Consider the following 215,974-nt stretch of genomic DNA (forward strand, 5'->3'; position numbering starts at 1 on the left):
GTGTGGGCCTGGGTGTGGGATCAAGACCCGTCCACTTGTCCCCTCTCCCCCTCAAAACAATTATTTTCCAAGTCAAGTCAGCCCTTAAAATCCACAAGGGCTGCTTCGCAGGAGAGAAGCCATGAAGACTCCCTGACTGGACGGGACGGGGCTGCGCCCTGCTGCTGCCTCTCATGGTCCCCTCCCAGGGGCCGGCAGCTCCAGGGTCCCCAGATGGCAGGCCTGGGACACTCTGTGGTTCAGCAGACCTTTCAAGGGCCTTTTATCAGGCAGAGACTGAGAAAGAGACAGAAAAACAAGCCGAAGAGGGAGGGCGGTCGCCCCAAGGATGGAATGTCCTCCAGGGAGGTTAGTGTTGGTCAATCCTCTCTCCATTCAGCAGGCCAGGAGGGACCGGAGGCCTGAAGGTGGATTTACCTGGGCTGGGGACGGGACTGGGGCAGGGCAAGAGGGAGCCCCAGGAGGCTGGCTCCACTGGGCTGTGCCCAAGAAAGGATTGGAGCACGTGACCGAGTGTTGTGCAGGGAGGAAGCAGCGGGGCCTGAGAGTGCCCCATGCCTCTGCCCAGAAACCAAGCCTGGGGCTGCACGGGGCCCCGCCAGGAAAGCCTGAGGCAGCTCACTTCTGTCCTGAGGAACCTCCTTGCTGGCTAGATTCCAGGTTTCTAGGTCTGCTCTGTGGAAGGCCTTGCGGAGGCGAGGAGAGCCTGGTCTATGGGGAGACAGGTTCCCAGGCTTTCTCAACAGAGGCTGCTTTCAGAACATCTGACAGTCCCTCGGCCTGGACAAGCGGCAGCCCGGCAGCTCTCAGCCTCAATTCCCAAGGTTCTCCAGCCCAGCTGCAAACGAGAGTCACTCTCAATGTCCAGGCCCCATCCCTGAAAAACCAAAATTTCTCGGGTGGGGCCCAGTACCCTATATTTTACAAAAGTCCCCCAGGTGATTCCAGTGTGCAGGGAGGGGTGAGTGGATAAGGAAAACAGTCCCAGCCTCAGGCACCGCATGCCCTGGGTGGCCTCAGCATCTCACCATCGCCAGCTTAGAAGTGACAACTCCCTAGCTCAGGCACGCTTCTGCCATCTTTATCTTCTTTTGCAATAAGTATGAGTACCATGTGGGCCCGAGGGCCACACATCAGGTGTCAGGGGCACTTCTGGCTACCTTGTCATCTTCAGCAAGGGTTCAAAGACTGTCCCTCTTCCCTCCCCTCCAAACACAGAGCCCAGTGGCTTCCATGACCGCCTGCCCATTTCCGTGCAATAGAACGTGACAAGTGCAGTAAACAAATAGGCCTACATAATGGGGTGTCAGGGAGAGACAAAGCCGGATAGGGGCAAGGGGTGCCTGTAGGTGGGGAGAGGATGCTTTGCACTAGAGAGGCCAGCACAAGCTCTGTGGGGGTGAGACATGAGAGCCAGCAAAGGGTCTGTGGGCACACATGCGGGGCCCAAAGAACCAGGCAGAGTGAGAGAGGGGAGGAGAGGGTGGGGCGAGGTCTGAGTGGGCAACAGGCTGTGCAGGCCACGCTGGGACTCCAAGTTTCACTCATCATCTGAGAAACTATGGGAGGATTCTGGGTAGGAGTATGATCCCCTTACGTGTTTGTTTTCCAGGTTTTTTTGTTGTGGTGGTGGTGGTAAAGTACACATAATCATATTCACCATCTTAACCATTTATGGGTTTTTTGTTTGTTTGTTTGTTTTGTTGTTGTTGTTGTTGAGACAGTCTTGCTCTGTCACCCAGGCTGGAGTGCAATGGCGTGATCTGGGTGCAGTGCAACCTCCGCCTCCCAGCTTCAAGCAATTCTCCTTCTTCAGCCTCCCAAGTAGCTGGGATTACAGGCACATGCCATCATCATTTTTGTATTTTTTAGTAGAGATGGGGTTTCACCATATTGGCCAGGCTGGTCTCGAACTCCTGACCTCAAGCAATCCACCCACCTTGGCCTCCCAAAGTGCTAGGATTATAGGCGTGAGCCACCGCGCCCGGCCACCATCTTAACCATTTGTAACTGTCCTGTTCAGTGGCATGAAATACATTCGTAATGTGCAACCATTACCACCAGCCATCCTCCACAACTCTTTATCTTGCAAAACTGAGACTGTATACCCATAATCAATAATTCCTCATTCCCTCCTCCCCTTAGCCCCTGGCAACCACCCATGTAACTCTTATGTGCTGAAATGGTCACTGTCACCAGGGTAGGACAAGTAGAAGCAGAAAGCCCAGCTGGGGCCAGGTGTGGTGGTGCACACCTGTAATCCCAGCATTTTGGGAGGCTGAGGTGAGAGGATTACTTGGGGCCAGGAGCTTGAGACCAGCCTGGGCAACAAAGCAAGACCCTATCTCCACAAAAATTTTAAAAATTAGCTGGGCATGGTGGCATGCACCTGGAGTCCCAGCTACTCGGGAGACTGAGGCAGGAGGATTCCTCGAACCCAGGAGTTCAAGGCTGCAGTGAGCAATGATCATGCCATCACACTTCAGCCTGGGCAACAGAGTGAGATCCTGTCTTAAAAAAAAAAAAAAAAAACCCAGTTGGGACTGTGTCAGAGGCATTCAGGAGAGAGAATATGGTAGCTTGCACCAGGATAGGGACTGAATAAAGAAGCAGTTAAACTTGGAACAGAGGTTGAGGATTCATGGATGATTAGATGTGGGGTCTGAGGGAAAGCAGGAACGCAAGGATGACTCCCAGATCTTCAGCATGAACAACTCAGCACACTCTGGTTTGAGGTGGAGAAAGCTGGGAAGAAAAAGGCCAAGGGAAACCCCAAGAGTTCCATCTTGAGTGTGTTCTGGTTAAGATGCTATGTGGGGATGTCAAGAAGGTGGCTGGATACAGGAGTCGGGCTGGAGATGTCATCAGCACTTGGGTGGTGATTAAAGCATGGGACTGGCTGAGACTTTGATGGGAGCAGGTGCAGGTGAGGAGGTCTGAGGGCTGAGCCAGCACAAAGAGATGGGAGGAGAACCGGCAAGGAAAACCAGGAGGGACTCAAAAAGGAAGGAGGGTGTCCCCAGCTCTAACCATGCTTGGCCGTAAATGCGCCGCATAGAGGAATAAGTCAAAAGATGCCACGAAGCAGCTTCAGCCAAGTGGAGAATGCTGAACAGGCCATTAGACAAATGACCCGCTTCTCCCACACAGCAATGGTGAGGGGAAATGGCAAGAGGGGCCAGGCCAAAGTGAAAGAGTGAAGAGACACAATCAAATGCGAAGTGTGCATCCTGAGTTGAACAAACCAACTGCAGAGAGACGTCTGGGAAATCTACACGTGGATGAATGTGGGCCATCAGGGAATTTGAATTAGGTGGTGATGAGGAGATACCGTTCGTCTTGTTAGATATATTGATGGCGTGGCTTCATATGTGAAATAAAGTGCCAGCTAGAAATTCATATGGAAGAATTTACAGGTAAAAGAACATGAAGTCTTGGATTTGCTTAAAAACTCTCCAGCAAAAACAAAGAAACAAAAACAAAAATGGGAGGGGGGTGTGGTTGGGGGAAGAGGTGCATGGAGATTCCCTCATCTCTTGATTCTTGTGTATGTTAACATTTTTCCATAATAAAAAGTGTAAAAATAAAGGCATGACCAACTTTTTCGAGTGCTGCTGAGCAGGAGAGGAAGATAAGGACTAAGATGTGACTCTACATCTGGCAAGATGAGGGTGGTTGGTGACCTTGACTATAGTAGATTGAAAGTGGGGGCAAAGCCTGGTTGAAGCAGGTTCCCATCCTCCCATAAGAAGTGAGGAGATGAAAACAGCAAGGAAAGACTACTATTTCGAAGGGTTTTGCTATCAAAGGAAGAAAAGAACCAAAGGGGTAGCTGGAGAGGAAAGGAAGTGAGGGGTTGTTCTTTGTATAGGAGGGGAGATGTGGGCTGATAGAGGAGGGATGCAGGACAGAGGGCTGAGCCCTTGAGCAGAGGAGGAGGTAAGGGATACTCTCCCCTGATACAGACATGTGTGTGCATACACGCACACGTGCACACACACGTGTATACACACGCGTGCACACACACACGTGCATGCCCATGCACACACGTACTCACACCTAAGTAGAAGAGTGGCTTTCAAAAAAGGTGAAAGCATCCATGCTTAGGATGACTCAGACACAGGTCAGAGGAGGGCATTAGACCTTTCCAAAGCCAGGCCACCTAGAGAGCTGTGGGCCAGACATGGACACCTGAGCCTGACCCATTAATAGGTCACACAGCAGATGAGGCCCTCACTCACTGCAGCCTGTAGGGCTCCAGAAAATGCTCTGGGCACCACAGTGGGCAAGGCGTTCCTAACATGCTGCAGACCCAGTGCCTGCAGTCACATAGCCTGGCAGGCCTGGCATCTGAGCTTAAAGAAAATGAGGCCCCATCTGGGAGCTGGCAAGGCCCCGTGGGCATCTGCTACATTCAGTCTTGGCTGAGAAACTGGAAGCCCAGGGCGAGGACAGCCAGCCCAGGCACAGGCCTTGCAGCCATGCGTGGGCTTCGGGCCCGCCGCTGAGGCTGGAACACATGGAGGTAACCCCAAACCTGCTCCAATAATGCCTACTCAACACAGCTTCTCTTCCCCACGTCCCTGGCTGGCTTTCTAGCCCACAGCCTGTGGGGTCCCAAGCCCCCGACCAATGACCTGCTTCAGACCATGGATCAGTGCGGGTATGGGTTTAACTAACCCCAAAATGTGTAATGGCATAAACACAAGAAAAGTTTGTCTCTCATATAAAATTCAAAATGGGTGATTCTGATTAATAGGCACCTTCCTCCAAGCAGGGTCGGGACTCCTTTCACCTGTGGCTCTGCCATGTTCAACACGTGGCCCTCGTGGTCTCTGTGAGGTCTGTATCACACCAGCAGAAGGATGACAGAGCATGGAGGAGCATGCAGGAGTTTTGGGGGACCAGGCCTGGGAGTGGCACACACATCTGCATGGTCCAGCGGCCAGAGCCCAGTCACATGCCCCACCTAATTGCAAGGGTGGCTGCATGACATCCAGCTGTGTGCCCAGGAAGAAGAAGAGCTGGTCTGTGGTCTGCCAGCCAGTTTGGGCCACAGACCCCACAGATGTCTGCCACTGGCTTCCCAGAGCTTCCTCCCAGGCCCCTCCCTCCTGTTCCACCCACTCCAGCCTTGGCCTCCCTGACTCCATCCTCCCATCCTGTCCTGAGATCCACTGCCCTGCAGCTTCATCTGGCACAGGCCAAGACCCAAGAAAAGATCAGGCCCGAGGGTCAGAGAGGCACACAGAACCAGTTTATTTCTCATGAGTTTATAGGACCACAGTCAGCATAGAGCAAACGGTAAAAGTGCAGATGGCTGGGGTGAGGGCGGGGGCCTCTGCGGCTGCCTTCTCTTCTCTCCAGCTGCCTGAGTACTGGCACACAGCGGGCAGTGAATCTGAGGAGCTGTGGCCTCACAGTCGCTGCAGGCTGAGCCACAAAGGAGGGCCAGGGGAGGTTAAGACTCACTCCTGCAGGAGCGGGTTGGTGATGAAGGGCTGGGGGAACTTGGGTCTCTCTGGGATGAAGTCACCCCTCCTTCCTGGCCGGTCCCCAGCCCCTCCCCACCTGGCCAGCTAGCTGGGTTCCTGCAGCAGCGGAATAGTCAGGGAGTTCCCAGCAGAAGTGCTGAATGAGGGAAAGGGAATGCCGCCAAAGGAAACCGACTCTGTCAGGGCATCTGCACAGCCCGCGAGACTCAGATGAGACCCATTGAGACCCAGGTCCCCCTTCCCTTCCCTGGCAGTTCTGATTCTGCTCCCACTGCCTGGGATTCCACCAAGAAGGCTAAAGCTGCTCTTTCTCTTATTTGAGAAAAGCAAGCCATCTTGCGGCAGGAAAGCAGTGAAGGGACTGGGCAGGCAGGATAGAAGGGGCTGGAAGCTCAGCCATCTCACCCCCGCCTTGGCCTGCACTCACCTGAAGAAGCAGGACAGACAGAAGAGCCCCATCCTCTCCCACCTCCATACCTTTCCAGCTCATCCCACCTCTACCACCAAAACACTCATCGCGGGGTCAGAGGGAGTGCCAAAAAGGTAAAAAGAAAGGCAAGAAAGAGGCTACTGGGGATGAGGGGACACCCAGAAGCCCCTTCCTGGAGGAAAAGCCACTCCTTCTGCAGCTGGACTCTGGGATACTGAGACCCAGCCCTGCCCCATCACCTCTCCAGTGTGGCCAAGGGGACAAGGACCAAGATGCAGGGAAGCTTGGGGAGCCTGGGCTACAACAGATACAGGCCAACAGACAGACACAGATGGATGGGGGCTGCCGGGCGGGGTCGCCTCTTACTCGCCATCCCAGCCTCGACTCATGGCCTGCACTACGGCCCCGTAGAGTTGGCTCCAGGCAGCCCGTGTGGCTGGTGTGAAGGCAGGGCCCAGACACTTCTCCAGCATGTAGAGCAGAGACTCACCCACTGTCTGCAGAGGCAAGGGGCACCTTGTCACTTCCAAAGGCAGAAAGGCACTGCTCCATTCCACAGGTGAGAAAACTGAGGCCTAGGGCTGATTAGGGCTCCTGGGCCTTTTTTCCTCTCCTGCATGGAGTCCATGCTTCCTGAGCAGGGTCCTACCCAAATCCTTGGGTATCACATTGTGTCTACCTTTCCCTCTAAATGTGAGGCTTTATATACTCACATTTTTCACCCCTGTCTTGGTCTTGCAACCACCCCATGAGTGGGGCCAAGACATTGCCTGGGACTTCCCAGCTTAGACCAAACCAAGTCATTGCTCCCAGACTTGAGTTTCCTCATCAGCAAGGCAGCAATGATGGGGTTAAGAGCCTGGGCTCTGGAGCCAGATAGACCTGAGTACAGATTCTGACTCCACCCTTCATCAGCTGGCTGACCTTAAGTAAGTTATGTAACCTCTCTGAGCCTCAGCTGCTTCATCAGTGATACAGGGAAAGTAGAAGCTCCAACTCCTGGGCCTGTTGGAATGATTAAATGGGATAATCCAGAAAAAGCTCTTAGCACAGCATCTGTATACAGGAAACCTACAACGATAATAGGCCAGGTGCAGTAGCTCACGCCTATAATCCCAGCACTTTAGGAGGCCGAGGTGGGCAGACCACTTGAGCCCAGGAGTTTGAGACCAGCCTGGTAAACATGGGAAAACTCCATCTCTACCAAAAATACAAAAATTAGCGGGGCATGGTGGTGCATGCCTGTAGTCCCAGCTATGAGGGAGGCTGAGGTGGGAGGATCACTTGAGCCTGGGAGGTTGAGGCTGCAGTGAGCTGTGATCACATCACTGTACTCCAGCCTGGGCGACAGAGCAAGATTCTGTCCCCAGAATAAATAAGTAAGTAAATAACTAAATAAAGATAATGGCTCTCATTTGCCATTATTACCCATAATAAAATAAGGTTTATTTATCTCACAAATATTAACTGAATATCCACTGTAGCCCTGGTAGATCAGGCACTGTGCTGGGGATGGAGAGGAGGACAAGACCAACACAGCTCCTTCCTCAAGGTGCTCACCATCTGGCAAGGTGACTGGACTGTGTGGTGTACTGTCATATCAGTCGCCCCCAATGGGCTACACCTCAAGGATTCATGCCCTTGAGTAGGGTCCTCCCACATTGACACTGGGCTTATCCATGTGAGTGGCTTTGGCCGATGGGACATTAGCAAAAGTGATGCAAGCAGAGGCTTTATAGGCACTTTCACACTGGGGCTTGTCCTCTAAAAACTCCCCCTTGGAACTCAGCTGCTATTCTATAAAGAAGCTCAGCTAGACTAGTGAATGACAACAAATCACAGGGACAGAGCTCAAAGGCTGACAGGCCTTGGACATTCTAGCCTCAGTTGAGCTCCCAGCTAAACATAACACACAAGTAACTCCAGCTACACCATGTGGAGCAGAAGAGCTGCCCAGCTGAGCCCAGCCATGAGAAATCGGAAAGCATTGTCATAGTTCTAGGGTTGTTTGATACATAGCAATAGAAAATTGAGCAGACCAGCTGATCCCAAAAGCTTCTTAATTTTTATGGTTTTAAAAGAAGCCATATCAGAAAAGAGAACTTGGAAGCTCAGAGAGGTCAAGCCCATGTCAGGGCCACACAGCAGGTAACAGATGCAGGCCCACAGCCCTGGTTATCTAAGGATATGGGAATGGGAGAGAGAACAGGTGGCAAGGGGAGGTCTAGGAGAGAGAAGTGGCCCCAGGCCAGGAGCTCTGGAGAGAGTCAGAGCTCCTTTACCCACCGAGAAGGAGCTGAGCTTCACACCCACTGCCCGGTGCTTCCTACCCAGGCTGGCAAGGTACTCCTCCAGTGAGGACAGGTCTTCCACATTGGTCACTGCAGCATCAATCACGAGCATCACCTGCCAAGGCCAAGGCAGCAGTGAAACAGAGAGGCCAGAGCAGCCCCATCTGCTCACAATCACAGCCCAAGGCATGAGGGTCCCAAAGCAAGAGAGGCCAGTAGGACCCTCAGTTCTCCAAGATCAGGGGTCAAAGGCAGCCTGTGTCTACTACATGTAGGGGGCACGCGATGCGTGGTGGCCAAACTACTAATGTTATACCCATGAAGGAAGCCTCTCTCCTCTGAGGAATTCACATCTCTAAACACACCTACTGGAGAGTGTTGTCTGCTGGGACAAGGAGAAACTGAGGCCCTTTGAGAATCATGAGATTCTAAGAAAATCTCAGCCTGATTTTCATAGGCAGATAGTTCCCAATTACCAGGATCTGTGCTAACACAACCTATGGGAGCCAGAGGACAAAGGCAATGACAGAGGCTGGGACCAGCTCTCTGAACGCAGGGTAGGGGAAGAGGCTGATTCTGATGTCCCAGACCAATCCAGCCCAGAGGGAAAGGAGCTGTACCCTGCTTGGGGGAACTGGAAGGGAGTAAGACTAGACCTGGGGCAGAAAGTCATTTTCCCCATTCTCCACCAGGGAGGTGCTCTGCTGGATCCCAGAGGTCACAGCAGCTCTGCCTCCGTCTCACCTTCCTGATGTGGTCCAGGAACTCAGGCGAGGAGAGACAGTCCTCTGGGCTGGAGAACTGGCGGCAGTTGTACTGGAAGAGGGGCAGCAGGTCAGGCTCCAGGGCAAACAGCCTGTGGGAGTGAGGCCCAGGTGTTAGCCCTGGGGTGTGAGCTCCTGCAAGCCCCAGCAAGCCTGGCTGTCCTGCAGTCAGCGGGCGGGGGTACCAAGCCAGGTCTCAGCTGCAAACCACAGCTGACTCTCCCACCTGGCACTGCTCCCCCGCCAGCTTCGGTAGTGCCCTCCTCCTCATGCCTTCTACTGGCTCTGGGCAGCATCCTAGAAAGGGCAAATGTGTCCCAGGGCCTCTGGTAAGCAGGGGTCCCTCGGTGAATAGCTGAGGGGTGTGATTTGGAACAGGAAGAGGTCCCCAAACAGGAAACCTGGAGTTACACTGTGTGGAGAGGAAAGCCCTTCTGTCTCTCTCTCTCTCTCTCTCCTGCGCTGAGTACTTTCCGTGTGGTTAACTTTTAACTGTATTCCTCACCGTCCTAAGCAATGGGTACAACTGTTATCCCAGTTTTATAGAGGAGAAAACAGAAGCCCGGGGAGGCTAGAACTCGCCTAAGGTCACACAGCTTGGATGTAGTGGAGCCACAGCGGGTGCCTGAGAAAAAAGTGAGCTGGGGGGAGTCCGGAGGCAGAAGCAGAGGCCCTCCTCGGCATTTGGGAGGTCTCACCGGGTAACTGAATGTTTTCCCCTTTTGTCTTGGGGGTGGTTTTGCGGAAGCCTGGGCAGAAGTTCTGGACTGTCCAAGGGTGCCAAGGATAGGTAACACCACGGTGAGGGAAGCAGTGCCCGGTTGGTGATAGCGGAGGGGTTACCGAAACTGCGAGCTGAGGTTGGAGACTGGCCTTCCCTTCCCACCCGGCCTGCGCACCCCCCACCCCTCTCCCCTGCGGTGAGGCTCCCGCATCTGTCACCCCTTCCCCGGCTGCTCTCTGGCTCTTTCCTCGGAAAGGTTTGTCTTGTTGGTTGTCAGGGATCCACACACCTGGAGCCAGACCGCACACACGCGGGCGCGGGAGCTCGCCCCACACATCTCCCTTCCCCGGCTCTCGGGGCACCCCAGTACCCTGATACCGGCAGCGGGGTGCACCCCTGCAGTCGCTACCTAAGGAAGACGCAGGAGGCACAAGGCGGGGTGGAGGCGCCTGGCAGGGACGGAGGTCCACCCGCCAGATGTGGGGAGATCCGCGGGAGGGGATCCCGCCCGGCCCGGTGAGCCCCGCTGGGAGCGTGGTGTGCGGCGCTGGTTGGCAACAGGCGCCCACGGTCGAGAGAGAGGCAGAGGGGCTGTGCCACCCGTCGCCGCGCCCCGCTCCTCTGGCGCACATCTGGCAGGCGCCCCAGCGCCCCGGCAGCGGCCAGTTTTCCCTCCTTCAGGGCCGGTCCTGCCGCGTGACCCCTTTCCCGCCGAGGCAGCCTCCACCCGCACCCCCGGGCGCTCGGGTAGCCCTCACCTGGCAAACAGGACGGTGCCGTGCTCCAGCGGGCTGCGGCTCACTGCCCGCCAGCTCTGCCGGATCAGCTCGGGCTCCGGGCGCTCCATGCTGTCCCGGGGACGCGGAGCGCGGGGCTGGGACCCTCAGGGCTCGGGTGCCGTCACCGCACGTGCCGCGCCATCTCCTCCGCGACGCGGTCCCCTCCGCCCCTCGTACGCCCCCCGTGCCTCCGCCTGGCGGGGGCCGCAGCCGCTCCTTCCCTGGCGCGGGAGAGAAAAGACGCGCGGCCAGTCGTAGGTGGAGACACCCCAGCTGTGCTTCCGGGGACCCCGCTTGGCCGCTACGCCCTGCGCCCCGCGCCCCGCAGCCGCCAGAGCCGCCCCACCCCGCGACGCCTGGGCTGGGCCCTTTAAAGCCGCCACGCCCCCCGCCCCCTCCAGGCCAGCAAGGCGCGCGCTCCCTCCGCCAGCCGCTATGGTGGCCTGGGAAAGGCCCGGCCTGCAGAACGTAACTGACATCGCCGAGGCTCTCTGGGCCTCAGTTTCTCCTCCCTAGCCCCGAGGGCACTGTGTTGAATTTGGTCGCCTCAGGTAGGCGCTGCATGCGCCCCCTCTCCACAGGCCCCTCAACTCAAGCATTGCCAGAGGCATTTGAGTTTGCCACCCACCTGGCCTGCAGGTCAGGCCTGGGGAGGCGGCCTAGGGGCCTAGTTCTCGGTCTGACTAGGGCACCAGCACACGTTGGGGGGCACCAGCACACGTTGGGGGCCACCAGGGCTTTCAGCCGTAGGGACAGGGCCAAGACCACAGCCATTCCCAGCCAGGCCTGGGTGTTTTTGAGACTCCATCTTTAGAAAGCTGTGAGATCCAGTTCTAATCCCAGCTCTGCTTGGCCAGGGTGGAATCTTGAGGGAGTTCAGCTCTAACATTCTACCGTTCCATGATTTAATTTTAATTTTAATTTTTCACCTCTTCCCTCCCTGGGCCCTCCCCACTTCCATGATTTTTCATTTTGTTTGTTTGTTTGTTTGTTTGAGACGGAGTCTTGCTCTGTCGCCCAGGCTGGAGTGCAATAGCGTGATCTCGGCTCACTGCAAGCTCCGCCTCCCGGGTTCACGCCATTCTCCTGCCTCAGCCTCCCGAGTAGCTGGGACTACAGGCGCCCGCCACCACGCCAGGCTAATTTTTTGTATTTTGAGTAGAGACGGGGTTTCACCGTGTTAGCCGGGATGGTCTCGATCTCCTGACCTCATGATCTGCCCGCCTCGGCCTCCCAAAGTGCTGGGGATTATAGGCGTGAGCCACCGCGCCCGGCCTTTTTTTTTTTTTTTTTTTTAACGGAAGTACTGTTTAATTTTTTCAAAGAAGTTCAGATAATAGAATCCATGCTCCCCACTCAGGGTGTGCAATTGGCCACCTGCCAATTAGAACTAAACTTTTCTCTTTCAAGCAGAAAGTTCCTCAAGCCCCAGCCCAGTGCTGGTGGCCCAGGTTTGGGAGAGCAAGCCCGTTTTCACCTTTATTTCTCTCTCATTATTCCCTCAGGGGTCTCCGAGCCTATCTCCTCTGTCTGTCCACGCCTCTCTGGGCCTGTTTCCTCAGTTGTGCAGCAAAGGGGTTAGGTGGTGAGGTCTCTGGGACCTTTTAGTCCACCTCCTTTAGTTCCATGGATAGAAGGTAGGTGTTCTTGAGCCCCTGGTTATGAACAGCTGGGGCTCCATGCCCAGCCCTATGCTAGACATGGAGTGGCGAGTCCTGGTCTTTAAAATTTCTCCTTCTGGCCCTGAATCAGAACTGAGTGCCTCAGCAGAACTTTTCTTTCCTACTCCCAGCCATGCCCCAGGAAATCATCTAGCTGTTCTCCCTCTTCCAAGGAATCAGGAGTTTGTGGTAACCCCTATTCTATTTCCCATTTCCTCACAAATCTCTGAGCTGGAGCAAGAGAGCAAGGCTATAAGGCAGCCTGGAAAAGCTGGTGTCCTAGGGTCCACGAGGTCTCCAAGCAAGAACACAAAGGGATTGGGGCTGAAGGAACAAGACGTGACTAAACTTCCAGCTTGGGGTCCCGTGGACCTGCAGCCAGGTGCAGCAGGTCACAGGGCAAGGACACGTGTCATTGGTGACCTTCACTCTTCAGTGCCCAGATGCTCAGTGCTCTGTGCAGGCCACCTGGCTGGTCTCAGGTACCCCACTCTACCCAGCTCATGCTTCTTGCCAGCAGTCTACACTTAGGACCCATCTTGCTTCCTCTCTCCTCTGGCCAGGGTCTGGAGTCTGATGAGGTAGTGGGAGTTAATGGCCCTAGCTAGTAAGTAGAGTCAGCACTCAAACCATGGCTTCACTCTTTGTCTTCCTAGAGCCAGGAGATATGTGCTAAGATAAGCCAAGGTAAGTGCACTCTATCCCTGCTCCCTTCAAGAAAGGCCTGAGAATCTGGATGGGCCTAAGCGATGAGAGTGATGTATTCCCATCAGTAGACCAAGGTTCCAAGCCCACATTTGAGGGGCTCAGTAAAAGTCACAGGAGTCTCCTCCCTGTGGGTCATCCGCCCAGGAGGTAAGAACCTAGAGGAGAATTCAAGTACTGTCTCAGAGCCAGTGCTGGTCATTGAGGTTCATGTATCATTAATAATACAGAGCTGGCATTTATGTCTAGACACTGTTCCGGGCACCTTACTTCATTTCCTCTTTTCATCCTCACAGTAACTCTACGAAGTAGGTGCTATTTATCATACCCTCGTTTTACAGCTGAGGAAATGGAGGCAAAGAGGTTAAGTAACTAGCCCAAGGTCACATAGGTAATAAGCGATGGGGCCAGGATTTGACCTCAGGTCTCTCTGGCCCATCCTGTAGGCCTCCATGCCTCCCTTGCTTTAATGGACTGTGGCCAAGAGCCCCAGCCATAATTCAGACCAAGCCATGGTCACTGGGTCTGGTTCAGCAGTGTGCTGGAGCCAGCTTTTATATGGCTTTCAAGAACCAACTGTATGCATCTCTTTCCAACTTCTCATTCAGTGACAACAAGTTGGTAGCTTAAAAAAGAACATGTTGGGAATATTTACACCATGAAAATTGGCAAATGCTATACACACCAGTTTTTCCTCCCAGAACACCTGTTGTTAAACATCTACCAGCACACACTGATCTGGGTGCACGTGGGGGAGCCAGGAAAACCTGGGCCCTAGATGAGCGGCTGCTGATGCATTAAGCAGAAGGCCCACGGGAAGGTGCTGTGTCAGGGACCTCGGGCTGAGCGCTCAGGCCTTCTCCCTAGGGTATCTAGGGCTGCAGCTGTTCTGGGAAGGTGCTTCTAGTCCCAGGATAAGACTAGAGAGGCAGAAAAACCCCAACTTGGCACTGAGTCCTGGCTCTACTATTTACTTGTTGTGGGACCTTAAGGCAAGTCATTTAATCTCTCATGGGTAGAATGGGAACAAAAACATCATTGACTTCACTGGGCCTTTATGAGGATTAAATGTCAGAGATGTGTTGAGACTTTGTAAACTAAGCTGTGCCACTCAAGGAAGAGTGACTTGGCCCCTTCCTAAACTGCCTGTCGTAGGCATGTTCCACCTCCTGAAGATCCACATGCCCCTCTCTCCCCACTAGCCCCCACCAGAGGGTGGCTAGGCAGCCCAGAAGCCCCCCAGTTCCACAGCACAGTGCTACTCCCCTCCCCCACCCTCTGTCCAACACTCAGGTCAGCTCCTGCTGCCTTCAGCTCCTAAGCATCTCTCCTGATAACAGGAGACACCTGTCAAGATGGGGGCCTCTGTTAGGCAGAATGGCAAGTTGCTACAGCGCTGGGATACTCGGCTGTCTGGGAAGGGGACAACTTCTTCTTGCACTCCTTTCTATGCCATGTGAACAGGTTAAAAGAGGACAAATCAGAGGTCCAGCTTCCTACTTATTTTGGAATCAGTTTAAATATACCAAAATGACGACCAACATTACTCAAGTAACTGTACACATGGGGAGATCCAAATGCCCCCTGGAGTAATCAGATTCACCTGCCCAGCCCAGGTCTTCCGCTGGAATTAGATCAGCCTCAGACATGACACACGGGGTGGTTCCTGCACTCAAAACATTCTTCTCAGGGAGGCCTTTCTGGGAGCAGAGGGCAAGTCGGATTCAATTAAGTACAAGGACAACAAGGCATTCAAAACAAGTGTTATTTATTATAAAATCAGCGGCTTCTGATTAGAAGACTTTTTTTTTTTTTTTTTAAACCAAATAGGCTCAAGAAGCTGGCTGGAGGTTGAATTGGCTGACGAACGTCTTCTTCCTCCACCAGCAGTTTGTGGGACACATCGCGTTTCTGCCAAGTGCTACAGCTGAAGCCCATATTCATAGAAGCACCCTGACAGCCTTTCTCCAGCATCTTCCAGAAAACAGAACCTGAGCACTCAAAGCTGCATCACCCCATGTGGCCTTGCCCCCAGAGAAGCATCTGCCAGTTTGGGCATGGAGGAACAGAAAGTGGGCAGGGAATTCTCCTTGGCTCCTTAGAAGGCAGTGGGAGCCCGGGGAAGCGTTCGGCCCCAGTGCAGCCTAATTGGGAGGGAGGGATGGGTAGAGGCTGGCTGGGCTTCTCCTTCCTCACCCTCATGCAAGGTGGCTGCCCCTCTGGCTCCTTCAGAGCTCTTCCCTTCCAAGTTCCTACTGAGAAATAAGAAGGCACAAAGGAAAATCAGCCACCTCCTGGAGGTCACTATGGGCCGCCTGCTTTGCTAAAAGCCAAGCACAGACCCCTGCATTCTCCCTGCAGGAGAGCCCACCCGGCTCAGAAGAAAGCAATTCTGCCTGTGGGGAGGAGAGGAAGGGAGGGGAGGGGAGGACACATGGTGAGGTGGAAGCAGGGAGCAGAGCTTCTCCATCCCTCCTCTCCTTCCCTGCCAGAAATGCAATTAAGCAAGCGGCCCAGACTCAGCCGCACAGACAGCGCTTCCTGCTGGAGGAAGTCAAAAGGGCTGTAGCAGTGGGAAAGGGAGGTCATCGGGCCCCAGATCTAATTAACCAACCTGCCTTGCTTTTGACGTTGCTGCATTTCCTCTATTAACATTAATGATGGTTGGTCTGAATGTCCAAGCATGGCCAGAAGCTTCCCTCCCCACCACCCAGTAGGTAGCACAGCCTGTCCCTGGGACCAATATCCAGTCTCCGTGGCAACCGCCTCCTGAAGATGCTTTAAAGAGATCTGACCCTGTCAGAGTTGTTGGGAGCTTCAGAGGAGGGAAAATGGAGTGTGGCGGATTCATCATTAAATCTTGAAGCATCAAAGTCCTCTGAGACAAAAGAAATATTTTGTCATGCACCAGGAAGGTGGAGGCAGGCTTAAGGGCTGGCCTTGGGTGGTTTGGTTCTACCACAGGGTTTTCTTCATCCCTTCTGGGGAGGAAGTGGAAGGGGCAGCTCTGAGCTTCTTGTTTGAGCTGCAGAGTGGTAGACGCAGGAAGCTGGCATGCATTTCTAGGTGCCATGGGTCTTCACTGCTGAAGCAGTGACACAGAGAAAGGGAATTGCCCACGGAGTGAGGGAGGGGTGACCAGAGGAGGACTGCAGAAGTGACACTGGGAAAGCTCAGCAGGTGACAGGAACATTAGTCTGGAGAGGCCAGAGTCCCCACACCCCAGCACCATGCAGATTCCCTGCCCTGTATCTCATCTACCTTGGGCGCTAAGCAAGGTTCCCATGGGCTCTCCCAGCAGCCAGGAGAATGCATCTGCCTTGCCCTCCAGGCCAGGCTAGATGCACTTGGAGAGACCTGGCCTCTGGCACACAGGGCCTGGGAACACTGAGCAGCCCAGGATAGGACATCGTTCCTCCCGAGTCTCACAGTGTGACAATCCCAAAAAACGAGGAACCAAGGGCTAAGGCAGGCTGACGCTCCGGAGTCCGCTGCTCTCTGTGCGTCACAGGCAGGAAGTCCAGCTACCTGCAGCCACTGGGGGGTGTGGTGGGAGCCAGGCCCTCCAGCTCTGGGCGGCGCGCCTTCCTCCACGCTGGATTCATTTGTTTGTGGGAGGGAGGGCAGCACAACTTTGACAGTCCCATCTGCTCTGCCTTTGGTGACATCCCAAGGTGAGGTCAGTATTCTCTGCCCTCAAGGCCCTCTCAGAGGTCTGAGAATTTTTGATGGATCTTACAAACCAAAACCAAAGAAATCCAACAGAAAAAAATACCAGAAAATATTACTATAGCCTGGACTATTTTAGAGTTTACGACACTCAGCTGTCCAGTTACACGGTCTGTATTCCACAGGGATATGGACAACATGCCCTCACATACACACACGCGCACCCACTCCCACCCTCTGGCACCCATCCTCCCCTGCGCTGTGCATGAGGGAGCAGCCCAAGAGGCTCTGTCCTCTCTGTGGTGCTGTGGACGGAGCTGCGGCTCTCTCCCGGCTCTCTCCAATGCTGGGTTCCATTCCAGCTGCACTCCCAGAGCTGGGTCCTGGTGGGCAGCAGAATTCTTCGGGCTCCTTAGGCAGCTTCCTCATGGCCGGATGGTCCAGTACTGCTTCCCAGCTGGCTCTCCTGGGAAGTTCCTGGACCCAGGCTGGAATCTTTGCAGTGGCCTCAAAAGTCCCATGAGTCCAGCCACCTTAGTCCTGCCATTGGACTTTGGGGGTCCTGGGCCAGGGGACCAACCATCCCGTAAGCCAGAGGGTGGAAGAGGTAGAAGCTGTGAGAGAGAACCAGTAGGAGGCAGTTGGCACCCCCAGTGCCTCAGCTGAGGGGCTTTGAATTCCATTCCTCCTGCTGGAGCTCCAGAGAAATTCCCCATCGCCAAGCCCGGTTCTCTTTCACGGCCTTGTCTGTCTGAGTCCCGCTGGGGCACACTGTAGCCGGAGAGCTTAGTAGATGCTGACTCAATGACAATCATGGAAAGGGCTCTTCCAAAGAGGCCCAGGAGGGCAACCCTTCTAGGGGTCTTGTCATGGGCTATTTGGCCCGGGGTGTTTGTCAACATGTGAATGTAACCCTCTTAGGCAGGCATGTGCTCACAGGCCACAGGCCCAGCACCAAGGCCAGGGACTGGGGAAGCGGGGAGCCTTCCAAACAACTCTCCCTTTCAGCCACTCAGCCACACACTCCCCATTCCCACCCTTCCCACCCCACCTGCTGAGAGCTCTTCCGGCAGGGGGCCACAGTGACTAAAGAGGGGTGCCCTGTTCCCCATTGCCCCCCGGTTCCCCCCTCCCTCACCCCGAGAGCTGTTCTGACAGGGGGCCATGGTGACTAAAGAGGGGTTCCCTGCCCCCCATTCCCACACTCCCCCTCTGAGAGCTGTTCTGGCACAGAGTCACTGTCACTAGAGGGGTACCCTTCCAGGTGCGCTGGGATGGCACAAAAGCTGAACCACCGGCAGAAGGGGAAAAGGCAGAGTTAAGCCCTGCTTCTCCTACCTGGCTGCACATTAGGATCACCTGGGGGACTCTGGAAACCACGGCCCCACCTGGGCTTGGGTGAAGCGGAACCTCCGGGCATGGGCACTGGTGGTATTAAAAGCACCACAGGGGATTCTCGAATGCATCAGGGCTGAGGCACTGCTGAGCCCACACTGGGAGGGCATGTGAGGTGCAGGGATGCTCACCTGTAGGCGGTTCCCAGGAGCAGGCTCAGGATTCCCGCCACATGTATGCCCCTCGCCAGGGGCCATGAGGCCAAGCCCCAGGCACAGAGCCGCAGGAGGGTGTCCCACAGAATGCCTAGAGGAGAGGAGAGAAACCTGGAGTCAGCCAGGCAGGGGGTGACTTCTGGGCTACAGAAGAAGGAGGCACTCCAAGTCAAGGAGCAGAGAGTCACTCCCAGCACTGCTGCCCCACAGTGGCCTCCCGTCAAGGAGCAGAGTCACTCCCAGCACTGCTGCCCAACAGTGGCCCGCCCTCCACCTGCTCTGTCTCCCAAGTCCAGGTGGGTGGCACTGACCTGTCAACATGCTTGAGAAAAGCATGGCTGGGAAGTAGTGGTGGAAGTAGAGGACCCGGCCCATCAGGAAAAACGGGAAGTAATGGAGTGTCCAGCCGAGCAGGACCTGGCCGCCTCCTCGCAGCAGGACCTGGGACAACCCTGGGCCCAAGCAGCACAGCCCAGTCAGAAGACAAGGAGCGGGCAGAGATTCCAGGCTGTGGTCCAGCTCTGCCCCTTCCTTGCTGTGTGACCTTGAATATGTCATATCACCTCATTGGAGCAACCCAAACCACGCTACAGAAACTGGAGAGGAGCAGCTGGGGCTCGAGAGCTCTGGTCAGGGCCCAGCCTAGTGAGGCCTGGGCACCAAAGGCAGGTGCACCAAGCACCAGCAGGAGGCAGCCCAGCCTCTAAAGAAACCCCTCTGCGCCTGCAGACAGCTTCGCTCCCTATTTCCACCTCCCACATCTTTGCTGCCACACAGATCTTTGCAGCGGCAGACAGGCGCTAAGGTGAGGTCACAGGTGAGGATGGAGTGAGGAGGTGTCTGGGACTATGACTGTTCAGACAGAGAGCTGCAGAGGCAAAAGGGCCTGTGTGACTGTCTCAGGTGCTGTGGCCCATGGTCTGGCAGCCAAAGTTACCAAGAACAGCACTGGGATGGGAACCCAATAACCCTGGAGGCTCCTCTTTAGCCCATGAGAGGACAGGGCCATGGAACAAGGAGGTGGCAGAAAAGATGGGCAGCTCTGTACACAGCATGGGGCTAAAAGTGAGGGCTGTGGAGTCAGACTGCACGGGTTTGAGCCTCAGCTCTATCACTTACTAGCTGTATGTCCTGGGGCAAGTTTCCTAATCTCATGGTTCCTTGGTTTCCTAATCCATAAAATGGGGGTCATAATAGCCAACGCTCTAGTGTTGTTGGGAGGAAGTAAAGTGTTTAACACAGCACTGGGTACTTGGGGGTTGTTACCTTTCAAAAGCAAAGGATAAGGGAAGGTGTGGGGTGGTAAACGCAAAGGATGGCCCGTCAGCAGGCAGCCGGCCCTCTCCAGGGGTGCAGGCGCCCTGCTGCCGCCAGGTCAGGGGAGGGAGAGCCCAGAGGACCTGACCTGCAACCTCCGCTGGCAGCCGTGCCCCTCTCTGCATGGCTACAGCAATGATGCTCCCTGAGAGGAGGTAGAGGGCGATGCTCAACAGATTCAGCCACCAAACCACCTGTGCAGAAATGGGAATGGGCAGATGAGAACGCAGCCGCTCTCCACGGGCAAGTGCTCCAGGGCCTGAGCCGGGAATGTTTAGGCACTCACCGGGTTGCCAAGCAGATAGACTCGGAAATCTGTGTCATTGACCCCTGAGAAGCGTAGGCCCTGTGGAATAGAGACCACCCTGCTGACCCAGGCCCAGCCCATCCTCGGCCACACCCATTAGGGGGAGGAAGATGGTCACCTTCCACAGACAGGGAGCGTGGACACGAACCTCAGGCTGTGCAAATTCTACACGAGCTCTCTGGGAAGCAGGGTCAGAATTAGGGCAGAAGACAGATACTCCACCTCTGGCCAACCCATCCCAGGAGGCCCCTCGCCCTGCCGCCCTAGTACACCCACCCCCGCCTCCACCGGTCTCCCTGGTCTTGTTCTTGGCTCCATTTCCTGGGAGGAGCCCCAGCCTTGGATCCTACCTGATAGTTGATAGGCCAGTGCCAGGGTTTGGACGTGAACTCATTGTCCTTGGGTTTGAGGCCACTGTTCCCCTGCATGAAGGTAGCAAAGAAAGCTAGTCAAGACAGAGATCTAGAGGGCTGACAGAAATGTGAGGCCCAGGTTTTTCTGATATAGGGCCAAGCGCCGAGCAGAACCTTCTCTCCTTCCCTTCCCTTGCAGGGAAGAATCAGGCAGCCGCTGTCTGCCTACCTACGACACTTGCTTTACTTCTCCCAGACAAGCCTCCATTTCCCATAAGGGGTCCATTCCAACCTTCTAGGGAAAAAGAAGGGAAAGAGGAAATTGTTCCAATGGGCACAAAATATATACCCATCTGCCAAGCTAAGGACAAGGTGTGAAAATGGTGGGAGAGAGGGGATATAAAATGAGGCTTACAGCCGGGCGCAGTGGCTCATGCCTGTAACCCCAGCACTTTGGAAGGCCGAGGCGGGTGGATCACCTGAGGTCAGGAGTTTGAGACCAGCCTGGCCAACATGGTAAAACCCCGTCTTTACTAAAAAATACAAAAAATTAGCTGAGCATAGCGGCGGGTGCCTGTAATCCCAGCCACTTGGGAGGCTGAGGCAGGAGAACCACTTGAACCCAAGAGGCGGAGGTTGCAGTGAGCTGAGATCATGCCATTGCACTCCAACCTAGGCAAAAAGACCAAGACTCAGACTCAAAATAAATAAATAAATAAATAAATAATAAGGCTTACTTATTTGTTCCCTTCAGGGGCCAATTTCAAACAGAAAAGCAGAAACTCTCACGCGTGCCTAGACTTGGAAGAGGTTGCTTTAGCTTAGTGTTTCTCCACTTTTTTTTTCCACTACTGCCCCTCTACCAGGAGCCTTTGTAGACAAGTTTCTCCCTTAACACCCTCCATGACATTTTAATACTTTATACTGTACATCTTACTTGTGCTTTATACATAAAAAATTAGATATTTTGCCCTCCAAGAACACATTTCATCTATTGGGAGAGAAATCAACCCCAATGCATGCTTTGGTTTGAAGGACCCAGACTCAGCCTCCCTAATCCAGCAGCCAAGAACATCTGCTAACCTTTCTCTACAGGGCAAACCAGGTCTTTGCTAAAACAGGAAGGAGTAGGGTCAGGATCCAGGATATTAACCACTAGGACTGGGTTCTGCCTTATCACTGGGACAGACTGAAAAGGCATTTCCCCAGAAGGGGAGTCAGCTGCCATGACTTAGGCCGGAGCTTCTCCACCTCAGCACTCCCAACATTTCAGGCTGGATGAGTCTTTGCTGTGAGGACTGTCCCGTGCATTGCAGAGTATTTAGCATTCCTGGCCTCCACTCACTGAATGCCCGTAGCACTCCTACCCTCAACCCCTCAGTTTCCCAGCCAAAAATTTCTCCACAGATGGCCAAAAGTCCCGAGAGGCAAAATCACCCTCAATTAAGAACCACTGGTATAGCCTCAGAAAGACCCAGAAAGTTCAGTGGACTGCCACCCAGTGCCTTATGAGTCCAGTTCAGCAAGGGGCTGGGAATAGTTTACAGGCCTCTGCATGGTGGAGAGGTTGTGCCTCCAAGGTCAAAAGTGCATTTGGGGCATTAGACACAAAGGGGACAGCTGCACGGCCCCTGCGTCACTGTGGCCCTTTGAAGGACCTGGGAATGAGGAATGAATCATTCTGGACCCCTGCAGCAGTCGCTGAGGGAAACCAATTCCTTCAAATTGTACAGTTTGGTCCCAAACCCAAGGACTCCAGCCAGAACTGTACCAAGCCAAGGGAATCTTATTCACTACATTAAACTCTGAGAAATCCTGCTCTGTTGCTAAACTAAAAGAGGAAAGAAAAATCTGCAACCATCACAGGCATATGTACTTGTAAGTTGTTCTCTATGGCTGAAATCTGGATGGGCTCATTCCTGTAACTGCACCAGGCAAGGCAGCCTTCTCCTCCAGGTCCCGGGCCACTACTCAGCCAGCGGAAGAGCCCTGCTCCTGCAGTTTCTATAGTCTGGACTCAGTGTTTTCATCTCTCTCCCCTCCCTGACTCTTTGTTGGCTGAATAAGAAAGCTCTCATACTTCCCTTTTCTTCTCTGACTCTACTTCTTAGATAATGAAAGACAATATGAAACTCGTAGATTTAGTCTTAAAATTTGACCCAGGCCCAGAATGATATTCTGACTGACAGGCACATGTTCAAAAGAGCTATGTCATCAGGCCACAGTGACAGCTACAAGCAGAGAGTCAGAGAGGAAGTGACCCAGAGATGCTTAATGTCAACTTATCACCTCCCAATGCGCAAAAATGACAAAATTTGAATTTTTAAAATTTAATCTGGTGAAATAAGTCAACTATATGTACTGAGTACTGCTTACGTAATCACTTCCAGGGAAGTCCACTTGACAATGGCTTACCAGGGGAAAAATAACAAGTGCTACACCTCCCTGCAATGCTGTGGGTAGAGTGATAATCACATATCTGGCTTGAGATAGTGATTCTTAAACATTATTCCTGCAGAACACAGGTTTTCCATAAGCCAGAATAAGGGGGTCTTCCACTAAACAGCAGGACTACAGCAGGGGAAAATTTAAGCTAGTGAGTAGAATTTTCTCAATTTAAAGATTTCTTCTCTGAATTTTTCTTAAACCTTTGATGCTACAACTGCTGTCAGCTACTAATGATAGAGAGTGCAAACAATGTCTTAGAAAACCTTAAAAAGAATCAATCATGCCCTGCCTAAGCAGTTTCTGTCCAGGAATATGAGTGGGCTCGTGGCTGGGATTTCATGCTGCATATAAACAACACACTCAAATTAGCTATCCATCCTAACTGATCCTGATTTCATATGATGGAATGAACTACCAGTATCTCATGATCTTCAACCAAGAGCACTATGATTTTCAGGGGCTCTGCCACTTGGGCAGATTTACAAATCACTTAGAGGTGAAGGAGTGTAGTGGTAACTAGCAGTAACTCTAAAAGCCTACCAGCCTGGCTCTGAGGGCTGGATCTACCTCTTACACTTAGCTGTGTGACCCTGGGCAAGTTCCCTGACCTCTCTGTATGTCAGTTCCCTCTCCTGTAACTGGGAATGATGGCAACCTCCATATGATTGTAATAAGTATCAGATGAGTATAGTGCTTAGCGTAGTGCCTGGCACATGAGCTGTACAAGCAGTCACTGGTATCACCATCATCACCACCATCCTCATTCTGTGGTGAGGGAAATGCCTTTGAGGATCACAGAAAACCGTAGTAAAGATGCTTTCAAATTCCTCCACAAGGGGGAATGGATCTGTAGCATGGCATTGACTTGTGATCCAAATTCATGGCTGCCCAAAAGCTCTTAGAGACGCCATGAAATGAGAAGGGGACACATACCCGGATCATGACCATGTGGGATTCCAGCAAGATCTCAGGAAAACTGGGCTGCAGCACATCCAGGCTGATGTTTGGCACTAGGGGAAAAAAATGCATGAGAAAAGCCTTTGTCATACATTCTTTCCTCAGTCTGTCCATGGTGTCCACATTCCCACCAGAATCCAAATGCAGCCTTGCTGACAAGTTCACAACTGTTGAGGAGACAGAAGAAAGCTTGGCCCAATTCTTGATCATTTACTTAGCTGTATGAAGAACTCGTCAGGCATTCTGAGAAATGCAAAGGAAATAGACAACGAGGTTTCACCTGCTTGGTGCTCCAACAGCTCCCAGCACCATTGCTTTTCACTGTGGTACTGGCTCAAATGCTGCTCTCCTATTAGGCATAAGGGACAGCTGCACAGCCCCCGAGTCACTATGGCCCTTTGAAGGGCCTGGGAATGAGGAATAAATCATTCTGGACGCCTGGAGCAGCTGCTGTCGAGATGGGGACCAAGTCTGTCTCCTCGCCAATATGTCCACAGGGCCCCATGTGGTTCCTGGCATACTTGATAAAGAGTTGTTGAATTAGTTGATTAGTGGGTTTGGCTAGATTAGGTGGGAAGAAGAACAAAATGAAGGCACACATAAGCTTGAGGTGGGTAGTTTAGGAAAACAGATGATGAATCCAAATACTTATTGAGTTGAAGCTGACAATGCAGTGGAAATATCAAATTGGAGCTTGGGTGTAGAGATGTGGGGCACAGATCAGGGCTGTGGTAGTCACTTTCTATAAAAGCATTGGCTGGATATGTGGGGGGGCGGGGGAGCGACTCTACACTGAGGCATAAAGGGAAAGTAGCAGCTTGCTCCAAGCCTGGAGGCTGGGGAGGTGCCCATGGTGCAGGGGAGAGAGGAGCCCAGAGGAAGACGAGACAGATGGATCTGCAGATGGCCACTGGCCACTTTAGGGAGAGGAGTTTACGGAGGGAGTGGATGAGAAGGAAAAGGAGTATGCTATGTAGGTACAGACAACTCATAGAAAGAGAGTGTTAACAAGGAAAAAACAGCAGCAAGTTGAAGGGATAGCAGAGTTTACAAACGCTTACTTTTCTAAGATAAGGGTTTCTTATAAATGTTTCCCTCCAGAGCCAGCCCAGAAAGTGACCTCACTCACACTTGGGATTGATATGGTCCTCCACATTCCAGATGGAGTTGAGGGTTTCTTTCAGGTATGGGGTGCAAGTAACTTCCAACTGCTCCCAGCCCCTGTGAAAAGCAGAAGTCACAGACGTCTCTCAGAAGACCTGAAATCCACCAGAGAGCGACACTGTCTTCTGCTCTTAAATCCACAGGCTCCTTCTCTTTTCCACATGGTGGCCATTATTTCTTCATGTTCCATGTTGGACAACTATCCTAGGATAGTCTAGCATACAGTATTCCCATTTTAGAAAACGACATAGACCCAGAGAGTTATTAGCACCAGCCAGATGTGAAAATGTTGAACTATCAGAACACATAAAACACCGAAGCTCCCCCGGAGTTCTGTGCTCCATAATACACCTGATATCTACTCTCCCTCCATCTGCCACTAAGAACAAGCAGACAGCAGGCGAACACAGGAAAACAAAAGCTTCTGGCATACTCCTTGTAGAGTGAAAGGAAAATCAGGACCCTCGATTGGGACAGCAAAACCCTAGAGACTTACCACTTGGGCAGAACCTTTCCCGAGGAGCCCAGGACACAACCTGTGACCAAATGGATGAAGCGAATTCGACTTCTCAGCACTTTGATCCGGTTTCCAAATTTTCTGTTTACGACCTCAATCCGCCAGAAATCATTTGAGTCCCCTGTTCCATTCTGCCATAAAAGCCAAGAAAAAAATACAAAGAAAGTGAGGGGACTTTAGAGAAAACGTGTCAGAAAGGGAAATGGCCACCCAGATGCCACCATGTTATGAAGGTCAAAGACCAAATTGGGCTCAATGATAGAGATGGGCAAGGTTACAAGAAGGCCAAAGAAATATCCCAGGTGACTGGCATTGTCCCAAAACTCACTATTACAACCAAAAAACAGTAGTATGACTCCTGGAACCAGAAGTCCAGGAGTCCAACTCTTCACTTCATAGAACTAGAGTTCAAGTTCTAAATACCTGTCTTTGCCCTTCAACCAAACTCAAGACATCACTCTGAGCCAACAGAAACAGATCTGGGCCATTTGCATCCATTACCTTGGCTATCTAGGTATTCACTCATCTAAGCCAGAAAGGTCTGGCCTGGCTATTGCACTTTGGAAATTAAGACATGTATGTCTAATTCTTCTCAGAAGATGCCCACAAAGAAGATTAGAATGTTCACAGTCTTGACCTAGCACAATGTGGAATGAGCAAACAGAAAGAGGGCTGGGAAATCCACCTGAAGGCCAGAATCTGTATACAGTTTTCCACTAGTAGTTTTTGTCTTCAGTTACTCCCAAAGCCATAAGTACTCATAGAGCTTTTATTCTATTAGCTGCATCTCCTTGAGGTAGTAAAATACAAAAGCTATGGATAATATCCCTCTGCAGAACAGGGAAATGATACTTAAAAATAAAGCTAATGAGAATTTGGGATCTGGCAAAAGATAAACATACATGTTGTTCATCTGGGGTCATATTGTGGGTCCTTGGCTTCTATGTCCAATGTGATTTTAAAAGAGATTCAAATAGTGTTCATATTTGACATTTATTAAGTATCGGAGCATGTAAATGGCATGGTTATTATGTGAGGAGAGAGATGGAGACAAACAGACTTCATAGGCTGCTTTTCCCAGAGCAGGCCTAGCCAAAAAGTGCCCAAATGTTAAGAGAGTCCCTGTGCAGCCTCTTATCCTCAGGAACATTCCAGAATTCTGGGGAGGAGATATCCCACCACACAGCCCTGAGCCAAGGCCCATAACTTTTACGTCCTACTCACATCCCTGTTGCTTACTTACTATGCCATAGCCGGTGACCTGATAGTGCTTCCGGGTCATGGGGGCCTCATGATAGTGACTGTGCAAGTTCCGGGAAGTTCTAGAAGTTAGAAAAGAGAAGTGTCATTATCCTATAGAAAGATGATGTGCAACATTTCTTCTTTTACCAAGGATGTTCAGAGTCAACTGTCAGGATAAGAAAAATTAGAATCTGAACTATTAAATCCAACATATCAGGAACTGGTTTCCTATTTACTCACAAGAAATATCCTGAGAACTGGAGAAGAGATGAGCCCAAACCAGGAGAGACAGATGGTAGGAGCACTGGACGGCATGCCAAGAAAGGGGCTAACTTTAGGTGCTGGCAGGGAGGTGGGGGGCGACTTTCACACATTTAGTAGCTTTGAAGCACTTAGCTTGCCTGACTTAGGAGGCAGGTTTGAGGAGAGGAAAAATTAAAACTTGTAATCTGCATGGCCTGAGCTAGGTAACCTCCTCACTGCCACTTACTCTTTCTGCTCCCATCGCCAGATTTTTTAAAGTGGACATCTGTGGAGGATGAGAGGGGTTTAATTTAGCTTTTATTTAGTTTTATATAACAACTCTCACTTTTATCTGGAACAAATAATAAATGTTCATTATAAAATTTCTGAAAATTTGCAAAAGTAAAATTTAATTACAATAAATTTTTATTAATGACAAATGAAATTTATTTAATAAAATAAAAATTTTAAGTATTCAAAATCCAGCTGACTCAAAAAAAACCATAGCTAATTGCTTCTCTCTCTGTCTCTCTCTCTCTCTCTCTCTATATATATATATACACCCACACACATACACACCTCTGATTTTTAAAAATTTGTATCCGATAATTCCAGTCTATGAAATATTTACGGGGCTGCTCCTGCTGTCTGTCGTTTCAGCTTGTTCTTGCACACAGTGCCCTATTTCCTTGTGTGCTTTGTTACTTTTGGGTGTGTACTATTGTCACTAAAAAACTATGGGAACGAATGACAACGACTTTCCCCAAAGAGGGCTTACATTTGCTTTTAGCCATGCACCTAGGAGACACGACCAATCTAGGATCATGTTCATTTAAATTCATGGCTTGGAGATTCTGAGATCACCCAGGTGACATGAATTTGAGCTCCAAGTTCATGTGAGGATCAAATGGTAGTTCCAACTTCTCAGGAACTAAGGACAGTTCACCACCCAACCCCCAACACTTAGCTGGGTCCTAAAGTGGACCTGGGCATAAGTGGATAGGGCAGATTTACCCTTACCCCAAGCCTTTGGGGGTTCCAAATATGGGGAAGGATAACTTAATAAATTTACCACTTTGGGTAAGCCTAGGTTTGACTTTAAAACCTCTTCTCTCAAGAGACAGCCAAAAGTCAAGATTGTGGGATCAAAGCAAAAGTGGCTTCAGTGTCTCACTTATTTCTCTGGATTCCTCATTTCACTTAGGCTTTGGCCTGGTAACTCTTTAATATCTTGTCAGCCTTTTTATGCTCTTAAGAAGTCTTTATATTATTCCAGCATTTTTAGTCATTTTCAGTGAGAACACTGGTTAAATAAGCTAGCTTGCCATATTCTCAGAAACAGACTCCTACGTCTTTCTAAAGGCAGCCACTTAAGAAGAAGCTTTGGGAGCTGGGTGTGATGGCTCATGCCTGTAATAGCAACCATTTGGGAGGCTGAAGCGGGAGGATCGCTTGAGCCCAGGACTCTGAGGCCAGCCTGGGTAACATAGTGAGACTCTGTCTCAAAAATAAAAAAGCAGCAGCAGCTTTCGGCAACTCAAATTTTCCTCTAGGAAATGGGAAACTGAAAGGTCCCCAGAAGGCAGGCAAAGGCTGGCCTGCAATTTCATCACCTTCATAAAATGCTTCTCCCATTCTCGCACTGTGGCCTTGCTCCATTGACCAGAGCCTCATCAAAATCTAACTTCTGTTTACTTCTTAAAATAACTCCCTCCCCTTGGTGCCCGTACCATTTATTTATCCAAACTGCAAATTGACTTACTCTTTGTGTTCTAGTCGAATAATGTCTCCATGTCTTACAAACTCCACTGGGAAGGAAGGGTCTAGGGGATCTGCCAAAAAGAAACAAGCATTGATATCCAAAATCACTCACCAGGCTAGTATTAATCAAGGGCCTACTGGTAAACAGTTATAGTACCATGTGGTATCTGCTAGAGGTACTAACCAGGTACTCTGAGACCAAAGAGGAAGGACCCCTGAATTGCTTCAGGGGATTAGAGAAGGGTGTCCCAGAGATAATGCTCGAAAAGACTCTTAAAGGAAAGGGAGAATTTTGTCAGGTGAACAAGCAGGGGAAAGGCACTAGAAGTGTGAAAGAAGAAAACTTCTGGCCAGGCACAGTGGCTCACGCCTGTAATCCTAGCCCTTTGGGAGACCGAGGCGGGCAGAACACCTGAGGCCAGGAATTCGAGACAAGCCTGGCCAACATGGTGAAACCCCATCTCTACTAAAAATACAAAAAACAGCCAGGCGTGGTGGTGCACGCCTGTAGTCCCAGCTACTCGAGAGGCTGAGGCAGGAGAATCACTTGAACCCGGGAGGCGGAGGTTGCAGTAAGCCAAGATTGCGCCACTGCATTCCAGCCTGGGTGACAGAGCAAGACTCTGTCTCCAAAAAAAAAGAAGAAGAAAAACTCCTTCGATGAATAGCAAATGGGTTTCATACTGTAAGGGTGGGTGGGGTGGGGGAGAGTGGGAACAGATGAGGCTATGAACAAATGTGGCCAGACTGCATATTCCAGGCTGGTATGTGGCCTTTACCCGATGAGGCACTGAAGCCCCCACTGGAGCTTAAGCTGGGAAGCTAAATAGTAAGACTTTAGTAGTAATAACAGCCTTCTAAAAAGTAATTCCATACAAATGACCACTTGCCCAACTTTCCTCAAAATCAAATAAACCCTGACAATCTTGCCAGCGAGTATCTTGTCTCTGGCAATAAACTTGCTAAATGTGAGGTGAAGAATGATGAAATGATTAAAGGACTACTTCTGTATCATCTCAAAATCAAGACCAATCAGGATCTAGAAAGGTGATGACATGGAAAAGGAGCTGGCAGTAATCATAGCAACACAGAATGGATCCTTGCAAATTTCTGTCCCAAACAGTGAGATACCAACACACTATAAATTGATCAAGGTCAGGAAAGATAAATTTGCCAGTGCAAATCACTGGCTCTCAAGAGAATCAGAGAACTCAACTGCAGAGACACCCATTTCCATGCTGCCTGTTAGGGTCTCTTAAAAGCATTAATTAGCAAGATGACAAATCAACTAAGTCAATAGGGAGGGAGGTTTTATTTCATATGCATTTGGTGGGGAGGGGCATTTATAGCCTTCAAGAACACAAAGACCCTAGTCTATAAAGCTCCCACAAAATCCTTAATCACTTCGATGAAATGCAACCATCTTAACTCAGAAGTCACAATGGAATAACAGACTAGGAATGTTCAAAGACTTGGTTCATGACCACATGACGGAAGTAAAACTGGTCTTCCCTCGTAACTCCTCACTGTGACAGAACACTCACGTTTGGCCTGCTGAATCAATCAATATCCATTATAAAAGTATAGAAACAGACTCTGCCCAATGGTGTCATAATTTATCCTACTAAGGAGCAGGATGTAGAAAGTGGTTGTATACGCCACGTTTCTAGCCTACACGGCAATAAGAGGAGGTGGATTTAGGTGAGCAGCTGCCCATTTCTCTACAAAGGCCCAGGAGCAGCTGAGCTGGGATAGGCTAAGCCAGGGGGGATTTGCTGAGGAGTCACAGAGATACCTGTGGCACAGGACTGTCAGCAGAGATGACAGGCTCGGAAGGTGAGTGGAAGATGCCCTCTGTTCTCTTAGCTGCAGCAGAGGCACAGCCTGCAGGTAGCTAGCTGTCTGACCAAAGAAAGGAAGATCTGGCTCTAGCTCTTGCTCTGTCATAAAGCCCTGAGAGCCTGATAGGTGTGCTTCAGAGCGCCTTCACCCAGGCCAGTTAGAAGCAGATCAGCAGGCATCGAGTCACATCTCAGGAATTAGCCTAGACAAATTCCAGTCACAGGACTAGTAGCCCCTCAGATCAACTGACTGACTCAGGCCAGCGCTGAGCAGTGGGCAGGATTCTATCTTATCAAGACGACTTGAGCCGCACCACATGCTAGAGTGTGCAATGTTTGGTGTGCTCTATGTCAGAAATGAGAGCAGCAGCCAGGTGCCCTCAGCTGGGGCCACTCACCAGCCCCTAGTGGCATGCTCAAGTAACCTCTACTTAGATTAAATCTGGGCTCTGCTATCTGTCTTCAAAATGACAGCTCTAAGAGCAAGTTCTTACCTGTTTTGCTCAATGCTTATCCCCTATGCCAACAACAGTGCTTGGAACACAGTAGGTGCTTAATAAATAATAATTGAAAGGATAATTGAGATAAGTAAAGGTGTCAAAGATACTCAGCAAAGCCCATCTCAGGATCATTCTTTTGCAGGCATGAGAAATCTTAAGGAGGGCTCAAAGGGAGTAACAGCACAAGAAGCATCAGTCTCTGGCCACATTACCTGAGTTTGTGTTATGTTTCTTGATAATCCACAGGTTGTTGTAGTCCTTGTGCAAATAGGTGGTAACCTGGGTGGGGGGTGGGGGCGGAGGGAAGAGGAGGCAGGAGGGAGAATACCATCACTATCAGCACAGCTGGCCAAGGATAATCAACCTCAAACCAATGTTGCTTAAGCCAATTTCAGAATCCCCAGCCACCAACCTGAGGGGCCATGTTTCCCAATGGGGCTCATATATAGCACTGGTGAGTGAGATTCTCTCCTTCCTTCTGCATTTAGAAGCTTTGTCCCACAAGAGCCTTTTTGTTTCTTTGTATCTTTCTGCATCTTGTCCTAGAAGTTCTATCCAGCCTTCTAAAGGGAGGAACCATGAGGCCTTATATAACTGACTCCAACACAAAAACAGAATGAGGATTTAAGTGCATTTTCAAAGTAATTAAGGCCGGGTGTGGTGGCTCATGCCTGTAATCCCAGCACTTTGGGAAGCCAGGGTGGGCGGATCACCTGAGGTCAGGAGTTTGAGATCAGCCTGGCCAACACGGTGAAACCCCGTCTTTACTAAAAATACAAAAATTAGCCGGGCATGGTACGCGCCTGTAATCTCAACTACTCAGGAGGCTAAGGCAGGAGAATCGCTTGAACCTAGGAGGCAGAGGTTGCAGTGAGCTGAGATCGCGCCACTGCACTACAGCCTGGGCAACAGAGCAAGACTCTATCTTGGGAAAAAAAAAAGTAATTAAGATCATGCCTCAAACTTTCTAAATGAAAAATTCATGCTATTATATTTTCTATAATGTGGCCAAATGAAACGAAAAAGCTCCACAGATATCCTGTCCTAGAATTTAACTCACGTTTTATACAAAAAATCTGGAAACAGTACGACTGTCTAGTAATAGAAAAATAGTTAACATGATAGTATGTCCTGGGATAGAATATTATACAGCCATAAAAAATGTTTCAGAGCTTTTTTTAGCAACATGGGAAAAGGCTCATGAAATGCTGATGCTGAAAATGGCTACCATTTATTACCAGGCACTGTTCTAAGCACTGGGCAAGTCTTATCTCATTTAACCATTATTACAGCTCTATGCCGTAGGTACTATGGTTATCCCCACATTACTTACAAGGAAACTGAAGTTAAGTAATTTGCTCAAGGTCACACAGCTTATGCGTTGGGGAGACAGAATTCAAACCAGGGCCGCAAAATAAATGCTCCCAGGATAGAGACTATATACATCCAATTATGCCAATTATGTAGACAAGTAGAGAACTCTTACAAATGAGTTTTTATAACCCCAATTGGATAAAATATGACCAATTTATAGTCATATGCCACATAAAGACATTTTGGTCAACAACAAACTGCATATATGATGGTTGTCCCATAAGATTATAATACCATATTTTTACTATACCATTTCCATGTTTAGATATGTTTAAGTTAATACAAATACTTACCATTGTGTCCCACTGTGTTCCAACTGCCTGCAGTATTCAGTACAGTAACATGCTATACAGGTTTGTAGTCTAGGAGCAATCAGCTATACCATGTAGCTTAGGTGTGTGGTAGGCTGGACCACCTAGGTTTGTGTAAGTACATACTATGATGTTCACCCAACGATCAAATCACCTAATGACCTATTTCTCAGAAGGTATCCCCCCGATGCGTGACTGTACTTACAAAGAGATTTAGAATTAGCATTTAGGGGAAAAATTATTTTGCTTGCATTATGGCTGCTTCTTTTGAGTGGTATTTGCTTTGTTCCTCAGGAAAAAAAAATTAGGGATAATGGTATTAAGAATATACAAGAAGCTAAAAAGTTTTGGTGCTCATAAAGAAATTAAAATGAACTCTACATTCCTGAGAAAAAGCTCGATATCATCCATCCAGCCTGGATTTGCTCAAGGAAGTTAAGGTTCTATGATGCTCGTGTGTGTACTCCCTGTAGATGTGTGGTAGGAGAGCGGTCTTTGTGTGTCTGTTTTACAAGAGCAATTATGATTAAAATTCCTACAAGAAAAATTATTTATTTATCATGAGTACAGTCCATGGCCCCTTTTCCCACTGAAATGTTTGTTTTGACAATGGAGATTTTTATACCATGAGATTTCCTAAGAACACAAGTATCCAATTATAGCAGAATGTTGTACATTAAAACATTCAGATAAACACTTAATCTTCTGGGATTACATGTAGCTTTTGTTTTCTTTTTTATACTTTTCTATATTTTCCAATTTTATAAATGCTATGCTTTAAAAACATTCTAAAATAGAGACCTAGACATGTTAACAAGACATTAAACTGCATGGCAGGAAGGGCCACTGGAGATTATTTAGTCCAATCCCCTCAATTTACAGATGAGGAAACAGGAGGAAAGGCTAAAAGATCTGGTCAATGACAAAGCCAGACACTTTCGTCCCTTGGCGCAATGCACTTTCCCTATACCACCATCACGTTTCACACCTCCACACATGGGCTCTAAGTACATAACACTAGCTTAACAGAGCCTTTCAGAGTTTGGCCTTTCTCTCCCTTTGCACAGTGTAGATGTTCTGGTCACCACGTCTGTAACTGTAGTGTCTTCTACATGACACCTGCAGCAATTTATCAACACATGAGAACACAGAACAGCTAGTTGTCTCTGCCCTGGGTGTACATGACTTAGAATAATTTGGACAGCTTAAAACCAAACCAAAAATGCATAATGCATGGGCCTCATCCTAGATCAATTAAATCATAATCTCTGCAGTGGAGTCCAGGCATCAGAATTTTTAAAAATCTCTCTGTTGATTCTAAGTGCAGCCAGGGCTGAAAACCACTGGGCCAGACATGAATGGAGAATTAAGGATAAGAAACTGACACTAAAATCCAATACCCTGTAATATGGTTTGGCTTTATGTCCCCACCCAATTCTCATCTTGTGGCTCCCCTAATTCCCACGTGTTGTGGGAGGGACCCGGTGGGAGATGATTGAGTCACGAGTGAATGGGTCTCACAAGATCTGATGGTTTTATTTTTTTATTTTTTGACATGGAGTCTCACTCTTTTGCCTGGGCTGGAGTACAGTGGCACAATCTCAGTTCACTGCAACCTCCACCTCCCTGGTTCAAGTAATTCTCCTGCCTCAGTCTCCTGAGTAGCTGGGATTACTGGCGCATGCCATCAAGCCCGAGTAATTTTTTTGTATTTTTAGTAGAGATGGGGTTTCACCATGTTGGCCAGGCTGGTCTCAAACTCCTGACCTAAAGTGATCCGCCCACCTCGGCATAAGCCACCGCACCTGGCCAGAGATCTGATGGTTTTTAAAACCATTTTTAAAATGGGATTTTCTCTGCACAAGCTCTCTGTTTGCCTGCCGCCATCCACATAAGATGTGACTTGCTCCTCCTTGCCTTCCACCGGGGTTGTGAGGCCTCCCCAGCCATGTGGAACTTTAAGTCCAATTAAACCTCTTTCTTTTGTAAATTGCCCAGTCTCAGGTATGTCTTTATCAGCAGCATGAAATTGCACTAATACACACTGAGTCACTTTCTAGCAACTAAAAGGGAAATAAAAATAAAGCATTTGGAGAGAGACAACTTTTTGCAAAGAACAAATCTTTGCAAAGTAAAGATTCCATGCTTTTTGCCTCTGTTCACTGTCCTTTGTCATAATTATTGCCTCCAAACTGGTTCCTTGTGAGCTATCACATTTCCACTAAAGTTACCTTTCTAAACTAGAGATCTAATCATAATCATAATAATTTTGATTGCCTCCCTAATGTCTATGGAGCAAAGTCAAATCTACTATAACACAGGCCTCTCCCCAATATGGCCCCACCAACCTCTTCAGCATCCTGCTTCTCCCTCTCAGGCACCATCCACTGCAGCCACATAAACACTCCTTAACATGGACACAGCATCGTTCACTCATTCAGATGATACTCACATGGCTAATCTTTCATAAGCACTTCACATTGTTATCTCATTTAATCCTCACAACTGCCCTTTGATGGAGAGAGGTACTACTCATTTTCCCCAACTTAAAGAGGAGGATACAGGCTGGGCGTGGTGGCTCATGCCTGTAATCCCAGCACTCTGGGAGGCCGAGGCAGGTGGATCATGAGGTCAGGAGATCGAGACTATCCTGGCTAACACGGTGAAACCCAGTCTCTACTAAAAATACAAAAAATTAGCCAGGCGTGGTGGCGGGTGCCTGTAGTCCCAGCTACTCGGGAGGCTGAGGCAGGAGAATGGCGTGAACCCGGGAGGCGGAGTTTGCAGTAAGCTGAGATCACGCCACTGCACTCCAGCCTGGGCGACAGAGCAAGACTCCATCTCAAAAAAAAAAAAAAAAAAAAAAAAGAAGAGGATACTGAAGCACAAGAAGATGAACTTGCCCAAAGTGACACTCTATATGAAAGCAGGCTTCACACCCCGATCATCTAGTCTGGTTCCCAGGTCTGTGTTCATAAATACCACACTTTACTCATCACCCATCCCATAGCAGGCACCGTGCTAGGCAATTGAGCCTTCCAGGAGCTAGCAATCAAGTACCAAAGAGACAGCGGAAAGTAAGCACGCACAGTTCAATATGAGAAGGTTTACCACGTAGGCATGTGGAAGGTGCCACCAAGCCTCTCATCAGAGGGGCACCCCACCCAGTACCATGGAGAGGTGGGACACGGTTGTCACTGAAGAACACCTATGCTGATGCCTAGAGAAGCTGGGGTTAGCCATAGAAAAGAGAAGGGTGCAGGGCTAGGAAGAATGTTTCAAGCAGGGGGAACAGGATGAGCAAAGGATAGGAGGCAAGAGAGTGAACTGTCATGGCGAACAGCATTGCTGCCGTACAAGTGCACAAAAGCCTCACTGACCTGCTGCTGACGGGCACCAATGCCCTCGGGATAGAGGTGCCTGTGGGAGTGCAGATAGCCGATGGCCATCCGAAGGTTCTTCACAGTGATCACAGAGCCGTAGGCCAGGTCTGGGAGGAAGGGAGACAGCAGAGGGGTGAGCTGGCACAGTGCCAGAGGCTGTCCGTGCCTGCGAGGAGCCTCGGAAGCCACAGGGCTCACTAACCCTCTGCGAGACTCCCCTGGGCCCTGGACTGAAGCCCAGCTACCTTCTCACTCCCATGGAGCCGACTCAAGACAGAGTTCACCACAGGGCCCACTTACTCCCCTGCCTCCTGAGGGCTTCAGAAGAAGCTTGTGTTAACACTGTCATTATCAAAGCACTATGTGTAACAGCAAAAGACGAAAAACAACTTGTCCTTCTCAAGGTCTCTACATGGATTCAATGGAATAAAGAAGGAAGAAGCATCTTCTGTCTTTGCCTGGAATGTTCTCCAAGATACAGCATTTTGACAAACCATTTTTTTCACTCTATATCCTTTCGTGCCTTTTGAATCTAGTACCATATGAAATAACTGTTCAATGGTGTTTTGTTTTACTCTGAATTAAAAAACATAAAACACAGAAAACCACTTCCCAAGAGCATCCCCTCCTCCTATAGGCCCTGAGTTATTGAGAAGCCTTTTTTCCTTAATACTGTCCTTCTTCCAATCCGCTGGAATGACCTGCTCCTGTTTTTCTTTGTTCATTCAGTGGACCAGAAGAATTACACACTGGATCCAAAGGTGGAGGAGGCCTGCCTGTGGCCCTGGAAGAGCCCTGTCTACAAGGAAGATGGCTTCACACACTGACAAGTATAGGACAGTGGGCAAGTGCCCCACAAAGGCGTGACAATGTGTGACATGGTGGGAGTGGTGGGAACTCGGAACAGGACAAATTCTCTCCCAAGGATTAAAGAGAGGACGACTTGATCGAAGAGGTGACAGCTGAACTAGGCCTTTAAATAATGAGCAGGAATTTGCTAAACTCCACAGCTGTGTTCTTCTGAGTTCTCAGGCAGGCCAACCTCGGCAGCCCTGCACATGGCTGACCACCTTTATTTCTTGAAATGCTCTCTGTTCCCACTTCTCGACCGCACACTCTCTCAAGGGCTGCTCCTCCACAGTCTCCTCTCCTAATTCCTCCTCCTCTTGCATTCCCCAGTGATCTGACCTCAGCTCTATTCTTTTCCTCTTTCTACAGTTTCCTTACAAATCACAGCTACTGCCACAGCATCAATTACCATTTTACTTGTCTGATTCCTCCTTTGAAAGCATCAGCCCCAAATCCCACTGGCCCCATGGCAACAATTTCCCCAAGCAGCTCACTATCAACCCCTCTTGCATGGAATTCAGTATCTGCCCTTCCAACCCAACTTATTCTCCTCCTTCCCTATTTCTCATTCTTCCCAGTCTGGGAGAGTCTGCTGTATTTTAGGCACTGTGCAAAGTCCTGGAAAGACTAAAATGAGTAAGATGCAGTCTCCGCCTCCAGGAAGCAATCACCTGCACTCAAGTCCTTAGTGACATCTTTCTTCCTCTCTTGCTGTGTCCAGATCTCCCTTGTATATGCCCATCTGCCTTACCCTGTGGCTGCCCCACCATACACAGCTCAGGTTCCTGCAATAGCTTCCCAGAGGGTTTCTCTTGCCTACAATCCTGTCCCCTCCCCAGCCAGCCTTGACTCTCCCACCCATGTCATCTCCCTACAGCACAGCCTTCCTGGCCTCCTGGCTGCTCAAAGACCTCCACTAGGTCTCCACGGCCTGTTTTAGGAAGTCAAATACCTCATCCAGACACCTCAAACCCTCATAGTCTGGGCCCAACCTAACTTTTCACATTTATCTTCCAGTAGTTTTCTGCATATACCTGTGCCTCAAGTTTTACTCTGTCCTCAGCTTTGATCATGTCATCCCTCCTGCCTGAGATGCCCTCTCCTCTGTTGAAAGCCACACATTCTTCCAGGGCCTGACTCCAAGGCAACCCACATCACGAACCTCTGATGCCCTTAACCGCCCAGCAGCCATGCTCCTTCACTCCTGTCAATCCCCAGAGCTGTGCTCCCTCTTTATGTACTTAACGCTTCCGACCACACCGTGTGGAGCTCCTCTACACCAGGCTCCATCTCTGGAGGGTAAGCACACGCTCCACTACCATCTGTCACAGATGAATGAATGCAACACTCAGAAAGCGGTGCGGGAAACCGACAACTGGCTCTGAAGGGCCTGGTGCTGTCACCATATTCTCTCTGAGTGACCTTCCCACAGAGCTGGCTTGGAGAGCCACCAAGGAGAAGTCATTCTTTAGGGTCAGAGAGCTTGCTGCTCAGGATGTCTTCCTCTCCTCTGTCCTGATTCACTCTCGAGTATTTTTACCAGATCTATCTGGGTCTTTCTACCCCCGTGCCATCACAGGCTAAAATAACCCAAAGCCATCATATTTGTCTTTTCCAATTCAACTCCCAGGACGCCCCTCTGCCTTCTACCTTTGTAAAGGCCCAGAGACACTCACGTTCAGGGATGGAAGCATTGTGCAGGTTGTTCCCTGAAAGCCGGGCCTGGAAGGCAGAACTGAAGAAACCGTCACCAGGGCCACTGTGGGGAGAGGAAGAGCAGAAGAGAGTCAAGTTAAAGGAGTGAAAATGTGATTTCCCAGGAGCGCTGGGAAGAGCTCTGCTCAGACAGTTTAAGGAAAGTAGAATCAGATCATGGGACAGAGGTGGGTGATGGAGTTGGAGAAACTGGGGTCCAAATCCCAACTCAGCCACTTACTAGCTGGGCGACCTTGGGCAAGATAACCTTGTTTAGCCTTAGTTCCTCATTTATAAACTAGAGATTTAAAGAAACCAAGAGAAGTCACAAGTGATTGTGATTAAATGAGATAATGTGTACAAAATGCGGAACACAGTTCCTGATTCTCAGTAGCTACTCATTAAGTGGGAGCTGTTGCCGCCGGAGTTACTGTTATTGTTACACTCACTCCTACTGCACATCTTATTGTGGCCTATCCCTGCTAAGTACAGGGGACTCTGTTTAGAGATAAGGGACAATTTGGCTATAACGAAAATAGCTTCTTCCTTCAGGTTAGGGTGCTGGCCTTTCTGAGCCCTTAGCATATACCCAAAGGATAGAACATAGCAGGAAAGAAACAGGAAAAAGCCCCTGGGGTCCCTCCCCTATCTTTTTAACCACAGACCCAGAAAATCATCCGACCCCTCCACAGGCTTAGGAGCAAAAGGAAAACCAGAAGCAAGATGCTGCAAAGGCTCTGTCTGTACCTTTTACTCAGCACCATGAAGTGAACAGCAAAGGTGGCTGTATAGAGAGCCAGGGGCAGCACTATGAGGCACAGGACACGAGCAGTCAGGTGTTTTCCCACAGTCACCTGCAAACAGAGGCCAGCGTGGGGTGTTAGGCATGTGAGACCTCATTATTCCTTAGGCACTATGCATGCATTATATATAGCTTTTAATATATCAGTCATAATCATAAAAAATGGCCAAGAGGAGAGAGAAGAATATGTGGAAACCCTAAGCCTTTCTGTAACACCCACCACCCAAGCACTACACAAGATAAACATGGGCCAGCCCTCTGCTACCTCTCCAGGCTCTACACCCAAGACGCCAGGATGTTACTGTGCCAAGGACAAGGCACCTGCATCTGCAACATAGTTGCTCACCAGTCCGCTCCATGTTCCAGGGACACTAACCTCCTTGAACTTTCCCAGTGTTTCCTCTACTGTCCCAGCCCAACCCATCACATGGCTAATGGCTCCTTATCTTAACTTCGCGGCTTCCTCCCAGAGGCCTTCCTGGATTGCCTGGGACTGGCCGAGTGCCCTTTTCTGTGCTCTCCCAGCACTCCTGGCTGACTGTAACTGCCTGCTTCCTTATTTCTCTCTCTCCATTGACCACAGAGGGTGGGGACCATATTATACTCATCTGTATATTCCAGCACCTCACACACAGTGGCTGGATGATCTTTACATATTTTCTGAATAAATGAATGAATGAATGAATGAATAAACTTGTTAGGAGCTGGTTTGGAGGTGATGGAGCAGCACCACAGCAGAGTGATGGCCTGGGGCCAACCTAACCTGGTTGTGACTCCTAGATACACCTCTCACTCCCTGATGGCCTCGGGGGAGTCATTACCTCTGTAGGTTTTGATTTCCTCATTTGAAAATCAGAGTAATAACTCCCCACCTCATAGGACTATTATGAGGGGTAAATGAGATAATGGAGGTAAAAGCATTTCGCATAGTGCCTGGCACAGAATCAGCCCTTAATAAGTAATAAACCATAAAGGCCCTTACTGGCCTCCAAATATGGAGACTGTGGGTCAGGAAATGAAAATTGTGAGTTCAGGCTGGGCTCGGTGGCTCATGCCTGTAATCCCCGCACTTTGGGAGGCCAAGGCGGGTGGATCACTTGAGGTCAGGAGTTTGAGAACAACCTGGCCAACATGGTAGAACCGCATCTCTACTAAAACTACAAAAATTAGCTGGGCATGGTGGCATGTGCCTGTAATCCCAGCTACTTGGGAGGCTGAGGCAAGAGAATCACTTGTACACAGGAGGCGGAAGTTGCAGTGAGCCAAGATCGGCCCACTGCACTCCAGCCTGGGTAACAGAGTGAAACTCTATCTCAAAAAAAAAAAAAAAAAAAAAAAAAGACAGACATTATAAAACAAATGCAAAAAGAGACTTCCAAGAATGTTAATCTATCCTCTCCCTTGAACCCTATCCAGTCCTCAGCCGGGCCTACTCCCTAATGTCCTGCTGTCTGCGGAGGGTGGGGGGTCCAGCCCACCTGGGACCCAGAACACAGCCACTCTGCCACCTGCAGCAGAGACAGAGAAGGCCACCAGCTCCTACTCAGCAACATCAGGGAGCAAAAACATTTCCACAGCAAACCCTTGGGTGCTCACCAATGAAAGACTGAGGTCTCCGAACAGGTACCAAAGGTCTGCAATGGTGTTCAGCCCCACTTGAAGGATGATAAAAAGGCCGACAAACTTGACCCCTAAAGCACCAGCAAGACTAACGCCAGTCAGGCTGAGCCAGAACCACCAGGGGGCAGAGAAGGGCCTGAAAATCAACAAGACGGAGTTCAATTTGGCAGCTGGAACCAAAGCCAAACGCAAGCGCAGCAGGGGACAGGGCAGTTCTCAGACTTGGAGCGGCTGTGCTGTGCCCTGTCTTGGGGGCTCTTAGCCTCAAGGGACCATGGCGTGGCTCCATGGAGGAGGCGGCCTGTGAAACCCCTGGAACGGCAGGCAAAAGCACTGTCTGAGGGCGCAGGGTATTTTTCTGGGGAGAGTGTCCATAGTGCTCCTGGCTAAGTACAGGGCTCAGGGTAAGTGGGGGCTCCTTCTTCACAAGTGACCAGTCAGGCAGGAGTAAAAGGAGAATCCTTAGGTGCCCCTGGACTCAGGCAGCCCTCTCCTTTGTGTCACCTCTGCCCCTGTCGAAGGCAGCATTTACCGAGTGCTTACTATGTATGCGTCACGCATCATTCCAAGTACGATGCATATATTAACTCTTCTAGCCGTCACTACAGCACACAGAGGATCCTGTCACTAGGTCCTCTTTTTGCACAGGAGGAAATCAAGATACAGAGAGGTGGAGTAATACAGCTAGCAGGCAGTGGGGCACAGTTTTAACCCCGGCAATTGGGTCAATGTTAGTGCTCTTAACCCTTTTGCTATTCGTATAGCACCTAGTACTCTACACTATGATTCTCTGGCTCTCTGGCTGCCTCCTTTGCCAGAGTGAATATTCCTTAACAGCCAAGCCCAACGGAGCTCAGTACCTCCAGCTCCCCGCATAGTACCTGGTACACAGTATGTACTCAAGAAATGGTAGATGGAAGTGGATGTGGCATAAGCACAACAACCAAAGCCAGAGTGGGCTGAGAGTCACTGATCAGGTCTGATTAGCACAATGGAGCTTAATGAGCCTGGCTGTGCAAAGTTAACTTCCAGAAAAGCCTATGAGGGGCCAACTCTTCTGGTTTGAATAAAATGAATGACTTATTCTACTTTCTCAGAAGTAGAAGGATGATCTGGAAAAGACTATTCTGCAAGTAGACCGGACCCTCCAAGTCAGCTTTAGAACTGACCAGGACCTGGAAGGATCCTCTTGGCTGGTATGGGCCATTCAAGCCAACCTTTACATATGCTATTCCCATCATTAGGTCAGGACTGGATGCAACCACTGACGAAAGGGAGATAGTTTCCAGGCAGCATCTACCCTGGTGCCCTCCCTTCTAGGACAGAGTATGTGAAGGACAGCCCTGTCCCGGGATTTCCTAACCAGCACTGGTTACAAGAGGTGGGTGGGGAAAGTGTTAGGACCCCCCATGATATCCCAAAACCCCTACCCAATTGTACTCCATTGTAAACATGATAATAATAATACGCTTGAAAAAGACAACTGACATTTTCTCGGTCTTGAATATGGCAAAAATAAAATCACCTGTAGAAAACTTTTTAAAATCTATTTTTATGATCTAAAATGGACAATCTAAGTTAAAAAAACAAACAAAAAGTATGTTTGCCTTAAAATCAGCTTCAAGACAAGTCTCTGGGCACCCGCTCTGGCCCTGGCCATTACAGAAATTTTGGAGTTGCCACAGCTTCCAACCCTCCCCTCCCGGGGATGGAGTTTCTGACCTGTCGGCGCAAGAGTTGTACTTGACCATGCTCAGCATGGCAGCCATGATGAAGAACATCAGGATGGGGTCAAGGAGGATGTACTGGGACAGAGTGAGGCATCCCGTGTCTGAAAAACATGAGCTCGCTGGTGAAAAAGCGAGGTAAGAGAAGGGCCCCCTGAAAACCAAGCACCCCAGTAGTAGGAAACAGTCCCTCTTGCCACTTAATTGAGTGTAAGCACTTGTGCAGTCAGGACTAAAGTCAACACTGAGTCATCAGGGAGGTGGAAGGCCACAGCTCTGGGAGACATCAAAGCCCAATGACAAGAAGCAGTAACTCACACTGCCTCTAGGCCCTCAACCCAAGAGAGGATCATGTCATTCGCTCCCTCAGACCAGCCCTGAGACAAGGTGTCATCCTCATTTCCACCATCAAAAAGGGAGTCCTACCACTCTGCTCATGTAACCGCAAACTATCTACACCTATGATAGAATCTTATCATTTTACATGAAGTCTCTCTTGGGGGTCGATTCTCCAGACAGATGGCAGAGTGATGTTTTTTAACTTAAATCCTTAAATCTCATTATGTCATGCCCCTGCTTAAACCCTCCAATATCTTCCAATCTCACTCAAAGTAAAAAGTTCTCATGACAACTGCCAGAGTCTGTGCGGTCTCCCTACCCATCCAACCTCATCTCCCAACACCCTCTGCCTCACTCACTCTGCCCTTTCCATGCCAGCCTTCTTACTGTGATTTGAACCCACAGAGGTCCACACCAGAACTACAGTACATGCACTTCCCTCTGCCTGAATGCTCTTCCCTCAGATCTCTGCAGGGCCTGATCCTTTTTCTCACTCAGGTCTCTGCTCAAAGCTCCCCTCTCAGAAGCTCTTTCCTGACTATCCTGTCTAAAATAGTACTGATCTCCATTATTCCATCCCTTACTCTGCTTTATTTTCTACACTGCACTTGTGGCTTAGGACATCACATGACAGACTTATTCATTTACTTGTTTATTTACTGTCTGCCCCACGATGAGGTAAGCTCAATGAGACCAGAGTGACTCATCAGTGTATCCTCTGAGACTAAGAAAAGTGGCCGGGAGCAGGGTAGGTGCTTGAGAAATAACTATTGAATGAAAAGTGCATAAATGACTAAATGAATGAATAACTGAAGATGGAAATTCAAGATACAAGGAAAAAGCCACCAGTCCTCTATAGAGAAAGCCAATAATCTTGCAATCTATCTGTCAAAACGAAGCAACATATCTGTCAAAGCAAACCCCTAAAGTACCCCATTTAAATTGGTCTAGACTTCTTTAAATGTTAAGCTCCACAAGGTCATGAATTCACTTTCATAGGAACAAAGCTAGCAACAGGATCAACTTCTACAATGAACTCTCATTTATCCATGTGAAGATTATTATCCAAGTTCCCATTTTGCTATCTCTTGCCACCCAGCTACTTCTGCATTTACCTTTATATTCAGTTGAAATTAGTTTAGGAATGCAAACTAATCTTAACTTAAGAGAAGCAAAATTAGAATTATAAGCTTCCTTCAAAAACACACATATTCACATACAAATCTATCTTATTACCCATTCCAAACTCAACCGTGAATAACGTGGAGGTAAATCTATTCCTTGGGATTACTCACGCCGATTCTCCCCTCCAATAATATAAAGGCTTGTTATATATAACTATTGATATATATTAAGTATTACTAGTGAATGAGATTTGTAGTACATTTTACCCAATCCTAAAATTAATTGAACTGGACCCACATATAGGGCCCTTGAATGTACTGATTTTCAGTTACATTCACAGAGTGGCAGCCCATTTCCCAAAAGCCATGGTATGGCTAAGACAACTTACCAAAGGTGAGGAGGGCAGCTGTGAGCAGTGCTGCCGAGAGGGACTTGGACAGATCCAGTACAGTGAGGTAGGCAAAGGGGACCAGCCAGGAGCCGAGGAATGCACAGAACTGTGGGAGGAATAGAGCAGCTGTCAAATAACAAGCTGAGCTAGGTCAGCGACCTACTGGACTCAGTACAACCTAACATTTAAGACAGGGGACCTGATGAAGGCATGACTTTGGTGACCTAAAGTCACCTAGGATATCTATAACTAAGAAAAGAGTATTGTAATAGTGAAGAGCCAAATCAAGCAATATATATGTTCCCATTAAGCAGCAACTTGTGCACTGACATGAAATCAGCAAGTTCAGCCAGGAAGGTGTGGGTAGGAGACAGGGAGAAAAGCAACCAAGTAGCTACACACCAGAAATAGAGAGAAGGGAAGAAAATGAGTGTTATTAACACACAGATAGTAATTGATAGCCATTAGCTTCTATTACACAACTGTAGGCACAAGTTGAGAAAGACCCCTCTGAAGGTATTTCAGAGAATTTTAAGGAACCCCTAGTTCTTTTCTTCATTTACACCAGAAAGCAGTCTTTAATCTACACAATGTACGTATTTTGATTTTGGGAAAAGGGATTGCTTGATACTTCAGTAGCTGGATACCTGTTTGGTTTTTTGTTTTTTTAAGCTGCTGGCCCTCTTCCATCCCCTACCTGTCCATCAAAATAAACAGACAAGCCAGAAGAATGGGAAATTCTCACGTTTGCTTGTCACATCCAATTATGTATGGTATGTGGTGTTCAGAAGTTATTAGGAAGACACAGAATCACTTAAGAACATGAACTTGAGGGTAGGATATACTCCTTGTTTAATATACCACGATATAGCCATGCAAATCATCTAACGATGAGGCCAAATAAGCACACAGCCATTTATTTAAACGCTGTGAAATCCTCAAGGAAAGGGGCTTATAAATGCAAACTTCTCTGAGAGGTCCACACTGGAGGTCAGCTTCTGCTGGCTTCATTCAGCCACACGTTCAAGGTTCCCAAAGAGTTGGGTGTTAAGGCCCTGCCATGTTCCATCAAGGCTGGTGCTGTAAATCAGGACACAGAGGGACTGCAGCAGACATTTGGCCTCCCTTCAAATAAGGCTGGAAAACTCTTTCTGTGTGCCTGAAACCTTCATGGGGAAAGACACAGGAACCTGGTGACAGGGTGTGGGGATGCCAAAATCTTCAGAAAAGGCTCTGAGATGTAGGCAACACTCCAGCAGCTGTGGCTGTGAGGGGAGGAGCAGGTAGCGTGCCAGTGCATGGAGGCACTGCTGGGGCTGCAGGAGACTCCTGATTGCCCGGGTTCCAGGCTGTTCTCCAACCTGAGGTCTGACAGTATACCGGGGCAGGGCAGCAGGTGGCAGTGCGTGCTTGCTTCTATCTATGTCATCTCTGTATTATTTGCGGCCTCCTCTTCCCTTCTTCCTCACCTCAGTTCTGAGTATCTACACCACAGGGGAGGGTCTGATCATCCTCCCCTCTCCTCACCACCCAAAGTCCCTTTATTTGCACCTGCCACCACGCCAGGGCTGCTAACTATAACATTTCTGGTTTAGTGTGGCCCCAGGGTTCAGTCAGTCCATTTCAAGTCAGGAAGCCTTACTCCTCTCATTCCCATGTAGCTGTGATGCTCATATTTATCCCCAGGCTTCTGGAACAAAAAGGTACCATCATATCCACTCAGGTAGCCAGCAAGACCTATCAGCATCTGAGGAGAGAAGAACAAACAAAAAGATGAGAAGCCTTTGGGAGAAGATTCCTCTGTCCTCTGAACTTCCCTCCAGCTGCACCCACAGACTTTGGGTTCCCTTGACAACTGTCCATAGAAAATGTTGCCAATGCAACATTTTCTCCTGCAGCTGCCACAGAGCAAAGAATCTTTTGTCTACAGAGCTCACTGCTTGAAACAAATCCTCTCTTGTATTATGGCCGAGGTCTAGGAACAGCACAACCTAAACACTCAGGAAGGAAAAAGAGCCCCACAATTTGAAGGGTAGAGTCAGTAAGGGGCTCTCTGACTCCGCTTTCCTTCAGATGGTATAAAATAAAACACGGCAGCTCTTGGGTCATGGGCAGAGGCTGATTCCTGGGGAATTGGCCTTTTGAAAGGAAAGTGAGATTCCAAGTCACAGTGAGAGAGAAAAGAGACCAAGGAGCTACATACCAGGAATAGAGACAAGGGAAGAAAATCAGACAGAGGAATGCAAAGACAGATGCTTTGCCCAGAGGGGAAGAGAAAAACTGCCAAAGGCCAGAGGCTGGTTTCTCCCATTCCTAATATTCCAAAGGAGGGCATCCTTGGTACCTCCCAAGCCAGAACAAATCACCTAGAAACTGAGACTGTGAGTCATGAATCCTTCAAAACCTTTGACAAGATCGGCCGTGTCTTTTGTATATTTCCTTGGCCATCAACATTATAAAATTCTATTTTTCACACAAGCAATCAGAAGCAGCTGAAGTATAAAAACTGCTGGCAAATGCCAACCATCTGGGACAGCCCCAGGCTGCTCCAGCCTGACCCCCGAGCTCTGGCAGGCTGTGTTGGGGGAGGGAATACACTGGCTGTATGGGGAAAGTCCCTCCTAGCCACACTTGTGGGACTTGGATTTAGACTACTAACCAACCCACTTTTTTCTCTAAGTAGTTCTAAACAGAGCCAGTCTCTATAGCTCCAGGTCAAGGTATAGAAGCCAAAGTCTGGCAGTAAAAGACAACAAAGACTTGTTTTTAAAAAGGAAGGCAGGGACCCCAGGGTTCAGACAGGGTCATCCAAATAGCTAGATGAACTAAAGCTGCCAAGTGGCAATCAAATGGATCCCTCTTCCCACCTGGGATCTCGCAGGACAAGCTCGCCTGGTACTGGTCATACATTTCCAGACTGCTTGGCTGGTCTGGAGAGAAGAAATGTACAGATGCTTTGGATCTCAGTGCCCTATATTCTAGTTCTCTGATCACGGACAATATTTAGTATCTCTGAGCTATAGGTAATAAAAACTTCCTCACAGGGGGCATGAGGATTAGAGGTGCTATTAAGTAAACACCTAACACTATACCAAGCACTTGGAAGACACTCAAAATTCAATTCTCTCTCAGTTCCCTTAAGGTTAAAAGTAGCCCCAAGTTAATTTCTTCTTCTTTTTTTTTTTTTTTTTTTTGAGACGGAGTCTCGCTCTGTCACCCAGGCTGGAGTGCAGTGGCACAATCTCAGCTCACTGCAACCTCTGCCTCCTGGGTTCAAGCAATTCTCTGCCTCAGCCTCCCGCATAGCTGGGATTACAGGCATCTGCCACCACGCCGGGCTAATTTTTGTATTTTTAGTAGAGGCGGGGTTTCACCATCTTGGCCAGGCTGGTCTTGAACTCCTGACCTCATGATCCACCCGCCTCAGCCTCCCAAAGTGCTGGGATTACAGGCATGAGCCACCATGCCTGGCCCCAAGTTAATTTCTTAACTAAACAACTCTTTCAAATCAATAGAAAAAAAATGAATTACTAGAAAAAAATGACAAATTCATAGAAAACAAAATACAAATGGCTAACATATGAAAAAATGTTCAACCTAACTCATACAGTCATGCAAATGAAAACAGTGATATGTCACTTTTTACTCTCCAATTGACAAAGGTTTTTTTTTTTTTTTTTTTTTGAGATGAAGTGTTGCTCTTGTCACCCAGGCTAGAGTGCAATGGTGCGATCCCAGCTCACTGCAACCTCCGCCTCCTGGGTTCGTGCGATTCTCCTGCCTCAGCCTCCCAAGTAGCTAGGATTACAGGCACCTGCCACCACGCCCGGCTAATTTTTGTTTTTTTAGTAGAGACGGGGTTTCACCATGTTGGCCAGGCTGGTCTTAAACTCCTGACCTCAGGTGATCCGCCCGCCTCGGCCTCCCAATGTGCTGGGATTACAGGCGTGAGCCACCGCGCCCAGCCAACAAAGTTTTTAAAGTATGATCGTACCAGTGCTGGCAATGATGTGGGGAAGAAAGCACTGTCATACACTGTTGGTGGGAGTATATATGATTACAACATCTTTGCAGGAAAACTTAGCAATATCTAACTCAATTTTAAATGTGCATATTCTTCGATTTTTTAGCTTGGCTGCTGGGAATTTTTCATATATACCTGCACGACTATACAACGATATATGTACAAGGATGTTCACTGCAATATCTTTTGTAATGACTAAAAACTGGAAATAACATACATGCTGCCCACCAACTGAAGAGGGATAAATACTTACAGCACATCTACATAATAGAATGACACACGGCCATTAAACAGAATGAAGTGTATCTTCATGTGCTAATGTGGAAAGAAGATATATCATGTTTCAAACACAAGCTGCTGAACAACTGTAGTCTTATCCCATTTGAGTTTTTAAAAAGAATTGTGTTATATATAATGTTGTTCATATGTACATATATAAAAACATACACGCTTGTATTTGTATAAAAGAATTCCTAGAGGAATATAAGAAACTATTGACAAAGATGACCGTGGTTACCTCTGCGGACTAGAAATGTGGTGGATGAGGCTTCTGACCCTGTACTTCCTTCTGTCTACTACGTGCAGGCTTTTTTATGTTTTAAGTTCCTGTTTGACTGGAGCCGCCAGGTGCCCAGGGTTGGTAGGCAATGTGAAGTGGCAGGTCTTGGCCTCAGTAGCAAAGGAGAAAACTTCCTGCTTGCCACTTGGAGGGGTTTTGATTCCTTTACTGGCTTGGCCTCAGAACCTGCAGAAGCTACTGCACCCTCTCACAGGTTTCCAGTTTGCTCATCACTCTCTTTCAACCAGACAGAACACAGAACCATCAGGAGCTAAATTAGGGATGCAGATGGGCTGCATTCCCTGAGGGCAGCCTTAGAAGCCTCACACTTCTCCCTTCACACAGGCAACCAGATGTGAGGAAGGCAAGGCTTTGATATAATATTATTATTTTTATTTATTTATTTATTTTTGAGATGGAGTCTTGCTCAGTCGCCCAGGCTGGAGTGCAGTCGCACGATCTCAGCTCACTGCAACCTCTACCTCCCAGGTTCAAGCTGTTCTCCTGCCTCAGCCTCCCAAATAGCTGAGACTACAGACGTGTGCCACCATGCCCAGCTAATTTTTGTATTTTTAGTAGAGATGGAGTTTCACCACGTTGGCCAGGCTGGGCTCGAACTCCTGACCTCAGGTGATCTGCCCACCTCAGCCTCCCAAAGTGCTGGGATTACAGGCATGAGCCACCACGCCTGGCCTAAGGCTTAGGTAAATTAAACAAATCAGCCAGTCCTGTGCACATGCCCACAGTGCGCTGAGAACCAGGAAAACTCCAAAAAAGAACGGGCAGTCCCCACAGAAAGACTGGGCTGGGTTTCCTGTGAAAAATCTTCATCAGAAATCTGGTTCCCAGGCGAGCTCCATGCAAATATTCAACATGTTCTGTTGTTTAATTCTATGGTAGTAACAGATGTAGTCTGAGGAGAGAGCCAAGGCAAGCTTGTGAGGCACTGTGGTGTCATGATTAAGAGAGAAGGCTCTACGCCAGCCTGAACCTTGATTCTGCCACTTACTAGCTTGGTTCCCTATGACAAACTACTTATCTTCCTTCAGTTCCCCATCTGTGTAATGGGGATGCAACAATACCTACTTTATAAGGTTGTTCTGAGGCTTACATGAGATAATGCCTCTAAGGTGACTAGAACAGAATAAATGTTTTTAATTGTTCTTGTTATTGTTGTTATAGTATAAAAGAGATAGGAAGAGGCATAATATGTTCTACACTTTTCTTGGGCTCAGAGCCAATTTTGAAATAGGCTACCTGTTCTACCTCGCTTCCCATCCCTCCACCCTGTAGGGCCCCCTGCTCTCATGCTTCCTTAAGCCCAACCATAGGTGATCTTTGTGATCTTTGATAAAAGATTACACTCCCTGCCTCCTCCCGTCTTCCCTGCTCCTGCCTTTATCCCCCAAGTACTACATGCTCCAAGATCCCTCCCCACTTAATCACAGGAAAATTCCTGTCCCCTTGGTGCCCAAGATCTAAGTCTCCAGTTAGGAAGAAAGCCTTGAGTGAATTCCAGGGCTAATCTGAGAGCCTTCTCAGAGGTTTTTGTTTTTAAAAGACTAAAATGGGCCAGGCGTGGTGGCTTGCCTGTAATCCCAACACTTTGGGAGGCCAAGGCGGGTGGACCACCTGAGGTTGGGAGTTCAAGACCAGCCTGGCCAACATGGTGAAACCCCGTCTCTACTGAAAATACAAAAATTAGCCGACGTGGTGGCGGGCGCCTGTAATCCCAGCTACTTGGGAGGCTGAAGCAAGAGAATCACTTAAACTTGGGAAGCAGAAGTTGCAGTGAGCCAAGATTGTACCATTGCACTCCAGCCTGGGCGGCAAGAGTGAAACTGTCTCAAAAACAAACAAACAAAAAAAGAGTAAAGTGAATTCTAATTGGTTGAATTTCTAATGGTAAAACATGTGAGAGAAACAGATCAAACCATGTGTATGCTGGGCATGGGAAGGGAGAAAGAAGTCAGCCCCATATGGATATCAGCCTCGTAAGCTATTTCTGCTTCATGCAATGTATTCCTATTTCTTTTTTCTTTTTTAAAATTAAGACAAATTCACATAACATAACATCCACCATTTTAAAGTGTGCAATGGGTGGTTTTAAGTATATTCACAAGATTGTGCAATCATCACCACTACCTAATTCTGTAACATGTCATCACCCCATAAAGAATCCCCACACCCATTTGCAGTCACTGCCTAATCCTCCCTCCCCTGAGATCCTGGCAACCACTAATCTACTTTGTGTCTCTGCGGATTTGTCAGTTCTAGATATTTCATATAAGTGGAATCACAGGGTATGTAACCTTTTGTGTCTGGCTTCTTCCATTTAGCATGTTTTCCAGGTTCATCCATGTTGTAGCATGTATCAGAACCTCATCCCTTTTTATGACCAAATATTATTCCACCATATGGCTGTGCCACACTTTGTTCATCCCTCCCTCAGCTGATGGGCCCTCTTTCCATTTCTGAGCCCAGAGGACCCTTAAAAAACACCAGAGATTTTCCATGAAAGTAGCTGGTCTGAAATGTCAGAAAATTCTTTCTACAAGTCCCAAATTCTTTCTACAAGCCCCAAATCCAAAATCAAGATGTGGCTCCAGCCCTTAGGAACAATCCTCTGGGACCAGAGAGCTGCTGTTCACCACACTGCTCACCTTTCCCAGGGGCGGGTGCACATCAAAGAAAAATGTACGGTTGATATAGTAACTTCCCATTTTTCCAAAGTGAGTCTCATCCCAACTAAAGGAAACACAGAAAGAGAAACAAGAATTTTAAAATTATCATAAAATCCGAATGGCCTTCATAAAGCATGGTTAAAATTAAAGGCTATGCATTTCAAGCAATTAATGCAAAAGTCTGGATTAAAAAAAAAATCTTTTGACACAAGTGATTTTAGGAAGAAAGACATCAAGCTGGCCACTGGTCTTCATTTAGATAGATGAGAAAGGCGAGCAAATATTCACTAGCCAGTTACCAATTGAGTTAAATATACATATACTTACTCCGTATCTTGAGTTTCTATTTATTTTAAAAGGACAAGATGTTTTCTCATAATATGGAAAGGTTTGTAGTAAGAGTTTTCTTCTGGCTGGGTACGGTGGCTCACACCTGTAATCCCAGCACTTTGGGAGGCCGAGGCAGGTGGATCACGAGGTCAGGAGATGGAGACCATCCTGGCTAACATGGTAAAACCCTGTCTCTACTAAAAATACAAAAAATTAGCCGGGCATGGTGGCACGTGCCTGTAATCCCAGCTACTAGGGAGGCTGAGGCGTGAACCCGGGAGGCAGAGAGGAGCTTGCAGTGAGCCGAGATTGCACCACTGCACTCCAACCTAGGCGACAGAGTGAGACTCCATCTCAAAAAAAAAAAAAAAAAAAAAGTTTTCTTCCTATCTCCAAGTAGCTAGTGTAAACAAAAATTTAAATTAAAAAAAGTTTCTTCCAAGTCTGCTAACTTCTGAGACAACATTTGCTATTAGAAGGTCCACTATGACACTGTTGGGCTGCTGGTCAGAGTTGAGTCTATAAACCATGATTGTCACAGGAGTCTCATTTTGCTCAGCCACCCTGTGACAAGTAAGCTGCTAACTGTGATCTGGCTGATCTTATACTAACTAGTATATAAAAGTTGAAGGTTTTCTTACTAAATTAAGACCACATCTAAAACCTATCCTCATTGCTTAAGTTATTTTGCAAGTAAATAAGCGATTTGAATAAACAGGCTTTCAAACACAATGCAAAGTCCTCTTTTATACAACCACATACACCTTTCTACACCACACATGAGGGCTTTGGGAACGCAGCCAAGTCATCCAGCAGAGCCTGGCCTTTTCTATTTGTTATTTTCTCCCTGTAGCTCAAAAGAAGGGTTACTTTCTAGTAGTCATCAATCCCCAGGTCATGAGCAGTCATTACTGACCTACTACATAAGGGGAAAACATGCTTTACCTAAGAATCTAAGGTTCTTTTTATATCTTACTTGGTGGGTTCAAGATAGGCAAAAGAATAGGTCTATTTCAGCATCTGCTAAACACCTTGCTTGACAGGCAGTGAGGACACTGGCATGGTGAGGTCGAAGACAGAAATAACTTCAAAGCAGGGTAATGAAACTGATTTGCTGAAAGAGAGATCCAGTCCCAGCTCCACTACTAATTAATGGCACAACCCGGCAAAATCACTTATTCTCTCTAGTCCTCTTATCTCATCTACAAAATGAAGACAATAATATTATCTGCCCTGCCCACCTCCCAGGGAGGCCTTAGGGCTCAACTCAGATAACACATGTGAAAGAATTCTGTAGACTATAAAGTACCATCCCTGGTGGGCCCTCTTTAAACTGTCCTGACATTTGTGGTTAGTTTTTAAATCTGTTTGGGAACATACTAACAAAAGGATTCCAGTTTTTTTGTTTTGTTTTATTTTATTTTTGTTTGTTTTTTGAGACAGAGTTTCACTCTTGTTGCCCAGGCTGGAGTACAGTGACACAATCTTGGCTCACTGCACTTTTCACCTCCCGGGTTCAAGCAATTCTCCTGCCTCAGCCTTCTAAGTAGCTAGGACTACAGGCAGCCGCCACCACACCTGGCTAATTTTTGTATTTTTAGTAGAGATGGGGTTTCACCATGTTGGCCAGGCTGGTCTCGAAACTCCAAACCTCAGGTGATCCACCTGCCTCAGCCCCCCAAAGTGCTGGGGTTACAGGTGTGAACCACCGCACCCAGCCTGGGCTCCAGATTTTTACTTCAAAAGTTTCCCAAGTAAAACCAGTTGTAACATTCATATTTCCTCCTGGCTTTTATTGCTTGTGTTAGGAGAGACAGTCCTCCGTGGCTCTCTTGTGCTCCTCCAGGCCTTGCAAGGTATGCCAAGAATGCTGTTTGCAGTAAACAACCTTGAGGGAAGTTAGTGTCTCCCTCTGAGACAGACGGCTGTCTTGTTTATTGCTTGCCATAAAACAGCAGATTCCCTAAGCTTAATATTACTCAGCTGTGATGCAAGCTACTGCATGTGCAAGCATTCATCCAGTCCCTCAGCACCACGTGGGACTTAGGGGCAAAGGAAACTGATGCCAACATGCTGATGCACATCCCACTTGCTGTGCCATGAGAAATAAAGTCCTCTGTCTCTGACCCAAGACTTTGTCTTCTGTCAGCATGCAAAAAACAGTGACAGGCTAACTTATTAGCTAATAAGTAGGCTAAGATAAAATCGCAGCCCCTGACAGTGTGGAGACAAGCATAGGATGAAGAGAGACATAGTCTTTGGTAAGAGAAAGAATGAGGGCCTCCATGGGCAGGCAATGGGGTAGTGAGAGTCCCCCACTGTCCCACTATTAGAGAGGCTGATGGAAAGAGGTAGGATTGAAACAAGCCACTGAATGTCACCCTGGTTACTGCCTGTCCTCTGGGCAAAAGGATGAAGAGGAGTGATCATGACAATGGCAGCAAGCCCAGCAGCCCCTGCCAAAAGGCAATATGGATGTGGCTGCTCAATCAACAAGTCTCCAACGGTGCGGCAATAGGACCCTGCTATATAAGATAGAACTTTGAGTAAAATGAAACACTGAAAGATCCTTGGGGGAGCTGTGTACTCAAGCCAAAAGTAAATATAAATATGACTTGCTTTGTGGCTCGGAGCCACTCTCTCCCTTTATGTCCCAGGATCCCTCCCACTCTACCACAACCTCAGCTGCATTAAAGACTGAGATGATTAAAGGTTGGGCTGAGGTTTCCATGTCCCTAAAGGGGGCTGAAGGTCATACACACCCATCCTAGTATGCTGGAGAGCCCCAGGGAGGAGAGGGGCAAACTCAGGGCTCTGCTGGATATGAGGTCCCACATCTCCACCCTACCGTGTCTCATGGGGGGAAGGATGTACTACACACAGAGGTTACCGCAGACACTCAGGACTGCAGGGAGAGCCATAGCAGTGCGCACAAGGACTAAAGGGAAAAGGGCCCCTAACCCTGAGGGAGCGACACTGGGGAGGTCGTGGTGCAAGCCTAGTGAAGAGCTAAAGGAGCAGAAAAAGCTCCCCACTCCCTGCAGCCAGCACCGCCACACTCTCCGACTGGGAAATGGCAAAATCTCTGGCTGGCTGTCACCATAGCCCCTGATGCAGGCCTTCTAGATGCATTAGTTCGAGGGGAAAAAGTGTCCAGATTAAACTGGTAATGTTTGAGCCACGCTCCCTGTAGGGAAGGGAAGTTAAAGTGACATTCCAGGCAGAGCTCTTTGGGCCTCTTCAATGTACTATTCCTGTGGCTTCCAGTGCTGAATGTATAGCTGATACTGATCCCATAAGTGTCGAAGAGGATTATCCTGTGCAAGGGCTGCTGTGTGTAGACAGGTGATCCTGTCCTCTCCTGGTGGTCCAGAAGAAAAAAATCTACATCCCTGGAAGGGAAAGGAAATAAATCACAGGCTTAAAAACTTCGTGGCGGCTGGGTGCGGTGGCTCATGCCTGTAATCCCAACCCTTTGGGAGGCCGAGGCGGGCAGATCACCTGAGGTCAGGAGTTTGAGACCAGCCTGGCCAACATGGTGAAACCCTGTCTCTACTAAAAATACAAAAAGGTAGCCAGGCGTGATAGGGGCGCCTGTAATCCCAGCTACTCGGGAGGCTAAGGCAGAGAATTGCTTGAAGCCAGGAGGCAGAGGTTGCAGTGAGCTGAAATTGCGCCACTGCACTCCAGCCTGGGCGACAGAGCGAGAATCTCAAAAAACAAAAACAAACAAACAAAAAACAACTTTGTGGCTGCTAGAGTACTAAGAGCCATGCACCAGAATCACAGTGCCACCTGCTGGACATAGGTACCAAGCACACCCTTTTTAAAAGGGCAGCTATTAACTTCTTAGTTAACTACTCAACACTTTGAAATTGATTGCCAGACCCATAAAGGCCTCAGGACTCCCTGGCCTAGTATTCCCACTTTGGGGTGGGTCAATGGGAATCTACTGATAACAAGGGAAGGGTTTAACAAGCCTCACTGATCCTATGGAAATAGTACATTCAAGAGTACAGCTGGTAATCCCAGCTATTCAGGAGGCTGAGGCAGGAGGATGGCTTGAGGTCAGGAGTTCAAGACTAGCCTTGGCAGGATAGTGAGAGCTCATCTCTTAAAAAATCTGTTTTAATTAGCTGGACGTGGTGGCACGTGCCTGTAGTGCCAGCTACTCAGGAGGCTGAGGCAGGAGGAGCCCAGGAGTTTGAGGATGCAGTGAGCTATGATTGTACCACTCCACTCTAGACTGGGCGACAGAGTCAGATCTCATCTCTAAAAAAAAAAAAAAAAAAAAAAAAGAGTATAGCCAGCCTGGCCCTAGAGGCATCTTGGTTTTACGTGAAGAAGTGGCAGCTCCCACTCTAGGAGAAACAACCTTCTCCGCTACCTGAAGCCGAGCTGCTGTTCAGTAGGGCCCTTGATTCACAGGGGTTCCTGTAAATGCTTAGGCCTGGCTCACCAATGATTAGGCTGAGTTAAAAGCTGATGTTGCCCACCAGGCAGCAGCAGGCACTTAGCCCCAATGACAACTCTGGATGGCTGATGGCAGTAAGGATTGAAGCATTTGGTATGCCACTTGGAAGACTAAATACTGAGAGATGAAAGCTGAGAAGTGTGGAAACACCTCATGGCTGCCTGCCAACAGGACAGACTGGATCACTCACGTAGGTGCCCACACTAAGGGCAGGTACTCTCATAAGACTGACTGGAATCAAACTGCTGATCCAGCCTGCACCACCAAGACTGCTGCCATAGCCACCTGGATTCATGCAACAGGTGTGGAAACATCTACCATCATGGACTAGGCACAATGTAAGGGACTACATGTTTCTGAGGCAGAAGCCACCATGCGTGCCAGACTTGTGACTCCTGCCAAAAGTTGGCCTGCTTGTCTTGCAGTAAAGGAAGCCACATTGCAAGGGGCACTGACCACACCTGCTCCTGGGTGATTGACATTAGGACTTTGTTCCCTTCTCTAGGCTCTCATCAGTACCTTGCTACTGCTGATACTTTTTCAGTTTACAGTGCAGATGTTGCTTTTCCAGTCCAATTATCTGACTCTGTGTATACCACTGTGGCCCTTGAAACTAAACTGCCAGGTTTTCTGCTTTCCAAACCATCTACAGTCTGACACTGGCATATCTTTTTGTCGCAATGGCCACCCAACAGTGTCAACAGTCAATAGCCAAGGTATTCGATGGACCTCCCACACTCCCTACCATCCACAGGCATGACATTGTCAAGTACTGAACAGTTCCCTCAAAGATCAACTCAAAAAGATTTTTGATTCTATGTTTTTAACCTCCTCCTGGTCTGCAAACCTTACTGAAGCAGTTTGGTCACCTAAGGCAGCCATTCTCAGAAATGGGTCATCTCCTTTTGCCTACCAACTGGGTAATGATCAGGAAAAAGGGGTGGAGGGTTATATAAACCTATTTTGAAAATTTGAGATTCTCCTCTGACCATTTCTGGCCATGATTCATCTTTCTTTCCCCTTACAGAAAGCCCAGATCAGCCGGGAGGAGGAGGCTATCTATGTAATTCAGACTTAATTCTAGTTCAGTCACTAGATTGTCTTGTTGGAATGGCCTGGTGCCAGAACATAAAGTTAATGATCATTTGGTTGGGTATAGTGCTTTTAAAGTCCCCCTACAGTGGCCCACATGTGTCAAGGTAGAAGACATAATGGGCCTCTGTCAATTTTCTAACAATTGGATATTAAAAGGCCTGCGTATTGGTAGGGGATAAATGGAGAAAAGGTGAAGTTATAGTTACTAGGGTAGGACACACTCATTATGTAGCAATGGAAGGAAAGAAACAATTCTGGCATCTGGGGAAGGAACACCATAGGCCCCTGGAGATGTAAAGAGAAGGGAAACAATGTTCTCTTTGTCCCTATCCAGCACCAAAGCCTGGCAAACATTCACATGGTCCATCTAGGTCAAGCAGCAACTGTGGCTGGCAATCTGACCTGTGGCTGAGTTTGTCATCTCACTATGAAAACAGAAAAACTTTATCTAGTAGGTCAGTATAAAAAAGAAAATAAAAAAAGAAAACAAAAACTCACATGGACATGGCCAGTCTTGAACTATTCCCACGTGCCTGATGACATCAACACCAACTCCCAAACGCAGACCTCCCTCATAGTTGTGCAAACACACAGATCAGCACCACCTTCTATCAATGCGGCTGATACAAATCACATGCTTCTCCTGAGATCTTAAGGGCCTTACTTAGGTTATGCCTTGTCTAGTGATTGAGGCTGCAACTATTCAGTGACACTGCCCATGTGGTTTAAACCACTGTAATGGTAATCAAATTTGATGGTGATCCAAATAAAAATCTAACAAAAATCCTGGAGTGGCCTGCACTCCTCCAAGTAATATGTTAGTGTAAGGAAGAATGGGTCACAAAATATCCATTAATCATGGTAGTTAATTTTTTTTTTTTTTTTTTTTGAGACAGAGTCTGGCTTTGTCGCCTAGGCTGGAATGCAATGGTGCGATCTTAGCTCACTGCAACCTCTGCTTCCCAGGTTCAAGTGATTCTCCCACCTCAGCCTCCCGAGTAGCTGGGATTACAGGCACCCGCCATCATGCCCGGCTAAGTCTTGTACTTTCAGTTGAGACGGAGTTTCACCATGTTGGCCAGGTTGGTCTCGAACTCCTGACCTCAGGTGATCTGCCCGCCTCGGCCTCCCAAACTGCCGGGATTACAGGTGTGAGCCACTGCGCCCAGCCTGGTAGTTACTTTCTTAAAAAAATTTTTACAAGGGTAGTGGGCTATTGTAATTACTGGTAATGACACCAAAGATCAGAGATCAATCTGAACCCCTGTGCACAGGTCACAGTGGTTAACAGACTGGTCTTAGACTGCAGCCCAGATGTCTGAAATAAGATTCCTCGGTGCCCCCAGGACTTATTCACAAGTGGCTGAATCCAGGACCCTGGAGGGCATGGTTGAGGTAAATACTGTAAGCTGGCCTTATTCTGCTGCTTAGAGTCCCATTGACAACAACCTTAATTAAATGCTGTAAGGGACAAACTGAAAAGATGTGAGTAGCCAGGGGAGTTGTATATTCATGTGAAAATCTGCTAGAAGCCAAGACCATAGAATCGAGGAGTGAGAGAGGCTGTCAGATTGCTCGTGCCTCTACACATCATTCTGGGTATACCAAGAATGCAAGGCCCTGACTGCATCTCACCTGGGCCATTTCTCATGGTTGTGTTTGCAGCAAGCAACTTTGAGAGAAGAGGCAGTGTCTCCCTCCAGGACAAAGAGGAGGTCTGCGTACTGCCTTCTATAAAACAGCAGATTTTCCAAGCTTGTCGTTCCTTCACTTGGATGCAACCCACTGCCTGTGCAGTCATCCATTTAAACCCATAGCGTCACCCTGTGGGACTTGGATGGCAAGGGAAATTGCTTCTAACATGCATCCTATTTCCTGTAATAAAGTCCTTTGTCTCTAACCCAGGAGTTTCATCTTCTGCCAGCAGTCACGACACAATAACAAGCTAATTTATTAATTTCTAAATAAAGCAACCCTGACAGTCTGTTTTCTTGCCTGCTTTTTGCTTAAAGAATTCCATTTCTGACACCCAGTATCCGGATAGTACAAGCTAAAACCTTTAAGAAAATAAATCTCTTCTCACAAGACGAGTTCTGCCTCATAAAATCCTTTGGTCACCATACCTGAACACCCAAACTGTCCTTGCCCTATAGGATAAAGGTACACAGTTAGGTATTTTCTCCTCTGTTGATGCCTGAAAATCCTGCAGACATAGGAACTCAGGCCTTAGAAAATTCTGTACCCAAAAATTTGCAATTCTCTTTGGAAAGTTGAAAGCACCTTTAAAAGCCACATTTGCAAGCCAGGTGATGCACTGTAGCATAACCTGGAAGACATGAGGGCTGCTTCCTCAGATTCTAAGAATCCCACTGCCCCACCACCAGAGCAAAACGATCCCCCTTCCCAGAGAATGCACCTCGCCAGAGGCCAACCCACCCGATACCTCAAGTTCCCCTCCACCGCGGCCCTCCTCCTATAGATCCCGCCCCCTCCGTACCCTCGGGCCAATCAGAGGGCGGCGTCCCGTCGCGGTTGCCATGGTGCCCGCCGAGTCCCTCCCATCACTCACCAGATGTGCGGCGGCTCGTCCAAGCGGTGGAAGCGGGTGGCGAAGGACAGCAGCGTCACCAAGGCCAGCAGGGCCCACCAGCCGGCCGCCTCGAAGCGCCGTGAGCCCCAAGCAGGCCGTTTGGGGCTTCGCGCCACAGCCTCAGCGGCCACGTCCCGGCCTGCGGCCCTAGCAGCCTGGGGGCCACAGCGGCCCCTCCGGGGACGCAGCTCGGACTCTGCCAGGCCTCCGCCCGTGGCCGGCGGCATCTTCCCCCTCCTCTGGGTCGCCCTCCGGCTCGGAGGCACACTTTGTCTGACCAGCCGCCCCGCCAAGGAGTCACAAGAGGGCAGCTCGGGGTACCCCAGGAAATGCAACGCCCTCCACTGCAGCGGAGCGCGGGGCCCCGGGCTCGGGGCGGGGCGGGCAGCGTGGTCGCGGCCCGGGCCGCTAGGAGGCGGCAGGAGGCGCAGAGCATGTCGGGACCGGGAGGGCCGGCCGGCCCGGGGCGGGGGGGACTGAGCAGGAGGGGTCGGGCTCAGGGAACTGCAACTCCCAGCAGCCCCCAGGTACGGGGCGTGGCGGGAGAGCTGGGCGAGCCAGAGGCGACTGGAAGGATCTTTCTAGTCCAGCCCCTCGCTTTACCCGGACGAAAGACACGGGCCTGATTTCTTCGAGTCTCACTGAGCCTTAGTCGTCGGCAAGTCCCAGGCGCGAAGTTTCTCGGCCTGGAGGAGGGGGTCGCGCGAAGTGCCAGATGCAGGCGGGGAAGGTCTGTGACGCGCACCCGGGTGGAGGGAAACTGGTTGGACACCTGGAGACCCTGGGGGGCGGGGTCAGAAGTGAGCTGCCCCGCCCGCCCAGGCCGACAACGACTCCCGGCGTGCAGTGCGTTGCGCCGGGCACGCTCTGCGCCTGCGTGCTGCGCGCTGCCCGCTGGGGCTCGAAGTTCCGGGAGGGTTGGGCCAGAGGAGGCGGTCCTGGTGGGGAGTGCGTAGCAGGGTGGGGTCGCTGTCTGGTCGCGCTTCACTTCTGCCTTGGCCTCCCTGCTCCCCATAACAGACCCCTCCCTCCACTAAGGCTTCCAAACGTCGCCCCAAGCCTCCCAATTTCTCGCAGCCCTTCATGCTGTTCTCTTGGCCCTAGCAGGAGGTGACCTTCCAGTAATGTTTGTATTTTAAGAGTCCCCGGGCCGGGCGCGGTGGCTCACACCTGTAATCCCAGCAATTTGGGAGGCCGAGGCGGGCGGATCACAAAGTCAGGAGATAGAGACCATCCTGGCTAACACGGTGAAACCCTGTCTCTATTAAAATACAAAAAAATTAGCCGGGCGTGGTAGCGGGCGCCTGTAGTCCCAGCTACTCGGGAGGCTGAGGCAGGAGAATGGCGTGAACCCGGGAGGCGGAGCTTGCAGTGAGCCGAGATCGCGCCACTGCACTCCAGCCTGGGCGACAGAGCGGGACTCCGGCTCAAAAAAAAAAAAAAAAAAAAGGCCCCGAGCGAGGAGAGGCAGTCGTGACAATCACCTGGGGAGCTTCACGGCTTTCACATGTTCTTCCCGGGGCCCGCTCCAGAGCCACTCTGTTCATCTCTGGTGGAACGGGCTCGAGAATCTGCATGTTTTTATAAGCGGTCTAGATGATTCTTAACGTGCCGTGAAGTTTGAGAACCACTTTTATGGCACTAAGGAAGGTGGCACGTTAGATGGGACTTTGCGTCACGTTAATAATGTATAGTCCTCCCTCTTCCAAATGGGATTTTAGGAGTCTTTTTCTCAAATCATGTGTAAGACATGATTTAAAAATAAAATCTGCTAAAGTAATCAGAATGCATATTTGAATTGGAAACAGAAGTCTTCTAGGAGTGTTGATGAGATGGATACTTGGGCTTAAAGTTTAGTTCTACAAGTGCAGAAAGGAACGGGGCATGGTTTACATAGTTATCACTGGTAAGAGAAGGCAGAAATTGCCTAAGAGATTTCAGGTTTCCTGCTTGTGGGTCGTGATGGAGGGCAGCAGCATTTACCATGCTTCTGGTCACTCGTAGTACAGATCCAAAGGTGTAATCCAAAGGCATTTAGCCATTAGGTAAGGCATTTCTTCAGGGATTCTAAGCTAATTAATGTCTGCCACACTCTAGTGGTCACCAGCAGTCCCTGTCCCTTGGCACCAGGAGTCCCTGTAGCCTGGCTAGGTAAGGAAAGGGAGTTGCATCTCCAAATAAGGAAGATCCAGTTGTGGCCACCCAATTCCTCCTCTTCGAAAGACACTTTCTGCCCATCACCTGCTTTCTGTGCCAGGACCATCTTTACTTTCTCCACAAAAGGTACCTTCAGGACAGGCTGGGACTGCTGGGCTTGGGAACCATCTTGGAAGGGCCTAGGTTCCCACTTATACCCTTGCCATCTAGCAGACTGAGTTGGTAGTACAGGGATGGCAATAGCAAGTTCAGAGAGCAGCTTAATATGCTAGGGGTGGCAGAGGGGAGAGGGAGCTTTGGTGAAATGTCTATAGTCAGAGGGGTAGTAAACAGGGCATCTGAGAAGTTCTTTCAAGTTCTCCCCCATCCATAGGGATACACATGTTTTGGTGGGAAGATTCATGAGTGCTAATCACTGGCGAGTCTTTCCTGGGTTCCACTTTGAAATGTTGGCTCCCGAAGAAGTACCAGAGAAATTAACTTTGAGCCCCTTAAACCTTGGAGTAGAGATCGCACACCCAGCTGCCCCCAAGGGCCCAAAGGTAACAAAAATGAGAAAAGTGGGCCAGATATGGGCCATGGCAGACCTGAGAGCGCATACGCTGGTTGATGGGGGCCATTAGTCTGTTCCCATCAATTGCTGCTATTTAGGAACCCAAATCTGTCTCCAGATTTTTTTAAAGAAAAAAAACAAACAGGTGTTGTATATAAAATGTCATGACTTTTATTTTTATTTTATTTTATTATTTATTTATTTTGAGATGGTGTCTTGCTCTGTCCCCCAGGCTGGAGGGCAGTGACACGATCTTGGCTCACTGTATCCTCCGCCTCCTGGATTCAAGCAATTCTCATACCTCAGCCTCCCAAGTAGGTGTGATTACAGATGCACACCACCACACCTGGCTAATTTTTGTTTAGCCATGTTGTTTCGCCATGTTGGCCAGGCTGGTCTCGAACTCCTGACCTCAGGTGATCTGCTGGCCTCAGCCTCCCAAAGTGCTGGGATTACAGGCATGACCCACCATACTAGAATGAAATGTCCTGATTTTTAAACATTAGCAACTACTTGAAACATTTTAAACTACTGTGTTGAGCAAACAGAAATTCTGAGGGCCAGATAGGGCCCCAGTGAGCTGCCAGCTTTTGACCTCACCTTTGGGGTGAGTGAGCATATCTGCCAGCTGTTTTTATGGGGACAGCTGAGAGCCCGGAGGACTGCTGGGAGGTGGGGTTGAAGGAGATATGTACCAAAGCATCAAAAAATTAGAATTCCTTGTCTTTCTGCATTGCTAGAAGATGCCCTGCCATCATTTTAGGGCAACCCTTTGTTTTACAAATGAGGGAGCCGAAGATTTAAAAAGGCAGAGGTTTGTCCAAGGTCATGCAGAGCTGGTTCCTGCACCAGGTCCAGACTCCAGATGCCAGCTCCCAGCCCGCTCCACCACTCAAAATACTGCATCAAAACCAGGCCACGCTCTGTTGGGGGGACACCAAACCTGGCCCCAGCAGGAGCATAAGAAACTTCCTGCGAGTTGGAAAAAAATGCCTTTTTTTTTTTTTTTTTTTTTTGAGACGCAGTCTCGCTCTGGAGTGCAGTGGTGCAATCTCGGCCCACTGTGACCTCCACCTCCCAGGTTCAAGCTATTCTCTTACCTCAACCTCCTGAGTAGCTGAGATTACAGGCACCCACTACCACACCTGGCTCATTTTTTTTTTGTATTTTCAGTAGAGACAGGGTCTCACCATGTTGGCCAGGCTGGTCTCAAACTCCTCACCTCAAATGATCCACCCACCTTGGCTCCCAAAGTGCTAGGATTACAGGCGTGAGCCACTGTGCCTGGCCAGAAATGCCCTTTCTGACCAGAGTCAAAGTTCCCCCAATGCCTGGGTAGCCCAGCTTCCCCATTGGCTCCTGAAATCCACCCCTTTAGGTTTCCTTTCCCTGCTCAGAAGCTGTGCCAGAGGGGACATTCCCTGGGAGGCTGAGGGTCACCACGATACCATGACAGAGTCTGGCAAGGTATGGAAGGCACTCTCAGGCTAGCTGCCCCTTTGGGGGCCTCTTGGACCTCAGGAGCTCAAACCAGCACAATTTTGGGGCCAAGGGACCTCATGAGCCTCTCAGAGAGCTTGGAGTCTGCCCTGATTTGCACAGATGCAGGCCTGAGAGAGGAGGCCTGGCAGGATAGGAAGAAACGGTTGACTCCTCCCAAGCTGGAGCCCACCCAGCATGGGTTAACATGCGCCTTCGTCCTCTCTCTCCTCAGCCCATCCTCTATTCCTATTTCCGAAGCTCCTGCTCATGGAGAGTTCGAATTGGTAAGAGATGTGCCTCCTCCAGGATGAGTGCTGGAGTGGGGTGGACTGGGGCGGAGAAGCCCGGGTGCAAAGCTGGCTTGGGATGGAAGGGGTGCTCTGTCAGAGAGGACCTCACCCCCAGCAACCAGCATCCCCTGGCTCCTAGAACCCCCATCCCTGCATGGCATCTCCACCCCGGAAACACAGGGTGAGGGTGGGAGGAAGGGGGTTGTTTTTTTCCTTGGGACTGACACTTCTCCCGACACTGCTCTCCAAAGCCCCTTGGCAACCATGTTTAAAGCAGGGTCACAAAATCCACATGCCCCTGGTAACTGGCAGGGGAACAGCTGGCCTCCTTCAGTTCTTATCTTATTTGAACTGGCAAAGCAAACAGAACGGGCCAGCATCAGCCTCAGAGGCTTCAGAAAAGCAGAAACAAGGGCCCTGTGGCTAGTCCTTGTTTGACCCTTCCCTCCCTTGGCTTAACACAGCCTTTGGCAAAGGTCATAACCAAAGCAGCCTGTACTGAGGAAAAGCTCTGTGCTGAGTGCTTTTGTGTGCCTGATTCCATTTAAACCTCAGCAACCCTAGGAGGGAGGTACTATTATTACTGTCCCCATTGTATAGAGGAGGAAGCTGAGGCACAAAAAACTGAGGCAACATTCAGTAACTTGCCCAAGATCTTTCAGTTACTAAGAGGCAGAACTGGAATTTGAACCAGGTAGTCTGGCTCCAGAGGCCCATTAAGTTACTTGCCCAGGGCCACACAGTTAGCAAATGACTGTGATGAAATTTGAACCCAAGAAGCTTGCCTCCAGAGTGTGGAGGCAAAGCCATCCTCCGTGACCCCTCCTCCATCCCATAGTCACTTGGTATTTGCTGGGATCAGTAAGCAAGAGCACTGGGTGCCAGGAGAAACTTTCCTCCAAGAAGATGAACCCATCCCTGGGCACCAGTACCTCTGCCCTGGCTGAGCCAGAAGCCGGAGCAATATAGGTGCTGTCTGTAGGGCCTGTGTGCTTTGGCCTTCCTCCTCCAGGTGTCTCCTCCAGCCCCAAACACTGTCACTCCCCAGACTGGAGCTGACCAACGCTAGGAGGAGCCTGGTATTGCCCAGGCTCTCTCCACACCATGACATGTCTGGTCCTCCTCCCCTCATTCCTTTGCCCTTCCCTGAGATTGGCCATCACCATACTTGAATGCCCAAGTGTGTGTAATACATACATGCATGCACACGCACGCAGTCTTCTCCACTAGTGTTGACCCACCCAAGTTTTTTTTACCTTCAGCTTGCCAGGGGAAATTATCAAAAGGGATGGAGAGGAAATCTGGTGACTGGAGTCACAGCAAATGCTCTGAGGCCACCAAAGAGCCTGGTGCCTGTCTGGAATCTCTAGTAAACAGCCCTGAGAACAGAGAGAATAGATTGGAAGAGATTCTTCTCCAACAGAACAAGAGTGCCATCTGTCTGTGTGTGCTGTGTGTGGCCACCTGAGCCCCTTCCCTTGGCCCTTAGTTGCCTTCTTGAGGGAGTAATTGCATGTCTTCAACCAAGACACTGGTCACCACTGTTTAAGGCCCTGGGGGGGCAGAGGTAAACACAACACACCCTTGCTGTCCTCCAGGAGCCCACAGAGTGCCAGGGCATACACCTTTATCACCACCCAGGGGGGATGAGGGCCCCATTGGGGGGTCCAGATCGTGAGGTCTCTAAGAGTTCAGGGGTGAGTGAGGCAGAGCATCGTGCATCTGGGGTAGGGAGCACGTGGTGACAAGGAAAGCTGAGAGAAGGGGATAGTGCCACGGTGAGCCTTGACCACCCAGAAGTGTAGAGAAGCCTCCCCCTCTTTGGCCTTAATGTCACCCTAGAAGGGCTCTTTCCTTTAAGAGTACGGCGAGAGGCTGTTCTTTGACTCCGCTATGTGCGGTCTCTCCTAGCTCTGGCCTTGAAAGGCATCGACTACGAGACGGTGCCCATCAATCTCATAAAGGATGGGGGCCAACAGGTAAGAAGGCTGTGCCCAGACCACAATGTGGGAATTGGAGGCCTTGAACAGGCACCAGGCAGGGGAAAAAAGGGAGGCTCTGCCCCAGAGAAGTGAACCTGTGTCTTGTGGACTATCACTGCAGGAGGCTGCTGGCTCTCCCTTGTGGGACAAGGTGGCAAGCTGTGCAGTAGCAGGAGGCCTGGGAAGGGCCCAGGTCCAGGCTGTGTACCCCAGCCTGGGCTCTCCAGTGCCTGACCCTGGGAGGGTGGGTGGCGAGTGGGTCCCCACCCCATACTGGGCCCTCGGGATGGCTGACTAGGGTAGGAGCTGCCTTGGTGGCCACGGTGTGAGATGCAGGGAAAGCCCATAGCCAGGCTGTTAGGATGAAGCCTATGGCTCAGCAGCTGCTGGGCTTTGGGAGACTGCATGGATCCCCCAGGGATTACCCTGGGCCTAGGATTTAGGGCCTTCCCAGGGAAGGGAGATGGGGGTGGGTGGCAGGCCTGGGGTTCTCCTGCTTGCTTGGCTCTCCTCTGGCCAACTCAGGCCAGGCCACCCAGCCCACCAGGGCCTTGTCTCCACAGTTCTCTAAGGACTTCCAGGCACTGAATCCTATGAAGCAGGTGCCAGCCCTGAAGATTGATGGAATCACCATTCACCAGTCAGTGAGTGCAGGGCCTGGGGGAGGGCCCTCATGAGAGCAGTGCCCTGAATGAGAGCACCTGACATCTCTTCCTCGCCTGTGTACAGTCAAGGTGCCTAGCACATAGGAGAGGCTCAATACAAGACTCGTGGGGAGGGTGCGAGGTTATTTAGGAAAATAAGGGAAGATTCAAGCACATGGAGAACCAAGTTCTGCATGATAAGGTCCAAAAAGGCTTATAGGGCTTGAGCTGAGCAGAAGCAGGGGGGAAGAGGTGTAGTGATGGTGCTGGAAGAGGAGAAGGAGGAGTTTGCTGGCCCCGTCCCCTCTGGTCTAGGGGTCCTGGGCCCTCTCCCTGCCTCACTGCTCCCCTCTGGACAGCTGGCCATCATTGAGTATCTAGAGGAGACGCGTCCCACTCCGCGACTTCTGCCTCAGGACCCAAAGAAGAGGGCCAGCGTGCGTATGATTTCTGACCTCATCGCTGGTGGCATCCAGCCCCTGCAGGTGTGGCACTTGTACACTTGCACCCTTGCACACCTGACACACTCTTACACTCACACATTGGCTGTGAGCTGCCCAGTGTGGGGGTGGGGGTGTCAAGGGAGGGAGGGGGATTCTCAGGGCCTCTAACCTGGACCATGTGAAAGAAGGGGGTGAAGATCGCAATCTCAGAATTCAGCCCCCCAGTGAGTCCCCCGCTGCGTTCCTAGAAGCTCTAGTTTCCAAGGACGCATGTACAGGTGCTTGGGGTGGGGAAAGGGCCAGAATGGCAGGGGAGAGACTGAGCAGGCCCCAGTCCAGGCCTCCTGCCTTTAACCAGAGCAGCTTCCCTTTCATCTGTGCTCTCTCAGTCATATACTGGGATACTTGTAGGATTTTATTTTTTAAGTGTCACTGTTAAAACAGACAACTAAGTATTAAAAACAGTTCATCTGTGCCAGCTTCTACTCTGAATGAGGAAATAGCCCCAGAAAGATGGAGTGACTTAGGAGTCCCACAGGTAGGTCGTAACAAAGTGGGGACTAAGTCAGAATCCCTGCATGCCTATGCCCTCTACCCCCATGTCACTTTAACAAAGGATGTTGGAGCAGACAGACATCTCCATTTTATAATGAGGAAACAGAGGCAAAATGGCTCCAGGGGTGCCAAGTTGGAGCCAGGCTGGAAATCTCTGGAAGCCGGTCCTGTGGACCTCCCTCATCCCAGCCCCACCCTCTTTCACACTCCCTCTCCTCACAGGGGACCATGCAAGGGAGAAGTGAGGGAGACAGGCCTCGAGTTGTGGGCACACCTGCCACAGCCATGGCCGCGTCCTGTGTCGCATGAATAGGGATTCTTGCACATCTCTGACGGAATCACGTGGCTTTTTGAGGCCACTGGGGCAGCCTGCAAAGGTGGCTGCTGGGATGGCTACCTCCCTCCAACCTCAGGGCCCTGGTTGAAGGAAGGGGCTCATGGAGCCTGGGGGAGAAGGGATAGACATCCAGCCAGGGGCAGATGGGAAGTGAACTTCCCTGAGGGGGTTTGGCGAAGGGGCAGCCCCCACCCAGCTCTCAGCGCAATCACAGATTTTCTTTGGGCTGCACAGAACCTGTCTGTCCTGAAGCAAGTGCGAGAGGAGATGCAGCTGACCTGGGCCCAGAACGCCATCACTTCTGGCTTTAACGGTGAGTCCTCACCCCTGTGAGCTGCCCCACAGTGGCCTCTTAGAGGTATGGCCCTCGCACACAGGGGCCTGGGTATCTGAACCAGCCTCCCAGGCTGCTTTGGGCCTGACAGTTGCATGGATGAGGGCAGGACTGGGGAGGCAATGGGCTGGGTGGGCATCCAGACCTTAGCTCCAGCACTTCTGGGAACCTTGGTCCCTGAGTCCACAGCCCTTCATAGCTGGATGGCCCAACTTCAGCTTCACTGCCTACTCCAGCTGGGAAACCAAGGCCAGCACAGCGCCAGCCATCAGAGTGAGAGCTGTCACCGTGGCCAGTGGCAGGGCTTGTCCACTCTAGTGGGGAAATGGTGATTGTCTGTGCGGAGCCTCAGGAAACAGAAGCTCATCCCTAACAGCTCTCTCGAGACCTGGCTGCCACATTCTCACCAGCAGCCATGCCCAGTCTGTCACTCAGTTGGGCGCCCATTTCATAACTATGGAGGCCAAGGCCCAGAAAGCTTTGTGTCCCCTCCCTGCGCCCAGAATAAGATGTTTATGTGGCCTCCCCACAGCCCTGGAGCAGATCCTACAGAGCACAGCGGGCATATACTGTGTAGGAGACGAGGTAAGCTGTCCCCAGACCTCCCCAGGCCCAGCCACAGTGGCTGCCTCCCTCATGCTGACCTCCCTCAAGCTCAGAGCTTCCTGAGAAGGCGTCTGCAGGGGCATCTCTGTGCCATGGGACACTCCTCAGCTCACTCCCACTAAACCATCTCAAGAGGGAGTTACTCAAGGTAGAAGACTGGCTGTGAGAGGATGAGGCGGGCCAGCATCAGTTGAGGGATTGTGCTAGATGATGTCTGAGCAGTCAAGGCAATCCATCTTCTCTGGCCCTCTCAACCCACAGAGTTGGTTGTCAGGGCAACTGGAGCATGGCCTGGGAGGGCACTTCAGCTCCGGGGGACAGACTTATGCAGGCCTAGGGCAGACAAGAATTGGGGGTGGGATGGGTGAAAGAGCCGAAGCAGATTGTTGGTACCCCCAGTAGAGTCGCAGTGGACACACCCAGTCCAGCCACTGAGTCTGGGGTATGCACCCTGATGGGAACCCACCGAACCCTCTTTCAGGTGACCATGGCTGATCTGTGCTTGGTGCCTCAGGTGGCAAATGCTGAAAGGTAAGAGAGAGCCCCGCCACCCTCCCTTCTCGTGGCTCTGCCCACAGTCAGGCCCCACTCAGCTGGTGAGATAGCATCTCATGCAGACTCTTCGCCAACCAGCCAAGGAGCCCACCATGCCAGGCCACATAGCCACTTCTGCCTGGAAGAGGGCAGAAGAAATTGGGGCAGTGCTCCTACTATGCCCACCACAGCCCAGATGAACCTGTATAGATAGCCCCAGCTCCTAAGAGGAGGTGGCTCACCTGGTGGACCCCCAAGAGCACCTGCCTGATGTCCTCAAATGTGGTGTGTCTGTGAGCAGTAGTGAGCTCTACCTCTGCATCCTTCCGTGAACCCTTTGGTAGGGCACAAATGAGCACCTCTCTGGAAGGCATCATGCTAGGCGTTAGGGATATGGAAACGTATGGCGCATTCCCTGCCCCCAAGAAGCTTACAACATGGGGGAAGAGTCTGTATATATAAATGCCTAGCACTGGGCCTTACACATAGTAGGTTCTCAAAGAAATAGGAACAGTAGGTAACAGATGCCAAATGATGCTGCACAAGACCTACCCATCCCCTATGAATAAGGGCTGCCCCATCGTCCTTCCCTGGACAGCTCCCTCGACCTCATCCAGCCCTGCCTCTCTGCTCCCCCTGCTGCATCAGGGCAGTCTCCCTGTGTCCCTGAAAACCTTAGCTTAGCAAGTGTTTCTCTACTACAGATTCAAGGTGGATCTCACCCCCTACCCTACCATCAGCTCCATCAACAAGAGGCTGCTGGTCTTGGAGGCCTTCCAGGTGTCTCACCCCTGCCGGCAGCCAGATACACCCACTGAGCTGAGGGCCTAGCTCCCAAATCCTGCCCCGTTGGCACAGGGCCACAGGAGCAGAAGCTGGGTGGGCTGAAGAGGCCTGGAAATGAGAGTCTTAATTGAGGAGATGGGAGACTCGAACTCTAGCCCTGGATCTGCCTTCCTGCTGAAACTTGTTCCACCTCAGTCCCCTCATCTGTCACACGCATGTGGGGTGGAGTAGGGAGATGCGGGGAGCAGGGTGGGCAGGAATATTGTTATCTATGTGACGGGGCAGTCGTGAGGCTGAGATGAGAATGTGGATTAAAATGCCTGGCGTGCTCACCGTAACACCACGGGGAAGGCTGTGTGCCTTTTCTCATCCGCTTTTGTTGTGTGTGACTCCCAAAGAATGCCCACGCTGAAATTTGGCGTGAATTAAACTGAAGCCCAGGCCTCTACCTTGTTTGTCTAAGACTGAGCTAGGTTCCAGAAGATGAACACTGTCCCTAGCTGGAATCCCCTGTGCCTGGACCAGTAGAGGAAGTCAGTCAGCCACTTGCCTACCCTGTGGCAGGCCTAGCCCATGGGACCTAAGGGCAATGATGAGAAATATACCCAAAAGCCTGCCTGAAAGAATCAGACAAGATCCAGGGAGATAACAGACAGAAGCAGGAAAGCATCTAGTGACTGGCTGAGTTCTCAGGGCTAGGAATGGTACCGTTGTTAAATGTTCCACTCCAGGCTGGGCGCAGTGGCTCATGCCTATAATCCCTGCACTTTGGGAGGCCGAGGCAGGTGGATCACTTGAGGTCAGGAGTTCAAGACCAGCCTGGCCAACATGGTGAAACCCCGACTCTACTAAAAATACAAAAATTAGCCGGGTGTAGTGGCAGGTGCCTGTAGTCCCAGCTGAGGTGGGAGAATGGCTTGAACCTGGGAGGTGGAGGTTGCAGTGAGCAGAGATTGCGCCAGTGCACTCCAGCTTGGGAGATAGAGTGAGACTCCATCTAAAAAAAAAAAAAAAAAACATATTCCACTCCAGCACTGAGAGGCCATTTGGCCCTCTCAACCAGTCCCTCGTCTTCAGGGCCAGCATTCTCCAGACCAGTCCCAGGATTAGGCACTTGGGGTAAATCCAGTCACAAATGGTGCTGGGAATGGGAGGCAGGCTCCCCCGTGGGCAGTGTGAGCAGCTACTGACCAGGCCAGCTTAGGAGACCAAGCAGGTAGCAATGTACCACGGGCTGCCCTGGAAGGGAGCAAGTTCCCATGCTTGGCAGTGTTCAGGCAGAACCAGGACCACCTCTGGGCAGAGATGCCGTACGGAGATTGGGGTAGCTTCTGGGGATGAAATGAGATGACTTTTTAGGAGCTTTACCTCTTGAAGGCCCCACCTCTGAATACTGTTGTATTGGAGATTAAGTTTCAACATGAATTTTAGAGGGGACATAAACATTTAAATCGTAGCAAAGACCATCACCTTTTTACAGGACATTTTCCAGTAGGGGCTTCTCTCAAACGGATGAGTGGTAAGTCAAGTCCTTCCTTTCAATATCACACTCAGCAGACACCTGATCCTGATATGCTAGAGGCACAGGGAGACTAGATATGTACGTGGTCTTCCCAGAGTGGGAGTGGCCACAGTGAAGGAAGAACAATGATGGAGGGGCCTGATACTGGTAATTCCAACTCTGTGGAAGTAACAAGTCCCCAGAAATACTTCAGAAGGAGGAAAGCAGTAGGGAGGTGCTATCAGGAAATACCTGAGAACAAAGCAAAAATTATAGGCTGTGTTCCTCAGAAATTTTACATATCCATTAAGGAAAGTGGCAAACTTACTGGATAAACAGGTGATACACATACTCATAAGATACTATTTTATTTTTATTTTTATTTATTTATTTATTTATTTTGTGATGGAGTCTTGCTCTGTCATGCCCAGGCTGGAGTGCAGTGGTAAGAGCTCAGGTTCATTGCAACTTTCCACCTCCTGGGTTCAAGTGATTCTCCTGCCTCAGCCTCCCGAATACTGGGATTACAGGCGCATTGGTTAAGCTGGTCTCGAACTCCTGACCTCAGGTGATCTGCCCACTTCGGCCTCCCAAAGTGCTGGGATTACAGGCGTGAGCCACCGTGCCTGGCCAAGATATGGCTCCTCCTAACTTTTAGTGTTTTTGTTCTTGTTTTTTTTTTTGGAGACAGAGTCTCACTCTCTCGCCAGGCTGGAGTGCAGTGGAGCGATCTTGGTTCACTGCAACCTCCGCCTCCCAGGTTCAAGGGATTCTCCTGCCTCAGCCTCCCAAGTAGCTGGGACTACAGGCCCACGCCACCACACCCAGCTAATTTTTGTATTTTTAGTAGAGACAGGGTTTCACCATGTTGGCCAGAATGGTCTTGATCTCTTGACCTTGTGATCCACCTGCCTCGGTCTCCCAAAGTGCTGGGATTACAGGTGTGAGCCACCACGCCCGGCCTAGATATTTTATTTAAAAAAAATTTTTTTAGAGATGGAGTCTCACCGTGTTGCCCAGGCTGATCTTGATCCTCCCGCCTCAGCCTCCCAAGTAGCTGGGCCGGCTCTTACTTCTAAACATAACTTATTTAGCTCTTGCTTCCAAGGTCACAGCAATTCTACTTTCAGAGAATACTTTGAACTAAGGATAGCTGCTGAGTTTAAGCCAGAAGTGCACAGGTTAAAGAACATCAAGGCTGAATATCAAGAGCTGTAATGTGTGAGCTGCCTTTTGTAATCCTGAGCTATGTCAAGGTCAATGATATGACACATATGAATGCTTTTAAAAGTTAAAAAATAATCTTAAGGCCAGTTGCGGTGGCTCACACCTGTAATCCTAGCACTTTGGGAGGCTGAGGCGGGTGGATTGCCTGAGCTCAGGAGTTCAAGACCAGCCTGGGCAACATGGTGAAACCCTGTCTCTACTAAAATACAAAAAATTAGCTGGGCGTGGTGGCATGTGCCTGTAATTCCAGCTACTCAGGAGGCTGAGACAGGAGAATTGCTTGAACCAGGGAGGCAGAGGTTGCAGTAAGCCGAGATCATGCCACTGCACTCCAGCCTGGTGACAAAGTGAGACTCCATCTCAAAAAATAATAATAATCTTAAATATATTATGTGTTCACAGTGACATATTACATCCAGCATACCCAAACATGAATCATTAATGAGCTCCAGCTACATGGAATCTGCCTGGGCTTTTTGTTAGTTGTAGGGTAGTTTGGTGATTACATTCATTTAACTGAATTGTTTCAGATCCCTTCTCTTTTATGCTTCAGCCTCTAAAATATGTTGCAACAGAAAGCAGAGAATGATCTAACAGGTTCATTTTAGCATCACAGATATCACTGAAGGAAATATTTAAATGCCACCCTTCCCTGCTCAGATGTGAGTCCTTATTCTGCAACAGACACTAGGGATGTAGAGAGGCATTGTTTTAAAAGATAGCAAAGATATATTATGGTGTCACTTTTTGTAAATGAAAATAGGCTGAATTCATATGACCCAGATTACGTTAATGATTGGCCTGGTATCCGAAGTTGAGGTTCCAAATTTGAACAGAATATCTTCATGGGGAAACGGGCCTCACTGGGACCAAATGCTGACATAAAACTCAGAACTTACTAATCATCACTATAAACCCAGTTTTTCCAATCCCAGTTCCCAGGTCATGATACTCTGCCATGAATTTAAATGCAGATGAAAGATCTATTATTAATATTAGTCTCAATTTTTTTTCTTTTTAGTTTTTCTTAACTTTCACAATCTTAATAGATTATGAAATAATTCATATGGGCTTATAGAATACCTTTCTTAAGATAAGGAAGATACATGAAAGACAAAGAATTTAAAATGTAAATCAGGTTCATTAAAATATAACTCAGATGTTACCAGGTGCATAGTGAAAAAGTTTATTTATGACAGATTCGAAAACTCGGAAGAGATGACAAAGAATGCACAAAAGCATCACAAAACTGTTACCTAATATAAAACACAAGAACTGAGCTACTTGAAGAAGCACAGCTCAGAATCATCAGTGTAATCGCAGTAACACACCCAGTGCCACAGGGTGATAAAAATGGTATTTTAAAAGAAAAACCACTCAGCAGGACACAAGAATTAAAGTAACAATTTGGTAAGAGCTCTTAGAAATCACAGATGTTGAAAGCATTTCTCATGATAGGGGACATGTAAAACAAGCTGACCATAATAAATGATTAGTTGGGATACTTTTGTATTTTAAAGAAAAAAGATAAAACAGTGACACGGTTTCCCTTCCAGACCCTTTTTGTAATGTCAGCAACAGTACATGATATAGAACAGTAAGAAAATAATGTCTTTGTAGTTGCCAATTGCTTAAATCTTTACGAAGAAAACATGATCATCTTTCAGTCAACTGACTGATCTGAGTACATGGCACCAAAGAAAGCCCTTCAGAAAATAGAAGCTAAATGGCATAAAGTAGTTTGGAAAATCTTCAAGCACCTCCCTTTATTCCAATTATCCTTTTCCAAAGTCTGGCTTTCTTATAATCCATCACTTTGATTACAAAACAGCTCTCTTCTGGGAATTTCAAAACACTTCCCGTTACGTTAAGGGAAAATGGGTACACCAGATTCATGGGTTACAGGATTGCTTTCTCCAGACTTGGCTTCTCTTTAACATGGCTAAATGGAAATAATTTAGCTTGGTTAAATGAAAGCTACTTCACTTACAGGATAATCTCAGGAGACATGAGTGGAGTTTTTCATATGGAATTTCTTAGTAAAATGTACTGTTTAGGATATGAGAGACGGAATTAAGATAATGTTTTCCAGATGATTCTTGGCCTGATCCTAAGAATCAACAATCAATAGCAAGGAACATTACACATTCAACCCTGAGTGATGAAGAGAGTTCAGGAAGAGAGCCCCTTAAACTCTGAATTAAGGGCTCTTTGGTAATATCATATACTATAATATTTCAAACCAAAACTTCAGAAGGGTTCATGATCCTATTTCAGGACTTTAGAAAATATACTTTGTCCTCCGGAAGCAATTTCACATATATTATTTTGCCCCCAGATAAGCCACAACTACCTGCTTAAATTTTTTTTTAAACTATGGAATTAAATAAACATGCATCTCTAGATTTCTAGGGCAACTTTTCATCATATCTTTGAAGAGTCATAACATTAACTCTGGTCCACATACCTGGGGCCTAAAAAAATCAGGTACATATAATAGGAATCACATCATGAGCCTAATTTCAAAGCCAGTGTCTTGCCTTTGGACTCAGTGTGTGAGGCATGCCTATTTGTAAATGAGCTCCACTATCATTGGCTTTAGGCAATAGTGTTTTCTTAGCTTAGAAATTTCTTACCTTAAGAATTCAAACAGGAGGGGCTTTGTTTAGCCTTCTTGGTTTAGGCAGGGACAATGCAACACTTGAGAGGCAGCAGTGATTTGTGAGCAAAATTCTAAGATATATTCGATAGGTTTGCTCTCCCTTCCCCCCATACTCCTACCCTTTGCCCCCTAATTTTATTTTGTTTTCCCTCGTTGTGATCAATTTTAAAAGACAGTTCTCAAGCAGCACAAAACGGTGTAACTTATGCCCCTCCCTTATGCTCCACTAAAACAAGTCTCTTATGTAAATATTAGGGTCACTCAATTCCACACCTTAGAACCACTGGGGTTAAAAGGCAACCTTTTGCAGATAAGTGGTCTTAACAAACAAATATAAAAGCAGACTTTAGAGTCTGGGTTTCAACTAATTCTCTCAAAGAGGGACTGAGCAGGACTCATAAACATAAACTTATATTTCCTATAGATTAAGGCATTTTATGATAATACCTAATTCTACTGCTTAATATAAGACAGAGTTCAGATTTCACTCTTCCATATACATATTATAATGGGACAATATACACTTTTTTAAAAGTCTGAGTTTTTCTTTCCAAAATAACAAAAATATTTTTTAAAGTGCATGTATCAATTCATTAAGAAAAAAATAACTAAGAATGGTCTAATTCCAAATTGCTACCTACTTCCATGATAAAGCTACCTGTTATCTAAGGATTGAGTTTTAATATCAGAGTCCTGAGGACTTGTCATCAAGCAACAGAGGTTAGCATAAAGCCCTTCCGGAGCAGCTTCACAATCACTCTTGTACTGACATGCCAGTTAGTAAGGAAAACAGCAGAGATCATGGCCTGAGGGAAGGGGAAAATACAGCACAGGTTTTGAAAGATGGAGACCAAGAAACAATTTTTTTTTTTTGAGACGGAATCTTGCTCTGTTGCCCAGTCTGGAGTGCAGTGGCATGATCTCGGCTCACTGCAACCTCTGCCTCCTGGGCTCAAGAAATTCTCCCTGCCTCTGCCTCCAGAGTAGCTGGGATTACAGGTGCCCGCCACCACACCCAGCTAATTTTTTGTATTTTTAGTAGCGACGGAGTTTCACTATGTTGGCCAGGCTGGTCTCGAACTCCTGGCCTAAGGTGGTCTGCCCACCTTGGCCTCCCAAAGTGCTGGGATTACAGGCATGGGCCACGGCGCCTGGCCTCCAAGAAACATTTTTATGAAGACCACCTCCTGGGTAACCCATGTTGAATGAAACAGTTCTGCTAAAAATCAGGGGCTCTCCAACAGAGCTGATATGCAGGGGACATTCTCAGCATTCTCTAATTGGACACTTGTCAAAAGGAACAGAATGTTAGAATCATCTTTGCCTAGGAATTGGTAGTTTAAAATTTTTACATTTATGTGGGGAGTGTGTGTATACATACATATACAGCAAACCAAAAATAAAATTCTAAATCCCCCAACCGGCTGAATGGACCCCTGTCTTGGCCCAGGGGATCTCAAAGGAACCTGAAAAACTAGTCCATGATGGGAAGACAGGGTGCCTCATATTATCGTCATATTACAGGGTGCCTCATATTACCCTCTTCCCTTTGGAATTTAAATACAACTGACCAGCATTAACATTAAAACAGAGATCTTAAGACTAACCAAACAGACTCTTTGTGGCAATAAAATACCAAATCCCAACCTGACTCTGGTATAGCATCACATGACAGCAGGCCCCAAAGGAAATTTACCCCCCAATATATTTATTTGACGTATTTTGAAATGGCCCTACAAAGCTGTCTCTTGTGGGGGAAACTGCATTCTGTAGAGAATCTCCTTCTCTTATTAGGTCTTTTCTGGAGAGTCTGACACCTTTTAAGGCCTAAAAAGAAATATTCATCATCTGTTCTCTCTGAAGCCTGCTACCTGGAGGCTTCATCTACATGACTTAAGCCAAGCCTCCCTTACTTTAACTTAAGCTGACTTCATCTTTTCAGGTAAAGTTTAACTCTCTCAACCAATTGCCAGTCAGGAACTCTTTGATCTACCTCTGACCTGGAAACCCCCATCTTCAAGATGTCCTGCCTTTCCAGGCCAAACCAGTGTATACCTTACATGTATTGATTTATGGCTTTGCCTGGACCTTCTGTCTCCCTCAAATGTATAAAACTGTAACCCGACTACCTCGGGCACATGTTCTAAGAACCTCCTGAGGCCCCGTCACGGGCTCTGAACCTTGGCAAAATAAACCTCTAAATGTATTGAGACCTCTCTCAGATACTTTTTGGTTTACAATATATTTCTTTTAAGCTGTTTGCTGAAATTTTTTCACAATAAAACACTGGGGGAAAAAAAATCAATACTTTAAATATGTCTTCCTTTCTAAAAGGCCCATCTCTCAACAAAGTGGCAAAACTAAAACTAAAGAAATTTAAGAACTCAGTCACTCTCTATAGAGAATTCCAATCTCTCTCCTACTATGAAGCACTTTCTTTCAATTGTTTGTTACTATTTGTTTGTGCTCTAGAGAACAGGGTGAGGATCAAAGCAAACGGTTTTCATTTCATTGTTTGGGTCTATAAATTTGGACTGGGAGGGGCTGAGGAAATGTCTGTCTCTTAGAATTTGCTGGGCTGTGGGTTCTCAGTAATTACCTGTGCTTCAGTAAGTAGTATCTTGCCCCTAAAGTTCAATTATTTCAGAAATGTAACGTGAAAATAGTGAATTAGACAGTGAAAATAGTGAATTAGACAGTGAAAATATCTTCTTTTAGCTATTTTGTGCTAATGGAACACAGAAACCCTGACAGTTGGTGAAAAACCAGTATGAATGAAATGTAACCATGCCCAGGACTTCAAAAGTGACCAGACCCTAACAGGCACACAGAGGTGAGGGGAACAAGTCCCTTAGGCGTCCCTGATGCAACAGAACTAGGATTCCAAAGAAAATAAGCAGAGAATCTCATGGTGAAAATAAATAATAACAAGTGTTATCCTTGGGAGCTTGCTGTGTATGGCCTGACTGTTTCAATTTGAGAGAAAGGCAGAAGTTAATAATAAACAGGAAAAATAAGCAAGGCTTTCGCTGACTAGAAAACAGCTCAGTAGAAAATTATTTTACAAAGATTATATTCAGTTAGCTAAGGCATGATTCAACTTCAATGATGCAAGAGCGGTCACTCAGCTATCCAATGGGATGACACACAGCAAATCAGCTCTTCACTGCCTCAACAGACAGTCACTAAAATAATTTCTTTAAAGGTATATAAATTTTGGCCAGTGTAATCCTCTACAAAACACATTTGCAAATATAAAATAATGGAGGTATGATGCTGCTCAGAGAATGGGAATGCTCTGGCAGTCCCCAACATCCTATCCCGCTTGGGGCTTTGCTCCGAGGGGAAGAGCAGGTGCAGGATATATTGCCCTTTGATGTGATGTAGATGCTACTAGGGACCCACTGGGAAGAGTCCCGTTCCTTGAGTTATGCTACTGTAGGGATAGACCCTTGGTGTGAGGAATCCAACAATGAAGGAGTGAGTCAAAGGAAACATCACAAAGAAGGTGACTCCTCAGAGGAGACAAAGGACTCTGAAATCCTGGAATCACGGGATATCTCTGATTGGTTAGGGAACTCCTCTGCACTCAATCTCCAGCAAATGGGCAGATTCCCTCACAACTTAGAATTTTTCACGGGGAGTGCTGGACTGTACCCCAAACATGGAGTAAGGTGGCATCATCCATCTCTGAAGGGCCATACTCCTCGCAAAGCCGTCACAGGACTGACCTACAGAAATAAAACATCATCGCTTCCCAAATTCTCCTAAAAATATCATCTTTAACTCCATAAAAGAGGGGGCTTCAGTGGCTCAGAACAGATGGGAAGCCTTCTGAGAAACAGGTGGAAACTGTTTCAAAGGCAAAATGAAATGTGCTAAAAAAATAAATACAGTAATAAATAAATCTAATTCTTCTTCAGAATTCGTAGGCAGTAACAGACATAACACGAGGAGTAAGAGACAGGGAGGTACAAACACAGAGACTGCTGAGGTCCCATCTCACCTCCGTCTCCTCCGCCTGGGGGCCCAGCAGCTGGTGCTCTGGTGACCACTGGCTGCAGCACTACCTGCACTCATGTGGCACTCCTGAGCCTCAGGGGTGACACAGTAGGAAATGCTGTCACCAGGGAAATGCAAGCTTTGGTCAGGTAAAGAACAAATACAATCAGCAGCAATAGTGAAGCTTCATTATCACCTAAACTAAGGGACTTTGAACACCAAAAGCTTTAAGCCCTCAATGCAAGAAACCTAAATGCAGAAACTTTGGAAACCTGATTGGGTTTCACTGCATTTGATTCCAAAGCAACATTTCTAAACAGCACTCCTACTCTAAAGACAAAAAAAAGCGGTGGGGACTCTGGAGTGTTTTTTGTTTTTCATCTTCTCTGTCAGATGATACCATTCCTTCTTTGATTATACCAAAAAAAAAAAAAAAAAAAGTAACACTTGACTTTCAAATATGTGGGTTCTGACATCAATTCAGTACCTAATTTCCACTCTCTCCACTTTGACTGCCAGTGCCCATAGTAAGGGAAACCAGCTCTTGGAATAGGAAATAATGGGGGCAGTTTTTCTTCCCACACGATCTTAGGTTACATTGATCATCACTTGAGATTGCATGAATGTTCTTGCTGTAATGGCAAAAACATAGACTTAGGAAAGAGAAAGGAGGAGGCGTCTACCATCAGGAATAGTAATAGCCCTCCAAAGGCAGTGTGGTCTCCCAGCTATGCAGCGACCAAGAATAACCAGCAGGCAGGAATATGGCAGTGGTGACAGGCTGGATAGAGCTTTCTCCAACCAAAAGATTGGGCTCCTTCATGGGCAATGTGCTTTTCCCTCTTCTGGCACCTCAACAACTGAAGAGAGTGGGTGCCACTAAATGCACTGGCAATAAGGGCTGTGGGAGAGGAGAGGGCAGCAATCTGAATGATAAACCTGTGCCAAGATGAATCTGTTTTTAAAAAACAACGCCCTGCTTCCTTTTAGGCTTGTGCCCCATAGGTGCCTTCAAGAGGGAATTTGCTGGAGTCTGAAGCAAGAAGGGTATGAGTCAGGGACTACAGAACAGGGGCACTACACCACCACCTGCAGAAGCCAAGAAGGGGAAAAAGCTACGTGGGCCAACAGTCAGGCACGCCAGACAGGGTGTGAGGCTCAGCAGCCCCCCATGAACCTTTGGCTCTTGCCTATCCCAAACAAGAGGCACCAGCTGGCAGCCTGCTTCAGCCAGCAAATACAGCCTGCCCCCGTCCCAGCAGTCCTTCAGCTGGTGTAGTAGATGTGGAAGTAGAGAGTCTTGTTGCGCAGCAGGGAGTAGGAGTTGTCAAACTTGAGCAGGTAGATGCCCTCACCAGGGTAGTCATGGCTGCCAGCCTGCACATCTCGGTGGCTGTCCCGCCGGTACACAGGCATGACCTCCCCATAGCGACCCCGCAAGGAGCTCCTGGAGCCTCTCTCCACATCTCCAGCTGGAACGGGTTCTGCATGAGCAAAATGGCAGAGTGTTCAAAGACTGCGTAAGTCCTGCCTGAAGGTGAGCGGAAGGACCAGGTGAGCGGAAGGACCAGGTGACCCAGTGGCTTTCACAGAGAGGGGAGGTTATTGCCCTTCTACAGACATTTGGAAATGTCTGGTGATCTTTTGGTCATCACAGTGACTATTAGGTGATATCTGCATTTAGTACCCAAGGGTCCAGGAGTGCTAAAATCAGGATAGTACCTACACAACAAACAAGTGTCCCATCCCAAATGCCAATAATGTCTCCACTGAGAAACAATGATTTAGCCTGAGAGGAGCCTTCCTAGCTTCAGAAGTGTCTGGACATTTCTGAGAGGGAGAAAGAGATATTTAGAAGGAAAGATCCCGATATTCTTTCATTTAATAGGTGAAAGGACTAGCTAATGAAGATAGGAATTGCAGATAAACATGCTATAAAGTGACCCTAGGATCTTTACCTGGCTTCCTGAAAAGCAGCAAATAAGATACAAGGTTCTCCGCTTTCCCAAATACCTGTAGATTTCCCTGCACGCTTGCTTTTCTATGAAGAAGCACGTTAAGGGATTGACTTTAAGATTATATAAGAAAATCAAGGAATAAGAGGAATAAGACTAATGCTTAGGACCTACTCTTACATTACCTGAAAAAATGCCTCTGGGCCATCCTTTGTGTAGTGTGTAGACACTACAAATAACAGCTGGAATGGAGCCCGGAGACCCTTTTAAAACTTGTCTGGGCATGAAGTAAAGAAGTAACCAATAGCCAGCTATGAGAGTTTGGGATAGGGAGAGAATGGATACCTTTAGCAAACTGTAATCACTCACTTTGGTTCCAGGCCAAGAATAAATATCTACAAACTAAGAGAGAGATGTAAAATAATCTCTGGCTTACATGCGACCTGAATGACCATCCCTCTAAACTGCCGCATGACTCACCCTCTCTCTGCTCCTGCCCCATCCCTGCCCCCAGGAAGGTGCTGGGAAAACAATGAGGTACCGATAAAGGAAAAGAGGCTTTCTTTCAACTAAGGCAGCAGTATCAACCCCACCAGAATGTTCTCTTTGGCCGGTACCACTCAGCTTAGCTTGTAATGCTGAGTTCCTCAACTGCATTCAAAGGAAGAGGAGGACTGGTACAACCCACGAAATGGACACCAGAAATCAGGTTAAGCCAGAAAACTGCAAATTAGGTTAAAATTAAATTTACCTTCAATCTCTTCCTCCTCTTCCTCTTCTTCATCCTCATCGTCACTGGAATCACTGACCTGCACAGTTATGTCAGTGCTAGTTACAGGGGTCCAGTCAAAATAAACTCCAAAGCCAATGTCATAGTCATCGGTCGCAAACTCCCAGCAGACACGCTTCCCCTCTGGATGAGTAGGTACCCGGATGGTCACCACCTCACCACGCTTCACCACCAGACGGCTGTTCTTCTCTTTGCCCAGCTTGCTTTTGAATTCCTTCACCTTGGCAAAGGTCCAGATGCATGGAGGAGCCATCAGAGGTGGGGAGACTGAAAGGACAAGCAGCTTAGCACTGAGAAACCACGAGGAAACATGAGTACCCCGGGCATTTTGCTAAGAGAGGTTGGCACAGTCAGACATTCTTTCTACTGCCTTGACTTCCTTTCACAAGTCATTTTCTTTCCTTCCATTTGTCTGTCTGCCTGCCTTTCTTTGAGTATCTACTGGAAACAAACCACCTCCTTTACTCCCAAAGGTCTCACCTTTCCTGTGGTCCCCCAGAAGATCTGCAGATTCCAAATCAGCTGAAAGAACATCTATAGCTCCTGTATGTTCAGACTGGATCATAACGATGTCCCCAGACCTCTGTGGAACTTGATACTTGGCCATCTGCACAACAGAACTCTGGTTAAAGGAGTATTCGAGTGGCAGATTCTAATTAATCTCTTTTTGCATGAAGGCTGCCCCACCCCTGCTCTATTATCTCCACTATCCCCACTCAAAGCTTAATGTACTAGTCAATGTTCCTTCTCTTTCTTCCAAATAGGAGTTGCTAATAAATTCTACTAATTTTTTAAAGCCATCAAAATATTCCATTGTTTAAAGACTGTTTCCTACCTTTTGCAACTTTCCTGCTCCAAACCTTTATAAGGTCCTTGTCCGCCAATACCCTAGCAGGTTGTTGACAGTACTTGCATTGACTGTGATTCTGGGCCATGCCTTGGTCTTACCTCACCTGCACAGTACCTCCCTGAGCCTCCTCTTATTAATAGCTCTTGCTCCTAGGGTTTAGTTTGACTCCCACTCTGCCACACATCCTCCTGCTACAATTCCCACTCAAGGGTTACTTCTACATTACTGTCAATCAGCTCTCCAAAGCACTGCAGAGACAGAATCTGGTTTATAGTCTTTGTCTCTCATCCACAGCCCACCTTGGGCTACAGATTGTCTCAGTCTTGAAGTCACTAACAGTGTTCTATCAATAGTTACAATTTCACCTTAGACCAGCCCCAGGACTTGCATTTAAACAGTACATTTGCTGCCAGACGTCTGACTTACATGGAAGAATGCAAATGGCATTTGATACTCAAAGCCCTCACTAACCCATGCGGGAGCTTACAATGTCTCCCTGGTGAGTTTCCCTTCAAATCACTCAGATTAGTGTTCCTGGTTTCATGCTATTATACCTTAATTTCCTGCCCCTTCTCCAAACAGTTGGCAGGCAACTCAACAAGAAATCTATACCTATTGCCCACAGGGGAGAGCACATCAGTGAGTCAGTAATCCAGTTAAGAGGCTGGAATTGTATTTGTGAGAAATAAATAAATCAAGTTTGTAATCCTCCCAGGCTGTATTCTCATAATATCTGTTTCTGGAGAATAAGCCCTCCAGTTCTCATCTCCTTTGCTAACTGAAATGAATCAGACTTTGGCTAGTGTGCTTAAATAAATCCTTCCTTTTCTAAAATGCTAAATAAAGGATTAGGTTGCAACATATTAGCTACATAGCCTTAGTAAAGTCTCTAACAGCCCTCAGCCTCAGTTTCCTCATTTCTTTCTTTCATTCTTTTTGAGACAGAGTTTTGCTCTTGTTGCCCAGGCTGGAGTGCAATGGCACGATCTCAGCTCACTGCAACCTCCACCTCCCAGGTTCAAGCAATTCTCCTGCCTCAGCCTCCTGAGTAGCTGGGATTACAGGCACCTGCCAACACACCCAGCTAATTTTGTATTTTTAGTAGAGATGGGGTTTTTCCATGTTGGTCAGGCTGGTCTCAAACCCCTGACCTCAGGTGATCCGCCTGCCTCGGCCTCCCAAAGTGCTGGGATTACAGGCATGAGCCACCGTGCCCAGCCAGTTTCCTCATTTCTTAAATGGAGACACAATGGCACCTATCTGACAAGATTGTTCTCAGGAGTAAATGAAGTGTTACAGATACAAATGCTTGTAAACTGTAAAGTATTATACAAATCTAATTATAACGCCTGGTGGTGTCTTCATTGACACTAATACCAACCATTATTCTAACACATATGCTAATAAATGATAGAAACAACCCCACCCCCCCATCCCTCCATGGCAGGGGCACCACTACACCATCACTTCCATACAGCTACTTGGAAGGCTGAGGCAGGAGGATCAATTGAGCCCAGGAGTTTGAGGCTGCAGTGAGCCATGACTGCACCATCGCACTGAAGCCGGGTGACAGAGTGAGACCTTTGTCTCAAAAAAAAAAAAAAAAAAAAAAAAAAAAAAATCAAGGCCAGGCACAGTGGCTCACATCTGTAATCATAGCACTTTGGGAGGTCGAGGCGGGTGGATCACCTGAGGTCAGGAGTTCGAGACTAGCCTGACCAATATGGTGAAGCCCTGCTTCTACTAAAAATACAAAAATTAGCCGGGCGTGGTGGCATGTGCCTGTAATCCCAGCTACTCGGGAGGCTGAGGTGGGACAATCACTTGAACCCAGGAGGCGGAGGTTGCAGTGAGCCAAGATCGTGCCACTGCACTCCAGCCTGGGTGACAGAGGGAGACCCTGTCTCAAAAAAAAAAAAAAAAAAAAAAAAAAAAAAAGCTTCTGTGGAATCTTTGTCATAAATACTAAATAGATCTACCACAAGAAAAGCAAGAACAAAATAGTCCAATGACTTCAGGCTCCTCAATGAAGAGGATTTTAGAGAACACATGAACATTCATTCTAACACTTCGTTTTCTGAATCGGTGCCTACTGGGTGCCAGTACAATGATGGGCCCTGTGGAAGATACAAATAATCATTCTCCAAATAATAATGAAGACCAAGATGCCCTAAATTAGAGGGCAAAGAGAGAATTCTGGGAGCCACCCTTGCAGTGCTTTCTAATTCCAACCCAACCACTATGTGTCCACATTCTGGTGCCTCCTTTCATAAGAAAGAGCCAGAATCTGCCCCCTACCTCACTGAGGAGCTGGGCCTGGTCTGCAGGCAGCAAATCCTGTTTCACCAAGGCCTGAGCCTCCAAGGGACCAGTTGCTTTCCGCAGATCTTCCGTGGCATCCTTACTCACTGGAGATACCATCTGTGGCCTCTCGGAGGAAGAGAGCATGTTAATTCAAGGACTCTTTGAAAAGACTCAATCATCCTGGAGAAACTTTGAAATAAAACAACATTCGAGACACCCCCTGCCCCACCTGCCCCTGGCATTTAGCTCTACTGTCACCTTAGCCACCACTGCCCAGGGCTGAATTGGTCCACAGTAAAGTGTTGACAGTGTGAAAACAAAGACTAACAAGGCCAGGTCAAAGGCTAGGAGAACCATGGAAAACACACAGCTCCATCATCTGAGATGGACTGCTGGTCTGTTTTTTTTGTTTTGTTTTGTTTTTTTGTCATTGTTGTTTCTTTTATTTATTTTAGTTGACAAAGTGTATATATGTATGGTGTACAATGTGCTGTTTTGATATATGTACACATTGTAAAATGATTAAATTGCGCTAATTAACATATCCATCCCCTCACATACTCCTTTTTGTGGTGAGAACATTTAAAATCTACTGTCTTAGCAATTTTCAAGTATACATTGTTATTAACTATTGTCACCATGTTGTACAAAGATCTCCAGAACTTGTTCCTCCTTCTAACACCTTATACCACTTGACCAACATCTCCCCATCCCACCCCCTGGCCCCAACACCTATTAACCACCATCCTGCCCTCGGCTTCTATGAGTTCCAATGTTATTCCTCACTCTGCGGCCCACAGGGCCCACAGAATTTTAACCGAGGAATTAGTAGAATCTCAGTTCAGTTCTACACACAAAGCCACTGGCTAGAAGCAAAAGGAGGAGGCCTGCCTAAGGGAGATTGGGCACCAAAACAAAGTACAAAGTGATGATCAAGGCAACCCTCTCTGCAGTTATCCCTGAGGCAGTCTTTCAGCAGATCCGTTTCATACCCTGTCCCCGTTCAGTGCTAGGGGTCATCACTTTCTCTCCTTTTTAAAGCACATTAATCAACAATCCCAACAGCTTCAAACACAGCTATGTGAATAGTTGTTTGTTTTCTGGCGGAGTGTACCAGTGATGCATCTCACCACAACCTCAAGCAATTCTCCTGCCTCAGCCTCCCGAGTAGCTGGGATCACAGGCATGTGCCACCACACCCGGCTAATTGTGTATTTTTAGTAGAGACAGTGTTTCTCCATGTTGTTGGTCAGGCTGGTCTCGATCTCCCGACCTCAGTTGATCTGCCTGCCTCGGCCTCCCAAAGTCCTAGGATTACAGGCGTGAGCCACCATGCTCAGCCATGAATAGTTGATTATAAAGATGCAAGGGAATGATTGATGCTCTCTTCCATTTCCCCTGGCCTCACAAAAACAAGAAAATTAGTGCCAGGGCCGTAGCAAAATAACCCAGGCCTTTTGGGAATCTGTTGCTGATAAAAGGTGACATGGATTTTTTTGAATGGCAGTTATCCAAGTATGGTCTAGGGGCCCTTCGGGGGAGTCTATGAAGTTCAAACTGTTTCATAATAACACTAAAATGTTATTTCCCTTTTTTCATTCTCATTTTCTCAAGAGTGTGCAGTGGAATTTTCCAGAGACTATACGACATGTGATACCGCAATAGAATGAACTCAGAAGCAGAGCTGAGAATCCAACTGCCTTTTATTAAGCCAAACATTAAAGAGATTTACAATGTCTCTCTTTGTACTACATTCTTTGCTTTGAAAATTAGTTAAGTAAAAACATGTTTTATATATAGCATGTGATGAGTTATTATTTTTAAATGAACAAATAATCATATTCTAATTTTTCAGTTTTAATTTCTTTTTTTTTTTTTTGAGACAGAGTCTCACTCTGTCGCCCAGGCTGGAGTGCAGTGGCGCAATCTCAGCTCACTGCAAGCTCCGCCTCCCGGGTTCACGCCGTTCTCCTGCCTCACCCTCCCGAGTAGCTGGGACTACAGGAGCCCGCCACCACGCCCAGCTAATTTTTTTGTATTTTTAGTAGAGACGGGGTTTCACCATGTTAGCCAGGATGGTCTCGATCTCCTGACCTCGTGATCCACCCACCTCGGCCTCCCAAAGTGCTGGGATTACAGGCATGAGCCACCGCGCCTGGCTGTTTTAATTTCTAATATAGTAAATATTGATAGATATAACCCACACAAACAAAAATTCTTTGGGTCCTTAATAATTTTTAAGAGTATAAAGGTCTGAGAATCCCTGCCTTGAGGGCATCATTTCCTCAAAGAGGTTGAGTAAATGACTGGAAAATGGTAGTATATACCTCATGCGGGAAACAGAAGGAGGCTTCATTTTAGAGTTTATTAGTTTGTTTCTTTTCTTTTTTAACATAAACAAGAAGAATCACTCCTTCAGATAAAACAGAGCCATATTTTGGAATATCCAAAATTACTCCAACCTATCTCAGGACAGACAAGAGGAGGTCACTCCAAGAATCAGAGCTGTGGGATTCTGTTGATCTTTATAGGTTCACTTGGGTAATTCAGTGTAAGCTGTAAACTGGCCTAGGCTGTGGGTCTATTTTAATGCTCTTCAACCCAGAAATTATAGTCCATTTCTGTTTCTTGACACTGTGTATCATCTGCCTCCTCTACTTGAAAGTAAGCTTGGTGGCAGGCACTGGGTCTCACTGCCTCTGTATGCACAGCACTGGGAACCAAGTCTGCCACCTGGAACTCTAAGGCCCTTTTTTTTTTTTTTTTTTTTTTTGAGACAGAGTCTTGCTCTGTCGCCCAAGCTGGGGTGTAGTGGCATGATCTTGGATCTCGGCTCACTGCAACTCTGCCTCCCTGGTTCAAGCAATTCTCTTGCCTCAGCCTCCCGAGTAGCTGGGACTACAGGTGTGCACCACCATGCCTGGCTAATTTTTTGTATTTTTAATAGAGACGGGGGTTTCACCATGTTGGCCAGGGTGGTCTCAAACTTCTGACCTCAGATGATCCACCCGCCTCTGCCTCCCAAAGTGCTGCGATTACAGGCGTGAGCCACCTCACCCAGCCCTAAGGCCCTTTGCACTCTGACCTCACCTCTCAGAATCCTCACTCTGCCCTGGTCCCTCCAGCCACAACAGCCTCTTCAATCCTTGATAGGCCTCAAACACCCCAAGTACTCTCCCACTTGAGAGCTTTTGCATTTGCTGTAACCTCTGCCTAGAATACTCTTCTAGGACATTAACTCTTCTTTAGTTAACTGAAGACTTCCTTCCTGCAGGTTTTCTGCTGAGAGGTTTCTCAGAGGTCTGTATATAAAATGTGTGCCCCTTTCTGGCCTTGTCACTGTTTCTGCCCTTACCCAGCTTCATTTTTCTTTACTGCACCTATTACTGCCTGACATGATATGGAGCATATTTTGTTGATTGCAAGATGCACACTGGCTTTTAGATTTTAACACAACTGAAAGATAGGATGTCTTAAAAATTGATGATATCTTAAAAGTGCCGTGGGCCTGGATTGACATCAACTCTTTCCACAAGAGATTTGCATTTGCTTCTGCCAGTACTTAGGAATGCTACCAATCTGAGACTTCTTGAAATTAAGTTCTCTGTTTAGGGTTTTGTTTAATCCTCCTGGCAGAGTGAATTTAGACAAGACACTGGCTAATACCAACTGGTGGTTCCTATTCTCAGGGGAGATATTTTTTCCTCCTATGACACAGTGTCAAGTTTGAGACAATTAAGCTTCCTTGCTGTCCTTTTCTGTGTGGGGGATTTTTGTCTTTATATTTTCACCGAAGGTGCAGGTTTTTGGTATCCCAGTTGCATATGGGGGGTCTATTAGATGATCCATCTTAAGCATTTCTTCTCTCTTGGTGGGACGTGAAAGCACATCTTACAGTTGACGGCAACTTAAGAGTCTGTGAAGTATGATGTGTAATTGTTTTCTGTCCACTTCCCCCACTAGAACGTAAGCTCCCTGAGAGCAGTGATGGACTATTTTGTGCATTTGTGGTTTCTTTAGTACCTAGAACAATATCAGGTACATGGTAGGCTCCCAACAAACATCTGTTGAATAAATATTAGCCCCAAAATATTTGTTGAATAAAAAATGAATAAGTTAATTTTTGCTTGGGAATAAAAGAGAAATTCTGGATCAGACTATCATTTATAATATTGGAAAGGTGAGACTACAGCAGGCTATCTGAATCATTAGCTTGACTTACTGTGTACGACATCTAAAATTGTCTCTTTGTCTTTGTGCATGCTACTCTGAAAAAACATGGTTCTGCTTATTTAAAAAACATATTTTAAGGCTCGGTGTGGTGGCTCATGCCTGTGGTCCTAGCTACTCACAAGGCTGAGGTGGGAGGGTTGCATGGTCCAGGAGCTTGAGGCTGCAGTGAGTTATGACTGCCTACCGTGCTCTAGCCTGGGCAACAAAGCAAGACTCTGTCTCAAGAAATAATTAAATAATAAAATTATGTTAAACAGGATATGTGCCACCCACATAAATTTCATATTCACATTAGCATTTTATGCTCTGGAGAATTAGAAAAGGGCATTTGGGGAAAGATTAATTTCAAATTACTTGATGCTGGTGATAAGCCACATAAAGGAAAAGCCTCCGCTTTAAGCTTCTGGTTTGTACTGACCTGGAGCAAGGAGGCCATCTCAAAGGAAGGGGAGAGCCTGGCCGGCAAGCCAGCCTCACTAGAAAAGATAGAAAGTTGTGCCGTTTCCATTTCCAATAGACACATAAGCATAAGAAGTAAGCCTCAGGCATCACATTCACTGGATTTTTATCTTCACTCAGCAAATGTTAGAAACAAAAGTTAAAAATTAAATCCCAGGCCCGGCGCGGTGGCTCACGCCTGTAATCCCAGCACTTTGGGAGGCCAAGGTGGGCGGATCACAAGGTCAGGAGTTCGAGACCAGCATGTCCAATATGATGAAACCCCGTCTCTACTAAAAAATACAAAAATTAGCCAGGCGTGGTGGCGCATGCCTGTAGTCCCAGCTACTACAGGCGTGTAGTCTGCCACCACGCCCTGCTAATTTTTTTTTTTTTTTTTTTTGTATTTTTAGTAGAGACGGGGTTTCACTGTGTTAGCCAGGATGGTCTCGATCTCCTGACCTCGTGATCCACCCGCCTCGGCCTCCCAAAGTGCTGGGATTACAGGCGTGAGCCACTGCGCCCGGCCCACATTCTTTACTTTAACTTGCCTCCCCGCTTAAAGTCACTACCTATTTCTTTCACCAATTCCTCATCTCAGAAGATAAAACCTGTGAAAGCATTCTATCCAAAGTGGTTACCTGTGGGGTGAGGAGCAGGGTTCTGGATCGGTGGCAGAAGCCAATAGAGAGGTATCCTTGTTTTCTAGATCTTCATTCTCTAGAAAACCATAGAAAGAAAGAATTCAATATCTGAGAGGGAATACAATCATAATTATCTTGTACCTTTAAAAAAAATCTAGCAATTTCAACCAAATTCTTCCCAAAAATATTCTGGTATGAACTTTATACTCTCAGAGGCCCAACACATAAATTATTCAAGTCATCATATCCAAGTATTCTCAGACAGTCATAACTCATTCATAAAAAATAAATCATTTCTAAAACAAGGCTCCAAAAATTAATCCTAATTTAAGAATCATATTTCTGCCAGGTGAAGTGGCTCACACCTATAATCCCAACACTTTGGAAGGCCAAGGCAGGAGGATCACTTGAGACCAGGAGTTCAAAACCAGCCTGGGCAACAGAGCAAGACCCTGTCTCTAAAAAAAATTAAGGCCAGATGCAGTGGTTCATGCCTGTAATCCCAGCACTTTGGGAGGCTGAGGTGAGTCAGGAGTTCAAGACCAGCCTGATCAATACAGTGAAACCCCATCTCTACTAAAAATACAAAATTAGCCAGGCATGATGGTGCACACCTGTAATCCCAGCTACTTGGTAGGCTGAGGCAGAAGAATCACTTGAACCCGGGAGGCGGAGGTTGCAGTGAGCAGAGATCACACCATTGCACTCCAGCCTGGGCAACAACAGCAAAACTCCGTCTGAAAAATAATAATAATAAATTTTAAAAATTAAAAAAAAATAGGGCCAGGCACGGTGGCTCACACTTGTAATCCCAGCACTTTGGGAGGCCGAGGTGGGCGGATCACTCGAGGTCAGGAGTTCGAGACCAGCCTGGCCAACATGACGAAACCATGTCTCTACTAAAAATATAAAAATTAGCCGGGCATGGTGGCACGCAGCTGTAATCCCAGCTACTCAGGAGGCTGAGGCAGGAGAGTCACTTGAACCCAGGAGGTGGAGGTTGCAGTGAGCTGAGATCACACCACCGCACTCCAGCCTGGGCAACAGAGCGAGACTCCAACTCAATTAAAAAAAAATTAATAAAAAGAAAGAAATCATATTTCTCAGAAAGCAGATGGTTAAATTAGGCAGAACATAGAGGGTAGAGTGGGATGTAAGATAAACTGAATTTAGCATCAAAGTATAAAGTGTCACTTCTACATTCAATAAGCTCAGATCAATGTACCCAAGGTCAGGTAAAGGACTTTTGTATTTTCATTTATTTATTCAATCACTCATTTACCAATGATTTATTGAATAACTAGTGCCCTCAAGGAGTATATAGGTGAAATGCATAATGAAGGCCATGTTCTCAAGCTCAAAAGAAGCCTATGTATGGCTGGTCTTATCACAGCCATTTTTGCAGTAAGGAACTTAAGGCATAGAGACAGGACTCAAACCCAGGCAGTTGTGCTCTTAACCATCAGATGCTACTTAGTTTTGTGGGTTATTCATTTAGCCTTTCCTTGAACACCCAGATAGCATATGGTTTAGTGCATTTAGACAGCCCCTCATTAAACTCCCCCTGTGTAAGACAACAAGACACTGAAGACTGAAGTTTACTTCTCAATACAAAATGCAACTTAAGTAAACCTCAAACATTGAAAGTTTCAGAGTTTGGTAGCAAACTCAAAGTGAAAATGACAGGCAAAATTTTTAATCCAAGCTTAATTTAGTCTCATGTTTTATATGTGAACAAGATCTATTTTTCTTTTCTTTTCCTTGTTTTTTTTTTTTTGGGGGGGGGGGGACAGGGTCTCCTCTATCACCCAGGCTGGAGTGCAGTGACACAATTATGACTCTCGGCTTCTTGGCAACCTCAACCTTCCAGGCTCAAGCGATCCTCTCACCTCAGCCTCCTGAGTAGCTGGGACCACAGGCACACCCCACCATGCCAGACTAATTTTTTTTTTTTTTTTTTTTTGTAGAGACGGGGGTCTCACTATGTTGCCCAGGCAGGCTTGTCTTGAATTCCTGGGCTCAAGTGATCCTCCCACCTCAGCCTCCCAAAGTGCTGAGATTACAGGCGTGAGCCACTGTGCCCAACCAAGATCTATTTTTCTTTGGGTCAATTCAGTCTCACAGGTAGAAAGACCTTAGAGCTCCTGCCATCTAATTTTTCTCCCAACAAAGAAACACTGTTCCCCAGTCTCTGCCACTCTGTAAAGAGGCCCATTCACTGAGGGAAAATGCAAAGAGAAAGTTCTCCCCTCTGTTGACTTAAGTGAAATGTGCTTTCTAATAAATTCTACTCTTTGACCACTACTCCCGACAATATCCTTTCCCATATTGACAGCTGGCTGTCACATTTCCACAAGTTCCTTCTCCTCAGGCTGGTCATCTTCACTCTATATAGCCTGTGACCATGCTGGCCCCCTTTAGCCGCTCCACTTAGTTTGTTCCATTTAAAGAAAGGAGCCAAAATGAACAACTTTTCCAGGTGTGTTCCAATCCGTGCAGACTACACTGACAATAACCTCTTAAAAAGGACACAATATTTCTTGACATAATACCCTAACCAGGCACTAGATTTCTTAACTGCAAACTTACTGTTGGCCTAAATAAGTCAATCAAGATCTCCAGGGCTTATAAAAATAAACTTTTTCTAAGCCCACTCTCTCCTATGCTCTATTTTTTAAAATAGACTTTTGGAAAATAATTGATTTTTTAACTTAAAACCAGGACTTCATATACCCTATTACTTATTTCAAATTAACTTTTTGAAATTATACTAATAACGCTTTGTTCATTGTAGAAAAAAGTACAGATAAGAAAACATTTTGCATCTACCCTTCCAGACTTTATTTCCTTTAAAATAATTTTTAATATACAGATAATCCATTGTTCACTGTAAAAAAAAAATCAGGAAATACAGATAAGCAAAACAACAACAAACTAACCGTAACCCCACTAACCAAAGATTACCACTGTTAACTTTTTAAAAAAAGACACAAGGTTGGCTGGGTGCAGTGGCTCATGCCTGTAATCCCAGCACTTTGGGAGGCCAAGGAGGGTGGATCACCTGAGGTCAGGAGTTCAAGACCAGCCCGGCCAACATGGCAAAACCCTGTCCTACTAGAAAATACCAAAATTAGGTAGACGTGGTGGTAAGCACCTGTAATCCCAGCTACTCGGGAGGCTGAGGCAGGAGAATCACTTGAACCCTGGAGGAAGAGGTTGCAGTGAGCTAAGATTGCACCACTGTACTCCAGCCTGGGCGACAAAGGAAGACTCCGTCTCAAAAAAAAAAAAAAAAAGACAAGAGGTTTCTTTATGTTGCCCAAGCTAGTCTCGATCTCTTGGGCTCAAGCGGTCCTCCCACCTCCCCCTCCCAAAGTGCTGGAGTTACAGCACGGCACCTGGCCAACTGTTAACATTTTGATGTATATCCCTTGAGAAATACATTTATACATATATGCATACAAATACAAATGTATATGTATTGTGTGTGTGTATGTGTGTTTCTGAAAGGACATGCACTAAACGCTTTTTTTTTTTTTTTTTTGAGACATAGTCTTGCTCTGTTGCCCAGGCTGGAGTGCAATGGCATGATCTCGGCTCACTGCAACCTCTGTCTCCGTGTTCAAGCGATTCTCCTGCCTCAGCCTCCTGAGTAGCTGGAATTACAGGCACACACCACCACACCCGGCTAATTTTTTGTATTTTTAGTAGAGATGGGTTTTCACCATGTTGTCCAAGCTGGTCTCAAACTCCTGACCTCAGGTGATCCACCCGCCTCGGCCTCCCAAAGTGCTGGGATTACAGGCGTGACCCACCACGGCCAATAAACACTTTTAATGAACATTTTTCAGAGTCAATAAAGATAGGGCTATATCATAATTTTAAATGGCTACATATTATCCCATACGTTGTCCCATTATTTCTTTAACCAATTCTTAACCTTCTACTGGTAGAGCTAGTGCTTATTCCAAATCTTTCATTGTTACAGGCAATGATGCTGTCTATAACAATTTCAGATTGTTATAGACTGTTAGAGATAATGATGTTCTATTGGCATTATCTACAACACTTTCTTAAGAACCTCCCCCGTCAACAGCCTTGGAAGTGGCAGTTCCTATGATCAAGGTACACTGTGTTGGCCATAGTTCATTGGTTTCCGGTGAGCACCTGCCCAAAAGTCAGTCCGATTCTCTTCCATAAAATCTGGAGTTGGTATCCAAGACGGAAACAGACTGTGGAGAACTTTGTCAGTTTAGGAGCTGAGCCTGCCTTTTGGGAGAAGCCTTCACAGGCCACATAAAAGCAGATGACTAGGCAGAGAAGATAATTTTCAGAGAGTACAATGATGCATTCAAGTAAAGGGAAAGAAAAACAAGGGGACCTCTGAGTCTAGGAGAGAAACAGACCAGAGAGGCTACTTTGTAACACCATGAGGTTCAAGTGTGCTCCTCCAACTGGAGTCTGTAAGAGGCCTTACATAGTAACAATGAGCTCTTTTTTTCTTTTTATTGTGAAATAAACCACACATATGAAAGACTGCATGAAAAGAAGATACAGAGCTAAAATATTAATAATACAAATACCTGCACACCTACTAACTAGGTGAATTATTAGTACTTTAGAATTCCCCTACCCAATGCCCTTTCCTATCCTGTATTCCCTGTTCCAAATTCTGAGTAAATTATTCCTTGCTATTCTTTATATATTTTAACTAATTACTGCTGGTTAAAAACCTTTATTGTAGAAAATGTTAAACATATACAAAATCACAAAATTAGATCACAGTAGAATGAAGACTCATGCGCCCTACCTATGTTTTCAACAAGATTTTACTTGGCCTGGTTTCCTCCATGCCCTACCTTCTTGCCCCACCCGCCAACAGATTATTTCAAACAAAGCCCAGACATCATTGTATCTACCATTACATTCATTTAGAACAAATCTCTAAAGAAAAAGACTTTCAACACAGGTACAACAACATTATCACTCCTACAAAATTGGTAATTCCTCAATATCATCTCATACCCAGCCCATGTTCAAATTTCTCCAAGTTGTCTCCCAGAATTTCTTCTTAGGAGCTGGTTTGTTTGAATCAGAATCCAAATAAAGTTCACACACTAAATTTACCTTATAATCTCTTAATCTACATCAATCCTCACCACCATAGGTCTGTATACAATATATTTGTTGACATTTTTAAAAACTGATCTGCAGACTTTTCAAACATTCAGAATTTGGCTGACTGCCTTTTCATGGTATCACTTAACAGATTATTTTATGCACTATATTTCCTATAAACCGGTCATAGATGTAGAGCTTCACTGTCCAGTATAGTAATTACTAGTACACGTAGCTAAATTTAAATTTAAAAGAATTTAAAATTCGGTCCACCCATCTCAACTAGCCACATTTCAAGTACTCAATAGCCATGAGTTGCTAGTGGCTACTGTTGCCAGGGAGCACATTTTCACCATCAAAGCAATTCTATTGGACTGTGTTGATCTAGAGGCTTGACTCAATTCAGGTTCAGTTTTGTTCTTGCAAGAATATTCCAGAAGTAACATATGTAATTCCTATTGTATTACATTAAGAGGCACACAATCTATGGTTATTACAAGTTTAATGATAAAAAGATTAGGTTCATGTTTTCAGCCTAATCCACCATCAAGCTCCTCATTAACCCTGCACCTAGTGGCTTTAGCAGGCATTCATGATCATTGTCTAAAATAGATACAGGATTTCATTAAAAACTAGAAAATGACTTTTCCAATTCTAGCACTTTCTACAGTTGTTCTTAGTTGGAATTCTACTAAAAACAAAATTTCCCCTCATCAACTACTTGGCTACTCTGACACAGTCATAAGAGAAAAGCAGGATAAAGACTTGATCCTTCACCAACTGAGTTAGAATCATAACAACCTCCAAAGGTAACCAATGATTTGTTCTTTGAAGTATTGTTAGAAACACATGAATTTTAGCATATTTTATGTGCTTCAAGTTTTCCTAATTTTGGCCTGTGGGAGCTCCTCAAAGTTGGCTCTTGTGTCCTTTTAAGATGACACCAGTGGTCTTGCTTATAGCATAAGTTCTGAGCTTTAAAATCTTATAAATGCCTGTCCCACACTTGGAATCAACTATTTCTCTAAGGAGTCCTGGTTCTTTTTCATTAGAAATTGTCTTTAAAGGCTGGGCATGGTAGCTCACACCTGTAATCCCAACACTTTGGGAGGCTGAGGCAGGTGGATCACCTGAGGTCAGGAGATGGAGACCAGCCTGGCCAACATGGTGAAACCCCGTCTCTACTGAAAATACAAAAATTAGCTGGGCATGGTGGCACACATCTGTAATCCTAGGTACTTGGGAGGCTGAGGCATGAGAATCGCTGGAACCTAGGAGGCGGAGGTTGCAGTGAGCTGAGATCGTGCCAAGGCACTCCAGCCTGGGTGATGGAGTGAGGCTCTGTCTCCAAAAAAAAAAAAAAAAAGAAATTGTATTTAAAGACCACAATCAATGTAAAATATTACACATATATCACACACACACACACGAATATATATATATATCCTAAATGTCATATATTAATATCACATATAAAAATATACATGTAAAATGAATTCATGCAAATACTTCTAATTCAGATTACAGGATTTTTCTTTTTTTTTTTTGAGACGGAGTCTTGCTCTGTCGCCCAGGCTAGAGTGCAGTGGCACAATCTCTGCTCACTGCAACCTCCGCCTCCTGGGTTCAAGTAATTCTGCCTTAGCCTCCTGAGTAGCTAGGATTACAGGCACATGCCACCACGCCCAGCTAATTTTTGTATTTTTAGTAGAGACAGGGTTTCACCATGTTGGTCAGGCTGGTCTCAAACTCCTGACCTCGTGATCCGCCCGCCTCAGCCTCCCAAAGTCCTGGAATTACAGGCGTGAGCCACCACGCCCGGCCCAGATTACAAGATTTTAACCTAACTTTAATTCTATATTTGTATTTTTCGGTCTTGTTGTGGAAAATCCTGGATCTTAATAATATTCACATATATACATATTTGCTTTCTTCTACAATGTAAATAGTTTTAAACGAATAACAGTATAACTAAGGATATGGATATTATAACATTCTTCTCCTTAGCTTTTAACCTTCCATTATTTGTTTTTGAAAACATAAGGAAATACATATACATATAGTTGTATGTTGCCCCCATTTTAGAAAAAAATACACGTTCTTCTTCTGCAACTTTTGTTTGTTTGTTTGTTTGTTTGTTTGTTTTTGAGACAGGGTCTTGCTGTGTCACCCAGGCTGGAGTACAGTGGTGCGATCACAGCTCAGTGCAGTCTCAACCTCCCTGGCTTAAGCGATTCTCCTGCCTCAGGCTCCCAAGTAACTGGAACCACAGTCCCATGCCACCACACCTGGCTAATTTTTTAAATTTTCTGTAGAGATGGCGTTTCGCCATGTAGCCCAGGCTGATCTCAAAACTCCTGAGCTCAAGCAATATGCCCACCCCGGACTCCCAAAGTGCTAGGATTACAGGCATGAGCCACTGTGCCCAGCTACAACTTGTTTTTATCACTTAACAACACAGCCTAGAAGAGCTTTCAAGTTGGTGAATTTATCCACATTCAGTGGTGCAACCCAACTCCATGCAGACGGAAGCTCCTGCACTCAGGACCCTTCCAGGCCTCGCCCTATTTACCTCTTCATCTGGCTGTTTATCCTTTATAATAAACACTGGTTTATTATATAAACACAGGCAGAAATTCTCCAGATGTCTCCCAGTAATGTCGAAGTTTTTATCCCAGTGTCACAAAGAAATACCAATGATGAAACAACATGACCTACCCAGGACAACCTACAACGACCTGAAGACATTTACTGGGGAGCTGTGTTGTTTTCATAATATCTGCTATCGAGTAAAACTGAAGAGTGGCTTTCTACTTGATCAAAAAACAGTTTAAAAAGAAATATTAATGAATATCAAAGGAGTAATGAAACCTGGCCTCAACGCCATTCTGGTACACACAGGTGGAGGCAAACCTTGGTTGTTAGATGTCTGAGCTGCAAAGAAAAGATCCACATGATTATCTGGGGATGTTTTGATAAATGGAGTACCTCAATCTGCCAATTTCAAATGTAATTCACATTCTGTGGTACAGGATGATATCATCATGGGCACTCTGACAGTGAGAAAAAATTTACAGTTCTCAGCAGCTCTTTGGCTTTCAACAACTATGACAAATAATAGAAAAAAAAATTGAATGAATTAACATGGTCATTCAAGAGTTAGGTCCAGAAAAAGTGGCATTCCAAGATTGGAACTCCATTCATGGTGTGTCTGGAAAACATTACACAGATCTTCCTCATTACTTTAAATTTTTAAATTGTATATGTTTAAGGTGTACAACATAATGTTTTGATATACATATAGATGGTGAAATGGTTACCATATCAAACAAATCAACAAATCCATCATCCCACAGCTATCCTCTCTTTTTGTGATGTTGAACATCTTTTTATATACCTGTTGGCCATTGTATGTGGCAAAAGCACCTAAAATTTCCTTTTAGTAAAATTCCCAAGCAAAATATTATTAACCATAGTTCTCATATTGTACATTAGATCTCTAGACTTGTTCATCCTGTGTATCTCTACTTTGTATCCTTTGACCTACACCTCCCCCTTTCCTCTACCATCACCACCACCACCACCACCTCTAGTAACCACTATTTTATCCTGTTTCTGTGTACTTGACTTTTTTTTTTTTTAGATTACATATATAAGAGAGATCGAGCAGTATTTTTCTTTTTGTGTCTGGCTTATTTTACTTAATATAATGTCATCCAGGCTCATCCATGTGTGGCAAATGGCAAGATCTCCTTCCTTTATAAGGCTAAATAATATTCCTCTGTGTGTATGTATGCACACCACAGCTTCTTTATTCATTTGTCTGTCAACGGACACATAGATTGTTTTCATATCTTGGCTATTGTGAATAATGCGACAATGAACAGATATCTGAGGCGGTGATTTCACTTCCTTTGGGTATATATTCAGAATAGGGGTTACTGGGTCATGTGGTAGTTCTACTTTTATTTAGGAATTTCCATACTATTTTTCACAATGGCTGCATCATCTACATTTGTACCAACAGTTGTTATCTCTTACCAAAGAGAAGTCATCCTAACAGGCATGAGGTGATATATCTCATTGTGGTTTTAATTTGCATTTCCCTTGTGACTACTGATGTTGAACATCTTTTCATGTACCTGTTGGCCATTTTTACGTCTTCTTTGGAAAAACACCCATTCAGATCCTTTGCCTTTTTTTTTTTTTTCAGACAGAGTCTCACTCTGTCACCCAGGCTGGAGTGCAGTGACACAATCTCGGCTCACTGCAACAACCTCTGTCTCCCAGGTTCAAGTGATTCTCCTGCCTCAGGCTCCCAGGTAGCTGGGATTACAGGTGCATGCCACCATGCCCAGCTAATTTTTTTGTATTTTCAGTAGAGACGGGGTTTCACCACGTTGACCAGGCTGGTCTCAAACTTCTGACTTCAAGTGATCTGCCCACCTTGGCCTCCCAAAGTGCTGGGATTACAGGCATGAGCCACCACGCCCGGCCCATTTCCATTCTTTTGCATGTGGAAATCCAGTTTTCCCAGAACCATTTATTGAAGAGACTATCTTTTCCCCATTGTGTCCTCTTAGTACCTTTGTCAAAAATTAGTTGGTCATATATGCTTGGGTTTGTTTCTAGGCTCTCAATTCTGATCTGCTGTTTTTATACTAGCACCATACTGTTTTAATTACTATAGCTTTTAATAGAATTTGAAATCAGAAAGTGTGATGCCTCAATGTTTTCTTTCTTAGGATTGCTTGTATATTCAGGGTATTTGTGGTTACATACAAATTTTAGAATTGTTTTTTCTACTTCTGTGAAGAATGTCATTAGAATTTGGATTGGGATTGTGTTAAATCTGCATATTGTTTTGGGTAGTATGAACATCTGAACAATATTAATTTTTCCAAATCATGAACACAGGATATCTTCCCATTTGTTTGTGTCTTCTTAATTTCTTTCATCAGTGTTTTATAGTCTTAAGTGTCCAGATCTTTCTGGTTAAGTTTATTCATAAGTATTTTTTTTCTTGAGACAGCGTCTCTATAAGCCATGCTGGAGTGCAGTGGCACAATCACAGCTCACTGCAGCCTCGACCTCCACGGCTCAAGCAATCCTCCCACCTCAGCCTCCCGAGTAGCTGGGACAACAGGCATGGGCTACCACACTAGGCTAATTTATTAAGTATTCTTTATGCTACTGTAAATTGGGATTATTTTCTTGATTTTTTGGATAGGTTGTTACTCTGTACAGAAATGCAACTGATTTTTGTACACTGATTTTTTTATCCTGCAACTTTATTGATATCATTTATTAATTCTAAGTTTTTTTGTAGAGTTTTTGGGGTTATTTACATATAAGATCATGTCATCTGCAAATGGACATAACTTCTACCATTCAGCTAACTGTATGCCTTTTTTTTTTCTTGTCTGCTTGCTCTTGCTAGCACTTCCATTACTATGTTGAATAGAAGTGGTGAGAGTGGTCATCCTTGCCTTGTGCCAGATCATAGAGAAAAAGTTTTCATTTTTCCACACTGATTATGACACTGGCTTTGGGTTTTTCATAAGCAGTCTTTATTACGTTGAGTAAATTTCTTTCTACATCTAAAGTTGTTGCCAGTTTAAAATAAGCTATTCTAACTATAATTTATTCTATATAAGCCTCATGGTAACCACAAAGCAAAAAAACCACCCCAGATAAACAAATAATAAAGAGAAAGGAATCAAAGCTCAGCATTATAGAAAATCACCAAATCACAAAGGAAAACAAGAGTAAGAAAGGAACAAGGGCTCTACAAAACAACCAGAAAACAATTAACAAAATAGCAGAAGTAAGTCCTTCCCTATCAATAATAAGCTTGAATGTAAATGGATTAAGTTCTCCAATTAGAAGACACCGAGTGGGTGAAAGGATTAAAAAAAACTAAGATCCAACCTATATGCTGCCCACAAGAGACTCATTTTAGCTTTAAGAACACATACAGGCTGAAAGTGGAAGAATTGAAAAAGATATTCCATGTAAACAGTAACCAAGAAAGAGCAGAGGTGGCTGTACTTAGACAAAATAAAGTCTAAAAACTGTCACACGAAACAAAGAAGGCCATTATTTGATGATAAACGGGTCAAGCCATCAAGAGGACATAACAATTATAAATACATATGCACTCAACATCAGAGCACCTAAAGGTATAAACCAAATTTTAATAGACGTGAATGGGGAAAATAAATAGCAATATAAGAATAGTAGGGGACCTCAATATCCCATTTTCAACAATGGATAGATCAACTAGACAGAAAAGTAATAAGGAAATACTAGACTTGAACTACACTTAGGACCAAATGGGCCCAACAGACATATACAGAATTTTCCATACAACAGTAGCAGAATACACATTCTTCTCCATTGCATATGTAACATTCTCCAGAATAGATCAGATGTTAGGCCACAAAACAAGTCTTAACAAATTTATAACTGAAATCATAACAAGTATTATTTCCAACCACAATGGTAAAAAAACTAGAAATCAGTAACAGAGGGAATTCAGGGAAAAATCACAAAGATGTGGAAATTAAACAACCTGCTCCTGAACAACCAATAGATTAGAGAAGAAATCAAAAGAGAAAACACGTATCTTGAGACAAAAGAGAATGGAAATATAACATACTAAAACCTAGGGGATGCAACGAAAGCAAAAGCAGTTCTAAGAAGAATGTTGATAGCAATACATTCTTACATTAAAAAAGAAGAGGCCAGGCATGGTGGCTCAGGCCTGTAATCCCAGTACTTTGGGAAGCTGAGACAGGAGGATCACTTGAGTTCCAGGCTGCAGTGAGCCATAATCATGCCACTGCACTCCAGCCTGGGTGACAGAGTCAGACCCAGTCTCTAAAATAATAATCATAATAATAATATCTCAAATAAATAACCTAACATTATTCCTCTTTTTTTTTTTAATGTTGCCTAGGCTGTACTCAAACTCCTGGGCTCAAGCATTCCTCCTGCCTCAGTCTCCTGAGTTGCTAGGATTCAGGTGCATGCCACCACAGCTGGCTCATTACTTTTTAAACTGGCATACTTGACTGTGTGGATGTACACCATACTCATGTCCCTACTGATAGACATCAGGGTTATTTCCAGTCTATTAATATTGCAAACTGTGCTACAATGCCTTGTGCATATTTCATATTTTTGCTAGTGTATCTTTGGGATAGATTCCTGAGAGTGGAATTTCTGAACCAAATTCTCCACAAGGATCATCTATTTTACATTCACTGCATCAATATATGAGTGCCCGTTTCCCCACACCTGGCACATCAGAGTATGTTGTCAAACTGTTAGAAAATTGGCAGAACTTGGTATGTGAAGAATAGTATATTAATTTTAATTTGCACTTCTCTTATCTTTTAATGCATTAGACCACTTTCTTTTTTTTCTTCTTCTTCTTTTTTTTGAGACAGGATCTTGCTCTATCACCCAGGCTGGAGTGTAGTGTTGTGATCACAGCTCACTGCAGCCTTGACCTCTAGGGCTCAAGTGTAGTTTTGCAATCACAGCTCACTGCAGCCTTAACCTCTCAAGTAGCTCCTAGCTACTCAGGAGGCTGAGGCTAGGACCACAGGCATGCATCACCACACCTGGCTAATTTTTAAATTTTTCTGTAGAGACAGGGTTTCCCTATGACGCCCAGGCTGGTCTCAAACTCCTAGGCTCAAGCAATCCTCCCACACGGGCCATCCATAGTGTTAGGATTACAGGCATGAGCCATGATTTTTTTTTAAGATGGGGTCTCACTGTGTTGCCCAGGCTGAAGTCTGGTGGCATAATCAGAGCTCACTGCAGCCTCAAACTCTTGGGCTCAAGTGATCCTCCTGCCTCAGCCTCCCAAGTAGCTGAGAATACAGGCACCCTCACCACTCCCAGCTTGCATTTTGTTATTTAAGCCTTTTTTTACTTCATTTCTATAGGACAAGTCCCCAGAACTGAAAAACCTTGTCAAGGTCTACACATTAACACTTTTATACACATTGCCCAATTTCTCTCCAAAATTCACTTCTACTAGAAGTGGATATCCGAGTGTAACCATTTCCCCACATTCTCACTAACACTAGATATAATCATTCCTTATAACTGCTGCCTTTCTATAGATAGAACACGATGAAACACTACTGTTTTAATTTGTCATCCTTTAATAGCTCATATGGCTGAAACAAGCTCTTTTATGCATAAAAATCAGTTGCCTTTTTTGTTGTTTAATAAGGGAATTCTGACCACACATACTACTTAACCTACCTTTTCCACTCAACAATGAAATTTATCCATTTAAAGCAGCCCACTGAATCTCCTTCAGATATCACTCAGCCAAATATTTTGCCAAAATCAAAATATACTATATATACAGCAACCACATGAAAAAGGGAAATTTGAGTTAATGACTTTGCCTAAATTCAACAGAACTTTACTGGACCCCTGCTATATGTCAGGCAGTATATTCCATGTAGGGAATATACAGTTAAATTAGACATGATTTGTGCCCTCAAGGAACTCAGCCTAGTGAGGAAGATAAACTCATAAACAGACAGTTGTAATATAAGTGTGGTATCCTTTAGGATAGAATTATGCACTAGATGTCACAGACACACATATAGTTAACTAATTTAGGGAATAAAAGTATCAAAGGAGGTTTCCTGAAAGAGATGACAATTGCACTGAATTCAAAAATGACCAGGACTTGGCCAAGTCAAGTGGAAAAGGGTACTGCAGGCAAAGGAGGCTGAATGAACAAAACCAAGAACACAAAAAAATACCACCGTGGCAGCTCAGTGTGGCTGGAGGCCACTGCACCAATGCAGAGAGATGAGCTGAGAGCCACAGGTCCCAGTGATTTAGCTTGATACTTAACCAAATTCCTAATAAGTGCCTGGCCACATCCTAGGTACTGGAGAGAATATCCAAAGCAGACACAGTTCTGGCTCTCATGATGCTTTCAATCTAGCAGGAAAAAGTGTGTGAAGGTCCTTTGTCCCAAAGGTGATGAATAATTTTAAGCTAGTAAATGACATGGTCAAACCTGTATTTTTTTGGTACAATTCTATGGCAGCCATAGGTAGGATGGATTTTACGAGATCAGATAGGAGGCCTCTGCAGAAGTCCATGAGAGAGAGAAAGGACCTAACTAGTAATGAAAGACTAGAAAGGCTATAATTAGAAAATAATTAGATAGTCAAATGTGTTTTTAGTTCGCCCATGCTGGCTCCTAGCAACACTTATTTTCTTTACATTCAAATGACATATTCTACTGAAAATCTGCATCAAGTTTAATGGTCTCCAAATTCTGGATTATACTCTTTCCCTTCAGGATAACTAGGTATGTCCATTTCTAGTCCCCGACATCCCTCAAAGATGGTGCACAAGTATATTTGCAAGTTATTTCAGGACCCCAGACGTAGCAGTCATCTGTCAATCTTCTGGCTTTCAAAAATACTCAACCTTTTCCTCCTTGGGGAGAACTGTCACTGACAACAGTACTCGGTGGAAGTCAAAATGGAAGATCCTTCTCTTCACAGTACCAGGAAGTCAGGGAACAAGCACATAACCTAAAATATTCCCACCTGGAAAAGGTGAAACAGGAGTGGGACAAACGAGAGACAGAATTCATCTAGTGGCAGCCAAACAGCCAAGTTGTTCTTGCTGCTTAGCCTCTGGAGTCCTCCAGCCTTCTAACAATTTAGTGAGCCTCCTTTTTCCTTCTAATAAATCCTCTTTCTGCTTAAGACAGCCAGAATTAACTTATATGGCTTGTAAAAAGAACTCTGACCAAAATTCCTGGATAGAATTTCACTGGGTCCAGAAATCTGAACTTAATTAAAGTACCTAGCTATTCTACCTTTATTCTGATCATCTTTATTATAACCAAGACTCAGTGGTCACTTACTATATGTCAATTATTTTCTAAGTTTTTTGTAGGCATCATCATATTGAATAGTCACTGAATTGCACTGAATTATAGAACCACTGAAGTTGATGCTATCATTACTCCCTTTCTATAGTTTAAGAAATTGAAGCTCGGAGAAATCATGATGCCCAAGATGACCAGCAAATACAAATAGAAGTGATATGCACTCAGGCAATCCAAGATCAAAGTCAGCATTCTTACTAACTACATTATACACTGACTCTTTTAAAAATATTTTCTAGGCTGGGCGCAGTGGCTTATACCTGTAACTCCAGCACTTTGGGAGCCCGAGGCAGGCAGATGGCTTGAGGTCAGGAGTTCCAGAGCAGCCTGGCCAACATGGTAAAACCCCGTCTCTACTAAAAATACAAAATTAGCCAGGCATGGTGGTGTGTGTCTAATCCCAGCTACTTGGGAGGCTGGGGCAGGAGAATCGCTTGAACCTGGGAGGCAGAGGTTGCAGTGAGCCGAGATCACACCACTGCACTCCAGCCTGGGTGAAAGAGCAAGACTCTGTCTAAAAATAAAAATTTTAAAAAAAACAACTTTTTAAATCTTTTCTATTGTGAAATATAACACAAATGTAGAAGAGTACACAAAAGTGTATACCTCAATAATCACAAACACCACCCAGGCCAAGAAATAGAACACTTCTAACACTCCAGAAGCACCACTCATGACCTTCCCAATCATTACCTGATCCTTTCCTCCTTAAGGTAAGAAAACCACTATCCCAACTATGGACATTATTTCCTTGCTTTCTTTATAGCTGGGCCACCTAAGTAAGCATTCCTAAACACTGTTGCTTCACTGGGCCTGTTTTCTGAATTCCATATAAAGGAAAATGAAAAAGAATGTTTTCTTTTGGGTCTTGCTTATTTCAGTCATTATTTTGATTGATGCATCCATCAAAATCTGCATCAAAAGATGCACCCATGTAATTGTAGGTAGGTTTGTTAACTTTTTTTTTTTTTTTTTCTGAGACAGAATCTCACTCTTGTTCCCCAGACTGGAGTGCAATGATGCAATCTCGGCTCACTGCAACCTCCACCTCCTCGCTTCAAGCGATTCTCCTGCCTCAGCCTCCTGAGCAGCTGGGACTACAGGCGCCCACCACCACACCCAACTAATTTTTGTATTTTTAGTAGAGACGGGGTTTCACCATGTTGGCCAGGTTGGTCTCAAAATCCTGAGCCTTCAGGTGATCTGCCTTCCTCAGCCTCCCAAAGTACTGGGATTACAGGCATGAGCCACCGCACCCAGCCAGTTTGTTCACTGTCATTGCTGTACATTATTCCATGAATCCACCATGAGCTATCTATCTATTGTTGATGATACTTTAGGTTAACTCCAGTTTGGGGCTATTATGAATAATGCTGCTATGAATATTCTTGTGTCTTGGCTACAGTGCATGCATTTATGTTGGATATAAATGTCAGAATGGAAACGGTTAAGTCATAGAAATTTGAATGTTAAATTTCAGTAGATAATGCCGAACTATTTTCTAAAGGGGTTGTACCAAATATAATGCTACCAGCATTGTAGCATCATTTTCATTACTCTGGACCTTCTCTGACTGACACTTGGTCATGTTAAAATTTTTTGGGGGGGCCATTCTGGTAGATGTATGCTAATTTAGTTTGTATTTCACTGATGACTCGTATTTCTTGGCCATTTAAAAATCTTCTTTTGTGAAGTGCCTCTCCAAGTCTCTTGCCAATTTTATTACTGGATTGTCCTTTTTATTATTTATTTATTTTTGAGACGGAGTCTCACTCTGTCACCCAAGTTGGAGTGCAGTGGCATGGTCTCGGCTCACTGCAACCTCCGCCTCCTGGGTTCAAGAGATTCTTCGGCCTCAGCCTCCCTAGTAGCTGGGACTACAGGCACGTGCCACCACACCCAGCTAATTTTTGTATTTTAGTAGAGACAGGGTTTCACCATATTGGCCAGGCTGTTCTCGAACTCCTGACCTCATGATCCGCCCACCTCAGCCTCCCAAAGTGCTGGGATTACAGGCAAGAGCCACCAAGCCCAGTCCCTTTCTATTATTTATAGGAGTTTTAGATACAAACCTTTTGTCAGGTATATGTATTATAATTACCTGCTTCCACTCTGTGACATGACTTTTCCCATTTAATGGTAGCCTTTGATGAACCAAAGTACTTTTGTGTACTCAAAATTTATCAAATTTGCCTTCCTTAGTCTTTGTATGTCCTGTCTAAGATGTCTTTCACTATATTGAGATCCAAAAATATTCTCCCATATCCTATAGGTAGGTGCTTATGTACTACCTTTCACATACTGTTCTATAATCTACCGAGTTGATTTGTGTATGATGTGTGAGGTAAAGATTACGTTTCTTTACTTTCCTTTCTCTTCGAATATTCAATTGTCCCAGAAACATTTACCTTCCCTTACCCACTGCTCTATGTTAACAATCTTTGTTGCAAAGCAAGTGTCCGTATAAACATGTTTCTAAGCTTTTGATTCTATTCCTAGAGCCTGACTACTCTTTAAAAACTTTAAAATAAGTCTTGATGTTGGATGGAACAAATCTTTCCCTGTTGTTCTTATTCAAGAGTGTCTTTGCTATTTGTGGCCTTCTATTTCTATATGTATTTTAGAACCAGCTTGTCAAAGCCACCCAAAAATCCCAATTCATGAACTTAGCTGTTTCTGAAGCTGAGTTGCACTCCCTGCAACGACTTTTAGGGCATGGCCTTTCATGGCCCTAACCCAAAGGAAATGGAGTTCACCAGGCTCCCCCTTACTTGATGGGTCCTGAACACTAATCCATTTCCTGTTACTTTAGTTCAAAGAGGCACTTTTCATGACCTTGTCACTCAGCTTCCCCACTCAGGAATCCAGCATGTACCCTCAGGAGACAAAAGAGCCCCAAAATAGACTCTTGTCCTTGGATCTCTATAGCTCTCACATGGATCACAGCTAGGTAATTCTTCATGATCTTTCTATCTCTCCAGTATCTTCCAGCAGATGTTTATATTTCACCCATATTTTCTAATTGTCCCCAATGAGAGATAATTACCTAGTCTGCTATTACTGAAAACAGAAATCCATATTGCCTATTTACCCATATCAATCTGAATATACCTTAGTGAATAAAATAGAAACAAAAATAGTTCTGCCCTCTGCCGGGCACAGTGGCTCATGCCTGTAAGGGAGGCGGAGGCGGGAGGGCCGAGGCGGGCAGATCACAAGGTCAGGAGTTCGAGACCAACCTGGCCAGCATGGTGAAACCCCATCTCTACTAAAAATACAAAAATTAGCCAGGCGTGGTGGCACAAGCCTGTAATCCCAGCTACTCGGGAGGCTGAGGCAGGAGAATCGCTTGAACCCAGAAGGCGGAGGTTGCAGTGAGCCGAGATCACACCACTGCATTCCAGTCAAGGCGACAGAGTGAGACTCCGTCTCAAAAAAAAAAAAAAAAAAAAATTCTGCCCTCTCTCTGTCATTGATTAATAATATCAGTTTATCTACTATGTCTATCCCCCTTTGGCTTATCCTGTCCTTTGGATCGTAACGAAGACTTCAAAAAGGTTAAATTTTTAGACAGAAATGAAACTAGCAAAAAAATAATGAAAGACAGTAGTGGATTTAAAGAATAACATAAAATTAATCTCTAAGGAGACTTATAACCTTTATTTTATAAAAAATTCACTGAGAGAAAAAGGTCTAGAAAATGTCAGTTCCTGATGAGCAGAAACAGAATACAGACCTATAGAAAGGCTCTTATTTAGGATATAGACATAGTGAAGTCTCATGCCAAGTTTGTGTGTGTGTCTATCTATGTACACATATATTTATATATTTTAAAGACTATTTTTATTATTTCTGAATAATTTATCCACATTATTCAAAATCCAAAAAGCATGTAAGTATACAGTGAAAAATTTCCTCCCATGTCAGTCCCTACCTCCAAAAGCAATCAATGTTATTTGGTTTTGTGTAGTCTTCCAAAGATGTTTTATGCATATAAAAAAAAGTATGTGTATGTGTGTGTGTGTGTGTGTGTGTGTGTGTGTGTGTATATATATACTTTTTCACTTTTTTACACAAAAAATGGGCATGCTTAGACATGGTGGTGCATGCCTGTAATCCCAGCTACTTGGGAGGCTGATGCAGGAGAATCGCTTGAACCCGGGAGGCGGAGGTTGCAGTGAGCTAAGATCACGCCATTGCACTCCAGCCTGGGCAACAGAGCGAGACTCTGCCTCAGAAAAAAAAAAAGGTGGGGGGGAGCATGCTGGACATACTACTGTGTACTTTGTTCTTTCCACTTATATCTCAAAGACCTTTCCATAACTGCACATGAAAAGCTTCCTCATTCTTTTCTACAGCTGATTAGTATTTCATTGGGTGAATATTCCATAATGTATGACCATTACAAACAATGCCATAATAACCTTGTATCTATGTCATTAAACAGGAGAATAAATAAATCTATAATTCCTGGAAAGAATGAGTCAAAGGGGCATATATTGTAATTCTGATGGATATTGACAAGTTGCCCTCCATAGAATCTGTACCAATTTACAATCTCATTAGCAAGGCATGAGAGTGTCTGCTTCTGCACACCGACCAACAAAGTGAGTTAGCAAACTACCAAGTGTAGTTAGGATTTCCAATTTCCTTATTATGAGTTAGGTTGAGCATTTTTCACATGGTAAGCACCACTTCTCATAGCATTTTAACAACTTAATGTATACTGGAAAAAAAATATGCTTTTGATTTTTTTTCTTTCCATCTCATAAGGAGTTGAGCTTTTGATTTTTAACTTTAAAGGAATGCCCTAAATTATTTTTAATTTTAAAGAATGCCCTAAATTACATAAGAACTACTGGTAAAACAACTTATAATTGGATTCAGAGAGGCAGGAAGTAAGAAAAGGAGAAAGAAAAACATAACTTTATTTCCAGAAGTATAAAGTGTGGGAGATGCAGCGCTGTTTCAGTGAGAGAGAATTATGAGCACAGCCTTTTAGGTTTCCTGAAGTTCTCCAGTGAAATTTAAGCCACTATGCAGAAGAAAAAGCCAATTTTCCTATAGTATAGCTTTCATTATATTAGCCAAATATAAGCTAATTCTGAAAGTATTCCTAGAAGAGATGAGAGAAATCAGGCCAGACTTTGCAAATTTAGATGGTATGTGGGGAAATGTTTTTTATTTTTAAAAATATGTATTCTAGTATATATTAAGAAAAATGGATATATCAAACTAGTAATATCGTAGGTATTATTTAGAATGCAACTTTTAAGTATCAATTAAAATGTCAATTAAATGTCAATGTCAAGAAAAAATAGTAAATAACTAATACTGTAACGGTATTCTCCAGTGTGGCAAAGTCATTACCATGGTTCCTCAGTGGCCGAAATCTCGGAAACAATGAACGGAGGAGGAAAAATGGAAGCTTAACAATAACTTAATTTATCATTGATGGCCACTAAAGCAAAGGTGAGAGAGAAAAAAGGAACTTCCTTAAAATAACTTATTTTATATTTGACAACTTTTTAAATGTGCATTTTCTTTCTACATTACCAAAGGGTCTGGTTTCAGACATTCTGATCATGCTAGGGATTCAAACTTACTGTGTACTTCGTACTTTCCCTACAAGGAGAACCAAAAAGCAGGTTTTTTTCAAAAGCATTTGAATATCAGGTCAGGGTTCTTTAGAACAGGCCTCAGAGGATTTCCCCCTCAGTAAACAGGCTGCAAAGAGATAATTAGCCTGTCATTTTAGATTCCAGTGCAGAAGAACTAAAAGCAGGCTATGTGGTTACAGCAGACTCAAGAGGCTTAAACGAAAACAAATTAAGTGAGTTTATGTTCCAACCAAATCTAGTGACCATGTGATCCAATTTCTCTTCAGCCCTTGAGTGGGACATGCTCCTGAGAGGTCACTCAGATTGTGCACCTTTGGTTATACTGTTTAGACTGAATCACGACATGAATAATCAACTATCTGACTAATCGACTATCTGACTAATCGACTATCTGGACACTAAAAACACAACCACTGTAAGAAAAAGAAAGCCACAGGCAGATAAAATGTTAACATTTTGACATAAAACCACAATAGAAAACTAAAAAACATCAAGGCTGTTTGTCATAGACTCCCTATTATTCTTACCATTCAACATGGTAGCCACCAAATTTTGAATTTTAATTCATGCACATTGAAATAGCCACAGATATTATATATATATATATATATATATATATATATATATATATATTTTTTTTTTTTTTTTTTTTTTTTTTTTTTTTGAGACAGCGTCTCCCTCTGTCGCCCAGGCTGGAGTGCAGTGGTGCAATCTCGGCTCACTGCAACCTCTGCCTCCTGGGTTCAAGTGATTCTCCTGCCTCAGCCTCCTGAGTAGCTGGGACAGATATGACATATTTTCATCACTGCAAAAAAACTTATTGTAATATTCTAACTTCTACCTTAGAACCATGAACAAGTTTACCTGACCTGTTTCCATCCTCAACATCTAAATGTATTGATAGCTCTGGGGGTCATACACACCAAACTAACTTCTACTGCTGACTTCAGGATCACAATAGAGTTTTATTTTCCTTTAAACTTAAAAAAACAAAAACAAAAACAAAAACAAAAAAACCTGCCTTTAAGTGATGCAACAAGTATGCCTCAGAGAGTTTCATAATTAAAGAATGATTTATCTCTCCTCTGGGGAACTGAAGAACCCAGGTGCCTCAAATAAAAGACTATTAAAAACAATTACAATGCATAAAACAATAAGAACACCATGACCACTGGAGAGCTTAGTTCATAAGAACATAAATCCTTTCCTTCCTTTTCACCAAAACCTCAGCTAACAAACATGAAGACACTCAATAGCTATTCTCTGCAGAGAACACTTTTAAAAAACAAGTTATGGTTATTCTGGATAATGACACATTCCTGCTTTGAAGGAATAAGATACACCGAAAAACCAAAACCCTTAACTCAACAATACCTGATATGGCTTGGATGTTTGTCCCCTCCAAATCTCACGCTGAAATGTGATTTCCAATGTTAGAGGTGAGGTCTGGTGGGAGGTGACTGGATCGTGGAGATGAATCCCTCATGAATGATTTGGCATCATCCTCTTGATGATAAGTGAGTTCTCACTCAGTTAGTTCACCTGAGATATGGTTGTTTAAAAGAGTCTGGGACCTCCTCCCGTCTCTCTCTCTCTCACTCCCAACTCTCGCCATGTGACATACCTGCTCCCCCTTTCAGTATGATTCTAAGCTTCTTGAGGCCCTCACCAGAAACAGATACCAACACCACACTTCCTGTACACCCTGCAATACCATGAGCCAATTAAAACTCTTTTCTTATAAATTACTCGGTCTCAGGTATTCCAAATGGACTAACAGAACACCTGAATATCCAATTCCATTTCTTACTGCTGTTTTCTCTCTGAAAGGGTGAGAGAAATCTCATTAAATTTCATTCTTTCTTAGAGCTCTATTGCTTACTCATTGTATCATTTTCTAGAGGAAGATGGCAGAAGGATCCAATCAAACAAATTCCAAGTTTAAAGCAGTTTTTTGGGGTTCACGCCCAAGCCTCTGGTCCAGGCCAAATAAAATATTTCCACACTGCTTTGGAAGCCCAGCTTAACTCTAACACAGCGTTCCCAAAAGCAGCACCACTGACATCTGGAGCCAGATACCTCCTTGTTATGGGGATTGCCCTGTGCCTTGCACGATGTTTAGCAAACATCCCTAGCCTATCCTCACTAGATGTCAGCAATAGCTGCCACCAGTTGTGACGAGTAAAAATGTTTCCAAACATTGCCATGCCCTGGGGATACAAAATCGTACCTGGTTGAGAACCATTGCTCTAACCCAAGGAACATTCTTGGTTATCTCAACCCTAATTCTTCACATTCATTAGATGCTCATCCAAATCTCTGCATTCAGACTTTCTCTCACCATCAAACTCAGCAAATATTTGCAAAACCTCTAAAACACAACATCAAGGGCTCTAGATAAATAAACAAGCAAGAGAGATTCCGTTCCTAACTCCAAGCAGGTTTCTTAGTAGATAAAGAATTGTAATAAAAGACGCCCAATTATATAATGTTTTGAATTGTTAATTGTTTCTCCCTGAAATGGATCTCTCATCTCATCAAACTGAAAACACCTTGAGGACAAAGACCATAACCTGTCTGCGAGTACCAATACTTGATTCATGGCCAATAAAAACAAACAATTATAGACTTCATCATAACAAGATGACAATTTCATCCAGACAGTAAAAACTTGCGCTGACTTGAACAGGTAAGTTAACCTTTCTCAGCTGTAGTTTGTTCCTCTGTAAAATGGGAAGAAAATGATTGTTGACCTGACTAAATCAGAAAATATAAGTAAATTTTTTTCCACCTCTGGCACAGAATAAGCATTCAATATCTGTAGGTTATCATTACTATTATTTTATTAGCAACAAATCCTACCTCAAGAGGAAGAGCTTGCTCTGGGCTACTATAATAAACCCCTACATGACATTTAAAAAAAAAAAAAAAAACTATCACCCTGCATTCTGAGGGTAAGAGGAAGGAAAGTAAGCATGTCTACCAATGTCCTGGGAGGAAGTGAATGCAGGCATGAATTAGATGTCAGGAGGAAAAAAAAAACACACTCATCTATCTAAAACGCGTGGGTATGTTTGCCATAAACACATGAGAACCTAAAGGGGAAGTAAAAACATGCTTAATTTGTAAATACTGGCGCATGCAAGGGACAAGTGTTACAAGACTTACCTTTCTGTGTTTACTTGCTTAGTCTTTTAGACATGCTTAGAATTTCTACTGCTACGTTAAATATATGCCAACGATTTTTAATTTAATACAAAGCAGAGTTCGTAAGAAAAAAAGGCAAAATTTGTCAGGTGTTTTAAAGTAAAAGAATATAAAGTCATGGGAAAGAGCTGGGTGAGTTGTGTGTGTGTTTGAATAAGGCAGCATTATGAGAGGGAAGATACTTGGGATCGGAGTACAAGACAGAAAAAGGCACCATGTTGGAAGCCATACATCCAAGAACACCTCTGGCGGCACAGGAAGTTCAACTGAACAAAAAGAGACCTTACTGTCACAATGGTTGAGACGAGTATAGTGTGTACCATGGGCTATACACCAAATGCCTTAGACAAAGCAGCTCAAGTAATCCTCACAATAATCCTATGAGGCAGATATTTTTAGTAATCACATTTTACAGATGAGGAAACTGAGGTTTCAGACTCCAATCCAGGCACCCTGGCTCCACAGTAGTGCCTCAACCATTATACTTTATGGTGTCTATTTTAATTTCAGACCTAGAAAATTAATTTATATTTGCTACTTAAATAAGACCAGTTCTCTCCCCTCTACCCTTTCGTATTTCAAAAGAGCATCCTTTCAGTTGCATCGTGTGTGGTGTTCAGGAGGCTGAAAGAAGAAAGTGTGATGGATGGACTCTTTTGTCTTCGGACACTGAAATAATACACACAGAGGAACTCGCGTTAGTAGAAATGGAGACGTCGTCCTGGACAAGAAGAGGATGAGGGTCTTCAGAATGAGGGAGGTAGGCCAAATTTTTAATTCCTGCTCTTGCTTTGGCTACTGTGTTCAAGCAAAAGACCCCAGACACTACCTATTTCAACTCTGCTTTTCATTTTTCCCACTCTGAGCGATGGAGAGGATGGCAGCAAGGCCAGGGGGCCTATGTGCAGGAAGGCTAGGGCGAGGTGGGCTTCCGGCAGAGGAAGGCAAGGCTGCCAACCCGGGTGGGGGCCGAGAGGCGCGTGGTAAGGCTGGGGCAGGGGACTGAGATGGGGATAGGGTGGGGAGCCAGAAGCAGGGGGCGGCGAGGCCAGTAGGGTTCGGGTCGGCAGTCTAGATGTGATTAGCAGACGGAGGTGGGACCCGAACCCCGGGTGAAGCTGAAACTGAAGCTGAAGAGGCACCAGGGGCAGAGCCACCCTGTCACTACCATTTGGGCAGATCTCAGAAAGGAAGCGGGGCAGGAATCAAGGCATTTCGAAACAGGAGTGAGTAGAAAATAACCTCGAGCCCAGGGCCCGGGTGGTGGCAGCGGCGGGGAAGGGGCCCCGCGCGCGAAGGGGGTGCCGAGGTGGGTCCGCTCCGCGGGGAAGCCCAGGACAGAGCGCGGCGGAGGCTCGCGCCGTGGTGCGGGGCCCTGAGGCCGGGCGGCACCCACCCGCCAGCGCCCGGGCCTTGCGTACCTGAGGCGGCCGCCTGGCTCCCCTCCACTCCCTGGCAGTCCCCGACGCCGCCAGCCGACCCTGGGCGGGCTGTGGGGCTCCAGGAGCCCGGCCCCTCAGCCGCCTGCAGGTCAGACATCTGCAGCCCGCGCACGGAGCTCTCCGCTGCCAGCCGCGCGTGGCTCCGGAAACAGCCGAAGGCCGAGCGAGCGCCGAGCACAGCCGAGCGCAGCCTGCAGGCCGGAAGAAGCGGCGCGGCGGCCGCTTGAAAAGCTAGCTGACCCAGGGGCGGCCACAGGAGCTCTGGCCCGCTGAGGCTGGCGATGAGGCCGCAGGGAGGGTTACTGCGTGCTTCTGACAGACGATTTTTAAAGTCAGGGCTTGAAAGAACAAACAAAACCTGGGGAAGAGTCAGGAAGACACTGCCGGAAATCGTGGTATCCATAGAGACGCTATCGGAAGTTGGGGTTGCTAGGAAGCCGCGGCGCGTCTGCTAAGCTGCAAATGGCTGAAGTCCCGGAGGATTATGATTCCGGCCCAGATGAAGATGGAGAGCCGGAGCCTGAGAGGCCTGAACTGCCTGGACTTCATAAATTGTATGAAAATGCCGAACCAGACACCATGGCAAAGGCAGACTCGAAGCTACCAGCAGAGATTTACCAAGAGCCACAGCCAGAGACCGAGGAAGAGGACTTCAAAGAGGGGGAGCCAGAGAGTGCTAAGAACGTGCAGCTGAAACCTGGCGGGACGTCCCAGGAAGGAATTGCCAAGGAGTCCAAGAGAGTCGTACCAAGCGAAACTGAACCAGGGATACACCAAGAGGTAAAGTCGGAAACATCCAGAGAGATGGGAGAGTTTTTCAAAGATTTGGAGGCCCCTATGGATGAAACGCATAAAGAGTCAGACCTAGAGCCACCAGAGGAGGCTAAACCAAATGTTACAGAGGATGTGTTCCTAGAGTCAGCTATGGAAACAGATCCAGATCCAGTGCCACCAACGGAAACCATGTCTGAGGTTTCGGGGGCCACAGTCAGAGAGATAAATTTAGAATTACTAGAGGAGGAGACTGAACCGGGGGTTCCAGAGGAATCACTTAGAGTGCAACATGAAGAGACAGGTCTAGAGCCTCCAGAGCAGACCAAACCAGATTTTCCAAGTGAGAAACTAGGAGAATCACTTGAAGAGACAGATCTTCAGCCACCAAAGATGACCAAACCAGAGATTCCAGAGGAGACACAAAGAGAGTCAACTGAGAAGAAAAGGACAGAGCCACCCGAGCAGGCTAGACTGGAATTTCCGGAGAAGGAACCAAGAAAGTCTAGTGAGGAGGCAGGTCTAGAGCCTCCAGAAGAGACTCAACCAGAGGTTCCAGAGGAGATGCAAAGAAAGGCAACTGAGGAGAAAGGGACAGAACTACCTGAGTGGACTAAACCAGACTTTCCAGACCACAAGCCAAGAAAGTCTACTGATGAGAACGTTCCTGAGCCACTAGAAGAGATCAAATTAGAGTTTCCTGAGGAAGAATCAAGAAAACCAAATGAGGAAACAATTCTAGAACAATCAGAAATGATGAAACCAGAAAGTCCAGAAGAGATAAGAAAGTCAAATGAGGAAAAAAATCCACAGCCACCAGAGGAGACTGGTCCAGTGCTACCACAGGAGATCAACCCACAAGTTGAAGAGAAAACACAAACAAAGCCAACTGAGGAGAAAATTCTAGAGTTACCAGATGAAACCAAACCGAGAGAGACACATGTAGAATTTTCCAAGGAAGAAAGGCCAGAACCAATAAAGTCTAAGTATTCTGTAAGAAACGATGAGCTAGAGCACCGTGAGCCTAAAAGAGGAAAGTTGTCACTAAGTGACGAATTTAGAAAAGAATATTACGCATTAGGATCTCTCAGAGAAAGTGAAGAATCAGTTGGTACACATGATGAGTTTCTGCAACCACTCCAAAAATTGCTTAATGTCAGTGAAGAATGCTCATACTCAGATCCGTCAGAGTCTCAGACAGAATTAAGTGAGTTCGTTCATGAAAAGGAAGTTGTAGATTTGTCCCAAGAGTTGAAGGAACGGGTCTCTGAAGATGACAAAACCCAGCCAGAAAAAGGGACTGAGTTACAATTTGAGCATCTTAATTGGGATCCAGAGGAAGTTGCAGAGTGGATTAGCCAGCTAGGCTTCCCTCAATACAAGGTATACAAAAATAAGATGTTTTGAAATCACATGCTGTCATCCGTCTACTTCTTATTCCTTCTAACCTGGCCTGAGCTCTTACCTCTTTACCGGAAGGAGTATCAAAAAGTCCTGGACTGTGGTAGAGGTAACTTGGATTTTAATTTTGGCCTTGCCACTGATGTATATTTGTATTTTGGGAGAGGAAGGGAGGGTCACATCGGTTTGTTTTTCCTCTTCTAGTGATTACACTTCTCTGCAATCCTTGAATAAAAGACCAAGAAGAGTATATAGACCTCCTTTCTTTTTTTTTTTTTTTTTTTTTTTTTGAGACACAATCTCACTCTTGCCAAGGTTGGAGTGCAGTGACACGATCTCGGCTCACTGCAAGCTCCACCTTCCCCAGGTTCACGCCATTCTCCTGCCTCAACCTCCTGAGTAGCTGGGACTGGGACTACAGGCGCCCGCCACCATGCCTGGCTAATTTTTTGTATTTTTAGTAGAGACGGGGTTTCACTGTGTTAGCCAGGATGGTCTCCATCTCCTGACCTCGTGATCCGCCAGCCTCAGCCTCCCAAAGTGCTGGGATTACAGGCGTGAGCCACCGTGCCCGGCCTTAGACCTCCTTTCATAGAAAACTGTATTTTTAAGTAGATTTTGTTCAAGGTAGGCTTTTTGGTACTTTGTCAAGTTGTTTTAGTGGCAGCTCCCTTGCTCTGAACTTGTGCTATTACTTTTTAAAGTGTCTGCCCCAAATATGTCACCTGTATCATGAGCACTTAAGTGTATTAATTCAAGTTAGCCAGTTAACCAAAACTAGTTTTAGTAAAAAGACAGTGTAAACCTCTTGTTTCACTGATGCCAACTAGGTTTAAGGCTACCACAAAACAATACAAGATCTGAAACCTTTTGTACCTACTATACTTGCAAATGTAATTGAGACATGAAGAAGCACTGGTTGTACCATGCCCAAAAAAAACAGTTAAAGAGCAGTGTAAAATTTAATAAAGAGATTACATGGAAAAATTGTGCCATTATTGGGATAGAAAGTAAATTTAAGCTACTCAGGAGGCTGGGGCGGGAGGACTGCTTGAGTCCAGGAGTTCAAGGCTGCAGTGAGCTATGACTGCGGCACTGCACTCCCGCCTGGATGACAGAGTGAGACCCTGTCTCTAAAAAAGAAAAAACAAAAGAAAATAATATTTTTTTCTCAGGGTAGAACAAACATGACTTCTTCCCTTCCTCCCCCTTCCCTCCCTTTCTTCCTTCTATTTGCAGTACATTTTTTAAGTGATGTCCTTGTTGTATTGACAGGAGTGTTTTATCACAAACTTCATCAGTGGCCGAAAACTCATTCACGTCAACTGCTCAAACCTCCCTCAGATGGGGATAACAAACTTTGAGGACATGAAGGTGAGTTGTGTCCAAAGTTTCCCTACAGAGCACTGTTAACAGTGCCACCATCTGTCTCAAACCAACCTTTTTTTCCTCCAGCCTGGCCTCCCACTTCTGTCAATGGTGTCATCATAATTCCAGTTCCTCAGGCTCACGGTGGTTGCCTCCTCTTTCTCCTTTGATCCCCATAAATATTCCAAGAACTGTCCATTGCTCCTGTGGGACTTACACCGTCTGGCTTTCTTCATTCCCACTTTTCAGACCTTATGGCCTAATGCCTAGAACACCACAGTGGCCTCTCGCTTTTAGCCTGTCTCAATGGACCCTTTGGATTCAAGGGCCCTGCTTTTATGCTCTCACTTTCCACCTACTTATGTACTATTCAAAAACCTTCTTTGGATCCCTTCTGCTTACCAAGATAGTCTCCACTCCCTAGTTTAGAATTTAGGGCCCTCCACAAGTTCTCTCCCCTACCACTCCTCCACATGAATTTTGTGCTCCAGCCTACCACCAGGTCTAACTCACACCTTCGCAAACCTGCCTGGTGCATTCTTCTCTCTATATCTTTGCTCAGTTCCCCCATCCTTTGTATTACTAATATGAATCTTAATCATCCTTCAAGACCAATTCCTCATTTGCATCTCCCCAAGAAGTCTTTTGTAACATTTCCAGCCCACAGTAGCCCCCATCCCAAGTTCTCATGACATTTCGTGTCTCTGACACCCATTTGGCACTTATATAACACCATATGTATTTTGCCTGCTTTGCTGCCTAACTTTGAAACAAGCTACATTAACCACTCTGAGCATCAATTTTCTAAAATCTCCAGCACCAACAGTTCATGATTATTCTCCTTTGCATAACAGTACCCTCCATTTGTAGTGCTTTGCAATTTACAAAGCATCACAAACAATCTCACGTGTAACCTCTCCTTTAGCACCCCACCCCAATAACCCTCCAAGAATGGACAGTTCTTGGCATAACCATGGTTTTGCTCAGCACACCCATGCCCAGAAATGTACCACCTCAGTGGTTTCCAAACTTGGGTCGTCTTCAGAATCAAATGAGATTTTTTGAAAAAGATACATTCCTAGGCTTCATCCTCCAGAGATTTTGATTCATTAGGGCTGGGTAGGCCCTGGAATCTCTTCCCTAGATGACTCTTCAACAGGCCTTATAACCCTGTAATTCCATAAGTCATATGGTTTAGAAATAAGAAAACTACACTTGTTAATACCTGAGTCCTTTTACTAGCAAGAAGATATAACAAAACTTTTAAAATTATTAAACATATAGTCCTAACTGAGCGTTTACTTTCTTAAATTCTGCTAATAGCTATGCTTTGCTGAGAGCTTACTGTGTTTGGGGCCTCTTATATGTATTATTTCACTAATTCCCATTTTATAGAAAACTGGGGCCCAGAAAGGTGAAACAACTTAACAAGCTACTCAGATAATACGTTTTTTCTGTTTTTTGTCTTTGTTTTTGTTTTTTTTTGAGACAGGATCTCGCTCTGTCACCCAGGCTGGAGTGCAGTGGTGTAACCTTGGCTCACTTCAACCTCCATCTCCTGGGTTTAAGCGATTCTCCTGCCTCAGCCTCCCAAGTAGCTGGGACTACAGGTGTGCGCCACCATGCCCAGCTAATTTTTTCTTCTTGTTGTTTTTTTGGGGTTTTTTTTTTTGAGACAGAGTCTCACTCTGTTGCCCAGGCTGGAGTGCAGTGGCACGATCTCAGCTCATTGCAACCTCCACCTCCCGGGTTCAAGCGATTTTCCTGCCTCAGCCTCCCGAGTAGCTGGGACTACAGGCGCGTGCCACCACGCCCAGCTAATTTTTGTATTTTTAGTAGAGATGGGGTTTCACCGTGTTAGCCAGGATGGTCTTGATTTCTTGACCTCGTGCTCTGCCTGCCTTGGCCTCTCAAAGTGCTGGGACTACAGGCGTGAGCCACCACGCCTAGCCTAATTTTTGTATTTTTAATAGAGACAGGGTTTCATGATATTGGCCAGGCTGGTCTCAAACTCCTGACCTTAAGTGATCTGCCAGCCTTGGCCTCCCAGAAGTGCTGGGATTATAGGCATGAGCCACCACGCCCGACTTATATTCAGATAACAAGTTTAAGAGCCAGGATTTAAGTCCATTTTGTGTGACTTCCCAGTCCATGTTCTATTTAACTGTATTGCCTAAGTGAACATTTTTGTTACCATAAACTTCCATGTACTATAAACATTATGATGTGGAAATGATCCTTTATTTTATTTATTTTTTTTGAGACAGAGTCTTGCTCTATCACCCAGGCTGGAGTGCAGTGGCTCGATTTCAGCTCACAGCAACCTCCGCCTCCCAGGTTCAAATAATCCTCCTGCCTCAGCCTCCCAAGTAGTTGGGATTACAGGCACGTGCCACCATGTCTGGCTAATTTTTGTATTTTTAGTGGAGCCGGGGTTTCACCATGTTGGCCAGCTGGTCTCAACCTCGTGACCTCAGGTGATCCACCCGCCTCAGCCTCCCAAAGTGCTGGGATTATAGGCATGAACCATGCCCGGCCTGGATCATTTATTATATACTTGTATTTCCAACCATGCCCTCACTTAACTACCAAGTACTGCCAGATAAATATCTTGTTCTTTTTATGTTCAAAGATGATACAGCTGTTTTTATGAACTCTAATTTCTACTTAAGGTATAATGAATTTTCTAGATAAAAATAAGGAACAGGCTGCTCTGCCTATGGAGCAGCCATAGTCCTTGACTTTCTTAATAAACTTGCTTTCGCTTAAAAATAATAATAATAATAAGGAACAGAATTAGCAAAATAGTAACCTGTCAAATTCCTGGAACATTTAAGTACCAAGAATTTCAGCTTTTTATCATGAGAAGGCATTTTTAAGAGTCAGACAATTCATTCAGCTCCCTTGGCATTCTAATTCCAAAAGTACAATATCAACATGCAGTAATAAAAATTCTAATTATAGTTTTTCTTATCTTGCGAGACACAAGCGGTTTTAAAAATCTTCTGAAATCCTCAAGAGTAAATGACAAACCCAGTGGTCTGTCCTTTTATCTAAGAAATTTGAATAAGCAAACTTTGAGATACTCATTATCACAGTCACCTCAGACAAATGTGGCCTTCCCTTGAGGTCACTAGAGTAACATAAAGACCAAGACATTCAAAGGTTACGTTAGATAAGCTTTGCTTGACACTTAGACCCACATGAAAAAGCTGATTATGGCCAGGCCTGGTGGCTCACGCCTGTAATCCCAGCACTTTGGGAGGCCAAGGCAGGTGGATCACCTGAGGTTGGCAGTTCGCCTGGCCAACATGGTGAAACTTCTTCTCTACTAAAAATACAAAATACAAAAATTAGCTAGGCATGTTGCATGCCTGTAGTCCTAGCTACTTGGGAGGCTGAAGCAGGCGAATAGCTTAAACCTGGGAGGCGGAGGTTATAGTGAGCCAAGATCGTGCTCTCCATGAACTGCACTCCAGCCTGGGTGACAGAGCAAGACTCAGTCTCAAAAAAAAAAAAACCTTGATTATGCTCTAAGACACAGGGTAACTTCTAGGAGGTCATACATGCTGTAGCTGTCTTCCTTACTGATATACACAGCTTTTAAAATGTCTCCATTGTACTTACAGCACCTAGTTCACCCACAATTTATCCCATAACAACAGTTAAATAGTATAGTTATCTTTTTCATGCTGAGTCTCCCATATCATCATTTATGGACTTGTGGGAGAATAGAAGGAAGGAAGAGCGAGCAGATTGCTTGAGAGTGTGGAATTCTGGACATGCTGCTAAGAATCTGAACAACATTGCCACTGTGCACCTCCTATACAAGTCTTGCAGTTAATTTATGGCCATTTTCTGTTATCTTCTCAGCCCTTCTATGTTTAATTGGAACTCTTCTGTAAGGAATTCTTCTACATTTAATTGTCCCCTCTCTCCCATTTTTTAATCCATTCAGTCATTGATATTAGTATGGACTTTGTATATTTATTTTTGGGGTTATAACCCAGTTCTATTGCTATTTATTTTGTTGCTCAAATTGTGCCATCTTTCACCATTGGGAGCTCTTTTAAATTGGCTCCTGTGGCCTTTTGACATGTCCTCCCTTTTTTTTTAAAGCATCTCCTTACCTTCTGGCAATATAAGTTGCTTCAGACTCATATTTTTCCTGCTGCAGCCCCAGAATCAGCCATGTTTCTAAGGAGCCCTGGTTGATTTTATCAGAGGATGGTATTTAGAAACCAAGATGTGGACACTAGTTGTGCTTGTTGCTACTGAGTGTCACTGCTTCTATGCACTCTTAACAGAAAGATCTAGGAAATAAATGTATATATACTAACCCATATGTACACAAATATCTATCTTATTTCTGTATCTATCTCTATATATACATATGTATTAAAATAAGCATGGGGGCTGGGCGTGGTGGCTCATGCCTGTAATGCCAGCACTTTGGGAGGCTCAGGCGGGTGGATCACCTGAGGTCAGGAGTTCAAGACCACCTGACCAACATGGTGAAACCCTGTCTCTACTAAAATACAAAAAATTAGCCGGGCCTGGTTGTGCGCACCTGTAATCCCAGCTACTAGGGAGGCAGAGGCAGGAGAATCCCTTGAACCCGGAAGGCAGAGGTTGCAGTGAGCTGAGATCATACCACTGCACTCTAGCCCGGATGACAGAGTGAAACTCCATCTCAAAAAAAAGATTGAGCTCTCTGATATCTCTAGTCTAACATCACAGAGTTCATTCTAGCCTTCCTTCCCATCCTTCCTATCCCCAACCCCACTTGCCTTTTTTTTTCTTTTTTTTTCTTTTTTTTTTTTTGAGATAGAGTCTCACTCTGTCACCCAGGCTGGAGTGCAATGGCGCGATCTCGGCTCATTGCAACCTCTGCCTCCCAGGTTCAAGCAATTCTTCTGCCTCAGCCTCCCGAGTAGCTGGGATTACAGGCGCCCACCACTGTACCTGGCCAATTTTTTTGTATTTTTAGTAGAGACGGGGTTTCGCCATGTTGGCCAGGCTGGTTTCAAACTCCTGACCTCAGGTGATCCGACTGTCTTGGCCTCCCAAAGTGCTGGGATTATACCCCCTTGCCTGTTTATAACTACTTTTTCTGACATTGAGAAACTTGGCTCTCCTTATATGTAAATATGTTTCCCTATGAAAAACAGATTTACCAAATAGAGTTCAGTGTTTGTGTACAGCTGTTTCTGTCTTTAGCCTTACAGTATCTAGACAAAGCACTGTTTTCTTAAAGTTACAGGTCAGCACCTTTCTTCCCCACCCCCTTCAGTGAGATTATGTCTTACTCTATAATACAGTTAGATTCATTTGTCCACAGCCTTTATTCCACCCCAACATCCTGGATTTTTTTTTTTTTTTTGAGGCAAGGTCTTGCTCTGTCACCCAGGATGGCGTGCAGTGGTGCAATCTCAGCTCAGTGCAACCTCCACCTCCCGGGCTCAAATAATCCTCCCACTTCAGCCTCCCGGGTAGCTGGGACTACAGCCACATGCCACCACACCCGTCTAATTTTTTGTACTTTTGAGGGGACAGAGATGGGGTTTCACCATATTGCCCAGGCTGGTCTTAAACTCCTGAGCTCAAGCAATCCACCCACCTTGGCCTCTCAAAGTGCTGGGATTACAGGCATGAACCACTGCGCCTGGCCTCTCTTCCTGGCTTTTTAAAAGTTTGCATGCAGTAAAACCATTCTTTGTTGTGTGTAGTTCTGTGGGTTTTGACAAATGCATGCACTCATGTATCCACCACCAAAGAACCATACAGAACAATTCTGTCACTCTAGAATTTCCCTCTGCAGTCAGCCCATCCCTTTACCGTAATCCCTAATCTGTTTTTGATGTCACATAAGTGGACTCAAATAATGCACATTCTCTGGGTCCGGCTTCCTTTCCTTAGCAAAATGCATTTAAGATTAATCCATGTTGTTAGATGAATTAACAAACAGATGTTAAGGAGACTATACATCTGCTTTAATAATGCTGGTATAGGCTGGCTGCAGTGGCTTGGACCTGTAATCTCAGCTACTCCAGAGGCTGAGGTGGGAGGAATGCCTGAGCCCAGGAGTTTGAGGCTGCAGTGAGCTATGGTCATGCCACTGCACTCCAGCCTGGGCAACAGAGGGAGACCTCATCTCTGAAATAATAATAATAATAGTGGCATAGATGGTTCATATTTTAACCACAACAATTATGTCTTTGTCTTTAGGTTTAGATCATATAAATTATAGATTCCAATTATACAAATATGCATAGTTACATACTATGAGGTAATAACCAATACACAATAAATTGGTGATGAAGCAAAACCATCAGTAGTTTACAAATAAAAGAACAGCAGCCTTTGAAAACAATGATCAACACAAGTTACAATGATAATATAGTAATAATTGTCTTCTTGAAAACCACAGGCATTGCAGGTAACTGGTTGAGGCCATGTGAAGTAGGTGTTCTGCCGTGATGCCACGCACTGAGTATAAGCTACCACCTTAGAATGTAGGATTATGAATCCTTAGAAAACTAATCATCCTCACAAATACCTATTTCCAATAATCCTTACTAACTCAAGTAATTTGCCAGTAAGTTGCTCTAAGTCATAGGCAAAAATAAAGTCTACTGCTTGTCGTTTGTTCATCAGAACTAGAGAGGCCGGGCACAGTAGCTCGCACCTATAATCCCGGCACTTTGGGAGGCTGAGGTAGGAGGATCGCTTGAGCCTAGGAATTCGAGACCAGCCTGGGCAATATAGTGAAACCCCAGCTCTATAAAAAATATTTTAAAAGTTAGCCAGGTGTGGTGGCACATACTTGTAGTCCCAGCTACTCAGCATGCTGAGGTGGGAGGATCACTTGAACCCAGGAGGTCAAGGCTGCAGTGAGCTATGATCATGCCACTGCACACCAGCCTGATTGACAGAGCGAGACCCTGTCTCAAAAAGAATAATAACTAAAGAAAGAAATTGCAGTTTTAGTTCAATCTTTCACCTGTCAGAGGACTTCTTGTTTCATTGATGAATTTCAGACACACTTTTAAAAATCACTGAATAGGAGGAGAGATAGTCAGATTATATTTATTGATTTCAGTGCTAAGTGTAATGAATTGCTTTTTTTATGAAATTATTATTTTTATTAAGAAACCCCTAAGCACCAAGAACCATAAAAAAACCCGTATCATTTGCTGTTATAGCCCACAGAGGGAATATGAGTAGATTATATATATATACTCCCTTCCCAAAACAAAGAAAAATTCCAAAAACACATGAATGTGGCTGAGCAGCTGGCTGACACCTGTAATCTTAGCACTTTGGAGGCTGAGGTAGGAGGATCACTTGAATCCAGGAGTTTGAGACCAGCTGGGGAACATGGCAAAACCCCATCTCTACCAAAAAAAAAGCAAGGTATGTTGTCATGCATCTGTTGTCCCAGCTACTTGGGAGGCCGAGGCAGGAAGATGGCTTGAGCCTAGGAGTTCAAGGCTGCAGAGAGCTATTATCACACCACTGTACTCCAGCCTGCATGACAGAGCAAGACCTTCCTGTCTTGATAAATAAATACACACGAATGTGTAGGGAACACTTTTAATTTCTGCATTACAATACTGTGCAAAACAGTAGTGAACCCTCTCAGCCCACAGTGGGCACACAGCTCTTTTTGTTAATAATGTGTATATGACTGCAGTGTACCTCCTGGGAATACAATCTGTGAACCTTAGGGAATTTGTGAAATAACCTTTTCTATTCAGGGCATTGGAAAGGAGAATCAGGGTACTTGCTTTGGCAGCACATATACTAAAAGAGAATCAGGGTGAGATGCCTACCAAACAAGGTGCACACGTAGAAGCATGCATCACAAACAAGAAGTCTTAGAAGCCACCTGTTCGTGTGTGTGTGTGTGTGTGTGTGTGTGTGTGTGTGTGTGTGTGTGTGTTTGCTTTTGGAGACAGGTCTGTTACCCAGGCCGCAGTGCAGTGGCATGATCATGGCTCCTCACTGCAGTCTCAAACTCCTGGGCTCAAAGGATCCTCCTACTTCAGCCTCCCAAGTAGCTGGGACTACAGGCATGCAACTTCACGACTGGCTTTTTTTTTTTCTGTAGCAATTTGTTTTTTTTGTTTGTTTGTTTTTTGAGATGGAATCTCTCTGCATCACCCAGGTTGGAGTGCAGTGGTGCGATCTCAGCTCACTGGAACCTCTGCCTCCCAGGTTCAAGCGACTCTCCTGCCTCAACCTCCCGAGTAGCTGGGACTACAGGCGTGCACCACCACGTCCAGCTAATTTTTGTAATTTTAGTAGAGACAGGATTTTGCCATGTTGGCCAGGTTGGTCTCGAACTCCTGACCTCAGGTGATCCACCTGCCTCGGCCTCCCAGAGACATAAGCCACCTCACCTGGCCTTTGTAGTAACTTGGATCTCAGTTCTTAGAAGCCCCAACTGATAAAGATCTCAATTAGAATTCTCACTGGACAACTCAGGAGGCTGAGGCAGGAGGATGGCTTGAACCCAGTTGTTCAAGGCTATAGTACACTATAATTGTGCTTTTGCATATCCACTGCACTCCAGCCTGGGTAACACAGCAAGACCCCATCTCTAAAATAAAACAAAACAAAACAAAAAACAAAAACAAACAAACAAACAAAACAGAATCCTTACTCAGAATGCCAAGGCAACTATACCCATAAATCATCTCTAGAGTCAACAAAACCAGTTCAAGTAAGATCTGAGAAACATGGCATCTTGCCTATCTAAAAGGCATTGCTAATGGGCAGTTTTATATCAGGTTTAGCATTGTCTGTGGCACAAATTTTACAGTCTTATAACTCTGACCAGTAGCTTTAAATTAAAAAAAAACAAAAACAAAAGTCCATTCCAAATACCCTTTGGCTGTGTTCTAGCAGCAATTCCATGGACTGTCGTCTCATCCAGAGGCAGAATATGAATTCAAACAGTGGTATTATAACTGACCTAGGATTAAAACTAGAATTTGAAAAGGCAATCACAATTTTTTTTTTTTTTTTTTTTTTTTTTTTGAGACAGAGTCTCTCTCTGTCACCTAGGCGGGAGTAGAGTGGTGCGATCTTGGCTCACTGCAGCCTCCGCCTCCCAGGTTCAAGTGATTCTCCTGCCTCAGCCTCCCAAGTAGCTAGGATTACAGGAGCATGCCACCACACCTGGCTAATTTTTGTATTTTTAGTAGAGATGGGGTTTCACCATGTTAGCGAGGATGGTCTCGATCTCCTGACCTCGTGATCTGCCTGTCTCGGCCTCCCAAAGTGCTGGGATTACAGGCGTGGCGTGAGCCACGGCCCGGCCAGCAATCACAATTTAAGCTAGGATATCAAGTGGCATGGTGCTCAATGAATACAAATTTTGTTTTACAGATGCTGAAAATTGTGGCAAAAGATATTTTAGAATACACAAGTATAAGTACTAATAAAACAGCTCGAACTTGAATGTCTGCTTTTTAGTGTTTGAGTTTTTTAGTTAAACAAATGAGGTAACTATTTGTTACGATTTTTTTTTTTTTTGATGGAGTTTTGCTCTTGTTGCCCAGGCTGGAGTGCAATGGCATGATCTTGGCTCACTGCAACCTCCATCTCCCAGGTTCAAGCAATTCTTCTGCCTCAGTCTCCTGGGTAGCTGGGATCACAGGCGTCTGCCACCACTCCTGGCTAATTTTTGTATTTTTAGTAGAGACAGGGTTTCACCATGTTGGCCAGACTGTTCTCGAACTCCTGACTTCAGGTGATCTGCCCGCCTCTGCCTCCCAAAGTGCTGGGATTACAGGCTTCAGCCACCATGCTCGGCCCTGAGTTATAATTTTTTTTCTTAGTTACACATTAACTGACGCCCCATATAGACAAGTTATTTAATAACCTTCCCAGAGACAGTCATGGCTCCTAATCTGAACATATTATCTGCTCTTATGCTTGGTCAGATTGCTCAGCAAAAACAAAGAAATGAACCCATCCATGGCCATCTGATGCAAGGGCCTAGAAATGTCTTAAATGGTACTTTGAAAAGGATAATCATGACATTTAAGAAATTGGTTTTGGTAAGGTTAGGCTAGTAAGCCTGTGAATTTGTTTCATTATTTTATTTCCCCATAGAAATAAGGAATTGGCAGGGTGCAGTGGCTCACGCCTGCAATCCCAGCACTTTGGGAGGCCAAGGTGGGCGGATCACCTGAAGTCAAAAGTTCGAGACCAGCCTGGCCGACATGGTGAAACCCCATCTCTACTAAAAATACAAAAATTAGCCAGGCGTGGTGGTGTGCGCCTGTAATCCCAGCTACTCAGGAGGCTGAGGCAGGAGAATTGCTTGAATCCAGGAGGCAGAGGTGGCAGTGAGCCAAGATTGCGCCACTGCACTCCAGCCTGGGCGACAGAGCAAGACTTCGTCTCAAAAAAAAGAAAGAAATAAGGAGTTAATATTCAAGAGGCTTAGAAAACTAAATAAACCTTCTTTGATTTGGTTGTGTTTTCAGGTTAGTCTAATTAAAAAATTATACTTGCGTTTCAGGCAATTTCTCGGCATACGCGGGAGCTCCTGGAAATTGAAGAGCCATTATTCAAACGCTCCATCAGCCTTCCCTATAGGGATATTATCGGCTTATATTTAGAGCAAAAAGGTCATACTGGGATAAAATCTGATTCCTTGACTTTATCTGAATTGGTCAAAGCAGCAGGATTACAGGATTATGCTCCAGAAATAACTGCCCCTGAAGAGAATGAGGAATTACCTTGCACTGAACCATAGGGGAAATCCACTTCACAGAGCTTGAAAGATCAAACTAAATTACTTGAGGGAAGAGGTATGGTCTTTTTTGGTTTTCTTTTTCTCCTTTTTTTTTTTTTTTTTTTTTTGAGACAGAGTCTTGCTCTGTCGCCCAGGCTGGAGTGCAATGGCACAGTCTCAGCTCACTGCAACCTTGCGATTCTCCTGCCTCAGCCTCCCGAGTAGCTGGGATTACAGGCATCCGCCATCGTGCCCAGCTAATTTTTGTATTTTTAGTAGATATGATGTTTCACCATGTTGGCCAGGCTGGTCTGAAACTCCTAACAGTTGATCTGCCCGCCGTGGCGTCCCAAAGTGCTGGGATTACAAGCGTGACCTACCGCACCTGGCCCTTTTTCTCCTTTTCATTAAGGATCAGTTAGAACTGCTGGCTTCATTCCTAGTTGTGTCTCTGACTTATGGTACCCTCCCTTTCTTTTTGCAATTTAACCCCTTGTTAAAACAAAGATAGTCACGCTTATCTTTCTGGGTAATTATAAGAATTCCTGAGCCAGGCAAGGTGGCTCACACCTGTAATCCTAGCTCTTTGGGTGGCTGAGGCGGGCAGATCACCTGAGGTCAGGAGTTCAAGACCAGCCTGGCCAACAAGGTGAAGCCCTGTCTCTACTAAAAATACAAAAATTAGCTGGGCATGGTGGCACATGCCTGTAGTCCCAGCTACTCAGGAGGCTGAGGCAGAAGAATCATTTGAACCCAGGAAACAGAGGTTGTAGTGAGCTGAGATGGTGCCACTGGACTCCAGCCTGGGTGACAGAGTGAGACTCTGTCTAAAACAAACAAAACAAAGCAAAACAAAATTCCTGAAAAATTCTAGTAATGCACCTTGTAGTAGGAACATGTTGGGGAAATATAATTAAAAATAAAATCTCCTGCCAACTCCGGAGAGAGAATTCTTTCCACAAATGCAGAAGAGAAACATTTTTATTCTTGAATAAGCATTAAACTGTGATGCACATCACAGGCAAGCTGCTAAAGAGATTGCAAAGACAAATCTCACCCTTGTAGATGGCAGAGCAGATACAATACACGACATACATGTTAATTATCTGTGTCCAAAGGAAAACTAAAACTTCTATCTTGACAACAGACAGAAGTTACTACTTGGAGCCAGGTACCTAAGCTAAACTCCCACAGAGACAAGGAGACAAGGTACCAACCTCCTCAGTGCTCACATTTCAAAGAGATGTCTCCGTGGCGTCCAAAAAAGAGACTGTCCTGAGGTATAAAATGGCTACTTATTCAGCTTTTTAAAAGATTTACATACATCTCAAAGACATAGTAAAAGGATTTACAGTGACAGGTTCTTTAAAGGAAATGGTGGTTTTTTGTTTATTTTTTTGAGATGGAGTCTCACTCTGTTGCCCAGGCTGGAGTGCAATGGTGTGATCTCAGCTCACTGCAACCTCCACCTCCCGGGTTCAAGTGATTCTCCTGCCTCAGCCTCCTGAATAGCTGGGATTACAGGCATGAGCTACCACTCCCAGCTAATTTTTTTTGTATTTTTAGTAGAGACGGGGTTTCACCATGTTGGCCAGGCTGGTCTCAAACTCCTGGCCTCAAGAGATCTGCCTGCCTCGGCCTCCCAAAGTGGGGAGATTACAGGCGTGAGCCACTGCGCCCGGCCTAAAGGAAATGTTTTACAAAAAAAAAAGTGGGGAAGTTCTCTCTTCCTTTTGGCATCAGGAAAAATTTAAAAGAAAAAAATTTTTTTAGATATGTGTGTATCTAAATATGTAAATATCTAAACATGGCTTACCACTATGAAATAGGTTCTGTGGTTTGCTTACAGGCTTTTTTATGTGGTACTTTCCAGGTCTTTATAATAGAAAATTTAGGCTAGAGTCTACCCATGACTGCACTTCTCAAAAGAAATTATAGGCTGGGTGCAGTGGATCATGCCTGTAATCCCAGCACTTTGGGAGGCCGAGGCAGGTGGATCACTTGAGGTCAGGAGTTTGAAACCAGCCTGGCCAATGTGATGAAACTCCGTCTCTACTAAAAATACAAAAATCAGCCAGGTGTGGTGGTGTGCGCCTGTAATCCCAGCTATTCGGAAGGCTGAGGCAGGATAATCACTTGAACCCGGGAGGTGGAGGTTGCAGTGAGCCAAGATTGCGCCATTGCACTCCAGCCTGGGCAACAGAGCGAGACTCCATCTCAAAATAAATAAATAAATAAAAATAAAAAAAGAAATTATAAAATATTTCTCGTTACCTGAATGGCTCCAGTTCCCCTCTAGTTTTACAGATTTAACTGCTCATTCTCTTCCTGGACTCATATTTTAATCCTGAAAACAACCATGGGCTAACACAGTCCTGAAGGACAGTGATGAACCTCCAGTTCCCTACACCAGAATGAATAGTAAAAGATGTTTTTCTGTTTTTCCACTGAGAGAAGCAAGAGTGCCTCAAATGAATATTCATGCCAAGTGTTAATATTTGATGATGAACCTAATATTTTCCCAAATTGGACTAACAAAATTGTATCAGAAACCATTCTAACACCATACCATTGCATTTGCCTGGCTCACGATTATGTAAAAAAACAAAAGGTAAATGATTAACCTAAGACCATAGTGATTTACATAGTGAATGGTTTTGTTCAAAAGCCCTTTAGCATTTAGCAAACAGTAGTTATGTTCTATGACAGAGCATAGTGACATCCCTGTTGTTTTCAACTCTTATAATTGACAAAAAGTATTTGCAAAACATAAAGGAAATCAACAAATTTGCAGTATAGATCTATATTTTGCAAAATTAGTTTTAGCCATTAAATACCAGTTTTTTAAATGGTTTAAATGGGAACAGCTGTAAATAAGATAGTACCAGAAGTCATATATAGTCAAAATAAGCATGATACAAGCCATAATTCAATTAAGATGGTTTACCATACCTTCACTTCTCTATCCAAAATTGTGAGAAAATCAAACTGTATCTTTTTCCAGCTACCTACTGCTGGCAAATGGATTGAAACTTGATTTATTGGAAAAGAAGCTGCAGTATGTAATTGTCTAAAACTTATAACATTATAACTTCTTTAATTTTAGAAGAGAAATAATTTGTATTAACAAGACTTTTCTGCGGGAGCAGCTTACTTAAGTTAGGTTGTGTAGTTTCACTAGTTGCTTCTGAAAGCCAGATACATATTGATGGATAGGACCACTTGTTTTATTCTACATTTTAAAGAGTCATCAGTACAGTTTTATAATTCCTGATGTCTATCATGTGGCAAACACAATACAGCCACAAGACTCCCACAGTCAATTGTGATAATCAGGGCACAACTATTATAGGGAAAATCTGTGAGTGGGAAAAAGTCCTGATTCCTGAGTTCTCTTATTGGGATGGAAAGCCTGTGGAAATGACTGGCTGTTCTTTGGTTAGGGAGATGCCAAATGAAGCACAGTATAGATGGGTAAGGTGGTCTTGGAGAACAGGACTGCTTGAGAGATGCTGGCTAAACGGAGTTTCCTTGAGTTGCACAGCAGTCAGATCAAACCAGGGGAAAGGCCTGAGGTGAAAAAAATATTGTTACTTTTTTATGTCTGTTCAGTATATCTGATTTGGCTGTTAAACACATCTTTTAAAGAAAGTTTTCCTCATTACCTTTTCATAAACTAGAAATATTAATACCTTTCCATAAACTAGAAATTCAGCTAGAACTAGTCAATGTGTAGATTTAAGTGTACTTAATGGTGATTTCTCACACTTATGTACATTTCTCTAAGTGCATTTGGAGAGGAATTCATTGTTAAAGAATTATTATAATATTGACATTGACACCCTTTGCAGAAAATTTTTCTTTTTTTTCTTTCTTTTTTTTTTTTTTTTTTTTGAGATGGAGTCTTGCTCTGTCGCCCAGGCTGGAGTGCAGTGGCGCGATCTCGGCTCACTGCAAGCTCTACCTCCCAGGTTCACGCCATTCTCCTGCCTCAGCCTCCCGAGTAGCTGGGACTACAGGCGCCCGCCACTACGCCCAGCCAATTTTTTTGTATTTTTAGTAGATACGGGGTTTCACCGTGTTAGCCAGGATGGTCTCAATCTCCTGACCTTGTGATCTGCCCATCTCGGCCTCCCAAAGTGCTGGGATTACAGGCGTGAGCCACTGCGCCCAGCTGCAGAATATTTTTCTCGAATTTAGAAAGAACATATATAAGATCGTGGACATTAAGCAAGGAAGAAGTCTAATTGCTTTTAAGATATCCTCTTTAGCTGTATAGATTAAAAAGTAGGCTGGGCGCAGTGACTCATGCCTGTAATCCTAGCACTTTGGGAGGCCAAGGCAGCAGGATCACTTGAAGTCAGGAGTTTGAGACCAGCCTGGACAACATAGTGAGACCTCATCTGTACAAATTAAAAAAAAAATTAGCTGGATGTGGAGGGACACACCTGTAGTCCCAGCTACTCAGGAGGCTGAGGTGGGAAATTGCTTGAGCCCAGCAAGTCGAGGCTGCAGTGAGCTATGATCACACCACTGCACTCTAGCCTGGGCTACAGAGTGAGACCCCCATCTCTAAAAAAACAGAGAGGAAAGTTAATATGCAAATGAATACCTAACGGGGCAACATTAAGTATTAGTCTATAGTGTAATTCAAGCTAAAAAGCCTTAAGACATAGGGTTTCAATATTTTTCAAAAGATCAGGAGAGACAGGCATGATGGTGCGCACCTGTAGTCCCAGCTACTCAGGAGGCTGAGAGAAGAGGATTGCTTGAGCCCAGGAGTTCAAGGCCAGCCTGGGCAACATAGTGAGACCCTGTCTGTTAAAAAAAAAAATCAAGAGTAAGGCTAAGGCAAAGATACCTGCTCTCACCAGTCTTATACAGAATAGTACTAGAAGTTCTAGGCAATGCAATAAGGCAAGAAAAGGAAATTAGAAGGCATGGACATTGGAAAGGAAGAAATGAAACCGTCTCTATTTATACATGACATTATTATCTATGTAGAAAACTCCAAGGAATCTTTTTTTTTTTTTTTGAAATGGAGTTTCGCTCTTGTTGCCCAGGCTGCAGTGCGATGGTGCGATCTCAGCTCACCACAACCTCCGCCTCCTGGGTTCAAGTGATTCTCCTGCCTCAGCCTCCCAAGTAGCTGGGATTACAGGCATGCACCACCATGCCTGGCTAATTTTGTATTTTTAATAGAGATGGGGTTTCTCCATGTTCGTCAGGCTAGTCTGGAACTCCTGACCTCAGGTGATTCACCTGCCTCGGCCTCCCAAAGTGCTGGGATTACAGGCATGAGCCACCGCACCCAGCCCAAGGAATCTATTTTTAAAACCTCCTAGAACTAATGAATTCAGCAAGGTTGCAGGATACAAAATAAACATACAAATATCAATTGTATTTATATATAATAGTGATAAACATGTGGACACCAAAATTGAAAATGTTTTTTCATTTATTGTCACTCCAAAAAATGATATACTTAGATGTAAATCCAATAAAACATGTACAAGACTTGCATAATAAAAACTATAAAATGCTGATGAAAGCAAAGAATATCTAGAGAAACATACTATATTAATGAGTGGGAAAACTCAACAAAATTAAGATGTCAGTTTTCCAAAAATTGATCTATAGATGTAATCACAAAATAAAAATTATTGCCAACACCAGTTGCTGGTGAGGATGCAGAGAAACTGGATTATACATTGCTAGTGATAATATAAACTGGTACTACTGTGAAAAACAATTTGGCGGTGTCTTAAAAAAATAAATATGCAACTACCAAATGACAGTAATTACACTCCTGGTCATTCATTCCAGGTAAGTGGACACTTATGTTCACACAAAAGCCTGTACATGAATGTTCATAACACCCTTATTCATAACAGCCAAAAACTGGAATCAACCCAGATGTCCTTCAACAGGTGAATGGTTAAACAAATTGTGATACAGCCATGCCGTGGAATATTATTCAGCAATAAAAGCCAACTATTAATACACATAACAACTTGGATGAATCTCCAGAGACTTGCTGAATGAAAAAAGCCAGTTTCAAAAGGTGGCATACATATGATTCCACTTATATAACATTCTTGAAATGACAAAATTATAGGAATGAACACATTAGTAGTTACCAAGTTTGCAGCTGTGAGGAGGCAACATGAAGAATTCGTTAGTGAAAGAACTGTTCTATATCTTAACTGTATCAATGTCAGTATCCTGGCTGTGATATTGTGCTACAGTTTTGCAATATCTATTTCTATTGATGGAAAATGGGTAAATGGGTACATGAGATTTCACTATTATTTCTTAACAATTTCATGTGACTCCGTATTTATCTCAAAATAAAGAAAAAAATTATCTTGGCTGGGTGCGGTGGCTCACACCTGTAATCCCAGCACTTTGGGAAGCCAAGGCAGGCGGATCATTTGAGGTCAGGAGTTCAAGACCAGGCTGGCCAACACGGTGAAACCCTGTCTCTACTAAAAATACAAAAAAGTCAGCCAGGCTTACTGGCTGTAATCCTAGCTACTCAGGAGGCGGAGGCAGGAGAATTGTTTGAACCTGGGAAGCGGAGGTTGCAGTTAGCCGAGATTGCACCACTCACTCCAGCCTGGGTGACAGAGCTAAAACTCCGTCTCAAAAAAAAAAAAAAAAAACTTGAATTCCAGTTTCTGGTCTGACATGTAAGAAGCTAGAAGTTGCCACTCTATCCTAACAATAATTAAAAAGCTGAACTAAAAAATCAATAACTCTTTTAGATGTGTAAGAGAGGTAGGGTCAAGGGCAAACTACTCTCCCTAAGACTGCAGGGACCAGAACACAAATGCTCAGAAGTAGCTTGCTGGAGGAGAAACCCATGAGCTGAAACCTCTATGGGAACCCAGTCCCAAGATAGGGAACCCGGAACTGTAACTGACAAATTGCTGGAGGTTCAGAGTGGACAAGTCTGAGAATAAAAATGTCAGACTTGGGGGACCCAATCACTGGGGACCCTCACACTTATGATTTTTACCTCTAGGAGCTCAACCAGGTTCTCAGTGATATCTGAGAAAAATCCCCTTGTGCTTCCATCAAAGGGAGAGGAAAAGAAACCATTTTGAAATATGGCAGAGCATTCTGTTCTTAGCAAGGTCTGCCCTTGGGAGAAACTATTTAACCAGAGCCAAACCTTCTGGGGTTTTATCTGAGCCTAACTGACCTGGGGGAAGAGAAATAGCCAGTTCCAGTCAGGTCTACCCTTCCACGTGGAAGGAGGAATGGGCTCCTCAACTCCAGCCCACTTTAGCCATCCTGTTCCACTGAAGAAGGAGAAAAATCCTGAGAAACACTTGTGAAGTTCACAGTCCAGAGTACAGGCTCACTCAAAGACTGAGACCTACTCGTAGGACTATAGAACACTTCCCCTCCTCAACTCCTTAGTACATTATTAAAGACCTATTTACAGGCCGGGTGCGATGGCTCATGCCTGTAATCCCAGCATTTTGGGAGGCCGAGGCGGGCAGATCATGGTGTCAGGAGTTCGAAACCAGCCTGGCCAACATGGTGAAACCCCATCTCTACTAAAAATACAAAAATTAGCTGGGTGTGGTGGCGGGCACCTGTAATCCCAGCTACTCAGGAGGCTGAGGCAGGAGAATCATTTGAACTCAGGAGGCGGAGGTTCCAGTGAGCCAAGATCGCGCTATTGCACTCCAGCCTGGGCAACAGGGCAAGACTCCGTCTCAAAAACAAACAAAAAAAAGCCTATTTACAGCAGTTCTTTTTACCTGGTACATCATGTCTGACTATCCAGAAAAAGTTAACAGGCATACTAAAAGCCAAAAAACAAAAAACCACCAAAACCCACAATTTGAAAAGGTAGAACAAGCATCAGAACCACATATGAGAGGAATACTGGAATAATCAGACTGGGAATTTAAAATAACTATGACTAAGGCCAGGCAAGGTGACTCCTGTAATCCCAGCAATCTGGGAGGCCGAGGTGGGAGGATTGTTTGAGCCCAGGAATTCAAGCTTGGGCAACAAAGTGAGACCCTAGTCTCTACAAATAATAAAAAAAACTAGCCAAGCATGGTGGCATGTGCCTGTGGTGCAGCTACTTGGGAGAGGTGGGAGGATCACTTGAGCTCGGGAGATTGTAGCTGCGGTGAGCACTGATCATGCCACTGCACTCCGGCCTGGGTAACAGAGCAAGACCCTGTCTCAAAAAATAAAATAACTATGACTAATATGCTAAAGGATCTAATGGATAAAGTAGACGGCAGACTACGGAAGCAGAAAGATGGAAGTTCCAGGAACCAAAAATAAATACTACTCATTAAACACACTGTGACAGATATGAAGAATGTCTTTGAGGCCCCTATTAGTAGACTGTTCATGGCCGAGGAAATAATCTCTGAATCTGAGGATATCTCAACAGAAACCTCCAAAACTGAAAAGCAAAGAAAACAAAGACGAAAAATACAGAACAAAATATCCAAGGACTGTGGGACAACTACAAAAGATGTAACATGCACATAATGAGACTAGAAGGAGGAGAGAAAGGAACACAAGAAATATTTGAAACAATAATGACTGAGAATTTCCCCCAAATTAATGTCAGACACCAAACCACAGATCTAGGAAGCTCAAGAAGACACCAAGCAGGATAAATAACAAAAACACACAAGAAACTATACCTAAACATATCATTTTGAGACTACAGAAAAACAAAAATAAAAAATCTTGAGATAAGCCAGAGGGAAAAAAACACCATACCCATAGAAAAACAAAGATAAGAAAGCTGATTTTTAGGATCATGCAAGCAAGGAGAGATTGCAGTGAAATATTTAAAGTGCAGGAAGAAAAAAAAATCACTAACCTAGAACTCTGTGCAAAGTTATCCTTCAAAAGTGAAGGAGAAATAAAGACTTTACCAAACAAAAATTGAGGGAATTTGTTGCCAGTAGACCTGTCTTGCAAGAAATGTTCAAAGAAGTTCCTTAGGAGGAAAATGATATAGGTCAGAAACACGGATCTACATAAAGAAAAGAAGAGCACTGAAGAAGGAACAAGTGAAGATAACTTTAGTTTTTCTTACTCCTAACTGATCTAACAGATAACACTGTAAACCAGAAAGTATCTGAGACAAGCATCAGTCAATTTAGAAAGTTTATTTTGCCGAGGTTGTGGCTATGTGCCCGTGACACAGCCTCAGGAGGTTCTGATGACATGTGCCCAAGGTAGTCGGGGCACAGCATGGTTTTATACATTTTAGGAATACAGGAGACATCAATGTACATTGGTTTGGTCTGGAAAGGTAGGACAACTTCAAGTGAGGTGGGGGTTTCCAGGTCATAGGTAGATAAGAGACAAACGGTTTTATTCTTTTGAGTTTTTGATGAGCCTTTCACTGAATACACAATTTACAGGAATAGTCTCTTATGACTTAGAATGGCTTAGTGAAGCAATAGGGCAAATGTTTAAATGTATGTTGCAAAGTTGTAGGATACAAGATTAATATGCAAAAGTCAGTGTCTTTTCTATATACCAGCAATGAACAAGTGGAATTTAAAATTAAAAACACATTACCATTTATATTAGAACCCCCAAAATGAAATACTTAGGTATAAATCAAATGAAATATGTGCAAGATCTACATAAGGAAAACTATGAAACTGATGAGAGAAGTCTAAAAACAACAAAATAAATATAGAGATTTCATGTTCATGGAGAAGAAGACTCAATACTATAAAGATGCCAGTTCTTCCCAACTGAACTACACATTCAACGCAATGCCAATCAAAATCCCAGGAAATTATTTTGTGGATATTGAAAAATTGACTCTATAGTTTAAATGGGGCCAGGTGTAGCAGCTCATGCCTGTAATCCCAGCACTTTGGGAGGCCGAGGTGGGTGGATCATGAGGTCAGGAGTTTGAGACCAGCCTGGCCAACATGGTGAAACCCCATCTCTACTAAAATACAAAAATTAGCTGGGCATGGTGGCGGGTGCCTGTAATCCCAGCTACTGGGGAGGCTGAGGCAGGAGAATTGCTTGAACCCAGGAAGCAGAGGTTGCAGTGAGCCAAGATGGCGCCACTGCACTCCAGCATGGGCAACAGAACAAGACTCCACCTCAAAAAAAAAAAGTTTAAATGGAAGAGCAAAAGACTCAGAACAGGGTGGGTGTGATGGCTCATGCCTGTAATTCCAGCACTTTGGGAGGCTGAGACAGGAGGATCACTTGAGGCCAGGAGCTTGAGACCAGCCTGGGCAACATAGCAAGATCCCATCTCTACAAAAAAATATAAAAAATCAGCTGGGCACAATGGTGTGCACCTGTAGTTCTGTAGTTCTAGCTACTCAGGAAGCTGAAGTGGGAGGATTGCTTGAGCCCAGAAGGTTGAGGATGCAGTGAGCCATGATCGTGCCACTGCACCCCAGCTGGGGCAGCAGAGCAAGACCTTGTCTCAACAACAAAGAAGACTCAGAATAGCCAACTCAGTATTGAAATGGAAGAACAAAGTCAGAGAAGTAACACTACCCAACTTCAAGACATCCTTTAAAGCTACAGTAATCATGACAGTGCAGTATTGGTGAAAGACAAATAGAGTGGAATAGAATAGAAAGCCCAGAAATAGACCCGCATAAATATAGTTAACTGCTCTTTGACAAAGGAGCAAAAGCAATATAATGGAGAAAAGACAGTCTCTTCACAAATTGTACTGAAGCACTTGGATATCTACATGCAAAAAAGAAAAAGTGAATCTAGACACAAACCTTACACCCTTCACAGAAGTTAAGTCAAAATGTGTCACATGCAGAACTATAAAACTCCTGGAAGATAACATAGGAGAAAATCTAGATGATCTTGGGTTTGGCAGTGACTTTATAGTTGTTAACACCAAAGGCATGATCCATGAAAAAAACAATTGACAAGGTGGACATAATTAAAGAATTTAAATAACTAAAACTAAAAGCCTCTGCTTTGTGAAAGACACTGTCAAGAGAATGAAAACATAAGCCACAGACTAGAGAAAATATTTGCAGAAGACAGATAAAGGACTGTTTTCCAAAACATACAAAGAACTCTTAAAATTCAACAATAGGAGCCGGGCACCATGGCTCACGCCTGTAATCCCAGCACTTTGGGAGGCCGAGGTGAGCGGATCACCTGAGGTCGGGAGTTCAAGACCAGCCTGACTAACATGGAGAAACCTCATCTCTATTAAAAATATATATATACAAAAATTAGCCAGGCATGGTGGTGCATGCCTGTAATCCCAGCTACTCGGGGGGCTGAGGCAGGAGAAGCGCTTGAACCCGGGAGGCAGAGGTTGCGGTGAGCCGAGATCGTGCCATTGCACTCTAGCCTGGGCAACAAGAGCAAAACTCCGTCTCAAAAAAATTCAACAATAGGAACACAAACCAATTTAAAAATGGGCCAGAGACCTTAACAGACACTTCACCAAAGACAATATACAAATGGTCAATAAGCATATGAAAAGATGCTACACATCAGGCCAGGCATGGTGGCTCATGCCTGTAATCCCAGTATTTTGGGAGGCCAAGGTGGGCATCACCTGAGGTCAGGAGTTTGAGACCAGCCTGCTAACATGGTGAAACCCCATTTCTACTAAAAACACAAAAAATTAGCCGGGTGTGGTGGCGCATGCCTGTAATCCCAGCTACTTGGGAGGCTGAGGCAGGAGAATCGCTTGAACCCAGGAGGCAGAGATTGCAGTGAGCCGAGATCACACCATTGCACTCCAGCTTGGGCAACAAAAGTGAAACTCCGTCTCAGAAAAAAAAAAAGAATACAAGGAAAATTTGACAGGAAAACTATATAGTTTACAACATTAATTAAATATTACAATCTTAAAGGAGAGGAGAAACAAAAATCTCATTAAATGCTTAAAAGGGAAACTGATAAAATTTGAAATAGATTTTCTTAAAACTTGAGAAGAGTAAAATTAGGATGAGTAAATTAGGGTTGACAAACTACTAGAAGGAAACCTTTTGTTTTTATTATGGAAATTTTAAAACAAAATAGAATGAAACATAGAATAGTATTAAGTAGAAAAGAATATAACAAAAAATAGTATAACGAAACTCCATATGCCTATCACTCAGATTTAACAATTATCAATATAGCTAATCTTTTCTCATACAAAACCCCACCCCTACTCCTTTACCCCCATCTATTGGATTATTTTGAAGGCAATCCCAGACACTATATCGCTTGATAGACTTATCACTAAAAATACAAAAATTAGCCAGGCATGGTGGTGTGTGCCTGTAGTCCCAGCTACTCGGGAGGCTGAGGTGGGAAGATCATGTGAGCCCAGGAGGTGGAGGTTGCAGTGAGCCAACATTACACACCACTGCATTCCAGCCTGGGCAGCAGAGTAAGACCCTCTATCAAAAAAATAAAAATAAAAACAAAAAAGTTAATGGAAATAACAGGCCCACCAAGTGCTCAACATTTAATTAAAATAGACCTACATCATGGCACATCATAAAATTTCAGGATACTGAGGTCAAAAGATCTCATAAGCTTCCAGAAAGGAAAGAAACAGGTTTCAGACAAAGGATTAAGAATTAGAATGGCACTGTAACTCTCAGTAGCAACTCTAGAAGCTGAAAGACAATGAAGCAATGCCTCAAAATTCTCCCATCCAAGTACTAACCAGGCCCGACCCTGCTTAGCTTCAGAGATCAGATGATATCAGGCACGTTCAGGGTGGTATGGCTGTAGATGCAATCCCTCAAAATTTTAAGGGAAAATTATTTCCAACCTGCAATTCTATACCTGGCTATGTTCTCAATAAAATAGAAGGCTAGAATAAAAACATCTCAAAGAGTCTCTGAAAATTATTTCAATGCACCCTTTCTCAGGAAGGTACTACAGGACATGTTCCCCCCAAATTAAGAAGTAATTCCTGAGAGAGAAACAAGAGATGTTTCCATGGCAGGAAACAAGAGATCCAATACAACAGAAAAGTGAGGGGAATCCCTGGGATAATGAAGAAGAAAAATCTCCAAACCAAACGTGAATCACAGGCATAGAGAATAAACTGTCCATTGATGATTGATTGGAATACAAAAGATGAGGAAGAAGAATCTAGGATTACGGCTAGGGTTCTGACTTGAACAACTTAGTGAAGCAGCATATAATTAGGTAAGAAACATCAGAAGAGCAGGTTTAAGAGCAGGTATGTTTTTGGACATGGTGAGTTTGAGTGGAGATGGTGAATACACAGTTACCTAGGCACAGCATTGACATTTAGGCTAGAGATATAGAGTTATATGCTGTCAGTGTAAAGATGGGAACCTAAGTCCCCAAAGTGGAAAAGATCACCGGGAACAAAGTATAGAATGAAAAGAAGTATATCATGAAAAGAAAAGGGCCTAGGATAGAGCCCTGAAAACACCCAGATTTAAGGGTGAGGCAGAGGAGGAGCTAGCAAAGGAGGGGCCGGGGAGTCAGGAAGAAAATGAGGAGAACGGGAGGGATCATGACAGCCTAGAGAAGAGACTGCTTCAAGAAGGATGGCATGTTCAATAATTAAGGAAGAAAAAGAGTTTAAAGCATCCAGTGGATCTAGTGACATGGAAGTCACTAGTAATAAGAGCAATAATCTTTGCATATTAGATTATCAAAGATCAAAAATATTTATTTGATAGTTATCAGATATTAAAGAAGTGGCACCCTCATATGCTGTTGGTAGAAATGTAAACAAGTACCACATTTTTTATAAGCAATTTGGGAACACCTATCAAATATAAAATATGCATAAACTTTGACCCAGAGCTTCTTTCACATATGCCACCGAAATACTGGTACAAGTGCGCAAAGTACAAGAATGTTCAAAGCAGGCCAGGTGCACTGGCTCACACCTGTAATCCCAGCACTTTGGTAGGCCAAGGCGGGCGGATCACTTGAGGTCAAGAGTTGGAGACCAGCCTGGCCAACATGGCGAAACCCTGTATCTACTAAAAATACAAAAATTAGCCAGGCATGGTGGCACATGCCTGTAATCCCAGCTACTCGGGAGGCTGAGGCACTTGAATCACTTAAAGCCGGGAGGCAGAGGTTGCAGTGAGCCGAGATCGTGCCACTGCACTCCAGCCTGGGTGACAGAGCAAGACTGTCTCACAAAATAAAATAAAATAAAATAAAGAATGTCAAAGCAGCCCATAATGCAAAATTGGGGATGAGAGGAGGAACTACATCTCTATCAAGTGGAAACGGAGTGAATAAATTTAATGAAATAAATGTGTCCGGTGGACACCTAGGTAGCTGCTCATAAATGAAGTAGCTATGATTGTACTAACATAGAATGGTAGCTGTGATACAGTAAGTAAAAAAGCAGAATATATAGTTCCCATGTGTCTAACACTGTATTTATAGGAATAGATATGCATATACATTATAATATAACAATATAAATGTTTGTAAATGCATAGATAAAAATATAAAAACTGTTAGAGGTGAAATCTATGAAACGGGATTTGGAAGGCAAAGGATGGCATTTACTTTTCCACTAGTTGAAATTCTTTACAAAAAGGTATAATTTTTATCCGTGTTTAAAGAGAACATGAAAGGATAAAAGAAAAAAAGCATTAACTAAGAGAAGAGTCTGGGAGAAATGAGAATGGCCAGCTGTCCAATGCCCTTACCTTTCCTGAGACAAGTTCTTGCCATAGGCTTTGCTGACAAAATCTGTTAATTGAAACTTTGGGCAAGATGCTGTGTCTTTCCCACAGTCTTCAAAGTGCACGGAGAGAAAGAGTTCACTCAGAAGCTGCAGCACTTGGGAGTGGGCCATGTTTCTTGCTGTGCATATGTTTAGGGCCGCATAGAACACTCCCTCCAACCACTTGATATTGAGGATTATTCCCCCTACACATCAATGAGAAGGTAAATACCAGTTAGCACCACCACAAATGAACTGCAGAGAACCTAGAATAAACCCCTGACAGTGAATAGCCACCTTTTTTCCAAGACAGATTGGTAATATGAACCACGAGATAAGCAAACATTCCTTCCTGAGCCACAAGCGCTACTTGTGCCCTTTATAACATATCATGTGTTGACCATCCCAAAGGTGGACAGATACAACTAATGTAGACATTGCTAATGGCAAAAAGTGTCTCTGGAATAGTCGTTGCTAGTATGGAGAAGGAACTGGGGAAAACTGCAAGATCAGAACAGGGAAAGGCCATTTTAGTCCAACATTACTTCCTCCTATTGAAACAAGCTATCTCCTCTTTTGGTTTTAATTTGTCCTTAAGAAGTCCAAATGATCAAGCTTCTCAGCTCTTCCTAAGTAGCTCTCCTGCAGTACCTTGTGCCTTACACACACACACACACACACACACACACACACACAGATTGATTTAATAAGATAGCAATGGGCCAACAGGAAAGTAATTTTCAAAAGAATGCCAGAAATATGTTGAGCCATGACCAGCAGGACTGTAGGGACAGGTAGCTTGAAGAATCGTAGGATCTTGGAGAGCAGCTACGACTCCCTTATTGGCCCCCCAGACGCTGACAGAATCTTCATCATACTGATACTGAGGCCGCAAGATATTGGTGTGGTTCAACAGTAGTTTCAGCCTGGAAGTAAAGCCAAGACAGGGAGTGCAATGCCAGGACTGGAATAAATGACCACATAACCCACTGTGTTTACATCCAACCCCATCAACAGACTCCCCCGCACAGCTCAGAGATAAATGCGGGTCTGGGTCTGTGCTGAGAGCACTAATTAACTGGACTGTTCATCCACCTAACAAATCCTTACTTATTGAATGTTATGTGCTAGGCACTGGGCTAGAAACTAAGTGTGCAGAAATAATATTTGACACATACTTTCAGTAACTTTTCATGTTACTGACCGATGGTTTCTCTTCTCATTGATGCACAAGGAGAATACTTCAGTGTTCAAGTAATGGGAATAAATGTTCTATTGCAATTTTAAACCTTTGTACAGCAACAAAAATGGTTTGTGGTTACTATTTGTGGGTAAGTAGGGAAGTTACGAGAAAGATTGGCTAACTATGTTCTTCTACAGATAAAGCTGCTTCCTCCTTATTACTGGAAACAACCAACTCTAAGAGATAGGGGCTACAGTGGAGGTGGGAGGCAGAAGTCAGAGATAAGGAGACAGAGCAGTTGTGCCAGTTCCGTTCTCACCCTAACAAGATACCTGGGTAGTGGGATGGCAGCTACAAAGCTGTACACAATGCTGGTCTTCTCAAGGCTGGTGTAAATTTCTACGCAGATATTAGGCAGCTGAGATGGCAAGCAGCAGAGGAATATCACGTCGGCCCAACTCACCAGATCAGCGTTATGGTAAAAGCATTTGATTCCCAGCTTCTGGAGCTCACCTGGGAGGGACAAAGGAAGACAGGAAGAGCACAGTACTAAGGAGTTTGACCTGAACATCAACTATGGGGAGAGGGTGATCATTATTTTAGCTCAGTAAATCAACCCATCTTATTGCTCCATAAATCAGAAGATATTCCTTCCTACAGACCTTCTAAAAGCCATGCAGCAATGCCCTAACTCTATTACTAAAGCAGCAGTAGTACTTGAAATTATAATTCATCTTTTTTTTTTTTTTTTTTTTGAGACGGAGTCTCACTTTGACGCCCAGGCTGCAGTACACTAGCGTAATCTCGGCTCACTGCAACTTCCGCCTCCCGGGTTCAAGCGATTCTCCTGCCTCAGCTGCTCAAGTAGCTGAGATTACAGGCATGCGCCACCATGCCCAGTTAGTCTTTGTATTTTTAGTAGAGACGGGGTTTCACTATGTTGGCCAGGCTGGTCTCAAATTCCCAACCTCAGATGATCCACCCATCTCGTCCGCCCAAAGTGCAGGGATTACAGGCGTGAGCCACCACGCCTGGCCTATAATTCATCTTTATCTTACTTTTAGATCAAGTGCGGAATTTTTCCAATTTTTTTTTTAAGACAGGGTCTTGCTTTGTCACCTGTGGTGTGATCATGGCTTACTATAGCCTCAACTTCCTGAGCTCAAGGGATCCTCCCGCCTCAGCCTCCCAAGTAGCTGGGACCACTGGTGAGTGTGACCATGCCCAGCTAATTTTTTTATTTTGTGTAGAGACAAGGTCTCACTATGTTGCCTAGGTTGGCCTCAAACCCCAGGACTCAAGTGATCCTCCCACCTCCGCCTCCCAAAGTCCTGGGATTACAGGCATGAGCCCTATGTGCTGCCCAGACTTTTTTTTTAGGAAGATAAAAAATCTCAGAGAAGTCTTTTACTCCAATGTACTGCAGGATAACCATGTGTCAGATAATGTACAAAGGACTTTACAGTTTCTAAGGTGTAACCCCCACAAGGACCTTATAAAGCAGAAACGAGTAGCAGTCCCATTTTACAGATGAGACTGAGGATTCAAGAAGTTATATGACTTGTCCAAAGTTACAGAGCTGCTGGCTTGAGGTGGTGGAAAAGACTAGGAGAGTGGAAGGTATAAATCAGAGGCTGAGAGGGGTTTGCAAAGATTTAACAGTTTCTGTAAAGTATATACAAATTAATTTTATTAGGATATCTATAAATGAAGAAAGACTGATAACTCATGTAGTTGCATAAAAACACTCACTGGTAGTTAATTTTTTTTTTTTTTTTTTTTTTTTTTTTTTTTTTTTGGCTAGAGATGGGATCTCACTGTTATCCAGGCTGGTTTCCAACTCCTGGCTTCAAGTGATCCCCCTGCCATAGCCCCCCTGCCATAGCTGGGATTATGGGCATGAGGCAATATGGATTTTCAAAAGTATAAACCTAAAGTGTACACTCACATCTGGTGGTATGTCATAAATGTCATTGGAAAACAGAATATAACAGACATTGGAGAGTGACTTCTTATGTTAACCACTGAGAGTACATGGCAAATGTAATGCTAAGGTTATCTAGATACTGATAAACCTGGAAGAAAGACAGATGATTTGGTTTGGCTCTGTGCCCCCACCCAAATATCATCTCGAATTGTACTCCCCACGTGTTGAGGGAGGGACCTGGTGTGAGGTGATTGGATCATGGGGGCAGTTTCCCCCATGCTGTTCTCATGATAGCGAGGGAGTTCTCATGAGAGCTGATGGTTTAAACATGGCACTTTCCCCTGTGTGCTCTCTCCTGCCACCTTGTGAAGAAGGTGCCTGCTTCTGCTTCACCTTCCACCATGATTGTAAGTTTCCTGAGGCCTTCACAGCCATGCAGAACTGTGAGTCAATTAAACCTCTTTTGTTTATAAATTACCCAGTCTCAGACAGTATCTTTATAGCAGTGTGAAAACAGACTAATACAACAGGACAAAGTTTAGAAAACAGGCCTATCTATCATTCTCTCCTGTGTTGTTCTCATTCTTTTCATGTGCATAGAAGCTGATGTTGAGCATTTTGAATTCTTGTTTCCTTACACAACACATAGTGATATTTTACAACTATAATTTTATTCTAATAAATATATTGCTTTGCAAAGTATATACTTTGTTGAAATATCACATATATTAGTCCTATTGATGGGATAAAGATATATACCTTGAGATTTTTTTTTTTTTTTGAGACAGAGTCTTGCTCTGTCATCCAGGCTGGAGTGCGTGGTACAATTTTGGCTCACTGCAACTTCTGCCTCCTGGGTTCGAGCAATTCTCATTCCTCCCCTGTAGCTGGGATTCGAAGGTATGTGCCATCATGCCTGGCTAAGTTTTGTATTTTTAGCAGAGATGGGGTTTCATCATGTTGGCCAGGCTGGTCTCAAACTCCTGGCCTCAAGTGATGCAGCTGACTGAGTCTCTCAGAGTGCTGGGATTACCGGCATGAGCCACCACGCCCAGTTGGTAAGATTTTTTTTTTTAGTTTCCTTAGGAATATAGGAAAAAAAAAAAGGCCAGGTGTGGTGACTTACTCCTGCAATACCTGCACTTTCAGAGGGTGAAGTGGGAGGACTGGCTGAGCCTAGCAGTTTAAGACTAGCCTCGGCATTAGAGTGACACCCTGTCTCTATTTATAAACCAAAAGAAAAAAAGAAAAAAACATTACAAATCAATAAGAAAAATAAACATGGGCACTGTGGCTCACACCTATATCCCAGCACTTTGGGAGGCTAAGGCAAATGGATCACTTGAGGCCAGGAGTTCGAGATCAGCCTGGCCAACATGGCAAAACCCTGTCTCTACTAAAATATTATACAAAAATTAGCTGGGCATGGTGGTGTGTGCCTGTAATCCCAGGTATGTGAGGGGCTGAGGCATGAGAATCACTTGAGCTTGGGAGGCAGGGAGGTTGTAGTGAGCCGAGATCATGCCACTACACTCCAGCCTGGGTGACAAAGTGAGACTCTATCTCAAAATAAATAAACACATATATACATAAATAAATACATAAATAAAGTAAGTAAGAAAAATACAGGCACTCCAACAGAAAAAATGGTCAGAAGCACCTCAGAAAAAATGACATAGTAATAAACCTAAGAAAATAAAACTCTTCTATTGATTAATGAAAGACATATTAAAACAAGAAAATAATTTAAAGTATATTAAAATGATGATGTTAAAAATGATCCCAGCACTGACCTGTGTGTAGTGAAATGGGTGTTCTTATGCAATGTTGGTAAAAAAGTATACCTGAAAACCTTTTGGGAGGTCAATTTGAAAAAATACATTAGAAGTTTCTTTAAATTTTAAAGATATACCTACCACATGACCCAGCCATTTCACTGCCACATATTGACCCAAGAAAAATGAAAGTAGTTGCCTACATGAACACTTATATACATGTATTCGTGGCAGCTTTATTTGTAATAGCCAGAAACTGCAAACAGCCTAAGTCAACCAAATAAATAAACAGTGGAATAATCATGCAGGGAAATACTACTCAGAAATAAAAAAGGATATTGATACATTAAAAACGTGGATATATTTCAGCTGGACATGGTGGCTCACGCTTGTAATCCCAGCACTTTGGGAGGCTGAGGTGGGAGGATCACTTGAGGTCAGGAGTTGGAGACCAGCCTGGCCAACATGATGAAACCCCATCTCTATTAAAAATACAAAAAATTAGCTGGGCATGGTGGTGAGCGCATGTAATCCCAACTACTTGGGAGGCTGGGGCAGGAGAATCGCTTGAACCCGGGAGGCTGAGGTTGCAGTGAGCCGAGATCACACCACTGTACTCCAGCCTGGGTGACAGAGTGAGACTCTGTCTCAAAAAAAAAAAAAAAAAAAAAAAAAACTTGGATATATTTCAAACAAATTATGCAGTGTGAAAGAAGTTAGACTAAAAAAACACTACAAACTGTATGATTCCATTTAGATAAAATTCTAGAAAATGCACACTAATCTATGGTGACAGAAATCAGATTGTTGGTTTCATGGGTGGAGAGCTTCAGGGAAGTGGACAGAAAGGGATTACCAAAGACAAGTGGCAACTTTTGGGGGTGATGGGATACGTTCATTACCTTGTGATGGTTTCACAGTTGTATACATGTCAAAACATCAAATTGTACTCTTTTAACTGTGTGCCATTTATTGTATAGAAATAATATTTTAGGGCCAGGCGCAGTGGCTCACGCCTGTAATCCCGGCACTTTGGGAGGCCGAGGCAGGCAGATCACCTGAGGTCAGGAGTACAAGACCAGCCTGGCTAACATGGTGAAACCCCGTCTCTACTAAAAATGCAAAAAAATTTAGCTGGGTGTGGTGTCGTATGCCTGTAATTCCAGCTACTCAGGAGGCTGAGGCGGGAGAATCGCTTGAACCCGGGAGGCAGAGGTTGCAGTGAGCCGAGATCGTGCTCTCCACGATCTGCACTCCAGCCTAGGTGACAGAGCGAGACTCAGTCTAAAAAAAAAAAAAAAAAAAATTTTAATAAAGCTGTACCAATTCTTTGGCCTAATAACTTTATTTGGAAAATTATGTACAAGGAAGTTCAACTAAATAAGGCATAGTTACATAAATTATGGTACATCCACACTTTGGGATATTATACAACCTTAAAATCTTTTTTTTTACATTAATCTCTTACTAATATAATTAAAATTTTAAATCCTGAGATGAAAACAGAGAAAGGAAGAATGGTGTAGGGTGTCTAGTGGTCTTAGCCACTGCTGGGCACAACTACATAGTCTATGCATCCAAACACCAGGTACAGCAAGCACACCCTGCTAGGGAGATACAAGGGACTGTGCTCAAAGCCTGCTGGGGTAACCTTCTACTGTGGGAAAGTGGAGGGGCTTAACATCGTTATTTCTTATTGATTGATTGATTGAGACAGAGTCTCACTCTGTTGCTGAGGCTGGAGTGCAATGATGTGATCTCACCTCACTGCAAGCTCCGCCTCCTGGGTTCAAGTGATTTGCCTGCCTCAGCCGCCTGAGTAGCTGGGACTACAGGCACCCACCACTACACCTGGCTAATTTTTGTATTTTTAGTAGAGACTGGGTTTCACCATGTTGGCCAGGCTGGTCTCAAACTCCTGACCTCAGGTGATCTGCCCACCTCGGCCTCCCAAAGTACTGGGATTACAGGTGTGGGCAAATCATTATTTCAAAAAATGTTAAACGATACGAGAATATGCTCATGATACATTATGTAAAAAAAACAGAATACAAACAACTATATACAGTGTCAATTACTGATATAATTAGAGAAAAAAAAACACGGGAAGGAAATGATAACCCGAGTAGATTATAGGTAGTTGTATCCTCCCTTATAGACAAATTTTCTACAATATGCATATTATTTTACATTTTTTATTATTGAAGTATAATTTACATATAATGCAAAACACAGATATGAAGTGTACAGTTTGATCAGTTTTGACAAAAGCATACACCCTTTTAACCCATACCTCTCTCAAGATATAAAACATTTTCATCTCCCCAGAAAAAGTTGCTTTGGGACTTTCTCAGTCTATCTCCCCAGAAGAAATCATTGTTCTGATTTCTATCACCATAAATGGAATCATTACAAAACTTTTTTTTTTTTTTTTTTTTTTTTTTTTTTTGAGACGGAGTCTTACTCTGTCGCCAGGCTGGAGTGCAGTGGTGTGATCTCAGCTCACTGCAACCTCTGCCTCCTGGGTTCAAGCAATTCTCCTGCATCAGCCTCCTGAGTAGCTGGGACTACAGGCACGCACCATCATGCCCAGCTAATTTTTGTATTTTTAGTAGAGACAGGGTTTCACTATGTTGGCCAGGATGGTCTCAATCTCTTGACCTCGTCATCTGCCCGCCTTGGCCTCCCAAAGTGCTGCAATTACAGGCGTGAGCCACCGCGCCCGACCACAAAACATTTTTTTAAAGTCAGTAAATGTCATTTTAAAAAATATAAGGCCAACTGCAAATGCCTGGAACTGTATAACGCCCAACCAGACCCTAACTGATTCAGTTAGAAGATCTGAACTCTGTATGGAAAGCTTCCCTGTATCAAAGATCCGGAAAGATACTTCACCACCAAGGGCACAGGGAGGAGACATGGATATGAAACATATACATGGAGAAAAAAAGTTGCTTTAAAGAACAGGAGAAAAAGCCATGCTTCTAACCTTCCTTTGGGCTAGCAAGCTGAGAACTCCACACGCTGTATGCAAGGATTCCTCTTTGGAGGACCCTTTCAAAATGGCTTTGTTGACACCTACACAGCACAACCAAGCCCCCTTTCTACCACACACTGCTCCTCACCCAGAGTCTCTGGCCTCCGAGTGGAGATCCGCAGGCTTTCAGCAGGGATGGGGCCAAGCTGCAGCAGTGTGCCAGCCAGCTGCTTCCCAAGGTGGCCACCTCCAATGATGCCCACCTTAAACTCTTCAGGAGTGGCTGAATTAAGGGAGCCAATTGAGAGATGTCTGGAACTTTGATTCTCATTTAATGATGCTCTGGAGAATGAACACACAGACACGGACATAAATACATGCACACACTAGTTCTTTTTTTTTTTTTTTTGAGACAGCGTCTCGCTTTGTCGCCCAGGTTAGAGTGCAATGGGGTGATCTCGACTCACCGCAAGCTTCGCCTCCCAGGTTCACGCCATTCTCCTGCCTGTCTCCCAAGCAGCTGGGACTACAGGTGCCTGCCACCACTCCCGACTAATTTTTTGTATTTTTAGTAGAAACGGGGTTTCACCGTATTACCCAGGATGGTCTCCATCTCCTGACCTCGTGATCCGCCCGTGTTGGCCTCCCAAAGTGCTGGGATTACAGGCGAAAGCCACCGCACCCGGCCTAGTTCTTCTTAACTGTCAATCTCTGACATTTTCTGCTTTGTCATTTAAGGTGCTTGGTGGCACCTTAAGTACTTCGGAGATAAGACATTTCAACTGTATGTCATTTATCCAGCCTCACTAGGGAATGAAATGTTCCTCCTGAGTTAATTTTCCAGAAACAAAAGTATAACCCTTTTCAAGGGACCAAAATTTAAAATGTTTTAAATGAACATACTTTGTTACATGTATTATGGTTGCCTGGTTAAACAGTCTGAATATTTAATCATTTCACTGGCTCAGGACGCCATTGTGAACAGCCACTATTATACAGCATACTGTAATGTCTATAACACATTGTGGGCCAGTCCCCTCATGTTTTGTTTGTTTCTGTGCAGACAGCTTTCAATTTTTTTTTTTTTTAATCGTGGTTAAAAAACACAGGCTGGGTACGGTGGCTCACATCTATAATCCCAGCACTTTGAGAGGCCAAGGCAGGCAGATCACTTGAGCTCAGGAGTTTGAGACCAGCCTGGGCAACATGTAAGACCTCGTCTCTACAAAAAATACAAGAATTAGCCAGGTATGGTGGTGCACACCTGTAGTCCCAGCTACCCAGGAGGCTGAGGTGGGAGGATTGCTTGAGCCCAGGAGTTTGAGGCTGCAGTGAGCTGTGCTCGTGCCACTGTACTCCAGCCTGAGTGACAGAGCAAGACCCTGTCTCAGGAAAACACACAAACACACACACACACACACACACACACACACACACACACAGCATGAACTTTACCATCATAACCATTTTTAAAGTGCACAGTACAGCTGTGTTAATTATATGCACATTGTGGCTAGGCATGGTAGCTGATGCCTGTAATCCCAGCACTTTGGGAGGCCAAGGCGTACGGATCACTTGAGGTCAAAAGTTTAAGACCAGCCTGGCCAACATGGTGAAACCCCATCTCTATTAAAAATATAAAAATTAGCCCAGCATGATGGTGTAAACCTGTAGTCTCTGCTACTCAGGAGGCTGAGGCAGGAGAATCTCTTGAACCCGGGAGGTGGAGGTTGCAGTGAGCCAAGATCCACTACTGCACTCCAGCCTGGGCAACAGAGCAAGACTTGATCTCAAAAAAAGAAAATACATATAGATAGATAGATAGATAGATAGATAGATAGATTAGATAGATAGATAGATAGATAGATAGATAGATAGATAGATAGACAGACAGACAGACAGATATAGATATAGAACCTTTCCATCTTGCAAAACTGGAACTCTATATGCTTTTTTTTTTTTTTTCGAGACAGTCGCCCTCCATTGCCTGAGCTGGAGTGCAGCGGCACAATCTCAGCTCACTGCAACCTCCACCTCTCACATTCAAGCAATTCTCTGCCTCAGCCTACTGACTAGGTGGGATTACAGGCGCGTGTCACCACACCCCATGCCCAGCTAATTTTTGTATTTTTAGTAGAGATGAGGTTCTCCATGTTGGCCAGGCTGGTCTCGAACTCCCCACCTCAAGTGATCCGCCCACCTCCACCTCCCAAAGTGCTGGGATTATAGGCATGAGCCACCACACCCGACCTGAAACTCTATACAATTTTTCTCTCTCCCCAGCCCCTGGAAACTACCATTCTACTTTCTGTTCCACTACTTTAGATACCTCATATAAGTAGAATTATGCAGTATTGTCTTTTTGTACATGGCTAATTTCACTTAGCATAATGTCCTCAAGCTTCATCCATATCAATTTTTGGATTTTTTTTTCTATCTTCATGAAAAATGTCATTGGGATTTTGATAAGGATTGCAGTGCATCTGTAGACAGCTTTAGGTAGTATGGACATTTTAAAACGAAGTCTTCCAATCCATAAACATGGGATGTCTTTCCATTTATTTGTGTCTTCCTTAATTTCTTTTAGCAATGTTTTATAGTTTTCATTGTAGAAATCTTTCATGCCCTTGTTATTACTAAGTATTTTATTCTACTGGAGGCTATTGTAAATGTGATTTTCATAATTTCTTTTTCAGGTTGTTCATTAGTGTACAGAAATGCAACTAATTTTAGTATGTTGATTTTGTATCCTGCAGCTTTGCTGAATTTGTTTGTTTACTATTTCTAACAGTTTTTTTCTTAATGGAATCTTTAGGGTTTTCTACATGTAAGATCATGTCAGCCTGGGCACAGTGGCTCATGCCTGCAATCCCAGCACTTTGGGAAGCCATGGTGGGAGGACTGCTTGAAGGTAGGAGTTAAAGATTAGTCTGGGCAACATAGCAGGACACTGTCTCTACAAAAAAATTAAAAGTTAGCTGGGTGTGGTGGTGTGCACCTGTAGTCCTCGTTATTCAGGAGGCTGAGGCAGGAGAGTCACTTGAGCCCAGGAGTTCAAGGTTATAGTGAGCTATGCTCATGCCATTGCACTCCAGCCTGGGTGACAGAGCAAGACTTTGTCTCAAAAACAAACAAACAAACAAACAAAAAAACATGTCATCTGTGAACAGAGACCATTTTATTTCTTGCTTTCCAATTTGGATGTCTTTTGTTTTTCTTGCCTAATTGCTCTGACTAGGACTTCCAGTACTTAAATAGAAGTGGTAAGAGTAGGCATCTTTGCCTTGTTTCTGATCTTAGAGGAAAAGCTTTTAGTTTTTTTTTTTTTTTTTTGAGACAGAGTCTCACTTTGTCGTCCAGGCTGCAGTGCAGTGGTGTGATCTCGGCTCACTACAACCTCCGCCTCCCGGGTTCATGCCATTCTCCTGCCTCAGCCTCCCGAGTAGCTGGGACTACAGGTGCCCACCACCACGCCCAGCTAACTTTTTATATTTTTAGTAGAGACGAGACCAGGATGGTCTCGATCTCCTGATCTCGTGATCCACCCGCCTCGGCCTCCCAAAGTGCTGGGATTACAGGCATGAGCCACCATGCCCAGCAAGCTTTTAGTTTTGTACCATTGAATATGATGTTACCTGTGGGCCTTTCATATATAGCCTTTATTATATTGGGGTAATTTCCTTCTATTCCTAGTTTGCTGAGAGTTCTTATCATGAAAAGGTGTTGAATTTTGTCAAACACCTTTTCTGCATCCATTAAAATAATCATGTGATTTCTGTTCTTCATTTTGTTGATGTGATGTATTATGTTGATTCATTTTGCATGTTGAATCATTGTTGCATTCCAGAAATAAATCCCACTTGGTCATGGTGTATAATCCTTTCTCTTTTTTTCTGGGACAGAGTCTCGCTTGGTCACCCAGGCTGGAGTGTGGTGGCACAATCACAGCTCACTGCAGCCTTGACCTCCCAGGCTCAGGCAATTCACCCACCTCAACCTCCCAAGTAGCTGGGATTACAGGTGTACACTACTATGCCTAGCTAATGTTTAAATTTTTTTGTAGAGACAAAATCTCACCATGTTGTTGCCCAGGCTGGTCTCAAACTCCTGGGCTCAAGTGATTCTCCCACCTCGCCCTCCCAAAGTGTTGCAATTCAACAGGCATGAACCATTGCACTTGCCATATAAATCTTTTAATAGGCTATTGGACTCAGTTTGGTAGTATTTTATTGAGGAATTTTGCATCTGTATTCATCATGGGTATTGGTCTGTAGTTCTATTATTTTTGTCTGGTTTTGGTATCAGGGTAATGCTGGCCTCATAAAATGATTTCAGAAGTGTTCCTTCATCTTCAATTTTTTTGGAAGAGTTTGAGAAGGATTAGTGTTCATTCTTGTTAAATGTTTGGTAAGGCCAGGTATGGTGGCTCATGCCTATAATCCCAGCACTTTGGGAAGCCAAGGCAGGCAGATCATCTGAGGTCATGAGTTCGAAATCACCCTGGCCAATATGGTGAAACCCAGTCTCTACGAAAAATACAAAAATTAGCCAGGCGTGGTGGCAGGCACATGTAATCCCAGCTACTCGGGAGACCAAGGCAGGAGACTCGCTTGAACCCGGAAGGTGGAGGTTGGAGTGAGCCAAGATCGCACTACTGCACTCCAGCCTGGGTGAGAGAACAAGACTCCGTTTAAATATATGTAAAAAATAAAAATAAATGTTTGGTAGAATTTTCCAGTCAAGTCATCAGGCCTGGGGCTTTTCTTTGGAGTTTATTATTATTATTGAGTCAATCTTACTAGTTATAGTTCTCTTCAGATTTTTAAAATTTCTTCATGATTCAGTCTTTGTAGGTTGTATGTTTCTAGGAGTTTTTCTATTTCTTTGAAGTTATCCAATTTGTTGGCATATAATTGTTCATAGTAGACTCTTACTCTTAAGATCCTTTTTACTTCGATGGCATCAGTTTTTTTTTGTAGAGACAAGGCGTTGCTTTGTTTCCCAGGCTGGGATTACAGGCGTGAGCCACCACACCTGGTCTGTGGCATCAGTTTTAATGTTTCCTCTTTCATTTCTGATTTTATTTGATTCTTCTCTCTTCTCTACCAGTTAGTCTAGGAAAGGGCTGTTAGCTCTTATTTTTGTTCTTTTTTCCCCATTGTTTTTATAGTCTTGTTTATTTATATTCTAATCTAATTATGTGCTTCCTTTTGCTTACTTTGGGTTTAGTTTGTTCTTTTTGTAGTTCTTTGAAGTATAAAAGGTTAGGTTGTTGATTTGAGATCTCTCTTATTTTTAATGTAGGCATTTACCCCTATAAAGTTTGCTCATAGTACTGCTTTTGTTGCAACCCATAAGTTTTGGTATGTTGTTTTCATTTTCACTTAAGATATTTTCAAATTTTCCTTGTGATTTCCTGTTTGATTCATTGGTTGTTCAAGAGTTGTGTTGACTTCCACATATTTGTGAATTTTCTAGTTTTTCTTCTGCTATTTCTAGTATCATTCTATTATGGTCAAAAAAAAAAAAAAAGATGGTTGGTATGATTTGAATCTTCTTAAATTTGTTAGGACTTGTTTTGTGACCTAACGTGATCTATCCTGGAAAATGTTCCATGTGCACTTGAAAAGAACGTGTATTCTGCTGCTGTTGAGTGGAGTGTTATGTACCTGTCCATTAGGTTCTAATTGGTGTATCATGTTGTTCAAGTCTTCTGTTTCCTTACTAACCTTTTGTCTGGTTGTTCTATCCATTATTGAAAGTTGGGTATTAAAATCTCCTACTATAATTGTATACCTTCAGTTATGTCAATATTTGCCTCATATATGTGGATGTTCTGATGTTAAGTACATATATAATTGTTGTATCTTCCTGGTGAATTGGTCTTTTTATCATCATGTCATTCTTTGTCTCTCATGACAGTTTTTGACTTAAAATCTATTTTGTCTGATACAAGTATGACTACTCCTGTTCTTTTTTGGTTACCATTTACGTGGAATTATCTTTCTCTATGCTCTGACTTTCAGCCTATATGTGTCCTAACATCTAAAGTGAGTCTCTTGAAGACAAGATATACGTTGGATCTTGTTTTTGTTTTTGTTTTTTATCCATTCAGCCACTTGGTATCTTTTGATTGATGGGCTTAATCCATTTACATTTAAAATAATTACTGATAGGGAAGGACTTATCACTGCCATTTTGTTTTTTTCTCTGTGTTGCAGTTTTGTTCTTCTTTTCCTCTCTTGCTGCCTTCTTTTGTATTTCACTGATTTTTTTTTGTAATGACATTATTTTCTTTTTGTTGTTGGTATTTTCTTTGTAGTTACCATAGGAAATTGCATAAAAGTCATAAAAATAGTTGTAACAACCTATTTTAAGATGATAATGTCAATCATATACAAAAACTCTACTTCATCTTCCCCTACCCCTGCTTTTTGTTATTTATCTCACAAATTATATCTTTTGGATATTTTGTATCCATTAGCATGGTTTTATAGTAATAGTTTTTTTTTTTAGTATTTTTATTTTTGAGACAGGGTCTCACCCTGTGGCCCAGGCTAGAGTACAGTGGCGTGAACACAGCTCACTTCAGCCTTGATCTCCTGGGCTCAGGTGATCCTCCCGCCTCAGCCTCCCAGGTAGCTGGGACTACAGGCACATACCACCATACTTGGCTAATTTTTGTTATTTCTAGTAGAGACGGGGTTTTACCACATTGCCTAGGTTGGTCTCGAACTTCTGGAATCAAGCGATCCGCCTGCCTCAGCCTCCCAAAGTGCTGGATTACAGGCGTAAGCCACCGTGCCAAGCCTATTTTTAATTTTTATTTATTTATATTTATACTTATTGATATTTATAATTTTATTTTATACATTTTATTATTTCTATATTTACATTTTTATATACATTTTATTTATCTATTTATGAGACAGGGTCTCGCTCTGTCACCCAGGTTAGAGTGCAGTGACATGATCATTGCTCACTGCAGCCTCAACTTTCCAGGCTCAAGCAATCCTCCCACATCAGACTACCACGTACCTGAGACCACAGGTGTATGCCACTATGCCCAGCTAATTGTTTTTTTTTTTAAGAGATGTTGTCTCCCTATGTTGCCCAGGCTAGTCTCAAACACCTAAGCCCAAGCAATTCTCCTGCCTTGGCCTCCCAAAGTGCTGAGATTACAGGTGTGAGCCATCACACTTGGCCAGCTTTTATCTTTAAATCCTATACCACAATTAAAAATGATTTATGTACCACCCATCACAGTATTATGTATATGGCTATATATTCACCTTTGCCAGAGAGCTTTTTATTTTTGTATACTTTTGTGTTGTTGACTAGCATGTTTTCATTTCAACTTAAGGATTCCCTTCAGCATTAGTTGTAAGGCAGGTCCAGGAGTGATGAGGTTTTTTATTGTTGTTTATCTGGGAAGCTCTTTCTTTCTCTTTTTTTTTTTTTTTTTTTTCTTGAGATGGAGTTTTGCTATTGTCACCCAGGCTGAAGTGCAGTGGTGCAATCTCAGATCACTGCAACCTCTGCCTCCCTGGGTTCAAGCAATTCTCCTGCCTCAGCCTCCCGAGTAGCTGGGATTACAGGTACCTGCCACCATGCCCAGCTAATTTTTGTATTTTTAGTAGAGACAGGGTTTCACCATGTTGGCCAGGCTGGTCTTGAACTCCTGACCTCAGGAGATCTGCCCGCCTCGGCCTCCCAAAGTGCTGGGGTCACAGACGTGAGCCACCATGCCCAGCTTCTCCTTAGTTTTTGAAGCACAGGTTTGCAAGAGATAGTATTCTTGGTTGACAGGTTTTTTTTTTTTCTTTTTTTTTTTTTTTTTTGAGACAGAGTCTGGCTCTTTCGCCCAGGCTGGACTGCAGTGGTGCGATCTTGGCTCACTGCTACCTCCGCCTCCCGGGTTCACGCCATTCTCCTGCCTCAGCCTCCCAAGTAGCTGGGACTACAGGCGCCCGCCACCGCACCCGGCTAATTTTTTGTATTTTTAGTAGAGACGGGGTTTCACCATGTTAGCCAGGATGGTCTCGATGTCCTGACCTCGTGATCCGCCCGCCTCGGCCTCCCAAAGTGCTGGGATTACAGGCGTGAGCCACCGCGCCTGACCAACAGGTTTTGTTTTTTTTTTCCCCTTTCAGCACTTTGAATATCTCAAGCACTCCCTTCTGGCCTGTAATGTTTCTGCTGAGAAGCTACCAATAGTCTTCTGGGAACTCCCTTGTGTGTGATAAGTTGCTTTTTCTTTGCAGCTTTCAGTATTCTTTGTCTTTGACTTTTGATGGTTTGATTATAACATGTCTCTGTGTGGTCCTCTTTGGGTTCATCCAAATTGGAGTCCTCTGAGCTTCCTGAATTTGGATGTCCATTTCCTTCCTCAGATCTGGGATGTTTTGGGCCATTATTTCTTCAAATAAGCTCTTTGCACCTTGCTCTGCCTCTCTTCTCCTTCTGACATTCCCATAAGGCATATATTGACCCACTTGATAGTATCCTGTAAGTCCTCTAGGTTTTCTTCACTTTTCTTAATTTTCTTTTTGCTCTTCTGATTTCATAATTTCAAATAACTGGTCTTCAAATTTGCTGATTTTTTCTTCTGTGTGATTAAGTCTAATGTTGAACTACTCTAGTGAGTTGTTTCAATTCAATTATTGTGCTCTCCAGCTCCAAATTTTGGTTCTTAGTTTCTCTTTATGATATTATTTTATTCATGTATTGTTTTCCTGATTTCATCAGTTTTTTTTTTTTTTCTTCAGAGACAGGGTCTCACTATGTTGCCCAGGCTGGTCTCAAACTCCTGGGCTCAAATAATCCTCCCACCTCAGCATCCCAAACTGCTGGGATTACAGGCCTGTAATTTGTAATACGCAATTACAAATTTGTAATTTGTAATTTGTAATTACAAATTACAGGCCTGTAATCTGTAAACTTTGCCCAGCCTAGTTGTTTTTCTGTGTTTTGTAGCTCATTGAGCCTCTTTAAGATTATTACTTTGAATTCTTTGTTAGGTAACTCACAGATCTGTTTCTTTAGGGCTGGTTTCTGCAGTAGTTTGTTCTTATGGTTGAGCAATATTGCCTTTTTAATTTTTGGTGGAATTTGGGCATTTGAAAAAACAGTCAGGCCTCTCCCAATCTTTACAGACTGGCACCATACAGGGGAAGATCTTTCCCAATCAGCCCAGCTAGAGATTCTGGGGCCTGTCAAATCTTTCCAGGAATGTGTCTTCTCTGGGCTTGAGTTTGGAATTTCCCAATTAAAGAGTTTTGCCTGTTTCTATTGCAGGGGCTGATAATCTTTTCCTCACTTTGGTATCTATCTACAGTACTGCAGGTTCTCTGTACTGCAACAAGCCACTGAGTGATCCTTTGTTTTCATCCAAAATATGTTGGTTCCTCATCAGTGCTCCAAGTCATGTGAGACAGAAACCAATCCCTCAGGCAGCCCCCAAAAAGGCAGAACAGTGGACAAACATTCCATTTTTCTTTTTCCCTCCAAAGGAGAAGCCACAAATTAGGCATTTTCTCCTGATCACCTGAGGCTGGCTTGAGGAAAGGGTTATCTTAGGTGAACTGCAATGGCTTTTCTTACCCCTGTAAATACAGCTCTTCTTGGATTTGTACCTCTCCAGGGCACTACAATTTCTTAAGTGCTTGCTGGAGGTTTCATAAAGGCTTTTTGGACCATATATTGTTGTTAAGTTAGTGTCTCGAGGTTACAAAGTCTGGAGCTTCCTATTTCTTCATCTTACTGATACCAATCTGAGACAGATGTCAATTTTTATTGCTATTAGATGTGAGTGCATTCCTTTCCTACGATACACCCACTCTTTCTAGTTTGCTATTTCAAATCTGCAGACTTGAGAAACCAGATAACTTGGCTTTTTAAGAAGGTTATGACTTATAAATGGTTTATAAAAACAAAACAGTGTTCATTCAGCGTACAACTTTAAACTACAAAAACAAAACAAAAAAGAACAGAACTGAGAAACTAAGGATGAAGATTTCAGACCACTATTTCCAGAGGTTCACTTACTGTTGGTGCTGGATGTGTTTCCTTGGCGCAAGATTAACCAAGTCAGACTTCTGAATACATAAGGTATACTTTCGTTGCTGTATGACAGCCTTATATTTGTTCTGTATTTCTGTAAAAACCAGTGTCTTAAAGCTCTGGATTTTGCTTCTAAGCAACATAAGTCACACTCTAAGCCTTCTCTCCTGGTTGAAAGAGCACTTTCTCTTAGTGCCTGATCCTTCCAAATATAAAATGCCACCTGCAAGTTTCATATATTGTTTTCTCCCAGTCATATTGAGTACCACTAATAGGTTTATGCATCCTTATCTCCTTATCAGTAAGCCAGTCAGTAAATTCACTGAGAAGCCTGCCTCCTTGGACATGTGCTGTATCTATAAACATGTTCAATTCAAATTTGGTCCCACCATCTAGGAATTAATCTAACTTCAGAGAAAAACTAAGAAGTAGAGTGAGGAGGTGACATATGCTCCCAAGTGACCTGGAGTTGCAGAATTCAGGAGCCTAATTATAGGTACCTGCTTCACACACATTTCCTATTTAAGTGTCTGAAGCCATATTGTAGAAAGATATTAGAATCAAGACTGGACTGACAGCTTTTCTGCAAATCAATATTCCTGGTTTCAAGGAAGTCACTGGCACAGGGCCTGTGAAGTCCCGGGTAGCCTTCCTGTAAGGGAGCATTCCACTATTACCTCAGCCCCAAAAGAAAGAATTGATTCCATTTGCATTCCTTGCCAATAGATAAGGAATGGCTAGACATTAGCAACCGTGGAGGGCAAGCTGGTGGTCATGATGACTGAGTGAATGGATGAATCAATGATCATTTAATCAATCCATCCACTAAAAGGTAATCACTACTAATCCATGCTTTATTGTGTAACCACGGCCAGGGGACCCTGGTATAGATTTTCCTGTCCTTTTAGACCAGGAGTCATTGACTCTGGGTTGGAAAAGATAGGATCACAATCCACCAGCCAAACTTACCCTCCAATATAAAAAAAATTTAAGACATTTGAATTCTCAGCAGTGAGATTCTTGTCGATCTTCCTGAATTTGGATACTGGGCTTACCTCAAATTATATAATAGTTTGCAGAAGAAGGTTGCATGGGCACAAGCCTCGATCATCAGTCCCCGAGAACGGCCCTGCAAATACAGCCAGATACGATCTTCCTCTGGAACCCCATACTCAAACTGCAGGGACTCAAGGTCCTGGAGCATGTCCATTTCCAAGCCACTATTTCCTGCAGTGATAGACACTAATCAATTTGGCTCCCTGTCCCGGTAGAAAAGGGGTCTATGTAGGAGGTGTGTGTATGATGGTGTGTGTGCCCAGGTCACAAGCACTCATGATGATGGGCTTCAGCACCTCTCTACTCCCAGATTCTGAACTTGGAATTCACCTCTCTTGAATTCACACTCTAGAGTGTGAGTGTTTGAGGATTCCTAATCACTGGCTGCCCATGAATCCTGGACTCATGAAAAACCTGTACAGAAACCCAAAGTATTGTTTCTCCACACAGGTTACCGGCACTGTTTTCGGCAGATGAATTTACAACAGCAATTGAGTTTTACAGGTATTCTTGGGCCAGGACGTTTTCCCTTCCATTCCCTCCTGCGTTTTGGAAATAGGACTGAACACATAGAACCACATTTCAAAGAAATGCTTCCCTTTCACTAAACTCTGTTCTCCACAGGGTACAAAATAACCCAAACTAAGTATCATTGTCCCCTGTCTAGGGCAGGGACATCTAGATTTTACAAACTAAACTAAGTCATATAAACCCATCTACATATATCTATCACCAAACAGAGAAGATTGGCTCTGCTCTTCAGTACTTCTGATCCTGGAAGGTAGGAACTACATTTCTATGGAGAATTACCCAAGAAACTTGTGATTATGACTCCTTAACTACCAGATTACAGTCTCTAAGTCTTAAAGAGGCCAGCCCCACGTAGAGGTTTTCCTGAGCTGCGTATCAGGACATGAGTTCCTTCCACTATTTCTAGAAGTACTACACTAGAGCAGTATGAGACCCTCCTTTTCCCAACAGAAGATTCTGGATTTCTACGGGTTTTTTTTGCAGACTAGAATATCTTACAGATTTTAGCACTACTTGAGTTAGTTTACAACTCCTTCTTTTTGTGTTCAAGAAACCAATAAAATTTTTTCAGGTGAAATCCACATAACATAAAATTAGCCATTTTAAAGTGAACAATTCATCAGTACATTCAGAATGTTTTGCCACCACCTCTATCTTGTTGCAAAATACTTTCATATTCCCAAAAGGAACGCCTACACCCATTAAGCAGTTACTCCCTACCCCTCCCCACCCTCAGCCTCTGGAACCACCAATCTGCTTTCTGTCTGAATGGATTTACCTATTCTAGATATTTTATATAAATGGAATCATACCATATGTGACCTTTTGTGTCTGGCTTCTCTAATCCCTTTTATAGGAAGGCTGTTATATGACGACACCATCTCTTTAAAAGCAAAGTCTCACCCGGGCGTGGTGGCTCACGCCTGTAATCGCAGCACTTTGGGAGGCCGAGGCAGGCGGATCACTTGAGGTCAGGAGTTTGACCAGCCTGACTAACACGGTGAAACCCCATCTCTACTAAAAAGCTGGGCATGGTGGCAGCTACTTATTAGCTGGGCGTGGTGGCACGTCTGTAATCTCGGCTACTCAGGAGGCTGAGGCAGGAGAATTGCTTGAACCTGGGAGATGGACGTTGGTTGCAGTGAGCCGAGATTGCGCCATTGTACTCCAGCCTGGGCGGCAGAGGGAGACTCCATCTCAAAAAAATAAAAAATAAAATAAAATAAAATAAAAGCAAAGTCTCTGCACTTGAAATGAGGGGCATGGACGTTCTCATCAAACCTAAGAAACATTTTCTTACACCAAAACAGTCAGTAGGTCATCCTAATGTTGCCAAGTAATGCTTCCTGCTCCGAAGGAAAAAGAAGCTCAAAACCTAGATTAGCATGACCAATGCAGCATACAAGTTGTACAGACATGAATTCTAGGCCTATCCTTTACTTATGCATTCTCAAAAGTGGGGATCAGTTGTTACATTTTGTATTATGTCACCTTGGCTAGGCTGAACTGCAATTTCCAGAATTCCCTTCCCTGTATGTTTCCAGTTAAGGTGGACCACCAGAGATATTTCTATGCAAGATCAGGAGGGTGGAAATGAACAGCGACCAGTCTGTGTTTCAGTGTGCATAATCAGGGGAAGTACTTTTGTAGTTCACACATGTTGTTGTTTATCTGCTGAGTACCTTGTTGGTGAGGGGCAACAGTTGGGCCTGTAACTGCTACATCTTCCCTCGTTCCTTCTTCAGTTGCTCCCTCCTGGGCCAGGTGTTTTTCAGTTCCATGACAAAGGCCACTAGCTTTTCCAGCAGCGGGACACCCACCTCATCAAGGTTTGAGGCTGTGAGAACTGACATGGGTCCCAGTCCCTTCTCATGGTTTCTAGCTTGTCCCTGCTCACTCACTTTATAATGATCTTCCCTTCTTCACGGCCTTCCCTATGGATTTCAAGCTCTACCACTGGACATGAAGACAACTACCTTAAACACACCCTCCAGCTGCCATACTTGAGTGGAAGTACTCAAACAGAAAAGACAGGCTCTACTCCTCAGTACTTCTCATCCAATTTCTCTAAACAGGTCAGAGAAAGGTCAAATTTCTCTAACAAACTGCAGATATAGATTAGATTAGATTAGATTAGATTATGCATATATATGCCTAGTGGTTCTGCTTCTCTAAATGAACCCTAACCAATATACTAGTTAATAAAGTAACCACTGTTTGTTTGAAGATGAACCAATAATTTTAGTACAATCTAGCAAATTAAACTCGTTTCTTCAACAGCAAGAAGGATGATCAAGAAACGAACTAAATATGAGGTTACCTGGAATTGCAAAGTGGAGGAGCAAAAGATGGAGTCTGATCCCCTTAAAGCAGTTTCTCAACACTGGTGTTACTAACATGTGGGCAGGATAATCCTTTGTTGTGGGGCTGTCCTGTGGATTGGAGGGCGTTTAGCAGCATCCCTGACCTCTACCCACTGGATGCCAGTAGCACGCCTAGTGTGGCAACAGAAAGCAACTTCAAACATTGCCAAATGTCTCTTGAGGGGCAAAACTGCCTCCAGTTGAGAACCATATTGCCTTAAGGCATGGCATGTGCCTCTGTAGGAGCATCTTCTCTTTGCCTTCTATGACTTCACCCACTCCACAGTCACAGGAGCACAGAACTCTACAAAATGTTAGCTGGGTGTGGTGGCATGCGCCTGTAGTCCCAGCTACTCAGGAGGCTGAAGCGGGAAGATTGCTTGAGTCTGGGATGTCAAGGCTGCAGTGAGCCATGACGGTGCCGCTGCACTCCAGCCTGGGTGACAGACCATGTCTATTTAAAAAAACAGGCTGGGTGCGGTGGCTCATGCCTGTAATCCCAGCACTTTGGGAGGCCAAGGCAGGCGGATCACCTGAGGTCAGGAGTTTGAGACCAGCCTGGCCAACATGGTGAAACCCTGTCTCTACTAAAAATACAAAAATTAACTGGGCGTGGTGGCAGGTGCCTGTAATCCCAGCTACTCGGGAGGCTGAGGCAGGAGAATCATCTGAACCTGGGAGGTGGAGGTTGCAGTGAGCTGAGAGCGCCACTGCACTCCAGCCTGGGTGACAGAGCGAGACACCATCTCACAAACAAACAAACTCTACAAAATTTTAGATTATCTAATGAATCCAGAGAAAGAAAGGGACTCACCCAGCATCACATAACTAGTTAGTGGTAGAGCTGGAAAAAGTCAGGTCTTGTGTCTCCCAGCACCGTGCTGTTTCTGTTAGCCACACAGCCCTGCTTTGCCATAGCACTGTTACTCTATAACCTGACATGTGCTGACAGGCTGCTGAATGCAGTCACTGAGGAAGACTTGTAATGATCCTAAGATCCTGAGCAATTATTTCATCATTCTGCACAAAACCACCAGGAGCGGGAGAGAAGGCACCAAGGAAGAAATACCTTTATTAGGAGTCTAGGCATGTCAGAAAAACCCAGTTCAGTCACAGAAAAGGAGGCAAATATTGGTACAGAGCAAGAATCCAAGTGTGAAAATAAAACCTCCATCTAAATATCCTAACAGAAATGCTGCTGAATTTAGCCCAGGTGAAACTTCTGAAAGCTCCTGGTGAAATGAGATTTTTGCATAAAGAGAGAGCTCTCCAGCACTGCTGCATCTGAGCTTCTTATAAAGTGACGGGTCTTGGCTAGCAGTAGAGGAAGAGATAAAGGGGATGTCTCATCACCCAAGCAAGGTCATCTGTGTTCAAGTGAGAGAAGAACCTTAGGGTTTTGGACAGAGTAAACTGGGGCAGCAGAGGGAAAATGGCTGAGGAAACACAACGTCTAGGCCGTGTGTGGCATAATGTGGAGGGGTCTGTGCAGTCTGGTGTGAGTGCATCTCCAGGAGGTCTTGGGAAACACTGGCATTCCTTCCGGAGGCCATTTTGGTTCTGTTCTGACTTCATTCAGAGCAGAACTGCCAATGTCCAGTGCCAAGTCCTGGATCATAATTAGCTGAGTGGAATGCAGTAGCCACCCTATGACTCCCATACCTCTTCCTTTCTGGAGCAGTCACTTTTCTCAGACCAAGTGAGATCTTACCCAGTAGGGGCCCAATCTAGAAATCACTCCCACCTTCATATGAGCACCAGGTGGAGAGAATCATTCTCATGACTCAAAGCTTTAGATCTCGATCCTCAGATGATGTTCCTTGGACAGAAGATCAGTCTGAAGTTATCTGTGTCAAGAGTAGCTGGCACTGCCCGTGGGGTAATGGGCCCAAGCGATGTGATGCCGCAGCTCTCCCAAAGAAGAGCTCTCTCTGCTTTCACAGGCAGGAGAGGAGGAAATGAGGCAGGCTTCAAGGTAGTCAATGCCACTTAATTCTTCCATCGAATTTGCTGTGGAAAGAGGAAACAATGAAAGTGTGTGATCAGTTCTCACTTATCCCTACAGCAAGGCAGAGAAAATGCAACAAAACAAGGCTCAGCTAGATAATGTAAGGAAAAGAAAAAGTAGAATCAGATCAGGAGGTGGGAGATGTTGAGAAATTTTTAAAAATATGTGGGGGAGTTCATTTATTCAAAGATGCATTAAACACCTATTTTGTATTTTACAAGCCTAATTTTGGTCATTTGACCCTAAGGTAGGTTCCAAAATACCTAACAGGGAACTAACTTTCATATTAACAAAGAGCTCAGTAATTTCCTGCTGTGAGAGATGAACCAGCTGTGCTCCCCAGATAGCTAACATCTATTTCACCCACTTCTTATTTTCAACTGGTAGGTCCCATCCATCCCCATGAGACCATACAGTTTGGATATTCTGAATCTGTAACATGTTTTCATACTTTCAATATTTAGTTTCTCCTACCTGCTAGGTTTAACTATTATCACAGCATTACAGTTAAGTCTTAGCTTGAGGTCCCCAGATTACCCCCCTATCATACCGCATCTCAGGAGTAATTTCTGCTATTCAAAGCAGTGCTTTTGACATTGTGGCCAGAGGAGAGCCTTACATCCATGTGGCTTAGCCAACTGCAATCCTTCCAGACCTTGGGAACATACATTTGGTACTATTTTGTGAACTGTCTGTCTCCTGAGCCTGCTGGAGGGGTAAACTGTAGCTGCTCACCGAGCTGCTGAGAAGAGCATCAATCTTCTCCTCCTCTGCTGATCCTTTATCTACCTTACTCCTGTATGCTAGCAACTGTTGACGATCCTTCAGGTCCCGGTAGGTCTGTGCATCAAAACAAACAATACGAACCTCCAATCAGCCTCTGTACAGGGTTCTTTTTGCCCAGGATGGTCTCAAACTCCTGGGCTCAAGCAATCCTCTCTCCTCAGGCTCCTGAGTAGCTGGAACTACCGGTGTGTGCTACTGTGTACACATGAGGGCTTATTTCTTTTTGTCATTATCACTTTGACCCAACGCTCAAGGAGAGGCTAAGAGGCTATAGTGGGATAACAGTGGGGTCCAGTGCCCACAGAACTCCACGTTGGAGAAAAGACTACACAGCTTGTATAGCTTGATTTAGTTCTATGAATTCTCCAAGTACAACAAGTTTATAAAAACACAGAGAAAGCAGTCAGAGGGCTGGGAAAATAATACAGGAATGCTGGTCTCCAAACGAACTCTTGCCAGATTATTCTGTCCATTCAGTCAAACCTGGTGGGAGCACCTCAGGATCTTGGACAGAGAATATTATAATCCCCACCCTGCTTCGCCACTGAGGATCTAACGGAGGACTCCCATTTCTTGGGGACTCACATCAATGACGACATCATGGCACTTGAACTTAGTGGCTAAGTTCAACTTCGTGTCCACATCTTCCACCAGATTGACATACTCCTGTAATATCTGTGGGAAGAGGTACTTCCGATTAATGATTCAAACGCCCATAAGGCACAGAGCTCTACAAGGTAGAAAAGAAAGTCTTGAAGAAGGCAAAAGAGTTCAATAGCTAATGTTTCCAGTTCCCATCATCAACCACAGGACTAGTTCTGCAATGGGAATGAGGTAACGCTACACAGTACTTCCATGCTGCCTCAGGAAGCAGGAAAGAGCACACTTCTCCTGATCCTCGAGCCAGATACACATGCCAGCAATGAGTGCTCTAGCTGTGATCCAGTGCTCTGCTCATTTCTCCCTGATGTCTTTTCTCCATGAGTTCTCCTCTTCTATCATTTGAACAGTACATCAGTATTCCACTTGGGCTAACACAGTAGATGCTACTCAGAGAGGACAGTTTGGAATTGTTTCTAAAGGGGAGAAAGGGAGAGAATTTCACTCCCTGGCCTTTTCTGTCTTGAGGCCTATTGCAGCCATTGTGCTGCCTTTAAGGGAAAATAAGAGCAGATCGGGTCTCCCATCACTGATCAGTAAGAGGCTTAAAGTTAGGTCTCCGAGAATATCCTGTACCCAACTCTCTTCAGGACCCATTACCTGCACAGGGGCATTGTTCTTGTGCAAAATTTCGACAACCCGATGGAAGCCAATGGGTGCTCTCTTCTTGGTATAGCCCAGCCAGTTCTGAAAGAGGAAGATGGGGTAGCGGCAGGTAGGCCAGGCACATTCAACACATTCTAGGTTAGTCTATGTTTTACGATCAGACCAGAATAACGTGGTGGGTGAGTGGGGGTGCTGAGGGATACAGAAATAATGAGAAATGAATTTTTCAGAAAAATCAAGGGATTTGAGAGAGTGGAAATGAATCAGGTTTGAAATAACTTCTTAGATCTATAGAAACGAATGCAGGGAAAAGTCTTGAAATACTACTAAATGGAATAAGTAACTTACTTAATATTTGTAGTATGAACTTATCAGTGTAGAAAATAATTCCATCTTCCATATCTTTATAAGTACAGATGTTTATTTGCAAATTCATGAGGGAAGGTCTGGAAAGCTAGCCATTAAACTTTTAACAGTGTTTGCCTTGAGAAAGGGGGTGAGATAGGAGTAGGTAGAAAATGAAAAAGGAACTTCACTCTTTCTATACTTTAATACAGTGTTTGATTTTGACAACAGACACGTATTGCTTTGTTAGTTAATATAACTAATTAAATAATTAACAAATAGGAAAAACAGAAAATTTTTAAACCCATAATGGAAAAACAGATATTTAAAACATAAACTAATTCATATGGAACCACCAAAGATCCCACATAGCCAAAGCAATCAATGTTAAAGAAAAACAAAATGGAGGCCAGGTGCGGTGGCTCATGTCTGTAATCCCAGCACTTTTGGAGGCCGAGGTGGGCGGATCACTTGAGGCCAGGAGTTCGAGACCAGCCTGGCCAACATGGTGAAACCCCATCTTTACTAAAAATACAAAAATTAGCCGGGCAGGGTGGCGCATGCCTTTAATCCCAGCTACTCAGGAGGTTGAGGCAGGAGATTCACTGGAACCCTGGAGGCAGAGGTTGCAGTGAGCTGAGATTGCACCACTGCACTCCAGCCTGGGTGACAGAGCAAGACTCTGTCTCAAAAAAAAAAAAAAAAAAAAGGGGTAGGGGTAGGAGGCAACATGCTTCATGATTTCAAATTATATTACAAAGTTATATATATTAATCAAAACAGTACGGGGCTGGCATAAAAACAAACACATAGACCAGTGGAATAGAATAGAAAGCCTAGAAATAAACCCAAGCATATATGGTCAGCTAATTTTCAACAAAAGCACCAAGAGGACCCAATGGGGAAAGGATAGTCTCTTCAACGAGTGGTGCTGGGAAAACTGGATTTCCACATGCAAAAGAATGAAATTAGACCTTTATCTTACACCATACACAAAAATCAACTCAAAATGGATAATATACCTAAGCATAAGACCTGAAGCCATAAAACTCCTAGAAGAAAACATGGGGAAAAAGCTCCTTGACATTGGCCTTGGCAATGATTTTTTTGGATATCACACCAAAGGCTCAGGCTACAAAAGCAAAAATAAATGGGATTACATCAAACTAAAAAGCTGCACATGGCAAAGGAAACAATCAAAATGAAAGGCAGCCTATGGATTAGAAGAAAATATTTGTAAACCACATATCTGATAAGGGATTAGTATCTAAAACATATAAAGAACTCACACAACGCAATAGCAGAAACAAAAATTACCAGATTTAAAAATGGGCAAAAGACCTGAATGGACATTTCTCCAAAGAAGACATGGAAATGGCCAAGAAGTACATGAAAAGGTGATCAGTATCACTAAACATCAGGGAAATGCAAATCAAAACTACAATAAGATATCACCTCACACCTGTTAAGATGGCTGTTATCAAAAAGACAAATGATGTGTTAGCAAGGGTGTGGGGAAAGGGAACTCTTGTACCCTGTTGGTGGGAATGTAGATTGGTGTAGCCAATGTGGAAAATAGGCTGCAGTGAGCTACGGTCATGCCACTGCACTTCAGCCTGGGTGAAAGAGTGAGACCCTCTCTCAAAAAAAAAAAAAAAATTAAAAATAGAACTATCATATGACCCAGTAATCAATCTTTCTTTTGGGTATATGCCCAAAATAAATGAAATCATCACCTCATAAAGATACTTGCATTTCCACATTCATTGTAACACTATTCATGAGATGTTAACTATTCATGAAATGTAACTATTATAAATTATTGCTGAGAATTTAAATATCTGTAACTTACAAAAATAATAAACAAATAAATAATTCCCTCCCCCTAAAAAATAGCCAAGATAAGGAAACAACTTAAGTGTCCATTGACAGACAAATGGATACAGAAACTATGGAACTATGGTATATATATATAAACATACACACTGGAATATTAGCTTTAGAGATCTAATTACAAGATGAGGACTGTAGTTAATAGTACTGTACTGTAATCAGGAGTTTTGCTAAATGAGTAGATTTTAGCTGTTTTTGCCACAAAAAAATAATTTGAGATGATAGATATGTTAATTTGCTTCACTGTAGTAACCATTTTACTATCTACATGTATCTCATAACATCTTATTGTATAACTTAAATATATACAATATATAATAACATTTATCTTAAAAAAAGAAGAAAGATAACAAGTGTTGGCAAGGGTGTAGAGAAAAGGGACCCTGGTACACTGTTGTCGGTGGGAATGTAAATTAGTGCAGCCATATGAAAAACAGTATAGGCGTTCCTCAAAAATGTTTAAACAGAACTACCATATGATCCAGCAATCCCACTATTGCATATAAATCCAAAGGAAATGCAATCAGCATCTCACAGAGACATCTACACTCCCATGTTTATTGTGGCATTATTCATAAGAGCCAAGATATGGAAACAACCTAAGTGTCCATTGATAGATGAATGGATAAAGAAATTGTGGTACATATATACAATGGAATATATTCAGAACTTAAAAAATAAGGAGATCCTGACACGTGACACCATGGATGAACCTGGAGGACATTATGCTAAGTGAAATAAGCCAGACACAGAAAGGAAAATAACCTCATGATCTCACTCATGTAGGATCTAAAAAAGTCAAATACATAGAAAGTAGTTTCCAGAGGGGGAAAAAAGTAGGTCAAAGGATAAAAGTTGTAGTTATGCAGGATGAATAAATCTAGAAATCTAATGTACAGCATGAGGAATACAGTTAATAATAGTGTAGTGTATACTGGAAATTTGCTAAGAGAGTGAATTTTAGGGGTTCTTACCACACTCACAAAAAATGGCTAACTGTGAGATGATGGGTTAATTGGCGTGACTGTATAATCATTTCACTATGTATATGTAGATCAAAACATTATGTTGTACCTTAAATATATACAATAAAAATTAATTTAAAAAAAGGTAAATCAGTAAAGACATGACAACCAAACTCAATCCAAGGTCTTTGATTGGATCCTGATAGAAAAAAATACAGAAGCAAACCAAAACTAGCTATAAATAACTAATTTAAATATGGACTATGATTAAATGTGTATTACTATATTAATGTTAAATTTTTTAGTGATAAGTATATTGTGCTTCTTTTTTTTTGAGACAGGGTTTTGCTCTTGTTGCCCAGGCTGGAGTGCAACGGTGCAATCTTGGCTCACTGCAACCTCCGCCTCCTGGATTCAAGCAATTCTCTCGCCTCAGCCTCCTGAGTAGCTGGGATTACAGGTGCACACCACCACACCCAGCTAATTTTTGTATTTTCAGTAGAGACGGGGTTTCACCATGTTGGCCAGGATGGTCTCAAACTCCTGACCTCAGGTGATCCACCCGCCTCGGCCTCCCAAAGTGCTGGGATTATAGGCGTGAGCCACCGCGCCCAGCCCAATATTGTGCTTATGTAGTATTAAAGGAGAGGTGTTAAGATGTCTACAACTTACTTTCAAATGATTCAGAAAAGAAAAACACATAGGTATAGAAAAAGAGAAAGCATACATGGCAAAATTGTTAATAAATTAGTGATGTGGATAAAGACTATTATACTATTATAGTATATATTTGATTATTATATGAACTATAAAATTCATTCTTTCAACTTTTCTTTAGGTTTGAAATTTTGGAAAATAAAAAGTTGGAGGAAAAATGTAAACCAGTAACTAGAACTTATAACATGATAGAACCCTTCTGTCTCCCAAGGCCTCAGCAGCACAGGGCCAGGGCACACACCTTTGTGGTGAATAGGGCATCTACATCATTCCAGGCTCGAAGTTTGGCACGAGCAGCCAGGGCTGTCAGCACATACTGTTTATCTGGGATCTGGAAAGCAGAGACCAAGAAAAATTAAGGGGAAGTAGAAATACATCAATGGGGGTGCTTAAGAATTTTAGAAAAGACAGACATTAAATATTTCCTGATATTGACTCTGCCCCTTAAAATCAAAAAATTTCTCAGTTCAAGAACTTCTTAATTCCCAAGCCCCAGCACTGCTATAGGCCATTCAGTCTTCTCTCACTTTCCCAAACTCATTCCTTTCCACCTTTAACCTTGAATATCAAAGGACACACTGTACAGGGTTACAAAGCAACATCCACTCCATGTAGTTACCCTGATCACTAGTTTCATAACACTGACCAATTTGTATCTACCTTAAATGTCTTCTTCAGGTTGACGGGACTGCTGAATGTCCCCTAGGATGAAAGTGAAAAAGGAACTTTAGTGATATTGACTTTCCCAAATACCACCCAAGCTCTCATTTTCTTTCCCACTACAGAGACTTTCTACATCTTACTCTGCTGCCATTTAAACATAGAAATTAATTTCAGGGAAAAGCTCCATTGGGAATAGTCAGATACCACTATAAGCTGGCTTATGAAGAACTGGAGTAATAAGTATGGTGCCTTTTCCCATTTTCTGCTAATCCAAATAAGGAGAAAATGTCTGCCTGTTATCATGGAATCCATACTTCTTTGAAAAATTTAGAAAGAAAAAAGAGTAGCCGGGCGCGGTGGCTCTCACCTATAATCCCAGCACTTTGGGAGGCTGAGGCGGGTGGATCACGAGGTCAGGAGTTCAAGACCAGCCTGGCCAACATGGTGAAACCCTGTCTCTACTAAAAATACAAAAAAAAAAAAATTAGCGGGGAGTGGTGGCGCACAGCTGTAATCCCAGCTACTCAAGAGGCTGAGGCAGGAGAATTGCTTGAACCCAGGAGGCGGAGGTTACAGTGAGCCAAGATCGCACCACTGCACTCCAGCCTGGGCGACAGAGCAAGACTCCATCTCAGAGAAAAAAAAAAAAAAAGTATCCATAGCTACTTGCCACCCTGCTGCTTTTCTCCACATCACGCTAATCCATTTGATATTGTGGACCTTTGAACAGAGACTTCTACAGGTAATAGCACCAGGGACAGAACTTGCTATGCTAGCATGCCAGTTCACTTGAAGCTACAAACCTTACAAACCTCTTTTCCCTCCTGGCCAGATGAGGTCCTCTTACCCCTGGTGAGGGCCAGGAAAGCTTCCAGGTGGATTTCTGAGAACTATACATACCCATTATTAAGAGAGTACATAAAAGTACTGGATTTGAACTATCTTCTTTTTGTGTAATGAGAGTTTGTGGAATCTTCCATATTTTGCCTGTACCTCAGCCTCTGTGTAGTGATAGAAGCAGGAGTAGAAAAGCGTTGTCACTAGTGGCATGTTGAGGATGGAAGCTTTGCGGGGGTGCTTTCGGAAGATCTCAGTCTGTCCTGCTGATTCTAGATGGCGATCATTTGCCTGTGGTGGAGTGAGCCAAGTGAAAAAAAAAAAAAAACAATGTCCATGGAGTAGAGGCAGGAGAAAAATCTTTTAATACTATAGCAGTTGTGTTTCCCACCCTAGGAGTGAAACAAAGAACAGAAAAAGAAAGAAATTGCCTAAGATATCCCCAGAGTAGTTTAAAATCCATAAAATGATCATGAATCCACATTGGATGGAAACAAACAGAAGTGGGGATGACATGGGAGATTCGGGATGAAGAAGAAATACTTCCAGGTTAACAGCTGGTAAGAGAAAAAAGGATCCTAAGAACAATGGAGGAAGGGGGCTATTGTGTACAGGCAGAAAATGAAAGGCTTTTAGAAACCAGTAAGAAATGACCCATGTGCAGAGCATAGAAATCTCCTAGATGCTGAACGGCACTGAGCCTTGGCACTGAAGCAAAAGATATAGAGATGAAGAGTCTAACCTCAATAATGATCTGACGTTCCAGGAGCGTGTAATGGTCCTGTATGTGTGCGGAATCTTCTGCTGAAAATGGCAAACTGGTAGAGTGCCAGAAGGTTAGTACCTTTCTCTATTCAAACAAGGAAACAAACCCAACTAAACCAAATCACCAGCGTAAGTATAAGAGGCTCACGGTGCCTCACAAGTCTGATCTCAGTTCACCTTTAGAGCGTCCCTTAAAGGAAGAAAGACATCGCATGAATGGCGTGAATTTCATATTAAAGGTTTTGCCAATTCAAGAGGGATCCTGAGAGTCCACAAAATACTTATAGTCACTCATAATTTTGCTGATAAATGAATTAGAATCCTCTCATTTTGGGAGTTGGAATATTTGGTGAATGAGTCACAAAGCTAATGAGTGAGCCTAGGCAACTGCCCATCATCCACATCCCAGTGAAATTCTGTGGCTTGTGCTTAACTTACTGAGGGGACACCTAGATTTGTTAGCCATTTTTTTATGGCAGAGTACAAAAGGTAAATTAAATTACATGCCATGGTGGTATGTTTATAGATCAGCAAATATCACAAATGTCAAGGGTCCCATCTTCAACACTGCATTATGTTTTTTGTTTGTCTGCTTGTTTTGAGATGGAGTCTCTCTGTGTCACCCAGGCTGGAGTGCAGTGGCATGATCTTGGCTCACTACAACCTCCACCTCCTGAAATCAAGCAATTCTCCTGCCTCAGCCTCCAGAGTAGCTGGGACTACAGGTGTATGCTGCCACGCCCAGCTTATTTTTGTATTTTTAGTAGAGACAGGGTTTCACCATGTTCACCAGGACGGTCTTGATCTCCTAACCTCGTGATCCACCTGCCTCAACCTCCCAAAGCACTGGGATTACAGGCGTGAGCTGCTGCGCCCGGCCACCTTATTGTTATACATAAAGATGCTGAGGGACAGCGTCTTGCCAAAAAGTCATGTGGTCAATGGGGAAGGCCAAGAATAGAAACCAGATTTTAAATGCCCAGTTCACAGATCTATCTTTTAGAAAGTGCTGCATTATTCCCCATACTCTGCTCACTCCAGAAAGAATTCTGAGTTTTAATTACACTATTCCAGATAAGTTTTAGCCATAGTGAATTTTTAGAAGAGATAAAGAGAGATGCTATAAATTCTAGTTACTTCACTATTTTAACTTTTCTCCTTGTTTTCCAGAGGCCATATAACATATCTCAGTATTTGGTAACATTAAATGGATTTCACTGATATAATCAAATTTCTAAACATGAAGCCGGGAAATCATGTCATATGAGGAATGGTTGAAACAACCATGAGTACTGAACCTGAACAAGCAAGGACTACTGGGTAGACTCTACACCTGTCTTGAAAGATACAGGGAAGCAAGTTTCAGCTTAACATAAGGAAGCACTTTCCAATAACGAAGGCTGTTCAAAAACAAACTGAGCTGTTTCAAGAGCAACGGGCACCCTGTCACAGGAATATGTGGAGCTGGGTTTTGTAATAAGTTAAATTCTGGATGAAAGCTTGCCCTGGATCAGTGGTTCTTGGACTTTGGGGTTTCAAGGACCAGTAACACTGAAAAAATGCATCAGGTCCCTAAAGTATTGCTATCTTTTTATTACCTAAGGTCATAAAAAAAGGTACAGCTCATTTTAGTACCAAAGAAGAAGAGAAGAGGACAAAATCCTACAATAAAAGATAACCTTTCAAATTAAATAAATTTAGCTTTAGGAAAAATATCTCTCTACATTTGTCTTTTTTTTTTTCCTCAGTTTACCATCAAGCAGTGGAAACTCTGCTGGGGACTAGTGTGTGAACACCACTGCATGAGGCGACCCTGAATGATGCTGGTATGATTCATTGTTAGCCCTCCCCTTCCTGCCTATCCATTCCACCCTTTTTAATTTTCTTCATTCCTTCTGGGTAAAGGTATTTATACTTAAAATCATTTTTCCCCCATACTTACCCAACACAGGTTTTAAGAAATTCTTTTCGTTTGTCAGGGTCCTGAATGTTCAAATGCTCTCGATAATGAGATAGCTACAAAAAGCAGAAAAAGGCTTTGAGGTATTTTGTCTCCTTAGATGAGGGAGATAGCTGAGTAACTGAACTTCCCATGCTTTAAAAAAACAAATTCTTCATTTCTGGGTATAGATGGTTATTGGAGGCGGGTGGGGGGATAGGCAAAGAGTGACTAAATATCATTAGTAGGTTTATCTATAACTGCACTGTACGATACAATAGCCACTAGCTACAACTGTTTCTTTAAATTTAAATTAATTAATGTAAAAATTCACCTCCTTAGTTAACACTAACCACTTTTAAAGAACTCAACAGCTACATGTGACTAGGAGCTACTATATTGGACAACACAAATATGGAAATTTTTTTTTTTTTTTTTTTTGAGACGAAGTCTCACTCTTGTTGCCCAGGCTGGAGTGCAATGGCACAATCTCAGCTCATTGCAACCTCTGCCTCCCAGGTTCAAGCGATTCTCCTGCCTCAGCCTCCCAAGTAGCTGGGATTACAGGTGCCCACCACCATGCCTGGCTAATTTTTGTATTTTTAGTAGAGGCAGGGTTTCACCATGATGGCCAGGCTGGTCTCGAACTCCAGACCTCAGGTGACCTGCCCAAATTGGTGTCCCAGTGTGCTGGGATTACAGGCGTGAGCCACCGCGCCCGGCCCAAATATGGAATATTTCTATCATTGTAGAAAGTTCTATTGGCCAGTGCTGATCTATAATGAAGCACTGAGTAGATAGAGTACCAAGCTTTACCTTTAAGTTTCACTTTAGCCTCAGTATTTAACCAAAAATGAATATTTTGCTTCAGCTTTAGATTTTGAAAAGTCCAAGAGCTAAATACCTATTTCAGTGTTATTTTTGGCATCCTTGACCATGTACATGATCAATGGTAGTATGATCATGTAAATATCTAACAATTAACATCAGTAATATAAATAGGGCATGTCATTCTGACTCACTGTTAATAAATATTCTCAGATTGAGCCAACAGATGTATATAAAAATATAAATGTATATAAAAATGTAAATGTAAAAATGTAAATAACATAAGACAGAATAACAGAAATTACATATCGTAATCCAATCTTCGTAAAATAGTTCATATAAAATAGTTGGTATACGATCATTCCTAATATTAAAGAAAGTAACCTTTAAGAGCTATAGTTAATTTTTTGTTATTCAATTCCATTTCATCCTTAGCTCTTTCAAGAAAAGTTCTACATGGGAAACCTTCATATTCTGTGGGCATACACTAAAAGTGTACTATCAGCTTTGCCACTTCCAAAGTTTACAAGGTTGAAAAACTCAAAATCTATATACAACATGCATGATAAATCATCTTCAATTCAAACATAATGAGTATAAAGAAAATAAAGTTTTAGATAAAAATGAGTTACCCAAAACACATTTATTCTCACTAATGAAATTCAAAACAAAAAACTTTATAAGAATGCTGTAAGAAGGAAAATCCTTATAGTTTTGAACTTACAGAGATTTAAAAATATAAACAAACAGCTTTTCAAATGATTACTACAGGCTGCCAATCATTTTTAGTGGATTAAGAAAATGGATTTTTCAGATTCTCTCACGCTTTGAATATTAAGTACAAGTTCCTTTCAGAAAACATGATACTGAGCCAGGTGAGGTGGTTCACATCTGTAATCCCAGAACTTTGGGAGGCCAAGGTGGGGGGATATCTTCAGGCTAGGAGTTCGAGACCAGCCTGGCAAACAAAGTGAGACCCCCATCTCCACAAAAAGATTTTTAAAAATTAGTCAGGTGTGGTCGTGTGCACCTGTAGTCCCAGCTACTTGGGAGCCTGAGGCTTGAGCCAGGAATTGAGAGTCTGCAGTAAACTATATGATCACGCACCACTGTACTCCAGCCTGTCTCGAAAAAAAAAGAACAATGTTTCTGAAAAGTATTTTCAGTATTATATATATAATTATGCTGTTCAAAGGTTAACAATATTTAATGTGCCAACTGAATGTCTGTATGGATATCACAAATGTGTTGTACAATAACTAAAAAAGCAATCCTGCCATCGACAGTGCTGAGAAATTCCTTGAGACAAGGTCTCATTCTTTCACCCAGACATGACCTCCCAGACTTAAGCGATTCTCCCACCTCAGCTTCCCAGGTAGCTGGGACTACAGGCATGCGCCACCATGCTTTGCTAATTTTTAAAATTTTTTTTAGAGATGGGATCTCACTATGTTGCCCAGGCTGGTCTCCAACTCCTGGACTCTAGTGTTCCTCCCACCTCAGCCTCCCAAGTGCTGGCATTACAGGCATAAGCCACCGTGCTTGGCTGGAAATTCTTATTCCTGCCAAGTTTTTTTTTTTAACATGAATTGCTGAAGTTTTAATAATACAATTGAGTTTTTGGTAAAATTTCAGATTTATTCTTGTATTCCAGGAGTTCATTCTATGATTGTGAAAATCTGCCAAAATTTAATCTTAATGCCTGGCCATTGAATTCTCAGCCAAAACGTGTATTGGGTGTATCATCAACTTGACCTATCTTCCTTCTTGACCTATATCTGGTTTCTTATCCTCTTAGCCTTCAACATTTTCTTTGTGAGAAGCCAAAACCCCAAAACTCCTAACAACCAGGACCTGAAAACAACCGAAAAACAAATTACAAATTGACCAGGCCAATTTTCACATATTTATTTTTTAAAATTTATTCATAAGCCCAACCAAAAGAGCATATAAAAAGAAAGAATACATCATTTGGATTAAGTTTTCAGGTTTTCCAGGTGCCTCTCTCTTCTGTATATAATCAATATCAAAGGAAATAGTTCAATCAGTCTGGGATCTTGGAGGTGGGGGTTTGGCTTAGATTTCTGGGTTTGTGAGACAGAGTCTCACTCTGTTGCCCAGGCTGGAGTGCAATGGCACGATCTCAGATCACTGCAACCTCCCCGTCCCAGGTTCAAGCAATTCTCCTGCCTCAGCCTCCCAAGTAGCTGGGATTACAGGTGTGCGCCACCACACCCAGCTAATTTTTGTATTTTTAGTAGAGACAGGGTTTCACCATGTTGGCCAGGCTGGTCTTGAACTCCTGACCTCAGGTGATCCACCCACCTCGTCCTCCCAAAGTGCTGGGATTACAGGCGTGAGCCACTGTGCCCAGCCTAGATTTCTGTTAAACAGGTACCCAACTGAAACAAAGGCCACACTTACCGCAAGCTCTTCTGTTCTATCTAGGAACCTGGGAAGAAGCAGAAGGGAGCAGGGCATTTGTATCTATTGATGTGTGGCAGTATAACCTCACAAAATCGAGTGCTTCCTCTAGGAGAAACACAATTCAAACTCATTTCCCTCTATACACAAGATAAATGGTTGATCAGATATCATTGTTCCCCTGGTCTCTCTGGCTGAACAAAAAGCAAGGACAAGAAGGTACTGCAAGGAACTAATAACTTTGTTAACAGTTCTGACAGGGAGGCTCAGAGCCACCTACTCTAGCCCACAGAAAACTTGGTTGTTGTTTTTTTTTTCCTAAGATTAAAGCACTATTCTCTGTCAATACAATCTTGAAAACAGATTTTCTATATTGTTCTTTACTGTTTTCATGGACAGAGTACAATGTGTTTTGTCTCCCCCAGACCTTGGAGCACCAGGACTTTTGTCTTCTGATTCTTCTTTACTCTGAATAGACCACCATAATTAACATTACCATTTTGGCATGGAGGTGATGCCTGATAAAGCCTTGTTGGTTGGGAAAGAGGAAGGGAGGGAAGGAAGGAGGGAGGAAGCAGCCAGCCTCTGTGACCATGTCTTCTTTTGCAAATTCCTGGCTAACACCTGTAATCTTGACCCTAACCAGGTAACCTGCTTTTCCCCACCTCAGTCTTTTGGGGAGCTCATTGCTGTGCTGGAGTCACTGGACAATCAGTCACCTTGGGCCACATGTCAGTCTAAACAGAGGTTCTAACCCTTTCTCTGACACTGAAGAAAGGACATCATGTGCACATATTTTAATCCAAAGGTGGGAAATAGTCCCCACTGACTGGAATTAGAGGGAAGAAAAACATGATAGAAGACCTCAGCCCTCTTTACCCCCAGCAGACATGCCTACCTCTCACCTGTCAGAATCCTACCTAGTTTAATAGGCCCATGCAAATCCTAATCACTTCCATGAGGCTTTCCCTGGGTATCCTGACTGAAAATATTTTCTTCTTCTCTTCTACTGTACTTCCCACTGGTATCACTTAGAATCAAGTAATAAAAGATACCTTTATTCTAGGTCTTTTATAAGAAAACACTTAATAAATACTAATACTACAAACTAGGTATTATGCTAAGTGCTGGCTCACATACTAGCCCTTCATCTTCATAATAACTCTGTGGGTAGGTGTCATCATCTCCATTTGATAGATGTGAAAAACTCATGAAGAGGGTTGATAACTTGGCCAAGGTCACTCGATGAATGATGTGGGAGAGCTATAATAGCATTCAACCCAAGTGCATGTGACTCCAAAGCCTGGTTCTTAACCAACTTGCACCTTATCATAAGCTATGCTGTACTGCTAGTTATCCCCTCACACTTCAATAGCTTGTCTTCCAAGTACTTCCAGGAAAAGGGCGGTTGGCGTCTTCTATTCCTTTGTATCCCTCAGAGTGCTTTGAAACAAGTACTTACTAAACTTTATAGACCAGATGATCAGTTCTTACCTGAAGAGGTCTAAAAGCAACTTTTGATCCCCTATTTCCTTAAGGAAGTGAATAAGATGTCTCAGGGCAACCTGTCGCACCTCCAGCTCTCGGAAGAGGATCTCTGTCAGACAGTCAGGAGTTAAGTTGAGAAAGATTAAAGCCAATTAGTCAAGTGTGAAACTGGTCTCCCTACTCACACATTCCAAACATTATCTCATCAAAGCCTAACAAAAGCTAAGAATGGTTTACCCCTATGTCTTAATTCACCATCAACACACTCTATGGTCTTGGGCAGCTCATAGCCATTAAATCAGCTTTTCATTTCACACCAACCCAAACAGCAGGCACTTAGCATGGACTCTGACTTCTTCAAACCAACACAGCCATCTGAGGGGGCTCTGTGGTTAATGTAGTCATCACCCTAAAGGACGCCCTCAGAGATGTGATTTGTGCTCTGAAGTCTCAGGCCACTCCAGTTGTCTCTGAAATAGACTTGACTAATGAATTCTGGTATGAAAGGCACATGGCATTCTCCCCTCGGATGTGGCAGACACCTTGCTGACTGAAGATTTCCTGCAAGCCATTCTCACCTTTGCTCAGTGTCCTCTTCAGGAAAATCAGAACCTATAGGAAAAAAGAACAAAGACTGTGCAAACTTTCCAACACAGAGTCATGCCCTGAGCACTACAGACACGGGGCCAGCAACTCATTAGCAATCTCTGCAGGTATAGCCAACAGCTCTGTATGTGATGCAAGGAAAGCCAATGGCTATCTGGAACTGAGCTGTGTCTTGAGAGTCCACACACCCATGCCCATGCTGCTGAGAGACACCTCCCTCTGAAAGAGGATACGCTCACATCTCTTCTCCCTCAGATTGTTTTATATAACACATAGTAGCCAACCTTCTGTGTCTTGGTTACAATCAAGGGTTTCACATAGGCTGGGCATGGTGACTCATGCCCATAATTCCAACACTTTGGGAGGCTAAGGCAGGGAGATTACTTGAGCCCAGGAGTGTGAGATCAGCTTGGGCAACATAGCAAGACCCTGTCTCTACAAAAAAATTTAAAAATTAGCCAGGCAAGGCCAAGCATGGTGGCTCACGCCTATAATCCCAGCTCTTTGGGAGGCCGAGGCTGGTGGATCACCTGAGGTCAGGAGTTTGAGACCAGCCCAGCCAATGTAGTGAAACGCTGTATCTACTAAAAATACAAAAATTAGCTGGGCATGGTGGCCTACGCCTGTAATCCCAACTACTTGGGAGGCTGAGGCAGGAGTATCACACAGTGAGCCAAGATTGTGCTACTGCACACTAGCCTGGGCGACAGAGTGAGACTCCGTCTCAAAAAAAAAAAAAAAAAAAAAAAAACTAGCCAGGCATGGTGGTGTGCACCTGTGGTCCCAGCTACTTGGAGACCTGAGGTGACAGGATCACTTAAGCTCAGGAGGTCGAGGCTACAGCGAGCCATCATCACACCACTGCACTTCAACCTGGGCAACAGAGCAAGACCCTGTCTCCAGAAAAAAAAAAAAACACAGGGTTCCACGCTTAGTGCATGTGGCACCAGCTAAGCCCTTAAAGCACAGATTACTTAGAATCCTACACCTCCAAGGGGAATCCAGGATCTTTACTTAACATTTAACACAAAATGTTAGTCTATTTGATTGGATTTTCAGAAACTAGTGAAAACAATAATTAAACAAACAACAACAAATCCGACAACTCACTGCAGTAATGACGTTTCCATCATGCATGCTTACTGCCTCTTCTAGGAGTTGTAGTTTGTCCTGTAAGGAGCGGAATCTCTCTAGTGAGCAAACCTGGCAGAGTAACACTAGAATTAGTATACAAGAAGACAGTTTTCTTTATTCCTTTGTTGCTGGATACTAAAGAATGAGCAATAATGAAACAAAATGTCCCCAAGGAGAGTCTCTTTATTTTTACACTATGGTCCCCAGCACTTATAAAACAGTAGGCTTCCACCACCCTCTCTAGTTCAGCCTGCTGCCCTATAAGATGCTAATGTCCTGAAGTCTTGATAAAGTCAACAGAAATCACTTGTTCTTTTTGAGACGGAGTCTTGCTCTGTCGCCCAGGCTGGAGTGCAGTGGCTCAATCTCGGCTCACTGCAAGCTCCGCCTCCTGGGTTCACACCATTCTCCTGCCTTAGCATCCTGAGTAGCTGGGACTAGAGGTGCCCGCCACCATGCCCGGCTAATTTTTTTTTAGTAATTTAATTTTTAGTAGAGACGGGGTTTCACTGTGTTAGCCAGGATGGTCTCGATCTCCTGACCTCGTCATCCGCCCGCCTCAGCCTCCCAAAGTGCTGGGATTACAGGCATGAGCCACTGCGCCCGGCCAATCACTTGTTCTTTTTTAAGAACCCTTATTCATAATTTGCATACAGTAAAACATACCCTATTTAAGTATATAGTTCAGTGATTTTTTTTTTTTGAGACGGAGTCTCGCTCTGTCGCCCAGGTTGGAGTGCAGTGGCGCAATCTTGGCTCACTGCAAGCCCCGATTCCCGGGTTCACACCATTCTCCTGCCTCAGCCTCCCGAGTAGCTGGGACTACGGGCACCTGCCACCACACCCGGCTAATTTTTTTGTATTTTTAGTAGAGACAGGGTTTCACCATGTTAGCCAGGATGGTCTTGATCTCCTGACCCCGTGATCCGCCTGCCTCAGCCTCCCAAGGTGCTGGGATTACAGGCATGAGCCACCATGCCCAGCCAGTATCTCATAGTTTTAACTCACATTTTCTTGATAACTGTAATTTTAAGTATCTTTTAAAGTGATTATTTGTCATTCATGTATCTTCTTTTGTGATGTGTCTGGTCAACTCTTGTGCCAATTTTTTTATCAGACTGTACTTATCACTAAGCTAAGAGTTTTGTTGTTGTTGTTGTTGTTGTTTTATCTGAGACAGGGTCTCACTGTATTGCCCAGGCTGGAGTGCAGTGTCATGATCATGGCTCAGTGCAGCCTCGACTTCCTGGGCTCAAGCAATCCTCCCACCTCAAGCCTCCTGAGTAGCTGGGACCATAGGTGAGTGCCATCACACCTGGCTAATTTTTATTTTGTAGAGATGGGGTCTTGCTATACTGCCAGGTTTAATAAAAGTTTTATATATATCTTCTGGCCAAGTACAGTGGCTCATGCATATAATCCCAGCACTTTGGGAGGCCAAGGCAGGCAGATCACCTGAGGTCAGGAGTTTGAGACCAGTCTGGCCAACATGGTGAAACCTCCTCTCTACTAAAAATACAAAAATTAGCCAGGCATGGTGGCACACACCTGTTAATTCCAGCTACTCAGGAGGCTGAAGCAGGAGAATCACTTGAACCTGGGAGGCGTAGGTTGCAGTGAGCTGAGATCGCATCACTGCACTCCAGCCTGGGCGACAGAAGGAGACTCCATCTCAAAAAAAAAAAAAAAAGTTTTACATATATTCTGGATTAAAGTCCTTTATAATACACGTGTTCTGAAACTACTTTCTCTGAGCTATGGTGGTCCTTTCATGGTTTTAACAGTGGTTTCTAAAAAAAAATAAAAGTTTTAAATTTTGATGAAGTCCATTTTATCAATTTTTTCATTTATGGTTCATGCTTTTTGTGTCCTAGGTAATAAATCTTTGCCTAAGTCAAGATCATAAAGATTTTCGTCTATATTTTCTTCTAGAAGTTTTATAGCTTTAACACTTAATTTACATTTAGGTCTATGATCCATTTTATTTATTTATTTTTTCATTCCCAATCCTTAGAACCTGTGAAGTATAATCCATTTTATCTGCTTTTTTTTTTAGAGAGAGGGTCTCGCTCTCTCGCCCAGGTTGGAGTGCAGTGATGCAATCACAGCTCACTGCAGCCTCAGCCTCCAGGGCTCAATTGATCTTCCTGCCTCAGCCTCCTGAGTAGCTAGGATTATAGGCACAAGCCACCACGCCTGGCATTATGATCCATTTTGATCCATTAATTATTATGATCATTGCCAATTCTACCAAAATTGATCTGTACATTCAAGGCAATCCCAATAAAAATCTCAACAACTCTTTTGTAGACACTGCCAAGCTGATACTAAAATCGATATGGAAGTATAAAGGATCTAGAACAGCCAAAACAATTTTGGAAGAGAAGAACAACATTGAAGGTTGAAAGCTTCAACAAAGTTGAAGTATCTTGATTTCAACATTTATATAATAATCAAGACTGTAGTATTAGCTTAAGGATAAATAATCCAATGAACTAGAATAAAGAGTCCAGAAATAGGCCTACATATATATGATCATTAATTTTCTTCTTATTTTTTTCTTCTTGAGACAGGGTCTTGCTCTGTTGCCTAAGCTGGAATGGAGTGGCACAATCTCGGCTCATTGCAGCCTCGACCTTCAGGGCTCAAGCAATCCTTCCATCTCAGCCTCTCAAGCAACTGTGACTAAAAACATATCCTGCTATAAGATTATAAGTTACATTTATATATTTATAATTATAAATTATAATATACATTTATATTATAAATTAGCCACATCTGGCTTTTTTTTTTTTTTTAAGATGGAGTTTCGCTCTTGTTGCCCAGGCTGGAGTGCAATTGCGCAATCTCAGCCACCAGGTTCAAACGATTCTCTTGCCTCAGCCTCCTGAGAAGCTGGGATTACAGGCATGTGCCACCACGCCCAGCTAATTTTGTATTTTTAGTAGAGACGGGGTTTCTCCATGTTGGTCAGGCTGGTCTTAAACTCCCAACCTCAGGTGATCTGCCTGTCTTGGCCTTCCAAAGTGCTGGGATTACAGGCATGAACCACCGCGCCCGGCCGCACACCTGGCTAATTTTTTTTTTTTATCATTTGTAGAGACACGGTCTCACTATGTTGCCCAGCCTAGTCTTGAACTCCTGGGCTCGACAGATCCTCCCACCTTGGCCTCCCCAAGTTCTGGGATTACAGGCATGAGCCACTGTGACTGGCCCGATTTTCAACAAAAGCATCAGCAGGATAATTCAATGGGGAAAGGACAGTTTTTTCAACAAATAGTGCTGGAACAAATGGAGATCTACATGGGGAAAACAATTAAACTCAAACCCTTACATCACACCATATGCAAAAATGAACTCAATGAATCACAGATCTAACATAAAAGATTGTTCTCACTTTCTTTTTTTGGGCAGGGGGGCGGAGTTTCACTCTTGCCCAGGCTGGAGTGCAGTGGCACGATCTCAGCTCACTACAACCTCCACTTCCCAGATTCAAGTGATTCTCCTGCCTCAGCCTCCCGAGTAGCTGGGATTACAGGTGCACGCCACCACGCCCGCCTAATTTTTTGTATTTTTAGTAGAGATGGGGTTTCACCATGTTGGCCAGGCTGGTCTAGAACTCCTGACCTCAGGTGATCTGCCTGCCTTGGCCTCCCAAAGTGCTGGGATTACAGGCGTGAGCCACCATGCCCGGCGGCTTGTCTTTTTTTTTTTTTTTTTTTTGAGACAGGGTCTCACTCACCAGGCTGAAATGCAGTGGTGCAATCTCAGCTCACTGCAACCTCCACCTCCTGGGTTCAAGTGATTCTCCTGCCTCAGCCTCCCGAGTAGCTGGGACTACAGGTGCCTGCCACCACGCCTGGCTAATTTTTTATATTTTTAGTACAGATGGGGTTTCACCATGTTGGCCAGGATGGTCTTGATCTCTTGACCTCGTGATCCACCCGCCTCAGCCTCCCAAAGTGCTGGGATTACAGGTGTGAGCCACCGCCCCTGGCCCTGGCCTCTCACTCTTAAATGTACTTTTCCCTCTCATCCATCACTCTTTCCCCACTACCCCATCAAAGCAACAGTAATGGAGAATCAGAAATTTTGCCACTGACTTTCAACCTTAGTGGATTTATTTTCCCCCTGAAATTCATTGAACAAATGAGAACTGAAGAGAGGTAAAGAAATCTTCCCTGTGTGAACAAGCTGCCCAGCTTCCCAAAGAACCTCACAAAAATTCTCTGTCCTTACCTTGCCCTTCCGGAGACGTCGCGCTGTATCACTGGGGCTCCAGTCATTGCTGTAATCCTGGAATATTAGCAATACGTGAATCCCAGGAAGTTAAGGAATCAAATTTATCAGCGTACCCACTCCTCAACTCAAACTCAGTCTTAGTGTCTAAGGGGGAAATACTTTGTGGGAGGGAATGGATGTGAAAAAAATGAAGAAATGGGACGGTTTTGTTTTGAGTTTCTGAAGGAGCTAGAGCAGGGGCAATATAGATAGGAGGAGATGGATCAAAGAGGGAGGAGCCAATTGACAAAGCCAGTATCCCCATGCCTACCAGTTCAGGACTGCAACCTCTAGATGAATTAGAATCACGTTTTAGGATTCTAACAATTAATGCCTTTGGCCAACAGAAGGAAAGAGAGAGATGTTGGAGACATGTTCCTTTTCCGACCTTAGGATATGGTTTCTTCCTTATGAATCAATTTGCTTTATTTGCTTCATGGGAATATGAGCTCTACCAAGCTTCCAGACTGCAGTGATGATCACTGGGTTTCAAAGTACAGCCTTCAAGTGGTAGCATAATGAGTAAGCAAAGTATGGCAGAACTGAGTCAGAATATAGAGATTATAAGTCTAAGTTGCACCCTTTCCTAGCTCTGAGACCCCAGGTAAGCCCTCATGTTTAGAAACCCAGTTTTCTTATCTATAAAACAGGGTTAAAAAAATATCTACTCAAATAGTTGGGAAAATCAAGCCAGGTAACATATGTCAAGGTACTTTATACTGTGGAAAGTGTCACACCAGTGTATGCTGTAACTCACCCTATACTCCCCTTTGGGTCTCCCCAGCTCTGGAGCATAGCTTTTGGCAGGTGTGTCTGACAGAGCTGAAAAAGAATAAGCAGCTGGTTCAGAAGGGCACCATGAATCCTGCTTGTCATTCCTTCCCTCTACTTCTTCCTTCTCACATTCTTTTGACTTGTGGGCTCCCAATGTTAACTTTATGGCCAAAAGCAGATCTCCGTTCTTCCCCAAAGACAGCATCCCTAGAAGTCACCTTTGCCCCTGTAGCTAGAATGATTTCTACCTCCTTAGTCAGTATCAGAAAATTCCTCTAATAATGACAGTAGATGCAGAAGAAAGTTCATCTTGTCATCTAATTACTACCTGTCCCCATAACTCCCCAGACTGTACCAGATCAGTAACATTTCCCACAGCAATTAAAAGAGGGTTCAATGCCTACCATCAGAAAGGGACTGGAAACTTCCAGGTCTAGTTCTACCTAAAGGTAAAGAACACAAGAGGGAAAAGGTCAACAGTTTCAATCAGAGCCATCCAGGCTTGGTTAAAGACACAATGTGTAACCAACTCTATAATGCAATATAGGAACTTAAGGCTTAAAAAAGGTTTTATTCATCTGTAGAAATCTGAAGTGCCATTAAAAAATGGAGCAGGGAGAAAATTTTTTTTAATTATGGTAAAATATACATAACAAAATTTACCATTTTAACCATTTTTAAGTGTATAAGTCAGTAGCATTAAGTACATTCACACTGTTGTACAACCATCACCACTATCCATCTCCAGAACTTTTTCATCATCCCAAACTGAGACTCTCTACCCTTTAACCAACTCTATACCCTTTAAACAATAACTCTCCATTCCCTCCGCCCCAGCTCTTGGTAACCACCATTCTACTTTCTGTCTCTATGAATCTGACTATTCTAGGTCATACGTAAATGGAGTCATACAATATTTGTCCCTTTGTGCCTTATTTTATTTAGCATCACATCCTCAAGGATCATCCATGTGGCAGCATGTATGGGAATGTCGTTCTTCTTTAATGCTGAGTAACATTCCACTGCATGTATATGGCACATTTTGTTTATCCATTCATCCATCAGTGGACATTTGGGTTGTTTCCATCTTTTGGCTATTGTGAATAATGCTACTATCAACATGGAGGTACAAATATCTGTTCAAGTACCTGCTTTCCATTCTTTTTGATATATACCCAGAAGTAAAATTGCTAGATCATATGTTATTTATTTATTTATTGAGATGGAGTTTTGCTCTGTCACCCAGGCTAGACTATAGTAGTGCAATCTCAGTTCACTACAACCTCTGCCTCCCAGGTTCTAGCAATCTGCCTCCCTCAGCCTCCTGAGCAGCTGGGATTACAGAAGCCCCCATCATGCCCGGCTAATTTTTGTATTTTTAGTAGAGACAGGGTTTCACCATATTGGTAGGCTGGTCTAGAACTCTTGACCTCAGGTGATCCACCTGCCTCAGCCTCCCAAAAGTGCTGGGATTACAGGCGTGAGCCACCACGCCTAGCCAGTTATATGTTTACTGTTTAATTTTTTTTAAAAAACCACCATACTGTCTTCCACGGTGGCTGCACCATTTGGCATTCCCACCAACAAGGTTTTCCAACAGCAATGCGCAAGGAGTAGGGAGGAATTTTGATCTAGGCAAATTTTTTCAGTACCAGTCACAGGGTTAATGTCAATTTCATTCATCATGCTATAGAAAACCAGTCCAACTCCTCTGAATTTCTCTCATTTATCTCGCTCCTAACACCCAGCTGCCACCTCCAATGAGAATGCTTTACCCTTCAATAATCTTTTTCTTACAAAGTAAATGAAAATTATGGCCTAAGATTTTTCTGAAAAAAGAGAAGGACTTCCCTATCCATTTAAGCATCTCTCTTTACCTCTAAAAAAGCTGCTCAGGGAGTAGGTAGAAGTAGGCTTGGGTAGTTGTGCATAGGAGGAGAAGCTGTTTCGGCTCTTTAACTGTTCACGCCCCTCGTGGGTTGAGCCGCTATTACCAGCAGTCTCTCTGATGGACCATGAGATACCTGCGAGATAGTAAGAACTACATCAGCAATTCTCATCCACAATAAAGCCTTGACATCCAACATTCAACAAACTCTAAAAGCTTTTCACCAGAAGCCCTGGTCCCTTGGCCAACTTGGGGCAGGGAGAAAAGATAGAATCAAATAGACTAATCAGCAGAAAAATGGACCAAGGACATGAATAAGTGGATCACAGAAAATTCAAATGGCTCTTAAATATATGAAAAGATGCTCAACCTTACTCTTTTTTCTCTTTTTTTTCTTTTTTTTAGAGACAGGGTCTCACTACATTGCCGGAGCTCTGGAGTACAGTGGCTATTCACAATCATATCTCACAGTCATGTCTCACTCCTGGCCTCAAGCCATCCATCGCCACTACCCTCCAGAGGCACACACCACCTGCCCCCAGCTTTGCTAAGAGTACTACAAATTAAAAATATAATGAGAAACCACTAGTCCCCTATAAGATGGGGAAAGATCCAAAAGCTTGATAATACCCTGTTTTGCGAGGCTATAGGGAAACTGGAACCCTCCTCCATTGCTGGTGGTAGTACGAATTGGTACAACCCCTGTGGAGGTCAATTTGGCAATATCTACCCAATACAGATGCAAACATCCTATGTGAGTAATTCCGCTCTAAGAATTGCTCTTTCATTTATGCATCTATGGTCAGAATATAGTCAATGATAGAAATATAAAGAGCAAAAGATTGAAAAATCTAAAATTCAACAGTGGGCTGGCTAAAAAATGATGGTAAATCCATACAATTTAATACTATGCTGCTATTTAAAAAAAGAAAGAGAAAATGAGAACACTCTTTATATACTGACATGGAAAGATCTCCAAGCTATATTAACACATAAAAAGAGCAAGGTATGAAGTATGCTACTGCTTGTGTAAAAATGGGATAAGAATACATGTTTCTATATACTTTTCCAGATGCAAAAAGAGTCTTTAGATGAATACACAGGAACCAAGCAATGGTTGTTTTTTGGGAGGACATGAACTGAAAACTGAGAAGATACATAACAATATGGAACGGAAACTTTTCACTGTAGACCTTTAATTTTTTTTTTTTAATCTTTAGTCACATTATAGTATGGCCTATTTTTTAAAAACTTTCAATTAAAAATATTTCTTAAAAATCAGATGGGGACCAGGGATGGTGGCTCATAACTATAATCCCAGCATTTGGGAGGCCAAGGCAGGCGGATCACTTGAGGTCAGGAGTTCAAGACCAGCCTGGCCAACATGGTAAAACTCCATCTCTACTAAAAATACAAAAATTAGCCAGGCATGGTGGTTGGCACCTTTAATCCCAGCTACTAGGGAGGCTGAAGCATGAGAATCGCTTGAACCTGGGAGGCGGAGGTTGCAGTGACTCAGGATCGCGCCATTGCACTCCAGACTAGGCAACAGAGTAAGAATCCATCTCAAAAAAAAAAAAAAAAAAAAATCAAATGGACTCTGAAAAAGTATTAAGTGGTATCATATACAGCTAAGCAGTGAGACTTGGTGGGTAAGGAAGTCCGTTCTGTCAATCAGTTATTAGTATACTGAGTCAAGTCAGTAGTTCCCAAATATGGCTACATATCAGAATCACCTGCAGTGTTTATTAAAATTTGAGACCCCCTCTACTCCGCAGAAGACCTAATGAACAGAATGTCTGGGATAAAGCCTAGGAGTATGTCGTTTTAACAAGCACCCCAAATGAGAATGAAATAGCCAGCCAAGCGTCAACGCCTGAAGAGCAGACCTATATAGCCATGTGGGAACTCCTGCTGGATTTCCCAAGTATCTTCTCCTGGAGTTAAGTTTCCAGATGTATGCTTATCTGAAAATAGTCTTATCCTAGTCCCTCTCCTAACTAGCATTGAAGAAACAAACAAGTAGAGCCTTCATCAGTGATAAGAATCCTCAACATCTATCCCCGCCTAGGGACTCTTCTACTTACTTCCCACAGGTTCCCCACTCCAGCTGACTCGCTCCAGGTCATCATCGTCATCATCATCCACGAAGTCTCGGAGGCTGTTCACCGCCCGCTTGGACTCCTTTAACTGCAGAGGGATACAAGGCTAGGGTGCTCAGGCAAATCATCATTTCCCACCTCTCTTCTGACAATCAAGAAGGCTGAGGAATTGGGGCCTGAAGGTGGCCAACACTCGCCCTGTGCAATCGAAAGCCTAGCATACTACATATTTGCCACGAAAACAAACTGATTTTTAGCCAACCTACAGTCCAGTGATAAAAGAGTTAGGAGGAATCAAAGTCACTTTTGAATTCTCATCATATTCCTGGCAGTGACTTGCTATGTAAACCTGAGTGAATTTATTCACCTCTCTAAAAATAAATGATTCCTCAACTGCAAAATAGACACAACAAAGATAAATCTTCCAATCCAGTTCATCTTTCAAAAAAATATATATATATCACATAAATAAAAGACTTGGGGTTCTTCAAAAGAAAAAAAAAACCTGTAGGAATAAATCATCTTAAAAAGGTAAAGTAAGAAAGGCAGTGAGCTGGATTTTACAATCCTTCTGGCTCTTTCCTGAGCCTAATGAAGACATACATGGTCAAAAGCCTAGTTACCCAGAATGCAAGAGGAAGGAATTTTAGAGTGGCACTGTGGAGAAGAGTACACACTTCAGCAGCCGACCTACCTGTGAAAGCTCATCATCTTCATCGTCAAAGGTAAAAGCCTTGAACTTGGAGCTGTTCCAATACTCCTCCTCATCACCCTTTGTCCGATTCATCTACAGTGACAGGAAAACATACATTGCCCCTTTCTGGGTCTCTCCCTAAAGAGTTCCAAAAGCTTTAGTTTCCTGTACCACTAACTGATGCCAAAAATCAAGGATGCAGAAAAGAATCTGGTAAAACAAATATTGAACCTGCCATATAAAACCAGATTCTTGGGTCTCCAACTGATCAAATCATACTTCTAATCTTCTAATTACCCATAAGTAGTCATCTATTCTTAAGAGCATCCGCTTTGTCCAGGGCACTCTCTCAGGTGTTGTAAGGTATATAAAAAAGTGCCAGAGGCTGGGTGCAGTGGCTCAGGCCTTTAATCCCAGCACTTTGGGAGGCCGAGGCAGGCAGAACACCTGAGGTCAGGAGTTCGAGACCAGCCTGACCAACATGGAGAAACCCCGTCTCTACTAAAAATACAAAATTAGCCGGGCATGGTGGCGCATGCCTGTAATCCCAGCTACTCAGGAGGCTGAGGCAGGAGAATCGCTTGAACCCAGGAGGCAGAGGTTGCGGTGAGCAGAGATCGCACCACTGCACTCCAGCCTGGGCAACAAGAGCGAAACTCCGTCTCCAAAAAAAAAAAAAAAAGTGTCAGACGTGGGGACCCTACAACAGAGCTAGGGCATTCAGCATAGGTATGTATTAAAAGCAACAGTGCAAGGCAGGCAAATGCTGTAAGAATCTATCAAAAAACTTTGCTGAATACACAAGGAAGAGCAATCAGAACATGCACAAAACAGACAAAAATTGCATTCACATTTTCAACAAATACTTATTGAGCACCATCTCTGAGGCACTGTTCTAGGCTCTGGGAATACTACAGTGAATGAAACTGACAAATATTCCACCCTCATGTATGCTTTTTAAATGCCTGAAAGAACGGAAAGCAAAGCAATTAAAAGAAGCAGAATTATCTCACCTAAATCTTCAAATTATGACTATTTTATTAACAACTGTTGGCCAAAATTTGAGAAATGAGGGGATGGCCAAGAAAAGCAAGTATATAAAGAAGTAGTCAAAAGACCACAAGTCCCTGTTATAACTACTATAAAATTCAATTTTGCCCTGCAAAAACAAGTTTTGCCCTAGAATTACAAACTAGGCAGGGCACAGTGGCTCATATCTGTAATCTCAGCACTTTGGGAGACTGAGGTGGGAGGATCACCTGAGCCCAAGTTCAAGACTAGCCTGGGCAACATTGTAAAACTGTCTCTACAAAAAAATTTAAAAAACAAAACAAAAAACTAGCTGGACATGGTGACGTAATCCCAGCTGCTTGGGAGGCTAAGGTGGGAGGATCACCTGAGCTTGGGACGTCGAGGCTGCTATGAGCTGAGATTACACCACTGCACTCCAGCCTGGGTGACACAGTGAGACCCTCCCTATCTCCAAATAAGGAAACAGAATTACAAACTAAACTATCAATGCCAACAGGACTAGAATGAAAACTATGATTTAAGCCAAGGACTGGGTATAAAACTCCCACAGCACCAAAAATAACTGTAAAGGCTAAACAGCATCAAGTTCTAAAAGAACCATTTGCTTTTCCTTTTAATAGCACCTTCATCAATAAAAGCTTGAGAAAAGCCTTGTCATGGTAGTCCTGTTGAGGCTTTTGATAGCCCTTAAAGATACTCTACTGTTACTTCCTGACTCTGTTTTCAACTCAGGGGATATAGGGATAGCAAGGGTATTGTGGGAATTTTCTACTATCTGGTCCCTTCTCATGGCAGACATCACTAATTGATTTCTACTGGTACAGGGTTGTTTAAAAATCCTTTTCTGTATTTAATTTTAGGGAGATAAACCAAAAATGCTGGCAGACACCATGAAATCATCCCACACAGACATTGTAGTCAGGCAACCTTGAGTTCAAATCCTGGTTTCTCTTAATTCTGAGCAAAGTGGATAAATGACTACTTCTAAGCCTTGGAGAAAATTATATCCTATCTCACAGGGTTGCAGGGAACATCTATAAAAGTGTCTAGCAGAAAGTAAATACTAAATGTTATTTCCTTTTAATATGGAATATCATACTGACATTTTTCTGTCTTGGTTTTCCCGTCTGTTAAATGGGCATAACAGATGACCTACCTTAGAAATGGTTATGAGGAGTAAACCAGTTAATACATGTAAAGTGCTTAGTGCCTGACCCAAAATTAACACTCAATAGTAACTTTTATTATTAATACATCATCCTGGTACCTTGGGAAAAGCTAAAAAAGAAAATATTTTTTAGCAATCCTAAAGATTAAAAAAAATACAAAAATTCTGAGTAGCCACAAATGATGAAGATATGTATAGAACATATAAATGTCTCTGGCACACATGTCAGTTCATAAATCACTCTGTCATTCGTTTGATCCTCAGAACAATCTTGTAAGGTAGGCCTGGGAGATTCCATTTCCATGTTACTCATGGGGAAAGTGAGGCACAAAAGAGTTCAGTATCAAAGCCACTTTGTTAAGTGCTCCTATTTCAAATTACAATCCAGGCTTTCTGGCTCCTAGACCATTTCTAGTGTCTTGCATGGTCCTTCTACCTATTTTTCACTTTCCAGAAAACTAGAGATCATTCCTTCACTATAGTAGTTATCTACAGATAGACATAGAATGTGTCTAACAAACACAATAATCTGCCAGAGGATTTCTGGAATCTTTTTAACCATGCAATGGCAGTAAACAACTGCCATCAATTTGTATTTATAACGCCAAATGAGAAGCTAGGTTTACTTGGCAAGTATAGATAATGATCTAGTGGCTCTAGAGTTATAAAGTAATCAGGTACGATTGTCACTCTTAAGAGTGACAGGTGCTTCAACATGATTTAAAATACTTCAGAGGTTTGTCTTTATCGTCTCTTGTTTACTGACAGCCAACAAGGCAGGGTGAGAGACCTCAGGGGAGAACAGGAACTTTACAAAGGAAAACAGAAGAATCAGCAAGAAAACCACAACATGCTCCCTGCCTCAGAAAACTCCAAAAACCAGCTACTGAGAAGTCAGACTTGGTTTCAATTATCTTCCGAGCCAGGAAGATACAGGTGAGGCTTGTGAACTGAGACCAGGAAACAAGAGTTAAGCTAGGATGACTCTACGGGTGAACGTCCAGGAAGCCATGGATCTACCGCAGTCGTCAGAGCCCAGCGGATCCCTGGCAGAGTTAAATGCTCGTTCTGAACCAAATGTCCGCTTCCGAACCAATCGCTGGTGCTCACTCGCAGCCCCAATCCCAAGCGTACTCCAGCGCCCAAGGGTCGCCCTGACTGAAAGAAGAGAATAAGGCCTGTAGTCGTAGGGTGTAGGGATGCCTCCTAGAAGAGGGGAAAAGATTAAGATGCGGAGAGGCTGGACTCTGCCAAATACGCGACCCAAGGGGCTTGGGACACCCTCACCTCTTCCGCACAGAGCCCTCCCTCTCAGGACAGCGCCAGCCTCCGCCGCCGCTGGACCAGCCCTTCTGTTCAGGCTGTGCAGCTTAGAGAAGGGGGCGGAAGGGAATAATCGTGGGGCGGAGAGAAAACACGAATAACGAGACCGCAGGGCATGCTGGAAGTCGTAGTTTCTTCTGCCTCTGCTGTCAGGCGCTGTCCCGACGAACCACAAGGCTTCTTGACTACAGCCCCCAGAAACCCCAAGCACCGTGCTAGGTCATTTCCTATCCTTTCCGCGCGACCTTCCGCGGTTATCCCCCGGGTCACGTAGCAAGACTACAATTCCCATGAGGCTCAGCAAGGGCGATTTAGGGTCCAGGGAAGCAATGAGACGTGTTCTTTGTTTTCCTATGGGTGAGGAATGGTTGTATGAGCAGTTGGGTTTCGGGACGCTTTTTGGGGAGAACCCGAGGGAGTCTGAAGGATCTCTAAATCAGGCGGAACCCACGGTGCGGCGAGTTGGGACGGAAGTAACCGGTGGGAGTGGGGAGGAGCCGGAAGTTAAGGAGGGGAGGGGGTGGAGGGAAAAGCAAGCCAGGAGGTGCTTGCGGCCGCTTCTAGTAGTTTCCAGGCGCTGCCGGGCGGCTGGCACTAAGCGGTCCTGAGGCTGTGGCTACGGCTGCTCCGGAGCTGGTGGCGCCGCGATAGGAGAGCCGATGGCCAAGTGGGGTGAGGGAGACCCACGCTGGATCGTGGAGGAGCGGGCGGACGCCACCAACGTCAACAACTGGCACTGGTGAGGGCCAGCAAAGCAGGCCGGCCTTGGGAGACCTGCGGCCGGGCCAGGGTTTCAGGGTTCCTAGAACCTCGGTCCGGACAGAGCCGGGGCTGAGGTAGCCCTGTCCGGAGATGGGGGTGGGTCCTTCCTGTGGCAGGGGTCCGTAGCCCCAGGCCTCTCCACTCCGCGGTCACCTTCTCAGTGTTTGAGGGGAGGGAGATGGACTTGGAGGGCTGCGCCCCAGAGGAGGGTTGTCAGAGAGACTAGGAGATAACGCCCTGGCTGCTGCATCCAGCCCGAGCAGGGAGGTGCTTACTACACGTGGCCAGAGGAGTCACTGAGACTGGAACCTCCTTTGATTGTGTTGGGAGATAGCTGTGAAAGGCCTAAGGCCAGGGGTCTGTAATTCCTATTTTGCGGCCTGCGGTAAAATTAAAAGTCATTCATAGGGGACCGCTGCAGCGGTCCCGCGGGAGATTGAGAACGTGTTGTGCAGGTGCTCAGAGCTCAGATAGCTGCGGCCTCTCACCCGGAACTATCAGGTCGGGTGTGTTGGAACTCCAGGTTGCCGAGCAGCCGTGGTTTTATAACCTGACCGTTCTTAAAATAACTGCCCTGCTTCATGAAATCTTCCCAAAGTAATGTTTCCTTATTTTTGAATTCCACTGAACTTTGTTCATAATGTTTGTATTGTACCGTTACTTTGTTGCAGCCTTTTTTGCTGTTGTTTTCTCTAATAGTTAATAAGTAGGAAGGCAGATAGTGATGTTTCTTTTCCATATCTCACTTTGTATTGTCTCTTCTTAACATGCAGAGTACTTGACCTAATTTTTGTTGTTTGTTTTGAAGCCCTGGACTTAACGTTTTTCTGGCCATCTAGGGGGCAGTGAATGTGTAGGAAGTTTATAATACAAGTGCGAATCTGATAGGTCAGAACACTGTGCCAGTGAGGTCAGGGTTATTGGTTTAATCCTTTCTGGGCCTTTTAGCTAAGTACTATTCTTTCATGGTCCAGTCTGTGTTCCTGATCTCAGCAATATGTGCAGTTTTCCACTTGGTCAAATGGGGGCGCCATGTTAAAGTATCGAGTATTCCCCCGCACCATCATGCCGAGAAAGGAGAGCATAATTTTCCACTGAGTTTATACCATTTTCTACAGCAGCTGTCTTTGTTGACAGTGTGCAACCCCTTGTCTTCCTAAAAAAAGAATGACATGTTTGTGGACATACTGGAGTGGGACTGGGAGTTTTTGTGTTCTTTTCAAACTATTTGTCAGGCCTCCTTTAACCTCGTATTCTCTTGCATAGAGCAGCGTATCCTCCGTTTGACTGCTGGTTCATAGCTCTGTTTCTGCTTTGCAGGACGGAGAGAGATGCTTCAAATTGGTCCACGGATAAGCTGAAAACACTGTTCCTGGCAGTGCAGGTTCAAAATGAAGAAGGCAAGTGTGAGGTGACGGAAGTGAGTAAGCTTGATGGAGAGGCATCCATTAACAATCGCAAAGGGAAACTTATCTTCTTTTATGAATGGAGCGTCAAACTAAACTGGACAGGTAAGTCTAAGCTGGGCTGTCAGAGAGATTAACTGTGTTTTGTTTAACCTGTTAAGTAGCTGGAGAGAACAGTTTTGAGGAGTTACAGACCTTGAAGGGAGAAGGCAGATGTTGCTGCTTTGGAGTCCTATGTTAAAGCAGTATCGAGTCCTGGAATTTCTTTGCCATTGTGGGATGCTAAATGGATTTCCTGTGTCTGGGTCTCATAAGTCCCATCCATGAAGTGGCCGGGCCACTGCATCTTTGGACCTTCTACGATGATATTTCTTCAGACTAGCTACATGTATCTTGTGAGTGATTTAAAAGGAGGAAGGAGAGGATTTTTTTGGTCTTGATCTTTGTGCACTGTCTTCAGTGTGAATCTTAACAGATTAAACCACTGCGCTAATGAAGCTTGTGTGTGACAGTAATTTGGGGCTGTTTTATCTGTCTTCTAGTTTTATGTCCCTTGTGTATGACATTAGGAAAAAATTGAGGTCATGCGTATGACCGTTTTGGACAGTCCTGACTGTCGGGAGCCTGAATGTAAAAAGGCACTAAAGCTAAGGGAGTATGAGATAGCTACTGTCTGTGTATGGGGCAAAGCATGAAATTTGTGCTTTGATAAACATTTCCGAAGTGAATAGTCATATCATAAAGAAGGGTGAAAGTAGATCTATCTGTCCATGATTTTTGTTAATTTGTTTTTAAAGTACACTTGAAGCATAGTAGTATGGAAGGAATCTTCGGTGTCATCTTGCTCAGACCTCCTTTTTTTTTTTTTAGACAGAGTTTTGCTCGTCACCCAGGGTGGAGTGCAGTGGCGCGATCTTGGCTCACTGCAACCTCCACTTCCCGGGTTTAACCAGTTCTCCTGCCTCAGCCTCCCAAGTAGGATTACAGGTGCCCGCCACCACGCCCGGCTAATTTTGTATTTTTATTAGAGACGGGTTTCACCATGTTGGCCAGGCTGGTCTTGAACTGTGTCTGGCCGACACTTTTTTTTTTTAATATAGGGACTAAAAATTGGTAGCATAGTTTTGTGCACATTAAATGGTAAGAAATAGATAAATATAGGCCGGGCGTGGTGGCTAACGCCTGTAATCCCAGCACTTTGGGAGGCCAAGGTGGGCGGATCACGAGGTCAGGAGATCAAGACCATCCTGGCTGACACAGTGAAACCCCGTCTCTACTAAAAATACAAAAAATTAGCCGGGCGTGGTGGCATGTGCCTGTAGTCCCAGCTACTCAGGAGGCTGAGGCAGGAGAATCACTTGAACCCAGGAGGCGGAGGTTGCAATGAGCTGGGATCGCACCGTTGCACTCCAGCCTGGGCAACAGAGTGAGACTCCATCTCAAAAAAAATAAAAAATAGGTGAATACTACAATAAATATGGTGCTTTACCATGAAAAAGACCTGAAGTTTATTTGTGAAAGTGGGCATCAAAGCCAGGCGCGGCGGCTCACGCCTGTAATCTCAGCACTTTGGGAGATTGAGGCAGGTGGATCACGAGGTCAGGAATTGGAGACACACCTGGCCAACATGGTGAAACCCCATCTCTACTAAAAAACACAAAAATTAGCCGTGCGTAGTGGCACACACCTGTAATCCCAGCTACTTGGGAGGCTGAGGCAGAAGAATTGCTTGAACCTGGGAGGTGGAGGTTGCAATGAGCCAAGATCATGCCACTGCACTCCAGCCTGAGCGACAGAGCAAGACTCTGTCTTGGGGGCGGAAAAAAGTGGGCATCAGAAGGGTTGCAGCTTGAGGACTACTATGGAATGGTAGAAGGAGAGTCATCCACAATCAGAAGGAACATTACACTAGTTGAGGATGGGTATGGCTCACAACACACGCTGTAAACTGAGGTCATTGGCAGATAGGTGTTTGAGATGTGTGTGTTTTATGTATCCTTTGTAGCTGGGTGAGGCTTTCCGTATTCACCTAGTGTTTCTCATGGATGGAGTCACATATAAGCAAACATGAACTTCTCATTATAATCAAATTGTTCCCTAATATTTCAGTTGCACTGAAATAAATTGATATTTTCAAAACAAGTATTCTAGCAGAACTACTGGCTTTTGACCCAAGTTCTCATGGTATAACTCATGCTAGTACCAAATCTATAGCTCTTTGTCCCACATTGTAATAACATAGTTGGTTTCCAGTAACCTGGTGAGGAAAGACATTTCTTTTGGAGGTGCGGGTGTTGATTGCATCTGGCATGTGGCATTCTCAGAATAAAGAGGATCAGTTCAGCCATCCAAAAGCAGCAGAAGTGAGGTAGCAGTTAGGACCCTGGAGCAGAGACCTTTCCTGCCAAGGAGTGGACTAATGACATTGCATTGGTTTTGACAGGTACTTCTAAGTCAGGAGTACAGTACAAAGGACATGTGGAGATCCCCAATTTGTCTGATGAAAACAGCGTGGATGAAGTGGAGGTTTGTGCTTCATAACTCCTAATCCGAGTCCTCTATATCCTCTTATTCTCAGATGAGAAAAGTGACCTGTCATTCAGGATTCATAGCCCAGGCTTGGTCCAAGCATTCAGAACCCTAGCCTGCAGATAATTTTCTAGGCATATGGTGCCATTGGAAACTTCTAGAGCAATTTGCACTTCTTTAATTTCTTCACTTTAGCTAGTGACATGGGTTCTAACTAACATTAGCCACTTGACAGAGAGGACTCAAGAAGGAACACTAATGGGGATTGTACGAATACCACAGTACTCATGCATTTCCTTTGGAAATGTCAGCAGTTACCTGATTGCTCAGCCCCCACATTCCATAATGAGGGTGCCCCTCAAGTTATTTACCACCTACTTCTCATCTTTCACCCAGATTAGTGTGAGCCTTGCCAAAGATGAGCCTGACACAAATCTCGTGGCCTTAATGAAGGAAGAAGGGGTGAAACTTCTAAGAGAAGCAATGGGAATTTACATCAGCACCCTCAAAACAGGTATCCCTTGAGTAGTTCTGTATGCCTTAAGGAGGTAGTTTCCACCTGTTAGACTCTGATTAAGGGCCTGGACAGTCCTTTCTTTGGCAAATGGGTAAAGATTTGGGGGGAGGGGGCTTATTTCATCTTAAAGTCAGTCCATAAGCTCAGAGTAAGGGAAAGATCTGGAGCTGTGTTGTCTAATATTGATGGTTGAGCATTTTAGATGTGGCTAGACCAAACTGAGATGTGCTGTGAGGGCCCGGCGCAGTGGCTCACACTTGTAATCCCAGCACTGTTGGAGGCTGAGGTGGGCTGATTGCCTGAGCTCAGGAATTTGAGACCAGCCTGGGCAACATGGCGAAACCCTGTCTCTACAAAAAATACAAAAATTAGCTGGATGCGGTGGCCCGTGCCTGTAATCCCAGCTACTCGGGAGGCTGAGGTGGGAGAGTGGCTTGAGCCCAGGAGGCAGGGAGGTTGCACTGAGCTGAGATCATGCCACTGCACTCCAGCCTGGATGACCAAAAAACACAAGAGATGTGCTGTGAGTATAAATTACACTACGGGCTGGGTGCAGTGGCTCACGCCTATAATCCCAGCCCTTTGGGAAGCCGAGGTGGGCGGATCACCTGAGGTCGGGAGTTCGAGATCAGCCTGACCAATAGAGAAACCCCATCTCTACTAAAAATACAAAATTAGCCGGGCATGGTGGTGCATGCCTGTAATCCCAGCTACTCAAGAGGCTGAGGCAGGAGAATTGCTTGAACCCAGGAGGTGAAGGTTGCGGTGAGCCAAGAACGCGCCATTGCACTCCAGCCTGGGTGACAGAGGGAGACTCCATCTCAAAAAAACAAAAAAAAACAAAAAACTGTATTTGAGGCTCACATTATATTTCTAATGGACAGCGCTAATCTAAAGACTTGGCATCTCTGGACTCATTACTTGAATACAGTCTGGACTATCTTTGATATGCACTCTCCAGGGATATTTAGATGCTTAGAATAGAAGTCAGCTCAGCTTTCCCCTGGGATTCCATTTCTGCCAGTGTATTCTGATCTTGGTGTTGGAATATGTATAATAACCATCAAAGAAGGTGATGGAAGGTGATAGATACCTTTTTGGGGAGGACCAGTGCCATAACTAGTTGTGGCTTTTCTGCAGAGGTAAGGCAGAGTGGAGGAAAGGCACTAACCATGCATCCATAGGTGCTGGGTAGATTACCCACTCTTGAAGTCATCAAAGTGCCACGGCGTTCACGCCATCCTTCCATAGTAGACCTCACATGCACTTAATATGTTATAATGTTTCCAGTTGAGTCAGGAGGATAAGCTTTTAAAAATAATCCCAGTGGCCAGGTGCAGTGGCTCACACCTGTAATCCCAGCACTTTGGGAGGCCGAGGCTAGTAGATCACAAGGTCAGGAGATCGAGACCATCCTGGCCAACATGATGAAACCCCGTCTCTACTAAAAATACAAAAATTAGCTGGGCATGGTGGTGCGTGCCTATAATCCGAGCTACTCAGGAGGCTGAGGCAGGAGAATAGCTTGAACCAGGGAGTCAGAGGTTGCAGTGAGTTGGAGTGCAGGCTGCACTCCAGCCTGGCAACAGAGCAAGACTCCGTCTCAAAAAAAAAAAAAAAAATGATAATCCCAGTGAACATACTATATTCTATAGCATATACCCAGATACCAGTCTGGCATAGGCCAAAAGTAAAGATGTAAAAATAGCCTCTTCCTTTTCTGGTCATAACCTCATTCTGTGGTAGGATGGCTGTGTTTGTCAAGCTGTAATGAAACTCCAGATCTCAGCTACTAAGAAGTAACTTCCATGAGCTGGAATTTTATCTTTTCAGAGTTCACCCAGGGCATGATCTTACCTACAATGAATGGAGAGTCAGTAGACCCAGTGGGGCAGCCAGCACTGAAAACTGAGGAGCGCAAGGTAAATGGTTTTCCTGGGGTGGGAGACTGTCTGCAAAGGAACTTGAGAGACCGCCTTCTTAATTCCACATATCAGCTCTCTGTGTCCCTAACCTCTAAGCCAGACCAACTTGTGATCTGCTCATGGTGCTTTTTCAGAGCGCCTGCAATATGCATTCATTCACCCATCTTTAACCTGGTTTTAATTCATGTATTGCAGACCCTTAGAGCAAGTAGGAGCTATCAGACAGTTAAAAGTCTGACTCTTGATTGCATTTAGCACCAGTCAGGAGGTTATGAACAAAGGATGGACTTCACCTATATAAGTCTTCAGTCTAATTGGTGTGTTGATATTTCATACTTTGATATTAGAGGTCCCATCAAGAAATGGAGTTACATCCGTGTCTTCACCCAATCTCCCCAATTTTCAGGGTGAGCAAGTACTTTATCTAGAGATGGAAGTTTGTGGTTCAAGCTCAGCACTTGCTTTAGAGCCCTGTTGCTCTTTTGTCAGCATAGTGAAGTGGATACTCTGGAAGTGGGGAGAAAACCGCTTCCAGCTATTTAAACATAGAAATTGTTTGAGAATTACACTGAGCTCTTCAAAAATATCTCAATGATTTGATTTGTTATTTGACTATCAGGGTCTTCCTTGTAGAGTGGTTATTTTTACTGGGAATTGAGGAGGTTTCCAGAATCATTACCCTCATGACTGAAACACCTACACACTCAAATTCCCTTCAAAGCCCTTGGAATAATTACCCTTGGAGGTGAACATTTTTATGAGAATGAATGGTACAACTGTCTCTGAAGCCACGTTGATTGAGGTTGTATCATTACTCTGTATTGATCATTTTCACTGCCACCTTCACAGGCTAAGCCTGCTCCTTCAAAAACCCAGGCCAGACCTGTTGGAGTCAAAATCCCCACTTGTAAGATCACTCTTAAGGAAACCTTCCTGACGTCACCAGAGGAGCTCTATAGAGTGTTTACCACCCAAGAGGTAAGTCAGTCTTGTCCTTCAGGCCTCATGCCATCTGCCCTTCTAGGTGACTTGAGTTGGGGGCATATCCCTTCAGCAGTGTACAGAAGAGGTACTCACAAACTCACAACTGGAGCCATGAGGCCTTCATCAAAGTGAATTTTTCCCTCCCTCTATTCTCTTTTTTTTTTTTTGAGACGGAGTCTCGCTCTGTCACCTGCCCAGGCTGGAGTGCAGTGGCACGATCTCAGCTCACTGCAACCTCTGCCTCCCAGGTTAAAGCAGTTCTCCTGCCTCAGCGTCCTTAACAGCTGGTACTATAGGCACACGCCATCACGCCTAGCTAATTTTTATGTTTTTTAGTAGAGATGGGGTTTCACCATATTTTTTAGTAGAGATGGGCTGGTCTGAAACTCCTGACCTCAAGTGATCTGCCTGCCTCAGCCTCCCAAAGTGCTGGGATTACAGGTGCAAACTACTGTGCTCGGCCATATTTATTTATTTTAAAAACAAAAGACCTGGTCTTGCTATGTTGCCCAGACTAACCTTGAACTTCTGGGCTCAAGCGATCCTCCTTCCTCAGCCTCCTGAGTAGCTGGGACTACAGGTGCACACTACCGTGCCTGTTCTAGTTTTGGGTCATATAAGTAGAAACCACTGAGTGAATCTTACTAGAAAAGTGAATGGCCATTCTTGGTTACTCTGTAGCACAGAAGAATTCCTGCCTTCTTTGTGTTGCACAGCTGACTTGTGCCATTCTGCTGCTATAGTGTGGAGTTGAGAAACATGACTGTATTCAGCTTTATTATCTGATAGTAAAGGCGGTTAGGATACGTGGAAGTTCCCACATACTCTGGGACAAAATTTCAAGATCTTATTTTTTAAACAAAAATGTAAATACAGCCATAAATTAAGAGGTACCATGTAGTATATGGGTGTTAGTATGTCTGTGCACCTGCACCCAAAATACTCTTGTGATAAGTTCTCTCCCCCTTAGAAAACCAAGAACTGGAGAAGCAATTAAATGGACTGGGTTTTCTAGAAATTTAAAAAGATGTGTATAAACAAAATTATACTGTACTTCAGAAAGTTGTCTTAGTTGACTCCAGAGATGTGTTATGACCTGGCTATGCCAAAGACTGCCTTTGATGGCTAACTTGGTTCTACTTGGTGCCTGCTGTCTTGAAGGACTTAGCAGCATAGCTGTGGTCTTCATATGAATTGAATTTAGCACTTCAACACAGACTTCAGTTGAATCTCTGCTTCCAAACTAGCTAAAGTTTTCAGAGTTTTAAAATACTTTTGTATGGGAGGATTCCTAACATTTTTAACCTTCTGTTTATTTTTAATTTTGTACCATGTATTCGTATTACCTACTTTAAAAAATAGTAAAGTCTTTTTAAAAGTAAAAGCGGCACTGTTGGGTAATCGAACACAGCAAAATGATACTGATTTGATATATATGGAGTAGGCCAGGCACAGTGGCTCACATCTCTAATCCCAGCACTTTGAGGGGCTGAGGCGGGTGAATTACTTGAGCCCAGGAGTTTGAGACCAGCCTGGCCAACATGGTGAAGCCCTGTCTCTACAAAAAATACAAAAATTAGCCAGGTATGGTGGTATGCGCCTGTAGTCCCAGCTCCTCAGGAGGCTGAGGTGGGAGGATCACCTAAGCTTAGGAGGTCGGGGCTGCAGTGAGCCATGATCATGCCACTGCACTTCGGCCTGGGCAACAGAGTGAGACCTATCTCAAAAAAAATAAAAGGGCTGGGTGCGGTGGCTCACGCCTGTTATCCCAGCACTTTGGGAGGCCAAGGTGGGTGGATCACGAGGTCAGGAGTTCAAGACCAGCCTGGCCAAGATGGTGAAACCCCATCTCTACTAAAAAATACAAAAAGTTAGCCAGGCATGGTGGCATGCGCCTGTAATCCCAGCTACTCCAGAGGCTGAAGCAGAGAATTGCTTAAAACCTGGACGGGCGGAGGTTGCAGTGAGCCGAGATCGCGTCACTGCACTCCAGCCTGGGCAACAAAGTGAGACTCCGTCTCAATAAATAAAAAAATAAAATAAAATAAAAGATGGAATAGATCTATTTTGGGACATGTTCTCAGAAATGATAATAGAAGTCTCAAACATTTACTTGAGAATTTTCTTTCATAAGCTCATTCTTATATCTTTCTGAACCATATACAATTTCAAATAAATAAAAGTAAATGGGTCCAAAGTAATGGCATCATCAGATCAGAAAGAATTCCCGAAGTCAAGTCCTGGCTGGTATTAAAACAGAATAGAGGGACACCCTGGACCCGCCTGTGGGGCAGACTGGTGGAAATGAGAGTTGAGGCATGCAGCCTTCAGCTGGCATTTGTCCTTGGGTCCCACTGAAAGCCATGTATCTTCTGCCTCTTTTTTTTTTTTTCCCTGCAGCTGGTGCAGGCCTTTACCCATGCTCCTGCAACATTAGAAGCAGACAGAGGTGGAAAGTTCCACATGGTAGATGGCAACGTCTCTGGGGAATTTACTGATCTGGTGAGTACCTGCCGGCCCTAGACTCAGGTTGTTGCCTCTGGTCAGATGAGTGACATTTCTCTTTTTCTCAACTCTATAGGTAAAATGTAAGGCTTTAATCTCTTTGTTAATCAAACATTTTGTTTTTCAAAAAAAGGCTGTGATTTGAACTCTCTTGCAAGTAATATAATTGCACAGATGGTAGACTCCGTATGAAGGGCAGAAGACTGATCCTAGCTAGGATTGGGTACATTGTAGTATATAATATAGACTGAGCTGTTTGATTATTTTAGGTCCCTGAGAAACATATTGTGATGAAGTGGAGGTTTAAATCTTGGCCAGAGGGTAAGTAAACATATTTATTGCCATTACCCCCAGAACTTTTTCTCTTTGCTGTAATTTTTTTTTTTTTTTTGGAAACAGGGTCTCACTGTCACCCAGGCTAGAGTGCAGTGGCATAATCACAGCAAACTGCAGCCTTAACCTCCCAGACCCAAACGATCCTCCTGCTTCAGCTTCCCAAGTAGCTGAGACTACGTGTGCCACCATGCCAGCTTTTTTTTTTTTTTTTTTTTTTTTTACTTTTTTACTTTTTTTGTAGAGATGGGGTCCTACTACGTTGTCCAGGCTAGTCTCGAACTCCTGGGCTCAAGTGATCCTCCTGCCTCAGCCTCCCAAAGTGCTGGGATTACAGGTGCATGCCACCATGCCCACGTAATTTTAGTAGAGATTGAGTTTCACCATGTTAGCCAGGCTGGTCTGGAACTCCTGACCTCTGGTGATCCGCCCACCTCAGCCTGCCAAAGTGCTGGGATTACAGGTGTGAGCCACCACGACCAACCAGGTTGCCCCAGTCTTAAACTCAGATGGAAACCCTAGATATGAAACCTCCGTCCCCTCTGCCTTTCCCAGGACACTTTGCCACCATCACCTTGACCTTCGTCGACAAGAACGGAGAGACTGAGCTGTGCATGGAAGGTCGAGGCATCCCTGCTCCTGAGGAAGAGCGGACGCGACAGGGCTGGCAGCGGTACTACTTTGAGGGCATTAAACAGACCTTTGGCTATGGCGCACGCTTATTTTAGGGCCAGCGGCAGGGGACTCCAGCCTGCTGGACACTTCAGTCCAGCTCTCTCCTGACTGGGGCTTGCAACTCACAGGATTGCATCGTCCCAGCTGCTAACTTGGGGCCGGGGCCCCTCCCCTCCACATATACCTTGGGTTTGTGCATGTTTTCTGCTGGGTGGGTTCAGAGGGCAATTTCTCTTTTATGTGTACATATGCTAAATAAACATAATTTAAAAAACATGTGTGTCTGGAACCTATGTTGATTGAGTGGCTGGTATTGAGATCTCCCTTGAAGGTTTTGAATTCAAAAAAGAAGGACAGGGTGGACAGCCTTGTCTCTATTCTGGGTAAGTGTAGGTAATTAAGAGGCACAGAGCCTGCTTCTCACTACCAGGCATTCCTGAGCTAGTCTTTCTTACTAGTAAATAGTTTCTGCCTTTTTACCCATAAAAGTAGGGGAGGGTTGGTACTTGGGTAGGGAGTGCTAACACTATGCCTCTACTGCCAGTGCAGCTGACTTCTCACTTTGCACTGCCCATGGCCTCTTACCCTCTTGCAAAGGTAAGTGATCACCAGATGCTGGTTTGGGATATGGGAAGGTGGGAGATTCCTAACTTGTGGCAGCTTCTGTTACATTGCAGTTACTGAGTACCAGACACTACACTGTTTACTTGCATTAACTCATTTGATCTCTCTAATACGCAGTAGGTACTGTTGTCATTTGTTTTACAAGAACTTAAGCCTTGGCTTTTAAATACATGTATTTTACATATAGCCAGGCGCAGTGGCTCCGGTCTATAATCCCAGCACTTTGGGAGGCTGAGGCAGGTAGATCACTTGAGGCCAGGAGTTTGAGACCAGCCTGGCCAACATCGCGAAACCCCATCTCTACTAAAAATACAAAAATTAACTGATGAGGTGGCACACGCCTGTAATCCCAGCCACTCAGGAGGCTGAGGCACGAGAATTGCTTGAGCCCAGAAGGTGTGAGCCAAGATTGCACCACTGTACTCAAGCCTGGGTGACAGAATAAGACTGTCTTGAAAAATAAGTATTTTACATACATATTTGCTACAGGTGAGCCTTGGATTTCTTAACACCCAGATCCAACAAGCAGAGTTGAGATTTGCAACAAGGACTGTAACTGCAGAGCCCATACTCAGGAAATTGTTGTCTTTATTTAACAATATGTGGTACCATTAAGTTTGCTGGGCACTGACCATGAGCCAAGTGTTGGGGATATAGTGGGTTCAGACTGCCACATTGCAGGAAGAGGTAACAGTACCTGAACAGGGAGAGTCACTCCTGGACAAGCCTCGCCCTGACTTCCTGCACCCCAGTGTGAGTCAGTGCCCTCTAAGCTAGACACTACCTCCTGCAGCTACAGCTATTTCCTTCGTCTGTTTATTGCCTGTTTTATTGGGTGGCAGCAAGACCTTGCAGGCTAAAACTGGTTAAAGCAGAGTTCAAGATCTGGTTCATTTACACTTCCCAAAGCCATCTTCGGCTTGAATTACTCAATAGAGTGCTGGGCTGAACTAATCCACATCTAGTTTGACATTACATCTGCCTCCTAGGGGTGCAAAATGACGCCTTTTGATGAAGAACCTGGAGTCTAGCTTGAATCAAATCAACAGGCCCTTCCTAACAGACTCCTAACAGAGACGATTAAAAAATGAGACTTTGGCTGGGAGCGGTGGCTCACGCTTGTAATCCCAGCACTTTGGGAGGCCGAGGCGGGCGGATCACGAGGGCAGGAGATGGAGACCATCCTGGCTAACACGGTGAAACCCCCGTCTCTACTAAAAATACAAAAAAATCAGCTGGGCGTGGTAGTGGGCACCTGTAGTCCCAGCTACTCAGGAGGCTGAGGCAGGAGAATGGCGTGAACCTGGGAGGCGGAGCTTGTAGTGAGCCGAGATCACGCCACTGCACTCCAGCCTGGACGACAGAGCGAGACTCCGGCTCAAAAACAATAAAAAAAAAAATTAATTAAAAAAAAAAATGAGACTTTGGCTGGGAGCGGTGCTCACGCTTGTAATCCCAGCACTTTGGGAGGCCGAGGCAGGCGGATCACAAGGTCAGGAGTTCGAGACCAGCCTGGCCAACATCGCAAAACCGTCTCTACTAAAAATACAAAAATTAGCCGGGTGTAGTGGCGGGCATTGTAATCCTAGCTACTCGGGAGGCTGAGGCAGGAGAATCGCTTGAACCTGGGAGGCAGAGGTTGCAGTGAACCGAGACCAAGCCACTACACTCCAGCCTGGGCGACAGGTGGAGACTCTGTCTCAAAACAAACAAACAAAAAAATGAGCCGTTTCGGCCAGGCGCAGTGGCTCACGCCTGTAATCCCAGCATTTTGGGAGGCCAAGGCGGGCAGATACCTGAGGTCAGGGATTCGAGACCAGCCTGGCCAACATGGTGAAACCCCATCTCTACTAAAAATACAAAAATTAGCTGGGCATAATGGCAGGTGCCTGTAATCCCAGCTACTCAGGAGGCTGAGTGGGAGAATTGCTTGAACCTGGGACACAGAGGTTACAGTGAGCCAAGATCACGCCATTGATTGCATTCCAGCCTGGGTGACTGAGCAAGACTCCGTCTCAAAAAACAAAAAACAAAAAAAAAAAGAAAAAGAAAAAATGAGCCTTTTCACACACACCTGGCTGGAAAGTTACCAGTTCCAGAATACTTAGAATCAATCAAGTAGAGATGACCAATACGTTCATTAAACCCAAGGCACCAGGCTAAGTGCCTGCCATGTGACATGTGCAGTTGCCATTACGTGCCAGTATTGATGGCTATTCAATTCTTACCATTGCCATTTTACTGATAACATTTTGGTAAGCCATCTGAACCTACAAAGCAAATGGCATAGCTAGAAATAAAACTGTGGACTTCGACTTTGTGTTTGAATAGTAAAAGTTCCACTTCCTAACAAATTGGGTGAATATCCTTATCTGTAGAATGTGCATAATAGGTGTCTTGTGAGAGCGTTCGAGATGATACATGTAGAAACGCTGGCACCTGGTGTCATTTAGCAAATAGTCCCTGCTGAATCCATTCAAAAGCCCAAGTGTTTGCCCTTAAGCCAGAATGCTATTTTGAAAAGCTGGCTAATTTTAATCCAAATTGCATATCTTGGGCTAAGAGCTCTCCATGCCTGAGAGGAAGAACAATGCACAAAAGTGGACTCCACTCCTAGAGATTCTTACTCAGTGGGTGTGGGGTGTGGCCCATAAACAGTTTAATAAATACCCCAGGTGATTCTAATATCAGGGATGCACTTTGAGAAGCATCTCAACATATTAACAAAACAAAACCTCATTGTAAAGGAGCCACAGCAGCACATTTGGGTCCCTTTTGTGACTAATGGGGCAAAGGATCTAATCATTCTTTCTCTTTAAAGACCTCTTGACAGAGGTCAGCAGACTCTATACTGCTGGTTACCTAAAACTCTAGGAAGCATTCAATCTGACCAGTCTTGCCTAGCCTAGGGCCATTTGTGAGGCAAACCAGAGGGGGTAAAATTGGGCAAAACCATCTTGGTTGCTGGGGTAGCTGTTAAGGTAGAAACAGTCAGTGGTGTTCATGCTGGATTCATGGCCATGGATGAACTCCTGGTGTTGGGGACAGGAAGAACAGCTAGTCAAGCCAGTGATGTGACTGACACTGGAACAGAAAGGAGTGGAGGGACCCTCTGGTTTCATGGGCTTCCTCTGGGCTCTGATACCAGCTGCTCTGGAAACCCTCCCTTCATCAGGCTCACTGCTCCCGCCGTTGGTGCTGCTCCTCACACACAGGTGCTCCTAAGGCCTGCAGCCACCTGCGCAGTGTCTTTCTCCTTTGCATTGCTCGAATAAACGTAATTTCATAGCCGACCCACTCCCCAGCCCCTTTTGTTTAGTTTCTCTCATCTGTGGCCTGACACGGTAGCAATTTAGCATGCCACTTTAAATGTACAGATTTAAAATGGGGTTGGCTAAATTCAGTATGGGTAATAGAAAACCATTAGATATAGATTAAGACAGTACGTTTAAGTGCCAAAGTGAGTTATATTAGAAAGGAGGGGAATTAGCAGTTTCCTTAGAAAGCAGACTCTGGGATTACTCTGTCTTGTTACTTTTAAAAGTTTCTGCTGAAAAATAATTAGCCTCGAACTGGGCGCAGTGGCTCATGCCTGTAATCCCAGCACTTTAGGAGGCCAAGGTGGGTGGGCTGCTTGAGCTCAGGTGTTTGAGACCAGCCTGGGCAACAGGGCGAAACCCCACCTCCACCAAAAATACAAAAAAAATTAGCGGGGTGTGGTGGCGTGGGCCTGTGGTCCCAGCTACTTGGGAGGCTGAGGTGGGAGGATCACTTGAGACCGGGAGGCAGAGGTTACAGTGAGCCGATATCACGCCACTGCACTCCAGCCTGCGTGACAGAGGGAGACCCTGTCTCAAAAAAAAATAATTAGCCTGTGCTAATCTTACTGAATTCCTCAGACAAGAGAAAGGGAGTGAGCACGGCTCCTGTCTGGTGGCCTGAGACACTGCCCTCTCTAACCCTCTCATATTTCTAGTTGCACGTAGAGTATTTTTAGACTATGGTTCAGGACAGACTAATAAACTTACCTCCGGCAGTGATGGTCATTGGAAATGTCTGACTCTCCGAGTGTCTCCAGTGGTGGCTCTGGACACACCTTCCTTTACTGCGCTTCCTGATATATCCCTGTCCTTCCCCACGTCAGGAGTGACAGTGGAGTGTCTAGTTGGGGTGCCCACTGAGGCAGAGCACGG

At 44.7% G+C, this 215,974-nt stretch overlaps 8 protein-coding genes and 1 pseudogene across 44 annotated transcripts; 4 read left to right on the top strand and 5 right to left on the bottom strand.

The window, feature by feature from the left end:
• Positions 1–6,287: 6,287 nt before the first annotated feature.
• NGB (neuroglobin) lies at positions 6,288–10,551 on the bottom strand. The gene is made up of 4 exons (NM_001035508.1): positions 10,463–10,551; positions 8,961–9,072; positions 8,212–8,331; positions 6,288–6,422 (listed from the first exon to the last, which is right to left on the bottom strand). The coding sequence occupies exons 1-4, from the start codon at positions 10,549–10,551 to the stop codon at positions 6,288–6,290; spliced, it is 456 nt and encodes a 151-aa protein (NP_001030585.1).
• A 4,049-nt stretch (positions 10,552–14,600) lies between these two features.
• Positions 14,601–60,594, bottom strand: POMT2 (protein O-mannosyltransferase 2). 5 transcript variants are annotated; one of them, XR_010151242.1, is made up of 22 exons: positions 60,070–60,594; positions 51,581–51,665; positions 45,977–46,081; positions 44,332–44,440; positions 42,475–42,583; positions 40,729–40,888; positions 39,078–39,184; positions 38,312–38,394; positions 35,784–35,893; positions 30,931–30,997; positions 28,379–28,448; positions 26,375–26,453; positions 25,111–25,262; positions 24,580–24,671; positions 23,427–23,503; positions 20,043–20,114; positions 19,672–19,731; positions 19,474–19,579; positions 18,380–18,520; positions 18,045–18,159; positions 15,464–17,132; positions 14,601–15,104 (listed from the first exon to the last, which is right to left on the bottom strand). XR_010151242.1 is itself a non-coding variant. In XM_510091.9 (21 exons), the coding sequence occupies exons 1-21, from the start codon at positions 60,315–60,317 to the stop codon at positions 17,027–17,029; spliced, it is 2,253 nt and encodes a 750-aa protein (XP_510091.4). In that variant the 5' UTR covers positions 60,318–60,594; the 3' UTR covers positions 14,601–17,026. The 5 variants fall into 5 exon arrangements, 3 of the variants coding, with proteins under 3 accessions (XP_510091.4, XP_009426470.3, XP_063649874.1); XR_010151243.1 differs by lacking the exon at positions 51,581–51,665 and having other exon boundaries at positions 60,070–60,529; XM_510091.9 differs by having other exon boundaries at positions 14,601–17,132.
• An 86-nt stretch (positions 60,595–60,680) lies between these two features.
• GSTZ1 (glutathione S-transferase zeta 1) lies at positions 60,681–87,822 on the top strand. Of its 9 annotated transcripts, XM_054666188.2 has the most exons (11): positions 60,980–61,200; positions 62,188–62,373; positions 64,179–64,267; positions 64,515–64,566; positions 66,484–66,551; positions 67,118–67,198; positions 67,558–67,683; positions 68,768–68,846; positions 69,400–69,452; positions 69,955–70,004; positions 70,712–71,131. In XM_054666188.2, the coding sequence occupies exons 3-11, from the start codon at positions 64,250–64,252 to the stop codon at positions 70,836–70,838; spliced, it is 654 nt and encodes a 217-aa protein (XP_054522163.1). In that variant the 5' UTR covers positions 60,980–61,200; positions 62,188–62,373; positions 64,179–64,249; the 3' UTR covers positions 70,839–71,131. The 9 variants fall into 9 exon arrangements, with proteins under 9 accessions (XP_016781982.1, XP_016781988.1, XP_016781990.1 ...); XM_016926500.4 differs by lacking the exon at positions 64,179–64,267 and having other exon boundaries at positions 60,939–61,200; XM_016926493.4 differs by lacking the exons at positions 60,980–61,200; positions 62,188–62,373; positions 64,179–64,267 and adding an exon at positions 60,681–60,820.
• TMED8 (transmembrane p24 trafficking protein family member 8) lies at positions 74,684–117,142 on the bottom strand. 2 transcript variants are annotated; one of them, XM_054666183.2, is made up of 7 exons: positions 116,719–117,142; positions 92,014–92,136; positions 91,397–91,475; positions 86,079–86,208; positions 83,411–83,537; positions 82,892–83,197; positions 74,684–81,669 (listed from the first exon to the last, which is right to left on the bottom strand). In XM_054666183.2, the coding sequence occupies exons 1-7, from the start codon at positions 117,140–117,142 to the stop codon at positions 81,452–81,454; spliced, it is 1,407 nt and encodes a 468-aa protein (XP_054522158.2). In that variant the 3' UTR covers positions 74,684–81,451. The 2 variants fall into 2 exon arrangements, with proteins under 2 accessions (XP_054522158.2, XP_024204584.2); XM_024348816.3 differs by lacking the exon at positions 92,014–92,136.
• On the top strand, positions 99,162–99,802 carry LOC134808414 (broad substrate specificity ATP-binding cassette transporter ABCG2-like; annotated as a pseudogene).
• On the top strand, positions 116,865–188,899 carry SAMD15 (sterile alpha motif domain containing 15). Of its 5 annotated transcripts, XM_016925808.3 has the most exons (4): positions 117,202–118,893; positions 120,187–120,285; positions 179,589–179,666; positions 188,833–188,899. In XM_016925808.3, exons 1-3 carry the CDS (start codon positions 117,202–117,204, stop codon positions 179,655–179,657), a joined length of 1,860 nt encoding a protein of 619 aa, XP_016781297.1. In that variant the 3' UTR covers positions 179,658–179,666; positions 188,833–188,899.
• NOXRED1 (NADP dependent oxidoreductase domain containing 1) lies at positions 134,238–166,428 on the bottom strand. Of its 5 annotated transcripts, none has more exons than XM_063793814.1 (8): positions 166,136–166,428; positions 164,701–164,872; positions 153,732–153,925; positions 147,237–147,417; positions 146,496–146,647; positions 145,705–145,927; positions 135,760–135,850; positions 134,238–134,602 (listed from the first exon to the last, which is right to left on the bottom strand). In XM_063793814.1, the coding sequence occupies exons 2-7, from the start codon at positions 164,853–164,855 to the stop codon at positions 135,772–135,774; spliced, it is 984 nt and encodes a 327-aa protein (XP_063649884.1). In that variant the 5' UTR covers positions 164,856–164,872; positions 166,136–166,428; the 3' UTR covers positions 134,238–134,602; positions 135,760–135,771. The 5 variants fall into 5 exon arrangements, with proteins under 5 accessions (XP_063649884.1, XP_063649882.1, XP_063649883.1 ...); XM_063793812.1 differs by having other exon boundaries at positions 166,045–166,428; XM_063793813.1 differs by lacking the exon at positions 166,136–166,428 and adding an exon at positions 165,435–165,500.
• On the bottom strand, positions 168,643–199,872 carry VIPAS39 (VPS33B interacting protein, apical-basolateral polarity regulator, spe-39 homolog). Of its 15 annotated transcripts, XM_063793805.1 has the most exons (22): positions 199,486–199,592; positions 199,219–199,356; positions 195,999–196,091; positions 195,290–195,392; positions 193,192–193,338; positions 191,719–191,757; positions 191,298–191,362; positions 190,499–190,555; positions 186,236–186,328; positions 185,098–185,131; positions 184,526–184,628; positions 183,032–183,059; positions 179,783–179,856; positions 177,818–177,893; positions 177,232–177,366; positions 177,042–177,128; positions 176,236–176,277; positions 175,817–175,906; positions 171,650–171,736; positions 170,975–171,064; positions 170,339–170,443; positions 168,643–169,605 (listed from the first exon to the last, which is right to left on the bottom strand). In XM_063793805.1, exons 3-22 carry the CDS (start codon positions 196,089–196,091, stop codon positions 169,585–169,587), a joined length of 1,569 nt encoding a protein of 522 aa, XP_063649875.1. In that variant the 5' UTR covers positions 199,219–199,356; positions 199,486–199,592; the 3' UTR covers positions 168,643–169,584. The 15 variants fall into 15 exon arrangements, with proteins under 15 accessions (XP_063649875.1, XP_009426478.2, XP_009426475.2 ...); XM_009428203.5 differs by lacking the exon at positions 199,219–199,356 and having other exon boundaries at positions 177,051–177,128; positions 199,486–199,599; XM_009428200.5 differs by lacking the exon at positions 199,219–199,356 and having other exon boundaries at positions 199,486–199,599.
• Positions 199,873–199,878: 6 nt separating this feature from the next.
• Positions 199,879–211,433, top strand: AHSA1 (activator of HSP90 ATPase activity 1). 2 transcript variants are annotated; one of them, XM_063793815.1, is made up of 9 exons: positions 199,879–199,973; positions 201,604–201,794; positions 204,133–204,215; positions 204,615–204,732; positions 206,569–206,657; positions 207,510–207,638; positions 210,045–210,146; positions 210,419–210,470; positions 211,038–211,433. In XM_063793815.1, the coding sequence occupies exons 4-9, from the start codon at positions 204,666–204,668 to the stop codon at positions 211,208–211,210; spliced, it is 612 nt and encodes a 203-aa protein (XP_063649885.1). In that variant the 5' UTR covers positions 199,879–199,973; positions 201,604–201,794; positions 204,133–204,215; positions 204,615–204,665; the 3' UTR covers positions 211,211–211,433. The 2 variants fall into 2 exon arrangements, with proteins under 2 accessions (XP_063649885.1, XP_001165345.3); XM_001165345.8 differs by lacking the exon at positions 199,879–199,973 and adding an exon at positions 200,120–200,260.
• Positions 211,434–215,974: the final 4,541 nt, after the last annotated feature.

This window comes from Pan troglodytes, chromosome 15, assembly GCF_028858775.2.
Source record: "Pan troglodytes isolate AG18354 chromosome 15, NHGRI_mPanTro3-v2.0_pri, whole genome shotgun sequence".
NCBI classification, from domain to species: Eukaryota; Metazoa; Chordata; class Mammalia; order Primates; family Hominidae; genus Pan; species Pan troglodytes.

Bases quoted from the DNA above. Each gene is read 5' to 3' on its own strand.
- NGB (NM_001035508.1), bottom strand. From the start codon at position 10,551: ATGGAGCGCCCGGAGCCCGAGCTGATCCGGCAGAGCTGGCGGGCAGTG. The intron at 9,073-10,462 runs GTGAGGGCTACC...TCACTCCCACAG, and splicing joins GGCACCGTCCTGTTTGCCAG to GCTGTTTGCCCTGGAGCCTG. The intron at 6,423-8,211 runs GTGGGTAAAGGA...TTGCCTCTGCAG, and splicing joins TGAAGCTCAGCTCCTTCTCG to ACAGTGGGTGAGTCTCTGCT.
- POMT2 (XM_510091.9), bottom strand. From the start codon at position 60,317: ATGCCGCCGGCCACGGGCGGAGGCCTGGCAGAGTCCGAGCTGCGTCCC. The intron at 25,263-26,374 runs GTAAGTAAGCAA...CTTTTATGGCAG, and splicing joins AGGTCACCGGCTATGGCATA to AATGGAACAGGGGACTCAAA. The intron at 18,521-19,473 runs GTCAGGTCCTCT...GCTTGGGCCCAG, and splicing joins GCTGCCAGCGGAGGTTGCAG to GGTTGTCCCAGGTCCTGCTG.
- GSTZ1 (XM_054666188.2), top strand. The intron at 64,567-66,483 runs GTAAGAGATGTG...GGTCTCTCCTAG, and splicing joins CTCATGGAGAGTTCGAATTG to CTCTGGCCTTGAAAGGCATC. The intron at 69,453-69,954 runs GTAAGCTGTCCC...ACCCTCTTTCAG, and splicing joins TATACTGTGTAGGAGACGAG to GTGACCATGGCTGATCTGTG.
- TMED8 (XM_054666183.2), bottom strand. From the start codon at position 117,142: ATGGATACCACGATTTCCGGCAGTGTCTTCCTGACTCTTCCCCAGGTT. The intron at 92,137-116,718 runs GTACGCAAGGCC...ATTATTTTTCAG, and splicing joins GAGCCAGGCGGCCGCCTCAG to ACGGAGTTTTGCTGTTGTTG. The intron at 83,538-86,078 runs GTAGGGGGCAGA...TCTGTTGTGCAG, and splicing joins AGGCCCAGCTCCTCAGTGAG to ATGGCCAAGTATCAAGTTCC.
- SAMD15 (XM_016925808.3), top strand. From the start codon at position 117,202: ATGGCTGAAGTCCCGGAGGATTATGATTCCGGCCCAGATGAAGATGGA. The intron at 118,894-120,186 runs GTATACAAAAAT...TTGTATTGACAG, and splicing joins TAGGCTTCCCTCAATACAAG to GAGTGTTTTATCACAAACTT. The intron at 120,286-179,588 runs GTGAGTTGTGTC...TTTTTTCCTCAG, and splicing joins CAAACTTTGAGGACATGAAG to TTTACCATCAAGCAGTGGAA.
- NOXRED1 (XM_009428198.4), bottom strand. From the start codon at position 164,855: ATGGACATGCTCCAGGACCTTGAGTCCCTGCAGTTTGAGTATGGGGTT. The intron at 147,418-153,731 runs GTGAGGAGCAGT...TGTCCCTCCCAG, and splicing joins TCGGAGGCCAGAGACTCTGG to GTGAGCTCCAGAAGCTGGGA. The intron at 146,648-147,236 runs GTATCTTGTTAG...CTTTACTTCCAG, and splicing joins GCTGCCATCCCACTACCCAG to GCTGAAACTACTGTTGAACC.
- VIPAS39 (XM_009428200.5), bottom strand. From the start codon at position 196,091: ATGAATCGGACAAAGGGTGATGAGGAGGAGTATTGGAACAGCTCCAAG. The intron at 191,758-193,191 runs GTAAAGAGAGAT...CTTTACCTTTAG, and splicing joins CCTGAGCAGCTTTTTTAGAG to GTAGAACTAGACCTGGAAGT. The intron at 169,606-170,338 runs GTGAGCAGCTAC...CTCTTTCCACAG, and splicing joins ATGCTCTTCTCAGCAGCTCG to CAAATTCGATGGAAGAATTA.
- AHSA1 (XM_001165345.8), top strand. From the start codon at position 200,181: ATGGCCAAGTGGGGTGAGGGAGACCCACGCTGGATCGTGGAGGAGCGG. The intron at 206,658-207,509 runs GTAAATGGTTTT...CCACCTTCACAG, and splicing joins TGAAAACTGAGGAGCGCAAG to GCTAAGCCTGCTCCTTCAAA. The intron at 210,147-210,418 runs GTGAGTACCTGC...TGATTATTTTAG, and splicing joins CTGGGGAATTTACTGATCTG to GTCCCTGAGAAACATATTGT.